Raw genomic sequence first — 224,022 nt, forward strand, 5'->3', positions numbered from 1 at the left:
CACTCAAGGAAAAGGAGTGCAAGGGAGCTCCAGAGAGAGGCAGGTGCACAGGGCTTTGGGGCAGCCACCTTTCTGGATTTCTTTAACCAAGGGGTTAAATATTCATGAAAATTCCAGGGAAAAGGAAAGGATTTCTCAGAACTACGATGCCACCCATTTTTACACCAAACATAGATATTCTGCGAAGTGCTAGGGAGCTGGCTGGTGTGTTTACTATGTTGATCAGCATGTAATGAAGTCCCAGGTGAAACCTACATCAAATCCAGGGCCATGTTGAATCCGCTCCTTCTTAGCCAGCTTGGTTCACACCCTGTCTTTTAGGGTCTTACAGCCTGGAGCCCTTGCAGATATTTCAACAGATTCCTTTGGCTAGTCTCCTGAAAGTGCTGCCTAAAAGTCTCTCTTCTTTTACGACCACCCTTTATTATACCTGTTTCCCTTTGGCGAAATATTTATTGAAATTCTTACATATATTCAATTGGGTTATTTTGCTTTATAATATTGAGTTGTAAAGGTTCTTTATATATTCAGGATACCAGCACCTAACCAGATATATGATTTTCAAATATTTTCTCCATTTAAAAAGTTTTCTTAATCTTTTAAGTGGAGTCCTTTTTGAAACACAAATGTTTTACATTTGCATGAAATGAAATTCAACTGCCTTTAATTTTGTCATTTGCTCCATTGGCATACAGTGTTCAGTTCTGTTCCTGAATTCTAAGTTCACATCCGTCACCCACATGTGAACCCAGCACCTACCACAGTGGCTGCCATAGGATAGGGTTTAAGACACATGAGAAGAATCCAATCATTAGACTACCCCAGGGCTGCTAGAACTCAGAAAGGGATCCCCATCATTTGGGGGATTGGACGAAGGGCTTCATTTCTGTTCTTTCCAGCACCAACCTCCATGGCTCCACCCATCCCTACTCCCTCTTCTGTTAATATTGGCCGGTCAGGATAGAGGCAGGAGCAGCTACACCTGGTCTCCTTCACCACCCACGGTGGGGTGCATCCTTGGTGGGGCCTGGTGAGATGACAGTCCCTGGGCCTAGGGGACCTGGAGCCTCCACAGCCCCATAGAGACCAGGAGGAGCTGTTCAACCACTTGCAGAGGCAGCCAGAGAGTGCTTCACGGACTACATGGGGCTCTGGAGAAGCCAGGAGTCCACAACCTTCTTTTGTGGAGCATGAGAAATTTAGGCAGGATCATGTCTACAGAAGAGGTTGTCACTTTGGGTTGGCAATGCTTTCACCTCCTTACCCCTCCAGATCAGAGGGGGTGCTTTACTTGTCTTTGTGGATTATTGTGTCAACCAAAACACAAGGTCAGGATCACCCTAAATGTCTGAAACTTCTTCAAGATTTGACAAATGCACAACATTTTAATGCCACTTCTGTGTTTGAGGAAGCTGTGGCTGAAGAAAACATTTTATCGTATAGCATTGTCCAAATTACTTATACAGAATTTAAAAATCTACAAACTGAAATACAACCATGTGAAAAGTAAAAACTAAAAAGCAATAAGGTTTGGACCAGGAGTTGTGGCTCATGCCTGTAATCTCAGAACTTCAGGAGGCCAATGCCAGAAAATTGTTCAAGGCGAAGAGCTGGACATCAGCCGTAGCAACATGGTGAGACCCTGTCTTTAGAGAAAAATTTAAAAATTGACCAAGTGTAGTAGCATGTGCCTGTATTCCCAGCTCCTCAGGAAGCAAAGATGGGAAGATCTCTTGAGCCTGGGAGTTTAAGGTTGCAGGAAGTTGAGGTGGTACCACTAGACTCCAGCCTGGGGACAGAATGAGAGCCTGTCTCAAAGAAAACAACAATAAACAACAACAGCAATGTAAGAAACAACACAAAAAAATTAAATAAGCTAAGAAGACTTGTGGGACCCAAATAGGAAATCATGCCATTTCTTATTTTGATGTAGTAAGGGGTTTGCTGAGTGTCAGTATTCCCAGAATGTTCCATCTCATGAAATATAATTTCTTCTGGTGTATCTCCTCCTTAGTCCAGGTCCTCTGAAGAGCAGGTGCCTCCTTGGAATTCACAGGATGGATTTCATTGGTTCGGACCCTGGGAGAACTGCTCAGCAGGGAGCAATTCTGATGCCCAGTGCAGGAGGGAGGGACAGGAGGTGGGGCAGGTGCATCCTACACTACAGTGAACCGTGCTGGGACCACTGGGTGCCGCCTGCAGGAGAATGAGGCGGACCCTTCCTTCCAGCACACACAGAAAGTAGCTCTATGTGAATGGCAGATGTCCACCTAACACATGAAACTATGAAAGTCTCAGAAGAAAATAGAGGAGTACATTTTCGTGACCCAGGATTTGGCAAAGGCTTGTTAAGTACTGTATATCAATAGCACAAATGTCAAAATAAAAGGTAGTTTAGCTTCATTTCATGCAAATGTAAATGTTTAGTGCTTAAAAAAAAACACCTTTAGGTTAAAAAAAACTTACAGAATGAAAGAAAATATTTAAAAGGCATACATCTGGTAAGGGACTGGTATCCTGAACATATAAGGAGCTCTCACAGATCAATATTATAAAGTGAAATAACCCCACTTAAATATATGCAAGGAATCTGAATAGATATTTCTCCAAAATGAGACAGGTACACTACACCGTGGTCAGAAAAAAACAGAAACTTTTAGGCAGCAGTTTCAGGTGACAAGCAAAAGGAGTCTGTTGAAATACGTGCAGAGGCTGAGGGTTTATAAGACTCTGACAAACAGCATGTGAACCAAGCCGGCTAAGAATGAGCGGACCCAGCGTGACCCTGGATTTGCTGTAGGTTTCATCTGGGACCTTACTACATGCTGATGAACACAGTAAACACACCAGCCAGCTCCCTAACACTTCAGAGCATACCGATATTTGGTGTAAAATGGGTGGCAGCACAGTTCTGAGAAATCCTCTCCTTTTTCCAGGAATTTTCATGAATATTCCATCCCTTGGTTGGAGAAACCCAGAAAGACGGCAGCCCCAAACCCCGGTCCACCTGCCTCTCTCTGGAGCTCCCCTGCACTCCCTTTACTTGAGTGTGCACTTTTCCTTTTACAGTAAAATCTGCCTTCTTTCTCTATTTTCCTACGGGTCCTTGAATTCATTTCCCCAGGCGGTGTCAAGAGCCCAGCACCAGCTGGGGTCAGGGTCCCGTCAGCGTTTGGGGACCTCCCCTTGCCCACTGGCATAGAAGAGGAATGCAAATGGCAGTGAGCCCAGGAGAAGGTGCTCAGTGTCCACAGCCCTCAGGGAAGTGCCAATCGCACCCACAAGGGGATGCCTCACCCCACCGGGATGGCTGACCCCAAACACAGTAGGGTGGAGGAGGTGGGGCCTGCGTTCCACACCGATCAGAGAGCAGGAGACAGAAAGTCTGTGGAGTGTGGGGACTGTGCGAGTGTCACCTTTTCCTCACTGTAGAGACGGGCGAGTTTCTCAATGTTCTCTGGTTCTGCTTCCTTCCTCTCCCTTTCTCCAGCCCTACCTCTGATTCTGCTTTTCCGCCCATCCCAAGGTTTTCTCCACCTCCGACGTCCCTGCTCGGGGTCCCACAGCCCAGCGGAGAAACCGCGAGCTGCCAAGTCGGAAAGGCGACTACGGGAAGCCCCTGCGGGACCCTGGACACTCAGGACCTAGTGCCTCCCGGGCGCCCTCCTGCAGCAGCCCCAGGGCAAGGAGGATGTGAGGTCCTGGAGAGCCACACTGCCGGAGCCCCACGGATCCAAGCGGGACGGTGACGTCTCCACACTGAGGCGGTGGCAAAGTCCCAGAGAGCATGAAAGCAGAACCTTCGTGCTCCTCGCCCCACCAGGCCCTGCATTTCCTGGATCCTCCTGTCCTCCCAAGTCTTCCAAAGTCTCTTGTGTCTGGAGGCTGTGGACCCGGAGGCCGGCGCGATTCGGCCGGAAGCGGGGCAACCACTCCGATCTCTGCACCAGGCAAGAACTGAATCCGGAGCTCTGGCGCAACGGGCGCCCTGAAAAGAGCAGAACCCAGAGAGGACGCGGCGGGGTGGAAACTGAAACCCCCAGGAGTAAACTTTCCCGGAAAGTCATCTGTGGTTGAAATCAGCATTCATCTGTAATAAACCCCCTATGGCAACACCGTTGGGTAAATATCTAGAAGCAGCACCGCTCGCCGCTGCCCGAGTTTCCATTCTGGGACCCTCATGGCCCACAACACATCAGGCTAGCCCACAGGGTGACCGTCCCGGGGGCTCCTGGCCCCAACCTTCCTTACTTCTTCGTCTCCATATTTTCACCTGTTTCAGGATCACAACCCTGAAAAGTCACCTGTAAAAGACTCCCCCGCCCATGTCTGCGTCCACTCTCATTGGCCACATGCCCAGGACGAAACTTTATTGTATTCTTCTCATCCTTCCAGAGAGTCTTTAGGCCATTTCAAACGCATATGAAGACATATTCTTAACTCCGACTTGGATATTTTTGACTCTTGATGAGCCCTGTCACCCTGTCCTTCAGGAAGCCTGTACCAGTTTCCCTCCCTGTACAGTGGATGTTTCACCATCCTCTGCCCAAGCTGGGTCTTCACAATCACAGACAAGAGTGTAGCCAGCATTGCCATCCCGTGACATGAGACGCTTTAAAGGTGTATTAATTTGCACAGCAATCCTGTGCCTGGAAATTTATTCTACACAATTGAATTGAGATTTGTGCAGGCACAGTTTCCGCAGCATTTGGTTTCTGTAAAAGTAACTGACTGGAGACCATTTGGATCTTCATCCATAGACACTGGTTACATTTGTTGTGATGCAGTCATTCTATGCAATGTCCAGCAGAGATAAAAAGGGAAAGAATCTGTATGTGCGGGTCTTGGAAGATCTTCAAAGTGTGTTATTTTGAGACAGACTCTGCATGCAGCAGAATGCGTATGGGCTTATATTTGTTTTAAAAGCCAGCATTGATGCATACACACATCTCTACTGTTAGTAAGGAAAACAGTGTTGCCATAACTTCTTGCTAGTCTGTTTATTTGTTTTAGGAAAAATCAATGTAGTTGAAAAGCCATGGTGGCAGGAATTGGTCATCATCGGCCCAGATGCTACACTGCCCTATGCATTGTCCCAACTGAGGCTACTGGAGGAACATGATGTGGAATGCAGTCACGTTTCAGAGAGGAACCTAAAGTCAAACAGGACCAGAAGTCTTGCCAGGGCCTCTGCCTTTTCACCTAACCCCCACCTAGTCAGGTAGTGACCCTGGAGGGGCTAGGACGATGCTGGGAGGGCAGTGAAGATGGTGGGAGCATGGTGAACATGGAGAGCTCGGACCCCACAGCATCTGTCTAAGGAGAAGCTGGTGTGATGCTGGGAGCACTGGGAAGGCACGGAGCCCGGGCACAGCACTCACTGCTCCTCCCATCTGGGACAGGATTCGGGTGGATGATGAGAAAAGTTTCCCACCCCCCAAAGGGATAGTCCACACAGCAAAAACCAGAAAATCCAGAACTTCTAAGGCAGGGAATAGAGCAAGGAATCAAAAACTAAGAGAAGTGTTCATGCCGAAGTGGTCTGAGTGTGAAAATCCAGAACAATGTCCATCCGCTGTGCTCATGGGAAGCCTGGAGGACTCCTGTTTACTCAGCATATAAAGAAGAGCCTGGGAGAAGGCAGCAGAATGAGAAGCAGCTCAGGATGCCTGTTGCTGAAGGCTGGGGTTGCAGGTAGCAGATGCTGTTTTTGAAATGGGCTCCCAGGAGTAACGGTATGAAAAATCCTAAAATAATAGATCCCAAGCGGAGAGCTCTAAACTCTCAGGAGCAGGGAAGGTGCAATGGTAGAAATAATTGCGGAAGTCACAATGCCAGCTCGGGACCTAAGCCACAGAGAACTATGTCCGTGGCTCATGGAACAAGGGGTTCTAAGAGGCAAACAACACGGAGAGCCAACTTGGATATGGCTGGATTTATATAATTACAAGTGACCATCCAACACAAGGATGGATGACCTGGAAGCTGAAACGAGCCAGTCCATCAAATCCCAGGCTTCTCTGCCCAATTTGCAGAACCAAGCCACTTCTCAGGCCTTGAATTCATTACTAGAAGGAGACACCAGGTTCCAATAAGGAAGGACCTTTCAACCCCACAGCAAGGGCAATGATTCTTTCTGGCCTTCCCCATAGTTAGGGCCTCTAGAGTTTGCTGTGACAAGCGATTTTGTAAATATGTAAAAGTGTGCAGGGAACATATTCTCTGTCATAACAACTTCACTCTGCTGTTGTAGCTCAAAAGTACTCACAGACAATCCACAAATGATGAGGGAGGATGGACCTGCTTTGACTGCCCTAGGACCTGGGACACCCTAATCTCCTACAGGTGCCTGTGGTTGGAATTTCTCACTGGAGGATCACAAAATGTAGTGTTCAGAGGTAAGGCAATGACACTTACAGCAGAGAAATCTCAACATTAAAAAGCACTTCCTGTATGGTTCCGAGCCCTGGTAGAGAAGAGGAGGTCACTGCCCTTCCCTGGAGGCAGTGACCACACAGCCTCAGAGCTGCCATCACGGGCGGGTGGGCTCCTCACCCTCTAGGTCATTAGGAAGGTAGGTCTGGCAGTGAGAAGTCACAGACGGTTCTCCTGGGATGGGCAGGAGCAGGGCCACAGGGAAGCAAGAAGCTGCACAGGCAGATGGCCCTGAATCTCCAGGACACCACATGGCTGCACCCCCTCACCTCAGCTCACACCTGAGGCTTCAGGGAAGGTCCCCATAGAGCAAAGAGTCCACTCCGCAGTCAGAAAAGACGGAGTAAGCTGCAAACTATGGAATTCCCGCTGCCATCACATTCAACTACACAGAAGCCACAGGCAGGATAGGACCCTCTTCTGATTCTCCAGCTGAGACACCACTTGGAGATGACACCCTAGGGGATGGGTCACCAATTGCTGGGACGATATAATCCCCTCATTTGGGGTCAGCAAGCTAGGACAGTGTCCAAGTCTGGTCCCTCTGTCATTTGCAGGTTGTCTTGGTCTGCTATTGCTCTACAAAAAATCAGAATTTGACAAAGAGACAGAGAAGCCATGGCCTGCAAAACTCAAAGTGCCTCCCACTTTCCCTTTCTAGAAAGGGTTTCCCAATCTGTCTACATAGTGACTACTCTCTATGATGCTGGCTCCCAGTAGGAAGCACAGATGGGTCTGGGACCCAAGGGCAGAAGTGGGCACCTCTACTCACCAGCGTTCCCAGGGTCATCCTAGGGCAAATGTCTCCCATCCTCCCTGCACAGGTTCTGTGAAAAGACTGGGGTGTTTGCTGAAGTGTGTCCTCAGGCAAGGGGTAGAGGGTGCCAGGTGGTGTAGGAGGTGGTGATGTTACCAGTGGAGGGTCTTGACTATGAACCATCCAGGTTCTTGGTGTTTTGAACACATAATTGGATAAAACACATGAAGAAAGCAAGGGAATGATAAAGGGGAGAAATGAAAGCACAGCCTTATTGAAACCCAAGTGTACTTAATACTGCGGTAAACAGTCGGGGGAGCTCCTCAAGAATGCAGCTGGTTACAGAATTTTCCGGGGTTTAAATAGGTATCTCTAGTGGTTTCGAACTGGTTGTTACACCCTATGCAAATGAAACAGTGGCCTGCACCCAAGGGACCAAACAGGCTGAAGTGAAGTTACGCCCTTTACAAGACTGCACCCTATGAAGACTGGTTGCAGAAGGGAACCAGTCCAAAGTACATTCTGTTTTTCATCTGCCAGGCACTGGAAAGCAGAGGCGTGGACTGTAAAGGGAGTACCCTCCGACCCTTTTGTTGCCTGGGCACAGAGAGGTGGGGTTTTCCTCTTGATTCATTTCTAAGTCAAAGGAAATCTGCCTTGGTTTCCCTGAACCAGAGCCTATTCTCTGGCATCATCGAGGGGCTCCTTCAATGCATTGGGGGATGAGGTGGGCCTATGGGGTTACAAAGGGTGACAAGGCTGGGTAGAGAGGGAGTAAAAGGATGTGACCTGGGTGGTGGCAGTGAACGGTGAGGGGAGGGTTGGGAAGTGTCTGCTGAGACCCTGGGCACAGGTGAATGTCTGCTGCAAAGTGAAGGGGAAAGTTCAAGGGCAGGGAGCCCTGGGGGTGCTGGAGGGTACGGAGTAGGAGCTTGGCTGCAGAGACCTCCCCCCCAGGTGGGGCAATGAGAGGCAGACACCCAGATAGAACAGCGAAGTGGACCTATCTGGGGGTCAGCAGCCTCCTGAGCTGAGAGCCTCAGGGGCTGACAGCATTACAGGCTGAAGGCCCCAGCAGATTCTCCTCATGTATTTATTCTCTCTTAAACAGGTGATTCTTATTAATAAACAGGTGTTCTGTATTTACTCGTAACTCAAAAACATTCCAAGTAGGCAGCTGTTACCCACCTACCACTAATCACAAACTAAAAGGTATTCTCCTCAAGGGAGCCAGGAGGGCAGGGTAAACAAAGTTTCTCAGCAGGAGGGTTTGTGAGGTGGAGAGTGGGTGAGAGCAGAGCTGGCCCCTGGCTGTTGGAGGCAGGGGTCTGGGGTTGCGTCCCTGGATCATCCCTTTCCCCACGCCCCCAGTCACCCAAGGTGCCCCCTTTCCCTCTCCAGACGAGACCAGGGAAGAGTAACCTCGGTTTACAGCTGCTCTGGGGCCCCAGCAGGATAGAATCTGCTAGAAAACATTTCGTCCCTCCCCACCTCCCTCTTCCCCGCCAGTCCTGACTACAGCTCCGTGCTGCAGCCCAGGGCTCCCGGTTCCCTAAGGCGGGTGAGGCTGGAGAAGGGGCGCCTCACCAGGGATGCCGGCCCCCACTCGCCCTCTCCAGCCCTCTCATTCCTCCCCTCCTCTTGCCATTACTTTTTCGACCCCTTCCAGCCCAAGTCCCCGCCTGCGGGATGGAGCGGGTGTGGGGAGAGGGGAAGCAGCCTCGGGGACCCGGAGGAAGAGGGAAGAAGCCGGCCAGGGAACTGAGGGGCAGCCGCAATCCACTGGGATCGCCCCCGTCCTTCCAGAAGCCTCCCCTTCTTCCGACCTTCCTGCAATCCAAGCCCCCCACGTTCGCCCCCAGACCCCAGCTTAGGGCCCATCTGGCAAACTCACCGCCCAGCCTTGCCCGGTACCAGTCCAGCAGCAGAAGCAGAAGCGGGAGGTGAGAACCCAACTCGGTGACCGCTGCAGATGCCACTGGGGACCTGGAGCCGGGACGAGGACGCACCGGGAGGGAGCTGAGCGGTGACACTGAGTCCCGGCCGCGCCGCCCAGACTTTCCCAGCGCGGGGTTCTGCGGAATCCCAACCGCCGGCCAGAGCCAGTCCACACCCCACCCACCTGCTCCTTCTGCAGATCCGTCCAGAATCGCTCTGACTCCCTTTTTGTCTCGGCCCCTCACCCCTGCTCTTCTCCTTCCCTTTCCTCCTGACCCTTCGGTTTCCCGTTTCAGTTCCTGATTCCAGACTCGTTCCTTTAAACAAAGTTTAAAGGGTAAGGTTTTCCTGCCCCAACCACTTACCATTATTCTCTGGGTTCAAAGGGGCTAAAGCAAGCAGCTTGCTGTCCTTCTTCAATGATGTTTTCAAGAAGATTCTATCCTGGTGGGACCCAGACCAGCTGTAAACCAAAGTTCTTCTTCCTTAGAAAAACTTTGTGGGAACCTCAGTTATACTTAGAGCCCTCCCTCGACTCCTGCTCCCTGTGGAAACACAATTGATTACATGATGGAGCAACAGTAGTTCACTAGGTCTTTTTCTTCCCCAAAAAAAGTTAGGAAGGGATGTAGTATATTCTCAAAGACCTCATGCTTCTAGCAGAGAGGCAAAGAAGTGTGTGAGCAACTGTCACACAGGGAGATCCAGATGCGCTCACTGTGGATCCAGGTCTCAGGGAGCAGGAGGGTGCTCTGTATTGTGGGAAGATGAGGGACACACAGGAAAGGGGTATTTGTGCCCGGCTTGAAGGATACCTGGCCCTGTGCCCAGGGGGAACAAACCAGCAGAATGCACTGGCAGTGGAACCACCAGGAACTTTCACTTGAACCTGCTCTGCTGAGCCCCCTGGGCCATCCCTGGACCTGGGCGAGGGTGGCTGCTGAACTGGGAGCTCAGCGCCAATCTCTCTGAGCAGCTTTCTAAACCAGCAAGTGTCTCAAGGTTGAGATTTTAGGGACACAGTTCTCACTGCTGGCCTGGATTTTAATGAGCAGAGTCTTTTGGTAAATCTCCATTGGGCAGAGCAGGAGCAAGACATCAATCTTTAAGATAATTTTTAAAGTTGCTTAATTTTGGTAAAAACATATAACACAAAATTTACCATCTTGACCAACTGTTTAGTGTACGATATGTCTATTTAAACCTCTGAAACCCTGCCTGTTGTTTTTGTAATAAAACCTAGCCCAGACCTAGCGCAGTGGATCATGCCTGTAATCTCAGCACTTTGGGAGGCCGAGACAGGTGGATCACCTGAGGTCAGAAGTTTAAGACCAGCCTGGCAAACACGGTGACACCCCATCGCTACCAAAAATACAAACAATTAGCCAGGTGTGATGGCGGGCACCTGTAATCCTAGCTACCTGGGAGATTGAGGCAGGAGAATCCTTGAACCAGGGAGGCGGAGGTTGCAGTGAGCGGAGATCGGACCCTTTGCACTCCAGCCTGGGCGACAAGAAAGAAACTCCTGTCTCAAAATACGTACATATATACATACATACATAAATACATACATAGAAAATAAAACCTATCTAGGATTGTACCCACGTGCACCGGGGAATGAGGAAGTAGTGGAGGGGCCGAGACCAGGCCCAAGGCTTCGCCCAGGGCGGGATAAGCCAGGAACCCCTCCAAGCAAGCTGAGGGAGGGAGTGTCGCAGGCCCATGCAGGAACAGGGAGCCGCCGCCGTCGCTGAACATTCCTGTGCAAGTTTCTTCACCTTTAATAAAAAATAAAGTGATGATTAAATGAGTCTGTCGTGGAAGAAACCGAGTCCTGGCAGTATCTTGAGTACTATAGTTTTGTAATAAGTTTTGAAATTGGAAAGTGTAAGTCTTCCAACATTGCTCTTCTTTTTAAAGATTGGTTTGACAATTCTGTTTTTGTGGAAATTGTGAGATCAGCTTGACAATTTCCGCAGAAATGTCAGCTGAGATTTTTTTTTTTTTTTTTTAAAGAAAGAAGGAAAAAGAAAAAGGGGGAGAGAGAACAGAATTCTTGCTCTATTGCCCAGGCTGGAATGCAATCTTAAAAAGGTATTAAAAACCTCTTTTATACCAATAATTGTACTTAACAACAGAGACAGGAAGGAATAAGGGAAGAATATAACAAACAGCCAACCAATATTTCATTTAAGTCTGTGAGATGCTATGCAGATACTGAAGAGTAATTTACTTCCAGTTCTGTAGTCACTTTCAGAATAGGTGTAATATGATACTGAGAAAAATGTATGTTCTGTAGACCTGGGGTGGAGAATTCTATAAATATTCCCTGAGTTTACTTATTCCAGGTCTAAATTCAAATCATAGATGTCCCTATTAATTTTCTATCTGATTGATCCGTCGAATATTAACAATGCGATGTCAAAATCTCCCGCTATTATTGTGCAGGAGTCCAAATCTCTTTATAAGTCAATAAGAACTTGTCTTTTGTATCTGGATACTCCTATACTGGGTACGTATATATTTAACTCCTGTTGTTGCATGATCCTTTTACCATTGTATGTCCTTCTTTGTTTCTTTTGGTCTTTGTTACTATTAAAGTCTATTTTGTCGGAGACAAAAGTTACAACTCCTGTTTGTTGTTGTTATTGTTGTTTGCTCTCCATTTAACTGGTAAATCTACCTCCATCCCTTTATTTTGAGTCCTTGTGTGTCACTGTGAGTTAGATCTGGATACAACATACCAATAGATTTTAACTTGTTATTCAATTTGCCTGTCTGTGTCTTTAATTGGGGCATTGAATCCACTTAAATTTAGGATTAATATTTGTGAGTTCAATATTGTAAGTTAATGCTAGATGGCTATTTTGCCCATTAGTAAATGTAAATTCTTCATTATGGAGATACTCTTTACATTTTGGTAAATTTTTGGGATGACTGATACTGGTTGTTCCTTTTTGTTTGTAGTGCTTCTTTCAGAAGGTCTTATAAAGCAGGCCTGGTGGTGATGAAATCTCTGAGTGCTTGTATGTTCATGAAAAATTTTATTTTTCCTTCATTTATGAAGCTTAGTTTGGCTGGATATGAGATTCTGGGTTGAAAATTCTTTTCTTTGAGGATATTGAATATTGACCCCCACTCTCTTCTAGACTGTAGGGTTTCTGCTGAGAGGTCTGCTGTAAGTCTGATAGGCTTCCCTTTACGGGTAACCTGACCTTTCTCTCTAGCTGCCCTTAGAATTTTCTCCTTTATTTCAACCTAGTGAATCTAGCGATCACGTGTCTTGGAGTTGCTCTACTTGAGGAATATCTTTGTGGTGTTCTCTGGATTACCTGGAGTTGAATATTGTCCTGCCTTACTAGGTTAGGAAAGTTTTCCTGAATAATATCCTGAAGAATATTTTCCAACTTGGATTCATTCTCTTCATGACATTCAGGTACACCTACCAGTCATAAATTAGGTCTTTTCACATAGTCCCGTATTTCTTGGAGACTTTGCTCGTTCCTTTTTACTCTTTCTTCTCGAATCTTGTCTTCTCGTTTCATTTCATTAAGTAGGTCTTCGACCTCTGATATCCTTTCTTCTGCTTGATCAATTCAACTGTTAAAACTTGTGCATACTTCCCGACGTTCTCGTGCTGTATTCTTCAGTTCCATTAATTCACTTATTTTCGTTTTTAAATTGTCTATTCTCGTTAGCATTTCGTCAAACCTTTTTTCAAAGTTCTTAGTTTCTTTACATTGGGTTAGAACATGTTCTTTTAGCTCACAAAAATTCTTTATTATCCACCTTCTGAAGCCTGAATCTGTTAATGGAACGCACTCGTTCTCCATTAGGCCTTGTTCCCTTGATGATGAGGAACTGTGATCACCTGTAGGAGAGGCATTCTGATTCTGGGTATTCTCAACGTTTTTACGCTGGTTTCTTCCCATCATTGTGAGTTTAGCCACCTGTCGTCTTTGTGATTGCCAACTTTGAAATTAGGTCTCTGAGTGGACGTCTAACTTGTTGATTTCCAGCACGGAAATCCGAGCAACCCACTGCGCCAGCCAAACAGCGGCATCAAGATTCGTGGTGCTTCTCCGCTCGGGAATCTCCAGTCCGGCTTCCCTCTTGAATCCCTTCTTCAACCAAGTAAACGGGCGACTGTGCCTTCCCGGAGCTCCAAACGCCGACCAAAAGGGGACCCAGCCCCGTTCACCCTGCACCGAGAACCGCCGCACCGAAGCACCGGCAAAACCGCCAAGCCGGCCACAAGAGTTGCGTTGGTGACCCGACCCGTAGGGCTCCTCCGCTGGGAATCATCTAGTCCGTGGGCAACAAAAATTCGTCTGAAAGTGTGGCCCCTCTCTTTTTGTGCACTTTCTCTGGGAGCTACAATGCTGAGCTGCTAGTAATCGGTCATCTTGGATCTCTCCTATCCAGCTGAGATTTTAATACGGATTGCAATGAGTCTGTCAATTCAATATGCTTCAGGGTTACTGCCATCTTAATATTACTTTTCCTATCTATTGGAACACAGGATGTCTATCCATTTATTTAGCCCAAGAGTTCAAGACCAGCCTGGGCAACACAGTGAGACCCTGTCTCTTAAAATGTTTTTAAATGAGTAATTCAGTGTCTTTAGTTGTAATATTTTTAGTCAGTTTTCCCATTTATTATTTGATTATATCAAAAGTGGTTCAATCATAAATGGAAAAGAAAGATGTTCATTTCTTCCAGGTTCTTGAATTCATTGACATACAGTTGTACCTAGTATTCTCTTACAATCCTTTTCGTTTCTGTAAAGTTGGTAGTGATATTTCTTTTTTTTTTTTTTTTTTTTTTTTTTTTGAGACGGAGTTTCGCTCTTGTTACCCAGGCTGGAGTGCAATGGCGCGATCTCGGCTCACCGCAACCTCCGCCTCCTGGGTTCAGGCAATTCTCCTGCCTCAGCCTCCTGAGTAGCTGGGATTACAGGCACACGCCACCATGCCCAGCTAATTTTTAGTATTTTTAGTAGAGACGGGGTTTCACCATGTTGACCGGGATGGTCTCGATCTCTTGACCTCGTGATCCACCCGCCTCGGCCTCCCAAAGTGCTGGGATTGCAGGCTGAGCCACCGCGCCCGGCCGTAATATTTCTTTTTTAATTCCTGGTACTAGTAATTTGAGTATCCCCCTCCACTATGTTCCTAGTCATTTTAGCTTAAGGTTTGCCGATTTGGTTAATCTTTTCAAAGAACCAACTTTTGGTTTTATTGAGTTCTCCAATGTTTTTCTACTCGTTATTTCATTTATTCACACTCCAATTTTTATTTCCTTCCTTTTGCTTATTTGGGGCTTCTGTTGCTTTGCTCTTTATATTTGTTAAAGTGAAATCTCAAGTTATTAACTTGAGATAATCCTTTATCCTTTTCTTTCTCAATGTATTGGCATTTACAGCAGCAAGTTTTCCTTTAAGCGCTGCCTTATCTGCTTCTTATAAGCTATAATATGCTGTCTATTTGTTTCCATTCATCTCGAAGTATTTTCTAATTTTCCTTGTGAGTTTCCCTTTCATTAATTGGTCTTTAGAGTGTTTAGAAAATTGTCTTAAAGGTGATTTTGCCTGACATTATTAATAGCAATTTCAGTTGTCTTTGTTTACTATTGATGTGTTTTATTTTTTTCCATATGTTTACATTTAAACTACTTGTACCTTTGGATCTACATTGTATCTTTAGATCCTTTTTTAATGCATTCTGAAAATCTTTGCTTTTTCTTTTGACTGTTAAGCACTTTGACATGTAATGGAATCACTGCTGAGGTAGAATGGAATTTACATCTGCTGCCTTTTTCTTAGTTTTCCATATGCCCTATATCAGGTGTCCCCAGCCCCCTGAGGCCCCCTGAGGCCATTTATCCGCCCCCCCCCATCCCCGCCGCACTTCAGGAAGGGGCACGTCTTTCATTGGTGGTCAGTGAGAGAAGCACAGTATGTGGCGGCCCTCCAACGGTCTGAGGGACAGTGAACTGGCCCCCTGTGTTTGGGGAAGCCTGCCCTATGTGGTTTTGTTCGTCTTTTCCACCACTATTGCTTTCTTTAAACAGATATTTCTACTGCATCATTTCACTTTCTTTATTGTCTCTTTTGCCTTTTTTATTTAAAAAAAGTTATTTTCTTAGTCATTTCTAGGGGTTCTAATTAATATCTTAATTTACTACAGCCTAGATTGTATTAAAACCAACAATTTTAACACGATGGAAAATCTCTGCTCCAATATTGCTTTGCTTCTTACGCCATCTTTGTGGTATAAAAATGATATATACCGGTGGCTCACAGCTATAATCGCAGCACTTTGGGAGGCCGAGGCAGGTGGATCATGAGGTCAGGAGAAGACCATCCTGGCCAACATGGTGAAACCCCATCTTTACTTTTAAAAAGTACAAAAATTAGCCGGGCATGGTGGTGGGCACCTGTGGTCCGAGCTACTGGGAAGGCTGAGGCAGGAGAATTACTTGAACCCAGGAGGAGGAGGTTGCAGTGAGATGAGATCATGCCACTGCACTCCAGCCTGGCAACAGAGTGAGACTCCGTCTCAAAAAAAAAAAAAAAAAAAAAAAAAAAAAAAAAAAAAAAAAAAAAAGCAAAAGAAAAGAAAAAAATGATTTATACATAAATTATATGGTATGTGTGTAGCAAAGAATAATCACCTGCCACCTCCACCTCCTCTGGCCAATCCCAGAGGATGCTGGGTGTGAATCTCTGGAAACTCTTCCCTGGGTTACATGGAAAGGGGTGTGAAGGCTGCAGATGGAGTTGAGGTTGCTCATAATCTGCCCCGGAGATGGGTGATTTTCTGGATTTCCCTGGGGGTCCAATGTAATCACGGGATCTTTGTAGAGAAAGAGGAAGACAGAAAAGGGAGAATGAGATGGGGGGGCACTCTTAGGATCCAGCCTGGTGGAGCTCCATTTGAAGGTGGGGAAATGGGCCCTGAGCCATGGATGTGGGCAGTTGGAGAAGGTGGAAAAGGCAAGCAGGGGACAGTTCTCTCCAAGAGCCTCCCAAAGAAACACAGCCCTGACAGTGCAGTGATGTTAGCCCAACAAGACCCATTCCAACTTCAGATCTCCAGAATGGTAAGACAACACATTTGTGGGTTGTGTTGTGTTGTTTTGTTTTGTTTTGTTTTGTTTGCAACCTCCACCTCCTGGGTTCAAGTGATTCTCCTGCCTCAGCCTCCCAAGTAGCTGGGGTCACAGGCACCGGCCACCACACCCAGCTAATTTTTGCATTTTTCTTACAGATGGAATGTTACCATGTTGGCCAGTCTGGTCTTGAACTCTCAACCTCAGGTCATCCACCTGCCTTGGCCTCCCAAAATGTTGAGATTACAGGCATGAGCTACTGGGCTGGGCTTAATAAGATATGTTTTAAAGTGGTCATTGCTTTAGGGGGAAAAAGTTCAGGTGAAGAAGATCCCGGATTGCCTGGCCAGGCAGAGGTCTTGCACTAGGAAATAGGTGTCTCTACATTTAAAAATGATTAAGATGAAAAATTTCATGTTACATGAATTATACCACAATTTTTAAAAAGAAAGAAATGAATAAAAGGATTTCAATGGGAGGGGTAGGCATGAAGGGTGCGCCTGGAGCAGGTGTGGGCGTGAGCCCAGCCGTCCCCGCTGAGGGGAGGGCAATGCAAAGTCCTGGGGCAGGGGGACAATTGCAGGGCCCTGAAGACCAGTGAGGAGGCCGAGGAGGCCGAGGGTGGGGGTAGGAGCTGAGCGGCAAGGGGGCAGCGCAGAGGACAGCTGGCCAGGCTGCGCAGGGCTCCCTAGGCATCACTGGTGACTTTGGTTTTACTGAGAGAAAAGGGGCGCTTTGGGAGGGTTTGCAGCAGAGGAGGGACGTGCGTGGTGAGGTTCGGAAGGATCACTCTGGCTGCTCTGTTGTCAGTAGCTATTTGTCAGCTGGGGACAGGTCCGGGGGCCAAGTAGGCTGGACCTTTCTCCGAGCTTAGCAACCCCTTCACCATCTTATCCACCTACCTGTCCATCTACCCATCCATCTGCCACCCAAATTACCCACCAATCTACTACCATTCCTTCAACCACCTACTCACCCGTCCACTTCCCCTCCCACCTTTCTATTCATTCATCCATTTGTCCACCCAGGCATTCAGTTAGCATTCACTGTGTATCTATTGCTCTCCAGTCACCATATAGAAGAGACCTGGACAAGAAGAAAAGCTGGTCACCAACTCCTTGTAATTTTTAATCTACAAAGGAAAACTAGATAACTGAAGAACTAAACTTTAGGGCAAAAGATAATTTGTGTCATACAGGTGACACAATCACCCACTGGTCTGCAATCACCCTGGCCCGGAGGACAGTGGCCAAGAACCAGGGTTGGAGACTAGATGACGGTGTGGTCGAATAATAGATGTTTTATTTCTAGTTCAAAGAAGAGATAGGAAAGAGGTCTTTCCTATCTATTAATAGGTGATTTTTTAAAAAAATTCTTCACAGTCTTACCGCATGATCTCTAAATCTTCAGTAAAGTTGGCTACATTCACAAGTAGCTGGTGTCACTTTGGTGGGGGCTTTGTAAGGAAGTGGGTGGATGTCTTTCAAGGAAGACGCAGGAGAAGAGCTGGTCTTCCAGTTGTGGAGGGGAATGGAGCCGCAAGAAGAAAACAGTGAGGTTCAGTGAAACACAGTGGGAATGCGAGCTCAGTTCAGGGGCCTCTAGAGAGCAGGATGATCCTAAAGTGTCTGCACAGAAACCAGGCGATAGAGGGCACCAGCACCCTCCAGACACGAAGTAGGGCTGCTGTCACCACTATGCCAGGACCTGCAGAGGCCTAAACCCTGAAAAAAGGTGGGGCCCCCTACCTACATATCAAGGAAAACGTATGTATGCTATTACATGCTGCTCTCCAACAACTGCTAAAATTACACTAAATCCTTTCTAGAATTTCATGGCTGGGACTTGAACCTGGTCTTGGTCTGTTCGCTGATGACGAATCCAGTACTGATCAAGGAACACTATCCTAGAATGACTCACACATGACAGTTGACAGGTGATGCCACCAGGTTTACATGGTGAGTAGGTGTTCTGCTAGGCAGGCCTCTCCACCCCCAGGGGGACTGAGCTGGTTTCCTCTCCTGAGACAGTTTGCCCAGACTCTGAGAAAGCAGTCACCTCAAGCCTCTCCATCCTAGAGAAGGCAGAAGGACAAACGTCTCCTGCTGTCACAAAGTAGGGAGTAGGGGGTGGCCGGTGTTCCAAACACCAGTGCAGAGGGAACGTGTGCATGTTTGGGAGTGAAGGAGGCAAGCAGGGGCTCGGGTGGTGAAAACCCATCTGTAATAGTTGTTCGCAGCTAGTTTGATTAATATTGGGGTGTGCTTAGGGGTGAGAGAAAATCTCAACCCTTTAAGAGGTACAGAGTTTGAATGGGTTATGGGTAGTGGGAGAGGGGAGAATGGAGATGGGAGAAAATACAGGAAGAGGGAGGGGGCACCAGGAAGAAAAGGAAAAGCAAAAGAGGCAGGGAGAGGAAGGGAAGAGGAAGCTGGAGGAAGCGAGAAGGAGCTCACGTAACCTCCGACCATCCTGCTCACACCAGAGGGGTTTTTTTGCAGGGGCAGTGGGGACAGGAGAGGAGAGAGAGTTTATTCAAAGTTAATTTTGTTTTCAAATGTCTCCTGTCATTTTTCAACAAGTAATTATATTTTGAATACTTGAAAAACACTCCCTTCACAAAGTTCTTTAATTGGGTCTCTACAGGCCTGTCCTCTGCTGTGCCTCTGCTGGGCAGTGCCCGCGGCCACACTGTTAGACAACATTTCTTCACCATTCCAGTGACGGTGTATGTGTGCCCGCCCCGCTTCTTCCCTGTTACTCTACACAGTGTGCCAAGAATGTCCCTGACTCCTCGCCCTGTATGCCTTCTTTGCCATCTACTGTTGCTACTAATAGCCTTGGAGATTGGGATCGGTGAGTGTCCTGAGATCACAAGACAAGGCTGAGGACAGGGAGGAGGAGGGAGAAAGGTGGGGGGTAGGTGACTGGGGCTTCATGCCGGCTTCAGGCAAGTGGGTACCTGCTCTTAAGGATGAGGTGAGGCAGAGGATCCCTGGGATGTTACACCAGTTTGTGGGAGACCCCAGCCTGAGATCCTAGGCCAGGCACTGGCTCACAGGTGCCAGCTCTACAATGCTACCTCCCACCTTCTACTCCAGGATCCTTTCCTGAACACCCAGGACCCAGAAGGAATTCGGTGTGTGTCCCATGATAAATGCCTCTTTTTCCCTTTTTGTTGAATGTCCTATGCGTTCAGCTAGATTTGAAGTCTCAGGAGGTCACACACTGGCTTGTCTGTTTTGTACCTCGGAACTTGGTAGATGTTGCTAAAAATATTTGTGACATGAATCCTCCTGTTAATGCTGTTAACACTAAGTGGACCCCAGAGGTCCCTGTTACCATTAAGTATCTTACCCCAGACGGTCAAGGGGAGACGGGAGCAGAGATCCGGAAGGTTGAAGGAGTCTGGGATGGAGCCGCCCTCTCTGCCAGCCTGGCCCTTTCCAGGAAGTCTGGGGTCACAGAAGCGTGGGTTCTAATGGGCCTTTTCCCCTGTCCTGGACCTCACCTGCGTTTTTCTCTCACAGGTGCTCACTCTCTTTGCTTTGACTTTGCTATAAAATCATGGTCCAGACCAGGGTAGCCCTGGTGTGAAGTGCAGGGCTTCATGAATAGAAATATTTTCCTTCAGTACGACAGTGACAGCAACATGGTCAAACCTGTGGGCTTCCTGGGGAAGAAGGCAAATGCCACCGGCACATGTGGAGAACTGACCCAAAAGCTGGGAGAAGTGGGGCGAAACCTGTGAATGCTCCTTCTTGACATCAAACCGCAGATAACACCAGCGGTAAGTGTGGTGGAATGGAGTGGGGAAGTGGAGGCAGGCAGCAAGAGAGGGGAGGGGAGAGCACAGGTGGGGAGGGGCTTTAGGTGTATTTGGGTATTGATTGATTATTGGCCCAATTATAGAGGCACACAGGACACAACGGGGGAAAAAAGGAGAAGTCCAGGCAGAAAGAATACAGGCCCCTAAATGTGCAGAGAAGCACTTGACCTGTTGGAAGACGATGGACCTCTGAAGAGAGGAGGATGATGCCTTTGTGCCTGGATTGCAGGTCCTTCCACTCTGCAGGTCGAGATGTTTTGTCAGCGTGAAGCAGAACGATGCACTGGTGCGTCCTGGCAGCTCGCTATCAATAGAGAGCAATCTCTCCTCTTTGATGTGATGAACGTGACCTGGACAGCAATTAATCATGAAGCCAGCAAGATCGAGGAGACATGGAAGAAAGACAGAGGGCTGGGAAAGTATTTCAGGAAGCTCTCCGTGGGAGACTGCAATCACGGGCTCGGGGAATTCTCAGAGCACTGGGAGGTGATGCCAGAACTGACACTCATGGCTCAGAAACTCTGACCACAGAAAAATTGTCACATTGTTTTTTGTTTGTTTGTTTTTTGAGATGGAGTCTCACTGTTGTCACCCAGGCTGGAGTGTACTGGTGCGATCTCGGCTCACTGCAACCTCGACCTCCCAGGCTCAAGTGATTCTCCTGCCTCACCCTCCCAAGTAGCTGAGATTATAGGTACCAGCCACCATGCCCACACAATTTTTGTATTTTTAGTAGAGATGGGGTTTCACCATTTTGGCCAGGCTGGTCTCCATATAGACCTAATGTGATCTTCCCCCCTCGGCCTCTCAAAGTGCTGGAATTACAGTCACGAGCCACTGCACCTGGCTAATTTTCATATTTTCAGTAGAGACAGGGTTTTGTCATGTTGCTCAGGTGGGTTTTGAACTCGTGGCCTCAAATGATCTGCCCACTTGACCTCCCAAAGTGCTGGGATTACAACATGAATCACCAAGCCCAGCCACAAGTAGTTATTTTCTGATAAACACTTTAAAACTAAATGAAAAAAAAGTGTATGTTACTAGTTTTTTGTTTTATTTTGTTGTTGTTGTTACTTTAAAACAGACACACCAAACATGTTTCTAGAGTAAATGTGATGTGGAAATCTTTCCTTTTCTCCTCCATTCTCAATGAGGATATGGTTGTAAATTCTTATTATCTGGTAATATTTATCAGATCTTTACAAATTATAAACATATTTGCAACTGTTTTCAGACTACCCCTTCTATCACAGTCACGCAACTGGATAAAATTGGCAGGTATTTTTTCAGTTTTGTTCCTTTATTTTTATTTTCATAGTTTCAGAAGAATATAATGTACATAATCTGTCTTTCGTTTTAAACCCAAAGTCTTCCTAATTTCTTCTTCATAGTTTCAACAAAAATAAAGGTAGCAATTCAATGCATCTGTCCCTTCAATAAGATATTTTATATATTTAAAAAACAGATAACAATTTTTAAATACTTGTTATCACAAGAAAATTGTATCTAATAAGCAGAACTAAAGATTTGGCTGATGATGCAATAGATTTGGTGGGGGATTTGTGTGTGTGTGTGTGTGTGTTTTGTTTGTTTTCGAGACAGGGTCTTGCTTTGTTGCCCAGTCTCGAGTACAGTGGTGTGAACATAGCTCACTGCAGCCTTGAACTCCTGGGCTGAATCATCCTCTTGCCTCAGCCTCCCATGCTGCTGGGACCACAGGCGTGCAACACCCCAGCCAGCTAATTTTTAGATTTTTTAACAGGGATGTGGGTCTCACTACGTTGCCCAGGCTGGTCTCAAACTCCTGGGCTCAAGTGATCCTCCTGCTTCAGCCTCCCAAAGTACTGGAATTACAGGCATGAGCCTCTGTGCCGGGCCTCTTTTTTTTTATTATTTTTTTTATTTTTCAAGCTAGGGTAGCTATGCAGTAACAGAAAAATCCAGTTATTTTTAAAACAGGATTCTAAGAGAAACATGTTAATATAATTGGGTTTTCTCCTTTTTATAACTTTAACATTTGAGATTCAGGGAGTAAATGTGCAGTTTTGGTATGTGGGTATATTGTACAACACCAAGGTTTGGCCTTGGCATATGCCCCAATCAACAACTGCTGTTTTCCTGGGATAGTCCTTGAGGAATCCCAAAAGTACCTGGAGAGCTCCCTCTTAAAGTCCTCGCCACCAGCCACCACTGACTCTTTCCTGATGGCCCTCTTGATGATCATGATGGCACCATGCGGGGACCACTCCGTCTCATCTATAAACTGCTCAGGACTGCCACGGAGGATGAAGGTGCATGTTTTGGCCTTGGAGCAGCCAGTAAAAAAACTGTACCTCTCACCTTTAATCTGGGTTTCTTGAAACATGTGGCATCGACCCAGCTAAGAGAGCATCGATCTGCAGAGAGAGCATTCACGCTGGTCTGGATTGAGCCTCCATAGGCCATCATTGTCCTCTTCAGATTCTCCTCAGGTACTCGGCCAGCACAGAACATGGCCCTGTCAGAAAAGTACTGGTGGCCATATCCCCAATGGGGAGTTTGGACAAGACAATGTGGGCTCCAGAATGGTGGATTCCCTCTAACTATTCAGAGAATGTTCCACTCAGCATCAGCAATCACTTGATAATCCTCAGCTGTGTGGACTCTTAGGTCAGCATTATCTTTCTCAGCTTTCAACTCGATCTCAACATTCAAAAGGGCGATCTCGGGATTGTGGTGTTTCTTGGGGGTTGCAATTCAAACTCAGCATAAGAGAAAGTCTTCTTGAATGCAACACCAGCTACCAGCTGAGAATCCTTGAGGGCTCCACCCTATAGCTTCTTTTTTTTTTTTTTCTTTTCTTTTTTCTTTTTTTTTTTTTTTTGAGACAGAGTTTTCGCTGTTGTTACCCAGGCTGGAGTGCAATGGCGCGATCTCGGCTCACTGCAACCTGCCTCCTGGGTTCAGGCAATTTTCCTGCCTCAGCCTCCTGAGTAGCTGGGATTACAGGCACATGCCACCATGCCCAGCTAATTTTTTGTATTTTTAGTAGAGACGGGGTTTCACCATGTTGACCAGGATGGTCTCGGTCTCCTGACCTCGTGATCCGCCCACCTCGGCCTCCCAAAGTGCTGGGATTACAGGCTTGACCCACCGCGCCTGGCCCCCTGTAGCTTCTTGATTCCAATCATTTTAAACTGAAGAAAATCATCAAGCATCATCACTGCATCCACCACCATCTCAGCAAAGAAAGCTTTCTGCTGTGAGATCAGCTTGGAGCTCAGAGCAGTCCTGGCACACTATTCCAGCAGCTTCCTCTGCTCCATTTTATCTGCCTTCTTCACAGTCAAAGCAATCTCTTCAATCTTGTTAATTGCCAGCTGGGTGGCTGTGCAGAAACCTCAAATAAGGAGCTGAGGGTGTTAACCTTCCTTCACCTACAGTTTCACCTGTTTCAGAAACTCGGCAAGGTCACTGAGGTGGTGCCGTCACTGACCTCAGCATCTTGGGATTTGGCAATGTCCACTAAAGTCTTTGGCACAGGATGGACAACATCAATTTTCAGAATTGTGGCAACATCATTAAAAATTGTCACTTTGCCTCTGCCATGCACAATAAGTTTATCCATGCCATGGACACCCAGGGTGGTTCTTACAGCCTTAGCAATCGCCTGGCAGGCACTGATGTTATTCACAAGCTGGGGGGAAGCCTAGGGAGCTATCAGTCCCCGCTTTCAACAAGACAACTGGTGTAGGCATCATTTTAGCTTATTCAGTGGCCGCTACTCTCCTCTCTTCTCCATGACCGGTACGCCCAGCAACCACCCACTTTTTGACTTTTTAGTAATTGATATTCTGGCTGGTGTGAGATGGTATCTCATAGTGGTTTTGATTTGCATTCTTCTGACAATTAGTGATGCTGAGAATTTTTTCATATTTGTTGGCCACTTGTACATCTTCTTTTAAGAAGTGTCTGTCCATGTTCTTCGCCCACTTTTTAATGGGGTTATTTGGTATTTGCTTGTTGAATTGTTTAAGTTTCTTGTAGATTCTGGATGTCAGATATTTTTTGGCTGCACAGTTTGCAAATATGTTCTCCCATTCTGTAGGTGTCTTTTTACTCTGTCGATAGTTACTTTTTACCCTGCAGAAGCTCTTTAGTTTAATTAGGTTTCACTTGTCAATTTTTGATTTTGTCACAATTGCTTTCAAGGACTTATTAAACATTTTTTCCCAAGGCCAATGTCCAGAATGTTTTTTCTGAAAATTTCTTCTAGCATTTTTATAGTTTGAGGTCTTATATTTAAATCTCCAATCTGACCGGGCGTGGCGATGCAAGCCTGTAATCCCAGCACTTTGGGAGGCCAAGGCAGCTGGATCACCTGAGGTCAGGAGTTCGAGACCATCCTGGGCAACATGATGAAGCCCCATCTCTACTAAAAATACAAAAATTAGCTGGGTGTGGCAGCGCACACCTGTAGTCTCAGCTACTCAGGAACCTGAAGCAGGAGAATTGCTTGAACCCAGGAGACGGAGGTTGCAGTGAGCTGAGATGCTGCCACTGCACTCCAGCCTGGGTGACAAGAGCGAGACTTCTTATCAAAAATAAATAAGTAAGTAAGTCTTCAATCCATCTTGAGTTGATTTTTTTTTGTATGGTGAAAGTTAAGTGTCCAGTTTCTTGTTCTGCATATAGATAGTCAGCTATGCCAGCACCTTTTATTGAATAGGGAGTACTTTTTCCCATTGCTTATTTGTGTCAACTTTGTGAAAGATCAAATGGCTGCAGATGTGCAGTTTATTTCCGGGTTCTCTATTCTGTTCCAGTCATTATCCTAAGCCAATTAATTCAAGAGCAGAAAACCAAATACTGTGTGTTCTCACTATGTACCAGTATCAGGCTGTTTTGGTTACTATAGCCTTATAGAATAGCTGGAAGTCAGGTGATGTGATGCCTCTGCCTTTTTGTTTGTTTGTTTGTTTGTTTGTTTGTTTTTTGTTTTGTTTTTTTAATTGCTTTGGCTGATGGGGCTGGTTTTGCATTCCATATGAGTTTTAGAATAGTTTTTTTTTCTAACAGTGTGAAAAATAACATTGAAAGTGTAATAGGAATGGCATTGAATCTGTAGATTGCTTCAGGCAGTATGGCCATTTTAATGGTACTGATTCTTCCAACCTATTAGTGTGGAATGTTCTTCCATTTGCTTGTGTCACCAATGATTTCTTTCAGCAGTAGTTTGAGTTTATCCCTGTAGAGATCTTTCATTTCCTTGGTTATATGTATTCCTAGGGGTGCGCGCATGCGTGAGTGTGTGTGTGTGTGTGTGTGTGTGTGTGTGTGTGTGTGTGCTGTAAATGGGATTGCATTCTTGATTTGGCTATCAGCTTGAATGTTATTGGTATATAGAATAACTCATCTTTGTGCATTGATTTTGTATCCTGAAACTGCTGAAATCATTTATCAGTTCTAGGAGCCTTTTGGCAGTCTTTAAGGTTTTCTAGTTATGATCATATCGACAGTGAAGAGAGATAGCTTGACTTCTTTTCCTATTTGGATGTCTCATCTTTGTTTCTCTTGCCTGATTGCTCTGGCTAGGACTGCCAGTACTATGCTGAATAGAAGTGGTGAGAGTGGGCATTCTTGTCTTGTTCCTGTTCTTAAGGGGAATGTTTCCAGCTTTTGCCCATTCAGTAGGATGTTAACTGTGGGTTTGTCAGATGGCGCTTATTATTTTCAGGTATGTTCCTTCAATAACTATAGTTTGTTGAGAGTTCTTGCCATGACGGGATGTTGAATTTTTTTGAAAGCTTCTTCTGCTTCTATTGAGATGATAATAATGGTTTTTGCTTTTAATTCTGCTTATGTGGTAAATCATATTTATTACTATGCATATGTTACACCACCTTGCATCCCAGGAATAAAGAAAGTAGGCAACTGTTGTCAGGCAGTGAACAACAGGCTGTGCAATACTATTATCCTTGAGAGAAGGGAAATTCCCATGGTGAGCCCTACTACTGTCTGCCTGGGGACAGTTCCCCATGGTGCTATGAGTTGAAGTCCAAGCAGAGCACAGGGGTCTCAAGAGGCATAGAAGGCAGAGATCAGAACTTGGGGCAGCTAGAGTGGCTGGAATTTGCAGGACAGGGAAATTCATCGAAGAGGGAATTGCCAAGTGGAGAGGAGGGGAAGAGGTCTGTGGGGGAGTCCTTGGCCAGACATACAGACCACTAATAGAACAGAACAGAGAGCCCAGAAATAAGCTCACACATATACGGTCAACTAATCTTTGACAAGGGTATCAAGAATATGCAATAGGGAAAGGATAGTCTATTCAATCAATGGTATTGAGAATACTTGGTAACCACATCCAAAGAATGAAATTGGACCTTTATCTTACAACCTATACAAAAATCAACCCAAAATGTATTAAGATTTAAATGTAAGACCTAAAACTGAAACTACTAGAAGAAAACATAGGGGAAAAGCTTCTTAACATTGGTGTTAGTAATAATTTTCTTGATATGACACCAAAAGCACACAAAAGCAAAAATAAACAACTGGGACTATATCAAACTAAAAAGCTTCTGCACAACAAAGGAAATAATCAACAGAGTGAAAAAGCAACCTGCAGAATGGAAGAAAATACTTGCAACCCATATATCTATAAAGAATTAATATTCAATGTTGATCTTTAACACAGAAAGAATTCATATAACTCAATAGCAAAAACAAAAACAAAATCTGAGTTTTAAAAGCTAGCAAAGGACATGAATAGACATTTTTTCAAAGAAAACATACAAATGGAAGACAAATACATAAAAATGTGCTCCACATTACTAATCATCAAGGAAATACAAATCAAAATTACAATGAGATATCACCTTGCATCTGTTAGAATGGTGATCATTAAAAAACACACACACACACAAGTGTTGGTGAGTGTGTGGAGAAAAGGGAACACTTGCAAACTGCTAGTGGAAACAGTAATGGGTATAGCCATCATGGAAAACAGCACAGAAAACAGTTCTGTTAGACACAGAACTAACATATGACCCAGCAATCCCACTTCTGGGTATGTATCCAAAGGGAATGAAATCAGTATCTCCAAGAGAGATTTGTACCCCCATGTTTATTGCAGCGCTGTTCACTGTAGCCAAGATATGAAAACAGCCTGTGTTCATTGACAGGTCAATTAAAAAAATGTGATATAGATACATAAGTAGATAGATATAAATATACATAAATTTGTAATGGAATATTATTCAACCATAAAAAGGAAGAAATCCTGCCATTGGTGACAACATGGGTGAATCTGGAGAGCGTTAGGACATTATGCTACTTCAGTAAACTGGACGTCAAAATACAAATATTACATGATTTTTCTTGCATGTGGAATCTAAAAAGTCAAAGAAACAGTAGAACGGTGGTTGTCAGGGGCTGGGGGAGATGTTGGTCAAAGGGTCAAACTTTAAAGTTGGTCAAACTTTCAGTCATAAGTTGTATAAGTTGGCTCTAATGTATAGCATGGTGATTATAGTTAATAGTACTGTATTGTTTACTTAAAATTTGCTGAAAGAGTAGACCTTACGTACCCTCACCAAACACACAACACACACATGGTAACTGTGTGTGGTGATGGATATGTTCATTAACGTGATTGCGGTAATCATTCACAATGTATATGTACGTCAAATGATCATGTCATATATGTTGAATATATAAAATGTGTTTTGTTTGTTTGTTTGTTTGTTTGTTTTGAGATGGAGTCTCACTCTGTCACCTGGGCAGGAGTGCAGCAGCAAGATCTCAGCTCACTGCAACCTCCGCCTACCGGGTTCAAGGGATTCTCCTGCGTCAGCCTCCCGAGTAGCTGGGATTACAGGTGCTTGCCACTACACCCAGCTAAATTTTTTTTTTTTTTTGTATTTTTAGTAGAGGTGGGGATTTTTCATGTTGGCCAGGCTGGTCTCGAACTCCTGACCTCGTGATTTGCCTGCCTCAGCCTCCCAAAGTGCTGGGATTACAGGCATGAACCACTGCAGCAGCCTACAATTTTTATTTGTCAGTTATACCTCAGTAAAGCTGAAAAACGCAACAATAGCAAAGCCAGATGGGATAGAAAGCAGGTTAGCTGACAGACTCGAGATCTGAAAGCCTCATGATGTGATGTCGATGAGCTGAGAGAGGATGATCCCAGCCAACACTTAGGAGCGTCTAGTGCACATTTGCCATTGTGCCATGTGCTTTACATGCTGTGTTTCACTTTATCCTCCACACTTGTGGGAAGCAAGGTGAGGCAATTATTCCTGTATTACAGAGGGGTGATCTGGTGCTTCAAGAGGGTAGGTGACTTGCCCAAAGTCACACAGCCAGCAGGGGTTAGACACTGCTGTTATGGGCCACATTCAACACTGTGCCATTCTAAGTACTGAGTTGCCTGAGGTTCAATGGTGTTTTTAAAATATTTAAAGGACTACCACTTGGGAGGAGGTATAGATTGCTCTGAGAGGTCCCAAGAGAAGGAGCTAGGACGAATACTTGGAAGCTGCAAAACAGATTGTAACTGAATATAAGGAAAATATTTACTGAATAGTAGGAGTTGCCCAAAGATGGAAGAAGTTCTGGTGTGTGAAGGTGAAACTAGCTCAATTTCCCCAGAGAACTGATGTTTCTCACTTTTTCTATTAAACATAGAAATGGACCCTGCTTTTCTTAATGCTTAAAACTTAAATTTGTCTTACCTGAATTTCTTTTTCAGGAACTTTCTGACTTTCAGATAGTATCGAGGAAGTGAAATTCACTACATCACCGCATCCAAATAAGGAGACACCAGACTCCTCTCCTTACTCTCCATAATTTCTGTTTTCCTCACCAACCACCTGCTTCCCATCAACCAACTGTTCTTCTTACCCCTCCTTAATTCATGTTTTTCTGCGGGTAGCTACACCCCTTTCCCACTATATATACCCCCAATTTTAGTTGGTCAGAGATTTGAGACTTATCTCCACTTATCTTCATTTGGCAGCACCAAAGAAAGCCTTCCTCCCCCAAAATTCTGAATCCAGTGATTGGCTTTCTTTGCTGCAAGCAACGGGATGTAGACTGATCCCCTGGCATTTCAGTAACCAAGTATTGCATTCCCTACCTGTGAATTGGGGGTAATACTAGCACATGCTGCATAATTGTTGTTTTAAACAAATAAGTGACTGTGCAGAACTCAGAACAGTTCCTGGTAGAAGGCCAAGTAGGTGCTCAGGGGAGAGATTTGAGACCAGAAAGTGTAAGGCAACTCCTGTCTTCACCCACCACCATCAGGGCTATGTATGCACTGTTCTCTACATGCTACTTTCACTGTTCTATTTGTCCTTCTCTGCTGAACAGCTTCTCTACGCTACTATCCCATTCCAGGCCCCCTGGAGCTCACCTGGGTTCCCAGCTACACTTCCTTCCTTGACTCAGTTGTCGAGTCAGTTTGTTGAGTTAATTTGTCTAGTCACTTTGTTTCTCAATTCTGTTTTTACATTACTTGGATAGAGTATCTATTGGCTCGGCTTGAGCCAGCTATTCATTCTTGATTCCATCCCTAGTGAACAGGGAGTGTGGTCACCTGGGGACTGGGGCTGCCCATTCCAGGGATGTGGGCAGAGCAGACTCCATGAAAGGGGTATGGAGAAGGAAGCATCTTAGTGCAACAACCACTCAACTAGGATGCCGTAAAGGAGATTCAGGCTTCAAGAGGTTTCGTGACCTCTACTCTTAGGAAAGATCCTTCATTTCTGTTGTAATAACAAAAACAACTAGTATTTATTGAGCTTCTACCATGTGTTAGATGTCCTCCTAAGCACTTCACATGCACTGATTTAACTTATTTGATGCCTGTAAAAATATTTAAGATGGGAAGTAGTGGGGAGGAGAAGGCAACAAAAAACGATGATCACTAAGGTGTTACTATAGATTGGAAGTTTGTAATCCCCCAAAATTCCTATGTTGAATCCTAATGTGATGATATTTGGAGGTGGAGGCTTTGGCAGATGATTAGGACATAAAGGTGAGGCTCTCATGAATGGGATTAGTGTTCTTATAAAAAAGATCTCAGAGAGCTCCCTAATCCCTCCCACCAGGTGAAGACTCAGTGAGAAGACTGTGGTCTATGAACCAGGAAGTGGCCCTCACCAGACATCAGTGTCTGCCAGCACCATGATCGTGAACTTCCCAGCCTCTAGAATTGTGCAGAATAAATTTCTCTTGTTTATAAGCCTTGCAATCTGTGGTATTCTGTTACAGCAGCCCAGCCAAGATATGTGTCATCTCATTCCAACATTCAATAAACTGACCTAGAAAAGTCTAAATCTCAATTTGATCCACTCTTACTGTTAATGATCTGTCTTATAAAAGAGAAACACATCTTCATCTTTCCAGACCACAGTCCTGACATTTTCATCCTCACATAAAAATTCTTCTATCCATTGGTAAGACTTTGATGTTTCGGCTTTTAAAACAAAGATAGCTTATTTCTGGGGGAAAAAAAAAAAACTGAAAGAAGAACTAGAATAAGAAGGTAAATTATAATGCACAATGCAATAAAACTTGGTTTTTAAACTAGCCTTATTAACATATAATTGAATATAACAAACCATACTCACTTAAAATGTACAATTTTATGAGCTTTGATCTATGTATTCACCAGTGAAACCATCACCACAATCAAGATAATGAACACACCCATCGCCTGCAAAAGTTCTCATGGGCTTCTCTGTAATCCCTTCCCTTCCTACTCAACTCCTGCCTCTTGTATCACAAGGTTTCTCCACTCTGGCAGTTGGGAATATGAGCTATTGCCTGGCCAGTACAAGCTCCGAAGTTTTTCTGCCTGCTTTTTGCTAGTGGCTGCCTCTCTGTCTTGGGAAGTTTTCTCACATACATGTACCTGTTCGAACTTCAGCTGAAGACCCAGGGGAACCCTGCACAGATCTCCAGGGCGCCTCCTTCCATTGCACTCTCTCCTCTCTAGTACTCTAGGGTCCCTGGCCTCCCTGAATCCTCACCTCTATTTTCCAACTCACAGAGACTGCTGGGCCTTTGGGTTCCGGTCTGCACTGCAGCTTGGAAACCCTCTCCAGGCAGAAAGCTGGAGCAAGCGGCATGTTGCTTCCTTCATCTCCCTTCTCTTAGGCCCTGCATCGCCTGTTTCGCAATGTCTGAAAACCGTTGTTTTATACATTTTTTCTCATATTTTTCATTTCAGGTTACAGAGTAAGTCCAGTCCCTGTTGCTCCCTCTTAGCTGGAGCAGATGTCAACACTTAAATTTAAAATATAAAAAATCATTTACAACAAGCTCATTATAAAAAAAAATCAACGGATGTAAAGTCTTATAAAGTATAAAAGTAAATATTTCCCCTTCAGTACTTGCAATTCACAGCCCAGAAAAAAACCACTGCTCATGGTAAACACAACGTTAAATAATTTCCACTTCTCCCAAAAAGACCTATTGTGAAGTTGCAGATGCAGGAACATCTCTGGTGGTGCTGGAAGGATTTAGAAATGAATGCCCCTGGCCGGGCATGGTGGCTCACACCTGTAATCCCAGCACTTTGGGAGGCCAAGGCAGGCAGATCACAAGGTCAGGAGTTCAAGACCAGCCTGACCAACATGGTGAAACCCCACCTCTACTAAAAATACAAAAATTAGCTGGGCATGGTGGCAGGCATCTGCAATCCCAGTTACTCAGGAGGCTGAGGCAAGAGAATTGCTTGAACCTGGGAAGCGGAGGTTGCAGTGAGCCAGGATCAGGCCACTGCACTCTAACCTGGGTGACAGAGCAAGACTCTCTCTCGGAAAAAAAAAAAAAAGAAAAGAAAAGAAAAGAAAAACAAAACAAAACAAATGAATGCCCCTGAGAAATGCTGTCCTCTCCCCTGTCCACCCCACAACCATGGAGCATGTGAGCTAGGGCTCACTCTATACTGACTTCTCTTTCACTGTCCCCAAGGCAGGAGTGAGGTGGTCAAGTCTCTGTGAAGGCCACATAAAATCATGTGTGTGAAAGTGGCAAACTTTGAAATCATATACAATTGTTAGTTAATATACATATTATCTTGTTATTTTTTATATCAATAACTTATATAACAACTAGTCCTTGGAGAGTTTGATGATACCTCAGTCACAGTTTTCATCACTAGTGAAAGTTTCTCCTCATAACAATCCTGATCAAGCTCTCCAAGGCCTGTGGCAAAAAATAAAAATAATTAATAAAAAGCATTATGTTGGTTCATGGTCATCTTAAAGTGACAACAGCTGTGTGGGATAGTGTCCCACATGTGGAAGAATCTCCAGGCTGAAGTGGTACAGTCCAGACATAATCTTTAGAGCTAAGAGGCCATTTCTCTCAGTCTCAAAATTCACTCAAATATACCCCTGCAGAAACTTTATAATTTCTCCCTTTCACGGAATGGCAAATAACCTGGAGCTTTTTTTCTTTTTCTTTTTCTTTCTTTTCTATTTCTACCTTTTAATTTTACCTCCTACTCTGGTCTGGACCTGCAAGCAATAGGTTCCTCAATGTCAGCTCAGGAAGAAATAAAAACAGAGCAGAGACTGATATTTTCCCAAACCATTATTCATCCTTCCCCTCCTAAAAAATACAGACACTTAACAATGTTCAATTTGCAATGTGCAGCATCCAGGCAAAAATTTCCAGACACGCTAAAAAGCAAGAAAATGTGATCCATAATCAGAGGGGGAATGAATCAACAGAAACTGATTCAGAAATAAACACGATGCAGACGCTGGTCACAGAAGTCTAAAATTCTAAGGTGAAGCCCCCACTAGGTCGGACATTTTCTTATTCCTTATGTCATGTAAACACAACTCCCAAGATCTCCGTCACAGGCTGTAGAAATTACTCACCAGGTCCCCATATGGGCTGTGTTCAGATTTTTAGTTATATTTGTAGAAATCTGAGTGAATGTGATGACTGCTTTATACGGGTTTTATTTTTATCTTTAAAGACAGGGTCATGTTCTGTCCCCCAGGCTGGAGTGCAGAGGTGTGATCACAGCTCATTGCAGTCTCGAACTCCTGGGGTCAAGCGACCCTCTCGACTCAGCCTCAGGACTTACAGGCGAGCACCACCTTACCAGGCTTGATTTTTGTGTTTTTAAACAGACTGAATGAACATCCTTCAGAATTTCCCATCCCCACCCCCCACAGCCCCGACTCCACCACCCCGAACCCCGCCCCACTTCGTACTACCGAAGCACATCTCGGGAATCCGATGCGGAAGGAAAGAGTCAGGGACGCGGGAGGCGAAAGGCTGGCGACGCTGTGCGGTGGTCCTAGGTGCGCGTGCCCCCTCTCTGGAGTAGTCCTTGGGGTCACAAGGATTTGAAGACAGGCCCTCCCCTCCCATTGCCCCGATTCCCCCGAGTGCCAGGCCCCGGTGGGCCGGCGCCCTGAGCAGGTCTGGTTGGTTGCTAAAGCCTGCTGGGCCCAGACAGGAACCCTGCCCTGGCTGGGCTGCGGCGCCGGAGCAGAGCGGTACGGAGGCTGCACTCGCAGGACCTCCTCTCCCCGCCCGGTAGGAGACCGCGCCAGACGCGAGGCGACGGCGGCAGGGCCGCGCAGAGGGGCGGGGCTCACCAAGGCTCCACCCAGCAGCCCCTGTTCGCACGCCGGGTGCTGATCCGCGCGGAGGCCGACCCGCCACCACCCAGCGCTCAGCGGGCCCGGGCGGAGAGGCGCAGCGCGCCAGGTAGCCTCCGGCGAGGGCGAGGGCGAGGGCCGGTGCTGGCCGGCTATGCCTCCTGCCGCTGCGGTTCAGGCCGGCGCCCGCGCGCCCGCGGCCTCGGAGAAGCAGCCGGGTTCCGGGGGTGCTGCGCTGTGAGGCCGGGGCCTAGAGCCCGCTGCCGCCGCTGAGGAGCGGCCCAGGAACCGAGCTTGCCAGCGCTCGCGCCCCCGCCTTCCTCCCGCGCTCGACCCAGCCTTGGCTCGCTGCCCTCGGCTGCCGGGCGCCATGGCCTCCGCCGCCAGGGAGAGCGCGGGATCGGTGCGCCGGCCACTGCCGCGTCACCGAGCGCTGCGCGGGCTGCTGCTGCTCTGCCTGTGGCTGCCGAGCGGCCGCGCGACCGGGCCGCCCGCGGCGCCGCTGTCCGAGCTGCACGCGCAGCTGTCAGGCGTGGAGCAGCTGCTGGAGGAGTTCCGCCGGCAGCTGCAGCAGGAGCGGCCGCAGGAGGAGTTGGAGCTGGAGCTACGCGCGGGCGGCGGCCCCCAGGAGGACTGCCCGGGCCCGGGCGGCGGCGGCTACAGCGCCTTGCCGGACGCCATCATCCGCACCAAGGACTCCTTGGCGGCGGGCGCCAGCTTCCTGCGGGCGCCGGCGGCCGTGCGGGGCTGGCGGCAGTGCGTGGCGGCCTGCTGCTCCGAGCCGCGCTGCTCGGTGGCTGTGGTGGAGCTGCCCCGGCGGCCCGCGCCCCCGGCCGCCGCGCTCGGCTGCTACCTCTTCAACTGCACGGCGCGCGGCCGCAGCGTCTGCAAGTTCGCGCTGCACCGCGGCTACAGCAGCTACAGCCTCAGCCGCGCCCCGGACGGCGCCGCCCCGGCCACCGCGCGCGCCTCGCCCCGGCAGGGTAAGCACGCGACTGGGGCCGGCCGAGGCCAGAGCGCTGGGTCCCGCAGCGCCCTCGCCAAGTTGGGAGTGAAACACACTCGTGCCAAGTTATTTTAGCCGCGGGCTCCCAGAGGAGTTTCTGGCGTGGGTTTCTGTGTCTTAGGAAAGAGGAAGCCCAGTCGATTGGCAGAAGCCGGCGGGCGCGGTGGGGAATTTTCTGGGTTTGAGGACGAAGGCTGGTCTGAGAGGATTCGTGGAAATTTGATTTAAAAGAGGAGAAAGTTCAGAGAAACAAGTTTATTTTAGTGTCCTGGGTTGTATAAGGCATGGTTTGTGTTAAGTAATTGCAAGAGCAAAATCTAATTAGATGCGGAGCTTCTCATGACACCCACCCCTGTTTCTTAACGTGGCTCTCTTGGCTCTGCCTGTGGTGGCTTTCATCAGACAAAAATGGGAAGGAAAACTACTGCTCCCTTTTATAAAAAATGCAAAGAAGAGACTTGATTTTCTTTGAAAATAGGAAAATTTAAAGCGTGATTCATAAGGGCTAAAAGTGATGCCGATTTGACGGTTTTGCTTTTTGTAGATGCTGTGAATGAGAGAATCAGGACACATACAGGAGACACGAAAATGGTAGCAGTTGCACATGAGGGTCCCGGAGGGAATAATAGAACTTGATTTCACCCACGTGTGGTCACGCTCTGTGTGTTTAATCATGCTCTGTTGCTGTTTGATTTATAATAGCACGAATGATACCAACAAGATGGGGGCAGAGCTCAGCCACTTTGGAAGTGTGGATTCTCCAAAACCTGTGGATCCATTAAAAGGGTCTGGAAATATGTGTCCATCACATCTTGCCTCTCTCCCCACCTCTACTTTAGATGAGGCTCAGAACCCTTGTCAGGGGAGCAGATATCAAAGGGTCACCCTGCGACTGCTCAGTCTTGAGGCAGACACCAGGAAGGACCCTGTAGCTTTCCTTCTGAAGTGGGGGCAGGCAGCACTTTCACTTGGACCCCCACCAGCATCGCTGAGGCCCATCACGGCTGCTCTACACACATCCTTCCTCTTTGCCCAAATACAGACCTAAATATCCCAGCAGTAAAGAAACAAAGTCTCCGTGTTCTCACTGCTCACCTGGAAGAAATTGACAATGCCAAAGGGAGCTTTTCTATAAACCCAGAGGAAACCTTTTAAAACGAAAATAAACCAAAGAATAAGCCTTAGAAAAAAATGTTTAAAGTTTAGATTACTGTGAAAGACTGGGCATGGTGACTCATAACTGTCACCCAGAGCTTTGGGAGGCCACGGCCAGTGAATCACTTGAGGCCAGGAGTTGGGACCAGCCTGGCCAACATGGCAAAACTCCATCTATACTAAAATAAATAAACAAAAATTAGCCTAGTGTTGTAGTACGTGCCTGTGATGCCAGCTGCTCAGGAGACTGAGTCAGGAGAATTGCTTGACCCCTGGAAGTGGAAGTAGCAGTGAATACAGATTGTGCTACTATACTCCAGCCTGGGCAGCAGAGGGAGAATGTCTCAGAAGCAAAAACAAATAAACTTTAGATTACTATGAGAAGTTTCTGGATTGTTTTTCCTCTTGCTTCCTTTGTTGCCCTTCCTTTCCCTAGGGAGAGTTGGTCTAGGAATTGTTTTATAGATGTTTGGGGATCAGAATAGGCAAGCACTTTGGGTCCTCATTTCTGGGAGAACACTGCTGTGCTCAGACTTCCTGAGGTCCCAGCAACATGGAAACATGGTAGGTGTGGCTCAGGCTCCTGTAGAGGCTCCCTTGTTCTCTCTCTGTGGAAGTCAAAAATGTTTCTCCAGTATCCTATGTGTCCCATGCCCAGAGGCTTGACAAGTTGAAGTTGTTTATGCTTCTGATACTAAGTTTTTCCTTCTTGAATTGTTCCTTTTTCGGAAATGTGAGCATGTGCAAATGGCTTAGAAGAGTCCTTGGAGAGAAGCTGTGGCTGGGTCCATCGGAGGTAGATAAAAGTACCATGAAGAAATGGCGATGGGATAGCACGGATTTACAGCAGGACACACCCGCCCTATTTCATGCTGACATTTGTTGACTTTGGTGTTAGGTGCTGCCCTAAGCCCTTTCCACACATGAACTCACTCTGTCCTCACAACCACACAAAGGCCTGGGTTCTGTTATAATCCCCAGTGTATACAAAGGCTTGGAAGCAAAAATAACCTGCCTGAGCACACAGGTCACTCAGCATGCGGGTTGTGGAGCCTGAAGTCCTATGCTTTCTCCACCAGTACCAGCAGAAGCTGAGAAAGGGACCACTGAGCTGGGACTGTGAGGGTAGAGGTAGGGAAGGTGGGAGGATGTGGGAATGAGTGGGGGATGCTGGAGAGAGGTGCCTTGCAGTGACTGAGTCTGCCTGCTAGAGTGTGTAGAGCAGAGGTGGGTACTTGAAGTTCTGGGTCCTGGTGTCTCTACAAACAAGTCCCTGCTCATCCCTTTGGGACTTGGTTTCTGCTTGTCCTCCAGCTCAGGCTGTCATGATGTTCAAGGGTGGACATGCTTTGTGAGTTACGAAGGTGGCACGCATGTACATGATACTGTTCTAGGAAAATGGTCGGGTCATAACCATGACTGGAGGGATTGGGGGACTGAATATCATGATAAAAAGTAAAGAACAACAGGAGGGAGGGAGAGGAGAGGTGGAAGCTGGAGCTGCTAGGATTCCAGAAGAGCAGGGAATATAACCTCCAAGTGCTCAAGGATCAGAACCTTTTCATGGTTTCTGCTGGATATACAGTCTGAAGTCCAGTATCATGGGGAAGAATTTGGGAAATCAGCGGCTTGTGTGTCAGGGAAAATCAAAGCTGTGAGACAGAGGTTGGCTCTTCTCTCTGCAGACCCGCCTGCCGCCATCCCCAGCCCTTCCCTGTCTCCACCAAGTGCAAAGGAAAGAGTTGACCTTCCCATTCAAGGCTGATCCCTGCACAGGTGCCTAACCAATCTCCCTCTCCAAGCGCCTTACTTTCTCACATTGTCATCTTCTCCCTTTTGTGTTATAAACAAATAATTTATATATATATATATATTTTTTTTTTTTAATTTTTGAGACGGAGTTTCGCTCTTGTTACCCAGGCTGGAGTGCAATGATGTGATCTCGGCTCATCACAACCTCTGCCTCCTGGGTTCAGGCAATTCTCCTGCCTCAGCCTCCTGAGTAGCTGGGATTACAGGCACGTGCCACCATGCCCAGCTAATTTTTTTGTATTTTTAGTAGAGACGGGGTTTCACCATGTTGACCAGGATAGTCTCGATCTCTTGACCTCGTGATCCACCTGCCTTGGCCTCCCAAAGTTCTGAGATTACAGGCTTGAGCCACCGCGCCCGGCCCAACAAATAATTATATTTAATAAATAATAGTAAGATAAGTGGTTGGCAGTGTTAGGGAAAATATATTTAAACCTGCGACTCTGACCACACACAAATTCCAGATGGATCAAAGAATTAAGTATTTTTTTTTTAATTACACCATAGATTACTCCATACACAGAAAAACTTAAATAAAATTCCATATCTGCAAGGAAGACAGGTTTGGAATCAATTAAAGAGATCACAAAGAAAAATGATAGATTACATGTACGCTAATAAAAACTTCGTTATCAAGAAACAAAAGGATTGCAAACGAGTCTGGGGAAATGTGACATTATTTATTCATAGAAAGAGTTTATGGGCCAGGCAGAGTCGCTCATACCTATAATCCCAGCACTTTGGGAGGCCAAGGCAGGCAGATCGCTTGAGGCCAGGAGTTAGAAGCCAGCCTGACAACATGGTGAAACTCCATCTGTACCAAAATAGAAAAAATTAGCCAGGTGTGTTGTCACACGCCTATAGTCCCAGCTACTGGGGAGGCTGAGACATGAAAATTGCTTAAACCCTAGATGCGGAGCTCACAGTAAGCTGAGACTGCACCACTGGACTCCAGCCTGGGTGACAGAGGGAGACTTTGTCCAAAAAAAAAAAAAAAAAAAGAGCTTATGAGTCAGCTAGAAAAATAAAATCGATGGGCAAAGGACATGAGCAAGCTGGTCCCAGAAGAGGAGGTGTAGTGGATAAACATGGAAAAATATTCCACCTTAGAATCAAAGAAATGTAAATAAGGCCAGCTTTCATTTGTTAACTTGGCAAAAATAGGTTTGCTCATATTGGCATGCGTATGGGAAACTTTATATACACTTCTCTGCCCACTGATGGTGTAAATTGGCACTACCCTCTTGGAAACCAATTGGGAAATATGTGGCAGAGACCATTAAAATATTCATTCATAATTCTGGAATATTTTTTAGGGAAATGATCCATACTGAAGAGAACATATGAGCAAAAAAGTGTTTATTATGGCATTATTTATAATGGTGAAAAAAACAGTAACAGTGAATGTCCAGTTGTAGAGATGAGGAAATTCAAGTGGCAGTTGTGAAGTTTATATAATCGCATGGGCAGTGCTAAGATACATGAAGAAGTATCAATAAGAAGAATGTATTAATAAGTTAATCAATTAAATTCAGGTTGTAAAATTATATTTATTGTAACTGTAATACATCCAGGGTTGTCTCAAAGTACAGTGGAAAGACAGAGCCTTTGAGTTAGAAATATCTGGGCTGACAAATTTATCACCTGTGTGATGTAATTTAGCCTCTTAGCCTAGTTTCTATATCAGTATTATACAGATCATAATACCTACCTGAGAGATTCATTGTGAGAGTTAAGTGCATGCTACCTAGTACAAGGAAATTGTAACTGCCCAATGGGTTCTCCTTGCCCACTGGCTACACAGAGCCGATTTATCAAGACGGGAATTGCAATAGACAAAGAGTTTAATTCACGAAGAGCTGGTTGTGTAGGTAAACCACAAAACCAGATGAGCCACTTTATTCATCTGGGTACTTTGAACTGGGTGCTGCCAGCCATCAAGGACAGGGTCTATAGAATATCTCAAGCACTGACCTTAGGTTTCACAGTATCCTAAACCATAATTTCTAATCTTGTAGCTAATTTGTTAGTCTTGCAAAGGCAGTCTAGTTCCCAGGCAAGAAAGGGATCTGTTTGGGGGAAGAGGTGTTATCATCTTTGTTTCTTTTTTCTTTTCTCTTCTTTTTTTTTTTTTTTTTTTTTTTTTTTTTGAGACAGGGACTCACTTTGTTACCCAGGCAGGAGCACAGTGGCACAGTCTTGGTTTACTGTAGTCTTGAAATCCTCAGCCCTTCAAGTAACTGGGACTATAGGCATGTGCCACCACACCTGGCTACTTTTTGTGTTTTCAGTAGAGATGGGGTTTTTGCCATGTTGCCTAGGCTGGTCTGGAATTCCTGGACTCAAGCAATCTACCTGCCTCAGCCTCCCAAAGTGCTGAGATTACAAGCATAAACCACCACACCCGGCCCTGTCTTTGTTTCAGAGTCAAACTGTAAACCAAGTTCTACCCAAAGTTAGTTCGGCCTATGCTCAGGAATGGACAAGGACAGGTTGGAGGTTAGGTGCAAAATGGAGTCAGGTCAGATTTCACTGTTATAATCTTCTCAGCTATAATTTTTACAAAGGCAGTTTCAAAATCACCCAGTAAATGGCAACTATTATAATTATTATCAGCAGCATCATAGGGAGAAGGACTAGATCAGTACATACCAAAAATCACAATAATCATATTGGGGTTGCGGATAATTTTTTTTCTAAAGTGTTGCAGTTGGAAATCCATGATGGATTTTGACCCCATGTATCTGAGCCTCTTCCCTTAGTCTGGCCCCACTTCTGTACCCTGACTTCAGGGTTCTTTCCAGTTGCTCTGCTTGAGCTATGCCATTCATTACCACACAGGACAGAACATCTTCCTGTCACGGGGGCTCTGTGCACAGTAGTGTGTTGAGAATGAGGCTGGTTAATATTATATTACACCTCTCTGAATAAAATGTCACCTTGATATGCTCTCTAAATCGGTAGGGGTCTTATATCACCTCTGTAGGTCTTATTAAGTGTGTTTAGTTTTCAAAAGAAACCTGTTACCCTAGTACTTAACATGGGTTTATTACATTTTTTTTTGACAAAAATTCAAAATGACATTTACCTTGTTCTTCATTCTCAAGTCACACATTTTAAAATGGTGGCACACTCCTTTCCTCTTCCTGTGGTTATTTGTTTATTTTAAGGTCTGTTTCTGGGTAGATAAGCTCTAGCTTATTTTGAAATACATTTTACAATGTAATTGACCTGGACTTGAACTGAAAAGGAAACATTATCTGTGTTATTTCAGATGCATCAATGATCAATTTAGAAGACAAGATGATTTCACTAGACTTAGGAATCATCTTGAAGCTCACCTAAATAAAAGTAAATGACTAAAATAATCTTTTTCTTCCAGAAGAGGTAGGATTAGTTTTATAATGTTTGGAATAGTTCAGCACTTACATGATTCTTCCATCTTAAATCTTTGAGGGTTTAAAAAATTATTTAGTGTCCATTACTGTTTATATCACATAGCATATTTTCATTTGTCTATTTAAAATAGTGTTTTTAAACAAAGTTTAAACTAAATAGCTGCTGGCTATGATGTATAACTGCTGAGTTACAAGGTGCTTTCCAGAATTATAAAGTCATAAACCGTTGTGTGGAAACAATGAACCTTTCAGAACCAAAGAAAAGATCAACACTATGAAAGGGCTATCAAAGTAACGCAAATATCCTCTTTCTCCTTACCTGGGAGAAGCAGAATAAAGACATCATACAACCTGTCTTTGCTCAGAGGTGGAAAAAGACAGAAGAACAAGTTTCTTCCTAGGCAGGGTGATGTTTACTTGGCTTATTTAAATCAAAGTTACTAGTCCTCATTTGTAAGTGACTGGAAAAATGGGACATGTCTTCTCCATAGTTAGTGTACCCTTGGCAATAGCATGTAAATAAGCAATTGTGCTTGATTCTTTGCAATGTGCCTAAAAGAAAAAGGTATCTTCCCTTTGTGGCTGGCAGCAGCATTCTCATTCAGAAAAGCCCCATTTCTAAGAGCCCCAGGCCCCTCACATAATTCCTCTTGTTCCCGGATGAACAGGGTCTGGCTGCTTGTTCTCCCGGTCTACTAACAATCTGGGAAAAGAAGGGAGTTTATTTCTGCAGCTGGTGACAAGGAGATGATCAGAGTCACTCACCAGACCAACTCAAAGTTACAGGTTTTTCTTCAGTGCTTATTTACATATCTGTTCAGCAAACAAGATACCTCTTCATAAATTAGAAAAAATAAGAAATCACCTCTTATGAATTACTTATTTTCTTTCTTAGAAAAGGATGCACCTCCGCTTAGCAAGGCTGGGCAGGATGTGGTTCTGCATCTGCCCACAGACGGGGTGGTTCTAGACGGCCGTGAGAGCACAGATGACCACGCCATCATCCAGTATGAGTGGGCGCTGCTGCAGGGGAACCCATCAGTGGACATGAAGGTAACACATGTTGTCATTGCTAACAGAACAGGTATTTCAGTGAAGTGGTCTTTCGTAATGTCCTGCCACTTCATGTTACCTAAATGTCTGTATGCTAGCAGTGGAAGGTATAAAATGGAGACTGTATAAAACTGATTGCGCTAAAATGGTTTATGACCTCAATGTGCTTTTCTGCTGAATAAGCAGTGATCTCAATCATTTGTCTTGGAGCTTACCCTCCTTCTTGCTGCTGTTTGTGACTTCTCTAGAGGACAAAGACGCTTCAAGGAAAAAGACTAATCCTTTGTTTTAATGACTCAGATTACTTTTTTAAAGCTTTATTTCTTTTTCTTAGCTCAAGATCCAGGAAGAAAATTTGAAAGTTACAAAGGAATCTAAAGGAGACAATAACAATAGGATGAACTTATCCTTCACATGAGCCAGAAAGTAAACAGCTTACTTGGCAGCTAGGCCTGCTGAGCTTACCGGGCCTCTAGGGGAGGGAGGCTGGCATGGGGATCCTGGGATTGCCGCCGATGAAATCAGCCATGTGCTCCCTGGCTGCCTACGCTCAGGAAGTCTTGAGTGGTGAGACAAGTAGCTTTTTATTTACCCTATCAGGACCCATTCTAGTTAGGAGCATTTCCTGGCTTAGGCAGATGAATTGCATCCAAACCACCTCAGTTAGAGGAGATGGAGAAAGAGAGTGAGGTAAGGAGGCACTGATTTATACTCTACTGGAACCAAAGCAGAAACACATCAGGGAGACGACTAATTTAAGTAACGGTGATTTTACTCCCAACTCACCCTTGTCCAGTGATATGGTTTGCCATTGTCCTCACCTAAAGTTTTATCTTGAATTGTAACCCCTATAATCCCCATATTTCAAGGGAGAGACTAGGTGGAGGTTATTGAATCATGGAGGCAGTTTCCCCCGTGCTGTTCTCATGATGGTGAGTGAGTTCTCAGGACATCTGCTGGTTTTATAAGTGTTTGGTAGTTTCTCCTACATTCATTCTCTCTCCTGCCGCCTTGTGAAGGAGGTGCCTTGCATCTTCTTCGCCTTCTGCAGTGATTGTACTAATAAGGTTCCTGAGACCTCCCCAGCCATGCAGAACTGTGAGTCAATTAATTATCCAGTCTCAGGCAGTTCTTTTTAGCACTGTGAGAATGGACTAATACATCCAGCATCCTTCCCAGCTGCTCCTCCAAACAAGAGCCCCTTCCACAACATCCTTTCCAGGGCTCACCAGCCATCTGCATGACTTTTCCAAGGGCAGAAGCTCACTGCTTCACCTCATGTCCATGACATTGCTCATCACTGTATTAGGAAAGCAGGCTGTGCCTCCCCTTCCTTCTGTGCATTGGTGCTGGGTCTTCCCTCTGGAAAAACACTGAACTCCTATTTTTATCCTGTGTAAAATCTTTGAAAGTCTTTGAAAAAAAAAAAGAAGAAGAAGAACATCAGCACTTGGTAAGCTCTTCTCAGAGCTCAGCACCCCACAATTTGTCAGATGTTTCTCATATGAATTGATTTAGAGGAACCCCACAACCATCCTGCCTCGTCCAGATTTTATCATTAATCCATACCCTTCTTAACATCTGACACCCCTAATCGAACCCCATATTTAAGCTTTGGTTTCCTGACTCATCCGTTACATCCTGTGATTCAGATTGCCTTTGTCTCTGTTAAGGAGCTTAATGACATGAACCGTGTTAGTAGCTGCATCACACAATAGGTTCGTGCTGAGTTTTTTGCCAGCAGGATTACCTATACCTTGCTCCATCTTTCTACATGAATTGTCATCATGGCCTCTTCTATTGCATTAGTCTGTTATTGAACTGCTGTAAAGAAATACCTGAGACTGGGTAATTTCTAATGAAAAGAGGTTTAATTGGCTCACGGTTCTGTAGGCTGTACAGGAAGCATGACAGCATCTGCTTCTGAGGAGGCCTCAGGGAGCTTTTACTCATGGCAGAAGGAAAAGCAGGAGCAGGCATGTAACATGGCCGGAGCAGGAGGAAGAAGGGGGTGCTATACACTTTTAAATGACCAGGTCTCATGAGAACTCACTCACTAGCACGACACAGTACCAAGGGGGAAATCCACCCCCATTATCCAATTAGCTGCCATCAGGCCCCACTGCCAACATTAGGGATTACAGTTCAACATGAGATTTGGGCGGGGACACAGATCCAAACCATATCACCTGTCCTGTATTTGTGTAATTTATTTGTTTAACCTAAGTACAGGACCATCTATTGATCCTCTTACATCTCAGCATTTTTGTTTTCATCTATAGCAGAAATAATGTTGAACTTTGAGGGTCATCATCATATTTATTATCATTTTATGTTTTGTGTCAGCTGCAAAATTGATTAATATATCTCAATTGAAATGAGAATGGCCAGGCGCAGTGGCTTATACCTGTAATCCCAGCACTTTGGGAGGCCGAGGAGAATGGATCATTTGAGGTCAGGAGTTCAAGACCAGCCTGGCCAACATGGTGAAACCCCGTCTTTACTAAAAATACAAAAAATTAGCTGGGCATGGTGGTGCATGCCTGTAATCCCAGTTTCTTGGGAGGCTGAGACAGGAGAATCTCTTGAACCTGGGTGGTGGAGATTGCAGTGAGCCAAGATCATGCCATAGCACTCCAGCCTGGGTGACAGAGTGAAACTTAGTCTCAAAAAAGAAAAAAAGAAAGAAATCTTGAGAATTAAGGTTGATTAGGAAAAGTACATGAGCAAGCTGCTGGTCATACCACTGGAGAGCTTTCATGGGCTGGACACTGACTGTTGATTGACACCTCTGAAAGATCAGTGTTCAGGCAGCTACAAATTTGCCACTATTATGCAATATTTTCATACTTGCTGCTAAAAGCTTTATTCTGTAAGTAATAAATTATATATATGAGTGCTGAATAAAAATAATGCTGATGATTCAGTATTTAATTTCTTGAAGAAATTTGTAAAGGAGTGACAAAATTAGATATTTGTCTTTCCAACAAAATACTAGCAAATCAAATCCAGCATCACATTCAAGATCATTTACTGTGATCAGGTGGGATTTATCGCAGGAGTGTAAGGATGGTTCAATATATGCAAATCAATAAATACAATACGTTGCATCAACAGAATGAAGGACAAAAACTTTATGATCTCTTCAATAGACACAGAAAAAACATTCAATAAAATTAGGTACTTCTCATTAGGACTGACTGCTGTGCCATCAAGAGGAAACTCTGGACCAGTTCCCCAGTCAGGTGTGTAACAGCAATGGCAGGTAGACCTCAGGTTATGAAACCATCATCTAAGTGACAGAGCCTTCACTAGGGGAAACAGCTGTTACTAATTTGTGACTGTCTTTGAATTGTATACATTGATTAATGTCCCCCAGAGTTATCACTCATCCTGCTGAGACTTCATCATAATCAAAGCCCCCATGGATTGAGCACCTGCTGAGTACCAGGCAGCTTAAAGAGATCTGTAATCCACTAGACACTCTCACTTGTAGGCTCATCCCCATTTGGTAGATTAAGACTGTCAGGAAAAATTGTGGAAAACTTTGACATGGTCAAAAGATTACCAAGTACCTTTCAATGGAACGTTGAGGTTTGTTAGTGGATCCTTCAGGGTTAATATCTATAAGTTATTGAAAACCGATAGTAACCAAATGATTCTTATCCATAGAAATGTAAACAAATTTTTTGGTATATAGAGGTAATTGACTTTTACCCTGGAGAAAATAAGATTTCAAATATGACATTTTATTACACATAGATACTAACCAATCTGTTTTTTTAAATATATATTTTATTGCACTTTAGATTCTGGGGTGCATGTGAAGAACATGCAAGATTGTTGCATAGGTACATACATAGCAATGTGGGTTACTGACTCCATCCCCATCACTTATGTCTGGCATTTCTCTCCATGTTATCCCTCCCCAACTCCCTATCCCCTACTGTGCCTTCCCTAGGCCCCCACAACAGACCTCAGTGTGTGATGCTCCCTTCCCTATGTCCGTGTGTTCTCATTGTTTAACACCTGTCTGTGAGTGAGAACATGTGGTGTTTGTTTTTCTGTTCTTGTTTCAGTTTGCTAAGAATGATAGTTTCCAGATTCATCCAAGTCCCTACAAAGGACACAAACTCATCATTTTTTATGGCTGCATAGTATTCCATGGTGTATATGTGCCACATTTTCCCTGTCCAGTCGATGGACATTTGCCCTGTCCATCGATGGGCATTTGGGTTGGTTCCAAGTCTTGCTATTGTAAACAGTGCCAGAGTGAACATACGTGTGCGTGTGTCTTTATAACAGAACGATTTATAATCCATTGGATATATACCCAGTAATGGGATTGCTGGGTCAAATGGAATTTCTATTTCTAGGTCCTTGAGGAATCGCCACGCTGTCTTCCACAATGGTGAACTAATTTACACTCTCACCAACAGTGTGAAAGTGTTCCTATTTCTCCACATCCTCTCCAGCATCTGTTGTCTCCAAATTTTTTGACAATTGCCATTCTAACTAGCGTGAGATGGTATCTCAACGTAGTTTTGATTTGCATTTCTCTAATGACCAGTGATGATGAGCATTTTTTCATATGTTTGTTGGCCTCATATATGTCTTCTTTTGAAAGTGTCTGTTCATATCCTTTGCCTACTTTTGAATGGTTTTTTTTTTTGTTTTGTTTTGTTTTTTTCTTGTAAATCCGTTTTAGTTCTTTGTAAATTCTGATATAAGTCCTTTGTCAGATGGGTAGATTGCAAAAATTTTTTCCCATTCTGTTGGTTGCTGGTTCACTCTCATGATTGTTTCTTTTGCCGTGCAGAAGCTGTGGAGTTTGATTAGGTCCCATTTGTCTATTTTGGCTTTTGTTGCCAATGCTTTTGGTGTTTTAGTCATGAATTCCTTGCCTATGCCTATGTCCTGAATAGTTTTGCCTAGGTTTTCTTCTAGGGTTTTTATGGTGTTAGGTCTTATGTTTAAGTCTTTAATCCATCTGGAGTTAGTTTTAGTGTAAGGTGTCAGGAAGGGGTCCAGTTTCTGCTGTCTGCATATGGCTAGTTAGTTTTCCCAACACCATTTATTAAACAGGGAATCCTTTCCCTATTGCTTGTTTTTGTCAGTTTTGTCAAAGATCAGATGATTGTAGATGTGTAGCATTGACTCCAAGGCCTCTGTTCTGTTCCATTGGTCTATATCTCTGTTTTGGTACCAGTACCATGCTGTTTTGATTACTGTAGCCTTGTAGTATAGTTTGAAGTCAGGTAGCCTGATGCTTCCAGCTTTGTTCTTTTTGCTTAGAATCGACTTGGCTATGTGGGCTCTCTTTTGGTTCCATATGAAGTTTAATGTAGTGTTTTCCAGTTCTGTGAAGAGGTTCATAGGTAGCTTGATGGGGATAGCATTGAATCTTTGAATTACTTTGGGCAGTATGGCCATTTTCACAATATTGATTCTTCCTAACCATGAGCATGGAATGTTTTTCCATCTGTTTGTGTCCTCTCTTATTTCTTTGAGCAGTGGTTTGTAGTTCTCCTTGAAGAGGTCCTTTACATCCTGTGTTAGTTGTATTCTTAGGTATTTTATTCTCTTTGTAGCAATTGTGAATGGCAGTTCATTCTTCATTTGGCTCTCTTTAAGTCTGTTATTGGTGTATAGGAATGCTTGTGATTTTTGCATATTGATTTTGTATCCTGAGACTGCTGAAGTTGCTTATCAGTTTCAGGAGATTTGGGGCTGAGACGATGGGGTCTTCTAAATATACAATCATGTCATCTACAAATAGAGGCAATTTGACTTCCTCCTTTCCTAATTGAACACCCTTTATTTCTTTTTCTTGCCTGATTGCTCTGGCCAGAACTTCCAGTACTATATTGAATAGGAGTGGTGAGAGAGGGCATCCTTGTCTAGTGCCAGATTTCAAAGGGAATGCTTCCAGTTTGCCCATTCAGTATGATATTGTCTCTGGGGTTGCCATAAATAGCTTTTATTATTTTGAGATACGTTCTGTTGATACCTAGTTTATTGGAAGTTTTTAGCATAAAGGGCTGTTGAATTGTGTCGAAGGCCTTCTCTGAATCTATTGAGATAATCACATGGTTTTTGTCTTTCGTTCTGTTTCTGTGGTGGATTACGTTTATAGACTTGCTTATGTTGAACCAGCCGTGCATCCCCGGGATGAAGCCTACTTGATCGTGATGGATAAGCTTTTTGATGTGCTGTTGCAATCTGTTTGCCAGTATTTTATTGAAGATTTTTGCATCTATGTTCATCATGGATATTGGCCTGAAGTTTTCTTTTCTTGTTGAGTCTCTGCCAGGTTTTGGTATCAGGAGGATGTTGGTCTCATAAAATGATTTGGGAAGGATTCTCTCTTTTTGGATTGTATGGAATAGTTTCAAAAGGAGTGGTGCCAGCTCCTCTTTACATGTCTGGTAGAATTCAGCTGTGAACCCATCTGGACCTGGGCTTTTTTTGGTTGGTAGGCTATTAAGTGCTGCCTCAATTTCAGCCCTTGTTATTGGTCTATTCAGGGTTTCGACTTCTTCCTGTTTTAGGCTTGGGAGGGTGCAAGTGTCCAGGAATTTACCCATTTCTTCCATGTTTACTGGTTTATGTGCATGGAGTTGTTTGTAGTAATCTCTGATGGTTTGTATTTCTGTGGAATCTGTGGTGATATCCCCTTTTTTATTTTTATTGCATCTATTTGGTTATTCTCTCTTTTCTTTTTTATTAATCTGGCTAGCGGTCTATTTTGTTAATCTTTTCAAAAAAACAGCTCCTGGATTTATTGATTTTTGAAGGGTTTTTTTGTGTCTCTATCTCCTTTAGTTCTGCTCTGATCTTAGTTATTTCTTGTCTTCCACTAGCTTTTGAGTGTTTTTGATCTTGCTCCTCTAGCTGTTTCAATTTTGATGATAAGGTGTTGATTTTAGATTTTTTCCTTGCTTCTCATCTGGACATTTATTGCTATAAATTTTCCTCTAGACACGGCTTTAAATGTGTCCCAGAGATTCTGGCATGTTATGTCTTTGTTCTCGTTGGTTTCGAAGAACATCTTTATTTCTGCCTTCATTTCATTGTTTTTCCAGTCAACATTCAAGAACCAGTTGTTCAGTTTCCATGAAGTTATATGGTTCTGAGTTAGTTTCTTAGTCCTGAGTTCTAATTTGATTGCACTGTGGTCTGAGAGACTGTTTGTTATGATTTCCATTCTTTTGCATTTGCTGAGGAGTGATTTACTTCCAATTATGTGGTCAATTTTAGAGTAGGTGTAATGTGGTGCTGAGATGAATGTATATTCTGTGGATTTGGGGTGGAGAGTTCTGTAAATGTCTATTAGATTTTCTTGGTCCAGATCTGAGTTCAAGTCCTGGATATCCTTCTTAATTTTCTGTCTCGTCGATCTGTCTAACCAATCTATTAATAGATTCATTTCAGTACCAATTAGCAAACCCATTTCAGTTTTGCATCTCCTAGCAACTTCTTTTGGCATGCATGATTGCCTGTGTATGTGTAGTCTTCAGATTACTTAAATCAGTTCAACACCTTATTGGTTCCCTCTTAAACTAATGTCTTTGAAAAATACTTATATTACATTTGTGTGAGAATCATAGTTTTACCATTTTGAGAATTTTCCATTAGCAGTAATTAATCCTCAGGAGCTATATCTCTGATCTCTTTAACTTGAGCAGCCTGATTTCACACCCCAACATTTCTGGCAAGTGAATTGGGTCTCTCAAATAATTTTCTTTTTCTCTAAGAATGACTTTCTGCTGTCTGGAACACTGATGCACTCTGCTCTCAAGCTGCAAAATGAGGCTAAGTTTGAAGGTTATCGGGAATGGAGGGAGGGCAGTCACATAGCAAAACAATTAAGTTAAAACCTGATATCAGATGCCCTTGTTCCTAAGTCCGTTGACTGTCCCTAGCACCCAGTAGCGTCCACTGATCAGGCTTTCCCCTGAGTGCCCACCCCCTCTGCTTCTTGAGCCATTCATCCCTCCTCTCATCTCCCCTGGTCTCTACCACCTGCACGATCTCCTCACCCCTGCTCTCTGTTCTCAGGTAGAGTAGTGATTTCTCCCTTTGTCTTGTGATACTTTAAGATCAGGTTCTAGGATCCGTCTTCTCATGTGCAAGTGACCTAGACAAGTATTCATCCTGCAAGGAATTATGCTATCAGATTAGTTATGAAACAATTAGTAGCTAATTATTAAGTATCTGATAAATGTCCAGTATTGTACTAGGCACGAAGCATACAGGAAAGCTCATGTTCCTGACTTGTCTCATTCATTCGTTTATTCATTCATTCATTCATTGACAGGGTCTCACACCGTTGCCCAGGCTGGAATGCAGTAGCACCATCATAGCTCACTACAACCTCAAGCAATCCTATCACCTCAGCCTCATGAGTAGGTGGGACTATAATCATGGCTAATTTTTTTTTACCTTTTTGTATAGATGAGGTCTCACTATGCTACCCAGGTTGATCTCAAACTCCTAGGCTCAAGCAATCCTCCCTCCTTGGCCTCCCAAAGTGCTGAAATTACGGGCATGAGCCACAGCACCTAATCTGTCTTTTTCGTTTGTGAAGAAGGAATAGATGATTGGTCAGAACTAAGAGGCTATCCACTAGATTTAACATTATATATTTTCTACCGTTGAACAGGATATTTTGTATCCACTTAACTATTAATCTATAATACATCAAAATTCAAGAAGACACATATTTTTCAGGCAGCTCATTAAATGACACTGACTTTCATGATTATTAAACATAATGCATTTAAATCTGAAGTCAGGATGGTAAAATATGACATTTAGGAACATGATAGAAAGTAGGACATTTAAGGAGATTTATAATTCATAAATCAGTGTATTGATTTACATTCATTAGTTGCTTAAAATTTTCTAACTAAATGATTACCTTAGTCCAGTTGGTCTGCTCTAATAAAACACTATAATTGGGTGGCTTCTACAGAGCAGAAATGAATTTCTTTCTGCTTTGGATGCTGGAAAGTCCAAAATCAAGGTACAATCAGATTTGGTGTCTAGTGAGGGCCCATTTCCTAGTTTATAACCAGCCACCTCACTGTGTCCTCACATGGCCAGAGAGGCAAGGCAGCCCTTGGGGGCCTCTTTTATTTTAATTTATTTTAATTTTAAATATATTTTAACTTTTATTTAGGTTAAGGGATCCATGTACAGGTTTGTTATATAGATAAACTCATGAGTTGGGGACTTGGTGTACAGATTATATCCTTACTTAGGTATTAAGCATATTACCCAACAGTTTTTTTTCTAAACGTCTCCCTCCTTCCATCCTCCACCCACAAGTGGGTCCCAGTGTTCTGTTGTTCCCGTTTCTCTGTCCATGCGTTCTCGTTTAGCTCCCACTTATAAGTGGGAATATATGGTATTTGGTTTTCTGTTCTTGTGTCGGTTTACTGAGAATAAGGACTTCCAGTTCCATCCATGTTCCTGCAAATGACATAATATTGTTCGTTTTCATGGCTGCATAGTATTCCATGGTGTATATGTGCTACATATTCTTTATCCAGTCTACTGTTGATAGATATTTAGGTGGATTCCATATCTTTGCTATTTTGAATAGTGCTGCAGTGAACATGTGTACATGTGTCTTTATAGTAGAACAATCTTTATTCTTTGGGTATATACTTAGTAATGGGATTGCTGGGTCAAATGATAGTTCTGTTTTTAGTTCTTTGAGGAATTGTCACACCACTTTTCACAATGGATGAACTAATTTGCACTCCCACCAGCAGTGTGTAAGGGTTCTCTTTGCTCCACAACCTCACCAGCATCTGATGGGTTTTTTTTTTTTCATTTTTTAATAATATAGGGCCTCTTTTATAAGGGTACTAAGCTCATTCATGAGAGCATGTCTCCAAATGCCATCACATTGGGCATTAGGTTTGAACATGTGACCTTGGGAGGGCACACATCCATTCAGGCTATAGCTGTGACTTCAGAATACCACACGTAAGGAAGCTTGCTAAAGGAGGGACATGAGTCACACCAACAACTTCAAACTAACTGCATCCTGGCCACCTGCTATACATAATTTTTAAAAGATAGGTGTTAACTAAGTTTTGTAGCCATGTATATACTGTGTGTGTGTGTGTGTGTGTGTGTGTGTGTGTGTAATTTAGTTTATACATATATGAGAAGCTCAAACGTGTATTCCTAGCCACTAAATTTCTAGCTAGGGAGATGGGGTTGAGTCAGAAAACAGACTGAGTCATTCATTGATTTGGCCAGAGGCCAACTATCAAAGTACTGCTGAACAGGGATCTTAAGCAGAGATTGGAAGCTCCTGATTTTTATGATCATGTCTTTTTCCAAGTTACAAATTGGATGTGTTGTGTGTACATATGTAGATACTTTTTTATCCTGAAACTTGGAACATGTCTGTGAACTACTTTAAACCCTCTCTCCAGTGTCATCCTAATGGGAGAAAATGTGTAGAAGGGTCACCTGGGCCCTTGAAGGGAAAGCATCCATGTGACAGTTCTGTATCTTCTAAATATCTGAATGCAAAGAAAGAATGCTGTCATTAGCTAAAGGAATGAAAACAGCCAGGGAAGGGACATTTTGGAGTGTGCTCAGGAGGCTGAAGGTGATTATCATCATCTGCATCTGGACCCAGTGTTTCCTGCATCAGAGAGGCAGTGCCTGGACTGGCAGTGGGGAAGCAGGCCAAGGCCAGGTGTAGGGATGGCCCCTCACCCAGGGATGTTCTGTCCTTTCAGCCCGTGTTGACAAGAAGCTTCCTAGTGAACTGCAGGCCTGCAGAGCTGCCGTTGGCAGCTGAGCTTTGACGACCGGAAGCTCAGTGACTCACTCTCTTTTGCAGGGAGCTCTGGCAAAGGGTGACGCCAGCAGCCAGATGGATGGCACACCCAGATCCCTGGCCTTAGTGCTTCCTTGGTTTATTTTATTTTTTCGAGACAGAGTTTCTCTCTGCCACCCAGGCTGGAGTGCAGTGGCTAAATCTCAGCTCACTGCAACCTCCGACTACCAGGTTCAAGAGATTCTCCTGCCTCAGCCTCCTGAGTAGCTGGAATTACAGGTGCCTGCCACCATGCCCAGCTAATTTTTGTATTTTTAGTAGAGATGGGGTTTCTCCATGTTGGCCAGGATGGTCTCGAACTCCTGGCCTCAACAGATCCACTTGCTTCAGCCTCCCAAAGTGTAGGAATCACTGGTGTAAGCCACCACACCCGGCCCCTTGGTGTTTTTTAAAATCTCTCTTGACTTTGTCTCCACCTCACTCTGATGTTCACGCTCAGAATCTGGTCATGACTTAGCATCCCCCTGTCACACCCACCTTCTAAATCTCTGCTTGGAATCAATCCTGCAGCCCACCCCTCCACTCACATACCATGGCAGGGGGCAGCACCTGCTGCTCCCCAGCAGTCTTGGGGATTCTTGACTGCATTCAGGCCGAACAGCTGGGATAGAGCAGCTTTGTCATATCACCTTACTTGATTGAAGGCTGCAGGTCCTCACCTGGACATACCCGCAGCATGCCTGTCACTTGTTCCCATGCTCCCTTGTGTTCCTAAGTCCTAAGAGACAGTAAATGAGGGCATAAGCTATTGCACTGCTGCCCTCCAGCAAGGTCTGCCTGGTTCTGAGCCAGGATTAAAGAGAGCCAGAGCCTGCCACACAGCCACCCACCCTTCCACTTAGACAGCTCTGAGCTTAACCACCTGCACCTTTCCCTGTGTGTCTCGCCTTGGTTCAGCCTGGTGCCCATACATAGGAAGAGGCCATAACTGACCCTCCTCTCACCGTGGGTGGACCTGGGAGGGAAGGTTTCCAGAAAAAAGAAGGCAGCAGGCCCTAGTCCTACCAGAGCTCAGGCCTCCGGGCCACTGCAGTGACCCAGGCAAGAGACAGGGTGGGCTCAGAGCAAGATGGTACCCATAGACAGGGTGATAAATGGTCAAATTCTGGATATGTTTTTAAGGCAGATGGGATTTCCTGATGGATTGGAGGTGAGATATGAAAGAAGGATCATCAAATACAGCCTTGAGGTCTCAAGAGTTCTAGTCTTGTTTTCAGTCTTGTTTATCTGACTCTCTGATCTTATCTGACCACATAAGATCTGGTCTTATCCAATAGATAAGACCTAAGCCCCAAGTCTTATCTGATGAGATTGAGACCTTATCCGGTCTTGTCCTGCGTCTCAGGCCGACTTCCACTTTTATTTCAGTGGGTTCTGATTCCTAGGATCAGAGGCCCACTCCTTGCTCTTTGGAAGTTCTCTTATTGTCATTAAAGCTCCCTCTGCTGCCCTTAGTATTTTTGCACTGGCATAAGTGACCTCTGTTTTCCATTCTGTCAGTGTAGTTGGGACTGAAAGTAATGTCATGGCATGGCAACGAACATTGCCTAACGTCTCTTTGAAATAACAAAGGGCAGGTGGCTGTCGTTGCCAGCCCTCCAGAGTAAGGCTTTTACAGGGAAAGTGATGGACAGCTTGTAGGCCAGTGTAGACTGTTCTATAACCTGAGGTCTCCATTGTGTAGCTGTCTCAGTGAATGAAACTCACTTCAGGGATTCGTTTCTTTGTCTGTAAAGAGTAATTGTGTTATCTTGTTCAGTTAGAGATAAGAATCACCCAGTGGAGACTGCGGATATATTTAAGCACTTACTGTGGGCCAGGCCCTATGTGAAGCTCTTTTATGTGAGTTATCTTATTTGATCCTCATCAGGGAGGTGCTGTTATTATTTCCATTTTACAGTGAAAAAAATTGAGGTTTAGAGATGTTAAGTGACTTGTACATCATAACCCAAGTATGGTATGGGGTAGGGCTGGCATTCAAACCCACGTCTGTTGGTCACCAGGTTCTGTGCTCTTAACCATGCACCAGTGTTTCAGTGTGATCATGGGTTGCCTGGTTGGGCTTGGTAAGTGTAGAATCCTGGATCCTGCTCTCCTGTACAACCCATTGACTCTGACTCTCTGAGACTGGGACCTGGAAATCCAGACCTTAACGAGAATGGCATAAAATATGACAACCACACTATCTCATTATGTCACCTCTAAATGATTGTAAAGCATCCTGTGGGTGTGTACATGTAGTGTTGACAAATCCTCTAAGCCTAAGTCAGTCCAAATTCTAGGATTTCCTAATTAAAAACAAGCAGATGGTTCTTACAATAGTGCAATCCCATCCTCTGTCATTTCAAAGTCCATTATCAATGCATCAGTGTAATAGAATGTTGAATGGTCAGCGTATCCGGACTAGTTCATTTCAGCAGAAAGAAATTTTTTTTTACATAGAATATTAAATGGATAATACAATCATTAGGACAGCTAAAGAAACAGTCTTTAGGCTGAATGTCCAGGAATGACTCCCAAAGTCCCACCACAGAGCTGAGCCTCAGAAACTGTTGCTCCAGCTTCTGGAGACCTCGGGTTATAGAACAGTTGCCTGTGAGTGGTGGGAGAGTGGAGGGCGAGCATGGAGCCCTGGGTTAGGGAGTAAAGGCCCCCCAGGAGGGCCTCCGTAAGAAATGAGTGGGGGAACTTGAAGAAGAGGAGGCCAAGGAAGCAGGGGTTTTCAAACAGCCCAGAGTGGCAAGCGTTATTAGATACAGTAAGACGGCCAGTTAAACATGGATTATTATTATTAGGTTGAGATGGAGTCTCGCTCTGTCGCCAGGTGGACACTATCTCAGCTCACGGCAACCTCTGCCTCCTGGGTTCAGGAGATTCTCCTGACTCAGCCTCCTGAGTAACTGAGACTACAGCCAGACACCACCATGCCCAGCTAATTTTTGTGTTTTTAGTAGAGACGAGGTTTCGCCATGTTGACCAGGATGGTCTTGATCTCCTAACCTCGTCATCCACCTGCCTCTGCCTCCCTAAGTGATGGGATTACAGGCGTGAGCCACTGTGCTCAGCCAAACATGGATTTTTTTTAAAAAATAGTATTGCTGGTCTTGACACCTGGGTGACTTTTGCTAGGTCAGTTACTGAGTTTCACCAGCACTGTTTCAGGGGATGGTGGGGAAAGCAGCCACGTGGGTGGGACTAAGACTAAATGGGAAGTGAGCAAACAGAAGCAACCAGGCCTTTCAGGGAGCCAAGTGGAGATGGGAAGGAAGCGAGGCTGTGGCTGGTGAGCCCTTGGAGCTCACAGAATTTTTTATTTGTTGTTTTGTTTGATTGTTTCTTAGGATGAGAGAAACTTGAGCATAGTTATAGCAGAGCCATTTGAAAGAGAATTGAGTCGATGTGTTTTAAAAGTCCTAGAAAGAAAGGGGGCAAGGACTAGAAGAAGGGGTTGGCCTGAAACACAAGAGGGACAACTCCTTCCTGCCAGCTGTCAGAAGGAGGTGACAGTGGATACAGGTAGGGTCCCAGGAGGAGGTGGGTGGTAGAACCCTAGTCACGGTACTGATTTTCTCCCTGAAGCTGATTCTCATCAGCTGAGAATCCCCTGCTGAGACGGAAGGGCCTGGATCCTGAGCATGAAGCTGGGGATGAGGTGCAGGTTTGGAGCAGCAGCTGCTGCGTACAAATGACAAGATTGTCAGTCAAGGAAGGCCTTGGTTGCCTAAATAAAGGAGAACTGGTGAGTTCAAGGTGGGGCAGCTGCCAACAGTGTGTGATGTAGTTTAGCAGCCTCAGGCTGAGTGCAGAGGCAGGTCCTGGGCTGCCCTGAGACATGGACTTGCGGTTGAGAACGGTGTAGGACTCAGGGCTCAGGTCAGCTGCTCAACGTGATGTGTCCCCTCTTTGTGGCAGGTGCTTCAATCAGGAACCCTGAAGCTGTCCCACCTACAGGAGGGAACCTACACCTTCCAGCTGACCGTGACGGACACTGCTGGGCAGAAAAGCTCTGACAACGTGTCAGTGACAGTGCTTCCCATGGCCTACTCCACAGGAGGTGAGAAGAAAGTCCTTCCCTCACTTCCCACTGCTTATGGAAGGGTGGTGTCGGCTGGTGTTTTCCATTCTGCTCTGCACCTCATGGGCTGTTCCATTTTGTTTCTGGTTACTGCTGAATGAGAGAGTCTTTGCTAAAAATACAATAACAAAAGCAGGCTCTGTTCTGTTTTGGGCTTAGCTGGTGCTACTGGGTTGGGGTAGAGAAAGTCGTCCAGGGGATGAGAGGAGGTGCTCCTGCTTTTCTTGACTTTACTTCATCAAAGACAATTGCCTGTATATTATAGGAGAGGATTTTGTTTAAAAATGGGTGCTCTATTTGTTGCATCTGTTCCAAGAGGAAAGCTGAGGCGTATAGAAACCAGCTGAACTCGTGGAAGAAGAGAGTGGAATGGTAGTTACTGGAGGCTGTGGGGGGACAGACTAGGAAGGGAGGGATGCTGGTCAAACGGTACAGAGTGTCACTGAGACTGGAGGAACAGGTTCTGGTGAACTGTTGCACAGCATGGTGACTGTAGTTAATGATCATGTATTGTGTGTTTTGAAATTGCTAAATGAGTAGGTTTTAAATGTTGTCACTACAAAAGGATTACAAGTAGAGGAAATGATAGATATGTCAGTTAGCTTGATTTAATCATTCCACAACATAAACATATATCAAAACATCAAATGGTGCCCCAAAAATATATACTCTTCTTTTTGTCAATTAAAAATATATATAAAAACAAGGAAAAGGCATATCACAGGACTGAAGAAAGACTTGGCTCTTGGGTGTAATCCATGGCTGATATAATTAATCACTTCAGAAGTTTTAGAAAGAAAAAAAGAGTGCAGCTAAGGAGTACAGTTAAAATTAATTGAAATATGAAAAGGACACATCAATTTGAAAGCACTGCCTACATTTTCATAGACACTTAACACAGATGCCTAGACATATTAATAATATAACTTTAAATACATATGATGGTTCTTTGCTCTCTCAGGCAGAGCTTTAGTCAACTGCTGACTCTGGGAGGAAAGGACTCGGGAAGAAGACACAGATACCCTGTAATCCCACAAAAATCAGAAAAGGATCGCTCTTGTACAACTGAGGTGCCTGGGAGGGAGGAAGGGCCTGCACTGCTATGAGCAGATGGCCAGCACCTCACCAGCCACTTGTTTGCCCTGGTTTATTTACACAGGCAGCTTTTTTTTTAAGACAGTTTTGCTCTTGTTGCCCAGGCTAGAGTGCAGTGGTATACTCTACAGTGACTACAGGCCACCATGTCCCGCTCACTTTGTATTTTTAGTAGAGACAGGGTTTCACCATGTTGGCCAGGCTGGTCTCAAACTCCTGACCTCAAGTGATCTTTCCGCCTTGGCCTCCCAAAGTGCTTAGATTACAGGCATGAGCTACCGCTCCCAGCCCAACATCTACATTTCTAAGAAAGATTAGGTCATCAAAATTTTTTAAATACCCATTGCATGGAACTTAGCAACACTAAAGATACTGTAGTATCGTAGAGGGAACCCCTCACCACAGACACAATTCACTTTTGGAGAGGTGCTAAGATCTTGTACGTTTAAATATCCTATTACTCGGTCATTGTGTATCAGTGTCTGCAGTGTGCAGGGTCCTTGCCAGGCCCTGGGGATAAAGTGGTACACTCGTGGTCCCTGACTTCCTGTAGCTTATAGTCTCACAAAGCTTTGCCGTCACTAGCCATCACTATGGTAAACTTGCAGTAAGTTTCTGACATTTTTGAATTCTCAGTATTCACAACTCAGAATCTGGATGGTAATTAAGCCAGCAGTGTGCAGAATGAGGATAAAAGAGTTGGCCAGACTCACACCTGTAATCCCAGCACTTTGGGAGGCTGGGGCAGATGGATCATGAGGTCAGGAGTTTGAGACCAGACTGGCCAAGATGGTGAAACCCCGTCTCTACTAAAAATATAAATGGGCACAGTGGTGGGCACCTGTAATCCCAGCTACTCTGGAAGCTGAGGCAGGAGACTTGTTTGAACCCAGGAAGGGGAGGTTGCATTGAGCTGAGAGCACGCCATTGCACTCCAACCTGGGCGACAAGAGCGAAACTCCATCTAAAAAAGAAAGGAAAGAGTTGGGTCAGGACTGTGATTTACTTGTACTACATTGAATCTAGCCTTCTATCAAAAATGGATTAGTATGCATACTGGAAATGAAGTTTTCCAAGGAGTTATAGAGATTTTAGAATCCTAAGGACTTGTCAACCTTGATAATTTTCATAGGCTGCATTAAAAACTTGTTTGGCTTATGACTTCATGTTCAGCCAGAGGTTAAGCTCACTGTAAGGAGGGAGGGTAACCAGACACAGACAGTATAGGCACCAAACTCCTGCCCACACCAGCACTGTGAGGTCACCAGTGATAGCGAGTAAACAGTGTCTGTCCAACCCAGCCCAGATTCCATCAGCCCTGCTAGCTCATTGCAGCTGCATAGGAGAGCCAGCCAGCTACTGAAAACATTGCTGAGCTCTTTGTCTGGACGGGCACCAGGACAGTTCATTGTAGCTGCACAGGAGAGCCAGCCAGCTACTGAAAACATTGCTGAGCTCCTTGTCTGCATGGGCACCAGGACCGGTGGAGACAGGGCATTGGCTCCAGCAAGGATGGCTCGCTTGTGTGGAGCTGGGCACCCTCTAGAGGGCTTTCTTCCTGGGTAGAGGACTCGCCTGGGCAGAACCTTAGTCAGCTGCTGACTCTGGGAGGAAAGGACTCAGGAAGAAGACACAGATACCCTGTCTTCCCCCACAGAAATCAGAAAAGGATCGCTCTTGTACAACTGAGGTGCCTGGGAGGGAGGAAGGGCCTGCACTGATATGAGCAGATGGCCAGCATCTCACCAGACACTTGTTTGCTCTGGTTTATCTACTCAGGCAGCTTTCCGGGCTCCAGAGGTAAATTGCCAGCTGTAAATTTCTGGCCTTTCTCCAAGATGGTAATAAACTGTATTTGAAGTGGCAGAGAGTAATGTGAGAATCACTTTTGATTACTAAAGGGCTGCTTGGAAATAGGTCTTGTGTGTGTAACTTTATATGGAAATAAAAAAGAATTGGTGTAGTACTAACTGCTATCTGGAATCACTTACTGGTTATATTGGAATAACATGCTATGAATTAAAGTTAATAAAACACCACAGATAGACATTGGAAAATAAAGGAAGAAGAGACAAGTGTTTCCCTCACCTCCATTGTATGTAATTGGTCTTGCTATGAATAACCCAGATGTCATGGTAACCAAGGGTGACACCAGCTGGTGTAGACAGATGAGCAGGTACCCTGCCCATATGATCATAACTTGGTTCAATTTTAATAAGTTAACATTTTGAACATTTTTCACATTTAGAAAAATGATCTATTCAAATAGCAAGCCATCAAGCTCTTCCAACATGATCTAGCTCAGCAGTCTCCAAATAGGATGCCCCTGACGTGTTCAAGACATTTTTAGGGTGAGAAAGAAGATAGGGGAGTTTATATTTTTGTTGCTTGAACCTGGGAGATGGAGACTGCAGTGAGCTGAGATTGTACCACTGCACTTCAGCCTGGGCGACACAGTGAGACTCCGTCTCAAATAAATAAACTGTAGATGCCTGTTCAACAATATATAAAAGATCAGAATGCATGATCAAAGAAGTTTGGAGGCTGCCAATCCAAAAAGATAGAAAATTTACAAATATGCATCCATCTCCAAAACCACCAAGGCATAAATAAAGCCTTGAGATATTTGGGATTTTGATGCCATGAATTTAATAAACCTGAGGAGGAACCGTATCCTGTTTGACATCCAGAGTGTCCCCCTGCCTCCCCTCCCTGCTTCTTCCCAGTGGCCGGAGCTGACTCTCCTCAGGCCCATGTTCTCAGTCGTAACTGCAGGCTCTTTGCTTCCTCTTCTTCCGCAGGAGCTTCTACCAGCATTTATTTTCTTTACCCTCTCTTCTTACTTTCTTTACCCTGGATTGGTTTATCTTCAGATTGCCTTACACCCAGACAGACTCCTTTTTCAACCTCTTGATTTAACTAGATTTCAATAAAATATGTGTCCAAGGCTAGGTGCTGTGGCTTAAACCTGCAATCTCAGCACTTTGGGAGGCCAAGGGAGGAGAATTGCTTGAGTCCAGTAGTTCAAGACCAGCCTGGGCAACATAGTAACACCCCATATCTAAAAAAAAAAAAGAGTGTGTGTCCAAGATTTCACTTGGGTTTGTGAACTGTGCTTAGCCATTTGGTTTTGAAGGAATATCACATCATCTGCCACTCCCTCATGTTCCTGAGAGAATTGTCTGGTTCACTCTATCCCTGTAAAACTGTAGAGCTCCTATGACCTGCTTCTAGCCTGATGCCTTAGTCCATGTTGCCAGTACCAGATAGTCACCCGGTTCTCGTCCAGCTAAGTCTAATAAACTTGGCTTAATCAGGGGAGAGGGAAAATGCATTTCAGGAAAATATTTGTAGCTCCTGTGAATTGCACTGCAAATTAAAAGCTCCTAAGAGCTCTAGAAGGGAGAAAATTTTATTATTTCATGAAATTAAATTCATGCCAGCCCATAACTAAAGATTTCATTTATTCTCTACGGTATCAGGGATGTTACAGTAGTCAACAAATAGGATTCAATAGCAGAAAGTTAATCTCAGTGAAAAGTATTACTTAGGAAACAAGAATGTAAGACATAGCATATGTAAAATAGTACCGCTGGGCCGGGTACCGTGGCTCATGTCTGTGATCCTAGCACTTTGGGAGGCTGAGGCGGGTGGATTAGTTGAGGTCAGGAGTTTGAGACCAGCCTGGCCATGATGGTGAAACCCCATCTCTCCCAAAAACACAAAAATCAACCCGGTGTGGTGGTGTGTGTCTGTGGTCCCAGGTATTTCAGAGGCTGAGGCAGGATAGTTTCTTGAACCCAGGAGGCAGAGGTTGCAGTGAGCCAAGATTGTGCCACTGTACTTCAGCCTGGGCAACAGAGTGAGACCTTGTCTTAAGTAAGTAAGTAAGTAAGTAAGTAAATAAATAAAATGGTACCTCTGTTAAAATATAGCCAAGTGGGTGGGATGGTGTTAGGCAGCCTCCTGCGGAGCAGTCGACAGCCAGAGGAAGAGGATCCAACAATGGGGTGTACGAATGAATGCAGAGGGATACAACTGAGGCGGAGGAGCAAGGGTGGAGAGAGACAAGGGCTGCTGCTTCTGTGTGCCACCACCTGGGCAAAGCAAGCACGGAGAGCAGCCCTCAGACCAAGAGCCTCTGAGGAGCTTGAAGAGTTAAGTCAGGAGGCTCAAAAAGAGCCCTCCAACCTCTCCAGAACCTGTTGCTTAAACTGTTAGATTTGCCTCATTATTTGCATCTCTTCACCCAAATGCGTTTTTTTTTTTTTTTTTTTTTTTTTTTTTTTTTTTTTTTTTGAGATGGAGTCTTGCCCTGTGGCCACGCTGGAGTGCAGTGGTGTGATCTCAGCTCACAGCAACCTTCACCTCCCAGGTTCCAGCTATTCCCCTGCCTTAGCCTCCTGAGTAGCTGGGACTACAGGCACATGCCACCATGCCTGGATAATTTTTTGTATTTAGTAGACATGAGGTTTTACCATGTTGGCCAGGATGCTCTTGAAACTCCTTACCTTGTGATCCTCCTGCCTCGGCCTCCCAAAGTGCTGGGATTACAGGCGTGAGCCACCACGCCCAGCCCCAAATGTGTTGTCATCCCCATCTTGAGAATCTTAACTTTTCCTGCGCTCCCGTGACGAGGTTTGTTTACAAACAGGATGTCTGCACACTTGCTCGCGCTACCACTTCTTCTGTGATGATGGCTGCTGCATTGACATCACGCTCGCCTGCGATGGGGTGCGGCAGTGTCCCGACGGGTCCGATGAAGACTTCTGCCAGAATCGTGAGTCGGCCGTGTCACACTGCCAGGCAGTGGCTGGAAGGGATAGAGTCGGGAGGTCTGTGTCCTAAGAATAAAATGCAAATGCAGTGCCCTTCCGCTGCTTGATTTTAGTTATAACTTTATGTGTAAAAGCTATGCCTTAAAATGGCAGTGCAACATGTCTCTAGTCTAAGTCCCAAATTTCAGCATTGCTTATGGTTTTAATTTTTTTCAATTTTCCAGATTCTTTCTATCCTTAAAATGCTGTGTATCATGTGCTTTCTTAAAAACTGAAGTGATCTGATGTTTTGTTTTGATAAATTTTTAAAGAAAATTTACAGTACACCAGAATGTGGCTAAGTCAGGGCTATAAATCAGCCTTATAATGTCATACACATAGAAATGCCCTGTTAAGACAGAAGAAAAACTGACAAAAATTTAGTGAAGTATGGATTTGAGGAAAGATGAAGGTTCTCAAAACCTTAAATTTAAGTTTAGTCTTTGTCCGCTTTTTTTTTTTTGAGGCAGAGTTTCACTCTTGTTGGCCAGGCTGGAGTGCAATGGTATCTAAGCCCACTGCAATCTCCGCTTCCCAAGTTCAAGCAATTCTCCTGCCTCAGCTTCCCGAGTAGCTGGGATTACAGCCATGCATCACCATGCCCAGCTAATTTTGTATTTTTAGTAGAGACTGGGTTTCTCCATGTTGGTCAGGCTGGTCATGAACTGCTGACCTCAGGTGATTTGCCCGCCTCAGCCTCCCAAAGTGCTGGGATTACAGGCATGAGCCACCACGCCCAGCCTTTTTTTTTTTTTTTTGAGATGGAGTTTCGCTCTTGTTATCCAGGCTGGAGTGCAATGGCGCGATCTCAGCTCACCACAACCTCCGCCTCCTGGGTTCAGGCAATTCTCCTGCCTCAGCCCCCCGAGTAGCTGGGATTACAGGCACGCACCACCGTGCCCAGCTAATTTTTGTATTTTTAGTAGAGACAGGGTTTCACCATGTTGACCAGAATGGTCTCGATCTCTTGACCTCATGATCCACCCGCCTTGGCCTCCCAAAGTGCTGGGATTACAGGCGTGGGCCACCGCGCCCGGCTTTTTTTCTTTTTAAGACCAGGTCTCACTCTGTCACCCAGGCTGGAGTGCAATGGCACGATCATGACTTACTGCAGCCTCCCCAGACTTAGGCGTTCTCCCACCTCAGCCTTCTCAGTAGCTGGGACTGCAGGCGTGTGCCACCATGCCTAGATAATTTGTTATTTTTTGGAAAGATGGGGTTTTGCCATGTTGCCCAGTCTGGTCATAAACTCCTGGGCTCAAGTGATCTGCCTGCCTCTGCCTCCCAAAGTGCTAGGATTATGGGTATAAGCCATCACGTGGGGCCCTGTCCATTTCTTTATGTGTAGCATTTGGAAAGCTATTAGAAGACGAAAGAACAGATTACCCATTTGAAAACAAGAGAGAATAGATTTTTATGGTGTTCTGACATGTCTTAGATGAATAGGCTATTATGTCCAAATATCCATGATTTTAAATCAACTGCAGATGTAGTGGTTTTAGTAGTAAAGTTCAGAAAAGAAATCCAGCAACTAACAGTAGCTCTTCACACTTCAGTGGGCCTGGACCGCAAGATGGTAACCCACACGGCTGCTGGTGCTGCCCAGCCAAGAACCACAGGGCTGAGTGAAGACGCAGGGGACGAATCCTTGGTGGAAAAGTCTCAGAAAGCCACTACCCCAAACAAGACACCTGCATTATCAAACACAGAGAAGAGGAATCATTCCACCTTTTGGGGACCAGAGGGTCAAATCATTCCTGGGATGCCAGGTAAGGACTCAGGGCAGGTTCTCCAATGAAGAATCTTGTTTTCTGTAGCCAAACTTTGGCTCACAATTAAGTTTATGTTTGAAGAGTGTTAAGGAAGTATCTTGAAATAAGAGTTAAAATTAAGAATTTGGCCAAAAAGTGGTAAAAAAAATCTTGACATCTGCACTAATTTATAAATAGTATTTGTACTTACTAAATACACTCATACATATATACGTACTCCAGAGATACCAATACATATTTGTAACTACATTACCACTTAGCTTACAGAAGCCTAAGTGTTCAATTTTAGGTTGTTTTAAGATGAAACAGCATAACCCTTATGTATTTGTGTAAATCCTCTTCACCCAAGCAAGTGAACATTTAAAAAGTTGTCTTGAAAGAGATGCATATGCTAGTAATTCAACCTTATGCTTCCAATTTAACTAAATCTATCACTTGAAAAATAAGGCTAATAAGATTTTTTTTTGAGACAGGCTCTCACTCTGTTGCCCAGGCTAGAGTACAGTGATGTGATCACAACTCACTGCAGCCTCAACCTCCCAGACTCACATGATCCTCCCACTTCAGCCTCCTGAGTAGCTGGGACTATAGGCATAGTAGCTGGGACCACCATGTCTGGCTAATTTTTGTACTTTTTATAGAGACGAGGTTTTGCCATGTTTCCCAGGCCAGTCTTGAACTCCTGGGCTCAAGCAACCCCCCTACCTCGGCTGTCCTCCCAAAGTGCTAGGATTATAGGTATGAGCCACTGCCCTGGTCTAAAATACATTCACATGACTAATAGCATTACAGGATTTAGCCAGTTGCAGTGACTCACCAGTAATCCCAGCTACTCTGGAAGCTGAGGCAGAAGAATTGCTTGAGGCCAAGAGTTTGAGACCAGCCTAGGCAACATAGTGAGACCTTGTCTCTATAAATAAATAAATAAATAATATAGGATTCCATCCTTTTAAATTTCTTTTTTACACATTATTTGCATGATTATAAAACATGAGACAGAATAGAGATTATCACATTTCCAAACGCTTTTGTAAATATCTTGTCATACTCTGCATAAGTTCTATGGAAATAACCTGACACTATTTTAGTAAGTTTATTATAAAAAATTTTTGTTCCTTGTACAAGATATGGAAGATGAAAAATAATTTAAGGAACGTGAACTTAAAATACCACCTCTTTTGAAAACTACGTTTAATATTTGTTGTATTTCCTTCCACTCTTTTGTTTATGTACCTTGTAGATTTTAAGTACCTCCATAAAAATATGTCTGCAAAACATTGCATTCTAGCAGGGCCTTTTCCTTCTCAGTTTTGGTTAAGTACACTGCAAATGCCTGCTTTTTTGGTGCCTTCCTTGTTGGTACTGCCACCTACTGGTAAAATCAGACACTACATGCAAGCCTTTGGATGTGGTTTTAGTGAGTTTTCTCTGCTTAAGACAGTTTGTATGGAGAAGAGCATCACAACCTAAGAAACAGAGCCAGGGGAGACCAGGTGTCTTTGGCAGGACTGCTGAAGGGGTGAAGAGTTGATGGAGAGATCTGTGTTGTCAGAGGCCAGGATGGATGAATTCCTACCACATCATTGTGGTGGAGAGGACCACATGAGCATAAACAAATTAGCTGAAGTCAGAGACCAAAGCCCAGATCTTGGCTCTACCTTTAGAATCTTGATTAAGTCACTTCATATATTTGGACCTCAGTTGCCTCATTTGTTAATAAGGGACTTCAAGTGAGGAATGATAAATATGCTAACATTCATTCATACTTTACCCCATCAGCCCTCACCCACACTATGTGTTGCTCATTGATCCCAGTACTGTCCCATGGGGAGTGTGGACTTAGCTCAGAATCCTTTTGAAAATAGTGCCCCAGGCTGGAAGCCATTAACACAGCAAACTAACACAGGAACAGAAAACCAAATACTGCATGTTCTCACTTAGACGTGGAGGCCGAATGATGAGACCACATGGACATACGGAGGGGAGCAACACACACTGGGGCCTGTCAGAGGGTGGGGGATGGGGGCAGGGAGAGCATCAGGAAGAATAGCTAATGGACGCTGGGCTTAATACCTGGATGATGGGATGATCGCTACAGCAAACCACCATGGCACATGTTTACCTGTGTAACAAACCTGCATATCCTGCACGTGTACCACAGAGCTTAAAAGTTGGAGGAAAACAGGCCGGGTGCGGTGGCTCAAGCCTGTAATCCCAGCACTTTGGGAGGCTGAGGCGGGTGGATCATGAGGTCGAGAGATCGAGACCATCCTGGTCAACATGGTGAAACCCCGTCTCTACTAAAAATACAAAAAAATTAGCTGTGCGTGGTGGTGCGTGCCTGTTATCCCAGCTACTCAGGAGGCTGAGGCAGGAGAATTGCCTGAGCCCAGGAGGCGGAGGTTGCGGTGAGCCGAGATCGTGCCATTGCACTCCAGCCTGGGTAACAAGCGCGAAACTCCGTCTCAAAAAAAAAAAAAAAAAAAGTTGGAGGAAAAAAAAGAAAATAACACTCCAGGCTACCACCTGCAGTTGATGGGAGTCAGCACCCAATTTCCAGTGGATTTATGACCTCTGCTTTTGCTTTTTGATAATCAGCCTTAGGATTTGGTTATGAAGATGTAAAGAATGGCCTTTCACAGATGCAGAGATTAGATGTCCAGTTATTATAACATATTAGAGTTTTTTCTAATTATTAAAACAATGCAGATTTACTGCAGAAAATATAGAAAAAATACAAAGAAAGTTAAAAGCATCTAGCAAAACTCACTATTAAAATTTTGTTGTGGCCAGGCACGGTGGCTCACGCCTGTAATCCCAACACTTTGGGAGGCCAAGGTGGGTGGATCACAAGGTCAGGACTTTGAGACCAGCCTGGCCAATATGGTGAAACTCCATGTCTATTAAAAAGACAAAAATCAGACATGGTGGCGCGTGCCTGTAGTCCCAGCTACTCAGGAGGCTTAGGCAGGAGAATCGCTTGAACCCAGGAGGCAGAGGTTGCAGTGAGCCGAGATCACACCACTGTACTCCAGCCTGGGTGACAGAGTGAGACTCCATCTCAAAAAAATTTTTTTGTTGCATTTTATTCTGGTTTCTTTTATTCATACACATGTACATATTTACTCATTTTTAACAAAAATAGTATAATGCTTTTATAAAACTTCTCACTCATGAGCATTTTCATGTATTATTAAATATTAATCAAAACACAATTTTTGAAAGTCCTGGGGTGAAGACAGTGGGGAAAAACCAGAATTTTGAAAATGTTAGAGCCCTCACATCCTGTGGTTTCTGTTCGGATGGCAGCTCTGCTGCCCTCCCGCTCTGCTGTCCCTAAGACCACTAGACTAGAGTCCCCAGCCTCTGATTTCATGTAAGTTAAAGACCCATAAGTAGATTAAGAAGTGCATTATTGTTCATGACACATGCCTGGGCTTTAAGAGGACCATCAGCTACTACAATAAATATGGATGAGTTAAATCCACTGCTGGCTCCTACCCTCATAGACATGTGGTGAGGACAAATAAGACTTAGCTCATGGAGGACTCGTTAACGAGATACTAAGATTACTACTAACAGTGTAGCATGCAGACTAGTGAGATGTAGTTTTTCACCTATCACATTGACAGTGATGAAGAATTATAATAATTAATGTTTCTAAGAATAGAGAGAAACAAGTCTCACACTCTTCTGGTGGCAATGCAATTAGGTACGGCCTTCCAGAGGGCAGTTTCTGAAGCCTTAAAACTATGTATATGTTTGGGTGCAGCAGCTCACACCTGTAATTCCAGCACTTTGGAAGGCCAAGGCAAGTGGATTGCTTGAGGCCAGGAGTTCTAGACCAGCCTGGAAACATGGCAAAACCCCATCTCTACAAAGAAATACAGAAATTAACTGGTCATGGTGGTATGTACCTATAGTCCCAGCTACTTGGAAGGTTGAGGTGGGAGAATCGCTTGAGCCTGGGAGGTCAAGGCTGCAGTGAGCTATAATCGCACCACCGCACTCCAGCCTGGGTGACAGAGTGAAGTCGCATCTCCAAAACAAAACAAAACTATGTGTGCATTGGCCCAATTCCACTTTTGGTGATGTATTCCACACAGGTTACTGAGGACAAAAATGAAGGTATGTACAGACGTAAGGTTACACCAGTGAATGCATGCTCAGTACTCAGAGCCACCGGGTGGGAGGAGCACAGAGCTGCACTGTGGCCCATGTTTGCTCAGCCTGTAAAGGAACAATGGCTAGATTGTTGTTGGCTGTGTTCACGGCCGTAGGGCCTGTTCTCTGTGTGGTCCAAGTCATTCATTGAACAGTTCCATCCTCTTGTATCCAGCCTAGCCCGAGGAAAGAAGTCTGGTTTCCAGCCCTACACAGGGCCAGAAAAGCGGTACTCTATCCACATTGATGTGGATCGGATGTTTGGAAACGAGAATTCATGTCCAGCACAGCGGGTCAGCCAGGTTCTGTCAGGGACTGGACCGAAGCCTGGGCTTAGGAGAGTGCGTGGTTTCTGTTCGGAGGTGTGGAGTTCTGCCTGTGTGTTCATGGGGTCCCCTGTGAAATAAAAGCCTGTTGTTTCACTTTTCTCTGGTGGTAACTAGAGTGAGCAACTTTGACCTTTCTGTTTTACAGAAAGCATTTTATTCAGACAGGACATTCTTACACGGGATTTTTTTAGTTTTTTTTTCACCTGCCTTAGATTTTTCATGGGTATTCCATCTTTTCATTGTGTCAGACTCTCTTTTTCTTGCTGAGAAACCATTTGGAAACTGTAAGATCACGTTTCTGGAAAGGCAGTTGGAATTTGTTGATACCTGACATGCAGACCATTCACATAGCTGACCGTGCTCCAACATGGGGCAGGACTGAACAGGTCCTCAAAAGCATGGAAGATCCAGTTCAAGGAAATTTACTTTTCACAAATGAGCATATTCAAGTGGTTATTTCCACAAAATTATTCTAAGAGTAAGTCGTCTTTCGTTGACCTTATTCTTGGGAAGCTGTCATGTAATCACTGTGTTTACCAGGTACCTCTAACCACACCCCATTATTCTAGGACACTTAGATGGTGATCTTGGAAAAGGCGCCCTCTACCTTCTGCAGGGTTTTAGTCTGCATTGCTTTGGACACTGTAATGGGGATAACATGATTTTTATTATTTGAAATCTATCGATGGTTTATATAGTACATTTTATTTTGTAACCCCTGACCCATGTGTGGGTTATTCCCAAGGAACCACTGGTTTTAAAATATGTTTCATGTTTCATTTTATCTCGATTATTAGTTGAATATTACCAGCATTCTGATAGGATTTAAACATTATCCTATAGGCAAATACAAATATATTCACAGTGATTTTTTTTTATCATCCTGCCTTCACCAATGGAGAAGGGATGATAGGAAAATGAATGAACTTAGAATTCTTTCAAACTAATTTTAGACACTCTGTAAAGGGTCTTCCAAAGCTTGCTAGTACCACAGTGAAGATGAACAAAGAGCATGTCTGTCAACGAGTAGTTTTATGGCTATACTGAGGCCTAAATGTCATTTCCAGTGTAAGCAAGCGTACAGACCAGGTGCCACTGGCTCGCTGCAGTCTCATCCTAGCAGACACTGAACGTTTCCTGAAGAGAGCTCCCTCTTGCCTGCTTTGCAGACATGCAGTATGATCTACCACTGAGCAACAAGAGACCATGCTGCTGTCTGTGTGAGTTGGGTTGGCGTAGCAGGTGGTCACAGGAAGCTATGGAGCATGCTGGGATGCCGGCCCCCATGGGAGCTACTTCCCCTGCAGGTGTTGCCAGCTTTCTTCCAGATCATACCTGCAAGCTCTGTGACAGCTGGAAATGAAACGGAAACAGCTTCCATCCAGCTGCCAACTCCCTCTGTGAATGTGTCGCCATGCATGGTAAATAGAATACATTTGAAAGAGAGGAAAAATAATTTCCTAAGACATCAACTCTTCCAGAGGATCATTACCAAAAATAACTTATGTCCAGAAGCAAGTGATGTCATTGTTTTGTTTTGTTCTGATTCGCCACACTGGCTAGAGCCTGTGATTGGATGTGTGAAAGTGAAGCGTTTCTCTGTAGCATTCCTTATGCTGAAATCTAGGAAAAATGAGTCAGGCAGTCTGGGAAATCATAGCGAATTCCTTTATGAAATGTAAACAGCACACATTAACATTTCAAATGCCCAGAAGGCAGGGCAAGGTCCCTGGGTAATCCTAGAGTTCGAGGCAACTGTGCTTTCTAAAGTCTCCCATGCACACTGTGCGCTTCCCGATACCTGATCCCTCCTTCCTATATCAGCATCTTCCTCTCCCCAGGGAATAAGGGCATTTAAGAAAATTGCTCTTTAAAAAAAGGAAACAAAACCAAAAACATATTTAAAAGAAAAAGAAGGCGTCAGTCCCCCACTGGCTGCTCTGAAAAGCCATCTTAGCATTGTTCCTCGTCCGACTCCTTGACTCCTTGCTCGCCGCAGCCGCCTCCGCTGCGCGCCTCCGCCTTTGCGGACTCCGGCAGCTTAATCGCCAGAGTCCTTGAACTCTCGCTTTTTTTTAAATACCCCGCATCGGATCACCGGCGTGCCCCACCATGTCAGACGCAGCGGTAGACACCAGCTCCGAAATCACCACCAAGGACTTGAAGGAGAAGCACTTGTGGAAGAGGCGGAAAATGGAAGAGACGCCCCTGCTAACGGGAATGCGAATGAGGAAAATGGCGAGCAGGAGGCTGACAATGAGTAGATGAAGAGGAAGAAGGTGGGGAGGAAGAGGAGGAGGAGGAGGAGGAGGAGGAGGAGGAGGAAGGTGATGGTGAGGAGGAGGATGGAGATGAAGATGAAGCTGAGTCTGCTACGGGCAAGCGGGCAGCTGAAGATGATGAGGATGATGACGTCGATACCAAGAAGCAGAAGACCGACGAGGATGATTAGACAGCAAAAAAGGAAAAGTTAAACTAAAAAAAAAGGCCGCCGTGACCTATTCACCCTCCACTTCCCGTCTCAGAATCTAAACGTGGTCACCTTCGAGTAGAGAGGCCGGCTCGCCCGCCCACCGCGGGCAGTGCCACCCGCAGATGACATGACGCGCTCTCCACTACCCAAACCATGAGAATTTGCAACAGGGGAGGAAAAAAGAACCCAAACTTCCAAGGCCCTGCTTCTTTTCTTGAAAGTACTTTAAAAAGGAAGTTTGTTTGTATTTTTTATTTACATTTTATATTTTTGTACATATTGTTAGGGTCAGCCATTTTTAATGATCTCGGATGACCAAACCAGCCTTCGGAGCGTTCTCTGTCCTACTTCTGACTTTACTTGTGGTGTGACCATGTTCATTATAATCTCAAAAGAGAAAAAAAACCTTGTAAAAAAAAAAAAGCGAAAACGACAACAGAAAAACAATCGTATTACGAGCATTCCAGTACCTTTGTTGTGTATGTACTTAGCTGTACTATAAGTAGTTGGTTTGTATGAGATGGTTAAAAGGCCAAAGATTAAAAGGTTTCCTTTTTTTCCTTTTTTGTCTATGAAGTTGCTGTTTATTTATTTTATTTTTTTGGCCTGTTTGATGTATGTATGAAACAATGTTGTCCAACAATAAACAGGAATTTTATTTTGCTGAGTTGTTCTAACAAAAAAAAAAAAAAAGAAAAAGAAAATGGTCTTGGTCAACTGAAGATTCAGAATGAAGTTGCGTAGTTTTTCAAATGAACCCACCTGCGATGTTACGTCCCTTTTGCAAGTACAGTTAGCCAATTTCTCTACTGCATTTTCAATAGAGCATTGTCCAAGACCTTCCTAAAAATCAGTTAAAAGTGTGTGATTTTGCCTGATTGTGAGTACATAAATATAGTGTCAACTCGGTTCTTGAAGAAAAAAGCTCGTATTTGCTAGCCGTGACCTTGAGAGCAGTATGGTTCAATGGAAAACTCCTACTTTGGATCAGTCCTGGGTTCTAATTCCAGCACCACCAGTTACTAGCTTCTAGGTAATTAACTTCTCTAAACTTCATTTCCTTACCTGTAAGAGGATAATAATCTCCCATAATATGGCTACAAAGACTGCATGAGATATTATATGTAAATATAATTTATGTCTCTCACTAAATGTTAGTGCTATGTGAATTTTTGCTAGAACCTTCAAGTCCAGTGATATTCACTAAGAAACCAGGGTAATAGAGTGCCAAGCGTATAAGGCAGTTAATTCAAATAAAAAATAAAATAGTGCAATGGTGTTCTCAGTACTGAGTTCTAAGGAATTAAGGTGAGCAAGCTCTCATCTTCATTGGGAAGAAACAGAATAGGGTGAACATTGTGAATCCAGTTATTGTATGTTTTTTTTATTGGGTGAAAGACAAACCAGTTAATCCTCTGAAAAAAAATCAGGAGTTGGTGGATTTGGGCACTTTGTTTTTATTCCTGGCTCATTATTTTTATTTTTATTGTTGGGTTTATTTTTATTTATTTATTTATTTGAGATGGAGTCTTGTTCTGTCACCCAGGCTGGAGTGCAGTGGCACTATCTTGGCTTGCTGCAACCTCTACCTCCCAAGTTCAAGTGATTCTCCTGCCTCAACCTCCCAAGTAGCTGGGATCACAAGCATATGCCACCACACCCAGCTAAATTTTGTATTTTTAGTAGAGATGGGGTTTCACCATGTTGGCCAGGCTGGTCTCGAACTCCTGACCTCAAGTGATCCACCTGCCTCAGCCTTCCGTAGTGCTGGGATTACAGGTGTGAGCCACTGTGTCCAGCTCCTGGCTCATTATTTTTTAAAGTAGGACATGATTGTCTAACCAGGTGATCTTCTTACTTCCAAATTTATTATTGGAGAGAAAGATAAAGCAGAATGTATAGAAGTCCCATTGCAAGCTAACTCAGCAGTACGGCACGGGGAGGAAGAAAGGAATGAAGGGAGAAGTAAAATTACAAAAATTAGCCAGGCATAGTGGCACACACCTGTGGTCCCAGCTACTCAGGAGAATTGATTGAGCCCAGGAGGTCAAGGCTGCAGCAACCCTTGATCGTGCCACTGCACTCTGGGCAACACAGACCCTGTCTCAAAAGTAAATAGGCCAGGTGTGGTGGATCACTTGAGGTCAGGAGTTCAAGACCAATCTGGCCAATGTGATGAAACCCCATCTCTACTGAAAATACAAAAATTAGCTGGGCATGGTGGCACACACCTGTAATCCTAGCTACTTGGGAGGCTGAGGCAAGTGGAGGTTGCAGTGAGCCAAGATCGTGCCACTGCACTCCAACTTAAGCAACAGAGAGAAACTGTCTTTAAAAAAAAAAGTTAATAATAATTTTTCCTTCAGTATTACAACTTGATAGTTAAATAATATATCATTAAATTAGAAGTACTGGTCTCTACTAGGAAACCAGTTTGCATCCCAGCCCTGTGACCCACTTACTAGTTGTGTGAACTTGGGTAGGAACCTGATCCTGAGCCTAACCAGAAAAAATTGAGCTATTTATACCTGCCATCTAGTGTTGTTGTGAGAAAGAGAAAGAGCATGTGTAAATGCCTTATATATACTCCTTGTTTATTCTTCAAAGAAAAACCATTCTGGTTTCTGCTTTTCATGGAATGATGTCCAGAGACCCTGTGACTCTTCTAGCCTGAGATCTCCTTTCCTTCTCCAAGAGGCGTGGTGGTAGTTCCGGTGCAGGATGTCTTCCCTTTCTCTGTCAGTGGTTTCGTATTAGCTGCATACTCTGCTTTATTAAATGGGTCACTTTATTTACTGCTTAACTATCAAACATAGGCCTTTGTTTATTAGAGAAATAAACAGTTCTCCTCCAAGTCCATCTTAAAAAAAGATAAGGCGGCCGGGCGTGGTGGCTCAAGCCTGTAATCCCAGTCCTTTGGGAGACCAACGCAGGTGGATCACGAGGTCAAGAGATTGAGACCATCCTGGCCAACGCAGTGAAACCATGTCTCTACTAAAATACAAAAATTAGCTGGGCATGGTGGCATGCACCTGTAGTCCCAGCTCCTCGGGAAGCTGAGGCAGGAGAATTGCTTAAAGCTGGGAGGCAGAGGTTGCAGTGAGCCGAGATCGTACCACTGCACTCCAGCCTAGCGCCTGGCGAAGAAACAAGACTCTGTCTCAAAAACAAACAAACAAAAAAAAAAAGGCTGTATTTTCACATCTGTTTCCTGAAGTTTCTGATGCGTATACCTTCATTATGTGCTCTCTTTCTTTTCTGCAGATAGAAGTTCCTCAGGGAAGAACAGAAAAGAGGAAAATTATATTTTTGAGTCAAAGGCCAATGGAAGAGGAGGGGAACACCCAGCTCCAGAAACAGGTAAATGTCCACCTTGGAAACCCTTTGCAGAGTGTAGTCTTCTCAGAACTGCAAGTCCTCTGGCTGAGTATATTCCATGAAGCCATGAGAGTTTGTGACAGGAGCAGTCCATCAGTGGACTGGAAGAACTGTCTCTTCGTTGCCTATATTAACGCTGCATCTTGGGGCTCATGATAGTAACCTGCCATCTTTGGACCTCAGTTGCTTTTTCTACACACCCTTCCAGGTGTGACACCTGTGGAAAATGTCACACTTGTGGCATAGTAGGAGAACACAAGCTTTAGAGTCAGATGCCACAATTCAAATCCTTGCTCAAGGCTGGGCACAGTGGCGCACACCTGTAAGCCCAGTACTTTGAGAGGCCAAGGCAGAAGGATTGTTTGAGCTCAGGAGTTCAAGACCGGCCTGGGCAACATGGCAAAATCCCATCTCTACAAAAAATCACAAAAATTAGCCAGTTGTGGTGACACTTGCCTGTAGTCCCAGTATTCAGGAAGCTGAGGTGGGGGGATCACTTGAGCCTGGGAGGTCGAGGCTGCAGTGAGATGACATTGTGCCACTGTATGCCAGCCTGGGTGACAGAGTAAGATCCTGTCTCAAAAAAAAAAAAAAAAAAAAAATTCTCACTTAACCACTAAACTCTCTGACCTTGAGCAGGCTACCGTATCTCTCTGGATCTCAGTTTCCTCATTAGTAAGATGAGGATAGTAACAATACCTGCCTCATAGGGTTGCTGAGAAGACTATATGGGATAATTAATCTAAAGCATTTAATGCATTGCATGGCTCATATGAGCCAAATACAGAAATGATGACAGTTATTACTGAGTTACTTATGGTCAAAGAAGAATAAAGGTCTTCGAGAACCTAGTTCTCTTTCCAAGTGCTCTAGTGACGACAAAGACGATAGGAACGAGAGAGGGGTGTAGAAAGTAGAATATTTACTCAATGGAAGAAGAATACAATGATTTCATTAATTTTGGTTGATTTTAACTAGAAAGACATTGGACACAGTCCTGTAGAAAGGCAGGTTTTAGTCTTAAATCCCACAAACTAACTAGTAAAAGAAGCTTTAGGATAAGCTTAAGTTATAAACATTGAGAAAACTTTATTTTTACCCTGTTATTTGTAATATCAGGACAATATTAAAATATAAGAATAATCCAGATGTCAAGTACCTCACCCCTCGGTCTGCTGACCTCCTGGACTTATCCTGTCCTGAGATACTTAAATAAAAGGAGTCCTGTGCCCTATCAAGGGAAGAGGGAGGCCAGCCCACCTCTCGCCTCCCCACCCATATGTACCCAGAGAGTCTCAGCTGTAATTGGCTGCTGCCCATTCTGGTTGTTACATATTTTATTTTATTTTATTTTTAATTTTGTTTTATTTTGTTTTTGAGACAGATCCTCGCTCTTTTGTCCAGGCTGGAGTACAGTGATGCCATCTCAGCTCACTGCAGCCTCTGCCTCCCGGGTTCAAACAATTCCCCTGCCTCAGCCTCCCAAGTAGCTGGGATTATAGGTGCACGCCACCACATTCACGCCCGCTCCGCGCTGGCACCTCACAGCTCCGCTCTTTTTGTATTTTTAGTACAGATGGGGCTCCCTGTGTTGACCAGACTGGTCTTGAACTCCTGACCTCAGGTGATCTGCCCGCTTCAGCCTCCCATAGGGCTGGCATTATAGGTGTGAGCCACCACGCCCAGCCTGTTACATATTTTAAATGTCACTTCCATTCATATGGACAGAATACATACATAATTCATCACCCTAGCTGTTCCTGAAAATATCATCATGGTGTGTTTTAGAAGGAGCTAGATAGTTGTAAATCTCAAATTATCCGAACTAAGCCAACTAAATATTAAAAATCAAGAACAATTTTCAATATTCTAGCAAGTACTTTTGGGAGATTTCATTTTCCTTGTCATAAAAGCATTAAACAGGAATCAGATCAGACAGTTCCACAGCCTTATGTCTGACTTAGCATATAGAACATTTTCCCAGATCATATCTGTTTCATTCTTACCATAGCTAAACCTGAGCCCCGGCATTGGAATTGGCATCTTCGGCCATGGCTTCCTAACCCTTTAGCCTAAATGCTGGTGTTCATCTTTAAGCAAGTCCCCTGGTCTGGGGCTGGGTGTTGCAGTCGAATTTGTGAGAAATGATTTCTTCCTGGGGTTTCCGTGGGTCTTCACCAAAGTCTCTTTTTTGTGTCCTGTTCCTTTGTAACATATTTGACTCGTGGCTAGTACAGGAAGACGGAGGTAGAATGACACCTTGGGGCCACTCACTCATCCTTGTCAGAACTTCTTTCATCAGGTGGAGACTAGGAGGCAGCAGTAGCTACTGAGGCCCAAACTGCTGGCATGGAGAGACCAGGCAGCCATCTTGACACCTCCAGAGCTGCTGTGTGGAATGAGAGCTAGAGTGCAGTAGCCTGATCATGGCTCATTGCAGCCTTAACTTTCTGGGTTCCCCTACTTCAGCCTCCCATGTAGCTGGGACTACAGGTGCATACCACAACCAGCTAATTTTTTTTATAAAGATGAGGTCTCACCATGTTGCCTAGGCTGGTCTCGAACTCCTGGGATCAAGCAATTTGCCCACCTTTGCCTCCCAAAGTGCTGGTATCACAGTCCTGAGCCACCATGCCTGGCCCTCACTTTATTCTTGACAGCTTAGCTCCCTCATTTGTAAAATGGGAATAATAGAAGTATCAACTCATGTGGTTGTGAGAAGTCGATGATTTAAGCTATAAAGTTGGTACTCTTGGCATTAGCTTATCTTTGGGGGGGTATTTATTTACAAATAAATGGATTATCAGCACTTAGCTCAGTGTCTGGCACATGGAAGAAGGCTCTTAATGCAGACTGAATGAATAAATGAGAGGAAATGTTATAGAATTAAGTCTACACAAGGGCGATGTTTCTCCTCTAGTTCCACCAGTTGGCAAGATCCCTACAGCTAAAAATAGTTCCACCATATCATCTCCAGACCTGGCCTGGCTGCAGAGTAGATCAGAGTAAAAATAGAGCCTGCTAAGCTTGATTAAAAAGACTGATCTTGGCACACCCTGTCCCTCCCAGACTCCTGCAAGCCTTGCAACTTCTAGTCTGGTGTCTAGGATCCTCCTCACAGGAAAAACTAAAGAAATGTTTTCCTTTAATGGCCAAAATCACACCAGCATATTTGGAAGTTAGTTTTCAACAAAGGTTCTACTGACTGAGTCGGTTCACTGGATTTAGAAAAGGAAATAAATTTCTTAAGCCCTAACCAGAAAAAGAAATCGGGAGTTCATTCATAATTAATTGGAGAATGATCATTTATGAATTCATAAATACAGTCTGACTACAACAAAAAAATTCCGTGTGATCAGAATGCCTATTTCAGTTAGATATAAGAGTCATCAGATGGTAATGTGTGTACCCATTGATGCCATGTGAGTTTTGTACGAAGCAGGTACAGAATTTGGTTTTAAAGAGGTCTGGGTTTGGGACCTGGACCTACAGCTTACAACGTCCTAGGCAAATTACTTAACCTTGCTACAACTTAATCTGCAAAATGGTGGTAATACTAATACCAATTTGAGTTGTTTGGATTAAATAAAATAGTGCATGCAAAGCACTTACCATGTAGTGACCAGTAGCTGTCACTGTGACTAACCACTGGCTTGCCCTCTTCATGTCTAACCTTCGCACAGGTGCAGTGCTACCCCTGGCACTGGGTTTGGCCATCACGGCTCTGCTGCTTCTCATGGTTGCGTGCCGACTACGACTGGTGAAACAGAAACTTAAAAAAGCTCGTCCCATTACATCTGAGGAATCGGACTACCTCATAAATGGGATGTATCTATAGTAATGTAATTTAAAGAGCTTGGGGCAAGGACATGTTTTGTTTATAATCTATACTTCTATTAAGTTCTAGATATTTACAGCCTCTTTTGTTTTTAATTGGGCCAGAAAATTCTGCAAATCCCAAATCTTTGTCTTTATTATTTATTGTAAAAAAAAATTCTCTTTAGAAAGTCATAAAATATTTTGAAATTTAGAGAGGAATTCATGATTAAAGATTTCTAAAAATATAATTCTGGTTTATGTAAGCTTTCCCCAAAAACAGAAATTTGTACTTAGCTGAGACAGAAAATTCAGCATCTCAGGAGTTGGTTTTAGGATGAGTGTTTTAATCCTTTACTTTTTAGAAGCCACTGTTGGCCCCTTCCAGTGCTTTAGGCACAGCTCCCCTTGTTCTGTGCCCTTTCCTTCCTCCTTTCAGCTCCAGTCTTCTTCTTTTCCCCCTCTAAACCCATTTCTGAGAGTGGATCTCAAGCAAGTTCATGCCTTCAATCAGATGTTACTTATAGCGGATTAACCTAAATTATAAACCTTATGTACAGGTCAGTGAGCATCGGGGAAGATGAGTGTGAATCCTTCCCAATGCCTCTGATGTCATGTCATATAGGTGGCTGCCTCCTTAGACTGACCTTTGGGAGAAAAAAAACCCAGACTTTGAATTAGAAACAGCTCTAAGATGGTGATGCAGTGAGATAGGAAATCAAGATGGAAGCAGAGAATCTGGTGTGCCAAAAACAAACAGAAACTTAGTTGAGGGCAAAGAGAGCAAGGAGAACGTTCAATACTTCATACATCAAGTCGACATGGCTCCATGGTTGAGAGCGCAGCAGCTCATTTACATATATAGCCTTTGTTGATGAAAGAGAAAAATGCAAATTGAAAAGAGGAAATTGAGTGGATTTCTGGATACAGCTTTTGTAAAAATGTCATCATGTCTTTCATCCAATGGAATGAGCCAATTTTTTTTTTTTTTTTTTTTTTTTTTTTTTTTTTTGAGACGGAGTCTTTTAGCCAGGCCAGAGTGCAGTAGTGTGATCTTGGCTCACCGCAACCTCCACCTTCCAGGTTCAAGCGATTCTCTTGCCTTAGCTCCTGAGCAGTTTAATTTGTAGGCTTTTAAAGGCAAATTATTCCCACCATCACTTAAGGCCAGGATTATACACATTCTAGAAATGATTCTGAGAGGAATGTATAGCATGGTGCCTATCTACAGTCACATGATGTTCCTGTTTACATGATTTTTACCATAAGTGGCAAATATTTTAAAATATTTGAAAAACACCCCAGAGTCTAGTACAGTTTATTTTTAGAATGAACATGAAGTAGGTTGTTCTTTTAGCAAAGGGCTTAATTTGGGTGGGGACTATAACATATCAAAATACATGAACAAATGGAAAATTAGTTCTAGAAACACAAACAAATTGGATATCATTTTTGTTTCTTGGGAAGCTAATTTTGCTGTATGTTTAGAATTAAGCAAAGATTTAAATTTTTAAAGGGCAGTTTAGAAAAATGAACTTTGTGAATGAACTTAAGATGTCTGTACTCTATGTGATGCTGTACAGTTTGTTTTTATATGGAAAGATGTCACCTATAGCCATAACCAATAAAATAAAAACTGATGAGGCATGCAGCTTTCAGCATATCTGTTATACATGAAGAAATTAATTTCGTGTTGCTACAATGTTGAAATAGCTGAGAAAAAAAATGTCCTGTATCTTTGTAAACATGATTCCTTTAATAAATTGTATTTTATTATTAAGCCTTTTTTACCTTTTAATATAATCATAAGTTGCTATTATTGACTGAGCTGTTACTGCATTATTTGGATTCAATCGTATCAACCATTTTACAATGAGGGAAATAAAGTATTAGAGAAAGTGACTCACCCAGGGCCACATAAAGCATTCTGGAGGGAAGGAGAATCAAGGTCTATGAAATATTTATATTACCAGGTAGACTGAATATGACCTTTAAAAGTGATCTTACAGCCAGGTGCTGTGGCTCACACCTATAATCCCAGAACTTTGGGAGGCCAAGGCATGTGGATCACGAGGTCAGGGATTGAGATCATCCTGGCTAACATGGTGAAACCCCATCTCTACTAAAAAAAAGTACAAAAAAAATTAGCCAGGCGTGGTGGCATGCGCCTGTAAGTCCTAGCTACTCGGGAGGCTGAGACAGGAGAATCACTTGAACTTGAGAGGCAGAGGTTGCAGTGAACCAAGATGGTGCCACTGTCCTCTAGCCTGGGCAGCACAGTGAGACTCCGTCTCAAAAAAAAAAGTAATCTTACCTGTAGATTATCTGATTGAAGGAGTTCTGCATTTAAGACAATTGAAAAATAATTTTAAAGGGAAAGGTGTCACAGTTTCTCTCTTTTTTTTTTGAGACGGAGTTTCGCTCTTGTTACCCAGGCTGGAGTGCAATGGCGCGATCTCGGCTCACCGCAACCTCCGCCTCCTGGGTTCAGGCAATTCTCCTGCCTCAGCTTCCTGAGTAGCTGGGATTACAGGCACGTGCCACCATGCCCAGCTAATTTTTTGTATTTTTAGTAGAGACAGGGTTTCACCATGTTGACCAGGATGGTCTCGATCTCTCGACCTCGTGATCCACCCGCCTCGGCCTCCCAAAGTGCTGGGATTACAGGCTTGAGCCACCGCGCCCGGCCCACAGTTTCTCTCTTAAATGTGTTTGTGTATTTTACATCTCTTTTCTTAAGGCTCACGTAACCTCCTCCTGAACACTTAAAACTTACTTTTTCCTGGTCAGGCGCAGTGGCTCACGCCTGTAATCCTAACACTTTGGGAGTCCAAGGTGGGTGGATCACCTGAGGTAAGGAGTTTGAGACCAGCCTGGTCAACATGGCGAAACTCCCTCTCTACTAAAAATACAAAAAAAGTTAGTCAGGCGTGGTGGCACACGCCTGTAATCCCAGCTACTTGGGAGGCTGAGGAAGGAGAATCACTTGAACCCAGTAGGTGGAGGTTGCAGTGAGCTGAGATTGCACCACTGCACTCCAGCCTGTGTGACTGGGAGTGAGGCTCCTTCTCAAAAAAAAAAAAAAAAAAAAAACTTTTTCCTTTCATTCTTAGTAGACTAATTACTCCTCCAGCCTTCCATAAGCATTTTACTGTTTCAAATCAGCTGAGTACCCAATACATTCTCTTTCATAGGAGAGTACCAGGATTTTTTTCATCTGGCTCCCAGTGACTTCAAAACCTGTGATCTGGCCCCACAACTCAGTCCCACTCAGCAACACCTCCTTTCAGTCACTGATGGCTTTTCACATTGCTCTTTACTAGATTTTCCTTTGACCCACACATAGAGTTTGTTGTTGTTGTTGTTGTTGTTGTTGTTGTTTTTTGAGACTGAGTCTCACTCTGTTGCCCCGGCTGGAGTGCAGTGGTGTGATCTCACCTCACTGCAACCTCCACCTCCAGGGTTCAAGCAATTCTCATGCCTTAGCCTCCGAGGTAGCTAGGACTACAAGGTGTGCGCCACCATGCCAGCTAAGTGTTGTATATTTTTAGTAGAGACAGGGTTTTGTCATGTTGGCCAGGATGGTCTCCAACTCCTGATCTCAGGTGATCCACCTACCTTGGCCTCCCAAAGTGCTGGGATTACAGGCATAAGCTACCACGCCTGGCTAAGATGCATGTTTCTATTTGTCTTTCCATTTTGCTGTTCAAGGCACACTCTGTTGATTACTTCACCCGTGTAAACCGAGTTGCGCTGTGTCCCAGGACACAAGCCGCCATCCTTACCTGCAGACATTTCCCAACTTCATGTTGATGATGCCTCTTAACACAGCATCTGAGCCTGAGATTCTGTAATTTGAGCTCCTTGTTGAGTTCAATTATATTGTCCCAAAACAATTTGTTTTTTTGTTTTTTCTCAAAGTGGATGATGCCACTTTGTTCCTAGCAGAATTACTTCAGTTTTTTGTTTTCTGGACCCCAGGTTTTCTACTGGTTTTCGGATTAAAATTGAATGAGAATTTCTAACAAAGAAGTTGCCCAAGCAGAATACAAAGAGGGAAAAGCTTAGTTTGCAGTTTGCCACTCACAAATTTCTCATCTCATTGGTTTTTTAAGCATCTGTGTTGCAGAATTCTCGATTCTGTCCCCATTTTCCGACCTACTGGATTCTAGTATTCTAAAAATAAAATGAATATTTTAAGTTATAGCTACTTTAGCAGATAAACACAGATTCTCCAGCTAAATAGGAAAGCACCAAGGACAAAAATAAGGTTAGACATCCCAAAGCTGAATGTTTTTGAGAATTAATCGGTTAGAACTGAGCCTTCTCCTGTATTTCTGTATTTAGGTCTAAGCATATCTTTCTTTTAACTTATTTTAATTCTCAAATTACCTAAGTTTTAAAAATCATGTTATGTCATCACCCTGCAAATTGGAAAGAGATCAACTTATTCAGCTTAAATTTTTTTATATGGTTATTTCAAAATTTAGGAAACGTCTCAAAATATTTTAATGCAAAAATCATTTTAACTTTTACAGAAATAGCTTAGGGAAATTGGGCCGGGTGCAGTGGCTCACGCCTATAATCCCAACACTTTGAGAGGCTGAGGCAGGTGGCTTACCTGAAGTCAGGAGTTTGAGACCAGCGTGGCCAACATGGTGAAATCCTGTCTCTAGTAAAAATACAAAAATTAGCCAGCCGTGGTGGTGTACCTGTAAAGCCCAGCTATTCGAGAGGCTGAGGTGGGAGAATCGCGTGAACCCAGGAGGTGGAGGTTGCAGTGAGCTGAGATTTGTGCCACTGCACTCCCCCATGGGCTACAGAGCAAGATTCCAACTAAAAAAAAAAAAAAAAAACTCAGGAAAATTGTGTTCAGTGTACGGACTTTTTTTTAAAAAGGTGCTCCTCATTCATTTTCATACAGTCATTTCATATGTCCAAAGACTCAAAAATCCAAATAAATCAAAAGGTAACATTCTTAAAACAAAACAGTTCTACAAATGTAGCTAGAGATCTTGATAAATCTCTAAATATATTATCTACAGATTTGTGTATAGAATAAAGAAATCAGAACCATGAACTGCAATCTGTGAGACTTCAGCATTTTTTTTTTTTCTGCCAGGGAGGTGGAAAGACAAGGAAAAACTGAGGTGGGTAAGGGGAGGGACAGACAGAAACACACCTCAGAGGTTCTGGGGGCCCCTCACACAGCACAGCGCTATGTGGGAACCGGAAGTCAGATTTTACTCCCATTTTCTCTCCCACCAAGCAAAGGGCCATTTCACGGAAAATCCTGGTTGAAACAATACAAAGTCAGTTAAAAAGATGAAGCTGGAAGTGGGGAACCAACAACCATTATTGTAGCAATGATATTAGAAGGATTAAGGATAAGGAAATTATTGGACCTTTTTTTTTTTTTTTTTTTTTTTTTGAGACGGAGTTTCACTCTTGTTACCCAGGCTGGAGTGCAATGGCACGATCTCGGCTCACCGCAACCTCTGCCTCCTGGATTCAGGCAATTCTCCTGCCTCAGCCTCCTGAGTAGCTGGGATTACAGGCACAAGCCACCATGCCCAGCTAATTTTTGTATTTTTAGTAGAGACGGGGTTTCACCATGTTGACCAGGATGGTCTCGATCTCTTGACCTCGTGATCCACCCACCTCGGCCTCCCGAAGTGCTGGGATTACAGGCTTGAGCCACCGCGCCTGGCTCCTTTTTTTTTTTTTTTTTTTTTTTTTTGAGATGGAGTCTGACTCTGTTGCCCGGGCTGGAGTGCAGTGGCATGATCTCAGTTCACTGCAATCTCTGCCTCCTGGGTCCAAACAATTCTCCTGTCTCAACCTCCCAAGTAGCTGGGATTACAGGTGCATGCCACCACGCCTGGCTAATTTTGTATTTTTAGTAGAGATGGGGTTTTGCCATGTTGGTGAGGCTGGTCTTGAACTCCTGACCTCAGGTGATCTGCCCACCTTGGCCTTCCCAAGTGCTGGGATTAAAGGCGTGAGCCACTGTGCCGGGCCTGATTTCCTTTTTATCATATTATAATGCATACACATTTCTTGGCCCCTTGGGTCAGCCGGTTATCTCAAGTGGGATTCTTTTCACCAGCATTCTATTTGAGCTACATGCTAGGTTCAGCGAGGACAAAACACCATCATTTTTCTGAAAAAATGGTAAGAGGAATCCAGAGATCCAACTGAAATCCAGTCAGAACCCATTTGTCTTGTTGTTCAGTTCTTTAAGAACACAGTAAGTTGTAGGAAATGATTTATACCTACAAGAATTTTAGCACTTACCTAAAATATTAGCCTCTGAACCCTATTTAAAACATTAAAAATAATCCATTTATTTCACTTACATTAGTGTTCGGTTGCCATACTTGTATAAGTTATTTTAATAACATATCAAACTACTTGAAAATTTGTAACATTTAGGTGAAAACCAAAAATACTCACCTGACTGATGAAACAAAACTGAGCAGCTTTGTTTCCTGGTTGACAATCACATACCAAGAATAGCTTCAAAGAGTTCATGAGCATTACTACTCAAAAATGTTATTGTATTTTAGATCAATTGATTTTTTAAGATGCTTTAGGTACATTATATACCAATTTTCAAAGTTCAGTGAACTTTTTTTGAACAATGGCAGTTTTTAAAATTAGGGCAGTGGAACTGAAAATACTTGCATGAGGCCGGGCTCGATGGCTCATGCCTGTAATCCCAGCACTTTGGGAGAGGCCAAGGCGGGTGAATCACCTGAGGTTGGGAGTTCGCAACCAGCCTGACCAACATGGAGAAACCTCATCTCTACTAAAAATACAAAATTAGCTGGCTGTGGTGGTACATGCCTGTAATCCCAGCTACTTGGGAGGCTGATGCAGGAGAATCGCTTGAACTTGGGAGGCAGAGGTTGCAGTGAGCTGAGATCGCACCATTGCACTCCAGCCTGGGCAACAAGAGCGAAACTCCATCTCAAACAAAAAAAAAGGAAAGGAAATACTTGCATGAACAATGTTAATGGATTATTTTCCCCCAGAATGTCATTTTCTTCTAATGTTACCTGCTGGAAGAGTTGAAACCTCCAATAAAAAGCCGATATTCCTAATTCAGGCTTAGATTATATATTTTTGTTTTAAGAGATGGGGTTCTTAGATTTCTACTGGAACGGTGAAGGAAAAAAATTTTTTTTATTTTAAAGAGAGAGACAGGATTTTACTCTGTTGTCGAGGCTGGAGTGCAATGATGCACTCAGCTCACTACAGCCTCAAACTCCTGGGCTCAAGCAATTCACCTGCATATCCCAAGTAGCTGGGACTATAGGAGCATCTCACCATGCCTGGCTAATTTTTATTTCTTACAGAGACAGGATCTCTCTCTGTTGCTCAAGCTGGTCTAGAACTCCTGGCCTCAAGCAATCCTCCTGTCTCAGACTCCCAAAGTGGTGGGATTACAGGTGTGAGCCACCATGCTTGGCCAAGATTACATAAATTTTTTTGAAAGCTTGATTTGGCCTTTAATAAAACCAAATCTGTAAGAAATAAAAAATCTCCTTTCATGAGGATCTCACTACACTGACTGAAACTTTTTGAAATGTTTTCATTGTTGCCTTTCATATTATGTAAAAGAATCACTTCTATTAAGGAAAACGACATAATGAAATGTCTTAGAAGTTATGAATACTAAAGATTAAGGAAACTTTTTTTGACTGTAATCTGCACACATATATAGATCTTACAGTAAAAAACTCTTAGGCCTAGCTAAAATCCATTATTTCCATTTCTACCTATTTATTCATGCTCCTTCAAAGCCCATTCTTATTTATTCAACATTCTAAAATTCTAATTCACAAACATGAAGAGTTCAAGAGCAGTGTTTGAACAACGCTGAAGGCATAGCACTGTCTGTACTAATCAGGTGGCAGTAAGTTCGTCTTACCATATTTCTCTAGTTGTCTCCTCAACAGACTTCAGACTCCTTGAGAGGAAGGGCCTTTCTCTATTCCCAAAAGCAAACATAAAGACTCACATATAGTCGAATGTTGGCAATAGCTATGAAAGACACAGACTAACAGATACATTTAAGAATTAATTTAAGTTGTAAAGAATATTTGACTTTTACAACTACCTCAAATGCACTAATCCTGAACCAGAGGGGTTCATGGCCTGAGTATAGAGGCAATAAACAGCAGCAAACTGAAGCCAACAATAAACTTAAACTCTTATGTTTTGGGCACCAAATAATGCTAGTTTCCTGTGGCTAAGACCTTACCAAAGAAGAGATATTTGTGAAAAGATGTATGCATAATTTTAATGCCATTTTTAAAAATTTATTTTTAATTTTTTTTTTTGAGATGGTGTTTCACGCTTATCCCCCAGGCTATAGTGCAATGGCACAATCTCAGCTTACTGCAACCAGGCCCGGCGAATTTTTGTATTTTTAGTAGAGATAGGGTTTCACCATGTTGGCCAAGCTGGTCTCGGACTCCTGACCTCAGGTGATCTACCTGTCTCAGCCTCCCAAAATGCTGGGATTACAGGTGTGAACCACCACACCCAGCCTAAAAGCCATTTGTAAGAAGTAATGTTTAAGACTTTTTTCAAGAGCTGGGGGGAGTGTCTCACATACTCACAAAGGTTCTTTGCCAGAATTACACACACACCCCTCCAGTAGAAGGGCTTTGCGGGGAGTGCTGATTCTGCTCATTCTAGAGCTTTTATTTCCTCAATTCTAGAACTCCTAGAAAAACTAAGGTTTTATTATAATAACAGGTATAAACCACAACATTTAAATAAGATACCAAAGTGCTACTGTCTTCTTAGAAATTCAGTTATAGTCATTATATTAATAAATCTATTTATAGGTGAGAGATTGGGTTTGGTATGTTCATCCTCAATCCTGTTCTTTCCTGACTTCTTTCCTGTTCTTTCCTGTCAATTCATTCACTACTCACTCATCAGCATTTATTGTACAGCTACTACAGGACAAGCCCTGTGCTAGGTAGTCAAAGAGAAATGATGATTGAAGTATGGTCCTGGCCCTGAAGCAGTGTAGTCACATTCTACAGGGTACAGTTGGATTAATGCTATTTACTTACTCAGACTTCACAAAAGGAAACATCAGAAAAATAGTTTTTCCCCCCCTGTGATTGTAAACATTCCCTATCTAGTGGACCTGCTGTTCTTTCTTCTATATTCAAAAACAACCAATGCCTCTTTTACTTTTAACTTTATTTGGCAAAGCAGCACTGCATAAACTGTTCAAGAACTAGGACACAGCTTACACAGCATGTTAAGTTCATATACATTATCAGCAGCAAATTAGAACAGAGAAAACAACACTAAACTCCAAGTCTCCTATAATTTTGAGAGAAAGAAGGGAAGAACTAAGTCAGTTATGTCCAATCTGAACAGCTGAGTGTTTACAGGACATCACCTGCCATCTTAAGGTTTAGTATTTACAAATGCCTAGTTTTAAGGTAACAAAGCGGCTGATTGTATCTACAACATGCTATTCTACGACACCACATCAAAAGCTTTAAACAGAAAGCTCATCTCTATTTTCTTAGTAGCATCTAACAGACATCCAAATACCAAGAATCTTAACTTGTGAATGGTGGTGTTATCCAATGCACAAAAGCAATCTGATAAATTAATATCAGAACAGAATTAAGTATCCAAGAAAAGAAAAACCACTCCTCAAAATCAATTCACAAAATAAGTTTTCCATTCTGCAGAACCCTTTCTTTTAATATTTCCAAGTAAAATATGGGCATGTTAAATAATACACACATTTGTACTTTGTATCCTTCCTCTACCAATATGGCTCTGTGCCTCTTTGAAAAATCAGAAACCCTAAAAAAACACACATTTTCATGCTGAAAATAACAGTGTAACAAAGTCCAAAACAAGCTGTGATGGTGTTGGTTTTCAAAAAGCTTTGAGGACTGAGATGAGCAATCCACTGTAATTTTATAGACTGGTCAAGCTGATGTTGCCTTTACAATTCATCCCTGTGAGGAAAAAAGAGAAATATGTAAGTAGGAGTTACATATTGCATAGTTTGACTTTATAATAATTTAGATACAACTACTAAGTCAGCAAAAATGCACTGATCGTCAAGCAATATATTTTTTAAATAAAAAAGCAAACAACCCAAATGAAAGCAACAAAGGGTCAGCCATTCCAAACATCGTCCATGCTACTCCAGCACGAAGTATGCGGCCTAAAAGTTGTGAGTTCTTAATTTTTTAATTCTAAAAATAGATTTCTTCCTTCCATGTCAAAATTCAGAAAAATTGTATCTTTTAGATCTATGGTCACCTTTATACTGTAGTAAAATGACAAGTTGAGTGTTTCAGAGTTCAAATGAGTTAATAGTTAACATCATAAAATTGGACAAAAATGCGGTCTTTTGCTTCAGAATGTTTATTAGCAACTGTGGAGTGGGTCAATCTCAACCCAAGCACTCTGAGAGAAAAGGCATCGTCTGTAGGTCAGCTGATTTCATAAGGCAGCTTTATCAGCTCCAAAAGAAACCATTCATACCAGCAACTGCCAGTAAGAGGAAGGAAGGAATGAAAACACAGTCTAATAAACTGTATGGTATCTAAATTATACCTCAGTAAAGCTGTTAAAAGCGGAAAAATCAATAAAACTACCAGAAAGCCTTACAAGCCTCATAGCTGAAGGTAATCTGAGTGACAAAAACAAGAAGCAAGATATTTGCAATTAAGTCTCAAGTGGTTTAAGAAAAAGGAAAAAATATTACATATATGTATATATAGAAAAAGAGGAGAGAAATGTAGAAAAATGATAATAATTGATGACTCCAGATGAAGAGATTTAGGAGTTATTTGTACTATCCTAGCAACTTGTCAGCAATAAAAAATAAAGTTCAAAGTTTTGAAAAAGCTGTTAAATTTGAAGGGAAGAAATAAAGAGCTCATATTTCACAGGTAAGTGAGGGATTACTGGACAATTTTTTTTTAAACTGAATTTTGTAAACTGTGCAAGAAAATAATCTAAAAGTTATTTCTCCAATAAGCCGCCTTTATCCTATAGTATTAGATTATCTATTAAATGACAAACTCAGTCTGCTTCCTCTTAGTATATTCTTCTAAATAACAATATTATAATTCTCATAGAACAGCTTTTACTTAAATCCTGCAGGCATTAAAATATTTGGTCTACAAAGATTTACTTGCAAACTAAAATTCACTTGTACTTTTTAGAATATGAATTGAAGATACTGGTTTTTTTTGTTTTGCGTTTTTTTTTTTTTTTTTTTTTTTTTTTTTTTTTTTGAGGTGGAGTTTTGCTTTGTCGTCCAGGCTGGAATGCGGTGGTGTGATCTTGGCTCATTGCAATCTCCACCTCCCAGGTTTCAGCAATTCTCCTGCCTCAGCCTCATGAGGAGCTGGGATTACAGGCAGGCACCACCATGCCCATCTAATTTTTTTGTTGTATTATTAGTAGAGATGGGGTTTCACCATGTTGGCCAGACTAGTCTCGAACTCCTGACCTCAAGTGATCCGCCTGCCTCGGCCTCCCAAAGTACTGGGATTACAGGCATAAGATGCCTGGCCCAAAATGGTTTTTTTTCAGTGGCTGTGCTCCAGGCTATAATTCACAGAAAATAGCTACTGGTGAAGAGTAAAAACAAAATTGAGAGATTAAACCTTATTATCACCACTTTTACTTCTTAAGAAAATAATTATTTTATAATAAGATTCTAAGACTAGGAAACGGTAAAGCCTTTCTGATTTGGGAATTTAATTTCAAGTAATTTGAGCTAACAGCACTGTTATGTACTGATGTCACTCTCCCTCATGGAAGGGAGTGGGAAGGGGAGGAAAAGAGAAGAGGAAAAATCTTGGCTTCAAACGAAATATTCATATTATGCTGAGACAAAAACAAAAGTGGACATTCTTTATAGGAAGCCATGCTATGCTGAAAGTTGCTGCATGCTGCTGACGCTTTGGGTGGGTTTGTGAGACCTGGGCACTCATTGGTTAGCTTTTAGAATCCCTGCCCCTCTCTAAGTTTAGCCAGAATAGCTTAAACAGTGTGGCTGGCCTATTCTATGGAATGGGGAAAAGTGTATTCCTTATGGTGACTCTGAAACAAGGTTGAATGAAAAACAGGTATGGGCTGTCAGATATCTATGATTTGGTTGAAACAGAGAAATCAAACTGAGAGGTAGAATGTCCTCTCTGGGATTCTGACATTTTAGAAAACTAAGACATCTGTTATCTTTTCCCTTCTTTCTTTCTCCTTGGTGGTACAATAGAAAGTGAGCAGTGCAGAAAATAATGGCCCCTTCTTTTTCTTCTTCCTTTTTTTTTTTTTTTTTTTTTTGAGACAGAGCTTTGCTCTGTCACCCAGGCTGGAGTGCTTTGGCAAAATCTCCGCTCATTGAAACCTCCGCCTCCTGAGTTCAAGCAATTCTCCTGCCTCAGCCTCCCAAGTAGCTGGGATTGTAGGTGTGCACCACCACACCTGGCTAATTTTGTATTTTTAGCAGAGATGGGGTTTCACCATGTTGGCGAGGCTGGTCTCAAATTCCTGACCTCAAATGATCTACCCGCCTTGGCCACCCAAAGTGCTGGGATTACAGGTGTAAGCCAGTGTACCCGGCCTCTTTAACAGACCAAACTCTTTGTTTCCATGAGCATCCAGTGCTATAAAAATGATTTTAAAATACAAAAACAGAGTGGCTAATAATGAATAAAAAATCCTTACAAAGTACTGAATTGCAGCTGAAAATATAAAAAAAAAAAAAAAAAGCTTTTGTGCCAACCAAGTCTCACCCTCCCTTTCCCAAAGATATATATGTTAAACCAAAATAAGGGCAGACCATGCAACATTTTTCACAGTTTTAATGTAATGAGTTTTTGATGTTATAATGGAGTAGCATCAAGGCGACAACCAAAAACAGCTCTTGTAGTCTAATGTCTTAAAATCCACACCCTTTCACCTTGCATGTGTGGAAGAAGAAAGAGCAGAAGATAAAATCACTTCCACCTGGACCACTGCTTTTCTTTATCTGTTAAAGGCACGTATATCACCCCCATCAGAGGCTTCATTTTGACGCTGCCATCTTGTAGCTTGTCATACTGCTCCAACATTTGGTTTCCACCTGCAGGACCAACTGGCAATATCAATCTTCCACCAGGCTTTAACTGATCTATTAGCTAAAAGAAAAAGAAAAGGAAAGCACATACACACCAAGTTACAGATTTTATTTATTTATTTTGTGAGACAGGGTAGTCTGTTGCCCAGGCTGCAGTTCAGTGAGGCGATCTCGGCTCACTGCAACCTCTGCCTCCTGGGTTCAAGCAATTCTTCTGCTTCAGTCTCCCAAGTAGCTGGCACTACAGGAACCTGCCACCATGCCCAGCTATTTTTTTAAAATTTTAGTAGAGATGGGGTTTTACCATGTTGGCCAGGCTGGTCTCAAAATCCTGACCTCAAATAATCCACCCACCTTGGCTTCCCAAAGTGCTGGTATTACAGGCGTGAGCTACCGTCAGCCCAGATTTTATATTAACAGTCATTTGACATCACTGTAAACAACTTTTAGTGTCCATGGGCAGAAAGCAGAAACGTACTTTATTCCGTATACACAGGCTGAAGTCAGGCATGGTGTCTCATGCCTGTTATCCCAGCATTTTGGGAGGCCGAGGTGGGCAGATCACTTGAGGTCAGGAGTTTGAGACCAGCCTGGCCAACATAGTGAAACCCCGACTCTACTAAAAAAAAAAAAATACAAAAATTAGCTACGTGTGGTTCAGATGCCTGTAGTCCTATCTACTCAGGAGGCTGAAGCAGAATTGCTTTAACCCAGAGACAGAGGCTACAGTTAGCCGAGATCACGCCACTGCACTCCAGCCTGGGTGACAGAGCGAGATTCCATCTTAAAAATAAATAAATAAATAGTATATACAGATTGAGCATCACACACTGTGGATTTCAGGATTGCAGGTATAGTCTTCTAGTTAATTGAGTATGGAGTTTATGCTTCTGTTTTTCTAGTTATCCTGGGGTGATATCCAAGAAAAGGCATAAACATCTTCAGTCTGCTATCTTGAACCAGAAAGCCCCTTCAGTACATCTATCTTTGAATTTAATCAGATATATACACACTCCTATAATACTTGCAAGTGTTACTACAATATTTAAATGCAATTCAATTAAATCTAGAAATTTAATTGAATTGATCTTTCAAGATCATCTCAGGGTCTCAGTAGGGAGAAATAGGCTCTGCACCCACCCCCCTCATTTAAGCACAATTCTATTTCAGATTTTAACTGTTTACTCTAGGTTGTCGATATTATTTTTTAAGTTAAAAACCCATTGGTCATGGGTTCAAATTCATCGAGCCATTCATTTATGACTTATAAAATTTTCTACATTATGTTAATACTTCAGTTCAAATGTGTTAAAACCACCGGTTCAATCTACCTGGAATGCAGTAGTGCGAGCATGGCTCACTGCAGCCTCAGCCTCTCAGGCTCATGCAATCCAAGCTGTCCTCCCACCCCAGCCTCTTGAGTAGCTGGGACTATAAGCACCTACCACCACACCCAATTTTTCTATTTTTTTGTAGACATGGGGTTTTGCCACATTGCATGGGCTGGTCTCAAACTTCTGAGTGCAATGGATTCATCTGCCTTAGCCTCCCAAAGTGCTGGGATTACAGGTGTAAGCTATTTTAAAAAACAACAACAAAAACAGAAATCAACAGGGCCAAAGCAATTAAGAAATTTCCCCAGTCACTCAGCCAATAAGCAGCAAGTCAATGCCCAGAACAAATTATCCAACTTTCAGCTTCTCATAACTGATCCAAGCCTACAAAAAAGAACCCTTTCCAGGTTGGGGAACAGAACCCAGAAGAAACAGTGGCACCTTTGTCCTCTGGTCATCTAGTCAAGAACTAAGCAAAAGTCATATGTAACAGAAATCTAGGACCACAGACTAGAGTGCCATGGCCCAAACATGGCTCAGTGCAGCCTCAACTTCTTGGGCTCATGCGATTCTCCCACCTAAGCCTCCAGAGTAGCTGGGGCTACGGTCATGTGAGCCACCATGCCTGGCTAATTTTTTTTTAAACAGGATCTTGCCACATTATTCAGACTGGTCTCAAACTCCTAGGCTCAAGTAATCCTCCCACCCTGGACTTACAAGGTGCTGGGATTACAGGCATGAGCCACCAAGCCCAGCCATATATCCTACTATTCTTTAAGATTCAGTTCAAGGCCGGGCACGGTGGCTCAAGCCTGTAATCCCAGCACTTTGGGAGGCCGAGGCGGGTGGATCACGAGGTCGAGAGTTCGAGACCATCCTGGTCGACATGGTGAAACCCCGTCTCTACTAGAAATACAGAAAATTAGCTGGGCATGGTGGCTCGTGCTTGTAATCCCAGCTACTCAGGAGGCTGAGGCAGGAGAATTGCCTGAACCCAGGAGGCGGAGGTTGCGGTGAGCCGAGATCGCGCCATTGCACTCCAGCCTGGGTAACAAGTGAAACTCCGTCTCAAAAAAAAAAAAAAAAAAAAAGATTCAGTTCAAATTCCATCCCTGTGTGATGTCTCCTTGACCACTCACTGCACAATTCTCTCCCTCATATGCATATTTTATTTTCCTTCCATGTGTTAATTATTTGCTATCATATCACTAATTTCCCAGTTACATACATGACATCTCTTCTGGAATACAAGCTTTGTGAGAATACAATGTATGGCAAATACTTTCTCATATCTCCCATATACCAAATACAGACTTAAACATTCTGGTATTTAATAAAACATCAAACTGCCCAGGCGTGGTGGCTCATGCCTGTAATCCCAACATTTTAGGAGGCTGAGGCAAGCGGATCACCTGAGGTTAGGAGTTTGAGACCAGCCTGACCAATATGGTGAAACCCTGTCTCTACTAAAAATACAAAAATTAGTTGGGCATGGTGGTCAGCACCTGTAATCCCAGCTACTTGAGAGGCTAAGGCAGGAGAATCGCTTCAACCTGGAAGGCAGAGGTTGCAGTGAGCTGGGATCACAACACTGAGCTCCAGCCTGGGCAACAAAAAGCAAAACTCTGCCTCAAAAAAAAAAAAAAAAAAAAAAAAAAATCAAATTGATTATCAGGTCATAAACTCCAGAGGGATTTTCCCAATTCTACTGTTGTCCTAGTTCTTACCTGGATCAAACACTGCTTCGAATACGAGCTCCACAAACTGGGGCTTAGTAATTTTCCCATCATTTATACAATTGTTTGCATATGAAAAAAGAAAAGAGTAACAGCTAACTGTAACCAAAATGTGTGATATAAAAGTCTAAATTATATTTTGAACATCATCAAGTCTTTCCTATTTAAGTCTTGTAGAGTTTTAGTTGAAGAAAATACACAAACAGAAAATATCCCAACTCACCGCCTGGGGTACAACGGGGGCTGCAGCTCCTACATGAATGGCGTCGTAAGGGGCTTCTTCAGCATACCCCATTCTTCCATCTCCCACTGAAAGAAAACAGCTATGCTTTAAAAACCTGTGCAGATCAAACTTAAGGTGAAGAATTCTAGTACAGGAGGTTTATAATGGAGAAAGTATAGATTTTTCAGTAAGTGATCCTGGGACAACTGGATATTCACTTTTTTGCCATTGTTTTTCATTCTTTTTATTTTATTTTTTGTTGGTCAAAACAATGGAATTTTATTTTGATGAAAAACTGGAGTTTACAATCATTTAGTAAATGAAAAGCACTTCATTTTCCTATTTCACACCTTTTTTTTTTTTGAGTTTCACTCTTGTTGCTCAAGCTGGAGTACAATGGCACAATCTCAGCTCACTGCAACTTCCACCTGCTGGGTTCAAGCAATTCTCCTGCTTCAGCTTCCCAAGTAGCTGGGATTACAGGTGCCTGCCACCACACCTGGCTAATTTTTTGTATTTTTAGCAGAAACAGGGTTTCACCATGTTGACCAGGCTGGTTAAACTCCTGACCTCAGGTGACCCAACCACTTCTGCCTCCCAAAGTGCTGGAATTACAAGCATGAGCCACTGCGCCTATCCCACAACTCTTTTTTTTTTCCATTTTTTTTTTTTTTATTAAGACGGGGTTTCACCATGTTGGTCAGGCTGGTCTTGAACTCCCGACCTCAGGTGATCCGCCCGCCCTAGCCTCCAAAGTGCTTGGATTACAGGCATGAGCCATCACGCCCGGCTCGCACAACTCTTAAGAACAAAAGTATTAGTAAATAAATATCTGTGAACAGATTAAGAATAAGGCAGACTGGATAATAAATCACCTTTGATGTTCGCACTCCCTACATGTGACTCACTCTAAAGGGTGACACAGCAACTGATAAATTCCGTTTTAAATCTCATTGTAATCATTCAAATAAGCCCAAGATAAGTATTTTTTGCTCATCATGGGCAGCAAACTACATGAATTTTACTACAGGAATACTTTGACAGAAGCACCTATTTAAGTTACCTCAATATACAGTACCTTAATAGTACTATATTCAAAAGAAATACAAGGATAGTACCATGCTTCTCTCAATTCAGGAATAGTTATGCCATCAGGACAACAGATTATTCCTATTTTATAGTAATCCAGAATATCTTGAAACACAGTGGAACCAATTCCCTCTGCTACTTCACACTCTCCTTTCTCTTTGGGTCATGTAAAGTTATGTTCTCGGCCAGATCCAAACAAACATCCTGACCAACATTCTATTTGACTGTGCAGTAAAAATGGATGAGTCTACAACAAATCCAGTGTTAGCTACTATTGGTGTTACTCGTTCAGATGTTCTTATATTCCGAGCTCCTTCTTTTGTACTTTCAAATACAAACACCATCTCCCCAAATGTCTTAATTGCTATTTTCTAAACTTGACTGACTACTGTTCCCAGCACTGCTAATGGAGCTATGTGGGGAGGCTTCTTGAGGACAAGGACTGCTTGGGCGGGAGGAACTATGATACTTTTCTCATGCAACATGCTGCTGTCATGTTGGAGAAGTAACATTTCTAATACAAGAAGTGAGTTGAGACTCAGTTCTTTCATAAGATGAATCTTGTGATCTGTCACTTGACCTTCATCTATCTCATCATCTCTCATGTCCCCCACTGGCAACATGAGACTCATTTTGGTGTGGATGACTCCTCTTGTATTCCTCCTTCAGTGTCCACAGAGGATCAGGGCAAAGGCCAAGGACAGCAACACCTCCACTCCCTCCTCAGCCAGATCCCACGAGAGGTGGCTATGGAGGCAGCCACTCAGGCAGCTGTGGCTATTGTAGCCACCTGGGTCTTTATTGTATTTTTTAAACAGCACTGAGAGTGTCTGTGGAAGACAACTGGATAGTCACATACAAAAACATACAACTGTACCTTTACCTCATACATACACAAAAATCAATGTCAGCAAGATCAAAGACCTAAACTTGAAAAGCTAAAAATGATAAAGCTTCTAAGAAATAATAAGAGACATACTCATGACCTCAGAGTATCCGCAAACAGGACACAGAAAGCACTGAAAAGAATTGCTAAGTCTGACTACATTAAAATTAAGAATTTCTGTTTATCAAAAGGGTACTAATAAGATGAAAAAGCACACCTCAGATGGGAGAAGAAATGTCTAATATGTACATACAAATAAACGGCTAGAAGCTCTATAAGTCAAAAATACAGTGCTTGCTTTGGCAGCACATATACTAAAATTGGAACAAAAATACAAGCAATCCAATATCCGAACAGGCACCTCACAAAAGACAAAATTCAGGGCCAGGCGCAGTGGCTCACGCCTGTAATCCCAGCACTTTGGGAGGCCAAGGCAGGTAGATCACAAGGTCAAGAGATCAAGACCATCCTGGTCAACATGGTGAAACCCCGTCTCTACTAAAAATACAAAAAATTAGCTGGGCGTGGTGGCACGTGCCTGTAATCCCAGCTACTCAGGAGGCTGAGGCAGGAGAATTGCCTGAACCCAGGAGGCAGAGGTTGCGGTGAGCCGAGATCGCGCCATTGCACTCCAGCCTGGGTAACAAGAGTGAAACTCCATCTCAAAAAAAAAAAAAAAAAAAAGACAAAATTCAAATGGCCAAACACATTTAAAAAATTCAATCTCAGTAGTTAATAGGAAAATACAAAATTAAAATCACAGATGACAGAGAAAATACTCACTGGGTGAACCAAAAGAATAACCATTTTTTAGTACTTAAAAGTGATTGTTGGCCGGGCGCAGTGGCTCAAGCCTGTAATCCCAGCACTTTGGGAGGCCGAGGCGGGTGGATCATGAGGTCAAGGGATCGAGACCATCCTGGTCAACATGGTGAAACCCCGTCTCTACTAAAAATACAAAAAATTAGCTGGGCATGGTGGCGCATGCCTGTAGTCCCAGCCACTCGGGAGGCTGAGGCAGGAGAATTGCTTGAACCCAGGAGGTGGAGGTTGTGGTGAGCTGAGATCGTGCCATTGCACTCCAGCCTGGGTAACAAGAGTGAAACCCCGTCTCAAAAAAAAAAAAAGCGATTGTTAAAAAAAAATGCAATAATTACCTCTGAGTATTATTGAGCTTGCATTGGATCTTCTGAAAAATAAAAATCCTCTGAAGAATTTTTTTTCTTTTGTTTTGAGACAAAGTCTCACTCTGTCACCGAAGCTGGAGTGCAGTGGCACAATCTCAGCTCACTGCAACCTCCGTCTCCCGAGTTCAAGTAATTCTCCTGCCTCAGCCTCCCAAGTAGCTGGGACTACAGGTGCATGCCACCATGACTGGCTCATTTTTATATTTTTAGTAGAGACAGGGTTTCACATGTTGGCCAGGCTGGTCTCGAACTCCTGAACTCATGATCCGCCCACCTCAGCCTCCTGGGATTACAGGCATGAGCCACTGCACCTGGCCTCTGAAGAAGTTTTTAAAGTTTTCTGATACTCACCAACAAGTTGTACTCTGCCTGAAGACAGAAGTGTTGGATCATCCTTCCTGACATTATTTATTGAGTCATCTACTAGCTCTTTAATGTGATCAATTCCTATGACTTTTCCACTACATCCAACCTGGAAAAGAGAAAACAATTCAGTAGCTCATTGGGCTGCATTTGTTTTTCTAAAGTATTATGGAAGTTTTCCTTATCTAATGTCATATTCTGCAAAGAGAAAACAAAATAGCTTAAGCCTCCAATTAGATTGCTAAATACTCAGTTTATCAGAAATTATTTACCATAGATGCAACTTTCTCAACTATCGCTCTCATTGAATAAAACTTTTAATACTAAGAAAAAATTTTTCTGCTGGGCGCGGTGGCTCAAGCCTGTAATCCCAGCACTTTGGGAGGCCGAGGCGGGTGGATCACGAGGTCGAGAGATAGAGACCATCCTGGTCAACATGGTGAAACCTGGTATCTACTAAAAAATACAAAAAACTAGCTGGGCGTGGTGGCGCGTGCCTGTAATCCCAGCTACTCAGGAGGCTGAGGCAGGAGAATTGCCTGAGCCCAGGAGGCGGAGGTTGCGGTGAGCCAAGATCGTGCCATTGCACTCCAGCCTGGGTAACAAGAGCGAAACTCTGTCTCAAAAAAAAAAAAAAGGAAAAGAAAAAAAAAAAAAAAGAAAGAAAATTTTTCTTAGATTAAATCTAGAACTTTGAAGAAAATTACCAATATTTAATAGTAGTGCAATAATTTTTTATTTAAATTCCATCTAAAGATAGCTTTAAATATTAAGATGTTACATAAAGAATTAGACAGGAAGGAATTTCTACGCTTGATTCTACTGCTGTTAGTAGAAAACATGAAAATATATACAGTGGCTCATATCTATAATCATAGCACTTTGGGAGGCAGAGGCAGGCAGATTGCTTGAGCCCAGGAGTCTGAGACCGGCCTGGACAACATGGCGAAACTCTGTCTCTACAAAAAAATTAAAAAACTAGCCAGGTGTGGTGGCCTGTGCCTGTGATCCCAAATACTCAGGAGGCCGATGTGGGAGGATCACTTGAGCCTGGGAGGCAGAGGCCAAGATCATGCCACTACACTTCAGCCTGGACGACACAGTGAAACCCTGTCTCAGAATATGAAAAACAAAAAACAACAACAAAAATCCCTTCCTTGCATATTATTTTTTATTTGAAAATTAAAATACTAAGTATAGGCAAGGCACGGCAGCTCACTCCTATAATCCCAGCACTTTGGGAGGTCGAGGCAGATGGATCACAAGGTCAGGAGTTCAAGACTAGCCTGGCCAACATGGTGAAACCATGTCTCTACCAAAAATACAAAAATTAGCCGAGCGTGGTAGCACACGCCTGTAATTCCAGCTTCTCAGGAGGCTGAGGCAGGAGAATCACTTGAACCCAGGAGACAGAGATTGCAGTGAGCCGAGATTGCACCATTGCACTCCAGCCTGGGCAACAAGAGTGAAACTCGGTCTCAAAAAAAAAAAAATATATATATATATATACACACACACACATATATATATACACACACACACATATATACACACACACATATATATAAAGTATAAATATTTTAAGAAAAAGTTATAAAAATTTTAAAAATTAACACTTATAAATGCTTTGAAGTCAGACCATCTGGGTTCTTGTCTAAGTGTCATCACTTATATACAGCTGTGTAACCCTGGCAAGTTAACTGTTCCTTTTTTTTTTGTTTTAAGACAGAGTCTCACTCTGTTGGCCAGGCTAGAGTGCAGTGGTGCAATCTCAGCTCACTGCCACCTCCGTCTCCTAGGCTCAAGCAATTCTCCTGCCTCAGTCTCCCGAGTAGCTGGGATTATAGGCCTGTGCCACCATGCCCAGCTAATTTTTGTATTTTTAGTAGAGACAGGGTTTCACCATGTTGGCCAGGCTGGTCTTGAACTTCTGACCTCAGGTAATCTATCCACCAAAGCGCTGGGATTACAAGAGTGAGCCACCTCGCCTAGCCAACCGTTCCTTCTATGAATCAAGTTCCACCATACAAAATGGGGAGGAAAAAGGCATATACTCCATCATAAAAATACGGTAGCACTTAGAACACAGGCACTAGTCCTTAAAACACAAAGCTCTTTCACACATGATAAATGTGTGAAAAACATTAATGCCATTTTATAAAAAATGATAACTCAGAAACCAAATGATTTTTTTAAATGAACACATTCTCTAAAACCATAAACATGTCAAGTATAGAAAGTGAGTCATTCGTTAAATGCTATTTCTAACCTTAAAAAAAAAATAACTGATATCCATTAATGAGACTTAACCTCTATAAAATAAGCCAAACTTCTGAAAAAATATTATGTGTCAGGCATTGTTCTAAATGTTTAGGATACCATCAATAAATAAAAGAAAGCAAACAAAATTCCCAATTCCCTGGAGCTTACATTCTGGTGGGTCTGCTGATTGTATATTTATAGCAAGTTACATGGGTGGATCCACAACTCCCAATTTAACTAGATCAGAATCTTCCAATCTGGCCTCCAGGCACAGTATTTCTCAAATTGAACTGATTTGATTATCTGAGCAATGATCAACCTTTACTCCAACACACATTATCCAACTGGATAGCCATTTTACCAGATAAGGCTCCGATGATAAAAAGTAGAAGTATAACAACAAGGCATTTTTCTAAGATCACTTTTTTTCTTTTTTCTTTTCTTTTTTTTTTTTTGAGGAGTCTCATTCTGTCACTAGGCTGGAGTGCAGTGGCGTCATCTCACTCACTGCAACCTCTGCCTCCTGGGTTCAGGTGATTCTCCTGCCTCAACCTCCCCAGTAGCTGGGACCATAGGCTCTTGCCACCATGCCCAGCTAAGTTTTGTATTTTTAGTAAAGACAGGGTTTCACCATGTTGGTCAGGATGGTATCGATCTTTTGACCTTGTAATCTACCCGCCTCAGCCTCCCAAAGTGCTGGGATTACAGGCATGAGCCACCTTGCCTGGCAAAGAGCACTTTTTCTAATGCAGAAGTTCTACCTTCATTCCTGGTAAACCTGTAGGAATGTTTAGAAACCAGGCTCATTCGAGATTGTGCCACTGCACTCCAGCCTGGCGACAGAGTGAGACTCCGTCTTGAAAAAAAGAAAGAAAGAAACCAGGCTCATTCTGGGTGGGGACAGTGGAGAGGGTGCTGGGAAATGGCTCCTCTGGGAGATGGGGCCTGGCTACTATTCTAAATATCTCAGGCTTCAGAGTAGCTAGATTTCCCTGGGACCCTCAGACCTGTCCCAGGGCCCAGTGGGGAAACCGAGGCCCATATAAGGAAGTAGAATTCTGAGTTGTTAAGGCTAAGCCTGACTCCCCTCTCCATGCTAACCTCCCCCAACCCCCGGCCACCCACTCTGTTGCCTCAGTAGGTTTTTGTTGTTGTTACCCAGGCTGGAGAGTAGTGGCATGATCAAAGCTCACTGCACCTGCACCTCCCCTGCTCAAGGGATTCTCCTGCCTCAGCCTCCTGAGTAGCTGGGACTGCAGGTGCTCCACCACATCTGGCTAATTTTTGTATTTGTAGTAGAGATGGGATTTCACGGATGTTGGCCAGGCTGGTCTCAAACTCCTGGCCTCACGTGATCTGCCCACCTAGGCCTCCCAAAGTGCTGGGATTATAGGTGTGAGCCACAGCACCCAATCCTTCCATAGGTTTTTAGGAGCCCCCAGAACCCCCACTCCCTGTCTCAGCCTGACAAGCTATACTGCTCTATCTCCCCCAACCACATGCCCCATCAAGTACTGCACAGAGACCCCTACCCAGGGGCCCTGCACCATGAGATAATGTGAAATACCAACTGTGGACCAAACACAATAAAACTTCTAATTTTAAGAAGAAGAAAAAAGGGCTCATTCTAGTCTTTTCTGCCAAATGAAAACTTGGAAGAAGGTAGTTTGGAAGCTACTGGCCACCATCTTGTGATTACAAGGATAGAGCTTACCCGATAATGACACTAACATGTAGAGGAAAGTAAAGCCAAACCAAGAAACAGAGAGAAACCTATTGTCAATGACAACATCTGGTCTTTTAAATCCAGCCACACAACAGACCATATATACCCCTAGACTCTTCTGTTATATAAACTAAATAAACTCCCTTTAGCTCCACCAGTTTGGGTTGAATGTTCTGTCACTTCCAACAACAAAATCCTAAGTGATGCTCATTCCAACTGCTATCCTAATAAACAAACAAACATGAAAATCACTAGTGAAAAAAACGCACAGCCAAATCATGTAGTATTCTTCTGTTGGGCCCAGAATGAGAAATAAAGCTCTTACCATACGTGCAAAACATGCAGTAAGGATTCCACTTCCAGATCCTACATCAAGAGCTTTAGCTCCTTCATGCAATTGATCAAACAGAAGTTCTAGTGCGTATGCATGCTACCAAAAGAAAACAAAAGAAATATTAAGACTACAGTACACATATCATGGCATATAAATAAAGTTGCCAACTTTCTACCAATTTTTCTACTATTGTCATCTACCAAGACAACCAAAACATATATCCTTATATCCTTCTGCATAGGAAATACATAAGAAAATTGTTTGAGTAAAATTCTTACATTTAGATCAAGTGTTTCACTAATTTTAGACCTCTCCCTTGAAAACAACAATAATAATATGTAGAATAATAATTTGAGACTACATGAATATTTTTGTTCTCCAACAATCTTCCTCCTTATGGTTTTAGATTCATTAATAATCTTTGCCTAATTCATTACATTGATGATTACAAAACAGTACTCTTTATTTTTATTTTTGTAGAGTCAGAATCTTGCTTTGTTGCCCAGGCTGGTCTTGAATTCCTGGGCTCAAGGGATCACCTGCTCGGCCTCCTGAAGTGCTGAGATTACAGGCACAGGACACTGCACCCAGTCAAAATACTGATTTTTAAATTTTCATTATTCCTTCTACACTCATTAACATTCTTCTGGGTTGGTTGGTTTGTTTTGAAAAAAAAAAAAAATCATTGCAAAAGTGGTTTCAGTAAAAACACACACACACACAAAAAGAAAAAAAAATCACTTTCATTTTTTTCCGTCTTGCTTTTTATTTTTAATTCTCCATAGACTTAAAATTTTTTTTTTGTTTTTTAATTCACTGTGCTATATAATCTGTTACTATCATTCTTGTTGATTCTCAAATTCTCTCAAATTTGGCCTTTGGGAGCCTCTTCAAATCTGCTCCTATGTCCTTCTGACATTACCTCCTCTGCCTTTGAGTACTTCCTCACTTTCCAGGTATCAATCACTACGCCAAGGAGTGCTAGTCTCTTTTAGTAAGCAATGGTATTTAGGATCCCAAACCTGGATGCCAGGTGTGCTCTTTGCTACCAGGATACCATTTTAACAGGTTGCTTTTAATCTCTTCACCACTGCACACGTCACTTTTTTCTTTACAGGCTTGGAAAATATTCCAGGATTACAGTTACTTCCAAGCTTGTGATTTTAAGGTTCATTAATATAGATGTCATTTCTCTTTGCATCCTCACTTTCTGCTTCTCTTTTAATACTGCTAAAATGTATGCAATAAATGATTCAAGATCACAACTGCTTGTTCATATAATACAATCAAAAATATTTTAATCTACTCACATACCTGCACTGTATGCTCACTGTTTGTATATGCATATAAGCATTTATATAGATGTTCCATGTGACTATATACATACGTAGATACACAAGTATCTTTCCTTATTAAGGGTCATAGGTTACTCAGAAAATAAAAGTAATTAAAAATGTATTCATGGCCAAGGTGCAGTGGCTCACACCTATAATCCCAGCACTTTGGGGGGCTGAGATGGGTGGATCACTTGAGTCCAGGAGTTCAAGACCAGCCTGGCCAACATGGTGAAACCCTGTCTCTACTAACAATACAAAAATTATCCCGGCGGCTTGCGGGGCCACACCTGTAATCCCAGCTACTCGAGAGGCTGAGGTTGGAGAATCTCCTGAACCTTAGAGGTGGAGGTTGCAGCGAGCCAAGATTGCACCACTGCACCCCAGCTTGGGCAAAAGAGCCAGACTCTGTCTCAGAAAAAAAAAAAAAAAAAAAAAAAAAAAAAAGATGTAAAAGGTCTCATAAAAAAATTTAAAAATTTAGAAAAAAAAAATGCATTCGTTTTGGAAAAAAATTCTGACATAAGCTATGAATAAGCCAATCACAAAAAGACAAACACTTTATGATTCCACTTATATGAGGTACCTAGAGTAGCCAAATTCATAGAAACGGAAAATAGAATGGTAGTTACCAGGGGCTGAGGTAAAGAAAGAATGGGAAAACTGGGAAACTGTTATTGAGAAATTGTTATTGAATGAGTATATTGTTATTGAATGAGTTTTAGTTGTGCAAGTTGAAAGTGTTCTGAAGATGACTGCATCACAGTGTGAATGTACTTAACACTACTAAATGGTACACTTAAAATGGTTAAGAAGGCAAATTTTTTGTTATGTGTATTTTAACACAATTAAAATATTTAATACATTTATATAAAATGCAGTTTTAACAATAAAAAGACAAATAATCCAATTAAGAAATAGGCAAGAGGCCAGGTGTGGTGGCTCACACTTGTAATCCCAACACTTTGGGGGCACAAGTGGGAGGACTGCTTGAGCTCAGGAGTTTGAGACCAGCCTGGGCAACAGAGCAAGATCCTGTCTTAAAAAAAAAATTTTTTTTAATTATATATATGAAAAAGGTAATGAGTAAGAGACTGAATGTTTCTCCAAAGATACAGAAATGGCCAATACGCACCTGAAAAGATGCTCAACATCATTAATCATTAGGGAAATGCAAATCAAAACCACAATGAGATATCACTTCATAGCCACTAGGATGGATAAAAATTTTTTTTAAAAAAGAAAATAACAAATGTTAACAAGGAAGCAGAGAAACTGGAACTCTCATACATTGCTACTAGCACTGTAAAATGATGCAGCTACTTTGAAAAACGGTTTGGCCATTCCTCAAAATGGCCAATGCACTCCATCCCAGGCAGCAGTGCAAGACTCCATCTCAAAAAAAAAAAAAAAAAAAAAAAAAAAGCCTGGCCCAGTGGCTCATGCCTGTAATCCTAACACTTTGGGAGGCTGAGGTGGGAGGATCACCTGACCTCAAGAGTTCAGAACTAGCCTGGGCAACACAGTGAGACCTCATCTCTATAACAAATGTTTTAAAAATATTAGGGGTGGCCAGGTGCACTGGCTCATGCCTGTAATCCCAGCACTTTGAGAGGCTGAGGCAGGCAGATCACAAGGTCAGGAGTTTGAGACCAGTCTAGCCAACATAGTGAAAGCCTGTCTCTACCAAAAGTAGAAAAAATTAGCTGGGCAGGTGGCATGTGCCTGTAACCCCAGCTACTCAGGAGACTAAGGCAAGAGAATTGCTTGAACCCACGAGGCACAGGTTGCAGAGAGCTGAGATCATACCACACTGCACTGCAGCCTGGGCAACAGTGCAAGACTTCGTTCTAAAAAAAAAAAAAATTAGGGGTGGTGGGGCCAGGCACAGTAGCTCACGCCTATTATCCCAGCAATTTGGGAGGCTGAGGTGGGCAGATCACAAGGTCAGGAAATCCAGATCATTTTGGTTAACATGGTGAAACCCTGTCTCTACTAAAAAAACAAAAAAAATTAGCCGGGTGTTGTGGCACATGCCTGTAATCCCAGCTACCCAGGAGGCTGAAGCAGGAAAATTGCTTGGACATGGGAGGCAGAGGTTTCAATGAGCCAAGGTCATGCCACTGCACTCCAGCCTGGCAACAGAGTGAGACACCATATAAAAAAAAAAAAAAAAAAAAAAAAAATTAGGGGTAGTGGTATGAGCCTATAATCCTAGCTACCCAGGAGGCTAAGGTGGGAGGATCTTTTAAACCCAGCAGGTCTAGGCTGCAGTGAGCCATTAGTATGCCTCTGTACTTCAGCCTGAACAAAAGAGCAAGACCCTGTCCCAAAAAAACAAAAACTAAAAAATGAAGGGCTAGGCACAGGGGCTCAGGTTGTAATCCCACCACTTTGGGAGGTCAAAGATGGTGGACCACTTGAGGTCAGGAGTTCAAGACCAGCCTGGGGCGAAACCCCATCTCTACTAATAATACAAAAATTAGCCAGGCGTGGTGGCAGGCACCTGTGAATCCAGCTACTCAGGAGGTTGAGGCAGGCAAATCACTTGAACCTGGGAGGCAAAGCCTTCACTGAGCTGAGATTGTGTCACTACACTCCAGCCTGGGCAACAGAGGGAGACTCCATCTCACAAATAATAATAATAAATTAATTAAAATGTTAAAAAAAAATAAGGAAAAGGAATAAAAAAATTGGTAACAGGTCAGGCACAATGGCTCAAGCCTGTAATCCCAGCACTTTGGGAGGCTGAGGCAGATGGATCACCTGAGGTAAGGAGTTCGAAACCAGCCCGCCCAAAATGGTGAAACTCCGTCTCTACTAAAAATTATAAAAATTAGCTGGGCGTGGTGGCAGAAGCTTGTAATCCCAGCTACTAGGGAGGCTGAGTGAGGCAGGAGAATTGCTTGAACCCAGGGGGCAGAGGTTGCAGTGAGCCAAGATCATGCCATTGCACTCCAACCTGGGCCACAGAGCAAGACTCCATCTTGGGGGGAAAAAAAAAAAATGTTTAAATAAGTGAAGACGACATCTTTTCATTTCTTTAAATGTCAATGTCATCTGTATTTTGGTTCAAGGAACTATCAGTCCTTTCTGCATTTTGGTGGGGGGGGAGGGCTTAATGGTCTTTTACTTATTAATTTACGGTATACAAACACACACAAATATATGCATACATATGTATATACTGAAATTTTCTCATGCTGTCATGTATTACAACATTTTCCTCTATTGTTCCTTATAATTATTATTATTATTATTGAGATAGGGTCTCTCTGTCACCCAGGCTGGAGTGCAGTAGCACAATCATGGGCTTACTGCAGCCTCAAATTCCTGGACTCGGACAGTCCTCCTGTCTTGGCCTCCCTTGTAGCTAGGACTATAGGAACATGGCACCACACCCAGCTAAGTTTTAAAATTTTTTGTAGAGACAGAGTCTTGCTTTGTTGCCCAGGCTGGTCTCAAACTTCTGGCTTCAAGCAATAGTCCTGCCTTGGCCTCCCAAAGCGCTGAAATTACAGGTGTGAGCCACCACACCCAGCCAATTTTTCCTCTTCAACTTTTGCTGGTAACATTTTTTCTTTGTAAAAATCCTAGATATCAGGTTTTTTTTTAATGGCTTCTGTGTTTTCTGTCATGTTTCAAAAAGTCATTACTATTCGATTTTTATAAATGTCTGTTTTCTTCTAACATAATTATCAGTTTCACTATAAATGCATATAGAATTTATTTTAGTATTAAGTTTAAATAAGAGCTTCTCCAATCCCAAATAATTGCAGAAAATCAGAAAAGTTATTGTTGTGGCCAGGCACAGTGGCTCACACCTATAATCCCAGCACTTTGGGAGGCCGAGGCAGGAGAATTGCTTGAACCCAGGAGACAGAGGCTGTAGTGGGCATAGACTGTACCACTGCATTCCAGCCTGGGCAATAGGAACAAAACTCGGTCTCAAAAAAACAAAAAAACAAAAAAAAAAACAAGGCCAGGCATGGTGGCTCACGCCTGTAATCCCACATCTTTGGGAGGCCAAGGCAGGCAGATCATGAGGTCAGGAGTTCAAGACCAACCTGGCCAACACAGTCTTTACTAAAAATACAAAAATTAGCCAGGTGTGGTGGCGGGCACCTATAATCCTAGCTACTGTAGCTACTCGGGAGGCTGAGGCAGGAAAATCACTTGAACCCAGGAGGCAGAAGTTGCAGTGAGCCAAGATCACACCACTGCACACCACCAGCCTGGGCAACAGTGCAAGACTCCATCTAAAAAAAAAAGAAAGAAAAGAAAAGCTATAGTTCTTTCCTACAAAACAAAACAAGAGTATTCATTCAAATACTGACATTTAAACCCTAAGAAAAGGTTGGCCACAGTGGCTCATGCTATAATCCTAGCACTTTAGGAGGCTGAGGTGGAAGGACTGCATGAGCCCAGGAGTCAAGGCTGCAGTGAGCTGTGATGATCGTACCACTGCATTCCGGCCTGTGTGACAAAGTAAGACCTTGTCTCAAAAAAATAAAAAATTTTTTAAAAACCCAAGAAAATTCCTAACAACAACAACAAAAAAAGAAAGAAAAAGGAAAAAAAAAGAAAATCCCTAACAGATGAAAACTGCTAGATCACTCAAAATAAGTCCTTCTCAAGGAGGTACGCAGCTTAATGGCTGCTATATTTAACTATTCCCTAATAAATTTTCCACATAAAATGTGAAATAATATTCAACTTAAGATTTCTATAAAATGTCCGTTATACTATTTATCTCTTTTAAATAACTTTCTACTAAATAAGCTTTTATGTTCAATTTTTACATGTCACAGATACTGACAACCACCAAAAACTTTAATATGCCAGTTTCTACCTAAAAAGTCTCCTTCGACAGACCCTGTATTAAGATGTTCAAAAAAGGGCCGGGCGCGGTGGCTCAAGCCTGTAATCCCAGCATTTTGGGAGGCCGAGGCGGGTGGATCATGAGGTCGAGAGATCGAGACCATCCTGGTCAACATGGTGAAACCCTGTCTCTACTAAAAATACAAAAAAATAGCTGGGCATGGTGGCGCGTGCCTGTAATCCCAGCTACTCAGGAGGCTGAGGCAGGAGAATTGCTTGAACCCAGGAGGCGGAGGTTGCGGTGAGCCGAGATCGCGCCATTGCACTCCAGCCTGGGTAACAAGAGCGAAACTCCGTCTCAAAAAAAAAAAAAAAAAGAAAAAAATGTTCAAAAAAGAAAATGATGTTCATTACTAATTTACATAACTCATAGATGATAAACTGAAATATTTAAAAATTTCAAACTTTCTTTAAACCCTTTTTACCAAAAAAATGACTATAGAGAAAAATGTGATCCATTTGTAACCAGATGAACAAACTTAACTTACCATGTGTGGAGCACTGATTGTTGCTTGGAAACCTGCAAAACAAGAAGAGAACTACTGATACAGTCAGCTGCAAAAATAGACTATTTTACATAATTTCTTTTCTAACATCCATATGTTATTTTTCCACAATAATTTTGTTTTAGTTTTTATGATCTCAAGAAAATAAAACTTATGTCTGTTAGAGTATTGCCACCCAGAAGTTAAAATTGGAAAATATAATTATGCCAAAGGGCAATGTTCTCATCTAGTAAAACGGTCCCTCTAAAGTATGGCAGCTAAAAATTTCTTCTTCTGTAGAGTCAGCTAAGAAAGAAAGAATTTCAGTAAGTTGAGAGTCGATATATTTTTGGCTTGTTTTTCCTTCAGACTTTTTTTTTTTAAATAAGCTTTCATATATAATAGGTATACAAAATCTGTGCAAAATTAAATTGCTTTATATTTCCATCAACTTAAAAAAAACTAGAATAACTGAAAAAATAGCTTAAAAGACCAATAAACTACTTCATTTTATTCTTTATCTTATCATCTAATGTTAATTCACACAATCCTTTCTTGGATCTTAACTTTCAGTTTCTCTTCTTCTGGCGTTCTTTCTCAAAACTTATTTACCTGCTTCTTTCTGCCTCTGAAACAATTTTCACTGAGCGGTGGTAGCAGGTGCCTTCGGGGTTCAGAAGCTCCCCAGGATCTTCTCTGCTGACTGTTACAGTGCTTCAAAAGAAGATAGCATGGCAGCTGGCTGACAGAATCCTGAGGCACTTCTAAGCCTCAAAGGCGCCCACTGCCAAGGCTCAGCAGTTCAGCAAAACCTGCTTCAGGAGAAGGAGTTAAATATAGGACTTTCTAAAAAACAAACACAAGCCAAAAAATCAGGGCAAGTGAAGCAGAGAAGTCAGTAATAACTTAAGCACACTTACTGATCTAAATATTGATTTAAAAAATTAATCCTAACCTGAAAACTAATTTTTAGTCAACACTAAGGTCCCTAAAGAAAACTCAGCACTCAGCTAATACTCTTAGTTTTCATTAAAAATTTTTTTCACTAAAATATTTTATTTTAAAAAATGTTTTTAATTCTTTATACATATTATATGTTGTTTGAGAAAATAGAAAAACATACATCATTTTATTAAAATACATATGTTTGGGATGATGAAACGTACTGAGTCATAAAATTCAAACTAAGAAGGTAATCATAGGCTGGGTGTAGTGGCTCACGTCTGTAATCCCAGCACTTTGGGAGGCCAACATGGGTGAATCACCTGAGGTCAGGAGTTCAAGACCAACTTGACCAATATTGTGAAACCCCATCTCTCTTAAAATTACAGAAATTAGCTGAGCGCGGTGGCTCAAGCCTGTAATCCCAGCACTTTGGGAGGCTGAGGTGGGTGGATCACAAAGTCAAGAGATCAAGACCATCCTGGTCAACATGGTGAAACCCCGTCTCTACTAAAAATACTAAAAATTAGCTGGGCATGGTGGCACGTGCCTGTAATCCCAGCTGCTCAGGAGGCTGAGGCAGGAAAATTGCCTGAACCCAGGAGGTGGAGGTTGCAGTGAGCCAAGATCGCGCCATTGCACTCCAGCCTGGGTAACAAGAGCGACTCCGTCTCAAAAAAAAAAAAAAAAAAAAAAAAAAAAAATTACAGAAATTAGCCAGGCATGGTGGTGTGCACCTGTAGTCCCAGCTACTTAGGAGACTGAGGCAGGAGACGCAATTGAATCTGGGAGGAAGAGGTTGCAGTGAGTCTAGCCACTGCATTCCAGCCTGGGCGACAGAGTAAGCCTCCATCTCAAAGAAAAAAACAAAAAAGTAATAACAAATATCTGTGTCCCAGGCTTTTTATAGTTACAAAAATCATAAAGTAAATGATGAAAAGTGCGACATTTTCAGAAATCTAAAGCTTACCTATTGATTGTGGAGAATCCATGTAAGGGTTACATTTTGCATAGTGGGAGCGGTCTGTAGCCAGCATAACTTCAAATACTTTATCTGTCTTGATGATTCCATTTTCTGAAACAAATGAGGTAAATATTTTCAGGAGAGAGACACGATCAGAGGTATTTTAGAATAATTACACCAGTTGTGCTGCACAGACTGAACTGGTAGAACGATCAGAAGCTGCTGCAATGGCCCAGGTAACAGCAAACTGGTCTTTAATAACAATAAGGACAAAGAAAAGTAGAAGGATAATGAGATGTTTGGTAGGTAATATATACCTTACTAACTGGATTTGGGGGTGGGAATGGGGATAATTGTTGAGATGCTATTGCCATTTACCGATTTAAGAAATCCTGGAGCAAGATCAAAGTTAAGGGGAAAAATGGTAAGTTATCTATTCAGTTAGGGGCTTTGGAGCATACAACTGGAGCCATTCTGTAGTCAGTTGGACATACGAATCTGGAGCTCAGAAAAGAGATCTAGAATAGAGATCGAGATTTCTATTTATTATGGATGTCAACTGAAGCAATCAAAGTGAATTCAAAGTGGCCAGAGAATAAATAAAGAAAAACAAAGCCAATGTCTAAAAGACATGCAAAGAAAGCAGAACCATCAAAGATAAGGGGCAGTAACAGAGGCAGGATGAAGACCAGGCCAATATACTGTTGTAGAGCCCAGGAGAAGTTAATTTCTCAAGAAGAGAACCAAGATCAATAATATATATTTGCCTTCCCTAACAATTAGTTATTTGAGATAAAGGCCAGGTACAGCAGCCCATGCGTATAATCTCAAAGCTTTGGAGTCCAACAAGGGAGGATAGCTTGAGCCCAGGAGCTTGAGATCAGGCAAGGCAACATAGTGAGACCGTCTCTACAACAACAAAAAATTAATTAGTTGGGCATCATGGCACAAGCCTGTAGTCCTAAATACTCAGGAGGCTGAGGTGAGAGAATTGTTTGAGCCCAGGAGTTTGAGGTTAAAATGAGCTATGATCATACCACTGTACTCCAGCCTGGGTGAAAAGGCATGACCCTGTCTCAAGGCCATGGTGCATAGGAAAAAAAAAAAAAAAAAAAAATCAAACCAATGCCATTCAAAACTAATGTAAAAAGAAAACAAAATGCAAATCAAAACATTTGTGCTGATTAAACAAAACTAGTATTTAAAACTATATTCTAAGAAAATGCACCAGGAAGTAAACATTACTGGGAAGATTTTAAAGGAAAGGAAAAGAATTATCAGAACATCAAGGCAAAAATAATTAGCTGGGTTAGCATGGTGACTAACGTCTATAATCCTAACACTTTGAGAGGTTGAGGCGGGTGGATCATTTGTGGCCAGGAGTTCAAGACCAGCAGGGCCAATATGGCAAAACCCCATCTCTACTAAAAATACAAAAATTAGCCAGGTGTGATGGCACATGCCTGTAATCCTGGCTCCTTAGGAGGCTGAGGTACAAGAATTGCTTGAACCCAGGAGGCAGAGGCTGCAGTGAGCTGAGATCATGCCACTGCACTCAAGCCTGGGCAACAGAGTGAGGCTCTGTCTTCAAAAAAATTTAAAAAAAAAATAACTAGCCAAGCATGATAGTGCATGTCTGTGGTCCCCGCTACTAAGGTGGATCACCTGAGCCTGGGAGGCAGAGGTTGCAGTGAGTCAAGATCACACCGCTGCAATCCACTCCAGCCTGAGTGACAGGATGAGACTCAATCTCAAAAAAATAAATAAATAAATAAGGCAAAAAGAGCAAATTACCTATTATAATAAAAAATTCGAAAATCAGCCAGGTGTGGTGTTTGTGCACCTGTGGTCCCAGCTACTTGGAGGCTGAGGTGGCAGGATCACTTGAGCTCAGTAAGTCAAGGCTACCGTGAGCCACGATCATGCCACTGTACTCCAGCCTGGGCAGTAGAGTAAGACCCTGTCTCAAAACACAAACAAACAGGTCAAGCATGTGGCTCATGCCTGTAATCCCAGCACTTTGGGAAGCCAAGGTGGGTGTATCGCCTGAGGTCAGGAGTTCAAGACCAACCTGGCCAACATGGCAAAACACCATCTCTACTAAAAATACAAACATCAGCCAGGTATGGTGGCATGTACCTGTAATCCCAGCTACTCAGAAGGCTGAGGCAGGAGAATCACCTGAACCCAGGAGGCAGAGGTTGCAATGAGCCAAGATTATACCACTGCACTCCAGCCGAGGTTGAGAGTGAGACTTCGTCTCAAAACTAACAAACCAACAAAAAATTAGGTCACCACAGGTTTCTTAAGAGGAAAAAACAAGCTGGATGCAGTGGCTCACATCTGTAATCCCAGCAATTTAGAAGACAAAGGCAGGTGGATGACTTGAGTCCAGGAGTTTGAGACCACCCTGGGCACCATGACTAGACCCCATCTCTACAAAAAATTTTAAAACTTAGCCTGGCATAGTGACGCATACCTGTAGTCCCAGCTACTCAGGGGACTGAGGTGGGAGGATCACTTGCGCCTGGGAAATCAAGGCTGCAGTATCCCCTTATCATGCCACTGCACTCCAACCTGGGCGACAGAGCGAGACCCTGTCTCAATAAATAAAAATAAAAATTAAGAGCTAGATTCAAAGCAAAGTAAGAATAAAGCAGCATTTTCAAGAAATTCAAGAAAGAAAATGCAAGCCAACAATAAAAAGAGGTGAACGGCCAGGTGCGGTGACTCACATCTACAATCCCAGCACTTTGGGAGGCCGAGGTAGGAGGATCATTTGAACTCAAGAGTTCAAGACCAGCCTGAACAACATAGTGAGAACCTGTCTCTACCAAAAAAGAAAAAAAATAGGAGCAAATTACTGATATACTCAACATGAATGAATCTCAAAAGCACTAATCTAAGTGAAAGAAGCCAGGCAAGGAGACTACATATGATTCCATTTTTAACACATTCTAGAAAAGCCAAAACCATAGTGGTAAAAGGCCTATCTGTAGTTGCTAGGGGATAGAAGGGAGGAGATTAATTGCAAAGAGACACTAAAAAAACTTTTTCGGTGAAAGACGTGTTCTATAGCAGAGATCAGCAAACAACTTTAAAGGTCTAAATAGTAAATATTTTAGAATTTACAAGCCATATACTCTCTGTTGCAACTACTAAACACTGCCACTGTGGTGCAAAAACAGCCAGAAACACTACATAAATGAAAGTGTGGCTGTGTTTCAATAAAAATTTATAAAACCAGGCAGGAGGCCAAATTTTGTCAGTGGCCTGTGGTTTGCTAACCCATGTTCTACATCACAACAAAGTTGGTGGTTACACACTGTATCTGTGTGTCACATTTTTTCAAATTGTATTCTTGAAACTGGTGAGCCCCAGTTGCTAGCCTGAAAGCATTTTTTTTTTTAAGTTCTAAAAGCAGAGTAATAGTAGCAGTGATAACCACTGAATGTTTACCATGTTAAAGATACAGTTCTAATAAACAGAATCAATCTTAAGTTGTCTCAAACAAGCCTATAAAGTAGGCACTATTATTATTTCATTTGACAGATCATAACATTGAGGTTAGAAAAACTAATTAAGTAGTCCAAGATAACAGAGCAAATAAGGGGTAGGGTTATTCAAATTAATGTTAGATTTCCAGTGATTACTTCACTATACTGCTACTAACTTATTCAAATAGCTTAGTGAGTTCTACTACTTTCCAAAATACTTCTTGAGTGGTTCATTTGCCCTGCTATTAACTCAAATTCCAGAGGGTGATTCATAGACTCTCAAGATCACAAGAGGCTTTAGAAGCCATCAAGTCTAACTTCATAAATTGGTACCATATTCTCTACTAAAAGAGTTTCATTATTGTGGTTCTTTTTTTTTTTGAGACGGAGTTTCGCTCTTGTTACCCAGGCTGGAGTGCAATGGTGCGATCTCGGCTCACCGCAACCTCCGCCTCCTAGGTTCAGGCAATTCTCCTACCTCAGCCTCCTGAGTAGCTGGGATTACAGGCACGCGCCACCATGCCCAGCTAATTTTTTGTATTTTTAGTAGAGACGGGGTTTCACCATGTTGACCAGGATGGTCTCGATCTCTTGACCTCGTGATCCACCCACCTCGGCCTCCCAAAGTGCTGGGATTACAGGCTTGAGCCACCGCGCCCGGCCTATTGTGGTTCTTACTAGCTCATTCAGACCTTTCTGATTACTAGCAAATTTCCCTGTATTAAGATGAATTTCCCTTTTCATAATTCACTCACATGAAACCCTTAGTGTTATTCTCTGAAGTCATGAAGAATATATTGAATTTCTATCTCGTCAATCTTTTTTTACATATCCGAACATATATCATGACTACCTCAAGCCTTATTTTTTTAATCTTTTTTTATTCATCAGTTTTTGAAACCATCATCATATTTACTGTATTCATCCTTCTCTAGATGGATACTTAACGTCTGACATCTTAAAGATTTTACTTGAGGCACATTCTAAAAATCAAAGCAAGTTAAAGAAATAGGCCAGGCACAGTGGCTTATGCCTGTAATCCCAGCACTTTGGGAGCAGAGGTGGACGAATCATGAGGTCAGGCGTTCCAGACCAGCCTGGACAACATGGTGAAATACCATCTCTACTAAAAATACAAAAAAAAAAAAAATTAGCTGGGCATGGTGGTGTGTGCCTGGAATTCCAGCTACTCAGGAGGCTGAGGCAGGAGAATTGCTTGAACCCAGGAAGTGGAAGTTGCAGTGAGCTGAGATTGTGCCACTGTACTTCAGTCTGGGTGACAGAGCGAGACTCTGTCACAAAAAAAAAAAAAACCACTTCCTTCGAGTTTGATAATATACTTCTATCAAATTTATGTGAGCTTCTTTGGCTCTATGGATATGGAGGCACATGGAATTGCTTCTAAATTGTTATTAATAGCACACCATCAGTCATTTATTAAAAAGCTGAACCTGGCTGGGCGCGGTGGCTCAAGCCTGTAATCCCAGCACTTTGGGAGGCCGAGGCAGGTGGATCACGAGGTCAAGAGATTGAGACCGTCCTGGTCAACACGGTGAAACCCCGTCTCTACTAAAAATACAAAAAATTAGCTGGGCATGGTGGAGCATGCCTGTAATCCCAGCTACTCAGGAGGCTGAGGCAGGAGAATTGCCTGAACTCGGGAGGCGGAGGCTGCGGTGAGCCGAGATCGCGCCATTGCATTCCAACCAGGGTAACAAGAACGAAACTCCGTCTCAAAAAAAAAAAAAAAAAAAAAAAAGCTGAACCTGGCCAGGCGCGGTGGCTCATGCCTGTAATCCTAGCACTTTGGGAGGCCGAGGTAGGTGGATCACCTGAGGTCAGGAGTTCAAGACCAGCCTGGCCATCATCGTGAAACCCCACCTTTAAAAAAAAATTTAAAAAGAGGCCGGGCGCCTTGGCTCACGCCTGTAATCCCAACACTTTGGGAGGCTGAGGCAGGTGGATCACAAGGTCAATAGATCAAGACCATCTGGTCAACATGGTGAAACCCCATCTCTACTAAAAATACAAAAAATTAGCTGGGCATGGTGGCACGTGCCTGTAGTCCCAGCTACTCAGGAGGCTGAGGCAGGAGAATTGCCTGAACCCAGGAGGCGGAGGTTGCGGTGAGCCGAGATTGCGCCATTGCACTCCAGCCTGGGTAACAAGAGCGAAACTCCGTCTCAAAAAAAAAAAAAAGAAAGAAAGAAAGAAAGAAAGAAAGAAAGAAAGAAAAGTGGAACCCATCAAGGCTCAGAATAAAACTTTTCTTAGGCATTACCGGGTGGTTTCCAAAATTTTCACAAGTTTCTTACTATTTATTTTTGCCCCAAGATCCCATGTTTTAAAAAAATGCTTAAACTTGGGCATGTCCATAGGGTAAAAAATAATAATTGTTTAAATGCTTAAACCAAACTATTATATATTTACTAAGTTTTTAAATCATTTTCTATTTTTGGTAATCTATGATATATATAAAATAACATAGTGCCCTATGCCAGTGCCCTAAAATATTTCTAGCAAACGGCAAAGTAATTTGATGTTGTACTTTGCATGTAGAGACTAATTAGGGATAAACGTGCAATTACCATTAGGCTTTTCTGAAATAGAGAACAGCTTGAGAACCACCCATACCCAGTCTGCTTGCAGCCCTAGGGTCTAAAGACCCTAATTAAATGATTATAATAATGGCTAATGTTGGTCCAAATATGCAACTGATCCAAATAAGAACAGTATTCAAAAAGGAGAATGCAATAGAATCCAAGCTACCACCCAAATAATAAAAAGCTTGAAAAAATTAGGGTCATGGTAAGAAAAATATTTCTTTTCCTAACTTGAAGGGTGGATGAAAATGGGCACAGAGGATAAATCAAATTCCAGGAAAAAAACACACTATACAAGAGATATGATTTACATATGAAGAAAACTAAAATGTGACAAGATTTCGAGCAACTGATGTTTTTAAAAAAAGGAAAAATATTTGCCAGTCTTCAATAGCAGAAAGGTCTGTAATACAGGAAAGAAACAGCAGGGAATAAACCCAACACACTACACAGTTCAGCAAAGTATGGATATAGTCATAAATATTAATGATGGCTACTGATTGTCAACTTTTGAAATCAACAATAAAGTGCAGAAGATTTATTTACTGCTCAGAATGAAATGTAAATGTTATCAACTTTGACAATGTAAAAGAACTGTCAATCAATTTGGAAATGAGAGCAGGAACTCCCTAATATCCTTTCTTACCAGTAGACAGGTTAAGAGGTAGTGTCAGTTTATAAATTGTGGAACAAGAAATAGAGGTTAAAGTCTATTATTCAAAGTTACAAAGGTGGCTGGACACAGTGCCTCTTGCCTGTAATCCCAGCACTTTGGGAGGCCAAGTCCAGGTGGATCACAAGGTCAGGAAATCAAGACCACCCTGGCTAACACAGTGAAACCCTGTTTCTACTAAAAATACAAAAAATTAGCCAGGCGTGGTGGCAAGCGCCTGTAGTACCAGCTACTCGGGAGGCTGAGGCAGGAGAATTGCTTGAACCTGGGAAGTGGAGGTTGCAGTGAGCCGAGATCACACCACTGCACTCCAACCTGGGCAACAGGAATGAAACTAGGTCTCCAAAAAAAAGAAAAAAAAAAAAAACAAAGTTACAAAGGTAACCACAAAAGAGGAACCAAAAACTATGATAATAACTATATGAAGGAAGGGGATAGGTTTGTATTGTGTAAATCCTCACCCATCTTGGCAGGAGGTCAACATACGATGTCTAAAATAGATAAAACATGAAACAGCAGTTTAAGCATATGATTTGGAGATATGAAGATAATCACAAGAACCAAAAAAAACAAAAACATAGCTAAAATGGTTCACTCTAAGCAATGAGTCTGATACTGTATCTTTTTCTTTTTTCTTTTTTTTTTGAGACAGAGTCTCACTCTCTTGCCCAGGCTGGAATGCAATGGCGAGCTCTCGGCTCAGGCAACCTCCGCCTCCTGGGTTCAAGCAATTCTCCTGCGTCAGCCTCCCAACTAGCTGGGATTATAGGTGTGCACCACCACACCCGGCTAATTTTTGTATTTTTAAGTAGAGACCGGGTTTCACCATGTTGGTAAGGCTGGTCTCAAATCCCTGACCTCGTGATCCTCCTGCCTTAGCCTCCCAAAGTGCTGGGATTACAGGCATGAGCCACTGTGCCTGGCTTATACTGTATCTTTTAATTATGTACATATATTACTTGAATACATATATTACTTGATTAAAAATTAATCTCAATCCTCCTAGCCTGTCATAGTATGTATGTGTATATATATGTTTATACACACACACACACACACACACACACACAGACCACTCTTATAATCAGCAAGATACAGCAAGGACTCCTTTACTTTCATAGTGATCAAATTTTATTTTGTGTGTGTGTGCGTGTACATATATATATATATATATATATATATATATATATTTTTTTTTTTTTTTTTTTCCTTTTTACCTGCATCCTCTATAATCCAGTACATAGTGACAGAATTTTATTTGGGTGCATTCCCAATTAGTCTCCCTGTGATTATGTGTAACCCTACAATTAAGTTCTTGTCAATGGAACATATGTAAAATTTATGTATACAACTTCCAGATCATGATCTTAAAAGGCATGGGTGTTTTCCTTTTTCTCTTGCTTACCCCCTCATTGGCTGGCAGAGGGAAATAGTGAAGGTACACTGTCTTTAACCTTGCAGATGAGGAAAAGAACAGAGCCACAAGAGAAGAGTCTAGGTTTTCAGCACCATGGAACTACCACACTAGCCTTGAACTGTTTGGATTGCTATGAGAGAAACTTTTATCTTGTTTAAGGTATTGTTTTGGTCTTCGTTATAGCAACTGAACAATGTACCTTCATGCACAAGGCATATGAAGAGGCAAATAAGACCAGCCTGAGTGGCTGGGTGCAATGGCTCAAACCTATAATCCCAGGACTTTGGGAGGCCAAGACGGGCGGATCACCTGAGGCCAAGAGTTCAAGACCAGCCAACATGAAGAAACCCCAGTCTCTACAAAATTAGCCGGGCATGGTGGAGCATGCCTGTAATACCAGTCACTCAGGAGGCTGAGAAAAGAGAATCGCTTGAAGCCGGGAGGCAGAGGTTGCAGTGAGCTGAGATTGCGCTATTGCACTCCAGCCTGGGAAACAAGAGCAAATGAAACTCCATCCACAAAAAAAAAAAAAAAAAAAAAAAGCAGGGGCGGTGGCTCATGCCTGTAATCCCAGCACTTTGGAGGTCCAGGAAGCTGGATCACCAGGTCAGGAGATCAAGACCACCCTGGCCAACATGGTGAAATACTATCTCTACTAAAATACAAAATATTACCCAGGCATGATGGTGTACGCCTGTAGTCCCAGCTACTAGGGAGGCCGAGGCAGGGGAATCTCTTGAACCCTGGCAGCAGAGGTTGCAGTGATGAGAGAGAGAGAGAGAGAGAGAGAGAGAGAGAGGGAGGGAGGGGGAGGGAGAGGAGGGAGAGACAGAGAGAGAAAGAGAGAAAGAAAACAAGCTACAGATGGATTTCAAGTCATATAGAAACTTTTTCTAAGCTTGTTACAAGGTTACATCTCAATAAAAGAAATATTACCTATTATATTAGTTTATAACACTTAGATAGCTGTTAATCATCTACCGCCCTATATTTCTTCTCTGCTATCAACATGTATGGGAAAACAGTAAGAAATTAACAAAACTTGGCCAGGCACAGTGGCTCACACCTGTAATCCCAGCACTTGGGGAGGCCAAGGCAGGTGGGGTTTGAGGTTAGGGGTTTGAGACCAGCCTGGCCAACATGGCAAAACCCCGTCTCTACTAAAAATACAAAAATAAGCTGAGCACAAGGTGGCAGGTGCCTGTAATCCCAGCTACTTGGGAGGCTGAGGCAGGCGAACTGCTTGAACCTGGGAGGTGGAGGTTGCAGTGAGCCGAGATCGCCCCACTGCACTCCAGCCTGGAAGACAAGAGTGAAACTCGTCTCAAAAAAAAAAAAAAGAAAGAAATTAACAAAACTTTCACCTTTTTCTTCCCATTCAGAATGACTGGTATTACAGATGCTAAGTAGAGGCTGAGACACTCCCAATGTATTTTTTCTGTACTGAAAAAGTCTGAAAGGAATTAGTTTTAAATTTATAATATAATCAAGAAAGAATTTTATGGGATGGCAAGTTATGGTAAAGCATATTCTCTAAGAGATTATTTTAAAATACGTATCTTTCTCTGCCAACCAATGGGGGAAAAAGCAAAATAAAATGTATCTTTCTCTATACTTTAATAACCTTTTTTTAAAAAAAAATTCAGTCCCCATAGAGACTGCCAAAAATTACCAATGCTGACTATATTTCAAGTCTTCATGACGGGGTATTGGGAAAAGTTTTCAATTAGCAATAATCATGTTTCAGATAAACCTCCTTGGCTATGATACTGCCACTGCCCAAAGCTTACCTTAATAGCTTGATACATAGTGTTTAAATGTTATTTCTCAAAGGAGGATCTGTTCCTTGGATTCCTTTACATCTCTGACAAACTACAATGTTATGAAAAACTTAAAATGCAGGTAACATTTTATATTAATGTTAAACTGTTAACTTCTGTGGTTGGCTTCTAAAACTCATACACTGCACAAGTAATTTCATGCAATCAATAACACTAATTAAAAAAAATTGGGTCAGGCACGGTGGCTCATGCCTGTAATCCCAGCACTTTGGGAGGCTGAGGTGGGCGGATCACGAGGTCAAGAATATGAAACCAGCCTGGCCACGTGGTGAAATCCCATCTCTACTAAAAATACAAAAATTAGCTGGGCATGGTGGTGCATGCCTGTAGTCCTAGCTACTCAGGAGGCTGAGGTAGGAGAATTGCTTGAACCTGGTAGGCAGAGGTTGCAGTGAACTGAGATGGCGCTACTGCACTCCAGCCTGGACAACATAGCAAGACTCTGTCTCAGGGGAAAAAAAAAAATTGGCCGGGCGCAGAGGCTCACTCCTATAATCCTAGCACTTTGGGAGACTGGTTGGGCAGATCACTTGAGGTCAGGAATTTGAGCAGATCACCTGAGGTCAGGAATCACCAGCCTGGCCAACATGGCGAAACCCCATGTCTACTAAAAGTACAAAAATTAGCGGGGTATGGTGGCACAAGCCTGTAGTCCCAGCTACTCGGGCAGCTGAGGCACAAGAATTGCTTGAACCAGAGATGCAGAGGTTGCAGTGAGCCGAGATCATGCCACTACACTGCAACCTGGGCAATACAGTGAGACTCTGTCTCAAAAAATAAAATATTTTTTTTAAATTACAGAATCTAGGTACACTGGGGAAAAAAAATCACAGAATCTTGGATTTTGAAGGGTCCTTAGAGATCTAGTGTACATTCGAATCTAATGACAAAATCCTTTCTACAATATCCCTTACAGTGAAATGGTCAACTGTTCTTTGCTTCAACATATTCAGTGACAGAAAACACTTTTTCGAAGCCAACTCTTTGATTGTTAGGATAGCTTTGTGAATACTTCCTTATAATGAGCCAAAATCTGCCTCCCATTTGTCCTGGTTTGACCCTCTACTACATGACATTTCTTCAAATATTTAAACACCACTGTCCCTAAAGCCTTTTCTCTGCTAAACCAAACCACTTCAATCGTGTCAAAGCACCATATAAGATGCTAACCCTCCTGTTATCTTCATCACCCTTGTCTGATAATCTTTAGTTTTATACTGCCACCCTGAAAACATTTAACCAAAGCTAAATATATTAATAAAAATATTTTTGTAACAGCGCAGTTGAAGCTTTCTCCTCCTACAGCTGAAAATCTCATTAATAAGAATGTAATACAACCAAGCATCAAGATCTACTGCAATCCAAAAGAACTTTCAGTAATGGCAGATATATTCTCTATCTGTACTGTCCAACAGGGTGGTCACTAGTTCCATGTGGCTACTGAGCTCCTGGAATGTGGCTAGTATAACTCAATATATAAATTTTTATTTTTATTTATTTTTATTTTTTATTTTTTTGAGACAGTGTTGCTCTTTCACCCAGGCTAGAGTGAAATAGTGCAATCTTGGCTCACTGCAAACTTCAGCTCCCAGTTTCAAGTGATTCTCCTGTCTCAGCCTCCCAAGTAGCTGGGATTACAGGCACCTGCCACCATACCTAGCTAATTTTTGCATTAAAAAAACAAAACAAGCCTCCTCTCTTCCTTTCTCCGCCATCGTGGTGTGTGCTTTACTTCGTTTCTCGCCATGTCTTCTCACAAGACTTTCAGGATTAAGCGATGCGATTCCTGGCCAAGAAACAAAAGCAAAATCATCCCATTCCCCAGTGGATTCGGATGAAAACTGGTAATAAAATCAGGTACAACTCCAAAAGGAGACACGGAGGAGAACCAAGCTTGGTCTGTAAGAAATCACACATGCGATGGCACACATATTTATGCTGTCTGAAGGTCACAATCATGTTACTAAACCAAGCTATCTGGAGACGTTTGAACAGATTCCTTTCTGTATCTGTTACGAAGGCATTAGTTAGTAGAACCCACAGTGCTTTCATTATTCATGTTTTTAAAAAAAAAGGTTTTGGTTGCCTGGGTTCAGAAATATGTGAGACCTTTCACTTCTAAAAAAAACAAAACAAAACAAAACAAAACAAAACAAAACAAAACAAAAAACCGGGTTTCACCATGTTGGTAAGGCTGGTCTTGAACTCCTGACCTCAGATGATCTGCCTACCTTGGCTTCCCAAAGTGTTGGGACTACAGGTGTAAGCTACCGCACCTGGCCCTAATTTCTGCATTTTTAGTAGAGATGGGGTTTCACCATGTTGGCCAGGCTGGTCTCAAATTCCTGACCTCAGGTGATCTACCCACCTTAACCTCCCAAAACAGGGATTACATACAGGCATGAGCCACCGCGCCCGGCCAATTTTATTTATTTTTAAATAACTTAAATTTAAATATACACCCAGGATTTTTTTTTTTTTTTTTTTTTTTTGAGACGGAGTTTCGCTCTTATTACCCAGGCTGGAGTGCAATGGCGCGATCTCGGCTCACCGCAACCTCCGCCTCCTGGGTTCAAGCAATTCTCCTGCCTCAGCCTCCCAAGTAGCTGGGACTACAGGCGTGCACCACCATGCCCAGCTAATTTTTGTATTTTTAGTAGAGACGGGGTTTCACCATGTTGACCAGAATGGTCTCGATCTCTTGACCTCGTGATCCACCCGCCTCGGCCTCCCAAAGTGCTGGGATTACAGGCGTGAGCCACCGCGCCCGGCTACACACAGGATTTTAAGTTTACTTACTAGTACCTATCCATAAAACTGGCTTGAAATAAGCCAAAATGAGGAGGTATATTCTGGACTCTGAGGCCCCAATTTCTTAGGATTTTACTAGCTGGTTATATTTTTCCCATGTACATAGAAAAGTAATGGAATATTAAGACTAAATGCTGTCTAGGCACATTGGCTCATGCCTGTATTCCCAGCAATTTGGGAGACTGAGGTGGGTAGATCATTTGAGCCCAGGGGTTTGAGATGAGCCTGGGTAACATTGGGAAACCCCATCTCTACAAAGACAAAAATTAGCCAGGCATGGTGGTGTGCACCTGTAGTCCCAGTTACTTGGGAGGCTGAGGTTCGGGGATCTCTTGAACCCAGGAAAAGGAGGTTGAGGTAAGCCAACATCACACCACTGCACTCCAGCTTTGGCAACAGAGACTGTGTCTCAAAAAAAAAAAAAAAAAAAAAAAAAAAAGAGAAGAAAGAAAGAATAAGCGCTCTTTGCTATTAACAACACCTACTAGTGGCTAAGAACTGGTGCTATAAATAGAATTAGAAAATGAATTCATTATTTACAAAAGTAAATGCTTTTAGTATACAAAACCCCAAATAATCATAATTCTTGCATATTCAAATGGCTACTAAAGATCTCCACTTACATGTCTTAGAACCTGACATTCCTCGAAACAAACTCCTGATTTCCCACATTCCCCCTCCTCACAGAATAACCCTAGCTGCTTACTCACTCATCACTTCGAATTCAGAAAATGGCAAATCATTCCAGTTGCCAAGGCCCAAAACCTTGGTGTTGGATCCTCTAATCTTTCTCCCAAACTCTAAATCCAAATCTAGAATGTGCTATTTCTACTGCCTGGAATGCTTATCCCAAGTCTACCTGCATGATCTGTATCAATTCCTCCAGCAAATCTTTGGTCTAACGATACCTCACTGAGGCCTTCTCTATAACTACAAACCTACTGCCCCACACACTCTGTCCTCCCTTCCTACTTTGTCACTTATCATGTGACATACTATACTTGGCTGCTCCCATTAGAAGCTACAAGAGGGAGTGGATGTTTGTTTTCTTCACTGCCATATCCCCAGTGCCTGTCATATAGAAGCCACTCAAATATCAGCTGACTGAATGACAAATTCTATAAACATTATACATGTAAAATGACAAAATCAAGAATGCAAAAGAAACGTAAATAGAAACAATTGATGCATTAGGAGAATGGACTAAATTATTTTTACAAGTAAAAATAGATAAAAGAGCAATTGTTTTCAGTGTCCAGTATAGTAGTTCCCCCTTATCCACAGGGAATACGGTCCAAGACCCTTAATAGATGCCCAAAACTGCACACAGTACCAAAGTCCATACAGCCCATATAGATGCTCAACATGTTTTTTGGGTTTGTTTGTTTTTTTTTTTAAGACAAGGTATTGCTCCATCACCCAGGCTGAATGTAGTGGCATGTTCTTGGCTCACTGCTCCCTCAACCTCCTGGGCTCAAATGATCTTCCCATCTCGGCCTCCCGTGTAGCTGAGACTACAGGCATGTACCACCACACCCAGCTAATTTTGTTTATGTTTTGTAGAGAAAACAACAAATGTTATTCTCACTATGTTGCCAGGCTGGTCTCGAACTCTTGGACAGAAGCAACCCTCCTGCCTCAGTCTCCCAAAGTGCTGAGATGACATGTGTGAGCCACCATACTCGGCCCTCCTTGACTTATAGCAGGTTTATGTCCCTTATGCCAGGTTAACATCCAGTAAAGTAAAAAACTTGTCAGTCAAACCACTGCTAAGTCAGGGACCATTTGTATATTATGTTTTCTTCTGATACATAACATACCTATAACAAAGTTTAATTTATAAATTAGGCACAATTAAGAGATTAACAAAAATAATGAATAATAAAATATAACAAGTATAATAACATGCCAGCACCGTTATTCTTGTACTTTGGGTCTATTATCAAGTAAAGTAAGAATAATTTAAACACAAGCCCTGTGATACTGTGACAATCACTGCTAACCAAACAGGCTATTAAGTGACTAACAGGCAGGTAGTGCAGACAGCATGGATATGCTGAACAAAGGGATGATTCATGTCACGGGTAGGATGAAGTGGGACATCTAGAGAGTTCCTCACGCTATTCAGCATGGGACACAATTTAAAACTTATGAATTGCTTATTTCAGGAATTTTCCACTTAATATTTTCAGACCTCAGTTGACTTGAGGTAACTGAAATTTCAGAAAGCAAAACCATGTGATAAGGGAGGGATGACTATCTAGCATTTGAAGCCTATCCGTTAACCTCCCACAAACCCTCTGGTTTAAATACCCCTGCTCCAGAACATCATCTCACCTACTCATGCTACCTTCCTAAATTTTACCATGGCTTGAAATTGTATCAATACAAGTAGAAATTAAACTCTAATATAAGCATTACTTAAATGTCACATTCCCTGGATTAAGCAGACTCACAGTTGTTTTAAATTAGGCTAATTTGTTTCAAGAGCATATTACCAGTCCATAATCATAAAATCATTTTATTTTTCATTTCTATAGACCTATGCTGCCCAATGTGGTAACTACTAGATATATGTGGTTATTTCATTAAGTTAATTAAAATAAAACCAAATTTCAGTTCTTCAGTTGTCCACATTTCAAATGTTAAATGCCACATGTCACTGGTTCTCAAAATGTGGTCCCTAGACCAGCAGTGCACCCCTTACAAATCTGTTAGAAATACAAATTCTCAAGTTCCAGCAATCTGTGTTCTAAAAGGCTCTGCAGTTCATCCAGGAGATTTTGAAGCATGCTCAAGTCACTGTTAAATTACTTAAGAGTGGTTATAGGCCATGACATAAGAAATCTACCATTACAATCTAAAATAGTCTATAAATGATGCATCAACTATGAAATCATATAACCATATTTCTATTATGATGGATTCTAATACAAAAGGAAAACAAAATATTCTTAACAAATTATATTAAGCTGCATTTCCAAAAAAAAAAAAAATTAAAACCGTCATTTCCTTCCTCTTCCAGTAAGCAGACTCCTTTTCATTTCAACATCAATATAATCACAATTTTCACATTTTTCTAAGATTTCAATTAAAATCCTTTAATTTAGGAAGAATATACACAGTAGAATAATGAGAAGGAAGGCAATATTTTCTAATTTTACGTCAATTGCAATTTTCACATTACCAACTATTAATTGTATGATCAGCTAATAAATAAAAATAAAACTATTAGCTAGAATTATCTCAGCAAGAAGTTGAAACTGAAGTTGCACAAGTGTTACAAAAGAGGCCAAACTACTACTACTCTAATTTCCTCTTACCAATCATAAATCTAGTAAAAAACTAAATATTTGCAAAACCAACATCTGTACATCCATGTATGTTAAATAGTCCTCGTTAAATTTTCTGACAAACATCCTTAGAAATTTCAGCTTAAGAACAGTAATGCAATATCTTAAAGTGATTATGAAACCACTGAGAAAAGATCTATCTAGTCTTGGCTTACCACAATTTGGCCCAAAAAGGAGAGACTTTAAGAGCCTGATTGATTACAAATTTCTGTCACAGCCAAGTGCCTTCTATGATAACCTACTGGTGGAAAATTACTTAATGACAATTTGTGTAAAATATCTTTCAAGTACACATACTGCAATAGGGCACTGAGATCATGTTAAGGGATTTTATAAAAATATTTACAACATATTGAGCCTATGTGCCATCCATGAGAACCCAAATCATACTTCATACCACTGTTGCAGCACATAAATGTCCATTTCCAGTCAAGCATCATTCCATAAAATGAACCTGACAATGCTTGACAAAATGTTGACATCTCGGCCAGGTGTAGTGGTTCATGCCTGTAATCCCAGCGCTTTGGGAGGCCGCAGCAGGTGGATCACTTGAGGTCAGCAGTTCAAGACCAGCCTGGCCATCATGGTGAAATCCCATTTCTACCAAAAATACAAAAAATTAGCCAGACGTGGTGGCGCATGCCTGTAGTCCCAGCTACCTGAGAGGCTGAGGCAGGAGAATCGCTTGAACCTGAGGGGGAGGTTGCAGTGAGCCAAGATCACGCCACTGCACTCCAGCCCGGGCAGCGAGAGCAAAACTCTCGCTCAAAAAAAAAAATTATTTTTTCTTTAAACTTCTCTAAGAACTTAATAGTCATCCCTTTTTTTCCATAAATGCCCATTAAGTGTCCATAATACGCCTAAATCTGTGCTAGACAGACGAAGGTGACTTGAGAGAAATTCGGAGTACTGTTTGGCACATTGGTTGGTACTTTTGTTTTTTTTTTGAGACGGAGTCTCGCTCTGTCACCCAGGACGGAGTGCAATGGCGTGGTCTCAGCTCACTGCAACCTCCGTCTCCCACGTTCAAACAATTCTCCTGCCTCAGCCTCCCGAGTAGCTGGGACTACAGGCGCAAGGTCCCATCATACCTGGCTGATTTTTGTATTTTTGGTGGAGACGGGGTTTCACTATGCTGGCCAGGCTGGTCTCTAACTCCTGACCGACCTCATGATCCGCCGCCTTGGCCTTCCAAAGCGCTGGGATTACAGGCGTGAGCCACCACACTCGGCCAGTACTTAATATATGTCATTTTGAATTTTTTTTTTTTTTTTTTTTTTTTTTTTGGTGGAGGGACAATACTTAAGGTGGAAACTGAGTCTTTAGTGTTTGGTAACAAAGGATGTTTATTTTTTTTTGAGACAGGGTTTCACTGTCTCCCAGGTTGGAGTGCAGTGGCGTGACCTTGGCTCATTGCAAACCCTGCTTTCCGGGTTCAAGTGATCTTCCTACTTCAGCCTCCTGAATACTGGAGTGCCACCATGCCAGGGTAATTTTTCTAGGTTTTTTGTTTTTGTTTTGTGTGTGTGTGTGATGGTTTGTAAGATATAGAGTCTTGCTATGTTGCCCAGGCTGGCCTTGAACTCCTGGACTCAAGCAATTTGTTCGACTCAGGCTCCCAACATTTTGGGATTATAGGTGTGAGCCACCGCGCCTGGCCCTGGTGAAGGTTTAGATGATAACACTTTTTTTTTTTTTTTTTCGAGACAAGAGTTTTGCTCTTGTTGCCCAAGCTGGAGTGCAATGGCTGATCTCAGCTCACTGCAACCTCCTCCTCCCGAGTTCAAGCAATTATCCTGCCTCAGCCTCCCAAGTAGCTGGGATTACAGGTGTGCACCACCACACCCGAATAATTTTTTGTATTTTTAGTAGAAATGCAGTTTCACCATGTTAAGCCAGGCTGGTCTCGAACTCCTGAACTTCGGTGATCCACCCACCTCAGCCTCCCAAAATGCTGACATTACAGGCGTGAGCCACCGAGCACAGCCAAAAAACAATTTTTTAAGGTGCTAGCCCTTAAAGAGATTACAAATCGAGTTGGGAGATAAGACAAACACATAAAAAGCTAAGTTACAGGGGACAATTAAAAATACCATGTGGCAAGATGATTACTGCAAAGTTAGTAGCAAAGAAGAGTGCCAAAGAGATTATTATAGACTGTGGCCCTTCTAGTCTCCCAACAAAATGGGGACGCTATATTTCGGTTTAAAAAAAGAAAATGACACAGCACTCATCCCACCCTAAAATTATCATCAGAGGAAGGAATACAATAACTAAAAAGAATGGTATAAAGAAACTCCACACAAGGTTTTTAAAGCCTATGGTAGCCCTGAAAAAAGTTAGAACCACAGACACAACCCTTTGCTGATCCAGGACCTGTAAAGGCTCCTGAAATACAAGTCTCTCAGGAACAGCATCCCTTGATTCTCTTTCTCCGCCCCCCACGGAGCTTTCCACTGGACAGCCGCCCGAGAAATTTCTCCCAGCATCTGCAATGGCAATACTCTCATCTTCCTCCCCTCGCCTGTATCAGACGGTGGCATCTCCCTACCGGGGAAAAAACGGAGGGCGGGGGAGGCTGCATTAGAGGGAAAGCTTGCAGCGAGGTTGATTATGAAGGAGGGGGAAGATGAGAAAATGCAGGGGGCGAAGGTGGCGTCTCCTGAGCGCCAGCTCACTCTATAAGGCCTAGCCCACACACTCCCACCCCGAAGGCACGCCCCTCGCATCCTGGACCCGGACGCGGACCCGAGTGACAGCAGCACCACCTGTACCGCACTACCTCCCGCAGGGCCTGCAGGGAGACGACTGCCCCTGCCCCCACCAGCAGCGGCCCCTGGCTCTTTTTCTCCCCTTCTAGTCCACGTCGTCGACGAGTGACAGGTCCCGAGGGAGGCGATTGCAAGCGCACGCCATTCGGGACTACCGAGGCAACCCTGCGCCGAAGCCCTCCAGCAGGCGTGCGAAGGCAGACAGAACGTTCCGGATGGCCCAGGACTCGGTCCAGGCCCAGCCTGCCCCAGCTGCCCCACAACGCGCGGAGATGGCACTTACTACGGAGATTGTGGATTAGCTCCGAGTGGCTGGCGCCGCCGGATTTCCAGGCCATCGCTAAGCACACTCGGAGCAGGTACAGAACCACCTTCAGCGCGGCGACGGTGCCCAGCAGTTTCCCCAAGAGTGAGACCACCTCCCACACCGTCACCGCCCCGCTCGCGTCCCCGCTGTAGCCGCCGCTGTTACTGCCGTCGCCGCCGCTGCCGCCACTGCGCGCTCCCGGCATCCCCCGCGGCACGCATGCGCTCTGTGACGCCGCGCGGCCTAGGGTGTGGCCGGGTGGGGCCGAGGGCGGGGGAGGTGTGTGACCCAGCCGCCCGCGCCTGTGGCTGCTGCAGCTGCCCGGGGACTGCAGGGAGGCCGGGCTGAGTCAGCGCCACCGCCGCTTCTGCGTGTCCGTGTCTGAGGCCTCGGACTGCACTGCCTTTGCCCTGCGGCCAGGCTCCGTAGCCTGATCAGTCACATTCCTGGCTGCGTCTCCCGTCCGCGAGCTGGACGGCGGGATGGTGGGGTAGATCTGTGCCGACGCTGCCCGTGGTTCTGCAGTCGCCGCTGGGTCAGCTGTTTTCGCGCGGCAGATCTGCTCCTATAGGTGTCCAGATTGCTAGACGGTAGGCTTCATCCGTCCTACCTCGCCCAACCCAGTTGACTCATATTTGGTTCGGTGGAGCCGGAATAATACAGTAAGAAGAATAAAACCCAAGGACAAAGCCCCTCTCTAACTCGAGGACACCGGCCTCTGGCTTTGTGACAAGCACGTCACTGTTAGGCTAAGCAGAGACTTTGGAACCCTGGTTCTAAAGCTCTCAGAGAGTGGAAGAATACCAGAACATGGGGATTGAGGGTGGGGGCAAATCTTTGCTCCTCTAGAATAATACGAACATAAAGAGTTGCGATTGGTTAAAAATTACCAGTATGTCCTTTAGTGAACGTGTTACTCCCGACTTAAGTGTGCATTTCCACCTAATTAAACCTCACAAATTCCGCCATGGGTTTATTGCTATAAGCTCTGCAAGACAATGAGAAGCTCACCGAGAACATTGCTTGTCGCGTGCAAATCGCTGACTCCTAATTAGAACTGAGACTGACAGAATCCAGCCATCATTTAGTCCAGTAATCTTTTAGAAGGAAACAAAGCTAAGTCACCTGTGCCACTATGTCAGTACAATTTTCAAATTCTAGTTCTTACGTTATTTTGTAAACTGTGACACTGCCCCTGCTTCCAATCCAAAATCAACATTATCTATTTTCTGGGATTCTGTGACCATTAATGAAACTACAGGCAAAACAATATTCAATGTTACTTCAATATTAAACATGAATAAAATTGCTGATTTGGGGCTGTAACCCACTTACAATTTTCCATTTCATCTTCTATTTGGAGACTTCTTGATGAACTCCATTTGGAGAAAAGAAAAAAGTCAAATCCTTGATAGGAACCTGGTAACTCTAAAGCGGACCCAGATGGATTGGATTTACACGCAGTGCTTCCGTAAATTATCCCTGTGAAGTAGGACTACCAATATCAGATAAAACAACAAACAAGCACATGGCTCTTCTTAAAGAAACAACCAACACACAGTTATGAATTATCTTTAGTGTAAAGGAGATTCATCTTTTTAGATGAATAAGTTATGTCTCTTGTATTCAATAGGATTTACATTCTGATGGGGGAAGAATATGCATTTCAAGAAAACTAATCGCAGGGCACAGTGGCTCACACCTGTAATCCCAGCACTTTGGGAGGCCAAGGCGAGGGGATCACGAGGTCAGGAGTGTGAGACCAGCCTGGCCAATATGGTGCAATCCCATCTCTACTAAAAATAGAAAAATTAGCCGGGCGTGGTGGTGCGCGCCTGTAATGCCAGCTACCTCAGGCTAAGGTAGGAGAATCACTTGAGCCCGGGAGGCCGTGGTTGCAGTGAGCCGCGGTCACGCCACCTCACACTCCAGCATGGGGAACAGCGAGACTCCATGTCAAAGGAGAAAGAGAGAAAGAGAAGAGAGAGAGAGAGAGAGAGAGAGAGAGAGAGAGAGAGAGAGAGAGAGAGAAAGGAGGTAGGAAGGAAGGAAGGAGGGAAGGAAAATATCCAAAACATATGCCATTAATACTGTAGATATCCAGTGCTAGCTCACGCCTGTAATCCAGCAATTTGGGAGGCCAAGGGGGCGGATCAACTAAGATCAGGAGTTCGAGACCAGCCTGGCCAATATGGCGAAATTCCGATTCTACAGAAAAATGCAATAATCAGCGGGGCATGGTGGTGTCGGCGTGTAGTCCCAGCTACCCTCGATGCTGAGGTGGGAGAATTACTTGAACCTGGGAGGCGGAGGTTGCAGTGAGCTGAGAATGCGCCATTGCCCTCCAGCCTGAGCCACAGAGTGAGACTCTGTTTTAAAAAAGAAAAAAAGCGATGTTGATTTAGATCAATATTGGCTGGGGTCATCAAGGGAAATGGTCTAGGAAATAGCAGATCCTTGAAGGATAGGCAGGATTCTGAGGAATAAAGAGGAAAGAAAAATACTACAGGTGCAACCAAAAGCACAGAGAAACCCAGAAAACTGATTCCTGGGCCGTTTTCAATAGATATCACCAACCTCATTCTTAATCATGCACGTAATGGACTTGACCAAAGCTAGGCAATTGGCATCAAAACTAAAACTGGAGGCCAGGCGTGGTGGCTCGTGCCTGTAATCCAAGCACTTTGGAGGCCAATGCGGGCAGATCACCTGAGGTCGGGAGTTCAAGACCAGCCTGACCAACATGGTGAAACCTCGTCTTAAAAAAAAAAACAAAAACCGAAAACTTGAGTCTTCAGAACTCCAACTTCAGGCTTTGACAGTGTGTATTAACTTTGAAGCAAAGTATTTGTTTGAGAGAAAATAGGGAGAGGTTTAGGATAGTAGGTTGGCACTTTATTCCAGGTACTTACATGAGTAAGGACTTTTGAATCGTTTTCTTTGCGCAGTGATCTGCAACTGCTTAGGTGTGGTTTCAAGGTGGTTTCCACTGCATTGATTTTTTTCTACTGAATTAATTTTTTTCTATTTTTGTTCTTAAATTTTACACTGAACAATTACCGAACACAAGAAAATACTGATATTGCAGATTAGGAGCAAGTCCTGCTGCTCAAAGGCCAAAGCGCTCTTGCCTTTGTTCAGAGTTGCTTTGTGACATGGGCCTCTCAGGCTAAGTTCTCCCAATTTGCAATACTGACTATTCCCACACTGGCTACCGACGAGAATTGACTCTCTGCAGCCACCGTTTCCCTCCTGTAGTCCCATCCAATCAGAGCTCCGCGGGAAGAGGCGGGGCTGAGAGGCGCGCATTGTGCTTGCTTCTCGCAGTACCTGCTGCGTTTGCTTTCGGCATGGAGGAAATTTATGCGAAGTTTGTGTCTCAGAAAATCAGCAAAACCCGCTGGCGACCGCTCCCTCCAGGAAGTTTGCAGACCGCAGAAACGTTCGCTACGGGATCTTGGGACAATGAGGTATCCCTGCTGATAAGGAGCCCCTACCTCCTCCTCCCTTTCTCTGGTTGGGCTGCACCCTTGTCCGCCCGCGCGCCAACTCCCACCTTCTGGTTCTTCTCGCACTTCTAGGTCCCCGGGACCCCTGTCTCAGACGCGGTTACCCCATAGCTCAGAGCTGGTGCCGGTGTGCCTGAGCCTCGTATCTCGTTGCGTTTTAAACTCACCATACCATTTGTTTGAAATGTTTTGGAGCAAGGTTTTCTGACTGCAGGGCAACTTTTATTTTCCTAGAGTTGACGTTTATGTCATCTCAAGACAAAACTTTTTGTTTTACAGGAAAATTATGTTTCACTGTGGTCTATTGGAGATTTTGGAAACTTGGACTCTGATGGAGGGTTTGAAGGAGACCATCAGTTATTGTGTGATATCAGACACCATGGTGATATAATGGATTTACAGGTAAATCTTTGTAGTATGCAAAAACTAAATTTGAAAGTACTGAGTAATACATTTAAACAAGCAGAGGATCGTAAAGGTTGGCTGGTTTACAGAAAACTGAGTGCCCTATAAGTTATAATTTGCCCGACATCATTTAGCCATTTAGTGGCAGAAAAAGGACTGGGAAAGGGGATACAGATTTAATCATACTTTTTATTAGTTGCCCCTCGGCTATGTGCTAAGTACCGTTCTGGGAGCTTTACAAAAGTTAATTTATTGTTGCATGCCGGTCAATCAAGTATCGTTATCTTTGTTTTACTAATGAGGAAATAGAGGCTACTATATCTTGAGCATGTTCTATGTGACAGATACTGTGTGGGGGTTTTTACATCATTTTGTTTTTTGAATTCTCATAACAACTCCCTAAGTAGAGTTTAGTACTCCCGTTTTAAAGATTCTTTTTTTTTTTTTTTTTTTTTTTTTTTTTGAGACGGAGTTTCGCTCTTGTTACCCAGGCTGGAGTGCAACGGCACGATCTCGGCTCACCGCAACCTCCGCCTCCTGGGTTCAGGCAATTCTCCTGCCTCAGCCTCCTGAGCAGCTGGGATTACAGGCACGTGCCACCATGCCCAGCTAATTTTTTGTATTTTTAGTGGAGACGGGGTTTCACCATGTTGACCAGGATGGTCTCGATCTCTTGACCTCATGATTCACCCGCCTCGGCCTCCCAAAGTGCTGGGATTACAAGCTTGAGCCACCGCGCCCGGCCCGTTTTAAAGATTTACCACGATTTAGAGAACTTAACTTGGCCAAAGTCTCAAAACCGGTAGTGAGTGGTGGGGATGAAATTAAGTTTTCAAATCCTGATGTGGAGAGTCCCTGCATTTTATTCTCTAGAGAGCTACCTAGCCCTAGGAAAGATTTTTTTTTTTTTTAAATTTTTATTCTTTTTTTGAAACTGAGTCTCGCCCTGTCAACCAGGCTGGAATGCAGTGGCTTGATCTTGGCTCACTGCAACCTCTGCTTCCCCACAAGCCCAACTCATTTTGTATTATTGTAGAGACAGGGTCTCACCATGTTGCCCAAGCTGGTCTTGAACTCCTGAGCTCAAGCAATCCGTCCACCTAGGCCTCCCAAAGTGCTGGGATTACAGGCGTGAGCCTGTAATTTCTCTAAGGTTTTATTTTGTTGGTCCCAAATTAAATCAATTGTAAGTGAATGTGTTTAGGAAAAAATATTGTTTATTCATGAAAATACTCTTATTTTTGATGACTACTAAAAAAAATAAATACTCTTATTTGTATGGCAGTTTGGACTTTCAGCTCCATTAACACATTTTATTTATTTGCTTAGCACTCATAGACTTCACTTTTCAAAATTGTTACAAGTTTTACTATTAATCAAGTTAAATAAACAAATGGACTTCCTCCCTACTAATATTTTTGAATCTTCAACAAGCAGAAATTTTCTCTTTAGTTTTTTGACCAGGAAAGAATTGTCACTGCTTCATCAACAGGATGTGTAACAGTTTTCCTTCACCATCCAAATAACCAGGTAAGGAACTTTAGTTTGAAAAATGAATTTTTTTTTTGATAGAATATTGTCTGCTAGGAAAAAGAAAAAATAATAATAATAAAATAGAAAAGTGAATTTTATTTTGAGACGGAGTTTTGCTCTTGTTGCCCAGGCTGGAGTGCAATGGCATGATCTCAGCTTACCACAATCTCCACCTCCTGGGTTCAAGTATTTTTTCTGCCTCAGCCTCCCCAGTAGCTGGGATTTTAAGGATATGCCACTGTGCCCAGCTAATTTTGTATTTTTAGTAGAGACAGGGTTTCTCCATGTCGGTTAGGCTGGTCTTGAACTCCCAACCTCAGGTGATCCGCCTGTCTTGGCCTCCGAAAGTACTGGGACTACAGGTGTGAGCCATCACGCCCAGCCAAAGGTAACCTTTCTAATAGACATGCCTAGTAAATATCAAGACCCAGTTCATGTTAAGTGTTTTTTTTTTGAGTCATTTACAAAAACCGGTAAGAGCTTTATGTTTTATTTTATTTATTTATTTTTGAGACAGTCTCTCTCTGTCACCTAGGCTGGAGTGCAGTGGCATGATGTCCGCTCACTGCAACCTGTGCCTCCTGGTTCAAGTTATTCTCCCACCTTAGCCTCCCAAGTAGCTGGGATTGCAGGCAGGTGCCACCACACCTGGCTAATTTTTATATTTTTAGTAGAGATGGGATTTTGCCATGTTGGCCAGGCTGGTCTCAAAGTCCTGACCTCAGGTGAGGTCTGGACTGCCTCCCAAAGTGCTGGGATTATAGGCATGAGCCACAGTGGTGGGCCAGAGATTTATATTTTAGATGTAGGTTCATTCCCATAAGAGTATAAACAGTTGCTTTTGAACATCCAACTGCTTGATCCCTAAACGTCATTACTGTAGTTTGAGGTAACTACATTATTAAACAATATTATTAAACAGTATTCCTTTTGAATCTAATTCAGTATACAGACCTTCTTTATTTATTTTTTTATTTTTTTAGAGACAGGGCTTCTCCATGTTGGTCAGGCTGGTCCCGAACTCCTGACCTCAGGTGATCCGCCTGCCTTGCCATCCCAAAGTGCTGGGTTTACAGGCATGAGCCACTGTGCCCAACCTCAGTATACAGAACTTTGATAGAAGTGGTTTCTAGATTTCATTACTCTAAAGGAAAAAGAGATTTATTCTTCTAGAAGCGTGTAAGTCAGAATTTAAAGATACTCTTGTTGGGAAGAAGTGCTAGTTCCTTAAACTTTCTTTCTGATGCCTAGACTCTGTCAGTCAACCAGCAGTGGACTACAGCTCACTACCACACAGGCCCCGGCAGTCCTTCCTATAGCAGTGCACCATGTACAGGTATTGTGTGTAACAACCCAGAAATTGTTACAGTTGGAGAGGATGGTCGAATAAATCTCTTCAGAGCTGATCACAAGGAAGCCGTAAGAACCATAGGTAAGAAAAATCCCAACCTGGCCAACATGGTGAAACCATCTCTACTAAAAATACGAAAGTTAGCTGGGTGTGGTAGTACATGCCTGTAATCCCAGGTACTCTGAAGGCCAAGGCAGGAGTATTGTTTGAACCTGAGAGGCCGAGGTTGCAGTGAGCTGAGATGGAACTGCCACATTCCTACCTGGGCAACAGAAGGAGACTCCATATCAAAAAAAGAAAAAATCATTTTGTTTCTTTCATCTCTCTCAGAGTAATTGAGTACTTACAATATACTAAGTGAACACAGCCAAGCAGGGTAGATCACAAGGTCAAGAGATCCAGACCATCCTGGCCACATGGTGAAAGCCCATCTCTACCAACAATATAAAACTTAGCTGGACATAGTGGTGCACACCTGTAGTCTCAGCTACTGTGGAGGCTGAGGCAGGAGAATTGCTTGAACCCAGGAGGCGGAGGTTGCTGTGAACTGAGATCACACCACTGCACTCCAGCCTGGCAACAGAGCAAGACCCTGTCTCAAAAGTAAACACAATGTTTAATGATTGAGGGATATAAAAATACATGGACGGGCTTAGTGGCTCATGCCTATAATCCCAGCACTTCAGGAGGTCAAGGCAAGCAGATCATTTGAGGCCACGAGTTTGAGACTAGCCTGGCCAACATGGCGAAATCTTGTCTCTACTAAAAATACAAAAATTAACTGGCAATGGTGGCGCATGCCTATAATCCCAGCTGCTCGGAAGGCTGAGGCATGAGAACTGCTTGAACCTAGGAGGCGGAGGCTTTAGTGAGCCAGTATCGTACTACTGCACTCCTGCCTAGGTGACAGCAAGACTGTGTCTCAAAAATGTATATATAAATGTGCGTGCACGTGCGCACACACACACACACACAAGACAGGATCCTTTTGTCAAGACAGTATATTGATGAGGCCAGTACAAATGACTGACTAGAGGAGACAAACCTTGTTTTTTCTTTGGCCAGAGGGGATTATCAGATAAAGCATCTGGGAGCAGGTAGTAACTAATAGTTTTTTCTAGGTTCTAGACCATAAGCAATACTAAAAGATGGCATGCCAGACAAGGGAATAGGCCAGAGGCAGGATAAAGACCTTCAGAGAATGACAAAAAGTATAGTTTGACCCGACCTTAGGTATTTATGCAGGAGAGATGAAAGATGAAGCAAGGGAGGAGTAAACGGGCCAGATTGCAAGGAGTCTATAATGCAGAATCACAGAGATTACATCTTTTAGGTGGAAAACTCAGTGTATTGGTTCTCAACTATGCTTCAGTAAGACTTGCCTGAGGAAGTTTTTTTTAACTGTCCGCCACTCTAGACCTCTTGAATCAGAAGCACTAGGAATTGAGCCCATGAGTTCATTTTTTGTTTTGTTTTATTTATTTATTTACTTTTTAGACAGAGTCTCACTCTGTCATCAGGCTGGAGTGCAGTGGCATGATCTTGGCTCACTGCCACCTCTGCCTCACAGGTTCAAGCAATTCTCCTGCCTGAGCCTCCCGAGTAGCTGGGACTACAGGCACCCACCATCACTCCCAGCTAATTTTTGTATTTTTGGTAGAGATGGGCTTTCACCATGTTGGCCAGTATGGTTTCGATCTCTTGACCATGTAATCTGCCCACCTTGGCCTCCCAAAGTGCTGGGATTACAGGTGTGAGCCACTGTGCTCAGCCTTTTGTGTTGTTTATTATGGTTTTCAGTTCTGAGTTAAGTTGCATTATTGTGTGTGTGTGTGTGTGTGTGTGTGTGTGTGTGTGTGAGACAGGGTCTTGCTTTGTCACCCAGGCTGGAGTGCAGTGGCATGATCCCAGCTCACTGCAACCTGTGCCTCCCAGGTTCCAGCAATCCTCCTGCCTCAGCCTCCCAAGGATCTGGGACCACAGATGCATACCACCATGCCCAGCGAATTTTTGTAGAAATGAGGTTTTACCATGCTGTCGAGGCTGGTCTCAAACTCCTGTGCTCAAGTGAATCGCCCGCCTCGGCCTCCTAAAGTGTTAGGATTACAGGCGTGAGCCACTGCACTGGGCAAGCTCACTTATTTGTTAATTAATGACCGTTGTCTGGTGGCAGTGTAGAGGAGTGGCACAAACTAAAGTCTATAAAGTATATGTTAAATTATGAGGCATAAGTTCTAAACACCAGGAAATCAACAAAAGGACCATTATAACAATCAGGAATGACTTCATAGAGAGGGCGAGAGTTGATGAGGATGAAAATAAGTAGATTTGGGATGAGTCTGCAGAATAATACAAGGTTGGCATGAGCTCTGTAGAAGGCACTGGGGTTTGGCCCAATAGAAGAGAAGTTCTAGGTCAGGAACTAGTGGGAAATAAGATTGGGTTTAGGGGAGCTTGAACAACTCTCTCAGCAATGCAGGGTAACAATCTTAAGAGTTAAAAAAGAATGTATGAAAACTCAGCCTTCCATTTTGAAAACAGTTCAAGGGTGGGCCTCGTGCCTCACGCCTGTAAACCCAGCACTTCGGGAGACTGAGGTGGGTGGATCACCTGAGCTCAGGAGTTCGAGACCAGCCTGGCCAATGTGGTGAAACTCTGTCTCTACTAAAAATACAAAAATTAGCCAGGTGTTGTGGTCTGTGCCTGTAATCCCAGCCACTAGGGAGGCCGAGGCAAGAGAATCACTTGAACCCGGGAGGTAGAGGTTGCAGTAAGCCAAGACCACACCAGTGCCCTCTAGCCTGGGTGGCACGGCAATATCCATCTCAAAAAAATAAAAAGAAAAACAAAACAGTTCAGGTGTCCTGTAATATTTTTCCATCCAAAGAGAATCCGTTTAAACATTTACGTTACTGTGCACTTTTCTATAGAAATTTAAATTATGAGTTACTGGAAATTGTATTTGTAATATAGCAATCCATGAAAGGAGTGTGATTTAAGATTTTCTTGGAAAAAAGGAACTCATTAACACATATTACCATTTTTTAAAATTTTTAGACAATGCAGATAGTAGTACACTCCATGCTGTAACCTTTCTTCGAACTCCTGAGATTCTTACTGTGAATTCAATTGGACAGTTGAAAATATGGGATTTCAGACAACAAGGAAATGAGCCTTCTCAGATATTGTCACTGTAAGTATTGATTTGTAATTTCAGTAATGTAATCCAAAATTAATGTGTTTGGTTGTTTATAGCAATTGGCTTTAAGCCATATTGTATTTTAATTACATTTTAAGAGGGTGATCCCTGATTAAATTTGGTAGAGAAAGCATAACTTGATGGGGTTGACACTACTTTCATTTAGTAATTATTTGTTATAGTGATTCAGAACCTTTACTCTTTGAAGATTGTATTATTTCGTGGAGAACTTATTTCTGCTCTTTCAATGATTGTTTAATGGATAAAATATATTCCAAGTATAGGTGAAAAATATAATTCCAGATATTTTTTCTGAGTAGAAATCCCCCCTTATAGGTGTACAACCTTTTCTCATAAGAAAATAGAATGTGTCACACTGAAAAAATAGTTACAAAAACTAAGCATTAAATAAGATGATAAATAATATTTAGTACAGTTGATGTATGATTTTTTTTTTTCTTTTTTTTGAGACAGAGTTTCGCTCTTGTTACTCAGGCTGGAGTGCAATGGCGCGATCTCGGCTCACTGCAACCTCCGCCTCCTGGGTTCAGGCAATTCTCCTGCCTCAGCCTCCTGAGTAGCTGGGATTACAGGCACGTGCCACCATGCCCAGCTAATGTTTTGTATTTTTAGTAGAGATGGGGTTTCACCATGTTGACCAGGATGGTCTCGATCTCTCGACCTCGTGATCCACCCGCCTCGGCCTCCCAAAGTGCTGGGATTACAGGCTTGAGCCACCGCGCCCGGCCTGATGTATGATTTTTTTTTTTTTTTAAATCTAAGAAGTGCCGGGCGCAGTGACTCACGCCTGTAATCCTATCACTTTGGGAGGCCGATGTGGGTGGATCACCTGGGGTCAGGAGTTCAAGACCGACCTGGCCATCATGGAAAAACCCCATCTTTAAAAAAAAAAACTCTAAGAAGTGGAAATGTGATTTGTGCATCTTAGCATCAGATTATCCTTCATTCCATGTCTCCATATTGAAGTGAGAATGAATAATTGTGGCCTTGAATTATTTCAAAATTGTACTATTTGGAAATACATCTAATTTAGTTCATTTTTTGGCATCATTAAGATTTAGCCAGGCCCGGCGTGGTGGTTCACACCTGTAATCGCAGCACTTTCAGAGGCCAAGGCAGGCGGATAACTTGAGGTGGAGTTCGAGACCAGCCTGGCCAACATGGTGAAACCCCGTCTCTTCTAAAAATACAAAAATTAGCCAGGCACGATGGCATGTGCCTGTAGTCCCACCTATTTGGGAGGCTGAGACAAGAGAATCACTTGAACCAGGGAGGTAGAGTTTGCAGTGAGCCAAGATCGCACCATTGCACTCCAGCCTGGAAAAGAATGAAACTCTGTCTCAAATTTTAAAAAAAGATTCAGCCAGTAGCTCCAGCCACTAAGTTGTTGTTTAGTTACCATATAGAACATGTTTCTTGGCTGAGCATGGTGACTCACACCTGTAATCCCAACACTTTGGGAGGATCACCTGCGGTGAGAAGTTTGAGACCAACTGGGGCAACATAGTGAGACCCCCGTCTCTACAAAAACCCACCCTGCCTGGCTAGTTTTTGTATTTTTAGTAGAGATGGGGTTTCGCCATATTGGCCAGATTGGTTTTGAACTCCTGACCTCAAGTGATCCACCTGCCTTGGCCTCCCAAAGTGCTGGGATTTCAGGCATGAGCCACTAAGCCTGGTCAAGACCCTTTCTCTTAAAAAAGAAAAATCCAGGCTGGGCACAGTGTCTCATGCCGGTCATCCCAGCACTTTGGGAGGCCAAGGTGGCTAGGTCACTTGAGGCTGGGAGTTCAAGATCAACCTGGGCAACATGGAGAAACCCCATCTCTACAAAACTACAAAAAGTTAATCAGGCGTGATGGTGCACACATGTATTCCCAGCTACTCAGGGGGAGGCTGACGTGGGAGGATCACCTGAGCCCAGGGAGTTCAAGCCTGCAGTGAGCCTCGATTGCAGTGCCACAATCCATCCTGGGTAGCAGAGTGAGACCCTGTCTCAAAAATGACAACAACAACAAAAAAACCATGTTTCTTGTGTTACACAAAGATAAATTATACTTTATCTGATTTTGATGTCAATGTTGTCTCCCGCAAAAGGACTGGGGACCGAGTGCCACTCCACTGCGTTGATAGACATCCCAACCAACAGCATGTTGTAGCTACTGGTGGCCAAGACGGAATGTTGAGTATTTGGGATGTTAGACAAGGTACTATGCCTGTATCTCTGCTGAAGGCTCATGAAGCTGAAAGTAAGTATTGTGGAGATACAGAAAGTTTTTATTGGGTGAGTTATATGATATATAATAAGCATCTTTTCATAATGACACACGTAGATCATTTTACATTATAGCTTTTAATTTAGATGATTAATCCCTTTTTACTTGACATTTAAGTTCTTTAACATGTTTCTTTTTTTTTTTTGAGACAGAGTTTTACTCTTGTCCATGCTGGAGTGCAATGGCACCATCTCTGCTCACCACAGTCTCAGCCTCCCAAGTTCAAGCAGTTCTCCTGCCTCAGCCTCCCCAAGTAGCTGGGATTTCAGGCACGTGCCATCACACCCAGCTAATTTTGAATTAATAGAGATGGGTTTTCTCCATCTCGGTCAGGCTGGTCTCAAACTCCTGACCTCAGATGATCTGCCCGCCTCAACCTCCCAAAGTGCTGGGATTACAGGCATTAGCCACTTCACCTGGCTTTTTTTTTTTTTTTTAAGGGACAGGGCCTGAATCTGTTGCCCAGGCTAGAGTGCAGTAGTGCAGTCACGGCTCACTACACGCTTGATCTCCAGGGCTCAGGTGATCCCTCCATATCAGCCTCCCAAGTAGATAGGACTATAGGTGTGTGCCAACATGCCTAGTTGATTTTTTTTTGTTGTTGTTTGTTTTTTTGTGCATGTGGGGTTTTGCTTTATTGCCCAGGCTAGTTTCAAACTCTTGGGCTCAAGTGATCCTCAGGAAGTGCTGAGATTACAGGTGTAACCTGTGAGCCACCATACCAGCCACAGGTTTCAGTCTTATATTCAAAACTGTACTGAGAATCCTTAGATATTTATGTACCTTTTTTTTTTTTTTTTTTTTTTTTGAGACAGGGTCTCTCTCTGTCACCCAGGCCGAAGTATAGTAGTGGTGTGATCATAACTCACTGCAGGCTTAAACTCCTTGACTTATACAATCCTTCCAGTGTGCTAGGATTACAGGTATGAGTCATCATGCTCAGCCTTATGTACTTCTTTTCTTTTTATTTTTTTTTTATTTTTTTTTTTTTTTTGAGACAGAGTCTTGCTTTGTTGCACAGGCTAGAGTGCAGTGGCGCAATCTCAGCTCACTGCACCCTCCACCTCCTGGTTCAAGCAATTCTCCTGTCTCAGCCTCCCAGGCAGCTGGAGCTACAGGTATATGCCACCGTGGGCCTAGCTAATTTATTGTATTTTTAGTAGAGATGGGGTTTCACCATATTGGTCAGGCTGGTCTAGAACTCCTGACCTTGTGATCCACCTGCTTCAGCCTCCCAAAGTTCTGGAATCACAAGCGTGAGCCACTGCACCCGGCCTACTTATTTTCTTGGGATAATTTTTTAGAAGTAGAGTTGATAGGTCAAACATTTTGCATAATCCATTGACAAAGAGTATTCTACACAAAAATAATACCAGTTTAAGCCAGGCACATTGGCACATACCTGCAGTTCTAGCTACTCAGAAGCCTGAGGTGGGAAGATTGCTTGAGCCCAAGAGTTTGAGGTCAGCTTAGGCAACATAACCTCTTTAAAAAGCTAATAATACGGCCAGGCGCGGTGGCTCACGGCTGTAATCCCAGCACTTTGGGAGGCCAAGGCGGGCGGATCACGAGGTCAAGAGATCAGGACCATCCTGGCCAACATGGAGAAACCTCGTCTGTACTAAAAATACAAAAATTAGCCAGGTGTGGTGGCTCACGCCTGTAATCCAACCACTTTGGAGGCCAAGGTGGGTGGATCACCTGAGGTGGGGAGTTCAAGACCAGCCTGACCAACATGGTGAAACCCCATCTTTAAAACAAAAACAAAAATTAGCTGGGTGCGGTAGTGTACACCTGGAGTGCCAGTCAGGAGGCTGAGGCAGGAGAATTGCTTGAACCCAGGAGGCGGAGGTTGCAGTGAGCCGAAATCCCGCCACTGCACTCCAGCCTGGTGACAGAGCAAGACTCCATCTCAAAAAAAAAAAAGTAAGAAATTATGATTCCATGAAAGATTTTGAGGAAACGAGGAAGGCTGATATCTTTCAGAATGCAGTGTGATTTTGGAATATATACAATTTCTTTTGGACTGGGCACGGTAGTTCATGCTTATAACTCTAGCACTTTGGGAGTTCAAGGCAGGCAGATCACTTGAGCCCAGGAATTTGTAACCAACCTGGGCAACGTGGAGAAACTCTGTCTCTGTTAAAAATAAAAAATTTAGGCCAGGCACAGTGGCTCTCACCTGTAATCCCAGCACTTTGGGAAGCCAAGGCAAGTGGATCATGAGGTCAGGAGTTCAAGACCAGCCTGGCCAACATAGTGAAACCCCATTTCTACTAGAAATACAAAAATTAGCTGGGCATCGTGGCACATACCTGTAGACTCAACTACTTGGGAGGCTGAGACAGAAGAATTGCTTGAAGCTAGGAGTTAGAGGTTGCAGTGTGCCCAGATTGTGCCACTGCACACCAGCCTGGGTAACAGAGCAAGACTCCATTTCAATAAATAAATAAATAATACAAAAATTAGCCAGGCTCAGTGACTCACACCTGTAATCCCAGCACTTTGGGAGGCCAAGACAGGTAGACCATGAGGTCAGGAGATCAAGACCATCCTGGCCAACATGGTGGAACCCCATCTCTGCTAAAAATACAAAAATTAGCTGGGTGTGATGGTGCACATCTGTAGTCACAGCTGTTCGGGAGGCTGAGGCAGGAGAATCACTTGAACCTGGGAGGTGGAGGTTGCAGTGAGCCAAAATTGCACCACTGCACTCCAGCCTGGTGACAGAACGAGACTCCATCTCAAGAATAAAACAAAACAAAACAAAACAAAAATTAGCTGGGTATGGTGACGCATGCCTGTAGTCCTAGCTACTTGGGAGGCTCAGATAGGCAGATTGCTTAAGCCTGAGAGGTCAAGGCTGTAGTGAGTGAGCTGTGACCATGCCACCCTGCACTCCAGCCTGGGAGCCAGAGCAAGACTGTTTCAAAATAAAAGAGAAATTCTTTGCGTTGAATTATGTAGAAGTTTGTCACTGACCTGTGTTCCTAAAGTATGAAGCATTAAATATGTGGGCTAAGAAATAGTTTCTCTTGATAAATAATCAGCAAATGAAAAATAAAAATCCCTCCATCTGAAACTGGATTCAAATTTTTGAAACATTTCCAAATTTTTGTTTGTAAGAAGTCAGTTGCTATTTCTATGATAGAGACCAGAAGTATTCAGAATCTTGGCATTAACTAATATTGGATATTGCCTCTTAGAAATCATTTTTATATTTCTATTAGGGTCTTTCTCAGTCTTTCCAGTGATACAGTCTTCATATTTAATGACACAGGAGTTAAAAAATATGACAACTTACCAATTAAAAAAAAAACTTTTCCAGCCTGGCTCAGTGGCTCATGCCTATAATCCCAGCACTTTGGGAGGCCAAGGCAGGTGAATCATTTGAGGCCAGGGGTTTGAGACCAGCCTGGCCAACATAGTTAAATCCTGTCTCTACTAAAAATTCAAAAATAGCCGGACATGGTGGCAGGCACCTGTAAATCGCAGCTACTGGGATGCTAAGGCAGGAGAATCACTTGAACCCAGGAGGAGGTTGCAGTTAGCAAGATTGAGCCACTGTACTCCAACCTGGGCAACTGAATGAGACTACATCTTAAAAGAAAAAAAAGCCGGGCGCGGTGGCTCAAGCCTGTAATCCCAGCACTTTGGGAGGCCGAGGTGGGCGGGTCACAAGGTCAAGAGATCGAGACCATCCTGGTCAACATGGTGAAACCCCGTCTCTACTAAAAATACAAAAAATTCGCTGGGCATGGTGGTGCATGCCTGTAATCCCAGCTACTCAGGAGGCTGAGGCAGGAGAATTGCCTGAACCCAGGGGGCGGAGGTTGCGGTGAGCCGAGATCACGCCATTGCACTCCGGCCTGGGTAACAAGAGCGAAACTCCAACTCACACACACACAAAAAAAAAAAAAAAAGAAAGAAAAAAAAACAACTTTTCCTTAAAAAATAGTCATTCCTAGCCAGGCACACACCTGTAATCCCAGCACTTAGGGAGGTTGAGGAAGAAGGATTGCTTGAGGCCAGGAGTAGAAGACCAAGGTAGACAACATAGCAAAACCCTGTCTCTAAAAAAAACACACACACACACCTTTTTCATAAAAAAAATGTAATAGTTTAAATGTTTTAGCAATATTTTCATTTATTTCCTTGCCCAGTACACAAATTTATATGGCTTCTTTTTCCTTTTCTTTTTTTTCTTCCAGACAGAGTCTTACTCTGTTGACCAGGCTGGAGTGCAGTTTTGCAGGCTCGGCTCACTGCAACATCCAGCTCCTGGGTTCAAGTGATTCTCCTGTCTCAGCCTCCCGAGTAGCTGGGACTACAAGCATGTGCCACCAAGACTAGCTAATTTTTGTATTTTTAGTAGAGACAGGGTTTCACTATGTTACCCAGGCTGGTCCTGACCTCAAGTGATCCACCCACCTCAGCCTCTCTAAGTGTTTCTTTTTACTTTCTACATGTTACAGCCATTGGAGAGTTATGTCTTTTCTTTAATTCTGAAGCCTTTAGTTTTTATGATAGACTTGAGGCTTGAAGGTGTGTGATGGAGGATAATGGAAGATGGTGCCTAGAGATGGAGGTTAATGTTGTTTGTTCAGCGAATCTGCACAGAAATGAGCTTCTTGGTTCTTATCTCTTAGTGTGGGAAGTTCACTTTCACCCATCCAACCCAGATCATCTGTTTACCTGCTCTGAAGATGGATCCCTCTGGCATTGGGATGCCTCCACAGATGTACCTGAAAAGTCGTTACTCTTTCATCAAGGTAAAACTTTTTAATGAATATTGCTATGTTTAATTTTTTTTTTTTTTTAAGATGGAGTCTCGCTTTGTTGCCTAGGTTGGAGTGTAGCGGCGCAATCTCGGCTCACTGCAACCACCTCCACCTCCTGGATTCAAGCAATTCTCATGCCTCAGCCTCCCGAGTAGCTGGGAGCTACAGGCATGGGCCACCACGCCCAGCTAATTTTTTTATATTTTTAGTATTTTTAGTAGAGATGGGGTTTCACCGTGTTGCCCAGGCTGGTCTCAAACTCCTGACCTCAAATGATCTGCCCGCCTCAGCCTCCCAAAGTGCTGGGATTACAGGAGTGAGCCACAGTGCCTGGCCCTTTTTTTCTTTTTTGAGAAAAAGTCTTAGTCACCCAGGCTGGAGTGCAGTGGTGCAATCTCAGCTCACTGCAACCTCTGTCTCTTGAGTTCAAGCTTTTCTCTTGCCTCCTTTTACCTAGTAGCTGGGATTACAGGTGTGTGCCACCATACCTGGCTAATGTTTTTTATATTTTTAGTAGAGATGGGGTTTTGTTATGTTGACCAGACTAGTCTCAAACTCCTGGCCTCAAGTGATCTGCCCACCTCAGCCTCCCCAAAGTGCTGAGATTATAGGTGTGAGCCACTGTGCCCAGCCTGTTATGAGTAATTTTGTTGAACTTTTTTTTTTTTTCTTGAGACAGACTCTTGCTCCGCTGCCCAGGCGTGAATGCAGTGGCATAGTCTTGGCTCACTGCAACCTCCACCTCCTGGGTTCATGTGATTCTCCTGCCTCAGCCTCCCAAGTAGCTGGGATTACAGGAACCCATCACTACGGCCAGCAAAGTTTTTCTTTTTTTTTTTTCTTTCTAATTTTTTGTATTTTTAGTAGAGGTGTGGTTTCACCATGTTGACCAGACTGGTCTTAAACTCCTGACCTTGTGATTCGCCCACCTCGGCCTCCCAAAGTGCTGGGATTACAGGTGTGAGACACTGAGCCTGGCCTCATACTTTTATTTTGTTTTGTTTGAGACAGGGTCTTACTCTGACATCCAGGCTGGACTGCAGTGGCATGATCATGGCGTGCTACAGCCTCACCCTCCCAAGCTCAAGTGATCCTCCTGCCTCAGCCTCCCAAAGAGCTGAGACCAGAGGTACTTGCCACCACAACCAGCTAATTTTTTTTTTTTTTTTTTTTTTTTTTTGGTAGAGAAGAGGTCTCACTATCCTACCCAGCCTGGTCTCAAACTCCTGAGCCCAAGCAATCCTCCTCCCTGGGCCACCAGAGGTGCTGCAATTATAAGTAGGAGCCACTGTACCTGGCCTTATTATGCTTTTAAATACCAAATTAGACATACCGTATTTTTTACTTAATGGCAAAACATTTTTATTCTCTTACCTCAGTAAATTTGAATATCACAGGGCTTGAAATCTGACTGTTAAGTTCCTTACTACTGTATTGCTGATGGCTAGAAATGCTGTAAGTTGGCTCACTTGAGACAGCCAGGGTTCTCCTTTGTAAGTGCCATTAACCTGGATCCTCATGCCATAGCATAGACATAGGCAAATCTTTTTTTTTTTTTTTTTTTTTTCGAGACGGAGTTTCGCTCTTGTTACCCAAGCTGGAGTACAATGGCGCGATCTCAGCTCACCGCAACCTCCGCCTCCTGGGTTCAGGCAATTCTCCTGCCTCAGCCTCCTGAGTAGCTGGGATTACAGGCACATGCCACCATGCCCAGCTAATTTTTTGTATTTTTAGTAGAGACGGGGTTTCACCATGTTGACCAAGAATGGTCTCGATCTGTTGACCTCGTAATCCACCTGCCTCAGCCTCCCAAAGTGCTGGGATTACAGGCTTGAGCCACCACGCCCGGCACAGGCAAATCTTTTATATTGCATTGCCAAGTTTGGGTGAGTGGCAAGAAGCAAGTTGGTATTTGATGTAACTGAAGATACTGGTTTCCTCTCAGGTTAAAAGGCCTGATCTCAGCCAGGCGCAGTGGCTCATACCTGTAATTCCAGCACTTTAGGAGGCTGAGGAGGGTGGATCATGAGGTCAGGAGTTCAGGACTAGCCTGGCCAATATGGTGAAACCTTGTCTCTAGTAAAAATACAAAAAATTAGTGGGGTGTGGTGGCATGCACCTGTAGTCCCAGCTGCCCGGGAGGCTGAGGCAGGAGAATTGCTTGAACCCAGGAGGCGGAGGTTGCAGTGAGCCTAGATCATGCCACTGTACTCCAGCCTGAGTGACAGAGCAAGACTCCATCTGAAAAAAAAAAAAAGGTCTGTCCTCCTCATTATAGTCAGTGGTAGGTTATGGTCAGCCAAAACCCATATACTTATAATCAAGGATTTGTGTGTGTTTTTGCATTTTCCAAGTTTCCTGTTTCTGAAGGTTTGTCTGTGGTTCCAAAGTTCGTTTGCTTATTCATTCAGAAATATTTCCTGCATGCCTACCATGTGGTAGGCATTCTTCTAGGTGTTAGGGTGTACAACAGTAAGCAGAACGAAGTGTCAACACATAGAGCAAATATTCTAGCAGACAGTTAAAAAATAGATAATTAGAGTCCAATCAGAGTATCAGAAACTACCTTAGAGGTAGAAGGAAGTGGTTTCGCCGGGCGCGGTGGCTCACGCCTGTAATCCCAGCACTTTGGGAGGCTGAGGCGGGTGGATCACGAGGTCAAGAGATCGAGGCCATCCTGGTCAACATAGTGAAACCCCGTCTCTACTAAAATACAAAAATTAGCTGGGCATGGTGGCGTGTGCCTGTAATCCCAGCTGCTCAGGAGGCTGAGGCAGGAGAATTGCCTGAACCCAGGAGGCGGAGGTTGCGGTGAGCCGAGATCGCGCCATTGCACTCCAGCCTGGGTAACAAGCGCGAAACTCCGTCTCAAAAAAAAAAAAAAATGGGGGGAGGTGGTCTCACCTGTGTTAGAAGGGCTAGGAAAACAAAAGGGAGTCGGAGGGGTGCTGGGAGAGCAAACAGGAAGAAAAGAGAGCACCCAGAAATAAATAATAATTGTTAGTACCGCTGCTGCTGCACTGTTGAAAACGCTGTAAATGTTCTGGGTTGGGCACAGTGACTTACACCTGTGATCCTAGCACTTTGGGAGGCTGAGGTGGGCAAATCTTGAAGTCGAGATTGAGACCATCCTGGCCAACATGATGAAACCCCGTCTCTAGTAAAAATACAAAAATTAGCTGGGCATGGTGGGGGGCTCCTGTAGTCCCAGCTACTCGGGAAGCTGAGGCAGGAGAATCGCTTGAACCCAGGAGGCAGAGGTTGTAGTGAGCTGAGCCTGCCACTGCACTCCAGCCTGGTGACAGAGCAAGACTTTGTCTCAAAAAAAAAAAGTTGGTTCTGAATCAGCAGAAAAGGCACTACGTCAACCAGGCTGGAACTACCACCAATGTTATTGCCAGAAACCTGGAGCAGGAAGGAGCTGCCTCTTCCCTCTGCCTTCTAGTCACCCACCATTAATACCTCCCATTGGCAGGCCCACTGGATGGCAGATGGTAAAGCAGCCTGGAAAGTCGAGTTTGCCGACTTCTACCCCCTACAGCAGGTGTCCCCAAACTACAGCCCGCGGGCCGCATGCGGCCCCCTGAGGCCATTTATCCGCCCCCCCCCCCCCGCTGCACTTCAGGAAGGGACACCTCTTTCATTGGTGGTCAGTGAGAGGAGCACAGTATGTGGTGGCCCTCCAACAGTCTGAGGGACTGTGAACTGGCCCCCTGTGTAAAAAGTTTGGGGACGCCTGCCCTACAGTATATAGCGGAGCACAGAAAAGTGGGAAAGAAAACTGAAAAGAAAAAGGAGGACAGGCATGGTGGCTCACGCCTGTAATCCCAACACTTTGGGAGGCCGAGGTGGGTGGATCACCAGAGGCCAGGAGTTCAAGACCATCCTGATCCAACATGGTGAAACCTTGTCTCTACTAAAAATATAAAAATTATTCGGGTGTGGTGGCGGGTGCCTGTAATCTCAGCTACTGGGGAAGCTGAGGCAGGAGAATCGCTTGAACCTGGGAGGCAGCAGTTACAGTGAGCCAAGATCGTGCCACTGCACTCCAGCCTGGGCAACAGAGCGAGACTCCATCTCAAAAAAAAAATTAAGAAAAAGGAAAATAATGTGGCCAAATACACTGCTAATTACCATGAAGAAGAATACAGAGTAGGAGGATAAAGAATAGAGACAGAGGTGAGGGGAGCTACTCTAGCGAGAGTCTAAGGAGAGGCCATTTGAGAGAAGGAACATTTGAGCAGAGTCTTAGTAGAAGTGAAGGTGTAAGTGGCATGAAAGCATTTTGGGCAGAGGAAACAGCAAATGCTGAGGGCCTGAGACAGGCAGAGAACAGCAAGGACACCATGGTTGCAGCTCAGCCAGCAGGGTAGAGTGGTGGGAGATAAGGGATGGTGGCTGAGGAGTCATGAGACTTTGTAGCCCATGATAAGGACTTTAGACTGTGGGAGGGGGGAGGAGAAAAGTGGAAGCGGGGAGATGAGGAAAGGGGTTTTATCACAGTGGCTTGAAGAGTATGTTAATCTTTACAGTGTCCAAGAGCAATGTAAAATGTAAGAACAGTAAAAGACAGAAAAATTAAGGGGAAAAATTTTTTAAACTTCTCCAGTAAAATTCTGGAGTGGAGAGCATGTGTGAAACATGCATGAACATGCATGTATGTCTATGCTAACTTCATCTATGGAGAAATGAACAGTTTCATCTAAGGATTAACTAAGTATATACTTGGTTTTTATTTCCTTCCTCCGCTAACCACACAGTCTTGAACTTGCAAGTTTGCTTTTAAGGAACCTTGGTTAGACTGGAAATAAAACTTTATCTTGTGTCTACTATTGCAAGGCACAGTATATTAGACACTGAAAAAGTAAAACAAATATGAAATATGCGACCTGCTCTTAAGACATAGTCATGGACAGAGGCATGGAAAGTTCAATTAGGATGTAAGAATTGTTACAAAGTAGTGCTGAGGGTTCAAGAAAAGAAAAGAAAAACATGAACTAGAGGTTGTCTTCAAAGTTTTCTTAGAGAAGGAAGTTGAGCCATATTTTAAAGGATTAGCAAGATTTGAAATGTACTAATCTTTAAGCTTCAAGACATGGGGACTTTGCACAGAGCACTTAGCACAGAGCCTGGCACATAGTAGGTACTCAGTCATTTGCTGAGTGAATTAAATTTGTACTTATTTGGTATGACTGCAAGTTGAAAGGAAAGTTGTAAATAATGCCTAAAATGGAAATATACTGCTTCTGCCTGCCTCACTTTATATTAAGCACAGTGCTCTGTTAGAGATAAAAGCTTATAATCTAGTAGTGTTCTTATTTACTTTTAAGAACATTTATCTAGGCCCGGCGCGGTGGCTCAAGCCTGTAATCCCAGCACTTTGGGAGGCCGAGGCAGGTGGATCACAAGGTCAAGAGATCGAGACCATCCTGGTCAACATGGTGAAACCCCATCTCTACTAAAAATACAAAAAATTAGCAGGGCATGGTGGCCCGTGCCTGTAATCCCAGCTACTCAGGAGGCTGAGGCAGGAGAATTGCCTGAACCCAGGAGGCAGAGGTTGCAGTGAGCTGAGATCATGCCATTGCACTCCAGCCTGGGTAACGAGCAAAACTCTGTCTCAAAAAGAAAAAAAAGAACATTTATATAAAAAGCAAAAAGAAGATCTGAGGTAAGGCAATTATATTTTTAGAAATATAGTAACAAATATATATTTAGAAATATATTTATTTATTTTATTATTATTTTTTTTAAGACGGGGTTTCTCCATGTTGGCCAGGCTGGCCTCGAACTTCTGACCTCAGGCGATTCACCCACCCCAGCCTCCCAAAGTGATGGGATTACAGGCGTGAGCCACCATGCCCGGCCTAGAAATATAAATCTAGAAATATTCAACTATAAGTGTGTCTAGAAATTCTTTCTGTCCGGGCATGGTGGCTCACATCTGTAATCCTAGCACTCTGGGAGGCCGAGGTGGGTGGATCACCTGAGGTCAGGAGTTCAAGACCAGCCTGGCCATCATGGAGAAATCCCATCTATTTAAAAAAAAAAAAAAAAAAGAAAGACTCAAGCCTATAATCCCAGCACTTTGGGAGGCTGAGGCAGGTGGATCATGAGGTCAAGAGATCGAGACCATCCTGATCAACATTGTGAAACCCCGTCTCTACTAAAAATACAAAAAATTAGCTGGGCATGGTGGCGTATGCCTGTAATCCCAGCTACTCAGGAGGCTGAGGCAGGAGAATTGCCTGAACCCAGGAGGCGGATGTTGCAGTGAGCCAAGATCGCGCCATTGTACTCCAGCCTAGTTAACAAGAGCGAAACTCCGTCTCAAAAAAGAAAGAAAAAGAAAGAAAGAAAAGAAATTCTTTCTTATGATCATTTATTACCCAAAAGTTTATATTTCCGTATATTACCTACATTTTTGGTTTCTTTTTTTTCTTTCTTTCTTTATTCAACTTGTCTGCTGGCCATTTTGCTACCTTTCTGAGACTTTCCAGTAAAAGATTAACAGAAAGACAGAGTCAGTAGAAATCATCTTCTTTACCTGAAGACTTCAAGTTTGGTATCCATATTATCTCATGGAAATTTGAATATTTAATATCACTGAATAAGCCTTTGGTCAAAAATGGTTTTGCATAATATTGGAATTATTAACCTATTATTCTGAGAATTAAACACATTGAAATCATCACCTGTCTAAATATCAGTAGAAGTTTGCATATTTACTAATATAAAAATCATCTTAAAATTTTTTTCTTTTCTTGTTTTCTTCCAGGAGGAAGAACCAGTACATTTTTGTCTCATAGCATTAGTAACCAAGCTAATGTTCACCAGTCTGTCATTAGTTCCTGGCTCAGCACTGATCCTGCAAAAGACCGAATTGAAATCACAAGCTTACTTCCCAGTAGGACTCTGTCTGTGAACAGTTTGGATGTTTTAGGTCCTTGTCTTGTTTGTGGAACCGATGCAGAAGCAATTTATGTTACTAGACATCTTTTTTCGTAGAAGTACTGTAATTTTAAGGTTTCAGATGGAATATACAATTAGCCTTTTGAAATCCAACATCTGTGCAAAGTTTTATTATCAGAAAATATAAGATTTGCAGGGGAAACATCAATAAACTACCATTAATGTCAATGCCCAGTTTTGGCTTTTGTTAGCCTGACACTCCCACAAGAGTTGTAGAATCCAATGGATGACTGAGGGCAAAAGATTGTGAACATGTGGAAGAAAATCAGTGGGATTCTGGTGCTGATGATTAGGTTGCCTTCAGAGTATTATTGACAGCTCATGGAACTAGTTCTTTGTTTTTGATGTGGAAATTAACACAACATCAGTGATGGTTATGGGAACCACCAATGAGTTCCTACAATTTTTATTAGTAGTATGTGGAGTATACGCCTTCCTAGTGGCAATTGCCAATGCTAACGATTATTCTTTTTATTGCAAGTATTTCCTATGATCCTTCCACACTTTATTTCCTTAATAATTATGGTAAATGTTTTCAGAAAGAATTGAGTAGAGCAAAAATAACAAAGATGTATAGCCATGTTCAAATATTTTTTTTTTTTGAGACAGATTTTTTTTTTTTTTGAGACGGTCTTGCTCTGTTGCCAGGCTGGAGTGCAGTGGTGCGATCTTGGCTCACTGCAGCCTCCACCTCCCGGGTTCAAGCAATTCTGCTGCCTCAGCCTGCTGAGTAGCTGGAACTACAGGGGTGCACCACCACACCTAGCTAATTTTTGTGTTTTTTAGACATGGGGTTTCAACATTTCGGCCAGGATGGTCTCGATGTCTCGACCTCATGATCTGCTTGCCTCAGCCACCCAAAGTGCTGGGATTACAGATATGAGCCACTGTGCCTAGCCTGAAATTTTTTTCTTTTCTTTTTTTTTTTTTTTTTGAGACAGAGTTTCGCTCTTGTTACCCAGGCTGGAGTGCAATGGTGCGATCTTGGCTCGCCGCAACCTCCGCCTCCTGGGTTCAAGCAATTCCCCTGCCTCAGCCTCCTGAGTAGCTGGGACTACAGGCATGCACCACCATGCCCAGCTAATTTTTGTATTTTTAGTAGAGACAGGGTTTCACCATGTTAACCAGGATGATCTCAATCTCTCAACCTCGTGATCCACCCGCCTCAGCCTCCCAAAGTGCTGGGATTACAGGCGTGAGCCACCGTGTCCGGCCTCCTAGCCTGAAATTTTTAAAAGATGAAAATGTTTTGACAAGTTTCTTTTTCAGAATAGGTTTTTGAGCAGAACTCTCTCAACTCGTTAGACCCAACTTTATTTCTGTTGAAAAAGGGAACAAACACAACATTTTTCCTAAGGAATTTAGCTTTTGTTTAGCTTCACAGCATAGCTGAAAATTGCCAAACTGGACATTGTGTGATAAAGTAGAATTTGATATTGATAAGCAAATTGACTTCCAAACTAAAATTCGATGGTTAACAAGTGTGATTAATCAAATGATGATATAATCAAAGTGAAGAATTGTGCCATTTTTTTCTTACTGTTTTTTTTACCTTTGACCACACCCCCCACCAGAATTTTGCCATTTTAATCCTTTTGTTTTAGCCACCTATAGTCTTTTTTTTTTTTTTTTTTCTTTTGAGACGGAGTTTTCACTCTTGTTACCCAGGCTGGAGTGCAATGGCGCGATCTCGGCTCACCGCAACCTCCGCCTCCTGGGTTCAGGCAATTCTCCTGCCTCAGCCTCTTGAGTAGCTGGGATTACAGGCACGCACCACCATGCCCAGCTATTTTTTTTGTATTTTTAGTAGAGACGGGGTTTCACCATGTTGACCAAGATGGTCTCGATCTCTTGACCTTGTGATCCACCCGCCTCGGCCTCCCAAAGTGCTGGGATTACAGACTTGAGCCACAGCGCCCGGCCAGCCACCTATAGTCTTATCAGCCATCTTTATTCTTATCTGCAGCGATAATAATGACCTAATGTAGTGTTTTAAGATAATTTAATGATACTGTCTTTCCAAAATTTGTTAGATTTTAAATGTGTTACTGACCTGAGACCTTAATGATAAATCACTGCTATTAGACAATTGAATTGTTCATTTACTTTATAATTCCAATAATCATAATTGGAACACCACATATGAAATTTCCTGCCCAGAAGGAACCACTTGTCTTTCATTTTGTAGCATTCCAGTAGTAAGTAAAAACATACACTTGTTCAGCCCAGGGTAGGTTTTTTTCCTAGCACTGAGAAGTAGACCAGATAATTCAGATAATTGCCATTACCTAAATGTCAGTTCAAGGACTGTTATCAGCCTAGCTGTCCTTCCCCAATTCCTAGCAACAAAACTGAACCTGATTTACCTGTCTGCCAGTTTACAGACACTACAGGAAACAAAAGAACATGTTAAATGACAACATGGGATGCAACTGTTGAAAAATTCTGTAAGACAAGGTGGCTTCTTAATCAAAACATTGTTTTAGCAGTAATTAATGACTCTGGGCCTGGAGGAGGTGTTTATAGTTAAACACAGTATTTTGGCAGGGAAAGATATACATTCATACTAAATGGGAAAAATGAAAACTCAGTGGCTCACAGTGCTTCAGGACCAATTTTCACTCTTTCTAATTCAGTAATTAAAACAGCCAGGCATGGTGACTTGTGCCTGTGGTTCTAGCTACTCAGGAGGCTGAACTGGAAGGATTGCTTGAGCCTGGGAAATGAAGGTTGCAGTGAGCCATGGTTGCATCACTGCACTCCAGCCTGGGTGGCAGAATGACACCCTGCCTCAAAAATAAATAAATAAGCCGGGCACGGTGGCTCAAGCCTGTAATCCCAGCACTTTGGGAGGCCGAGGCGGGTGGATCACGAGGTCGAGAGATCGAGACCATCCTGGTCAACATGGTGAAACCCCATCTCTACTAAAAATACAAAAAATTAGCTGGGCATGGTGGCACGTGCCTGTAATCCCAGCTACTCAGGAGGCTGAGGCAGGAGAATTGCTTGAACCCAGGAGGCAGAGGTTGCGGTGAGCCGAGATCACGCCATTGCACTCCAGCCTGGGTAACAAGAGCGAAACTCCATCTCAAAAATAAATAAATAAATAATAATAATTTTTTAAAAACACTGTAGCTATGGATTTTCCTTTGCCCTTCTATTTCCCATTGTACAGATGTCTATTACCATAGCCTAAAGCCTGCTGAGGCAGTGGCCCTCTCTGCCCAGTGCAGACACCCTCGGATCCTACTCGGCAGGCTGTGAGTGGGCCCCGAACTCATTCTCATTCGTGGAAAAGACCCTGGCTCTCAGGTGGCACATTTTCCCTGTACAGTGAATAGTAGGCCTGTTTTTTCCCTCACCTCACCTTTCCTCTTTTCTCTCTCTTTTTTTTTTTTATTTTAAATGGAGTCTTGCTCTGTCACCCAGGCTGACATGCAGTGGCCTGATCTCAGCTCACTGCAACTTTAGCCTCCCAGGTTCAAGCAATTCTCCTGCCTCAGCCTCCCAAGTATCTAGGATTACAGACACACACCACCATACCTGGCTAATTTTTTTGTAATTTTAGTAGAGACGGTTTTGCCATGTAGGTCAGGCTGATCTTGAACTCCTGATCTCAAGTAATCCACCCACCTTGATTTCCCAAAATGCTGGGATTACGGGCGAGAATCATCGAGCCCGGCCTCTTCTGTTTTTATCTGTAATGACCACTGCCAAAAACTCTGAAGTTCGTTCATGTATGTTGCTAACGTATTCTCAATTTCTACCAGCCATATATAAAATTTCCCTTCATCATTATAAGTGAGTAGGTGATAGAGGCTTTAAGGCTTTCAGGGTATTTGTAACCGTAAAGGAATACATTTTAACAGTGTTACATTTCATGCCAATTGACAAGTTCTGCCAATTTTAATAAGAAACTAAGCTATATGTAATATAACACCATAATTCATGAATCTGTTCATTGTCACTGCCTTTATTAAACTATAGTTTCTTTCAAAGGTTGCAGGTTCTTAGAGGTAGAAAGTACCTTGGCGAGCATCTCCAGCCTAAAATTCATGATCCCTTCTACAGTATTCCCAACAAATTATCATCCACCCTATACTTAAAAACATGGTGGCTCACACCTGTAATCCTAGCACTTTGGGAGGCCGAGGTGGGTGGATCACCTGAGGTCAGGAGTTCAAGATCAGCCTGGCCAACATGCCAAAACCTGGTTGCTACTAAAAATGCAAAAAAAAAAAAAAGTAGCTGGGCATGGTGGGAGGCATCTATAATCCCAGCTACTCAGGAGGCTGAGGGAAGAGAATCACTTGAACCCAGGGACAGAGGTTGCAGTGAGCCGAGATCACACCACTTTACTCCAGCCTAGGCAAAAGAGCGAAACTGCATATCAAAATATATATATATGGTGATAAATATTCCCATTTTCCAATGCGGCTTCACATTTGAACAGCTCTAATTGATACAGCATTATGGGAGGATTTTAGTGTAAGAGTGGGACCCAAAACAACCTGTAAAAAAGTACAGTCCTGGTGTATGTTAATGCACTGATCATGTGAGCCTATGAGATGAGCCAATCACCAATTATGTTATATTTGAATCTCCTTTGTGTTGGGATCCTTTACCATAGGGTTTCACTAAAATGAATTTTCATATACTGAACTGAAATTTGCTTTCATTTGTCTTATCTCAGGAGCCACCCACACAAAATTCCTCTCATATTCAAATATTCAAAAGTGATTATTATAGTCTCTCCAGTGAAGGTTTCCTTCTCACTGTTTCTTGCCATTTTTGGCTAAATCCTTCTTATCCTTCAAGACTCCTTCTAGGTGTCATTTTCTCCAGCTTTTACTGGCCTCCAGCAATCTGGACTAAATTGCACTCTGCTTCAAAAGCCCCTTGTGCAGAACTTAAATTATGCTCAAAGCAATGTGCTAAGGAGCCTGTCTCCCCCTATTGGGCTACAAGATCAAGAACAGGGCCCATGTCTTAGTGTATTAACAGTGTTTAACAGTATCTGAATCACTATTAATTGACCTGAGCTAAACTCACAATCTTGTTGTCCCTTTAAAAAATACTCCTCATTGTCAAAGGTCCTCTTGTTTTTTTCTTTTTTTGAGTCTAAGTCTCCCTCACCCAGGCTGTAGTGCAGTGGCACGATCTCAGCTCACTAGAACCTCCGCTTCCCAGTTCAAGCGATTCTCCTGTCTCAGCCTCCCTAGTAGCGGGGATTACAGGTGTGTGCCACCACACCCGGCTAATTTTTTTGTATTTTTAGTAGAGATGGGGTTTTACCACATAGGCCAGGCTGGTTTCAAACTCCTGACCTCACGTGGTCTACCTGCCGCAGCCTCCCAAACTGCTGGGATTACAAGCATAAGTTACCACGCTCGGCCAGAGGCCCTCTTAAGTGTGACTTCCAAGATAAACACTTTTTCATACATTGTCTACCTTGCTGATTATGACAGAAACCTTGCCATCATTTTTCTAGGAATAATTTTCCTTTGTAATGCTGTCTCAGCTTTCTGAAGTGTTCACATGTGATTCTCCTAAGCCACACTTCCTATATTCAGGAGTTAATACAGATTGTTTTTAATCCTTAATATGGGCCTATCCTTCTTGTTCTAAGAAAAATTTTCATCTCAATATAGGAAAGGACTAACAATTTTCTTTGTATCTTTTGTAGAAGCTAATTATTTTCTACGTAATTAGCCCAGCATGCTCTCTCCATTTTAATCCCATTGATTAGGAAAGATGTTTGAGACAAGATTTAACTCTCACTTAGGCCGGAGTGCAGTAGTGTTATCCTTGGCTCACTGCAGACTTGATCTCCCGGGCCCAAGTGATTCTCCCACCTCCGTCTCCCAGGTTTCTGGACTACAGACATGTACCACCAAGCCTGATTATTGTTTGCAATTTTTATTGAGATGGGGTTTCACTATATTGCCCAGGCTGGTCTTGAACTCCTGGACTCAAGCAATCTACTTGCTTTGGGCTCCCGAAGTGCTAGGCTGGAGTGCAATGGTGCGGCTCACTAAAACCTCTGCCTCCCTGATTCAAGAGATTCTCCTGCCTCAGCTTCCTGAGTAGCTGGGACTACAGGTGTGCACCACCATGCCCAGCTAATATTTGTATTTTTAGTAGAGATGGGGTTTCACTGTGTTGGCCAGGCTGGTCTTGAACTCCTGACTTTGTGATCCGCCCGCCTGGCCTCCCAAAGTGCTGGGATTACAGGCGTGAGCCATCATGGCCAGCGGAACATAATCTTTTAACAAGTTTTCACGTTTGGATTTCTGAATACAGTAAGCAGCCAGTTATTACTTTAACATCAGAAAAAGGCGTCTTTAATTTTTTTGTAGTCTATAGTAGAAAAATTACCAAAAAAAGGTACTTGAAAACACTATTTTTTCTAGAGGAAAAACTGGTAAAGGCATTCTTCACCAAGTGTGGACAGTACCTTACACATCAAACCCAATGATCCCATCCCAGATTTTCCATTCAACTTTACAAGAAGTAAAACCTCGTCTTGTCACACCGTCACCGTTATTCCAATTATGGCAATAACGACTTCCTACGGATGCAGTTGACAGGTAAGATCTCTAAATTCTGCTAATCAATCGGCCCTGGCTCAAGAACTTCTTTTCTGGCTGATTCAGAAAATACAGATGCTGGAAGCTCATGGGCTTGTTCGGGGAAAGAACGCTAAGCAAGAATAAAATTTTATTTCAAAGCGCCAAAACTCGAATTTTGAGGTCCACAGCGAGGTTTCCCAGAGCAACTCATAGTTGTTCCCTTCTGAGAACGAAGCTCCGTGAAATTGCGCATCCCTCCTCGGTCCAGAGAAAGAGATCAATGGTGAAAAGGATTGAATCAACCGAGTGGGCTGGGCAGGAGAGAGCCTTAACCCACGGCCGCGGGCGAGTCTTCTGGGCAGGGGCAGGCGGGAGCGACGTGGGGCGACGCTCACGAAGGCTCTGAGCGGCGGGCGACGCAACGAGGCCCGGAGGCCACAGGTTGCGCGCTCCCTAGCTGCTACCGGGCGGGCAGAAGCCCCCAGTCTTCGGCCCTCGCGCAAGCGACGCCGGGAAATGCCCACATCCGGGAAACCTGCAACGGAGTGCGGCGGCGGCGACATTGAGTGGAAGGCAAAATGGCGGCGGCGGCGGTGGCCTGGTGTTAAGGGGAGTCAGGTCCTCGCGACCCCCGCGACGGGCCACACTGGCCCGCGGCAGCCCTCTGGCGTCTCTACCCGCTGTGCCCCACCAGGGATACTTGGGGTTGCTGGGACGGGCTCCGGCCGCCTAGGCGCCCGCCCTCGGGCCGGTGGCCGCTGTCCAGGAGCTCTCCTTTCCCCTCCAGGTAGGTCCGGGGCTGGCGTAGCGGGTGGGGCTCACTCTCTCCTCCCGAGCTCGAGTTGGCGGGGCGGTGGCCGCTGGGGCCCACGCCCATCCCCGCTGGCGGGGGTCCAGAGGTTGCTGTGGACTGGCGGGCCGAAGCGGCCCGCTCCGGGCCTGACTGGGCTGGTTGCTTTGACCTGAGCTGAGCCCTGCCCTGGGGAAGCGAGGGTTGGCCGCGCCCGGTGCTGCAGGAAGAGCCCCAGGCATTTCGGCCTCGGAAGTGCACGTTTGGCTGGGAAGAGCCTATCCTGCTGGCGGCCTTGCGCCGACTGTCTCCCACCCCACCCACAAAACGCGATTCGGCGATGTCTGCAGTGAAGGAACGGGAAAGGTGGTTCTGAAGGAATATTGCAATGAAAGAGCTACAGTTCTTTGAATCCTTAGAGGGCCTTGATCCTGGGTATATCTTGAAATCCTGGGAGTCTCTTATGTCTAGTTCAGTGTGATTTGAGGTTATTGTGTATAGTTGAAAGTGGTGGGAGAGATGGAGAGGTCTTTACGGAGTAGGAGTGTGTATATAAATACAAAAAATGAAGGAACGACAATTAAGGGAACGGCGTTTTTTATAATCTGAAATGGCTTGTAGCTCAATGAATGACTTCCAGATGACTTAATTAATCCCCATTCTGACTTCTCTGTCAATTTCTAATGGAATAAAATTTAATGTTTGTCAACTCATGTTAATACGACTTATAAACATGTATCATCCTCCAGAAGTTATTCATAAATCTTGTGAACAATAAGTATAATCTCATGCACAGAAATAATACTGTATAACTCCAGTTTTGGAAATGGATTTGAATGTTAGCAATCATGAAGCTTGTCAGACCTTTACGAATTGTTTATTGAAGATTAAAAATTTTTATCAATTTTCCTCCATGAGGAAGAAAAGGTAGGACATTACAGTTGGAATGAATGTTCTCTGCTGTGAAAACAAAGCTTATCTCTGACGTTAAAATGGGTTAGTTCATTCCCTAAGGCAGTGGAGGAGTTTGATTGAACAGTGAAAGAAGCAGCATTGTGTTAGTCCCATTGGCAGCTACTGCAAGAAACTAGATCATGCTCCATTCCTGGAACGGCACATTCTATGCCTAAATGTTGATTGAATATGCCTTGTTGCTCTCCAAAAACAAGTAAAAAATTTTTTTGCTGTATTTTAAATGTATAATATCTGGCTTTCATTGTGTAGGTCGTTTTTATTTTTGTTTTTATTGCTAGTCCTTGTTATTCTATATACATAGTCTTGGAATGGTTCTAACTCTGGTTATTTAGTTATTTTAGATGTTTTATTTATATTAGTGGGAGATTGTTATACATCACAAAAGTTATTTAGTCATTGAATAACATTTTTGCCAAGTAGAAGCAGCAGTTATTTTTCAGCATTTTTCACTTTCGATCCAACAATTATTAGAAAGTGAACAGAAGAAGATGTTAGTATGCAGTTTCCTGAATATTGCTGTTTATACAAATGAGACTATGCTGCTAAAAGAAGAAACAGCACATATTACTGTTGCTGTCCTCATTACTGATCTGGTCAAAGCTATGACATAGTCACCTTTTTTTTTTTTTTTTTTTTTTTTTAAAAAAAGATGGGGACTCACTATGTTGCCTGTGCTGGATTCCAACTCCTGGGCTTGAACAGTCCTCCCACCACAGCCTCTCAAGTAGCTAGGACTATAGGTGCACTACTGCACCCAGCTAGGGTACTTTTCTGATAAACTTAATTTAACCCAATCTTATGTAATGATACCTGTTTTTTTCCTACATTGGACAAACTAATCAATGTTACTTGTTTATTGTTTGTATTTTTGATGAGGGTCTGAACTTTAAAAAAAAAGTAGAGATTTTTCATACCCAGGCAGTTTGATTCCAGAGCTCTTACTTTTAACCATTAGGTTAAAAATCATTGAAAGTTATGGAGTAGCTGGGCATGGTGGCTCACGCCTGTAATCCCAGCACTTTGGGAGGCTGAGGTGGGCAGATCACGAGATCAGAAGACTGAGATCATCCTGGCCAACACGGTGAAACCCCGTCTTTTAAAAAAAAAAAAAAAAAAAAAAAGATGGTGAAACATCTCTACTAAAAATACAAAAAAATAGCTGTGTGTAATGGCTTGTGCCTGTAATCCCAGCTACTTGGGAGGCTGAGGCAGGAGAATTGCTTGAACCCAGGAGGTGAAGGTTGCAGTGAGCAGAGATCATGCTACTGCACTCTAGCCTGGGCCACAGAGCAAGACTGTGTCTCAAAAAATAATAATAATACAATTGAGGTAACAAGGAGATTTCACCTTTTATTTATGGCTAAGTTAGGCATGTGCAATGACTGCTACTCCAGAACTTCTCTGCTTTGGACCTGGAAAATTTCTTTTAACGTTGATCTCAAGATACACTCTATTTATTTTTTGTGGGACAGAGTCTTGCTCTGATGCTTAGGCTGGAGGGTAGTAGCACAGTCACGGCTCACTGCAACCTCAGCCTCCCCAGTAGCTGGGAATGTAGGTGCACACCAACATACCTGGCTGTTTTTTGTTTTGTTTTGTTTTGTTTTGTTTTGTTTTTCTATTTTTTGTAGAGACAGGGTCTCACTTTGTTACCCAGGCTAATCTCAAACACCTGGGATCAAGAGATCCACCCACTTCAGCCTTTAAAAGTTTTGGGATTACAGGCATGAGCTACTGTACCCGGCCCTAAATTTTAGAAATATTAAAATATAGAACAGCATGCTTAGAATCAAACAAATATGATACTGGCCAGGCATGGTGGCTCACGCCTGTAATCCCAACACTTTGGAAGGCCAAAGTGGGAGGATTGCTTAAGGCCAGGCATTTGAGACCAGCCTCATCAATAGAGATGAGAGACCCTCATTTCTATTTAAAAATAAATAAAATAAAAAGAAACATGACACCTGTTACTGTGGAATGATGTTCCCGGTATTATGTTATTCTTTTGCTAACAAATAGGGCCCTAATCAGTGATAGAGGCAAGATTCATAGGTCCTTTGGTCCACATGTCCAAATCTTTTTTTTTTTTTTTTTTTTGAGACAGAGTTTCACTCTTGTTAGCCAGGCTGGAGTGCAATGGCACGATCTCGGCTCACCACAACCTCCGCCTCCTGGGTTCAGGCAATTCTCCTGCCTCAGCCTCCTGAGTAGCTGGGATTACAGGCACGCGCCACCATGCCCAGCTAATTTTTTGTATTTTTAGTAGAGACGGGGTTTCACTATGTTGACCAGGATGGTCTCGATCTCTTGACCTCGTGATCCACCCACCTTGGCCTCCCAAAGTGCTGGGATTACAGGCTTGAGCCACCACCCAGTTTATGTCCATATCTCTTAATCAGGTCCAGATATGGTTCCTCTTGCTCCAGGGACCTGTGAAGTAATGTGTCCTGTGTGTCACCTGTATGCTCTCTTGCTGTCTCTCTCTCACTGTGTCTCTTTCTCTCTATCTCTCTTCCTTTTCTCTTCCCCTCACTTACCATAGTACATAAGAGTAGAATACTGCTAGGAAGGCCACAATCAGCACTACTCCTAGGAAAGGAGAATAATGAGAGATAAGCAGCAGATTCTATGTAAGCAATCAGTCCTGGAGGTAGGGGAGATTGGACCTTGATTTATTTGGAAGGAATTCTCTCATTGTTTTCCATGACCTGTGAAGTGTGTGTTGGGTGAGTATCCTCACTTTGGAAAGTACAAATCTTTCTCAACTAGCTTATTGTTCTTAGAAGTTGGGGGCCAAAGGGTTTTAAATTTTGAATAGACAAAGAGTTTTTTAGTCTGAACTTTGGATGATTTAAGAAAAAAATTATTATTTTTTTTTTGAGATGGAGTCTTACTCATTTGGTTATTTGAGGCTGGTCTTACTCATTAGGTTAGATGGGAAGGCTACATCCTTAAGGTGTTCTTTACCACTGAAGTAGTAGTTAGCTGAGAGTTTTCAGTGAGTATCTGTACTCAGTCTTTTAATCCTGCCTCTACGGGTCTAGGTGCCAGTTGCTTTTCCAATCCTTTGAGAGTTTAAATTTCTGAACATTTTCCATTCCCTTCTATTTTTGCTTTGCAATCTGCTGCTTCTTTCTTGAGCTCATCATTTACTTCTAATACTTTGCCAAATATGCAATAGCAGTCAGTATTTGCTTCTAAGATCCTCTTTTCCAAACTTTTTTTTTTATAAGATTGCAAGGTCAGTAGCCTCTTTGTATGCTCACTGACCTTGTAGTTGTATGAAAAGTTATTATGGGTAACAGCTTTACCAAATATTTTGCCACTGTAAAACATGATCCTCCATCTTTCCAGCTTCTGGTTTCTGTTTCCTCTCAGCCCTCAGCCTGACCACTAAGGCAGTATCACTAAGGCAGTGCTGCATAGGTTTTTATTGCAGCAGCACTTCACTTCTAGGTACCAGTTTCTGTATTAGAATAATGAAAGCCTGAATCTACAGATGGACAATGGTCAGATCATATATGAAACTAGAACTCTGACCCATGACCTCTGGGCAATAGGCCCAAAGTGTCAGAACTTGGACAGTAACTACCAGCTTCCTTAATCTTTGTACCTAATTCCAATTTGGGATGACCCAGAGAGAGCTAAATATGCTTCCCCAACCAGCCATGTAGGATACCCTGCTTCCAGTGTCAACGAAGAGTCAAACTCAGTAAAATATTTTAAGAGCTCTATTCTGAGCCAAATATGAGTTACCATTGCCCCATGACAAAGTCCTCAGAAGCTCCTGAGAACATGTGTCGAAGGTGGTCAGACTACAGCTTGGTTTTATACATTTTAGGGAGACATAGACATCAATCAGTATATGTAAGATTGGCAAGACACCTTGAAGTGGATGGCTTCTGGGTCATAGGTAGATTTAAAGATTGTCAGGTTTAAAGATTGTCAGATTTAAAGATTGTCAGATTAAACATTTAAAGGTAGATTTTCTGATTGTCAGTTGGTTGAGTTGTTACTGTCTAAAGACCTAGAATCAATAGAAGGGAGTATTTAGGTTAAGATAAGGGGTTTTGGCTAGGCACAGTGGCTCACACCTGTAAATCCCAGCACTTTGGGAGGCCGAGGCAGGCAGATCATGAGGTCAGTAGTTTGAGACCAGCCTGGTCAACATGGTGAAACCCCGTCTCTACTAAAAATACAAAAAATTGGCCAGGCACGGTGGCTCACGCCTGTAATCCCAACACTTTGGGAGGCCAAGGCGAGTGGATCACGAGATCAAGAGATCAAGACCATCCTGGTCAACATGGTGAAACCCTGTCTCTACTAAAAATATGAAAAAAAAAAAAAATCAGCTGGGCATGGTGGCACGTGCCTGTAATCCCAGCTACTCAGGAGGCTGAGACAGGAGAATTGCCTGAACCCAGGAGGCGGAGGTTGTGGTGAGCCGAGATCGCGCCATTGCACTCCAGCCTGGGTAACAAGAGCAAAACTCTTGTCTCAAAAAATAAAAAAATAAAAAAATAGGCCGGGCGCGGTGGCTCAAGCCTGTAATCCCAGCACTTTGGGAGGCCGAGGTGGGTGGATCACAAGGTCGAGAGATCGAGACCATCCTGGTCAACATGGTGAAACCCCGTCTCTACTAAAAATACAAAAAATTAGCTGGGCATGGTGGCACGTGCCTGTAATCCCAGCTACTCAGGAGGCTGAGGTAGGAGAATTGCCTGAACCCAGGAGGCGGAGGTTGCGGTGAGCCGAGATCGCGCCATTGCACTCCAGCCTGGGTAACAAGCAAAACCCCGTCTCAAAAAAAAAAAATAATAATAATAATAATAATAATAATAATTAGCTGGGCATGGTGGCACATGCCTATAGTCCCAGCTACTAAGGAGGCTGAAACAGGAGAATTCACTTGAACCCGGGAGGCGGAGGTTGTGGTGAGCCGAGATCATGCCACTACACTGCAGCATAGGCAACAGAGTGAGACTCTCAAAAAAAAAAAAGATAAGGGATTATGGAAACTAGGGTTCCCATTATGCAGACAGAATTAATAGTAGGGAATGTCTGAATTAAGGACTTGTGGAGACCAAGGTTCCTGTTATGTAAAGGAAGTCTCTAGGTAGCAGGCTTCAGAGGTAATATACTCTAAATGTTTCTTATCAGGTTTGATTCTCTCCTGAATCAGGCAAAAGGCCTGAGAAAGGAAGGGAATTATCTTCGGAATGTAGATTTTCCCCACAAGAGACAGTTTTGCAGGACAGTTTCAAGATATGGCAAAGAAACATAATTTGGGATCAAACACTTAGATTTCTTTTAGGGCCTGCCATCTGTCATGTGATACTATGCTAGAGTCAGGCTGGAATTGGGTATCCTATTGCTACAAAGAGTCTGTTTTGTCAGTCTTAAGATTTGTTTTAATGTTAATGCTGGTCAGCTGTGCCAGAATTCAAAAGGGAGGAGGGAATAATGAGGCATGGCCAAACCCCACTTCCCATCATGGCTGGAACTAGTTTTTCAGGTTAATTTTCCAATGCCATCGACTGAGAGGAGGCTTGACTTAGCATTTTATTTTTGGTTTATACCAGTTAGCCCACCTTCAGTTTCCCATGCCAGCAATGTACAATCAGAGCATACCTGAAGTCTTCCCCCTTTTTTTAGTGTAAAGATTTCCCACTTCCCTGCTTGCCTTTGAATCTTTGCCAAGTGCAAGTTGACAGTGGCTGATTCCCTACCTGTATAGTAAGATCTGATTAAATAGCCTCTGCTTGTTTTGGGCAGTCTTTGTCTATTTCCACAATATGATTAGACTGTTTTGTGGTAACAAATTCCAAAATATCAATGGCTTAACACAACAGAAATGTTTCTCTTGCACACAGTTCAGTGGGAGTCAGTAGGGGCTCTTCATTCAGTAGCTTAGGGATCCATCTTCCTTCCGTATTGTGAAGCCACCATCTCAAAATGTAACCTACATTGTCATTGAAGCAGGAAAGCCAAAGCAAAGTGACTTCTAACTGCCTCAGTCCAGAATTGAGATATGTCACATCTGCTCACCCAGCTTTGGCCAGAGTTAATCTGGGAAATGAAGGCAAGTACTGTATGTGAATATACTCTCTGCCATAATATATTTACCAAAATCAATTGGCTAAAGATATACATAATGCCTCCATTTCAGTGTTTTTGACATCAGAAGATATAGATCATCTTACAATTAAAATTGAATGTTCAAATGTAATGCTTCTCTTACTTCCCTTGATAAATGAAGGGATATCATTTGATGGAAACAATAGTTTCTTTAAAATCCTATATATTTTAAGTGCATATATTTAAATAAGAATTTGTAGCAGAACCATTCTAGGATCCAGTCATTTCCTTTCCTTTTTTTCTTTTTCAACTCTCTGTTTTGGAAAACTTCAAGAGTACTCAAAAGTAAAGAGAAAGGCCAAGGCAGTAGTAGGAGTGCTTGATGCCAGGAGTTCAAGACAAGCCTGCGCAACATGATGAGACCTTGTCTTTACAAAACAAATAATAAGAAGAAAGAGACTAGTACAGTGAACCCTCATATACCCATTACTCAGCTACAACAGTCTTCAACAAATGACAACTTTTGTCTCATTTATATTCCCATCCCCTTAGCACCAAATTATTTTGAAATAAATTCCAAACGTTATTTTATACACAAGTATTTTCAACAGGTAGATGATCGAGATATGCTTAAAGTAAGTTTTCAGTTGTTTAAACCTACAACACATTGTTTACACATATGCCAGAACTCAGTCCTTTCTCTGACTTCTGTACACTCAGTGTTAGGAGTTATATCAGAGTGCAGTTATAGAATAGAGGACTAGACTGAATCTCTCTGGTCCAGCATTTCCTGTCATATACTGACTGGAATGTGAATCTCATGAAATATTATGGGAGAAAAAGTAAGGTAAGGTAAATTTGGGCAACAATACATTCTCTTCTTGTCTTGAACTCCTTGCCTCAAGTGATCCTCCCACCTGGGCTTTCCAAAGTATTGGGATTACAAGCATAAACCCCAGACCCCTGTTGTCTTCTTGTAATTGCCCATGATTATGTGAAAAAATGAGATGTCCAATTTTATGTATTATGATCCCATTTTGGTTAATAGTAGTATATGTTAGAATATTCAGTATTAATAGTGATTGTTGTTGTGTCTGTTTCCTGTGTCTTACGTAACAAATCACTATAAACCTGATGGCTTAAAACAACATAAATTTATCCTCTCATAGTTCTGGAGGCCAGAAGTCTAAAATCAAGGCATTAGCAAGGCCACTTTCCCTCCAGAGGCTCTAGGAGAGAAGCTGTCTCTTGCCACTTCCAGTTTCTGTTGGCTGCTGACATCCTTGGCTTCTGGCCTCATCACTTCAGTCTCTGCCTTCATCATCACATTGCCTCCTTCCTTTTTCTTTTTTCTTTTTTTCTTTTGAGGCGGAATTTCGCTCTTGTTACCCAGGCTGGAGTGCAATGGCGCGATCTCGGCTCACCACAACCTCCGCCTCCTGGGTTCAGGCAATTCTGCCTCAGCCTCCTGAGTAGCTGGGATTACAGACACGCGCCACCATGCCCAGCTAATTTTTTTGTATTTTTAGTAGAGACAGAGTTTCACCATGTTGACCAGGATGGTCTCGATCTCTTGACTTCGTGATCCACCCGCCTCGGCCTCCCAAAGTGCTGGGATTACAGGCTTGAGCCACTGCGCCCGGCCGCATCCTTCCTTTTTCTATGTGAATCAAATCTCCTTCTGTCTCTCAAAAGGACACTTGTAATTGCATGTGGGACTTACCCTGTTAATCCATGACAATCCCTTAATCTCAAAATTCTTAACTTAATCGCATCTGTAACATCCCAAGTTCCAGAGAAGATTAGAAGGGGGAATATCTTATTTTTTTTTGAGACAGGGTCTCACTCTGTGTCCTAGGTTGGAGTACAGTGACACAGTCATGGCTCACTGTAGCCTTCACCTCCTGGGCTCAAGTGATTCTCCCACCTCAGTCTCTAGAACAGCTGTGACTACAGGCACGCACACTGCCACACTTGGCTCATTTTTTGTATTATTTGTAGAGACTGGGTTTTGCCATGTTGCACATTCACGCTGATACCGTACTCCTGAGCTCAAGTTATCCTCCTACTTTGGCATCCCAAAGTAATGGAATTACAGGTCCAAGACAGGAATATATATACATATTTTAGATGGAGTTTCGCTCGGGTTGCCCAGGCTGGAGTGCAGTGGTGCGATCTCGGCTCACCACAACCTCCACCTCCCCAGTTCAAATGATTCTCCTGCCTCAGCCTCCCTAGTAGTTGGGATTACAGGCATGTGTCACCATGCCCGGCTAATTTTGTATTTTTAGTTGAGATGGGGTTTCTCCATGTTGGTCAGGCTGATCTTGAACTCCCGACCTCGGGTGATCCACCCGCCTTGGCCTCCCAAAGTGCTAGGATTACAGGCATGAGCCACTGTGCCTGGCTCAGGAATATCTTTTAAGAGGCCGTTATTCATCCCACTACAGTGATTCTTACTCTTGAGGAAGGTGAATTATGAGGGACTTTAACTTTATTCTACTGTGTATATTTATATAAATCCTTGAATTTTTCAATAAGGATTCATGCTGTATTTTCTTAACAGCAGAAAGAAGGGGCAAGTTACCTGCATTTCTAAGTTCAAATATTTTTGCAATACCTGCTGGTGACCAGGTTCCATTATAGGGAAATGGAAGCAAATATTTTGACAGAAGCAAAATTATGTTTCTATTTTTTTTTTCTCTCTCTCAGAATGATCTTGGAAATGGTAAAATAACAATAATAATAAAAGGATGATTAACTTGTAGTTTAAACCCAAAATAAGTGATATTAAAAGAATACCTAGATCCTATAAATGAATCGCAACCCAGATACTCAGAGAACTGACATGTAGGATTCCACAACAATGTTAATCCTTGATCATGGGGAAATAGTAGATTTAAGAAGACCTGATATTGAAAGTATCTTCACATGTCGGGCACAGTGGCTCATGCCTGTAATCCTAGCACTTTGGGAGGCTGAAGTGGGTGGATCACCTGAGGTCAAGAGTTCAAGACCAGCCTGGCCATCATGGTGAAACCCCATCTTTAAAAAATTAAAAAAAAAAAAAAGACAGTATCTTCACTTTTAGAAAGGACCAGAAGTGAATTCTGTAGACTTTAGACTGGTGAGCTAAATGTTAAGCCTAGAAAAATGTGTTAGTAAGCTGTTAAATTAATATTTTGGGAAACCTTAGAAAAGAAAATGCTTTAGGGACCAGCTTCCTTCATAAAAGCACAAGGTATGTCCATCCTAATTTGATTTATGAAATAATTACTCATGTATTATTATGTTATAGACAGAATATGTATAATTTTCAGACAATGAAAAAACTTTTTTTTTTAAAGTAGAGAAATGTGAGCTGCTTGTGATTGATTCATAACTAATTTAGCAATTGTACCATGAGATTACTGATTTATGAGGTGAAGTAATCAGGAAACTACCTCTAGTGGCTGCTACAGGGCTTTGTCCTGTCTCAGGCCTGCTGCAAATATATGTGTGTGTGTATAATTAATTTCTATAAATATAAATTTTTAAGAATTTAAAGTGGGTATATTTTTAACAGTTCTATTAACATATAATTTACATACTATAAAATTTACTCAGGCTAGGTGGGGTGGCTCATGCCTATCATCCCAGCACTTTGGGAGGTTGAGGCAGGAGGCTTACCTGAGCACTTGAACCCAGAAGTTCAAGACTAGCCTGGGCAAGATAAGGAGACTGTTTTACAAAAAATTAATAAATCAGCTGGGCAGGGTGGTGTGTGCCTGCATTCCCAACTACTCAGAAGGCTGAGGCAGGAGGGTCACATGAGCACAGGAAGTTGAGGCTGCAGTGAGCTGTGATCACACCACTGTACTCCAGCCTGGGCAACAGAATGAGACATGAGACATTGTCTCAAACAAAACAAAACAAAACAAAACAAAACAAAAAATCCCTAAGTTTACCCATTTAAAGTAGTTTTTTTTTTAAGCATATTTACAGAGCAGTAAGTCATCATAATCTAATTTTAGAACAGAAAATAAGTTCGTTTTATATATTGTGTGGTGAATTTGCTTTTTTTTGCTTAGGATACATTTGGGTATCTGTTTATGTCTGTACACTGTATAACAGGCGTCCCCAAACTTTTTACACAGGGGACCAGTTCACTGTCCCTCAGACCGTTGGAGGGCTGCCACATACTGTGCTCCTCTCATTGACCACCAATGAAAGAGGTGCCCCTTCCTGAAGTGCAGCGGGGGGCCGGATAAATGGCCTCAGGGGGCCGCATGCAGCCCGTGGGCCATAGTTTGGGGACGCCTGGTATAGAACATCATTCTTTTTGACTTAGATGTATATTATATAAATGTACTATGAATTACTTGAACAATCTTCCACTGATAAACATCTAGACTGGTTTCAACTTTTGCTGTTACAAATGATGTTGCCAAACAGACAGATGTATGTTACTGTTTTAATATAATTCTTTTTGTACCTTTAAAATAAATAAATAAATAAATAAATGATGTTGCAGGGAGCAGCCTACATCTTCACATACTTGAGTAATGTATATTCCTTTACTTGTGTTGCATTGTTCCTCTTAATTCTAGTTCAATTTATAAAGCAGATGTCGATAACCACTTTATGTCTCAGGAGTCAGTTTCAGAGAATTAAATGGCGAAGTCCACATTGCTACTAATTTAACAGAAGAAGTTGTTCTTTTTTGTTGTTGTTTTGTTGTTGTTTTAATGTAGACATGGTCTCCCTATGTTCCTCAGGGTGGTATCAAACTCCTGAGATCAAGCAGTCTTCCCTCCTTGGCCCCACAAAGTGCTGTGCTTATAGGCCTGAGCCACCATCCCCAGCCCCTGAACAAGTACTTCGATCTCATTTTTTGTTGTTTTTTTCATTATAAGTGCTGTGGTTTTGTAGTACTCACAGGATTTTGACAAATCAGAATGTATCCAGAAGAGCATGACTAGAATTAGGGAGCAGTAAAAGGAACCAGGGATGTTTAAGAGAGACATATTTATTTTATTTGTTCAACCTGTATATTTATTAAGCACCCACTATGTGCCACATCCTGTTATAGATGGTGGATGGACAGCAGTTACAAGACACACAAGGTCCTCTTCTTTCATGATGCTTTTGTTTCAGTGAGGGGAAACGGACAGGTTTCTTGATCTTACCTGTTTACTTTAACAATAAACAGGTAAGATCATTTTAGATAGTGACAAGTACTGTCAAGAAAATAAAACAGGATAATTAAGTGACCAAGGAAAACTCATTTAGGAGGTAACAGTGCTGATACCTAAATGACAGAAAGGCAATGTTTATATGTCTATCTGTAGATATCTTTATGTAACATGAATGGTAATTACATTTAATTAGATTAGAAATAGACTTCCTATAAATGATAATAAAAGTTTCAAATCCCAGCAGTACTACTTACACAATATTTTACCCAAACTCTCTGAACTTCAGTTTTTATGTCTGCAAAGTAGAGATAACAAACCTAGCTCACAGAACTTTTTGGATGGCTGGATAGAGGGTTAGACAAAAGCATCTAGCACTGGCCCATAGCAGGCCCTCATTAGGCACTGAGTGAGATTTCATAATGCTAATACAAAGAAAATATTTCTAACAATTATTGCAGAACACAAATTGAATGACTTTCATGTGTTAGTGATTTTCCTATCAGTGGGGGACATGTAAGTAGCCTTTATTTTTTTGGGTTTTTTTTTTTTTTTTTTTTTTGAGGCAGGGTGTGTTTCTGTTGCCCCTGCTAGAGCACAGTGGCGCAATCACAGCTCACTACAACTTTGATCTGGGATCAAGTGATCCTCCTGCCTCAACCTCTTAAGTAGCTGTAACTGCAAGTGTGCACCACCATGCTTGGTTAATTTTTAAATTTTTCATAGAGATGAGGTTTCACTGTGTTGCACAGACTAGTCTCAAACTTCTGGGCTCAAGCCATATGCTTCCCTTGACCTCCAAAGTATTGGGAGTACAGGCGTGAGCCACTGGTACCTAGCTTCGTAGCCAGAAGATGACTGTTCTTGAATAGAAGACAGTCATGCATTAACTGAGGGATAAGACAAGTTGACCTGAGAGCCTTTCCCTGTCCCATTGCTGATAAGCTTTCTGTCTTTAGAGCCTATTTTAGTTCATTTTCTCACTGCTATAAAGAAATAACTTTAGAATAGGTAATTTATAAAGAAAAGATATTTAACTGGCTCATGGTTCTGCAGGCTATACCGAAAGCATGATACTGGTATCTGCTCAGCTTCTGGGGAGACCTCCAGAAACTTGAAATTATTGCAGAATGCCGGGCGCGGTGGCTCAAGCCTGTAATCCCAGCACTTTGGGAGGCCGAGGCGGGTAGATCACGAAGTCGAGAGATCGAGACCATCCTGGTCAACATGGTGAAACCCCGTCTCTACTAAAAATACAAAAAATTAGCTGGGCATGGTGGCACGTGCCTGCAATCCCAGCTACTCAGGAGGCTGAGGCAGGAGAATTGCCTGAACCCAGGAGGCGGAGGTTGTGGTGAGCCAAGATCGCGCCATTGCACTCCAGCCTGGGTAACAAGAGCGAAACTCCATCTCAAAAAAAAAAAAAAAGAAAAGAAAAAAAAGAAATTATTGCAGAAGACAAAGTGGGAGCAAGGGGTTTCACATAGCAGGAGCAAGAGACAGTGAGGGGGGAGTTGCTGCAGACTTTTAAACAACCACATCTCATGAGAACTTAATCACAGTGGTGAGGATAATACCAAGGAGATGGTGCTAAGCCATTCAAGAGATCTGCAAGATCCAACCACCTTCAACATTCTCAGCAAACTGACACAAGAGCAGAAAATCAAACACCGTATATTCTCACTCATAGGTGGGTGTTGAACAATGAGAACAAACGGACACAGGGAGGAGAGCACTACACACTGGGGTCTGTTGGGGGGAAATGAGGGAGGGGCGGGGGGGTGGGGGGGTGGGAAGAGATAGCATGGGGAGTAATGACAGATACAGGTGAGGGGACGGAAGGCAGCAAACCACACTGCTATGTGTGTACCTATGCAACAATCTTGCATGTTCATCACATGTACCCCAAAACCTAAAATGCAATAAAAAAAAAAAAAAAAACGTTGGAGACTACAGTTCGACATGAGATTTGGTGGGGACACAGAACCATATCGGAGTCCTAGTTCACAGCTTGGGAAATACACTCAGGCATGTTTTTGAAGCCTAAAGGGGCCTTCTGGAATAGTGGTTTAAAAATCTTTTTAAAGCAGTGGCACAAGCCTGAAATCCCAGTACTTTGGGAGGCCAAAGCAGGTGGATCACTTGAGGCCAGGAGTTTGAGATCAGCTTCACCAACATAGTAAAACCCCATCTCTACTAAAAAATAAAAAAAATTAGCTGAGTATGATGGCACATGCCTGTAATCACAACTACTTGGGATGCTGAGGCATGAAAATCACTTGAATCTGAGAGGCAGAGGTTGCAGTGAGCCAAGGTTGCACCTCTGTACTCCTGTACTCCAGCCTGGGTGACAGAACAAGATTCTGTCTCAAAAAAAAAAAAAAAAAAAAAATTAAAGCAACAGTACCCTTCTAAAGAAATATTGAACTCTGATCTGTAAAATTTAAAATTCGATCCACTAGGTAAAGTTGGTAATGAGAGGTTACCTATTTTATTGTTTACTTAATATCTCTTGCATTTTATATATGCTTTATATGCTTACTAAAGAACTCTTTTTTTTTTTTTTTTTTTTTTTTAATTTTTACAGCTGCTACTTGGGGTATATCTATGTTATAGGCTAGGAAGTAGGCATGGAGAGATAAGTAACTTGTCCTGATCCCGGAGTAATCCTTAATGGAGTCAGAACTATAACCTGAATCTCTTAACCCCTGTATCAATGGACTTTTCCTCTAATATGCTTTATTAATCACTTTATAGCTTTCCTTTCTTTCTTTCTTTTATAGAGTTAATTATTTATATTGTAAAGAATTTTAATAGTCCTGGGGACTTCCTTGAAAGATCATTTTCACTTTTGCTCAGAAGAAAGCTCTGGATCTATCAAATAAAGAAGTCTTTCGTGTGGGCTACATATATAGATGTTTTCATGAAGAGGAGTGAAAAGCCAGAAGGATATAGACAAATGAGGCCTAAGACCTTTCCTGCCAGTAACTATACTGGCAGTAGCCGGCAAATGTTACAAGAAATTCGGGAATCCCTTAGGAATTTATCTAAACCATCAGATGCTGCTAAGGCTGAGCATAACATGAGTAAAATGTCAACTGAAGATCCTCGACAAGTCCGAAATCCACCCAAATTTGGGACACATCATAAAGCCTTGCAGGAAATTCGAAATTCTCTGCTTCCATTTGCAAATGAAACAAATTCTCGTAGTACTTCAGAAGTTAATCCACAAATGCTTCAAGACTTACAAGCTGCTGGATTTGATGAGGTAAGAACTTTTAAAGACAATGGATTCTTCTTACCTTATGCTACATAACATTTTTGGGGTGAAAACATGCCAAAATGTTTTCTTTAAGAGAATTTAACCGTGTATACAAATTTACATATTCTATCAGCAAAGAATGTTATGTTTATAATTCCATTAATTATTATAACAAAATAATTGTTATTTCCTTAGTTTCTTCTGTGATATGTATCACTAAATTCTGGAGTTTCTGGAATTTAAAAGGCCAGGTCATGAAGTCAGAATGGAAGTGCAGTTGAAGAAAGCCACAGGTGAGGGTAGGGGAAAGACATCTGTTTGTGTGAAATACAATGATGAACTAAGTGTCTGTTGGGGAAATGATAGTTCCAAGAATATGAAATTTAACTTCATAGTAGAGAGAAAGAATTGTAGTTATGGGTTTGTGTAAGCAGTTGTGTTCTCTGGCCCAAATCTTAAATTTACAAAAACTAAGAAAATTTCACTTCAGGCTAACTATACCAAGTCTTTAGTATTTATCTTCAGAATTCATTTTGAAATTTTTTCATAATCCATATATTGAATGATTTTGTTTAGATTATCAATGAAATTTGTTTCTTACGATAACATACCTTGTGAGCATGAATATTTTAGATGTCAGGAGCCATTTTAGATAAATATTGGCAATGTAAAATATAATTAAATGTGAATAATCAAAAGTTAGGCCGGGCATAGTGACTCACACCTATAATCTCAGCCCTCTGGGAGGCTGAGGAGGGCAGATCACCTGAGGTCAGAAGTTTGAGACCACTCTGACCAACATGGTGAAACCCTGTCTCTACTAAAAATACAAAATTTCCCGGACATGGTGGTGCGTGCCTGTAATCCTACCTACTTGAGAGGCTAAGGCAGGAGAATCACTCTGCCTCCAAGAGGCAGAGGTTGCAGTGAGCTGAGATCACACCATTGCACTTCAGCCTGGGCGACAAGAGGGACACTCCATCTCAAAAAAAGGGTTAATTACATTTTTCACAATTAAAGTAACATGTTTTCCTGATTGCAAAAAATATTACCTATTCTCTCAACAATTTAAAAGTATACAGAAGAAACTGAAAATTACATTTAACTTCACTGTATAAAGATAACTACCCTTAAAATTCCTTCACCGTTTTTGTTTTTTGTTTTTTGTTTTTTGTTTTTTTGAGACAGAGTTTCGCTCTTGTTACCTTACCCGGGCTGGAGTGCAGTGGCACGATCACAGCTCACCGCAACCTCCGCCTCCTGGGTTCAAGCAATTCTGCCTCAGCCTCCTGAGTAGCTGGGATTACAGGCACGTGCCACCATGCCCAGTTAATGTTTTGTATTTTTAGTAGAGACGGGGTTTCACCATGTTGACCAGGATGGTCTTGATCTCTTGACCTCGTGATCCACCCGCCTCGGCCTCCCAAAGTGCTGGGATTACAAGCTTGAGCCACCGCGCCCGGCCCTTCACTGTTTTTTTTTTGTTTTTTTTTTTGAGACGGAGTTTCCGCTCTTGTTACCCAGGCTGGAGTGCAGTGGCACGATCATGGCTCACCGCAACCTCCGCCTCCTGGGTTCAAGCAATTCTCCTGCCTCAGCCTCCTGAGTAGCTGGGGTTACAGGCACGCACCACCATGCCCAGCTTATTTTTTGTATTTTTAGTAGAGACGGGGTTTCACCATGTTGACCAGGATGGTCTCGATCTCTTGACCTCATGATCCACCCGCCTCGGCCTCCCAAAGTGCTGGGATTACAGGCATGAGCCGCTGTGCCCGGCCTCCTTCACTGTTTTTTTGTGGGGATTTTGTGTGTGTGTGTGTGAGACCAAATTTCCATATATATCTGTATTTAATTTAAAAAGTGAGAACCAGGCTGGGCGTGGTGGCTCAAACCTGTAATCCCAGCACTTTGGGAGGCCGAGGCGGGTGGATCACGAGGTCAAGAGATCGAGACCATCCTGGTCAACATGGTGAAACCCCGTCTCTACTAAAAATACAAAAAATTAGCTGGGCATGGTGGTGCGTGCCTGTAATCCCAGCTACTCAGGAGGCTGAGGCAGGAGAATTGCCTGAACCCAGGAGGCGGAGGTTGTGGTGAGCCGAGATCGTACCATTGCACTCCAGCCTGGGTAACAAGAGCAAAACTCCGTCTCAAAAAAAAAAAAAAAAAGTGAGAACCTGAGCAGGCACACCTGTAATCCCAGCACTTTGAGAGGCCAAGGTGGGCGGATCACGAGGTCAAGAGATCGAGACCATCCTGGCCAACATGGTGAAACCCCATCTCTACTAAAAATACAAAAATTAGCTGGGCGTGGTAGCACGCACCTGTGGTCTCATCAACTTGGGAGGCTGAGGCGGAAGAATCACTTGAACCCAGGAGGTGGAGGTTGCAGTGAGCCGAGATTGTGCCACTGTACTCCAGCCTGGCAACAGAGCAAGACTCTGTCTCAAAAAAAAAAAGAAAAAAAGTAAGAACCAAAGTATGCATTATAGCAAAAGATTTAAAAAGGGAGATCGACAACTACACTGTAAGGAAAAAAAAATTATTTCTGGCACATTCTATTTACCTATTTGATTAATATTATTTTCTATCATTTTTATGCTTAAGTATTCTAAAAATACTGGATTTAAACCGGAAATAGAGGAAGAGGAGGGAAAGACATAGGATGTTTTTCTGGTTAGTATTTAGAGGATTAAAGAAATGGCTTGAGTGAAGATTGTCCCAAGCACTTTCTTCCTAATCCCTTAGCCAAAAGGCAAAGAATAATTATTGATCTTATTTTTTCCTTTACATTTGCTAAGCAAAGAGAAGTTATGAAATCACATAGCTATAAAAGCCCCTAGTGGTAATGTGTTATGTCAGTTAAGTCACCCAGTAGCATGTACTTAGGGAGCTCTTATGTGTGCACCTCATCCAACAGTCAGGATAGCAAGTTGTACCAGATGTGGCCCATACCTTTAAGGTAATTAAAAGTTTTCTTTTCTTTTTTTTTCTTTTTGAGACAGAGTCTCACTCTGTCACCCAGGCTGAAGTGCAGTGGCATGATCTTGGCTAACTGTAACCTCTACCTCCCAGCTTCAAGCGATTCTTCTGCCTCAGCCTTCCGAGTAGCTGGGACTACAGGTGTGCACCACCATGCCCAGCTAATTTTTGTATTTTTAGTAGAGATGGGGTTTCACCATGTTGGCCAGGATAGCCTCGATCTCTTGACCTCGTGATCCACCTGCCTCGACCTCCCGAAGTGCTGGGATTAGAGGCGTGAGACACCATGCCTGGCGTAAAAGTTCTTTCTAATAAAGACAGTTTTAAGAATTCTAAGGCATTGGTCGATGCTCTCGTCCTTATTGGTAATAATAACAATAATTGGTTTGTATTGCAAAGATATTCTTATGCTTTTTTTTTATTAAATTTCTACTACACAAATAATATGTTAGCTTTATTATAATTACACATTTCAAATTGTCACGAGATTGCTTTATGAAAGTGTTTAGACATTTATCATTCCTCATTTGTCCAAATAATGAAGTATGGTGTTATTTATACCAATGGTGATATAAAGAATCTGGCAGTCTACTCGTACTTCCTTGAATCACTCATTCTGGTAGCATCCCATGATATTGTAGAGTTTATCTTGTTCAAGATCGTAACTTGGTATTTCAGAATTGTTATCTAGTTTTCACTTCATTCTTTTTTATCATTTCAGAAACCCTAACCTACTCCTTTTAATTAGCTATGCCAAGTTCAAGATAGTGCCTTTATTTTTTTTTTGATAATATGTTTCTGATGACCCTGTAAAATTAAAAACTCAAATATTTCAAGATTAATTTTCTAATAGGAATAAATGTTAAATAGGATTGATGCATTCTTGGAGCACATAATACAATCACTGGGGTATATTTTTGCTTATAAGCATGAAAACCAAAAGCATAATTATGTGGACATATTTTCTTATCACATAAGACTTCTGGCCAGGCGCAGTGGCTCACGTCTGTATCCCAGCACTTTGAAAGTTCAAAGCAGGTGGATCACTTGAGGCCAGGTGTTCAAGACCAGCCTGAGCAACATGGTGAAATTTGTACAAAAAAGTACAAAAAATATTTGTATAAAAAATACAAAAAAAAAAAAAATTAGCCAGGCCTGGTGGCACATGTGTGTAGTCCTAGCTACTTGGGTGGCTGAGGTAGGATAATTGCTTGAACCTGGAAGGCAGAGGTTGCAATGAGCTGAGATCACGCCACTGCACTCTGGCCTGGGCAATAGAGCGAGACTCTGTCTCAAAAAAAAAAAAAAAAGACTTCTAGCTGGGTGTGATGGCTCACGCTTGTAATTCCAGTGCTCTGGGATGCCAAGGCAGGAGGATTGCTTGAGCCCAGGAGTTCAAGTCCAGCCTAGGAAACATAGTGAGACCCTGTTCCTACAAAAAAAAAAAAACTTTTAATCAGCCAGGTGTGGTGGCATATGCTGGTAGTACCCAGCTACTCAGGAGGCTGAGGTGGGTGGATCACTCAAACCCAGGAGATGAAGGCTGCAGTGAGTTATGGTTGTACCACTGCACGCCAGCCTGGGCAACAGAGCAAGACCCTGTCTCTAACGGAAGAAAAAAAAAAAAAAAACTACCATTCCAAAGTTATTGATTTGAACATGCTCTTTTTCACACTGGCACTAACACCTCAACTTGATGAAAGCTTGATTGATGTTTTTACAGATGTAAAAAATAGTTTAAAACATAGCAATAAATATTCAAACATAAAGGTTAGCATAGTAATCACCAAAATCACAAGGCTGAAATTCCAGTGCATTTAACAAGAATATGGGCCAGGTGCAGTGGCTCACACCTGTAATCCCAGCACTTCAGGAGGCCGAAGTGGGCGGATCACTTGAGGTTAGGAGTTTAAGACCAACCTGACTAAGAAGACAAAACCTTTTACATATCTAATTTAAAAGTATGTAAATTAGCCAGGCATGGTAGCGGGTGCCTGTAATTCCAGCTTCTCAGGAGGCTGAGGTAAGAGAACCACTTGAACCCAAGAGGCAGAGATTGCAGTGAGCTGAGATCATGCCACTGCACCCCAGCCCGGGCAACATGGAGGCTCTGTCTCAAAAAGAAAAAAAAGAAAAATGATTCCTACAATATTGGTAAAGGGTAATGGGTGCTAATTTTCTTACCAACTGAGGTGTTACTGCTGTGTAATAATAGCAGAAATACATATACAGTTCACTTGACCAGTTTTAAAATTAAACACTCATTGGTGAATTTTAACTTGGCTAATTTTTATTATTTTACATGTGCACATATTTGATTTTAAGAAAAACCCAAATAATGCTTTAAGCAAGATAGTGATTCAGTTTATATAATTATCATTAGCTCAGTGTCTTAAAGATTTCAGAGCTTAGGATTCTTATGAGTCCTTTGAATTTTACTTCTTGGTGGCAACATGCTGTAGCACAGGTATCATATCTGTTGCCTAGGAAGCAGGATCTAGGAAGGACCTGTATCTGGATCAGGCAGGCATGGCAAAAGTTTTATGGCAACCGTTGCTTCTTCCAACAAAATCAGTAACTTTTTCCAAGAAAGGGAGAAGGGACCTTAGGTAAGCAATAAGTTCTTACCACATCCTTTCTTTGGTTGTTCTCACATTCTTCTCTAATCATTTCACATAGGAGGATCATCTGTCAGTAGCCTGTTCACTCAACAGTCTTACTAAGTCATTTCTCGTTTAAAAATGTCATTTGAAATACTGAATCTTCTAGGACAAGTAAGTAGTTGCCTCCCTCTTGAAAAATGCATGTCAGCATACTTTCTGCATGATAGTGAATGATTTATGTTTACATAAAACACAAAGTTCAAGGAGTGGAAGAGAGTAGCCAACATTTTAGCTCCAGGCACTGTGGTTGGTGCTTTACATGTTTTCTTACTTAATCCTCACATCAACTCTGTGAGCCTATTACAGGCAAAGAAACTGAGCCTCTGAAATGTGAAATAACTTGCCAAGTGTCACACTACTTTACAGAGCTGCTAGAACTCAAACCCACATCTGTCTGATTCCAAATCCTGTTATTTTGATCATATTATATAATGTCCTAAAGTCTTCATCACATAATCATATACAGGCTAAGTATCTTCTTTTGTCTTATGTTTGCATCCCTGTAATATAGTTCTCTGAAAACGTAATCTCTAAGAGGGTAAGAACCAGAACTACTATATACAATGGCAATATGCTTAATAAAATACTTCAATGATACAAAAAAGTTGGTTTTTTTTGAGATGGAGTTTCACTCTTGTCAGGCTGAAATGCAGTGACATGATCTCGACTCACTGCAACCACCACCTCCCGGGTTCTCCTCCCTCAGCCTCCCAGATAGCTGGGATTATAGACATGCACCACCATGCTCGGCTAATTTTGTATTTTTAGTAGAGCCTGGGTTTCACCATGTTGATCAGGCTGGTCTTGAACTACTGACTTCAGGTGATCCATCTGCCTCAGCCCCCCAAAGTGCTGGGATTACAGGTGTGAGCCACGACGCCCAGCCCAAACAAGTAGTTTCTGATATTTTGATTGCTACCTTTTTAACAATCTGATTGTCTGTGATTGTTATATAAGAATTAGAAATTATCAGAATCATGTTGCTATGATTGTACCCAAAAAAATTAATCCTAATTCAAGCCAACAATGGTGTGTTGAAAAAAATAAAAATTTAAGAAATTTAAACTTTTTCATCCTAGGAGGAAATAGAAATATGTTACATAAAGGTGAAAATGCTAAAGAAACATTTGAAGACAAAAGAAAGAAACATTTGGAAGATTTGAGGATTTTGTTTTGTTTTCTTTTTTTTTTTTTTTTTTTTTTTTTTTCAGGACAGCATCTCTCTCTGTTGCCCAGACTGGAGTGCAGTGGTAACCTCCACTTCCTGGGTTCAAACAATTCTCATGTCTAACCTACTGAGTAGCTGGAATTACAAGCATGCGCCCACATGCCTGGCTAATTTTTAATTTTTTTGCAGAGATTGGGTTTCACCATGTCGGCCAGGCTTGTCTCAAACTCCTGGTCTTAAGTGATCTGCCCACCTCGGCTACCCAAAGTGCTGGGATGACGCAGTGCTTGAGCCACTGTGCCTGGCCTGTTTAAGTTGAGATTTTGTGTGAGGTTTTTAGTAGCTACAAACGAAACATTAATATTATGGTTTGGGGTCCTGTTCTTCGTAATTGTGGATTTCTGTAGTGGAACTCATAGTGTTCTTTCCCTTGTGTTACTTAAAGTAAGATTTTAATTTTGTTTCTTTTTTTTAAACTTCATATTAGGATATGGTTATACAAGCTCTTCAGAAAACAAACAACAGAAGTATAGAAGCAGCAATTGAATTCATTAGTAAAATGAGTTACCAAGATCCACGACGAGAGCAGATGGCTGCGGCAGCTGCCAGACCTGTTAATGCCAGCATGAAACCAGGTGATTAATCAAATATTTTATTTTCTCATCTCTTCTTATACTGTATAGTTTAAAAATATGGAAGTCTATCAAATCTTTGTTCTTATAAATAAGGAAAGCATCCCAGTAAATGAAAATCTCAAATTAAGATAACGTTATAATGTTACACTAAAATGAATTTAAGGATTTGGGGCCCTCACGTTTAAAAGTTAATAGGTAATTCAGATAAGCAGCAGTCTTAATTGAGATTTATTTGATTGGTAATACTGCAACTCAAATACATCTGTTTTCTCTCCAAATCCCATCATTCAGACTACTCTTTTTTCTTTTTTCTACATTTTTTTTCATATTATGAGAGTAAAATACTATCAATGTAGAATATTTAGAAAACAAAATGTCACTGTTAATAACAATATTTTGGTATATTTTGTTTCCCAGTCTTTTCTCCTGTGGGAAACTGGAACCAGTTTATCTGGGTATATTTTAATTCTTACCGCTTAAGCAAAAAATGGGATCATACTAAAACCTGCTTTTTTCACTTAAATATACCATGTATAAATTTACTTATTAAATTTTCTACAGAATAATTTTAATAGCCACATTAAAATAGACTTATTTGCTGAGTACAGGGGTTCATATCTGTAATCCCAATACTGTGGGAGACCTTGAGGCAGGAGAATCGCTTGAGCTCAGGTGATCCTGCCACTATACTCCAGCCTAGGCAACAGCTAGACCCTGTCTCAGAAAAAAGAAAAAAAGATGTATCATATACTTTAATCTCCCATTTTTGGATTCCTTTTTTATTTACCATTATAGACAGCACTGCAGTAATTATTCTTACAGCTAAATCTTTGTACATACTTAATGATTTCTTAAAAGTAAGTTTTAGAGCCGGGCGCGGTGGCTCAAGCCTGTAATCCCAGCACTTTGGGAGGCTGAGGCGGGTGGATCACGAGGTCAAGAGATCGAGACCATCCAGGTCAACATGGTGAAACCCCGTCTCTACTAAAAATACAAAAAATTAGCTGGGCATGGTGGCACATGCCTGTAATCCCAGCTACTCAGGAGGCTGAGGCAGGAGAATTGCCTGAAGCCAGGAGGCGGAGGTTGCGGTGAGCCGAGATCGCGCCATTGCACTCCAGCCTGGGTAACAAGAGCGAAACTCCGTCTCAAAAAAAAAGAAAAAGAAAAAAAAAGTAAGTTTTAGAAAACTTAAAAAACGTTAAGGCTTTTCATAGATACTGCTGTCTAGAAAGGTAGTACCAATTTATAATTTTTTTATTTTTTATTTTTTTGAGATGGAGTTTCACTCTGTTGCCCAGGCTGGAGTACAGTGGCACCGTCTCACCTCACTGCAACCTCCACATCCCAGGTTCAAGCAGTTCTCCTGCCTCAGCCCCCCAAGTAGCTGAGATTACAGGCATGAGCGACCAGTCCTGGCTAATTTTTGTATTTTTAGTAGAGACAGGGTTTCACATGTTGGCCAGGCTGGTCTTGAAGTCCTGACCTCAAGTAATCCGACCACCTCAGCCTCCCAAAGTGCTGGGATTACAAGCGTGAGCCACCACGCCCGGCCAGTAGTACCAATTTATATTCTCCCTATCAGTTTACTGTGAGAATGTCTGTGTTTGTAAAGCCTGGTTATTATTTTTGTCTCTTTAATGGTTATGGAAACACCATCTTATTTTACATTTGCATTTCTTTGATCACTGCATTTGTTTATTGCTTATTTTCTTAATTGCCACTTTACCTCTTTTAATTTTGTCTTTGCCTTTTTTTTTTCTTGAGACAGAATCTCGCTCTGTCACCCAGGCTGAAGTGCAGTGGCTCGATCTCGACTCACTGCAACCTCTGCCTCTCAGGTTCAAGCGATTCTCTTGCCTCAGTCTCCCAGTAGCCAGGACTACAGGCACACACCGCCACACCCGGCTAATTGTTTGTATTTTTAGTAGAGATGGGGTTTCACCGTGTTGGCCAGGATGGTCTGATCTCCTGACCTTGTGATCTGACCACCTGAGCCACCTAAAGTGCTGGGATTACAGGCGTGAGCCACCACACCCAGCCATAAATCAATTCTTAAAAGACAAAGACAGGCTTGGCACAGTGGCTCATGCCTGTAATTAATTCCAGCACTTTGGGAGGCTGAAGTGGGCAGATCACGAGGTCAGGATTTCGATTCCAGCCTGACCAACATGGTGAAACCCCATCTCTACTAAAAATACAAAAATTAGCCAGGCGTGGTGGCATACACCTGTAGTCACAGCTTCTCGGGAGGCTGAGATAGGAGAATCGCTTGAACCCAGGAGGCAGAGGTTACAGTGAGCCCAGATTATGCTACTGCACTCCAACCTGGGTGACAGAGCAAGACTCTGTCTCAAAAAAAAAAATTGTAAGAGGACTGTAGTCATTCTTCTTATTCAGTAGATTTTTATTGGTCAGCCACTGTTTCAGGCTCTTTGCTCTGCATTGGGTAAGTTCTTGCCCTTTTGTGGAGCTTACATTCTGTTAAGGGAGATCAGATAATCACACAGATATGTATAGAATTACAGCTATATATAGTGTGAATGAAGAGAGGAAAGTTACGTGGTACTGTAGACTCATATAATAGTGGATATTTTTCTGTTTTGTTTTGTTTTGTTTTTTTACCTAATCAAGAAGATCAGAAAAATCCTTCCTCATAATCTGATAATAAAGCTCGTATCTGAAGGAGTACAGAGTTAATGGGAATGGGTTTAGTGAGTGTGAGTGTCCTTGTGCTTGGCTGCTTTGGCAGATTTTAATGCCACACCAAAAAAAAAAAAAAAAAAAAAAATGAAAATGCTTGGAGCACTGAAAACAGGATTGTGAAATGTAGGACTGGAGAAGTCCATAGGGGCCTGACTCTGTAGAACTGTTTATTAATTTTATCCTAAGAGCAGCGGAAAGGTGTAGAAGTGTTTCAAGCAGGGTGACATGATTAGATTTGTATTTCAGAAAGATGGCTGCAGTGGATGAGAATGCATTAGGAGCAAGGACAGATAAGAAGGCAGGTGTGTGTGATAGGAGACATAGTTTGTGAGGGTAATTTGGACTTGGGTAATAGCAGTGAAGAAAATGAATGAATTAAGAGGAATGGGAGCGTTAAAATTGACAAGGACTTGGTAATAGATTACATGCAGGGTATGACGATAGAAGGGGATAACTCTTAGGTTTTTGGCTTAGAAAAATAGATGGATAATAATACCCTACATTAAGAAAGGAAATGTTAAGAGAGAATAGAATTGGGTGGGAAAGATCATAAATCTGGCTTTAGTTTTCCAAGTGGAGACATCAGGTAAGGAGCTGGATATGTATGTATGAGCCATAATATGAAATAGGTCACCTAAGGGATATTACATAAATCAAAATAATAAGATGACCTGCAACCAAGCTTATTTAATAGCTAGTAGGAAGGGATAAACCTGCAAAGGGGACAGAGAAGAAATAGCTAAGGCCAGTGGCTTGTTGCCTATAATCCCAGCTCTTCAGGAGGTCTAGGCAGGAGGATCACAAAGTCAGGGGTTCGAGAGCAGCCTGGCCAACATGGTGAAACCCCATCTCTAAAAAAATTAGCTGGGCATGGTGGCGTATGCCTGTAATTCCAGTTACTCGGGAGGCTGAGGCAGCAGAGTCACTTGAACCCAGGAGGCGGAGTTGCAGTGAACTGAGACCTCACCATTGCACTCCAGCCTGAGCGGCAGAGCAAGACTCCGTCTTAAAAAAAAAAAAGAGGCCGGGTGCGGTGGCTTAAACCTGTAATCCCAGCACTTTGGGAGGCCGAGGCGGTTGGATCACGAGGTCAAAAGATCGAGACCATCCTGGTCAACATGGTGAAACCCCGTCTCTACTAAAAATACAAAAAATGAGCTGGGCATGGTGGCATGTGCCTGTAATCCCAGCTACTCAGGAGGCTGAGGCAGGAGAATTGCCTGAACCCAGGAGGCGGAGGTTGCGGTGAGCCGAGATCGCGCCATTGCAGTCCAGCCTGGGTAACAAGAGCGAAAACTCCGTCTCAAAAGAAAGAAAGAAAGAGCTAAAAGAGAAGGAAGAAAACCTTATTGGTTAATAAGGTTTTCAGTGTTTTGGAAGCCAAAGTAAGAGAATGTTTCAAGAAAGGGAGGGAATGGTCAAAATGCCAAATACTGCTAAGAAAGAGATATTGACCAAGCTGAGAACTAAAAAATAATCTTGTTGGCTTTAGGACGTGGTGTATTAGTTTACTAGGGCTGCCATAACAAAATTACACAGACTGGGTGGCTTAAACAATTGAGATTTATTTTCTTTCTTTTTTTTTTTTTTTGAGACGGAGTTTCGCTCGTTACCCAGGCTGGAGTGCAATGGCGCGATCTCGGCTCACCGCAACCTCCGCCTCCTGGGTTCAGGCAATTCTCCTGCCTCAGCCTCCTGAGTAGCTGGGATTACAGGCACGTGCCACCATGCCCAGCTAATTTTTTGTATTTTTAGTAGAGACGGGGTTTCACCATGTTGACCAGGATGGTCTCGATCTCTCGACCTCGTGATCCACCCACCTCGGCCTCCCAAAGTGCTAGGATTACAGGCTTGAGCCACCGCGCCCGGCCGAGATTTATTTTCTTACAGTGCTGGAGACTAGAAGTCCAAGGTTACGTTACTGGCAGGTCTGGTTTCTGCTGAGGCTGCTCTCCTTGCCTTGCTGTGGCCTCATATGTGTGTCCCTCTGCATGTGCACGTGTCTGGGGTCTCTGTCTCCATGTCCAAATTTTCTCCTACAGGTATACAGGTCATATTGCATTAGGACCCACCCTAATGACCTAATTTAATCTTAATTACCAAATAGAGTCACATCTTGTGGTACTGCTGGTTAGGACTTCAGCATATAGATTGAGGATTCAGCCCATAACAAATTAGGTAACTTGTGTCATGGGAGCATAATTCAGACTGGAGTGGGTAGAGAACTAAATAGGATATGTAGTAGCAAAGAACACAAGGTATACCTTTAAGAGGTTTTTCTGTGAGGAGAGTGAGGACATTAGCAAGAGTAATGCTTTCAAACCATCTATGGTGACGACCTTTGACTTTTCAGATTTCCAATTCATGAATTCAATTCATAATTTAATAAAATACAATAAACTAAATTATTAGAAAATGAAAAATTTAAGTGCTAGGCTTGGTAGCTCACGCATGTAATCCCAGCACATTGGGAGGCTGAGGCAGGAGGATCACTTGAGCTCAGTTGTTTGAGACTAGCCTGGGCATCATTGTGAAGCCCCGGCTCTACAAAAAATTAGCCAGGTGTGGTGATGGGTGCCTGTAGTCCCAGCTATTCAGGAGGCTGAAGTGGGAGGATTGCCTGTGCCAGCAAGATTGAAGCTGCAGTGAGCTGTGATTGCACCACTACACTCCAGCCTGGGCAATAGAGTGAGCCCCTTTCTCAAAAAAAAAAAAAAAGGTTAGGCCGGGCACGGTGGCTCAAACCTGTAATCCTAGCACTTTGGGAGGCCGAGGTGGTTGGATCATGAAGTCAAGAGATCGTTAAAATTTTTTTTTTTTTTTTTTTTTTTTTTTTTTTTTTTTTGAGACCGAGTTTCGCTCTTGTTACCCAGGCTGGAGTGCAATGGCGCGATATCGGCTCACCACAACCTCCGCCTCCTGGGTTCAGGCAATTCTCCTGCCTCAGCCTCCTGAGTAGCTGGGATTACAGGCACACGCCACCATGCCCAGCTAATTTTTTTGTATTTTTAGTAGAGACGGGGTTTCACCATGTTGACCAGGATGGTCTCGATCTCTTGACCTCGTGATCCACCCACCTCGGCCTCTCAAAGTGCTGGGATTACAGGCTTGAACCACCGAAAAGGTTAAAATTTTTTAATGACATAAAATTATAAGTTTAAATATTCTATTATTTAACAGACATAAGTTTATTATTTTGTCAAATTTCTATTAAAGTTTCTCAATCCTCACTCTCAATTAACATACTTATCTCATGGAAGACCAATATCAGGTTGTGGACCAGCACCGGCTAACACTTTGAGGTAGAACTCTATATATGGAAGTGGAAGAAGAGTCTTTTTTTGTTTTTGTTTTAAGTAAAGACTTAAACATGTTTAAAAAATAATTGGAAGACTCCAGTCAAGAGGATGAAATTAAATATTTAAGAGATCCTTGAGGATCAAGTAAGCTTCTTGAGAATCCAGGAGGAATAGGATCCAAAGCATAGCATGAGGGAATATATTAGCCTTGAATAGAAAGAGGTACAGCCATTTTTCTCTAACAGCAGCAAACCGGCCTAAGTTATGTAGGGAAGCTAAGGTAGTACTTTCTGATGCCTGCTGTTTTCTCTGAAATAGAAAAGCAAGTCATTTTCGAAGAGTGATGAGTGATGGATGGGACAGGCAGTTTGAGGAGACTGAGGACTGGCAAATAGTGGAGACTATAGAAAAGAGTAGGGTCTCCTGGTGGTGCTGAGGCCATTGAGGGATGCTGATCCTCAATTATAGTAGAATCAGTCTGCCCATTGCATCACTTATTCTTGTGAGTGTGGAAAGAAAAAGAAAGATAGCTGGAATTACCCCTGACTGAAGTTTCATTAAACACATCCAAAATAAGATAGATAATATTGCTGAAAGGGTTTTGTTTTGTTTTGTTTTGTTTTGTTTTGAGAACTGCATGAGCCAGTGCACCCAGCCTGAAAGGGTAATTTAATCTGAGCATACTCCTTTGCCTTTATCGGCTTCTTATTCTCTCCAAAGTCCTTGTCCGTGGCCTGGCTGCCTTTTAGATCCCATCCAATATCACTTTCCCCACCTCATTTACTGTTCTGCAGCCATACTCGGTTTGTTTTGTTCTTGGAAAATACCAAGCTCCCAATGACCTTTACGCAGTCTTTTTTTTTTTTTTTTTTTTTTTTTTTTTGAGACGGAGTTTCACTCTTGTCACCCAGGCTGGAGTGCAATGGCGCGATCTCGGCTCACCACAACCTCCGCCTCCTGGGTTCAGGCAATTCTCCTGCCTCAGCCTCCTGAGTAGCTGGGATTACAGGCACGCGCCACCATGCCCAGCTCATTTTTTTGTATTTTTTTTTTTTTTCTTTTTTTTTATTGCATTTTAGGTTTTGGGGTACATGTGATGAACATGCAAGATTGTTGCATAGGTACACACATGGCAGTGTGCTTTGCTGCCTTCCGTCCCCTCACCTGTATCTGTCATTTCTCCCCATGCTATCTCTTCCCACCTCCCCACCCCCCGCCCCTCCCCCATTTACCCCCAACAGACCCCAGTGTGTAGTGCTCCCCTCCCTGTGTCCATGTGTTCTCATTGTTCAACACCCGCCTATGAGCGAGAATATACGGTGTTTGATTTTCTGCTCTTGTGTCAGTTTGCTGAGAATGATGGTTTCCAGGTTCATCCATGTCCCTATAAAGGACGTGAACTCATCGTTTTTGATGGCTGCATAATATTCCATGGTGTATATGTACCACATTTTCCCTATCCAGTCTATCATCGTTGGGCATTTGGGTTGGTTCCAGGTCTTTGCTATTGTAAACAGTGCTGCAATGAACATTCGTGTGCACGTGTCATTTTTTTGTATTTTTAATAGAGACGGGGTTTCACCATGTTGACCAGGATGGTCTCGATCTCTTGACCTCGTGATCCACCCGCCTCGGCCTCCCAAAGTGCTGGGATTACAGGCATGAGCCACCGCGCCCGGCTATGCAGTCTTTTTTTTGAGACAGAGTTTTGCACTGTCACCCAGGCTGTAGTGCAGTGGCGTGGTCTCTGCTCACCACAGCCTCCGCCTTCTGGTTTCCGGCGATTCTCCTGTCTCAGCCTTCCAGGTCTCCTGTCTCAGCCTCCTGGGTTGCTGGGATTACAGGCATGTGCCACCACAACCAGCTAATTTTTGTATTTTTAGTAGAGACGTGTTCAACCATGTTGGCCAGGCTTGTCTCAAAGAACTCCTGACGTCAGGCAATCCTCTCACCCCAGCTTCCCAAATTGCTAGGATTATAGGCGTGAGCCACTGCGCCTGGCCTATGCAGTTGTCACTCATACATTATCCCTCAGAGGAGTCTTTTTTTTTTTTTTTTTTTCTTAAGACAGTCTTGCCCTGTTGACAGGCTGGAGTGTAGTGGCGCCATCTCAGCTCACTGCAACCTCCACCTCCTGGGTTCAAGCAGTTCTCCTGCCTCAGCTTCCCGAGTAGATGGAACTACAGGTGCACGCCAGCTAATATTCCGTACTTTTAATAGAGACGGGGTTTCACCATGTTGGCCAGGTTGGTCTCAATCCAACCTCGTGATCCGCCCTGCTTGGCCTCCCAAAGTGCTGGGATTACAGGTGTGAGCCACTATGCCCGGCCTTAGAGAAGCCTTTTTAGACCACTGATTCTTACCCCTTTCTATCCTGCTGTTACTCTCTATTTGATGCCATTTATGTTTCAGTCACAGAGCATTTATCATACCCTGAAGTTACCTTGTTTATTTATTCACTTGTTTTTTGTCTGGCTCCTCTTCAAAAATGTAGGTTCCTTGGGCCATGGATGTTCTGTTGCTTACCAAGTCACTGGATTGCTTAGAGCAGTGCCTGGCATATAGTTGATGGTCAATAAATATTCAATGAATGAATGGAAAGGAGGAGATCTTGGAGAAAAAGAATATAGAGGGAAGAACAAAGTGGTAGACCATGGATTTAAGTTGGATAAAATGTGTCATAAAGAGAAGGGCCAGGTGTGGTGGCTCAGGCCTGTAATCCCAGCACTTTGGAGGCCAAGGTGGGAGGACTGTTGGAAGCCAGTAGTTTGAGAACAGCCTGGGCATCTTAGAGAGACCCTGTCTCTACAAAAAAAAAAGTTTAAATAGGCTGGGCTCAGTGTCTCCTGCCTATAATTCTAGCATTTTTGGGAGGCTGAGGCAGGAGGATCACTTGAGCCCAGGAGTTTGAGACCAGCCTGGGCAACTTAGATACTATCTCTACAAAAATTAAATGAATTAATTAAATAATTAGCTGGACATGGTGATGCATGCCTATAGTCCCAACTACTTGGAAGCCTGAGATGGGAGGATTGCTTGAGCCCAGGGGGTTCAAGGCTGCAGTGATTCATAATCATGCCACTGCCCTCCAGCCTGACTGTGACAGCAAGACTGTTTCAAGAGAATAAAAATATTAAAAAGGAGGTCTGACAAAGTAGGGGATTAATCTTGGAGCTCTTGGCTGGACGCGGTGGCTCATGCCTGTAATCCCAACACTTTGGGAGGCCGAGGTGGGCGGATGACCTGAGGTCAGGAGTTTAAGACCAGCCTTACCAACATGGTGAAACCCCATTTCTACTAAAAATACAAAAATCAGCCAGGCAGGGTAGTACCCGCTTGTAATCCCAGCTATACCAGTAGCTAAGGCAGGAGACTCGCTTAAACCCAGGAGACAGAGGTTGCAGTAAGCCAAGATCACGCCACTGCATTCCAGCCTGGGTGACAGAGCGAGACTCCGTTTGAACAAAAACAACTTGGAGATCTTGATAAGGGCTGCTACTCAGAAAAGTTTAAAAACTTTTGCAGTAGCAGCCGGGCACAGTGGCTCATGCCTGTAATCCCAGCACTTTGGGAGGCCAAGGTGGGCGGATCACGAGGTCAAGAGATCAAGACCACCCTGGCCAACATGGTGAAACCCCATCTACTAAAAATACAAAAATTAGCTGGATTTGGTAGTGGGCACCTGTAATCCCAGCTACTCAGGAGGCTGAGGCAGGAGAATCACTTGAACCTGGGAGACGGAGGTTGTGGTGAGCCTGTGCCACTGCACTCCAGCCTGGGTGACAGAGTGAGACTGTCTCAATTTAAATATATATATATATATATATATATATACACACACACATTTAAAAGCAGTAATAGCTGTGAAAATTACAAATAGATATACCCTTTGGCTTAATAATGCTACCTCTAATAATTTATCTATAAATATACATGCATATAAATGAAACTATATCTGTTCAAAAAAATTTTTTTTTCTTTTTTTGAGACAGAGTCTTGCTCTGTCAACCAGGCTGGAGTGCAGTGGCACAATCTCAGCTCACTGCAGCTTTGGCCTCCTGGGTTCAAGCGATTCTCCTGCCTCAACCTCCCAAGTGGCTGGGACTACAGGTGCACACCACCACACCCAGCTAATTTTTGTATTTTTAGTAGAGATGGTTTTGCCATGTTGGCCAGGATGGTCTTGATCTCCTGTCCTTGTGATCCAACTGCCTTGGCCTCCCCGGCGCCCAACCATGGTAACATTTTTTTAAAGTGAGGAAATAACTTTATATACTGATACAGAATCTTCATTTTGTTTAATGAGAAAAGTCTTTGTTACTATAGTGATAAATAGAAAAAAAAAAAAAAAGAAAGAAAGAAAAAAAAGCTAGGCATTGTAGTAGTACATACAGGATGTATAGTACTAACTTGTATCTGTATATCCCTGAAGTACCTTATTAAAGAACATTGGTCAGCTAAAGGACAGAAGTGGTTATGATATTATACTTTGTGAATTTTGAGCCATCAAGCAAGAATACTTTCTTTTTTTTGAGACAGGGTCTCATTCTATCTCCCAGGCTTGAGTACAGTGGCATGATCTTGGTTCACTGCAATCTTTGCCTCCCAGGTTCAAGCGATCCTCCAACCTCAGCTTCCCTAGTAGCTGGGACTAGAGGCACGTGCCACCACATCTGGCTCATTTTTGTGTTTTTAGTAGAATGTTGCCCTGGCTGGTCTCAAACTCGTGGGCTCAAGCAATCCACCCACCTCAGCCTCCCAAAGTGCTGGAATTTTGACCAGGAGTGAGATACCATGCTCAGTCAAAAATAAATAAAATTTTAAAAGGTAAAAGGAAAACACTCACGGAAATTTTATTTTTATAACTGTTTTTTTCCTAAATTGAGCTAAATAACAATAAGAGGTTAAAAACATGATTCTTTTTTCTCTTTATCTCTTATGGCCACAGGGAATGTGCAACAATCAGTTAACCGCAAACAGAGCTGGAAAGGTTCTAAAGAATCCTTAGTTCCTCAGAGACATGGCCCACCACTAGGAGAAAGTGTGGCCTATCATTCTGAGAGTCCCAGCTCACAGACAGATGTAGGAAGACCTTTGTCTGGATCTGGTATAACAGCATTTGCTCAAGCTCACTCTAGCAACGGACAGAGAGTGACCCCCCTACCGCCACCTCAAGTAAGGAGTGTCACTCCTCCACCACCTCCAAGAGGCCAGACTCCCCCTCCAAGAGGTACAACTCCACCTCCTCCTTCATGGGAACCAAACTCTCAAACAAAGCGCTATTCTGGGAACATGGAATACGTAATCTCCCGAATCTCTCCTGTCCCACCTGGGACATGGCAAGAGGGCTATCCACCACCACCTCTCAATACTTCCCCCATGAATCCTCCTAATCAGGGACAGAGAGGCATTAGTTCTGTTCCCGTTGGCAGACAACCAATCATCATGCAGAGTTCTAGCAAATTTAACTTTCCATCAGGGAGACCTGGAATGCAGAATGGTACTGGACAGACTGATTTCATGATACACCAAAATGTTGTCCCTGCTGGCACTGTGAATCGGCAGCCACCACCTCCATATCCTCTGACGGCAGCTAATGGACAAAGCCCTTCTGCTTTACAAACAGGGGGATCTGCTGCTCCTTCATCATATACAAATGGAAATATTCCTCAGTCTATGATGGTGCCAAACAGAAATAGTCATAACATGGAACTATATAACATTAATGTGCCTGGACTGCAGACAAATTGGCCTCAGTCATCTTCTGCCCCAGCCCAGTCATCCCCAAGCAGTGGGCATGAAATCCCTACATGGCAACCTAACATACCAGTGAGGTCAAATTCTTTTAATAACCCATTAGGAAATAGAGCAAGTCACTCTGCTAATTCTCAGCCTTCTGCTACAACAGTCACTGCAATTACACCAGCTCCTATTCAACAGCCTGTGAAAAGCATGCGTGTATTAAAACCAGAGCTACAGACTGCTTTAGCACCTACACACCCTTCTTGGATACCACAGCCAATTCAAACTGTTCAACCCAGTCCTTTTTCTGAGGGAACCACTTCAAATGTGACTGTGATGCCACCTGTTGCTGAAGCTCCAAACTATCAAGGACCACCACCACCCTACCCAAAACATCTGCTGCACCAAAACCCATCTGTTCCTCCATATGAATCAATCAGTAAGCCTAGCAAAGAGGATCAGCCAAGCTTGCCCAAGGAGGATGAGAGTGAAAAGAGTTATGAAAATGTTGATAGTGGGGATAAAGAAAAGAAACAAATTACAACTTCACCCATCACTGTTAGGAAAAACAAGAAAGATGAAGAGCGAAGGGAATCTCGTATTCAAAGTTATTCTCCTCAGGCATTTAAATTCTTCATGGAGCAACATGTAGAAAATGTACTCAAATCTCATCAGCAGCGTCTACATCGTAAAAAACAATTAGAGAATGAAATGATGCGGGTAAAACCTTTTAAAATGTCCATTTTTATACTTATTCATCTGTTTACTTGTTTATTTTAAAATATTGTGCTCCAGTATTTTTCATTCTTTTTGTAGCTTAATACAATATACTATCAGTTACAGAATTTAAAAGTGAAAAAATATTAAAGTACATTTTATTGTAACCATTTTATTTTAGTATTTCAAGATTCACTCAGAATTTCCTGTAATAAAATCTTGTGTAAATTAAGAAAAATATAATTTGCCATATACAGTTATACATAATACTTTATATGGAAATTGGAGCAAGGGTTGTTTTCTAGGTTTTATACATTATCTTACAACATTTAAAGATAAAGTAGTAATATGTGGGTCTCATCTCCTCATACACTTACGAAACATTTCTTTTTACTTGTAGAAAATTTGAAGTTTATAGGTTTATTGATCACATAGATCTTACTAGAAAGGGTCAAAGAAGTTCCCTTCAGTTATTTCTCCCTTCTAATTTCATTTTTAAAATATACTGGAGAAAAATGTGTTGAAATTATTAAGTCAAACTATAGTAAAGGGAGATCAGAGTAAATAAACCTATTTAAATTGTGTTGTCGGGCCGGGCGCGGTGGCTCAAGCCTGTAATCCCAGCACTTTGGGAGGCCGAGGCGGGTGGATCACGAGGTCAAGAGATCGAGACCATCCTGGTCAACATGGTGAAACCCCGTCTCTACTAAAAATACAAAAAATTAGCTGGGCATGGTGGCGTGTGCCTGTAATCCCAGCTACTCAGGAGGCTGAGGCAGGAGAATTGCCTGAACCCAGGAGGCGGAGGTTGCGGTGAGCCGAGATCGTGCCATTGCACTCCAGCCTGGGTAACAAGAGCGAAACTCCTTCTCAAAAAAAATAAATAAATAAATAAATAAATAAATAAATAAATTGTGTTGTCATTACACATAGATCTCTTCACTAGATATTAAGATGGTATTGTCAAGCCGGGCGCGGTGGCTCACGCCTGTAATCCCAGCACTTTGGGAGGCCGAGGCGGGCGGATCACGAGGTCGAGAGATCGAGACCATCCTGGTCAACATGGTGAAACCCCGTCTCTACTAAAAATACAAAAAATTAGCTGGGCATGGTGGCGCGTGCCTGTAGTCCCAGCTACTCAGGAGGCTGAGGCAGGACAATTGCCCGAACCCAGGAGGCGGAGGTTGCAGTGAGCCGAGATCACGCCATTGCACTCCAGCCTGGGTAACAAGAGCGAAACTCCGTCCCCCAAAAAAAAAAAAAAAAAAGATGGTATTGTCATCATTATTGTTTTTATCATGTGCTTAGAGTTCAGAGATCTGACTCCTAATCTTACATCTGTCACTCACAATTCAAGAGGCTTAACCTTGTGATTAAACAACCGCCTTTATGTACTTAAGAGAAACATTCTTTTAAAATGATTTTTTTACCAGGCGAGGTGGCTCAGGCCTGTAATCCCAGCACTTTGGGAGGCTGAGGTAGGCGGGTCACCTGAGGTCAGGAGTTCGAGACCAGCCTGACCAACATAGTGAAACCCCCATCTCTACTAAAAATACAAAATTAGGCCGGGCGCGGTGGCTCAAGCCTGTAATCCCAGCACTTTGGGAGGCTGAGGCGGGTGGATCACGAGGTCAAGAGATGGAGACCATCCTGGTCAACATGGTGAAACCCCGTCTCTACTAAAAATACAAAAAATTGGCCGGGCGCGGTGGCTCAAGCCTGTAATCCCAGCACTTCGGGAGGCCGAGGCGGGTGGATCACGAGGTCAAGAGATCGAGACCATCCTGGTCAACATGGTGAAACCCCGTCTCTACTAAAAATACAAAAAATTAGCTGGGCATAGTGGTGTGTGCCTGTAATCCCAGCTACTCAGGAGGCTGAGGCAGGAGAATTGCCTGAACCCAGGAGGCGGAGGTTGCGGTGAGCCGAGATCGTGCCATTGCACTCCAGCCTGGGTAACAAGAGCGAAACTCCGTCTCAAAAAAAAATATATATATATATATATATAAAATTAGCCAGGCATGGTGGCACGTGCCTGTAATCACAGCTACTTGGGAGGCTGAGGCAGGAGAATTACTTTAACCCGGAGGGCGGAGGTTGCAGTGAGCCAAGATTGTGCCATTGCACTCCAGCCTGGGCAACAAAAGCAAAACTCCATCTCAAAATAATTTAAAAATAAAATGATTTTTCCAAATCTGATTTACAGTATTGTTATTCCATTTTACATTTTATTAAATGAGAAATGCCATAATAATCTCTATGACTTACCTATATTTTAGTTCTTAGGATTTCTTACTAAAGTCTGTCTGTATGTATTTTCTTAGTTTATTTTTCCTTTTTCCTCTTCACTTTCACTAATAGCTGATTTAAACTTTTATGGTGTTGGAAGCTTTGCTGACTTCTGTAGTCTCCATTACTGTGTAGGCAAGTAAGATTTTTAAGAGAAACAGTTCTGAACTAAGTCTGGCATGTCACCCTTCTTAAAAGATTTTGCATGCAAATGTGAATCCTAACAGAAGCATGTGGTTGCTCTATTTTAGTCTTGCATTTCTAGAATTAGACCCCACTTTTCCAGTTGAATTCCTTTTCTATTTAAACCCTTTAATTAGTTCTTTATTAATTAGCCGAAATATTTCTCCTTTCTAAATCCAGGTATTCCATATCTATAATACTTAGAAGTTAGTTTTTATTTTTAATCTATTTTTTAATATCTTCATGAGTCACACTGACTATTTGAAATATTCCTAAGTACCCAAAGGATATCTTGTAAGCAAACAAGTAGGACAAACCCTTTGCAATTTGTGTTAGTGGTGGGCCATGAGTCACACCTTTACTCTAATGCCCTGAAAAAGAAAAAAGGAAAGATTATTCATGACTATTATATATTTATTGAGAATGGGGAAAGGATTTGTGGGTTGGGAAAGGCATTGTTTTGTTGTTCTCGGTACATTAATTTTTTAGAATAAATGAGCCTGGAGTAAAAGAATTTTTTTTTTTTTTTTTTTATGAAAGATAAAATAGGAGGAAGGATATTTGAGGCCTAGGCATTACACTAAGAGAAGTATATAATAGAGAGGTAAATGAAGATTCATGTTAACAGATACTTGTTTCACATTGAGAACCTTTTTTTTTTTTTTTTTTTCGGAGTACATTAGAGAAAAGTAGAAAGCTGACTCCTCTGGGATCCCCTTCTTGCACTCCACAGCTGAATTTGCATATGTACTCACTTTGAGTATCCTTTTAACTACCTCTTAAGCTGCACTTTTGATCATTAATTTCCTTTGAAATGGTTTCTAGATTTCTAACATGCTTTATTAAAAATTATCATGCATTTAACCTTTAAATATATGCCTGAATTTTTTCCAAGCTATTTCTTAATATTTAATATTGAAGAAGATAATTCTTATTTAACATCTAGTTTATTTGCTTAGGTTGGATTATCTCAAGATGCCCAGGATCAAATGAGAAAGATGCTTTGCCAAAAAGAATCTAATTACATTCGTCTTAAAAGGGCTAAAATGGACAAGTCTATGTTTGTGAAGATAAAGACACTAGGAATAGGAGCATTTGGTGAAGTCTGTCTAGCAAGAAAAGTAGATACTAAGGCTTTGTATGCAACAAAAACTCTTCGAAAGAAAGATGTTCTGCTTCGAAATCAAGTCGCTCATGTTAAAGCTGAGAGAGATATCCTGGCTGAAGCTGACAATGAATGGGTAGTTCGTCTATATTATTCATTCCAAGATAAGGACAATTTATACTTTGTAATGGACTACATTCCTGGGGGTGATATGATGAGCCTATTAATTAGAATGGGCATCTTTCCAGAAAACCTGGCACGATTCTACATAGCAGAACTTACCTGTGCAGTTGAAAGTGTTCATAAAATGGGTTTTATTCATAGAGATATTAAACCTGATAATATTTTGATTGATCGTGATGGTCATATTAAATTGACTGACTTTGGCCTCTGCACTGGCTTCAGATGGACACATGATTCTAAGTACTATCAGAGTGGTAAGTAAACTCAAAATGTAGTTTGTTCATAATAATGTAATTTATTGATATAGTAAAATATAGGATGATTATATCACTTGATGAGAGCCAGAAGACATGAGCCAGGTCTTGATTTTTTTGTTGGATAAACTTGGGTGAATCCTTTAGGTGCTTAGACTTATAAAATGAAAGAATGTGCTCAATTTGATTATTACTAAATATTATTAACATTTTTGAGTCACTCCTTTTACATTTTATTTGTCAATATGTCAGACAAATAACTTTTTCTTTTTTTTTGATGGAGTCTCGCTCTTTTGCCCAGGCTGGAGTGCAGTGGTGCAATCTCAACTCACTGCGACCTCCCCTTCCTGGATTCAAGCGATTCTTCTGCCTCAGGAATAGCTGGGATTATAGGCACCTGCCACCATGCCCAGCTAATTTTTGTATTTTTAGTAGAAATGTACCTGCCACCATACCCAGCTAATTTTTGTATTTTTAGTAGAGACAGGATTTTGCCATGTTGGCCAGGCTGATCTCAAACTCCTGACCTCAGGTGATCCACCCACCTCAGCCTCCCAAAGTGCTGAGATTACAGGTGTGAGCCCCTGTACCCGGCCAGATATCATTTTAGTAATTTTTTAATGAATCCTCATATCCACCATTCAGTTAAAGAACTTAATACTTTATATTAATACTTGAGATGCCCCTAAACAATCACTTCCCCTTTTCTCCTCTGCAAAGATAACTCTTGTTTCAGAACTTTGTAATTAGCTCTCTACTCTTATCTATACTTTTATCACAAATGTATATATCCCTAAATAATATTTCATTTTGCCTACTCTAACCTTTATTTAAATATAATTCTATATATATTCTTTGTGTTGACTTGTTTGAGGTTCCTCCATATTATTCATGTAACATTTATTTTAACTATTTAGGATTCCATTATGTGACTATTACACAACTTATATAACCCTAAACACTTTATGATCCTTGATCTTACTTTATCCTCACAGTGTCACTGTGAGGCAGGATGAAGAAACTGAGCCCTAATTAGATGAAGTAACTTGCCCAAGGTCAGACAGAAATCAAATGTAAGGGCTAGGCTTTGAACCCAGGTTTGTCTGATTTCAGGGCCCATGTTATTTCTACTACACCACACTGCCTCACCAAGATCCCTCCAAGCGCTAATGGAAGTGTAAGTCAATCTAACATTTGTTAAATACTATGTACTAGGTGCTTTACAGTATATTCTAATATGCTCACAACAATCCTCTGAGGTAAGTATTATTAACTTCCTGTGTTGCTGTGAACACAAGTCGATTGACATTGAAATGAGTAGAACTTAGACAGTTGAACCTACCTTAATGTTCAACATGATGGAATTTAGTGTCTCCCCAGATTCAACTGAATTATTACTTGGAAAGCTTCTTAAAAATATGATTCCTAGGCTCTATTCTCGTCTTTCGATCAAAAATTTTCAGGGCATGGAAATCATATTTTAATCAAACATCCCAGATAATTATTATAGTTAGATTTATTTCTTATACATAACTCTAGATAACTTCATGCCATCTATATGTCAGTGACCTCCAAATCTCTCTCCAGAAATGGCCTTTCTCTGAAATCCATAATTACTCTCCAACTACTTCTTGGCTATCTTCACATGGGTTTCAGATAGGCCTTTCAAACTTCACATGGCCCATAAATAACTCTTTTTTTTAAAGTATAAATCAGATCTTGTTATCTCTTGCTTCAAACTCTCCAGTATCTTTTCACTTTACTTGGAGTAAAAGGCAGACCATTCCTATTGCTTGCAAAACCCTCGTGTAATTTGTTCTTGCCCCATTTTCTACGGTTCTTGCCCATTTCCTATGGTTCTCCCCTTTATCAGCTGCACTGGTCTTCTCTCTGTTTCTGTTGTTTCTGTGTGGAATACCTAGTTCTGATTTTTTTTTTTTTTTTTTTTTTTTTTTTTTTTTGAGACGGAGTTTCACTCTTGTTACCCAGGCTGGAGTGCAATGGCGCGATCTCAGCTCACCGCAACCTCCGCCTCCTGGGTTCAGGCAATTCTCCTGCCTCAGCCTCCTGAGTAGCTGGGATTACAGGCACGCACCACCATGCCCAGCTATTTTTTTTGTATTTTTAGTAGAGACGGGGTTTCACCATGTTGACCAAGATGGTCTCGATCTCTTGACCTTGTGATCCACCCGCCTTGGCCTCCCAAAGTGCTGGGATTACAGGCTTGAGCCACCGCGCCCGGCCTAGTTCTGATTTTTAAATGGTTGAGTCCTTCTTGTTTTTTATGGCTTAGCAGGTATCACCTTCTCAATTGGTCTTCCCTAACCATTCAGTCTTATGTAGCTATCCAGTCACATTTGTCGCATCACTCTGTTGATTCTCTGTGTAGGGTATGTCACTGTTTCTTATGTGTGTAGTAGTTTGTTTTGTTTCTTTTCCTACTAGAATTAACCTGCCTGAGAAAAGACCTTTATCTTACCACTGTCATTTATTGAATGAAACACTGACCTAAGTTTTTTGAAAGTTTGTCCAGAGTAGTAACAGGGAGTGGCCTTAATCTCCCCATTACTCATATTGTTGTCATTTAACATTGAATAAATTACTAAATCTTAGGCTTTTTTTTTTTTCCAGTTTAAAACCCTTCCTATTGATATCTCAATGATTTGGCATACGTTGTATCTTAGTTTGTCACAAGGGAGAATGTTAACCCTAAACCATTATGTCAAAAGATAAAACAGACTTCAGGTTTACTCTTGTCCTTGTTGCTTTTCTTTATTTATTCTGCTATTGTGCAGGTGACCATCCAAGGCAAGATAGCATGGATTTCAGTAATGAGTGGGGGGATCCCTCAAGCTGTCGATGTGGAGACAGACTGAAGCCGTTAGAGCGGAGAGCTGCACGCCAGCACCAGCGATGTCTAGCACATTCTTTGGTTGGGACTCCCAATTATATTGCACCTGAAGTGTTGCTACGAACAGGTAAAGCACTTGGTTTCATATGTAATCTCAGTAGGTCTTTAGACCAGCCAAGACCTAACACTAATATGCCTTATTTTTCAGGCTTATAATAATAATACTAATTTTACAGTATAAATTGGTGATTTAATGTTAATTTTGATTGTATTCTGAGCATTTATAAAGTGCTTATAAATAACTTTGATATCTTATTTTAGGATACACACAGTTATGTGATTGGTGGAGTGTTGGTGTTATTCTTTTTGAAATGTTGGTGGGACAACCTCCTTTCTTGGCACAAACACCATTAGAAACACAAATGAAGGTAAGGTATGGCATCTATTTCAAAAGAACTATCACAAAGTTCCTACCTCATTGACCTTCATTTATTAGTACTTACAGTATTTTAATCTGGAGTTAAAGAATGAGCTTGGGCTGGGTGCAGTGGCTCACACCTATAATGCCAGTGCTTTGGAAGGCTGAGGCAGGAGGATTCCTTGAGCCCAGGAGTTCAAGATCAGCCTGGGCAACAATGTGAGACCCCACCTCTCCAAAAAAACGTTTTTATTAAAAAAAGAGGCTGGGCGCGGTGGCTCAAGCCTGTAATCCCAGCACTTTGGGAGGCCGAGGCGGATGGATCACGAGGTTGAGAGATCGAGACCATCCTGGTCAACATGGTGAAACCCCGTCTCTACTAAAAATACAAAAAACTAGCTGGGCATGGTGGCACATGCCTGTAATCCCAGCTACTTAGGAGGCTGAGGCAGGAGAATTGCCTGAAGCCAGGAGGCGGAGGTTGCGGTGAGCCGAGATCGCGCCATTGCACTCCATCCTGGGTAACAAGAGCGAAACTCCGTCTCAAAAAACAAAAAAAAAAAAGAGAAAAAGAGTGAACTTGTAAGGGTATATGAACTCACCGAAATTGCATGTGAACTCCTGTCTCCATCACGCCATATCACCATAATCTTGTATTCCCCCTCACTCATACCCCATACTCATTTCATTCTCAAAAAGGTCCATTTTGAAGATTGATTCCAGTTTACTCCTTGTCACCTACTACCTTGTGGCTTTGTCTCCTTCTGTGCAAACCACAAACAAATGTTTATATCCCCACTTGAAAATCCCTCTCACACTTAAATGAGAATGTACTCACAATTTTGTTCATACACTGTCTGATTTAAAACCCTTTAGTGATTCCTTTGTCCATGGGTTAAAGTCCAAATTTGCCCTCTGTTCATATGATCCCCTCCGTCTGGAATGTCCTACTTCCATCTCTCTCTTCTGTAATTCTTCCTCCTTTCTGAAGTCAAACTCCTGATCATTCTGGTTTTTTTTTCGAGATGGAGCCTCATTTTTGTTGCCCAGGCTGGAGTGCAGTGGCACAATCTCGGCTCACTGCAACCTCCGACTCCTGAGTTCAAGCAATTCTCATGCCTCAGCCTCCAGAGTAGCTGGGATTACAGACACGTGCCACAGTACCCAGCTAATTTTTCTATTTTTAGTAGAGATGGGATTTCGTCACTTTCGCCAGGGTGGTCTCTAGCTCCTGACCTCCTGATCCACCGGCTTTGGTCTCCCAAAGTGCTGGTTGCAGGCATGAGCCACTGTGCCTAGCCAAAATTCATCTGTTTGTTTATTTATTTATTTATTTATTTATTTATTTTTTGAGACGGAGTTTCGCTCTTGTTACCCAGGCTGGAGTGCAATGGCGCGATCTCGGCTCACCGAAACCTCCGCCTCCTGGGTTCAGGCAATTCTCCTACCTCAGCCTCCTGAGTAGCTGGGATTACAGGCACGCACCACCATGCCCAGCTGATTTTTTTGTATTTTTAGTAGAGACGGGGTTTTACCACGTTGACCAGAGTGGTCTCGATCTCTTGACCTCGTGATCCACCCGCCTCGGCCTCCCAAGGTGCTGGGATTACAGGCTATTTCTTTATTTAAACAATGAAAACCAGAAACTAAAATTTAAAAATACTACCATTCACAGTAGCTCCTCTGAAATAAAAAACTTTGATGTAAATCTGACAACATGAGCAAGATCTGTATGCAAATTGCTACTGAAATAAATAATAGGCTGGGTGCGGTGGCTCACGCCTATAATCCCAGCACTTTGGGAAGCCAAGGCAGGCAGATCACCTGAGGTCAGGAGTTTGAGACCAGCCTGGCCAACATGGTGAAACCCTGTCTCTACTAAAAATACAAAAATTAGCCAGGCATGGTGGCAGGCACCTATAAACCCCAGCTACTCAGGAGACTGAAGGAGGATAATACTTGAACCTGGGAGGTAAAGGTTGAAGTGAGCCAAGATTGTGTCACTGCACTCCAGCCTGGGTGACAGAGTGAGACAATGTCTCAAGAAAAGAAAAAGAAAAAGAAGTGGTAGATCTTGGCCAGATACAGTGGCTCACACCTGTAATACCAGCACTTTGGGAGGCCAGGTGGGCAGATTACTTGAGGTCAGGAGTTTGAGACCAGCCTGGCCAACATGGCAACACCATCTCTACTAAAAATACAAAAAAAATTAGTTTGTAATCCAGCTGCTCAGGAGACTGAGACAGGAAAATTGCTTGAACCTGGGAGGAGGAGGTTGCGGTGAGCCCATATAGTGCCATTGCACTCCAGCCTGGGTGACAGAGTGAGACTGTCTTCAAAAAACAAAAGAGAGAGAGAGGGAGAAAGGGAAGGAGAGAGAGAAAAAGGAGGGAGAGGAGGTAGGGAGAGAGGGAAGGGGAGACAGAGAGAGAAGAAAAGAAAAGAAAGAGAAATCATAGATCTAAATAAGTAGAGACACATACCACATTCATTGATTGGAAGAGTTAACGTAGTAAAGCTGTAACTTTTCCTGTAATTAATTTATAGGTTTAACTCATCACCAGTCAAAAATCTCAGCAGGATTTTTTGTAGATACAGATGAACCAATTTTAAAATTTACATGGATGGACAAAGAGTAGAATAGGCCAAGCTCGGTGGCTTATGCCTGTAATCCCGACGCTTTGGGAGGCCGAAGCGGGTGGATCATTGGGCTCAGGAGTCTCTACTAAAATACAAAAATTTAGCCATGTACAGGGATACGTGCCTGTAGTCCCAGCTACTCGGGAGGCTGAGGCAGGAGAATTGCTTGAACCCAGGAGACAGAGGTTGCAGTGCACCGAGGTCAATCCACTGCACTCCAGCCTGGGCAACAGGGTAAGACTTTGTCTCCAAAAAAAAAAACAGAAAGAATAGCAAAATAAATTTTTTAACAAGAACAAAGTTGGAGCGTTCAGCTATCTGACTTTAAAATGTACTGTGAAGCTTCAATAATGTAGACAGTGTGAGAGTGACAAAAAGGTACACACATAAATCAGTGGAACGGAATATAGAATGCAGACATAAGACCGCACTACTATGGCCATTTGATCTTTGACAAAGGTGCAAATGGAAAAAGGATAGTTTTCTAACAAATGGTAATGAAAAAAATTGGTCAGCCATGTACAAGAAAACTAAACCTCAGGCCAGGTAAGATGGCCCATGCCTGTAATCCCAGCACTTTGGGAGGCCAAGGTGGGTGAGGTCAGGGGTTCAAGAACAGCCTGGCCAACATGACGAAACCCTATCTCTACTAAAAACAGAAAAATTAGCCGAGTGTGGAGGTGCATACCTGTAATCCCAGCTACTCAGGAGGCGAGGCAGGAGAATCACTTCAACCCAGGAGGCAGAGCTTGCAATGAGCCGATATCGTGCCACTGCACTCCAGCCTGGAACAACAGAGCAAGACTCTGTCGCAAAAAAACAAAAAACAAAAACAAAAACTGAACCTCAGGTGACCTGACACCTTTACAAAAATTAACTTAAATTGAGTCACATATGTGTAGATAAAATTTAAAGCTATAGTACTTGTAGAAGAAAACAGGAGAAAATCTTCATGGGCTGGGATTAAGTAAAGAGTTCCTAGAAATGACCCCAGAATCATGATCTGTAAAAGAAAAAATTCATCAACACTAAGAACTTTACCACACGTACAGTCAAGAGAAAAGACAAGCTACAGTCTGGGAGAAAATATTTACAAATCACATGTCTAAGAAAGGTTTTTTATCTACAATATATGAAGAACCCTCAAAACTCAACAATAAGGAAACAAATAACCCAAGCCAGTGACATGACATATTTCTTTATATGTCTGGGTCAAAAAAAATGGATCTCCGTCTCTTTAAATCTGCCAGAGCTGGTCAAAGAAAGGCAGGAATCTGTGCTGGTCCCTCAGGGAATCACCAACACTAGCCAAAATGGACAACCTCAGATTTTTGGAGGGCAAAGTTCTTTTTTTTTTTTTTTTTTTGAGACGGAGTTTCGCTCTTGTTGCCCAGGCTGGAGTGCAATGGCACGATCTCGGCTCACCGCAACCTTCACCTCCTGGGTTCAGGCGATTCTCCTGCCTCAGCCTCCTGAGTAGCTGGGATTACAGGCACACGCCACCATGCCCAGCTAATTTTTAGTATTTTTTTTTCTTTTTTTTCTTTTTTTTTTTTTTTTTTGAGACGGAGTTTCGCTCTCGTTACCCTGGCTGGAGTGCAATGGCGCGATCTCGGCTCACCACAACCTCTGCCTCCTGGGTTCAGGCAATTCTCCTGCCTCAGCCTCCTGAGTAGCTGGGATTACAGGCACGTGCCACCGTGCCCAGCCAATTTTTAGTATTTTTAGTAGAGACAGGGTTTCACCATGTTGAGCAGGATGGTCTCGATCTCTTGACCTCATGATCCACCCGCCTCGGCCTCCCAAAGTGCTGGGATTACAGGCTTGAGCCACCGCGCCCGGCCTTGGAGGGCAAAGTTCTTACTGCCCACCTTGGTACTAACCAGCTGTTCCAGGAAGACAAGCTGTGGTCTTCATGACCGCCGCAGGACTGAGGAGTGGTAGATGGTAGTGGGTTCACACACGCTGCTGTCTGAACCAAATTTTAGCAGCCTCTCCCTTCATGAGGCACTCTCCTGGCTGCTTTAAGTATCTGATCAGGTTCCAAAGTTCTAAAATAAATTATTCTGATAGTCTTTTTCCAGTTTAATGATTGTTTTTAAGGAACAGTAGATCCTTGATACTTGGGACTCTGTTTTCTGTGATGTCTCTTTCTACTGTGGTTTTTACTATTATCTCTTTGTTTAGTTTTGTTTGTGGTTGCTCTAGTGACTACAAAATACATATTAAGGTTTTTTTTTTTTTTTTGAGATGGAGTCACACTCTATCGCCCAGGCTAGAGTGTAGTGGCACAACCTGGGCTCACTGCAACCTCCGCCTCCCGGGTTCAAGCGATACTCTTGCCTCAGTCTCTCAAGTAGCTGGGATTACCGGCACTCTCCACTATGCCTGGCTAATTTTTGTATTTTTAGTAGAGACAGGGAGGGTTTCACTATGTTGGCCAGGCTGGTCTTGAACTCCTGACCTCTCCACCTGCTTCGGCCTCCCAAAGTGCTGGGATTACAGGCGTGAGCCACCATGCCTGGCATAAGTTTTTACTATCTACCTAGAATTTATATTTTACAACTTCAAGTTCAATGTAGAACCTTACTGTCATATAGGTCCCTTTATTCTCTACTCTTTATGTTGTAGTTACTTTATTTTTCTTCTTCTTTTTTTTTGAGACAAGGTCTTGCTCTGCTGCAAGTGCAGAAGTGTGATCTCAGCTCACTGCAACCTCTGCCTCCCAGGTTCAAGATTCTCCTGTGTCATCCTACTAAGTAGCTGGAATTACAGAGGTGCATGCCACCACACTTGACTAGTTTTATTTTTATTTTTCAATCAATATTAGTCACTGTGTTGCTCAGGCTGGTCTTGAACTTCTGGGCTCAAGCAGTTTTCTCACTTTGGCTTCCCAAAGTGTTGGGATTGCAAGCGTGAGCCTGCACCCAGCTTGTAGTTATTTTATACATTACATCTACATATGCTTAAAACCTCATCTAGCCAGGTGCAGTGGCTTACACCTGTAATCCCAGGACTTTGGAAGGCCACAGCAGGAGGATCACTGGAACGCAGAAGTTTGAGATCAGCCTGGGCAACATAGTGAAATCCTGTCTTTACAAAAAAATTTTTTTAATTAGCCTAGCATGCTGGTGTGTGGTTGTACATGCCTACAGTCCCAGCTACTTGGGGCGGGGTGACCGGTTAGATGGGAGGATCTCTCCTGAACCCAGGAGGTCGAGGCTGCAGTAAGATCTAAGAGTGCACCACTGCACAACAAAGTGGTGTGGGTAACAAAGTGTGACCTTGTCTCAAAACCTGCCTCATCCAACAATATAACAGTTTTGCTTTCAACCATCAAGTTCTTTTAAAGAACTCAAGGTGAGAGGCTGGGTGCTGTGGCTCATACCTGCAATCCTAGCATTTTGGGAGGCCAATGCAAGCGGATTGCTTGAAGCCAGGAGTTCCAGACCAGCATGAGTAACAAATAATAGATCATGTTTCTACCAAAAACAAAAAAGTAGCCGGGCATGGTGGATGGTGGCACATGCCTTTGGTCCCAGCTGCTCCAGACATAGGAGGATCACTTGAGCCCAGGAGTTCCAGACTGCAATGAGCTATAATCACCCCAGTACACCACATCCTGAGCAGCAGAATGAGAACCTGTCTGGGAAAAAAAAAAAAAAAAAATCAAGATGAGAAGAATAGTCAATTATGTTTACCTGTATATTTAGCATTTTCCTTGCTCTTCCTGCATTCTTGGTGTTTCAAGATTCCTTCTATGTTGTATCTCTTCCATCTGAAAAAACTTCCTTAAGCAAATACTTTAAAGCAAGTATGTTGACAACAGATTGTCTTAATTTATCTTCATATGAGAATGTCTACATTTTGCCTGTCTTAGAATATTATGACTTAAGAGCAGGTACAGTGGCTCATGCCTGTAATCCCAGCACTTTGGGAGGCCAAGGTGGGCGAATCACCCGAGGTCAGGAATTTGAGACCAGCCTGGCCAACATGGTGAAACCTTGTCTCTACTAAAATACAAAAAATTAGCTGGGCTGGTGGTGTGTGCCTGTAATCTCAGCTACTTGGGAGGCTGAGGCAGAATTGCTTGAACCCGGTAAGCAGAGATTGCAGGGAGCAAGATTGCACCACTAAACTCCAGCCTGGGTGACAGAGTGAGACTCCATCTCCATAAAAAAAAAAAAAAGAGTATTATCACTTGATACATAATTCTGGGTTTTAGTTCTTACAGCACTTTAAAATGTCCACTTCCTTCTATCATTCATAATTTGATGTGACATCTGCAATTATTCAGATCCCTCAAGTAATGCATTATGTTTCTCTAGCTGCTTTCAATAATTATTTTTTTCAGTATTGTAATCATGATACGTCTGGGCATGAATTTCTCAGGGTTTATTGTTTGGTATTCACCAAGCATCTTAAATCTGTAGGTTTATGTCTTTGATCAGATTTGGGGTGTGTTCAACCGTCATATCTTTAAGTATTTCTCTGTACCACACATTTTCTTCTCTTGTGATGTTAATCACAGGAATGTTAGACCTTTTGATGTGCTTCCACAGATTTCCATAATTTTTTGTTTTTTTCTGCTGTTTAGAATGAACAGTTGATTGAATTGTATAATTAGTATCAACCTATCTTTTTAGAGTCTTGTTCTGTTGCTCAGGCTGGAGTACAGTGGCATGATCTCAGCTCATCGCAACCTCCAGCTCCAGCTCTGGGTTCAAGTGATCCTTCCACCTCAGCCTTCCAAGTCAAGTCACTGGGACTATAGGCTTACCAACACACTCAGCTAATTGTTTGTATTTTTAGTAGAGACAGGGTTCTCAACATGTTGGCCAGGCTGGTCTCAAACTCCTGGCCTCAAGTGATCCACCCGTCTCAGCCTCCCAAGGTGCTGGGATTACAGGAGTGAGCCATCATGCCTGGCCAGTAGCAACCTATCTTCAAGTTCACTGATTTTTTTTTCCTCTGACATCTTCACTCTGCTATTGAACCTATCCACTGAGTTTTTTATTTTGATTATTTTTCAATTATAAAATTTCTTTTTGATGCTTTATACCTTCAGTTTCTTTGCTGAGACCTAGCTTTCATTTCATGAGTGTTCATCCTTATTTGAAGCATATTTATAATGGCTACTTTCAAATTTTTGTCAGAAAATTCTAGCATCTATGTCATAACAGTACTGACTGACTTTTCCTATGTTACTTGAAATTTTCTGGGTTTTTTTGTATACCAAGTAATTTTGGATTGTATCCTGGACTTTTTGAATATTATGTTATGAGACTCTGGTCTTTATTTATTTATTTATTTTTTTTTTTTTGAGACAGTGTCTTGCTCTATCACACAAGCTGGAGTGTAGTGCTGCAATCATGGCTCACTGCAGCCTCAAACTCCTGGGCTCCGGAATCCTCTTGCTTCAACCTACTGAGTAGCTAGGACTATAGGTGCACACCACCATACCTGACTAATTGTTAAAGTTTTTTATAGAGAGGGGGTCTTGCTTTGTTGCCCAGGTTAGTTTTGAACCTTCCTGGCTTCAAGCAGTCCTCCCACTTTGGCCTCCCAAGGTGCTGGGATTATAGGCAAAAGCCACCACGCTTGGCCTCAGAAAAAGTTTTATGAAACATGTATTAAGTATGTGCCAGGCAATTTACTGAGCAGTAGGAGATACAAAGACCACCAAAACATGATCCCTAGCCTTAATGGAATTTTACATTTCAGTAGAAGGACATAAACATAAATAGGTACCACAAGGTATTAGAAATACGATAGAAATAGCCGGGCACGGTGACTCAAGCCTGTAATCCCAGCACTTTGGGAGGCCGAGGCAGGTGGGTCACGAGGTCAAGAGATCGAGACCATCCTGGTCAACATGGTGAGACCCCGTCTCTACTAAAAATACAAAAAAAAAATTAGCTGGGCATGGTGGCACGTGCCTGTAATCCCAGCTACTCAGGAGGCTGAGGCAGGAGAATTGCTTGAACCCAGGAGGCGGAGGTTGCGGTGAGCCGAGATTGAGCCATTGCACTCCAGCCTGGGTAACAAGAGTGAAACTCCGTCTCAAAAAAAAAAAAGAAATACGATAGAAATAAATATATGGTACAGGGAAGGCAGAGTAGAAGTAGTCATTTCCACCATAGACAAAAAGATTTACTAAAGGAGATTAAAACTGACAGTGAGTCTTATAATGCGAGTAGAAATTGCCTGGAGAGGACAGGATAGGCGAAAAAATTATTTTTCAGCAAAATATCATGTAATTTATTTAACATACAAAAACAGCCCAGTGAGACTTTTGGTATAAAACTTGAAGGAAATTTTTATTTTTCTAATTTATCTCTTTCTCCCTAATTTTTAAAAATCTTTGAAGGTTATCAACTGGCAAACATCTCTTCACATTCCACCACAAGCTAAACTCAGTCCTGAAGCTTCTGACCTTATTATTAAACTTTGCCGAGGACCCGAAGATCGCTTAGGCAAGAATGGTGCTGACGAAATAAAAGCTCATCCATTTTTTAAAACAATTGATTTCTCCAGTGACCTGAGACAGCAGTCTGCTTCATACATTCCTAAAATCACACACCCAACAGATACATCAAATTTTGATCCTGTTGATCCTGATAAGTTATGGAGTGATGATAACGAGGAAGAAAATGTAAATGACACTCTCAATGGATGGTATAAAAATGGAAAGCATCCTGAACATGCATTCTATGAATTTACTTTCCGGAGATTTTTTGATGACAATGGCTACCCATATAATTATCCGAAGCCTATTGAATATGAATACATTAATTCACAAGGCTCAGAGCAGCAGTCGGATGAAGATGATCAACACACAGGCTCAGAGATTAAAAATCGAGATCTAGTGTATGTTTAACGCGCTAGTAAATAAATTAATGAGGATTTGCAAAAGGGCCTGAAATGTGAGGTGTTTTGAGGTTCTAAGAGTAAAATTATGCAAATATGACAGAGCTACATATGTGTGCTCTGTGTACAATATTTTATTTTCCTAAATTATGGGAAATCCTTTAAAAATGTTAATTTATTCCAGCCTTTTAAATCAGTATTTAGAAAAAAATTGTTATAAGGAAAGTAAATTATGAACTGAATATTATAGTCAGTTCTTGGTACTTAAAGTACTTAAAATAAGTAGTGCTTTGTTTAAAAGGAGAAACCTGGTATCTATTTGTATATATGCTAAATAATTTTAAAAGTCAAGAGTTTTTGAAATTTTTTGGAAAGTTTTAGTTTTATCATGCTTTAACCAAATATGAAACATACCACATATTTACAGAGCTCTTTTTTCCCCTCATAACCTTGTTTTTGGTATAAAATAAGCTAGAGAAATAAAGCCATCATGTTGATGAGTGTACCTTGGCTAATGATAATCTGTATAATTCACATCCTGAAACTAAGGAATACAAGGTTGAAAAAATATTAATATGTTCATCAGAAGGAAAAATGGTACAGATATCTTTTTTTCCCCCATCTGTGGAATATCTAATCTTCTTGGCATTTATTTCTCAAGAATTACTGGCTCTAAAAGAAGCCAAAGCACTACTTAGCTTTCTTTCCATGTTGGTTTTTTGTTTTGTTTTGTTTTTTGTGTGTTTTTTGTTTTTTGTTGTTGTTGTTGTTGTTGTTTGTGGGGTTTTTTTTGGTTTGTTTTTTTTTTTTTGAGACAGAGTCTCGCTCTGTCACCAGGCTGGAGTGCACTGGTGCGATCTTGGCTCACTGCAGCCTTCACCTTCCAGGTTCAAGCAATTCTGCCTCAGCCTCCCAAGTAGCTGTGACTACAGGGTGCGTACCACCACCCCCAGCTAATTTTTGTATTTTTAGTACAGACGGCGTTTCACCATGTTGGCCAGGCTGGTCTCAATCTCCTGACCTCATTATCCACCCGCCTCAACCTTCTAAAGTCCTGAGATTACAGGTGTGAGCCGCTGCGTCCAGCCCCATATTGGTATTTTTAATGCTGCTTCCAATTTTAAAAGGGAACCAAGCTGCCATAAATCAAATTTTTCAGTACTAAAAGCTAAAATATTTCCCACCATCCTAAGCAGAGAATTATTTTCATTTTCATATACTTTTCCTATACAGTAACTATTTTGATTATATCATCAATGTTACCTGTTTACTCTTTCAGAACAGTGCTGCATATACAGATTGTTATTGGCAAAGGAAAATCTGACTATCTGGCAATATTTTATCTAAAGGCAGATTAATTGGTGAAAAAATTAACTCTTGAGATGGCCATTAATAATTAGGAAAATTTACAGAGTGGTCTTACTAGAAAATTCAAGTCCTCCTAATTTATTTATTCTTGAACATGCCTATTATGTATAATGCTTAGTTTCTAAGGAAGATTAAGGTTTCATGCCAAAATACATGTAGCTTATCTTTTAGGAAGCGGGGAAAGGCTCTAATTTGGCCATAGTAAAGTTTATATTGTATTTTATTTCCTTTTCTTAAACTCCACTGATATGCCATTGTTTTTATCAAAAGTTACTATTTGTGGATTGGAGGCATAATTGTAATGATTTTCAGACTGTTAGCTTCCTTCACATAAAAGCTAATTGAAACCACGTATGTAGTAAAATTAAAGGCAGAGCTGTTACAGTTGAATTGGAGAGTCAGAGCAAAGAAAACTTATTAACCCATACTTCCCACCTTTCTACAGATGGTCCTTTCAGAGCTCAACTTGAGAACTACTGCTGTGTTCTCATAGGTCTTGGGGTTACTAGTTCTTGTGAGAATCTGATGAAAGCTGTGGACTCTTCCTAGGAAAAAAAAAAGCTTATCAATACATACACATACAATGTTACATGCAGTTTCAAGGGATTTTGGACATACTGAAACCTGTCACAGGCTCTAGGTTATGGACCTCTGTCCCATAAGAAAATCAATATATTAAAATAAGAACTCTGCTTTTAACTTACCAGTCACTACTTGGCATGTCTTATATAAACTGATAATTTGTGGTGGAAAAGATCTGTAGCATGTGATACAAGGTGAACTTATGAATGCCTTCTTGCTGGTAATAAAATTGTTTTAAATGTGCCCTTTGGAGGTCACTGAAATGTTGGGCTCATTACAGGCTTGATACAGAAATATTTCTGAAGGATTTCAAATCAGAGAATTGTAAGAAAATACGCTATCATGAAATGGCAGTCTTTACCTCATGGTTCGTGGAACATTTGGTTAGTCCCGTAAAATCCTGTGCAAAACAAAGTAGTTCAAGAATTTTTAGGTGGGTACTCACATTTATAAGGTATTCCTCTTGCTCTTTGGGCTTTTTCAGTCTGATTTATTTAAATTTTCATTTAGTTGTTTTATTTCTGGACTATGGTGCAATACAGTAGAAAATAACTTGTTACATTTATGTTGTAGGAAAACTAAGGTGCTGTCTCCTCCCCTTCCCTTCCCACAAAATCTGTATTGCCCCTATTGCTGAAATGTAACAGATACTACAAATTTTGTATTCTTTTTTTTTGGTTTTTTTTTTTTTTTTTTTTTTTTTTTTGAGACAGGGTCTTACTCTGTCACCCAGGCTGGAATGCAGTGGCACTTCACAGCTCACTGCATCCTCGACCTCGGGGCACACGTGATCCTTTTGCCTCAGCCTCCCAAGTAGCTGGGCCTGCGCCACCAAGCCCAGCTAATTTTTACATTTTTCGTAGAGATGGGGTTTCGCCATGTTGCCCAGGTTGCTCTGGAACTCCTGGGCTCCAGTTATATGCCCACCTCAGCCTCCCAAAATGCCGGGATTACAGATGTAAGCCACCGTGCCTGGCGCAAATTTGTATTCTTTTAAAATTTCCTCTGACACAACAAGCCTTTTGCATTTATCTCAAGCAGTATACATGCCTTTAGTATCAGCAGTTTTAACAGTTTGAATGTATGTATCAGCTACCGTATTCCAAAATTACATCTACTTCTTCCACTATATAATCTGGTGCTTCCTGACCAAAAAAGATGAGAAAAACAATGTTAAAAATATAGATGCTTTCCATTGAAATGGAGTGAAAACATTGGTTCTATATGTTTTCTTTTTAAAATTTACTTGCTATCTTTATTCTACTTACCCTTTTAATGCATATCAATAGTATTTATAAGATGTGTTCTATAATTATGTTAATTGTAGATACTGTTATGTATTGTCCAGTGACATCATAAGGCAGGCCCTACTGCTGTATCTTTTCTACCTTCTTATTTGTAATAGAAACTATAGAATGTATGACTAAAAAGTCACTTTGAGATTGACTTTTTAAAAAAGTTACTATCTTCTGCTGTTGCAAAGTGCAAAACTGTGAGTGGAATTGTTTTATTTTGACTTAATATGTTAGAAATTAGAGATTACAGTGGGAGGATTTTTAGACATTGCTGCTGCTGTTACCCAAGGTATTTTAGATTAAAAAATTTTTAATAAACAAAAATCCCTTTGGTATTTAAACTGGAACATTTAGCCTGTTCATTTTAATCTAAAGCAAAAAGTAATTTGGGTCAAAATATTGGTATATTTGTAAAGCGCCTTAATATATCCCATTGTGGAAGGCACTACACAGTTTACTTTTATATTGTATTGTGTATATAAATATTTTGTATTAAAATTGAATCAGTGGCAACACTAAAGTTTTATAAAATCATGCTTTGTTAGAAAAGGAATTACAGCTTTGCAATATAACTAATTGTTTTGCATAATTCTGAATGTAATAGATATGAATAATCAGTCTGTGTTTTTAATGAACTTATTTGTATTTTCCCAATCATTTTCTCTAGTGTAATGTTTGCTGGGATAATAAAAAAAAAATTGAATCTTTCAATTATGTGTGGAAAGCTAATTTTTACACTGCTTAACTATGTTGTTTTCAATTCAAAAATTTATGTAAATATTCTCAGAAAATTTATGATTAAAATTTTGATGTTTTGGAATTAAAATAGATATAACTAATAATAGTACTTAGGTTAAGGCAAACAATATTATGTAAATGTCAAATGTTTTAAATGTTTTTATTTTGACCAATATAAGTACAATAAATGTTTCCTATTAAAGGCTTCCATTAGATTACAGGTTTAGAATTTAATTATTAAATTCTACACTTAATACCATTTGATTATAGCATATAATTTTTAAAATGTAAAAACGTTGGTTTATCTGTTTTCCTTTATAATCCTTTCTGTTTGTTTTATTTCTTAGAGATGATCTTGCTCTGTCACGAAGGCTGGAGTTCAGTGGCACAATCAAACCTCACTTTAACCTCTCAAACTCCTGGGCTCAAGCCATCCTCCTGCCTTAGTCTCCCAAGTAGCTAGGACTATAGGAATGTGCCACCACATGTGGCTAGTGTGTGTGTGTGTGTGTGTGTGTGTGTGTGTGTGTGTGTGTATGTGTGTGTGTGTAGAGATGGGGTCTCACTGTGTTGCCCAGACTGATCTCAAACTCCTGCCTCTGCCTCCCAAAGTATTGGAATCACAGACCTGAACTACTGTGTCAAAATATATATGTCGATATTACATCTTTTTGGTTTTTTGTTTTTTTTTTTTGGAGACAGAGTCTTGCTTTGTCATCCAGGCTGACGGCACAGTGGCGTAATCTCAGCTCTCTGCTGTCATCCAGGCTGATGGCACAGTGGCGTAATCTCAGCTCTCTGCAACCTCCACCTCCCGAGTTCAAGCGATTCTTCTGCCTCAGCCCCCTGAGTAGCTGGGACTACAGATGCATGGCACCATGCCTGGCTAATTTTTGGATTTTTAGTGGAGACAGGGTTTGACCATGTTGGCCAGGCTGGTCTTGAACTCCTGATCTGGTGATCCACCCACCTCGGCCTCCCAAAGTGCTGGAATTACAGGCGTGAGCCACTGCACCTGGCCAAAATTATATCAGCTTTATATGGATGAACAAGTACTGTTTTTCATCCTCTTTTCAAGCATTGTTATCATTGTATCTTCTTTATCCTGTTTGCACTCCCTTGTAAGTTTGTATTTGTTCTACATGAAGCTATTGTACAGCTGACACAAATTACATTATTCCTATGATTTATTGTACTACATTGTGGGCCCATATTTGGTATACTTACAATCGTGACAGTATTTTGCTAAACACATACACACACACACACACACGCACATCTGCTTGTGTATGTGAAAAGTACAGGAGGTTGCCAAACAGACAGTTATTGTCTAGTTTTTCCTCCTTCCTTTCAATAACAGAGTTAACCAGAGATTCTGAACATTTTGCTGGATTTAGGCTATGAATGGAACTTTGGGTTGTTTCCCTTGAGGAACGGTTAAATTTGTTCTGCAGCAGAAAAAACAAAGATTTTCATGAATACCTAGCTCACAGAGGGGTTGACTAATGACAGAGGCCACTCTTGCTCTCCAGTATCCACTCTCCCATTTTTCCTTTTACTAATAGAGCCACTATCACTTTCTAATTTTTGACTAACCCAGTAGAGTCCCTGTTTATCCTATTTCCTTGTAATTAGTTTTGAGCATGTGACTAGGTTTTGGCCATTGGGACATGAGCAGACGTGGTATGTGCAAATTATACGTATAATTAAAGTTGACATTGCTTTCCCACCACTTGCTCTTTATCTCTTCCCACAGGATGGAACGTGTACATAGTGGTTACTATATTGACATGAAAATTAGGAAAACACTCTAGTGATGGTGAGTCAACAAAATGAATACAATCTGGTTACCTGAGAGATGATGAGAAGAAGGGTCATCTTTTAAGTCTGGACTGATCAACTGCAGAATGTGAGAAAGGGCAGAAAAAACATTATGTCTCTATATACCATATAGACATCAATTTCTTGCTGCTGCTAGCCTATACCTTAAATCAGGTGTCCCCAAACTACGGCCCGTGGGCTGCATGCGGCCCCCTGAGGCCGTTTATCCGGCCACCCGCCGCACTTCAGGAAGGGGCACCTCTTTCATTGGTGGTCAGTGAGAGGAGCACAGTATGTGGCGGCCATCCAACGGTCTGAGGGACAGTGAACTGGCCCCCTGTGTAAAAAGTTAGGGGACACCTGCCTTAAATAACATAGCATATAATTTCAGTGTGTAATCTGATTTGCAGAACAATTTAAGAAAGTCATTTTGTACTTTCACCATCTCCTGTGGACTAAACCATAAAATTCAGTTATTTTACCTATTAGATTTTTCTCTAATTCATCATCTTTATCCTCATTGTTACTAATTTGGTGGAGGCCCTCATCATTCTGAATTATTGTAATAATTTTCTAACATGAGTCTTTATTCTGGTAACTCAAGTTTGTTATCCAACCTGTCACCCAAATGACTTTAAAATAGTTCCAGATTCTGCTTCCAATACAACAAATCAGATCATAATGAATTTACCCTATCAAATCTAATAACTATAAACTCTAGGGGAGGCTGGGCGTGGTAGCTCACGCCTTTAATCCCAGCACTTTGGGAGGCCGAGGTGGGTGGATCACCTGAGGTCAGGAGTTCAAGACCAGCCTGACCAACATGGGGAAACCCCGTCTCTGCTAAAAATACAAAATTAGCTGGGTGTGCTGACACATGCCTGTAATCCCAGCTAATAGGGAGGCTGAGGCAGGAGAATTGCTTGAACCTGGGAGGCAGAGTTTGCGGTGAGCCACGATCATGCCATTGCATTCTAGCCTGGGCAACAAGAGCAAAACTCTGTCTCAAAGAAAAAATTTATCTGCTGCAAAAACCCAACTACCTAAAGATACTGGAATGGAACAAGACCAGGCGGATTCTGGAAGGGAACTGATCCTTGGAAGAGAGGATTGGCACTAGATGAGTATTCCATCTATTTTTTTATTTTTTATTTTTTGAGACAGAGTTTCGCTCTTGTTACCCAGGCTGGAGTGCAATGGTGCGATCTCGGCTCACCGCAACCTCCACCTCCTGGGTTCAGGCAATTCTCCTGCCTCAGCCTCCTGAGTGGCTGGAATTACAGGCACACGCCACCATGCCCAGCTAATTTTTTTTTTTTTTTTTTTGTATTTTTAGTAGAGACGGGGTTTCACCATGTTGACCAGTATGGTCTCGATCTCTTGACCTCGTGATCCACCTGCCTCGGCCTCCCAAAGTGCTGGGATCACAGGCGTGAGCCACTGCCCCCAGCCCGAGTATTCCATTTTTATGACATTTTGTCTGCGAAAGGCCCAAATTCATCTTTGGCTGAATCATGAATCAAATATGTAGGGACGAATCCAAATATCCTATCTAAGAATGAAAGAACTGACCTTACCTTTGATGTGCTGCCCAAGAGAAAAAGAGCCAAGCCAAATTAATTTCCTGCTTAAAAACAACAACAAAAACACCTCCAGAGGCATATCACAGAATCCAGAGTATCTACAGTATAGCAATTTCAACATCCAGGCTACAACCCTTTGTATATAGGAACTTGACATACAAAGAAATATAAAGATATGAACTATTCTCAAGAGAAAACACCATCAGTGGAAGTCAACTCCCAAGATTCTATTTTCAATATTTGGAACAGCTCTTACATGTTCAACGATGTAAAGGAAAATACTCTGATAGTAAATGTCAAGATGGTAAAATCCCAGCAAGGAAATAGAAACTATAGCAAATAACAAAAGGAAATTCCAGAAATATCACAATATCTGATAGGCTTAACAAGAATGGAGATGACAAAGGACATTTTGAATTTTAAGATAATTACAGAATATCCATTTTGAAGGACAGAGGAAAAAGACGTTTTTAAAAAAGGAACAGTCTCAAGGATATGTGAGACAACATCTAAAGATTTAACATGCATAATTGTTATGTGTATACCTCTCCCCCTAGGTTGATAGTAGAGCAGAACTAAAAAGGAGAAATATTGGACTCAAGTTTCCCAAATTTAGTGAATGACAAATCTACAGATTTAAGAAATTCAGAAAATATACAGCAAAGGGAAAAGAGAAAGACCACAGCAAGGCCAGGTGTGGCGGCTCATACCTGTAATCCCAGCTGAGGCAAGCAGATCACCTGAGGTCAGAAGTTCAAGATCAGCCTGGCCAACATGGTGAAATCCCATCTCTACTAAAAATACAAAAATTAGCTGGGCATGGTGGCACATGCCTGTAGTCCCAGTTACTCAGGAGGCTGAGGCAGGAGAATCACTTGAACCCGGGAGATGGTGGTTGCAGTGAGCCAAGATTGATCCACTGCACTCAAGCCTGGACAACAGAGCAAGACTCTGAAAAAGAAAAATCCTAGGCACCATTGGCAGCCATCAAAATGAACCACTTAGATCTTCTACTGTGAGGAGTATAGCTAACTGTTGGCCTCGGATGTTACGCTCTGAATGTACCACCACAGTTGTGCCAGGGTTTCATTGTGTCTTAGCCAATGACTGGCCCAGCAGGGAGGCTAAGTTAGTCCCATTCCTGCAAGATGCAAATTCCTGTAATGGGGAGCTTTGACTTGAGACTCCTCATTGGCCTTGCCAAAACAGTCTTAAACAGCTCTCACTCTAAGTCTTTTCCTACCCATCTTTCTTTCGTTCACGGGGCTCGGGATTGGATTATGATATGATATCTCTCCTAACTTCCTTCTGCAACCTCTCCATTTTCCCTTTCAGGACTTTGCCCCAACAAGTCTCTTGCAAATCTAATTCTATCATAGAATTAGATATTTCTGCTTCTTTGAGGACATAAACACAACACCTCACAGGCAAACTGCTGGAATCTAAAAAGGAGAAAATCTTAAATGAAGACAGAGAAAAACAGTACATTGCATTGCACATCGGATATCTACTAACTTATTTTAAATGTTAAAATGGAGGCCAGAAGACAGTGGAATGGTATCTTTAAAGTTCTAAAAGGAAAAAAAGAAAACCCAAAATTCTATATTTAGTAAAAATATCCTTCAAGAACAGAGGTAAAATAAAGCATCTAAAAATTCTAGGCCAGGCGCTGTGGTTCTCACTTGCAATCCCAGCACTTTGGGAGGGTGAGGTGGGAAGATCTCTTGGGCCTATGAGTTCAAGACCAGACTGAGCAACATGGCAAAACCCTGTCTCTACAAAACGTAAAAAATCAGCTAGGCTTGGTGGTGTATGCCTGCGATCCCGCTATTCAAGAGGTTGAGCTGGTGGAACTGCTTGAGCCTGGGATGTCAAGCCTGCAGTGAGCTGTGATTGCACCACTGCACTACAGTAGGGGTAACAGAGTGAGACCATGTCTCCAACAACAACAACAAAAACCTAAAATATCCCTTA

At 42.6% G+C, this 224,022-nt stretch overlaps 4 protein-coding genes, 1 non-coding gene and 4 pseudogenes across 12 annotated transcripts; 3 read left to right on the forward strand and 6 right to left on the reverse strand.

Moving 5' to 3' along the window:
* Positions 1 to 22,074: 22,074 nt before the first annotated feature.
* On the reverse strand, positions 22,075 to 22,879 carry LOC101038010 (T-complex protein 1 subunit eta pseudogene; annotated as a pseudogene).
* Positions 22,872 to 24,627, reverse strand: LOC141584124 (T-complex protein 1 subunit eta pseudogene; annotated as a pseudogene).
* A 9,437-nt stretch (positions 24,628 to 34,064) lies between these two features.
* Positions 34,065 to 124,278, forward strand: LRP11 (LDL receptor related protein 11). Of its 2 annotated transcripts, none has more exons than XM_074397283.1 (7): positions 34,065 to 34,677; positions 41,961 to 42,118; positions 56,901 to 57,042; positions 62,813 to 62,938; positions 64,532 to 64,744; positions 74,978 to 75,073; positions 120,159 to 124,278. In XM_074397283.1, exons 1-7 carry the CDS (start codon positions 34,065 to 34,067, stop codon positions 120,341 to 120,343), a joined length of 1,533 nt encoding a protein of 510 aa, XP_074253384.1. In that variant the 3' UTR covers positions 120,344 to 124,278. The 2 variants fall into 2 exon arrangements, with proteins under 2 accessions (XP_074253384.1, XP_010329727.2); XM_010331425.3 differs by lacking the exon at positions 120,159 to 124,278 and adding an exon at positions 78,775 to 80,687.
* PCMT1 (protein-L-isoaspartate (D-aspartate) O-methyltransferase) lies at positions 88,115 to 131,587 on the reverse strand. Of its 2 annotated transcripts, none has more exons than XM_039467962.2 (8): positions 131,035 to 131,587; positions 111,792 to 111,896; positions 109,883 to 109,914; positions 103,171 to 103,275; positions 98,846 to 98,966; positions 95,333 to 95,418; positions 91,931 to 92,100; positions 88,115 to 88,917 (listed from the first exon to the last, which is right to left on the reverse strand). In XM_039467962.2, the coding sequence occupies exons 1-8, from the start codon at positions 131,261 to 131,263 to the stop codon at positions 88,905 to 88,907; spliced, it is 861 nt and encodes a 286-aa protein (XP_039323896.1). In that variant the 5' UTR covers positions 131,264 to 131,587; the 3' UTR covers positions 88,115 to 88,904. The 2 variants fall into 2 exon arrangements, with proteins under 2 accessions (XP_039323896.1, XP_039323897.1); XM_039467963.2 differs by having other exon boundaries at positions 91,884 to 92,100; positions 131,035 to 131,585.
* Positions 95,425 to 97,404, reverse strand: LOC141584099 (BTB/POZ domain-containing protein 10 pseudogene; annotated as a pseudogene).
* Positions 121,622 to 121,762, reverse strand: LOC120363350 (U4 spliceosomal RNA). Its single transcript, XR_005578917.1, has one exon. It is a non-coding gene; the product is annotated as a U4 spliceosomal RNA (small nuclear RNA).
* Positions 131,588 to 134,356: 2,769 nt separating the features above from the next.
* Positions 134,357 to 155,279, forward strand: NUP43 (nucleoporin 43). Its single transcript, XM_039467966.2, has 8 exons — positions 134,357 to 134,528; positions 134,847 to 134,969; positions 136,425 to 136,502; positions 137,757 to 137,937; positions 140,914 to 141,049; positions 143,174 to 143,325; positions 148,002 to 148,124; positions 154,912 to 155,279. Exons 1-8 carry the CDS (start codon positions 134,409 to 134,411, stop codon positions 155,139 to 155,141), a joined length of 1,143 nt encoding a protein of 380 aa, XP_039323900.1. The 5' UTR covers positions 134,357 to 134,408; the 3' UTR covers positions 155,142 to 155,279.
* A 6,147-nt stretch (positions 155,280 to 161,426) lies between these two features.
* LOC104650178 (uncharacterized) lies at positions 161,427 to 167,239 on the reverse strand (annotated as a pseudogene).
* Positions 162,382 to 218,628, forward strand: LATS1 (large tumor suppressor kinase 1). 6 transcript variants are annotated; one of them, XM_010331426.3, is made up of 8 exons: positions 162,382 to 162,464; positions 177,478 to 177,962; positions 185,257 to 185,404; positions 196,358 to 197,871; positions 201,300 to 201,882; positions 204,678 to 204,860; positions 205,055 to 205,161; positions 214,162 to 218,627. In XM_010331426.3, exons 2-8 carry the CDS (start codon positions 177,618 to 177,620, stop codon positions 214,669 to 214,671), a joined length of 3,390 nt encoding a protein of 1,129 aa, XP_010329728.1. In that variant the 5' UTR covers positions 162,382 to 162,464; positions 177,478 to 177,617; the 3' UTR covers positions 214,672 to 218,627. The 6 variants fall into 6 exon arrangements, 5 of the variants coding, with proteins under 5 accessions (XP_010329728.1, XP_074253386.1, XP_074253388.1 ...); XM_074397285.1 differs by lacking the exon at positions 162,382 to 162,464 and adding an exon at positions 183,618 to 183,712 and having other exon boundaries at positions 177,890 to 177,962; positions 214,162 to 218,628; XM_074397286.1 differs by lacking the exons at positions 162,382 to 162,464; positions 177,478 to 177,962 and adding exons at positions 178,172 to 178,249; positions 183,618 to 183,712 and having other exon boundaries at positions 214,162 to 218,628.
* The last annotated feature ends 5,394 nt before the right edge of the window (positions 218,629 to 224,022 follow it).

Source organism: Saimiri boliviensis, chromosome 4 (assembly GCF_048565385.1).
Source record: "Saimiri boliviensis isolate mSaiBol1 chromosome 4, mSaiBol1.pri, whole genome shotgun sequence".
NCBI classification, from domain to species: Eukaryota; Metazoa; Chordata; class Mammalia; order Primates; family Cebidae; genus Saimiri; species Saimiri boliviensis.

Excerpts from the sequence above, each read along its gene's own strand:
- LATS1 (XM_010331426.3), top strand. The coding sequence starts at position 177,618 with ATGAAGAGGAGTGAAAAGCCAGAAGGATATAGACAAATGAGGCCTAAG. Across the intron at positions 197,872-201,299 it reads TAGAGAATGAAATGATGCGG|GTTGGATTATCTCAAGATGC; the intron begins GTAAAACCTTTT and ends TTATTTGCTTAG. Across the intron at positions 201,883-204,677 it reads TTCTAAGTACTATCAGAGTG|GTGACCATCCAAGGCAAGAT; the intron begins GTAAGTAAACTC and ends GCTATTGTGCAG.
- NUP43 (XM_039467966.2), top strand. The coding sequence starts at position 134,409 with ATGGAGGAAATTTATGCGAAGTTTGTGTCTCAGAAAATCAGCAAAACC. Across the intron at positions 134,529-134,846 it reads CGGGATCTTGGGACAATGAG|GAAAATTATGTTTCACTGTG; the intron begins GTATCCCTGCTG and ends TTTGTTTTACAG. Across the intron at positions 136,503-137,756 it reads TTCACCATCCAAATAACCAG|ACTCTGTCAGTCAACCAGCA; the intron begins GTAAGGAACTTT and ends TCTGATGCCTAG.
- PCMT1 (XM_039467962.2), bottom strand. The coding sequence starts at position 131,263 with ATGCCGGGAGCGCGCAGTGGCGGCAGCGGCGGCGACGGCAGTAACAGC. Across the intron at positions 109,915-111,791 it reads GGATTCTCCACAATCAATAG|GTTTCCAAGCAACAATCAGT; the intron begins GTAAGCTTTAGA and ends CTTGTTTTGCAG. Across the intron at positions 95,419-98,845 it reads AGGCAGAGTACAACTTGTTG|TGGGAGATGGAAGAATGGGG; the intron begins GTGAGTATCAGA and ends GTTTTCTTTCAG.
- LRP11 (XM_074397283.1), top strand. The coding sequence starts at position 34,065 with ATGGCCTCCGCCGCCAGGGAGAGCGCGGGATCGGTGCGCCGGCCACTG. Across the intron at positions 34,678-41,960 it reads GCGCGCCTCGCCCCGGCAGG|AAAAGGATGCACCTCCGCTT; the intron begins GTAAGCACGCGA and ends TTTCTTTCTTAG. Across the intron at positions 64,745-74,977 it reads AATCATTCCTGGGATGCCAG|ATAGAAGTTCCTCAGGGAAG; the intron begins GTAAGGACTCAG and ends TCTTTTCTGCAG.